This window comes from Martes martes, assembly GCF_963455335.1.
Source record: "Martes martes genome assembly, chromosome: 4".
NCBI classification, from domain to species: domain Eukaryota; kingdom Metazoa; phylum Chordata; class Mammalia; order Carnivora; family Mustelidae; genus Martes; species Martes martes.
Genome location: NC_137891.1, coordinates 62,526,653 through 62,815,010, shown reverse-complemented (window position 1 = coordinate 62,815,010; position 288,358 = coordinate 62,526,653). Strand labels below are relative to the sequence as shown.

At 40.6% G+C, this 288,358-nt stretch overlaps 1 protein-coding gene across 1 annotated transcript; it reads left to right on the top strand.

The window, feature by feature from the left end:
• Window positions 1–128,950: 128,950 nt before the first annotated feature.
• On the top strand, window positions 128,951–279,390 carry SULF1 (sulfatase 1). Its single transcript, XM_080801768.1, has 21 exons — window positions 128,951–129,236; window positions 137,668–137,762; window positions 196,225–196,297; window positions 196,605–196,836; window positions 209,525–209,764; window positions 220,021–220,172; window positions 222,506–222,675; window positions 232,738–232,888; window positions 233,853–234,028; window positions 235,320–235,448; window positions 235,718–235,774; window positions 236,495–236,624; window positions 248,923–249,139; window positions 251,497–251,743; window positions 253,579–253,675; window positions 254,207–254,301; window positions 254,846–254,911; window positions 255,826–255,998; window positions 260,140–260,282; window positions 260,377–260,500; window positions 277,006–279,390. Exons 4-21 carry the CDS (start codon window positions 196,665–196,667, stop codon window positions 277,824–277,826), a joined length of 3,360 nt encoding a protein of 1,119 aa, XP_080657894.1. The 5' UTR covers window positions 128,951–129,236; window positions 137,668–137,762; window positions 196,225–196,297; window positions 196,605–196,664; the 3' UTR covers window positions 277,827–279,390.
• The last annotated feature ends 8,968 nt before the right edge of the window (window positions 279,391–288,358 follow it).

Here is a 288,358-nt window from a genome sequence, read left to right as displayed (position 1 = left end):
CCCAGGGTCCTGAGATCGAGCCCCACATCTGGCTCCCTGCTCAGTGGGAGCCTGCTTCTCCCTCTCCCTGCCACTCTCCCTGCTTGTATTATCTCTCTCTCTCTCTCTCTCTCTGTCAAATAAAATCTTTCAAAAAAAAATTTAAAAGGTTTTTGTGCCTGGCTGGCTTAGTTGATAGAGCATGGAACTTTTGATATCAGGATCATGAGTCCAAGCCCTACAATGGGCAAAAAACTTACTTAAAGTTAAGTAAGTTAACTTACTTAACTGGGGGTTACAGGGAGAAGGCATGGGAAGTGGGGTGCTATTTTAGGTAAAGTCATGATAAACATCCTTTCTGACAAGGTGACATTTGAGAAGAGACCAGAAAGAGGCAGCCACACAGATATCTGGGGGAAGGAGTTCAGAAGGAGCAAAAGCAAAGACCTTGAGGCAAATTCATCATTTGTTTGATCAAGGAAGCTAGTGTCCCTGGAAGACAGTAGGAGGAGAAGATATTTGAGATTTCTTTTCATTGTAAGATGAGAATCCATTGGCATATTTGCAACAAGGAGTGGTGTGATCTGTCTACTCGGGAGGAAGAGATGTACGAGGCCAAAGGATGAGGCAGGGAGGCCACTGGAAGGGAAAAATAATAGTCCAGGAGAAAAATGGAGGCCGCTTGCACCAGAGCAGCAGCAGTGGTGACAGGGAGGGGTGCTCAGATTTGGGAAGAATCTGATAGCTTTTCTAATGAATTAGATGTGAGGTATGAGTGGAAGAAAACTATCCAAGGTTTTAGCTCAAAGAGCCAAAGAACAGAATCACCAACTGTAATTTCACACTTTTTCTTCCTTTCTCAAAGGAGTACATTGTAATGCAAGCATTTGATTATGATGATAATGGACAACCTGTAATTTATTCTAATTTAGAAAATAAAATAACATTTTTAAATTTGGGTTTTCTTGACTATTAAATAATAAATTACATGTAGCACACCTCAAAATTGGTAGTTGTAATCCCCATGTATGCTGTTTCTGCACGTCCTTTATTAGGAGACCTAAAGAATAAACAAGCGCTCCATGTTTCCCAGTTGGAAGCTTATTTTAGGCTACTGTCTGAACTGGAAACTACTTTGGAGAACACTGAGTATTTCTTTGTAAAGAGGCATTAATCAGATAATAGCTTATAAACAGACTAATCAAATAATTCATCATCCAATGGAGATATGTTTAAGTGTGAAAGGGAGTAATAATAATTATGCTGTAAAATGAACATTAAAAAGCATGTTTGGCAAAAAAAAAAAAAAAAAAAAAAAGCATGTTTGGCTAGAGGATATGATAAGGATAGACACAGAAACTAACAGGGTGATATATAGGTTCCAAAAGCCTGATCTGCTGCATAGAGCTGAGATGTGTGACACACCAGCCTTGACCTTGGCCATTTTGCATTAGGAGCTGGTCTACCTTAATGGTGGGGTGTGTCAAGAGTTTCTAGGCAGAGGCGATTTTGAAGACAGAATGTAGGAGAGCCATCTGGTTTGGTTCAGTACAGTGTGGAGTACAGAAATCAGAAATTGGGATATCAGAATATGGCCAAGAAAGCTAAGCTCAGAACAAGGCTGTCATCCCAGCATTAGTCAGGGGACCAGAGTGTGTACAGTCCCAACCAGTGTATACCCAAATATCACAGTCCCACAAAGAGCTGTCGTGCATCCTAAGACAGTTCAGTTGTCCCAATCCTCACCTAGTTATGGGGCGGGGTGGGAGTCGGCGCTGCTGAGATTCTTTGCGCTCTATGTGCCATAGCTAAATGAGCCTTGAGAAAGTGGGAGGCTCAAAAAGGAATAATGCCTGAAAGACACAATCTACATCATTTTAAACAAATAGGAAAAAAAAAAACAAAAACAAGATATAGGATACATACTATAAAACACATCAAAGGGGGCAACTGGGTGCTCAGTTGTTCAGCGTCTGCCTTCAGTTCAGGTCATGATCCCAGACTCCAGGAATCAAGCCCCCGCACTGGGCTCCCTGCTCAGCAGGAAGCCTGCTTCTCCCTCTTCCACTCCCCCTGCTTGGGTTCCCTCTCTTGTTGTGTTTCTCTCTGTCAAATAAATAAATAAAATTGTTTTTTAAAATAAATAAATAAAATAAAATGTAAATAAAATACATCAAAGGCTATTGTCAGAGGGCAGTCAAAATTGGTATTATGAAATATATTTAAACAAAAGAGAGTAGAGGAAAAAATAACACCCATTTACTTGTCAATCAGTTTTGCTGAATATATTAAGATACACTTGGCAATATTTGCTTCACATATTTTGTTTTTAAGAAGTAAAACATTACAGGGGCACCTGGGTGGCTCAGACTGTTAAGTATCTGCCTTTGGCTCAGGTCATGATCCCAGGGTGTTGGGATCAAGCCCCATACCAGATTCGCTGCTCAGCCAGGAGCCTGCTTCTACTTCTACCTCTCTCTAACTCTGTTGGTTTCCCTGTTTGTGTTCTCTCATGTGCTATGTCTCTCTCTCTCTCTCTCTCAAATAAATAGGATCTTTAAAAAAAAAAAAAAAAAACCAAGAAGTAAAACATTACAGAATGCAACTAAATTCAGCTGTTGACCCTCTCCTAACCCATCACATTTTTTTTCTCCCTTCCCAGATGTCGTCACTATCCAGAATTGGATGCTTCCCATTCCCATGCACATTTTTTATGTTTTTTGCTAAATATGGATTATGCATTAAAATATCCTACTGTTATGAATGTTTTAAAATTCTATTTAAATGGTGTCATACTATTTGTAGAACTCCGCAACTTGTTTTTTTTCTTACCACATAATTTTCAGTTATATCCATTTTGATAATGTAACTCTAATTTATTATTTCAGAATCTAAAATTTCAAAACTACACATACACACATACACACAAACACACAGAGACACGAAAAATCATAGATAGAGGATAGATAGATTTAGAAAAAAACTGTTGTTCTGCTAATAGATATTTAGATCATTTCCAATTATGTGCTATTACAAGGACTGTAGCAATGAAAACACTTTCACATTTCTTTCTATGCCCACTTAAGAGTTATTCTTCAGCTGTGGCTCCCAAGAGGGCAAGATAACCCCCTAGGAAACAGTCTGGCATTTTGTGGGGGGAGATTTTGTTTGTCACAGTGATTGAATAACACTTCTAGCATTTCCTCCACCAAAGCCAAGGGAACACAAAGAATTTTCCTTTAACCTACAGTAAGATGTTCATGTAAATTAATATATACTGATGTCCAAGGAATATACCTTCTATGAAAATTGAAGATTGCATTTTATTTACAACTTCATTAATAGTTGCCTGCCATTTTGAAAAATCCCATCTTCAACAGCAGCGTCACATTTGAGATGCCAAAACAACAGTCTGCATTTTTTTCTTTTTTTTTCGTTTTATTTAAATTCAATTCACTGACATATAGTACATCATTAGCTTTTGGTGTCATGTTCAATGATTCATTAGTTGTGTATAACACCCAGTGCTCATCGCAAATGGTGACTTTCACAGAAATCTTGCATATCCTTCATATTATCTTCCTGAAGTTTGTCAAGTCCCATTCACGTGATATAAGCAGGCACGTTTGCTCGTTATTTCTTCTAATTCATCATACACAAGCATGTACATATTGAAAAACATGATTCATGATGTTGCTTTATTTCTCCTTTATATTTATGTAATGGCATTTTACTGATTTCTGCTTGATATCAAAAGGGAGGCTATGTTGGGAATGCCACAAAATATTTGTTATAAAAAGGGACCATTGGATCTGATAGGCAAAGAACTGCTACCATAGCGAATGTTCCTTACAGTGACTACCACGTACATCCTTAAATTTACTGTATTTTACCAAGTTTCCTTTTAGTTCGTAAACCCACCAGCTGTGGTTGAGAACTTTAATTGTTCCACATACGTGCCCACTCCTGAGTTGTCACTTCTTAAAAATGACTATCTAATGGGTATGACATAAAATATGATTGTTGTTTAATTTCCATTTCCTGATACTAGTGAGGCTGAGAATCAGTTTCACATGTTTGTGGGCCTCTCTGAGTTCTTCTAAGAATTTCTGGTTCACATCATTCACCCACTTTTCTGCAATTTTTTTTATATATTCCAGACCTAACCATTTCTTCATTATATGCTTTGCTAATATCCACCACTCCCTGAATATCTTTTCACTTTGACTTTGATGTCTTTTATTCTATGGAAGTGTTTCATTTTAATGAAAACATATTCATCAAGATATATATGTGTGTGTGTGTGTGTGTGTGTGTGTGTGTATACACATATATATATAGCTTATGCTTTTTGTGCCTTTTTAAAAAATCTTTTCCTATTTCAAGTTTAAAATTCTATGGAAAGTATTAACATTTTGCTTTTTATAAGCATGCCTTTAACTCACTGGGGTTTATTTTTGTGATCTGGAGGAGATAAGAATCTAAATTTTTCCAATGAAATAACTATTTTTTTTCCGGCATTATGTGTTGAATCATTCATCCTTACCTCATTTGAAATACCTCCTCTGTCCAGTGTTCCTGAATCTTCTCCTCGTTAATTAGTTGATTTTTCTGGTCCAGAAAAAGAAATCACTATCTTAATTAGTTCAGCTTTATAACAAGTATCAATATTTAGTAGAACAAATTCCCCTACTATTTCTAACTACTATTCCTCTACTATTATCCACTTTCAAAACTGTCTAGGTTATTCTTAATCCTTAGTTTTTCCACATGACTTTTAAGGTCAGCTGCTCATATTCCATGAAAAATTTACAGGAATTTTTATTGAACATGAAATGAAATTGATGTGTAAATCTAAAGAAAAGTGATGTCTTCACAATAAAAAGTCATTTCTCATGTGCATTTACATCTCTTGTTTTTTAATCAAGACTTTGTTTATATTGTGCAAGATTCTGTTACTTGCCTTCCCAACAAACTCCTTTTTTTCTTCCTTAATAATAAAATACTAATATTTTTAGAGATGGCAACCAGCCTCTGGTGTTGAACACACAGTAGGCATGCCATAAATGGCAACTGCTTCCTATCACCACCCCATGGCCCACCATTTAGTAACGAAAGCAAAATAAAGTTCTAGGCAGGGGTCCATGAAACTATGGCCCACAGGCCAGATCTGTCCCACTTCCTAATTTTGTAAAGAAACGTTTACTGAAACACGCTATGCTCATTTATTTACACATCTATATTTTCTTTCGCACTACAGTGGCATAGTTGACTAGTTGCAACAGAGTCTGACTATACGGACCACGGAAGCCTACCTACCTGGTCTTCTACAGAAAATGTTTGCCTACCCCCTAGTTTAGACTCTATTCTTAGCCAGTTATGGGCTTAAATGATTCTATTCTACCTTCCAGGTGCTTACTGTTCCATTCTTTGCCACTGAAAATGTCCATGGGGCTCAGATATAGGTGAATGCCTCTGGAAAGATTTTTAAATTCCTGATAAAGGCAATGACTATGAAAAAAGACCTTGCTGTCACCAGCTCCTCCGCCTCTTTTCCTGGCTCAAGCATGCACTGATGGCTGGAGCTTGGAGAGCAATGATGCGTTGTGAGGCAACTACTATGGGGACAGTGGGGGAAGGCAGGCAAGAAGCTGAGGATGGCAGGCAGAGCCAACTATGGAATTTGCAGGAACTAATACAAAAATAAAAATACAGGACCACTTGTTCAAAATACAGGTAGAAAAAAAAAGTTCTGTTAAAGGTAATTAAAATATAAAGCTTTTTTCTTTCTTCCATGGTTGCCTCCTTAATCTGCCATGGTGCCCCTTATTTGCTATTTAATGGTGTTCTCAGTAAAGAAAAACTAAAATCACAAATTACGGACATGAATTTTCTCATGTACTCTATACTTATATATAAATATATACAAATTACAAATATCTATAAATTCTCATGTTCTTTATATTTTTTAAAAGATTTTATTTGTCAGAGAGAGAGAAAGCAGGGGAACGGCAGGGGGAGGAAGAAACAGGCTTCCCGCTGAGCAAGGAGCCCAATTTGGGGCTCAAAACCAGGACCTTCAGATCATGACCTGAGCCAAAGGCAGATACTTAACCGACTGAGCCATCCAGGCATCCCTGTTTATATTTATATAAATATCTTTATAATGTACAATGCCAGTTTTAAATACAGACATAAGAGCATTTGACCCATGTACAGAATCCCCAAATCACACAATTTGTATTTCACACTTACACATGTTTTTGTATTTCATTCCTACCAGAAGAGTGGAAAGGCTGCACCAGACTAACTCAACTGTTTTGTTTTTTTTTTTCATGTCTTGATTTGCACACATTCTACACTCTCTACCTTGGACTTACTGATAAGTAAGCACTGAAAGGAAAAGATATAATGGGTTGCCTTATCTTTCCCTTTCCTTATATTTCATCATTTTTAGTATAAACAAACTGGCCCAGTAGAGGGAAGTGACAAAAGTAAGGATATAATAGGTTCCTTAGTTGTTCATGTTTCTTAGAAAGTCATTGCCTCCTCTCTGTACTTGAAGCAAGTTCTGATTAGAATGGAAAATGTTGCCATTCTTTCTGGGCTGTCCTTGGGCCAACTTAGTCATAGTTGTAACATGCCTAACTAGGATTTTGAGTCTCACTGAACTCCCACACACTGTGGGTCAAGCAGAGTCCCATACTCGTGGGCTATCACCAAGGCTATATGTAAATGAGATGACAAGGCATGACAGACATGTGTATTTCACGTATCTCCTCTACTCACACCTGTGTCCCATTGTCCTGTTGGGTGTCCTTCACTAAACATAAGTTCTCAGATAAAATTACCAAGACTTTCAGAAGAGCAACGCAGAACACTGACCCAGGCTTAGAGCCCTTCCACACGTGGAGCCTCGTGTGAACTCACAGATCAGACTCCCATGAAGCCGGCCCTGACGAGGCCCCTAGAGGAGCCAGCCCAATGAGCCTAGCTCTTTGCTCACGTGGCCGAGCTGCCAGATCAAACCAGCTTGAGACATTTTCTTAACTAAACAATGAGTGCTCTTAGATTGAAGTCTGTTTTCCATTTTCTGACAGGTGAAACCACTCCATGTCTTTCATCTCTCCAGGCACTTTAGAATGTTTATCACTATTGTCATACATAACCTCTTCAGTTATATTTTCTAATTATTCATTACTGTGGTATCTTCACACAATTGATTTTTGTATGTTGTTATTTTATTCAGAATCTTTGGTGACTTCTCTTACTAGTTCTTAATAGATTCTCTTAGATTCTCTTGGGTTTTAGTCACAAAACGTAGCATATAAATATTGAAAGTGTTGCTTGGCTTTTGTCCATCTCGATGCCTTTTTTTCCAATCTGGCTACAGCTAGCTTGTACCTCTGGCACAATGATGAGCAGGGCTCCTGCTCTTGATCCGGACTTCAAAGGAATTCTCTGTTCATCATTAAGTACACTATTTGCTATAGAATTTTGATGAATTCCTTTTATCAAGTAAAAGAAATTCACTGCTATTTTTATTTTTTGTTGGGAATTTTTATAATGAAAGAAAGCAGTTTTATCAGATGATTTTTTTGCACCTATTGGGATAGCCAAACATTTTGTCCTTTAATACTTAATGTCAAGAATTATATTAAAAATGATTAATTTTAAGTGTTCTTTATATTCCAGAGCTAAACCCAATTTGACCATGATGCATTATAATGTTACATACACATGTTTGCATAAACACTCATACACAAATATACATGTGAGTTTAATATAAACATCTATTTATTTCATAAATGTTCTTAGATCATAATTTACCTTTCTTATACTGTTCTTATCTGGTTTTATTATCAAAGTTATATTAACCTCAAGAAACTGGATGGGAAACTTTCCCTCTTCGCTTATTCTCTTGATTTACTCAGTAAATGCATATATTTAACAAATATTTATTTAGGACATGCTAGAAAATACAAGAATTGTCTGTTCCTTAAATGTTCGAGAGAATGTACTTTTAATGACCTGGATCTTGAGTGAGCTTTTTTATTGAGTGTTGTTTTTTGTTTTTGTTATATTTTTAACTGCTGACACAATATCTTTACTGGTTTATTTCTTCTTGCTTCAATATTAGTAAGTTATATTTTTCCTGGAAATTTTCCATTTCACTTAATTTTTAAACTGTCCTTCACAACTTTATCATATCAATGATTATATTTCATACATTTTTAAGTTTATAAATATATATCTGCACTAGATTACAAACTCCTTCAGGCCAAGCATTATTTCTACTCTTCTGTATATTCCTGGAATCTAGTAACGGTAGGTGTTTATTACTATATGTTGAGTGAGCAGAAGAATGAATGAATGACTGTTAAAAGAACACTTTCTGGATCTCCATTTCATACACTGTTTTGTATACTTATCTATTTCTATTATTTACTATCTTTTATTACAATGTAAAAATTAATGCATCTAATTTGAGTCGCAGATTTAGGAAGATTTTGCTGCATTTAAAGAGTAATTCAAACTCATTTAAAGCAACCATGTTATTACTTTATGTAACTGTTAATATTTCTAATAACTCAATACTCTAAAACCAAATTTTACTGCAACATGTTCAGAAAGTTTCTTTTTTTCTCTTCCATGAAAATTGAACCTTTCTAACCAAGTAACAGTTGCTAAGGGATTTGGAATGGAGATTAGCATAGATTTGGGTAGCACAAATGATCCTTTGTGCATGGTAAACAGTCTACTTTTCATTTAAAAAATTAATATCCGTGTCTGTGATGCTCACTAAGACTAGTTTGAAAATAAGCTAAATATAATCCTCTTCTCTTTAATTTCCATGAGAGCAACACCACTTGATCTGATTATGTAATGTCAAAAAACTCAAGTTTGCTGTCTAAATGCATAGTGCCTCTATGTCCCGACGCTGACAGTCTGAGGCAAAATTAAACTTCTATCTCATTAAGGAGGTTCTGAAAATACACTCAGGGGCAGGCAGTCAGAGGAATCTTAACGGAGAAACATTTTAATTTTGTTGCCTCAGAATTTTGGAAATTATTCAGATTTTTTTTTTCATTTTTTAAATAGACTCCCACGCATGCTACCAATTTCTTCACTTTAGATCCTGTCACCTCTTCCAAGGGACGCAGCTTCACTATCCTTATTCTCACTGGCTAAAAATCTACTGAACGGACTCCAGGCCCAGCTGCAGCAGGACTGAGTTCAACCTTGCTGCTTCCAACCCAGGACGTCAAACAAAGAAGCCCGCTTTGGGACCAAGTCACCTGTGGCACACAGCCCATGACTTCTCTCTCGGACAACATTCCTAGCGTTCACTGTATACCTCTGGCTTTTCCTGGTGTTCAAATTTCCAAACCCATACCAAATCTTCAGATAAACAATTCAATTTTATAATTGGTCCCTGAAGAATGCTTTACCATAGCCACAAAGGACAATTGTATGAGCCACGAAAATTTTTCATGCCAACCAAGAGATAATAAAACTATTCCAGGGGTGCCTGGGTGGCTCAGTGGGTTAAAGCCTCTGCCTTCGGCTCAGGTCCTGATCCCAGGGTCCTGGGACTGAGCCCCACATCAGGCTCTTTGCTCCGTGGGGAGCCTGCTTCCTCCTCTCTCTCTCTCTGCCTGCCTCTCTGCCTACTTGTGATCTCTGTCTGTCAAATAAATAAAATCTTTAAAAAAACAAATAAATAAAATCTTAAAAAAAGAAAAAAAACAACTATTCCAAGAGGCAGAATAGGAACTAAGAACTCACAGGAAAATCACTAGTCAAGATGAATCGTTAGGCAGTGGCCAATGCATCCCATGAATGCATCTGTGAGTGAGATGACTAACTTCAAATGTTCAAATACTGTATCTTTGAAAATGTTGTGATTCTCAAATTCAGCATTATTTATGGAGAAGCTGCTGTGTGGTCACTATTCTAGTGGTTCTTGGGAGGCACGAAAGAATCATGCCTCTGTGGATTCATAATCCATTGAGAGTGATGCAATATCCCCTATAATTATATTAAAAATTATCTGAATTACTTTGAATTCCAAAATGTATCCTTGTATCAGAATAGCAATCGAACACATATGCCTCTTTGTTTTTCACAATTTTTCATTTTCTTTATATCGTGTAATGTTGGTTGTAAATGCAAATTTAAAAGCATCTAACTCATACACAGAATCACTAAAATTATATAATTTGTATTTTGTAGCTCTATAAACATGTATTTTGCTCATACTACAATGATGGAAATGTGATACAAAATTAACTCAGTCGAGATGCCTGGGTGGCTCAGTCAGTCAAGCATCTGCCTTTGGCTCAGGTCATGATCCCAGGGTCCTAGACCGAGTCCCACATTAGGCTCTTCGCTCAGTGGGAGCCTGCTTCCCTCTTTCTCTCTGCCTGCTGCTCCCCCTGCTTGTGCTTGTGTTCTCTTTTTCTCTGTCAAATAAATAAATAAAACCTTAAAAAAAAAGAAATCTCAATCATGTTTTTTTCAGTTGTTTGATTTAAACACATTCTACTAACACTATCTTTGGCTAACTAATGAATAAGGAAGTTCTAAAAAGTCAAAACTTTGTCCTATCTTTCCTTTTTCTTCCATGTAAGAGAAAGTCTGAGTGTAATTGAAATGACTGATATAGGGAAGTGACATAAGTAAGAAAGGATATGATAGGGTCCCTTGGTCATCGCTAGTGCTCAAAAAAATCATTGTTTTCTATGTTCAAAGCAAATGCTGGTTTGAATGGAAAGTGTAGTTTCTCTGGGCTATAATCCCCCCCCCCCCCATTTAAGTCATAGTGTAATATGCGTAACTTACACTCACTTGGAGTCCCACTGAACTCCCATGCAACATGGGTCCACTGTAATTCAAAGCTAATCAGGCACCCCAGAGGCCATACATGAATGACATGTTCCATTGTCCCATCAAATTTCACATTAGAGCAGATTCCAAGACAAAAGTAGTATACATTTTAAGATGGTGACAGCAAAGCTTTAAACAAACATTGAATCCTTCTGAGCACAGGTCCATGAAGCCACCATGCACATTGGACTCATCTGAGGAACTTTAATAAGTATTGATGCCTAGGAGCACCTGGGTGGCTCAGCCAGTTGGGTCATAGACTCTTGGTTTGGCTCAAGTCATGAGCTTGGATTGATCCCCTGCATCAGGCTCTGTGCTCATCAGGGAATCTGCTTCAGGATTCTCTCTCTCCATTTGCCCTCCCCATGCTCATATGCCATCTCTCTCTCTCTCTCTCTCAAATAAATAAATCTTAAAAAAAAAAAAAGTGTTCATGCCTGGGTGTTGCCTTCAGAGGTTGTAATTTATTTGTAGCCTTGACCTGAGTATTAGAATGTTTACAAATCCTCTAAGAAATTCTATGTGCAAGCAAGGTTAAGAACCACTGGGATTTAAAGGTTTTTGCATTATTGTTCAAGGTGAATGGAAAAAGTAACCAATATTCAAAGAAGTATATATGGGGACCATGGGTTACCACTTCTCATTATACTTTTAGAAGGATTACTTTTATTTTTATTATTAAAAACCATTCAGTATCCCTTGCCATGTTGAGAATGTTTCTCAGAAGTTTTGTTTCAATGACAAGTAGTTCCTATTTAGAGGAGATACTGATGGCACTTACCCAACTTCTAAATGGTAATTAAAGCAGCACTGTTTGTAATAAGTAAATAAATAAATAAAAATAAAATGGAGGAAGACAGGAAGGAGGAGGAGAAAAGATAAGAAGAAGAAGAGGAGGGAGGAGAAGAAGAAAGAACACAAGGCAAACAAACAAAGAGAAAACAATTTAAATGCCCAAAATAAGGAAATGATTAAATAAACTATGATACCCCCATGTAATTGATTACCATGCAACCATGTAAAAAAATGACATAGATCTAGACATGCTATCTAGGGGAGAAAATATTTTTGGAGCTATATAACTTATAGGAGTTCATTTATATAAAATATAAGTGGATAAGTTATCCACATATAGCTCTGTGTGTATGTGTAGGTTGAGAAAAAAGTTCTGGAAGGATATCAATTAAAGAGATAACAGTTTTCAGCTCTGGGTAGTGGAATCTGTGTAATTTCACTGTTTGCTTTATCCATTTCTATGTAATTCAACTGTGTTACACTCATGCGTTAGCAAAGAATAAGAAAAGAAAAGATATTAGGAATACAAAAATAAAAGTCATTAAGTTCAAATTCCAAGAACATTGTATGCATTCACACATTTGTTTTCCACACGTGATGAAAACCAGCACTTCAGTTGTTTATGCTTTGCTTTCTCCATCTGAGAACTGTGAATTCTCCTTCTTACTTCTCAGACATCAATGAAAGTTTCTATATGGTTCAGAGACTATGAATTCAAGCTATCAGTTTTACAAATGCTTAGTATACATTGTAACTTTAAAATAGCGTAATTATATGAGAAATATTATGAACAGAAAGTAATATGGGTTTCCTGATTTTGTTCTCTCTGACAAAAATCAAAGTCATCCCTCTTAGGCCAAGGCCACCATCAAAGACCTTATGATTTACATTGAAAGAAGCAGGGGTAGGGAGTGATATTCTAGGATATTTAACAAGGAACAGTCTCACTCAAGTCCTTGCTATTGTTCCCAAAGATGTCCTTATTCTTTCAGGGGAAGATAAATGGTTGCAATTGTCCCTATTAGGATGGAGGATAATCAAAAGGAAAGCACTTCCTCACTAATTCCCATCTCCATAGAAACCATTCGCTCCTCTCCCCAAGCCTCTTGTCTACAGGCATCAGTCCACAGTTTCTGATATTAGGCAGTCTGAGCCCAGAGCCTGCGTTCTCTCACATTGTGATACCTTGAAGGGTGAGTTGAAAGAACGCAAAGATTCGTGCCAAATTTTTAAAGACCCCACTGCATCAAATTTAAATCCCTTCCTGTATTTTTTTCAAGTTTCTAAGAAACTGTCCCAAACACAAGTTAAACAGACCTACGGAAAATATGCTTGTTATCAGAGCACCCGTAATCCTGCAGATCCCTTTCTGTGATTTATGCTCAAATGGTGCATTGATAAGAATTTCCTCTCTCCCTTAACTCTTTTTTAAATATGTATATCCTCAGAAAAGTGAGACAGGGCTATGGGAATTTTTACCTGCTGTGTGAATAAGTCACTTTAATGTGGAAGTGATAAATGAATAGTATTCAAGTCCCCATGTCCCTTTGTTCCCATTCAGATCACAGGTTGGGGGATGTTCTAGTAAATAGCCTAAGGTTGATTGGAAATAATTTAACTCAGTGGCTAATTGGATTTAATAATTACACCAGAGCCTTAAGTGCATTGAAGTCCGTTGACCTGAAAAAGAATGATCAAACTAGAATTCTGGGCTTAGTTGGGTTGATAGAATTTTAGAGCTAGAATTTTAGAGATAATTTTAAGTCAGGATTCTAACCCTTGCTTGGGTCAGCTGAGGAACTTAAAAAATAAACAAACAAACCAGACCCTACCCCTACCCACTGAGTCAGAATCCCCATGAGTGGGGCTCCCCAAATTTGCATTTTTGTGGCTATGCCAAATTATTTCTATGACCAACCAAATTTGGAAACTGCTTTTCTAGAATCACCTGGCATTCTCCTCCTTGCCCATTTCACAGGTAATAATATTGATACACCATGTCTAGCTCAAAGATTCCAAACTCAGTGCCTTCCAGATACGGACGATGGAGAGGGTGGGCCATCTTTTTTTTTTTTTTCCAAGAGAAACTGGACATCTAGGTTTTTAGATGGAATTTTCTGATTTTCTAAATGCTGTAAGAAAAACAAAACAGATGTTTGAACTGAATCATGGCCTTTAGCTACCAGTTTGTCACTTCCTTATAAAAATTAAAAAAAAAAAAAATGACTCGTCAGACTTCATGCAAATGGAAATGCAACACTGGGAGAGAATAATTGAGGTTTTTTTGGATCCCAATCCAAAACTCTTTCCTCTATCCTGTGCTCCCATTTCTTCAAGTGATACCAACTTGTGAAAGTCAGGGGCAGGATGACCTTTCCATTTCCTCCCAACATGAAATTCTATGATTTTATCCTAGGCAACAGCTAGAGGTCTTTTTTTGTAGCGATTTTACATCCTCCTTTTAAGAGACTCTCTGGGCATTTAAAAAAGCCTAGTTTGCACACTGGTTAAAATAAAAGCTAATGGCTTAATGAACACATTGGACCATTCCTCTAATGATGTCCTCGGCTCCAGACCTACCTACAATCAGAAGCTGACTGCTCGGTAACTTTGTTTTCATTTTACCTGTCCTGAAAATTAGCGAATTTTCAAAGTTCAGATTAACAGCCTTGAAAATGGGCTCCAGGGAATATTCACAAGAACTCTAGGGGAAAAGCTTAGCCAAGGACCCTGAACAGTTTCAGCTCAGCAGCCCTCACTCGTCTGCTACTGCTGGATGTAACCTTTGGCGACCAGCCCCAGAAACAGTCTTTCCTCCAGCCCCCTCCGCTTCCCTGAGTGACAGTAATGGGCAACCATGCTCGGCTGCAAAGTGCCTGAGTCCCGAGGTACTGAGAAGACTCCCAGTGCTACAACTGTCTTCCTCCAAAGGCATGAAATTCCACACTTCGCTTTCTCACACGCCTTGATATGCTATCCCTTAGAAATGCATTTTGCTTAAATGGATGACCTCTTTTCAAATGAGAACCACCCCCTGGGAGGGCTGTACCCTAGGGTAGATTTGTTTAGCAGTTGGCTATAGTTGAGAGCTACTGAAAAGCCACAGGGTTGGAATGCAGAGGAAAGGGAACTCAGGGGTCCCGGTCACTTCAGAGGGTCACAGACCAGCGGAGACCTGGTGGGGAGAGCAAACAACAAAAAGATCTCCCCGCTCCGCTATGGAGGAAAAGATAAGAGAAAGAACTGGAAATAAACTCAAAGCAAACCGAATCTTGCCTCAAAACTTGGGGATGTCTGGGGAAGGCGTGAGGAATTCAGGCCTGGCTGGCCACTGTTGTCAGCCATGCTGAGGAAACTTCAAAGGCCTCAAATCTTGTTTTTTTTTCTCACCATACCTACCTCTTTTCCTCCCCTCCCAACATTTTTTTTTCCCACATCTTGAATTAGTAATTACTTTTTAATCATTTATGTTGAAATTTTATGACAACTGACCAGGATTGGTTTTTAATTCATACAAAGACAAGTTATGATTTTTCTGTTAAGACCCAAACCAAGAAAAAAAAATCCTTATATTGATTACACAGGCACATTCATTCGTTTTTTAATTAATGATTTTTTTCCTTTGGAATATCTCTGCATTATTGATATGCACTAGAAGAAAGAAAAGGTTCACCATTTTGTTGCTTTAAATTCAACAAATGTTGCAATTATAGTTGTTAAAAGTAGCTGACTTTAGAGAGCTTCTTCTTGCCTGGGATGCCCACTGAGCTCAGAACGACTCTGGAGCAATGTGTTCCAAGTGTCTGTAAATTTTTCTGGTTTTTTTTTTTAACTTAAAAACTATGGGTTTGTCAGATACAATAAAAATGAATTCAACAATAGTAATAACTTTCTTCCTTTCTTTCCTTCCTTCCTACCTTCCTTCCTTCCTTCCAACCTTTCTCTCTCTTTCTTCTGTTCAAAAACAATTTGTTGAATGCCAAAGAATTGCTCTAGCCTCTTGGGTTGCAAAGATGAAATAAAACACAATACCTGTGTTTAAGGAAATACCATATATGTTTGCAAAATTCACAGGGTCGTTTCTTTCATTCCAGAATGAAGACTCAACAAATTGCTACATTGGAGGAGAGGACAGAGTGATGAGCTCACTCTCCAAGGAAGAAGTCTGGAAGGTCTGCAGAGAATGCACAGGAGCCACGCTAAATGACGAGAGGGGTTGGTTAAGTACAAAAGGAAAAGGGCATTTTAAGCAGGAAGAATTGGCCGTGCAAAGGCAAAGTGTGATCAGGGAAATGTGTGTCGATTCCATGTGACTGGCAATTGGTCAGAGACAATGGAAAGGTGGATTGAAATAGCAGTCGTAGCCACAGAAAGAGATTGGAGCATAAGCTCAGTATGACATGCTAATAGATTTGGACTTAATTCTGGAGAAAATGGAGATTTGTTGAGAAATGTTAAGTGAGACCAAAATTGTATCTTAACAACATTCCTTCTAGATCCTTGGGGTGGAGGAGGGGTTGCAGATAAACAAAAGGTGATGTTTTCACGTGTCTATTTTCATCCACTAAAGAACTGAAGGAAGATAAGATTTCCTCATCTTCTCTGTACAGAAGTAGATTTAGGCTGAAAAACATTCAGTTACCTGCCCAAGGGCAAGTGGTAGACTGAGGACTCACACCAGATCTGTTTCTCATCCCAGTGAGAATCCGTTGGCCCCTGCTGTCTTCTTCTCTATGTGGTAACAACAGCTACTAGTTAGAGGACACTAGCAGTTGGCCCCGCATTATTCTACGCACATTCCCTTCATTGTCTCTTCTAAATCACAATGCAAACTGTGAAGTCTAGATGACTGCAGAGTATAAACAAGGAACTGAGGTCTGGAGAGAGTAAACAAGTGCACAAGGACGCATTCGTCACAGAGCCGGGACTCCAAACAGCTCAATCCGAATCTGGAGACCAGCTCTCAGTTACTATGCTATCATTCTTCCCAAAATTTCAGAAGAAAAACAAAACCAGACCACGTCTGCCATGCAAGAGGCATTCACAGAGGTTGGATAAATGTTGAATGAAAGCTTGAGTCATGTAGCCAATTAGGGGCAGAGCCAGACCCAGAGAGAAACCAGGTCTCTGCACCAGCATTCTTCCCACAACCACACTTGACAGCAATCTACTTCGGACCTAATTTAGACAGAAGAAGTTGTCAAGCCCACATGGAGAAAAGTTACAGAATGTCTGATGTTGGCTTGAAATCTCTGGCCTCCAAGATAAATCTTTCAAAACCTCATCTCCTTTCCGGTATGCTGCCAGCCCAGTGGGGTGGCTGAGACAGGAACGGACCCTTAACAATGACCTAATAATCAGAATTTGAGAAGTTCAGTGGTAGCCTCAAAAAGCTAGAGGAGACAGAAATCGGGATTTGTGAGGTTAAAATACAGAGCCTTAACCAATTTTTAAATTTTTAATTCATGCACAATGAGATCAGCAAAATAATGGGCAATGAAAAACACTTCCCAAAGAGAGCTCTCACTTCATACCATACATTGAACATTACCTAAAACACAAGTTCTCATCGAAACATCTGGGAAAATGTGATTACACCAGAAAGAAAATGAAGGTGTATACTAAGGAGACATTTGTCTTCTAGGAATTTAACTACAAAATAATTAAATTCAATGGAGTGTGTAATTATACAAAAACGAAACCTAATCTCCCTAGAAATTTCCCTCCCACTACCTCAGGGGAATGAGCCAGATCCTGGGTTTTTTCTTGTTTGCATTTTCTGTATTAATCTTGTCATGATTTGTAGAAAAGAATCCCAGTATACATTTCAGATGGGTTTCACATCTTCTGGAGTCTCACACAGGGCAAGAGTCTGTTCTGCCATTCTGCATGGTGCTTTCGGGTCCCTCCTGGCAAGCAGATGTGTCCGAGGGCACAGTGGCCCTTGGCTGTGGCCCATCTGTGTGCCTGAGACTGTGGCTTTTTGTGGAACAGAAACCTTTCTCATTACAGGTGCAGAGCTGAGATGAATGACTTTTTTAAACTACAAAATTCAGGTATATCTCTTCATGGGCTAAACTCTGACACAGAAACTGTCTTCTAAAAAGTACATTTTGAGGTAACCTCATTTTATTAACATTTAGTGGCTTATTAAAACTGTAAGGAGATAAGAAAGGAATGCATTTTTCAGATTCCAGTCGGATTTTTTTTAAACTGTTAACTATGTGATTCACAAAAATGTAAAACTTCATTTCACGGTATAACTCAACCTGCCTCTTCCTTTGAGAGAGCGTCTTGGTCAGTATATGGTATCTGAAAACCGATAACAATGTTCCTGGATCCGGCGGCTATGAGTCAGTTTATCGTTCAGAATTTAATAGTTAGGTTCTTTTTTCCCCAGCTAAGTTTTCAGTCTTCGTGTGAGGATGCTCAGAACCACCAGGAAATAAGCATTTCCTTTCAAGCCATCCTTGGTTATGTGACAGCAGCAGGTTTAAAAAGCAGAGACCTATTCTCTTTTCTCTGCCAGTTTCTCTCCTTACCCCTTTTCCATGCCCTTTAAGGGGGCTTTGCGGGAAAGGAAGTCTGAATTACACTGTTAGCTGCAGCAAGAGAAAATCTCAGACTCCATTACTCTTGCCTGGCGTCCACATGTATGTCTTCTGTGAGATTAAAGGATTAGTGACAGAGTAAAAGAGGCATCATAATAAATTGTGATTTCTATCTTCCTGGTTCTCTTGCTGAAAGCATGAGTGCAATTTTGGGATTCTAGAAGGCTCTTGAATGTCAGGTCCTCACATAGTTCCTTCCCCTCCCCTCCAGAACTCGCCCCCGCTGTCGCTGCTTTTTAGGACCCTCGCTTGGCCATGAGGAGCCTGAATCAGAGGTTATAAATTTGGAAAAGCCTGACAGACTTCCCATCTTCTCTCTTTTGCTAAGATAAAGCACCACTTGGAGCAAGGCTAGAGTCCCCAGGCTCCTGCTTCCGGGGCTTATCAGTTCCAGAAGAAACCGATTTTTTTTTTCCTCCCAAGTCCTTTGATAGATACTCTATGGGGAGAATTGGGAGTTCTCTGCAGTGAGTTTTCACATGACTGTTTTAAACCCAATACAAACATTATTGACTCTAGAGCATTTGCCAATATGCTACTACTGTCAAACGCCCAAATCAAATCACTGTCTCTCTCCAGGAATCCCGTGGAGTTTACAGATGAATTCAATTGCAGAATTGGGATCTTTACTGTGATCCTGTTCAGGGCCAGCGGTAAAAAGAGCAGAGGGCTTTTGGGATAGACTGTGGGAGTAGGAACAATAGGTCTTAATGAAGTTTGGCTTTGTTTTGTTTTGTTTTCTGAATGACTCCCTTTTACTTCGAGGCAGGAGGGTTTCACGAGAGATAAGGGAGAAAAGATTCCTTGTTCTATTTGTGTACAAGCACGTGGATTTAATGATTGCGGGTCAAAATATATCACAAAAGCCTGGTCTTTGAGGGAAGGGCTGAATTTGCATCTAAAGAGGATAGCCGAGGGACCAAGAGGTGGCCCAACTGTATCACGTTACTTGGTTTTCTGTCTTTGTTTGACCCTTTCCCTCTTCTGAAGAGAAGACACACCAATGGTCCGCACAGGCTGGGAGCGTGAACTGTTCTTTGAGCTGACCACAAGAAAAGAAGCCTGGCTTGTTTTCTTCTCTCTTTTTTCACTTCTCTTTTATATATATGTAATCAGTATATATCAAAATATATTCAACATATTATTGAAAACATATATCATATATATAACATATATTATACATAAACACACATACACATATATGTATATAAATAAAATATATAAATATTATGTATATATATGTAGTGAAAATAATAAGTGAAGTTTCAAGTATACAGTCGTGGCTGCACAGACATCAACCGACTTTTTTCTAACTACAGAACGTCTGTGGGCTCCAAGCAATTTCAATTTCAGTGACCCACTGAATTCTCCCTGCATTACAACGTCTGCATTTACCAGACCCAAACAGAGAACTCCTTATGCTGGTTTACGGTTTTCATACCTATAAATGTATCTATTAACTATTTTCCATGCATAAGCGTCTCTGGCTAGAAACAAATTTTTCATATAGAGTCTGACAAAGCTTAACATTAAATTTAAGCGATTATAAGCTAGATGACCAAAGTCAGTCATAAAAATAACTTGAAAATATTTCAATCCTGCACATACTAGTTTCTTCTACATGTAAAAATTTTGTATCTCAATGTTTTCAGCCTTAAACTACTCCATTTTATTTTCTTTTTTCATAATTACATTTACAAATGGTAAAACTTAGAAAATGAGCATTTGATTCATTTCACCTTGAAAAAAAAGTTCGTTGTAGATTATTAGTAAGAAGTATCACATAATCTCCATAACATAGCATATATCACGCAATATCCATATCTTTTTTTTTTTTCACTTGTTTGATTGAAACCACTAAGAACAGGAATTTTGTATGGCTGACTTAAGCCTTACATGTTTGGTTTAACTTTCAAATTTTTGCTGATTTTGATTAAACTGAAGGGAGAAATATAGAGAAGATACTGATTTTAGGAACTGAGAGTGTGCCCTACAGATCATGACATCTGGTTGCCATCACAGTGAAGCTACTATTGTCCCTCACAGAGCCCCATGGGATGTCTACCTACTTCTCTCCCCTTCTCCTCCACGCATTCTTGCCTTCCCCTCTCTAAGCTTTTGCTCATATCAAAGTACAGAAATAAAACATTTTCCAAATCCTGTGCATCCCTTATGCCACTATATGAGTTAGCCTGTACACACCATCCTATTTAACTTCCAAAACAATCCTCTGAGGTATGAGTCTCTACCTTACAAGTGAAGAAAATGAGGCTCAGAAAGGTCACACTTGACTAAGGTCACAGATCAAGTAAGTGCCAGAATGACAAGTTTTTAAAAAAGCTATGAAGTGTTGTTGCTAATGTATATCAAGGAAATGGTAGAAATGCCATGGGAGTGGCCCATTCTGCCGGGTGGGAGAAGAAGGGAGTAAGGTGTTAGTGAAGACTTCAGAGAAGAGATGCCTGGAGCTAAGCTGTAAAGATAAGGAAACACCCAGAGTTTTCTGATTCCAAACTCAAAGCTCTTCACACATTCACATTCATTATCTCCTCTTCCTCCTTGTCTGTCCAAATAGACAAAATCTGCCCATCAGCACCAAGTTCAGATTCCACTACCTTCATAAAAACTTGCTGATCAGGACGCCTGGGTGGCCCAGGTGGTTAAGCATCCAACTCTTGGTTTTGGCTCAGGTCATGGTCTCAGGGTCCTGGGATGGAGCCCCATGTCGGGCTCCATGCTTAGCGGGAATCTGCTTGTCCCTCTCCATCAGCTCCTACCCCTGCTCGCTCTCTCTCTTTTAGCTCTAAAATAAATAAATAAATAAATCTTTTTTTTTTTTTAATAAATAAATAAATCTTAAAAAAAAAAAAGGACTTGTTGACCACCTTCATTCTCTGAATTCCTTGAACAATTATTTATTAGATAATTTAATTGGTGACTAAGAATATGTTGCCTAATGAGATCCCTTTGTCACTGAAATGTTTGTGTTATAAATTCTTCATGTGTTTGTCTTTATATAAGGCTTATCTCATCAAGTATACAGTGAATTTCCTTTTTTTTATTTTTTTATTTTTTTATAAACATATAATGTATTTTTATCCCCAGGGGTACAGGTCTGTGAATCGCCAGGTTTCTCCGTATCCTCACCAGCATCTGTCATTTCCTGACTTGTTAATTTTAGCCATTCTGACAGTTGTAAGGTGATATCTCATTGTGCTTTTGATTTGTATTTCCCTGATGCCAAGTGATGTGGAACACTTTTTTATGTGTCTGTTGGCCATCTGGATGTCTTCTTTGCAGAAATGTCTGTTCATGTCCTCTGCCCATTTCTTGATTGGATTATTGTTCTTTGGGTGTTGTTTGCTAAGTTCTTTATAGATTTTGGACACTAGCCCTTTATCTGATATGTCTTTTGCAAATATCTTCTCCCATTCCGTCAGTTGTCTTTTGGTTTTGTTAACTGTTTCCTTTGCTGTGCAAAAGCTTTTGATCTTGATGAAATCCCAATAGTTCATTTTTGCCCTTGCTTCCCTTGCCTTTGGCAATGTACCTAGGAAGACGTTGCTGTGGCTGACGTCAAAGAGGTTGATGCCTGTGTTCTCCTCAAGGATTTGGATGGATTCCTTATGCATGTGGCCATCCAATATTCCCAACACCACTTATTGAAGAGGCTTTTTTCCATTGGACATTCTTTCCTGCTTTGTCAAAGATTAGTTGACCATAGAGTTGAGGTTCTATTTCTGGGCTCTCTATTCTGTTCCATTGATCTATGCATCTGTTTTTGTGCCAGCACGATGCTGTCTTGATGATGACAGTTTTGTAATAGAGCTTGAAGTCTGGAATTGTGATGCCACCAATGTTGGCTTTCTTTTTCAATATTCCTTTGGCTATTCGAGGTCTTTTCTGGTTCCATATAAATTTTAGGATTATTTGTTCCATTTCTTTGAAAAAAAAATGTGTGGGATTTTGATAGGGATTACATTAAATGTGTAGATTGCTTTAGGTAGCATAGACATTTTCACAATATTTGTTCTTCCAATCCAGGAGCATGGAACTTTTTTCCATTTCTTTGTGTCTTCCTCAATTTCTTTCATGTGTACTTTATGGTTTTCTGCATATAGATTCTTAGCCTCTTTGGTTAGGTTTATTCCTAGGTATCTTATAGTTTTGGGTGCAACTGTAAATGGGTTTAACTCCTTAATTTCTCTTTCTTCTGTCTTGTGGTTGGTGTAGAGAAATGCAACTGATTTCTATGCATTGATTTTATATCCTGACACTTTACTGAATTCCTGTACAAGTTCTAGCAGATTTGGAGTGGAGTCTTCTGGGTTTTCCACATAAAGTATCATATTATCTGCAAAGAGTCATAGTTTGACTTCTTCTTTGCCAATTTGGATGCCTTTAATTTCTTTTTGTTGTCTGATTGCTGAGGCTAGGACTTCTAGTACTATGTTGAATAGCAGTGGTGATAATGGACATCACTGCTGTGTTCTGGACCTTAGCAGAAAAGCTCTCAGTTTTTCTCCATTGAGAATGATATTCACTGTGGGTTTTTCATAGATGGCTTTGATGATATTGAGGTAGGTACCCTCTATCCCTACACTTGGAAGGGTTTTGATCAAGAAAGGATGTTGTACTTTGTCACATGCTTTTTCAGTGTCTATTGAGAGAATCATGTGGTTCTTGTTCTTTCTTTTATTAATGTATTGTATCACATTGATTGATTTATGGATGTTGAACCAACCTTGCAGCCCTGGAATATATCCCACTTGGTTGTGGTGAATAATCCATTTAATGTACTGTTGGATCTTATTGGCTAGTATTTTGGTGAGAATTTTCACATCTGTGTTCATCAAGGATATTGGTCTGTAATTCTCTTTTTTGATGGGGTCTTTGGTTTTGGGATCAAGGTAATGCTGGCCTCATAAAATGAGTTTGGAAGTTTTCCTTCCATTTCTATTTTTTGGAATAGTTTCAGGAGAATAGGAATTAATTCTTCTTTCAAATGTTTGGTAGAATTCCTCTGGGAAGCCCTCTGGCCCTGGGCTCTTGTTTGTTGGGAGATTTTTGATGACTGCTTCAATCGCTTTACTGGTTATGGGTCTGTTCAGGTTTTCTATTTATTCCTGGTTCAGTTTTGGTAGTTTATAGGTCTCTAGGAATGCATCCATTTCTTCCAGATTGTCAAATTTATTGGCATAGAGTTGCTGATAGTATGTTCTTATAATTGTTTGTATTTCTTTGGTGTTAGTTGTGATCTCTCCTCTTTTATGATTTTATTTATTTGGGTCCTTTCTCTTTTCTTTTTGATAAGTCTGGCCAGGAGGTTGTCAATCTTATTAATTCTTTCAAAGAACCAGCTCCTAGTTTTATTGATTTGTTCTATTGGTTTTTTGGTCTCTATTTCATTTATTTCTGCTCTGAGTTTTATTATTTCTCTTCTCCTGCTGGGTTTAGGCTTTCTTTCTTGTTCTTTCTCCAGCTCCTTTAGGTGTAGGGTTAGGTTGTGTATTTGAGACCTTTCTTGTTTCTTGAGAAAGGCTTGTACTGCTATATATTTTCCTCTCAGGACTGCCTTTGCTGTGTCCCACAGATTTTGAACCATTGTGTTTTCATTATCACTTGTTTCCATGAATTTTTTCAATTCTTCTTTAATTTCCTGGTTGACCCATTCATTCTTTAGAAGGATGCTGTTAGTCTCCATGTATTTGTGTTCTTTCCAAACTTCCTCTTGTGATTGAGTTCTAGCTTCAGAGCATTGTGGCCTGAAAATATGCAGGGAATGATCCCAATCTTTTGATACCAGTTGAGACCTGATTTATGACCCAGAATGTGATCTATTCTGGAGAATGTTCCATGTGCACTAGAGAAGAATGTGTATTCTGTTGCTTTGGGATGGAATGTTCTGAATATATCTGTGATGTCCATCTGGTCCAGTGTGTCATTTAAGGCCTTTATTTCCTTGTTGATCTTTTGCTTGGATGATCTGTCCATTTCAGTGAGGGGAGTGTTAAAGTCCCCTACTATTATTGTATTATTGTTGATGTGTTTCTTTGATTTTATTATTAATTGGTTTATATAGTTGGCTGCTCCCTCGTTAGGGGCATGGATATTTAAAATTGTTAGATCTTCTTGTTGGACAGACCCTTTGAGTATGATATAGTGTCCTTCCTCATCTCTTATTATAGTCTTTGGCTTAAAATCTAATTGATCTGATATAAGGATTGCCACCCCAGCTTTCTTCTGATGTCCATTAGCATGGTACATTGTTTTCCACCCCCTCACTTTAAATCTGGAGGTGTCTTCGGGTCTAAAATGAGTTTCTTGTAGGCAGCATATTGATGGATTTTGTTTTTTTATCCATTCTGATACTCTGTGTCTTTTGATTGGGGCATTTAGCCCATTAACATTCAGAGTAACTATTGAGAGATATGAATTTAGTGCCATTGTATTGCCTGTAAGGTGACTGTTACTGTATATTGTCTCTGTTCCTTTCTGATCTACTACTTTTAGGCTCTCTCTTTGCTTAGAGGACTCCTTTCAATATTTCCTGTACAGCTCGTTTGGTGTTTGCAAATTCTTTCAGCTCTTGTTTTTCCTGGAAGCTTTTTCTCTGTCCTTCTATTTTCAATGATAGCCTAGCTGGATATAGTATTCTTGGCTGCACGTTTTTCTCATTTAGTTCTCTGAATATATCATGCCAGTTCTTTCTGGCCTGCCAGGTCTCTGTGGATAAGTCCACTGCCAATCTAATATTTTTACCATTGTATGTTACAGACTTCTTTTCCTGGGCGCCTTTCAGGATTTTCTCTTTGTTGCTAAGACTTGTAAATTTTACTATTAGGTGATGGGGTGTGGACCTATTCTTTTTGATTTTGAGGGGGGTTCTCTGCACCTCCTGGATTTTGATGCATGTTCCCTTTGCCATATTAGGGAAATTCTCTCCAATAATTCTCTCCAATATACCTTCTGCTCCCCTCTCTCTTTCTTCTTCTGGGATCCCAATTATTCTAATGTTGTTTTGTCTTATGGTGTCACTTATCTCTCGAATTCTCCCCTCATGGCCCAGTAGCTGTTTGTCCCTCTTTTGCTCAGCTTCTTTATTCTCTGTCATTTGGTCTTCTATATCACTAATTCTTCTGTCTCATTTATCCTAGCAGTAAGAGCTTCCATTTTTTATTGCACCTCATTAATAGCCTTTTTGATTTCAACTTGGTTAGATTTTAGTTCTTTTATTTCTCCAGAAAGGGCTTTTCTCTCTCCAGAGAGGGTTTCTCTAATATCTTCCATGCCTTTTTCAAGCCTAGCTAGAACCTTGAGAATCATCATTCTGAACTCTAGATCTGACATATTACCAATGTCTGTATTGATTAGGTCCCTAGCCTTCGGTACTGCCTCTTGTTCTTTTATTTGTGGTGAGTTTTTCCACCTTGTTATTTTGTCCAGATAAGAGTATATGAAGGAGCAAATAAAATACTGAAAGGGTGACAATGATCCCAGGAAAATGCACTTGAACCAAATCAGAAGAGACCCCAAATTGTGGCGGGGAGGAAAGGGATTAAAAAGAAGTTCAGGAAAAAAAAAAAAGTAAAAAAGAATACAAAGAAAAAATATAAAAAAGAAAAAATATATATACATATATATATATATATTAGATAAACTAGTTAAAAAAGAAAAGGGTAAAAGTTAAAAAAAATCAGCAGAAGAAAAAAAATAAAATTAAAAAAAAATTTAAATTAACCGCAAGACTAAAGAATCATGGAGAGAAAGCCATGAGTTCTGTGCTTTGCTTTCTCCTCCTCTGGAATTCTGCTGTTGTCCTTGGTAGGTAAACTTGGTCTTGGCTGGATTTCTTGTTGATCTTCTGGGGGAGGGGCCTTTTGTAGTGACACTTGAGAAAGTGTCTTTGCCCGAGGCGGAATTGCACCGCCCTTACCAGGGGCAGGGCTAAGTAATCCGCTCGGGTTCGCTTTCAGGAGCTTTTGTCCCCTGATTGCTTTCCGTAGAGTTCCGGAGGAAGGAAATGAAAATGGCAGCCTCCCAGTCTCCGGCCCGGAGGAGCCGAGAACTCGGGGCCCCACTCCTCAGTGCACCCTCAGAGAAAAAAGCCCAGTCAGTCACTCCCGTCTCCCTGGCCTCTGGCCGCCCTCTGAGCTCACCCAGCCTGAGACCTGTTCAAGGTAACCCCGAACTGAGAGCTCACTCTTCGGCTCTGTCTCTGTAGCCGGCTTCCCCTGTCTAATACCTGATAGCTCTGAGACATTCAGACACCCCTGATCCTTCTGTGACCCTGCGGGACCTAGGGCCACTTTGGCCCTGCGTGGGTTTCACCCCGGTTTAGCCTCTGGAGCGATGTCTCTCCATGGAGCAGACTTTTAAAAGTCCTGATTTTGGGCTCCATTGCTCCGCCGCTTGCTGGGAGCTGGCCCCTCCCCCCGTGGTCTATCTTCCTGTCGCTTTGGATTCACTTCTCCGCCGGTCCTACCTTTCAGAAAGTGGTTGATTTTCTGTTTCTAGAATTGCTGTTCTTCTTCTCTTCGATTTCCTGTTGGATTTGTAGGTGTTTGCAATGGTTTGATAAGCTATCTAGCTGATCTCCTGCTACCTGATGTAGTCTCAGCCTGCTACTTCTCCACCATCTTGACTCCTCCCTCCTACAGCGAATTTTCTTTATCAGACTTTTTACTGTTTTTCTTCTAGTGCCTTGAAAATTACCTCAAAATCATTATGTGCTTAATAGGTCTTTCATATAATTTTAGGACATGTTCTATGGCCTTAATTAAAACTGAGTTACTGAAGTTCTAACCATGTACTTCGTGCTGCTATACAAGTATGGTAAAAAAAAAAAAATTAAAAATTAAAAATATGAAGGAAGAAGAGGCAGTCAATCTAATTTTTATCTATTTATTTGTTTGGAGGTTTTTAAAAATTTTTATTTACTTTCTTTTTTTAAGTAAACTTTATCCCCAACATGGGACTCAAACTCAAAGAGAGCAAAGTCACATGCTCTACCAACTGAGCCAAACAGGTGCCCCAATATTTTATTTGATTGCTTTGAATTTTTTAATTTGGGCAGAGTTGACACACAACATTACCTTACTTTCAGGTATACAACATAGTGATTCAACAAGGTTTTCATTATACTATGCTCACTGCAAATGTAGCTACCATCTGTCACCATACAACACTCCCACAATACCATTGACTATATTCCTTATGCTATGCCTTTTATTACCTTGATTTATTCATTCCAAAACTGAAAGCCTATATCTCCCACTCTCCTTCAACCATTTTTTTCTGCCACGCAGCCCCCCTTCCCTCTGATAGCCACCAGTTTGTTCTCTGTAATTGTGGGTCTGGTTCTGCTTAAATTTTAAAATCTTTTAAATAAACAAAGTCTTATACAGTGATCCAATTAAGCAAACATAAAGACCCGTCCGCTTGGTAAAAAGTTCTTTCAGAAGTCAGCGTGTGTCTTCCTTCCCATCCTTTCCTTGTTTTACCAGGATCATACCCTAGAGCCTCGATCTATAATCCTTTATTGCAAAGGCATATTTGTCTCCATGGCAGTTTTCCTCTATCAGACACCACTGTCCTGGAAGAACAGATTGTGACCTATTCATTTTTATGTCACCAACATCCACACAGGGCCTGACAGATATATAGTAAGTGCTTATATTGTTGAGTGAGTAATGAAGGAATGGGCACATCCATTTAAATATAATCCCGGAACTGAGCTACTCTATGAAGGAGCTCCACAGAGAGCTGTGGGGGCTCTTGGGAAGTCATCTGGGACAGGAGAGAAGATTCAATTTAGAATGAAGCTTGAATTTAGTCATTAAAGATCAGTACAAGTTTTACAAGTAGGTATGGAGGAGAAGACATTCTAAGAGGAAAGCCCATGTGCAAAGGCATAGAATATGGGAGAGTCAATACAGTCAGGGAATGTGAGTCAGAGGGGCCCCTGGAGTTCTTCATGGAAAGATTCGCCCCACCCCCCACAGAGACCTTGGTACTTGGACACCAACAATAAGTTTTCCTTCCCAGAAAGAGTGATAGGATTTCAACAGATTGTAACTCTTCTTCTGAAATAATTTATTGCAAGATCTCTGTCCCCCTTTCAGAGATAACCTGCTTATCTACTAGAGGATGTACCAACTATCTATAGGAAGTACCAACTATCTATAATTTATAAAGTATTTCTTATTTAAGTTTTTTAATAAAGATCTTATTTATTTATATGATAGAGAAAGCAAGAAAACAAGCCGGGGGAGTGACAGAGGGAGAGGGAGAAGCAGGTCCCCACTGAGCGTGGAGCCCAATGACATGGGGCTCCATCCCAGGATTCTAGGATCATGACCTTAGCTGAAGGGAAACACTTAACTGACTGAGACATCCAAGTGCCCCATCTTATTTATGTTTTATTTAAAAAATAAAAACAAAAAAATAAAACCTAGAAATAGCCCAAACAATTTTTTAAAAAGATGAAGAGTTTACAATACCTGATTCCAAGACTTACTATAAAACTACAATAATCAAGACAATATAGTAATGGCAAAATGAGCAAACAAAAGAAATATAAATTAATGGAACAGAATGGAATATCGATACAGAGCCACATGTATATGGTCAATTGAGGTTTTAACAAAAGCCATGATAATTCACTGGAGAAAATCTTGCCATGCCAACAAATAGTGCTAGAATCATTAGACACACACATTAAAAACAAACAAACTGGGGCACCTGCCTGATTCAGTAAGTGTAGCGTGCAGCTCTTGATTTTGAGATTGTGAGTTTGAGTCCCACGTTGGGAGTAGAGATGACTTAAAAACAAAATCCTTATAAAAAGAAAAAATAATTTTACCTATCATCACATGCAATAATTAATTCAAAATTAATCATGGACCTAACAGTTAAACCTAAAAACTATAATATTTCTACAGAAAGACATAGGAGAACATAATTTTGACTGAGTTAGATAGGGCATGAAAAGCATAACTCACAAAATCATGAAAGAAAAAAACTGACAAATTAAAGCTTATCAAAATGTATAACTTCTGTCCCCTAAAATACACTGTTAAGAAAATGAAAAGACAGTCAATCTAGAGACTGAATAAAATATTTGCAACACATCTACATAACAAAGGATGTGTGCTCAGAAAAAGGAACTCTCAAAACCTAAAAGAAGAAAACAAACAACCCAGTTACTAAATAAATAAATAAGGTATGAATGAATGTATCACTATTGAAAATATGCAAATGGAAATAAAACAAGCGAAAATGCTTGACATTATTAATTTAGATAAATGCAAATCAAAGTGACAATGAGATACTACTAAAAACCTACTGCAATGGCTATATTTTTTTTTTAAAACTCTTATTTTTTAACTCTCATTATCAAGCACTGACAAGGAAACAGAACAGTTTCTGGTGAAAATGTGAAATGGTTATAGTCACTTTGGAAAAGTTTGGGAGTTTCTTTTAATGATAAACATGTACTCGCTATACAACTCAACAATCTCATTTCTTTTTTTTTATAATTTTTTAAAAGATTTTTATTTATTTATTTGACAGAGAGAGAGAGATCACAAGTAGGCAAAGAGGCAGGCAGAGAGAGAGAGAGAACCAGTCTCCCTGCCGAGCAGAGAGCCCAATGCAGGGCTCGATCCCAGGACCCCACGACCATGACCTGAGCTGAAGGCAGAGGCTTAACGCACTAAGCCACCCAGGTACCCCAGCAATCTCATTTCTTGATATTTACCCGAGAGAAATAAAAACATATGTCCAGATAAAGATCTGCATACAAACGTTTATACCAGTTTTATTCAGAACCTCAAAAAACTGAGAACAATCCAAATGTGCATCAACCAGTAAAGGAATAAGCAAACTGTTGTACATCCATACAGTGGAGTACTACTCAGCAATGAAAAGGAACAGAACACTGATACATGTGACATGAACAAATCTGAAGAGCATTATGCTAAGTGAAAGAAGACAGACACAAAGACTTTATATTGTATGATTCCATTTATATTGGCATTCTGGAAAAGGCAGTACAGAAGAGACAGAAATCAAATTTGTGGTTGCCAGGAATGGAGGTAGGTGAAGAAAATCACTAAAGGGGCTTGAAGGAGATTTTTAGAGTCATGGAATTTTCTATATCTTGCTTATGATGCTGGTTATACAGCTGTATATGTTTGGCAGAACTCATCAAACTACATTTAAAACAGGTGAACTGTACTGTATGTAAATTGTATCTTACATAAAACATGTGACAGAAATCAGTCTTAGCATCCCAAAATAAGATGAAAAAATAGAAATTAAATTGTACTAAGTATACTTTATTGCTGTCCTGATGAAAATACAAAAGGGAACTGAGACCCTTCCTTCATTCTAGTCCCTAGGTCATGTTGGGCTAACAATGACCTTCTGTTTTTCCCCATCACCTCTGAGTCCAAATCAGCTCAAATGACTAAACACAGCACTTCAAGCAGAGGGCGTGGTTTTACATACCCAAACTCTAAAAGAACATAATGACAACCCCAAATCTTTGATTCAGCCCCTGAATCTTCTGGATGCAGACTCTAGAGTTTTATTTACAGTATATGGACTTAAGACTGTGAAACGTGTAGGGGTGCCTGGATGGCTCAGTTGGTTAAGCATCTGCCTTCTGCTCAGATCATGATCCCAGGATCCAGAATCCCAGGAATCGAGCCACACATTGAGCTCCCTGCTCAACGGGGAGCCTGCTTCTCCTCTCCCTCTGCTGCTCCCCACTGCTGGTGCTCTCTTGCTCTGTCAAATAAATAAATAAAATCTTTTTTAAAAAGACTGTGAAATATGTAGTATACACACAAAATTGCAATTCAGGACATTGGAGTATTACCAGACTAAATCATTACTACTTGTGTTTATTTCCAGTGGGACTGCCTTCTTGTCCCCATGATTGTCATTTATTATCTGCACCACTTGTCTATACTCTGTTAACAAAGCAAAAGTGTCATTACCAGCAATCTACTTGCAGCCACGCCAATCAAATCACATCATCACCACATTGTCAAGTGTCCTTTGTTCATTAAAAACGTGTGATCAAAAAGTGAAAATCCTTAAACAATTCTCTTAAGACAGTGCCCCTCTTTGGGTGCCTCTGGTGTTTAGATTCTAGAATAAATCATGTTTTTAAACATTTTATTTATTTGAGAGAGGGAGACAGACAGAGATAGCAAGACAGCACATGTGGGGAGGAGAGCAGGGAGCCCGATGTGGGGCTTGATCCCAGGATGCAGGGATCATGATCTGAGCCGAAGACAGATGCTTCACTGACTGAGCCACCCAGGCACCCCTGCAATAAATCATTTTGTACCACAAATAGCCTGACGAGAGTGAATTAGAATGTCCAAAAAGAGTATGTGGAGAAGCAAGAGCAGCAGCCCCAGCACAGAATCCTCGGAAGCATCCATAAATGCAGGTCTGCATAAGCCCAAAAATGAACGATAGGAGAGGTGATTAAAAAAGCCAGGTCTGGTCACTAAAGCCAGTGGAATAGAGATTCAAGAGCTCATTAGTCCACTGTGTCAAAATCTATCAGTAAAGATTGGAAAGTGCCCTATTAAATTTGGCAATGTCATGGTCAAGGTAATATACTCTGAAGCCATAATTTGTTGCATGATAGAATCAGAAGCAGGATTTCTGGTAAATAAATAAATAAATAAATAAAAATAAAAGGGAGGGGGGGCGGCATTGGAGATGGTTCTTGAAAGAAATATGCCTAGAAAGGAGAAGAAGGGAGATTAGACTCCAGCTTGAATGAATGCAGAAAAGAGAGTCTATTTTTAGATGGTTAAGACTTGAGCAAGATGACAGACTTGGAGTAAAGTGCTTAAGTAGGGAGTGAGAGGTTAAGGATAGAAAGCAGGAGGATTGATTTATGCAGCAAGGTCCTTGGAGGAGAGAGATGAATTATTAGTATTGGATCCAAAGCAGAGGTTGTATGTTTTCATATGTATTCCCTCCATCCTCATTAGATTTTAAACTCCTTTATGTCAGATTCTTACATAAACTATATTTTTGCAGTTCCTCGGAACTTAACCATAGTAGAAATATAATGAACAAATGGTGAATCATTAAACGAATCCTCCTTACCTAACCAAGATGGTAACATCTTTTTTTTGGCTCAAAGTCAACAAGTTTAAAATGAATTCAAGCCTAAATGGTCCTTATTTTTATCATTTTTTATAATGTTGGTTATAAATACTATCCATTTCGACTTGACGTTCACTTTAATGATAAGCTAAAATCAAACATGGATTAGTGTACACAAAGTCTTATCTTCCAATGAAGCCTTCAAATGGGCCATGTATGGGGAGGATGTTTTATTTATTATGGAAATTTACATACTTTCCACAGGTCTTGATAAAAACCAAGACTATTTTCTAAAGCTTGAAGCAACACTAAAACATGCCTGAAATAAGAACAGTGTTTGGAAAATTAATAGCTCAAAAGTTTATTTATTATGAATGCTTCATATTAGAGCAACATGGTGAAGAGTAGCACATCTGTGCCCCCTAAACCCAGAGCTGCTTCTGACTGAACGCTGTAACCTGTAGGGAGCCTTCTGGCATTTGTGGTCTGCGCCTGCACTGGCTTCATTTCATTGCAACTTCACTTTTTATTTTTTTAACAGGGATCTCCCAAAGCAGATGGATCTTCTTCCCATTAAACCTCTCCTACTACTATTTTCTTTTTAGAAAAATATCATCATCAAAATAATGAAAATAAATCTTCTGACAAGAAATAATAAGTGTTGGTGAGGATGTGGAGAAAAAACCCTTGGGTACTCTGAGTGGGAATGTACACTGGTATAGCCATCATGACAAACAGTATGGCGGCTCCTCAAAGAATTAAAAATAGAACTACCATTTGATTCACTTGATTTGATTTGATTTGATTCCACTTCTGGGTATTTAAGGAAAATGAAAATACTAAAACTCAAAAAGATATCTGCACCCCCATGTTCATTGCAGCATTATTTATGATAGCCAAGATATGGAAACAAACTAAATGTTCATCAATGGATGAATGAATTTTTTAAAAGTATAGATTAATAAATTGCATATATATAATATTTATTTAATTATTCACTCCTTCATTTGTGGAATGGAATATTATTCGGCCATAAAAAAGAATGAAATCTTAAAAAAAAAAAAGAAATTTTGCTCTTTGCCACAACATGAATGGACATGGAAGACATTTTTTCAAGTGAAATAAATCAGACAGAGCAAGACAAATATGGTATGATCTCGCTTATATGTGGAATCTAAAGCACAGTTAAACAAAACAAAACAAAAACCAAAGCTCATAGATACAGAAAACCAGTTGATGGTTGAGAGGAGTGGGGGTGGAGATGGGGAGAATGGACAAAAGGGGGCCAAAAAGTACAAATTCAGTTATGAAATAAATAAAGCATGGGATGTGATTAGGATCCATAAAATAACTTCCATTTACATCTCATTGTATGAGACTTAGTCACTTATCCATGCCTTACTTCAAGGGAGGCCAAGAAATATGGGCCAAATTTTTATGTGAAAATAAGTCACGTTTCTTTTACTTTGGAGTAGAACAGGTCTTGGAGTCAATTCCATCACTGATTCTAAAGGTTAATGTGTAGGTTGATATTTTCTAGAAAACTAGCACCAGTTTTCTGAATGCCAGCTAATAAGTTGTTAATATTATTGTATATCCAGGACACTTGTAAGACACTAATTTCCCTATCCTGGCCAGCCAAGTTTCTGACCTTCTCAGTCAAATATCTGTTTCAGAGTATAGAATCTAGCTTTTATTAAAGATTTATTGAAAGACTGATTACTGTTTATTAAATAGCTTGTGGAATTGTTGGAAAGGCCAAAGAAACATGGGTCTAGGTAGATACACATTCATTAAAATCACATAACAAAAGGAAAAGCAGCTTCGGGGTGCCTGGGTGGCTCAGTCATTAAGCATCTGCCCTGGGCTCAGGTCATGATCCCAGGGTCCTGGGATGGAGCCCTGCATCTGGCTCGCTGCTCAGCGGGAAGTCTGCTTCTCCCTCTTCCACTCCCCCTCCTGTGTTCTCTCTTTCACTGTGTCTCTCTCTGTGTCAAATAAATAAAGAAAATCTTAAAAAAAAAAAAAAAAAAAAAAAAAAGGAAAAACTGCCCTGTATGACCCAGAAGCCACTAGCAAGACAAAAAAACTTGAGGACCACACCATTATCACCTACAGGATGGAAGCTGCCAAGGAAACACCAGTCAGTGCCACACAGTGTCAGCTCAAAGAAAGTAGAAGAAAGGGTAGAAATAGAGTTGCCACCTTTCTTTTAACTTAACAAGAGCATTTGAGCAGTTGATGGACAAACTTCAGTGACATCCAAAATCCTAGCTGAAGAGAGTCTGGAAGAAGGTTGGAAGGGATGAAATGAGAAACCATATGGGAAAGATGTGATTTACAAATTTACATCTATTACAAAATAATCCTCTTTTTCTAAAGATTTTATTTATGTATTTGAGAGTGTGAGAGAGCAGAAGGCAGGGAGGCGGAAATGGGGGACGGGGAGAGGGGCTCACGGGGGAGGGGAGGAGCTGACTCCGGGGCTGAGCAGGGAGTGGAGGCGGGGCTCCATCCCAGGACACAGGGGTCACGACCTGAGCCTAAAGCAGTCTCTTAACAAACTGAGCCACCCAGGCGCCCCAAAATAATCCCATTTTTGTCAAGAGCTAGAACAAGGTAACATGGATAACTTAAGTCCAAAGGTAATTGGGGCAACGTCATCTCAAATAGCACTTAAAATGTCCTCCTTCCTTCCTTTGAGTGGAAATTGTAATTAATAAGTGGCACAGTGTTTTGAGTTTCATTTTTGTTTCTACACACCTCCTTCCACGGTGCACTAATAAGAGGTAAAAGAACTGAAAGAAAGACAGCTGTCAGGAGGAAAAACAAAATTCTTAGATCACTCATTTATTGGATAATCAGCCAAGGGAAAAATCTGAGCATTGGAATAATGTTTCTGTACTGAGATGTTCAGACCAACAATGAAATATCTAAGAATATGTAAAAAGAATATGTGAAAAGACATGCAAAGAATAAAAAGTGTTGAGGTTTTTGAGTAAAACAGTTCAAAAAAAAATTTTAGACATTTTAAAACATAGAAGAAAAAGTGAGAGACAAAGGGCCATAAAAGGGCATACTAATACAAATCACAGCACTTAACTAAAAATGTGTGCAGTGAAACTAATTTGAGTTCCAGCACAAAGAGTTTAACCAAGTGGGTTGTAGCCAATCTTTGCTCTTCTGTGGGCCTGCACTGATCAGATTATAAATTTGGCCAGATTATAAATAAGGTGGGTGATGGGTCTCGTGCTAGCTGAAGCCCAAAGTTCTTCCCTTATGCGAGGCTTGGCTCTCCTTCCATCCACTCTTCTCCTTGATTCAGCTGTTTTTCTCCAGCTCTCAGTTTAGCCACCAGTTACACTTTTTCTGCAATCCCTACACTGCTGGATTGATTAATTAATGATTGAGTGTAACAGTCTCTTCAGCCTCCCAATTCCTTGCCATCCCCCAAATTAGACACACTAGCCTTTAAAAGATGAGTGCCTCTACTCTTGTAACAAGAGAAGTGATGTTTGCTCCATCATGGTCCTTATTCCCTAATTACTGAAACTTCACTTGTTAGCCAATACCCAGTAACTCTTCTCAGCGAGAAACTTCTTTCTTTTTAAAGATTTTTTTTTTTTTTTTAAAGAATCTCTACACCAAACATGGGGCTCAAACTCACAACTCCAAGATCTAGAGTCACATGCTCCACGGACTGAGCCAGCCAGGCTCCCCAGAAACTTTCTTCTTCTTGATCCTGGACTTGAGGCTGAGCAGCTGAAACTCATCGGCAACGTAAAGACTGGCAATGATCACCTGGGTAAAGAAGTTACTTTTTTTCTTCTTCACTCCAGAGACTTTTTTTTTTTTTTTTTTTTTACCCTGAGCTTTGGACTACTCCATACCAAGTTTAGAGATTCCTGTCTCATGCCTCCCTAGCACCTGGACCTAGTACCATATGGCAGATGAGTTTACAACAATGGCTGCAACAGTACTTACCAGTCTATGTGCTTTTCTTAATGACATGATTCTGATTCTTCTCCCAGGGGGAGTCTATGTTCTCTCCCCCTTGAATCTGTGATTATGGTGGAAGTGATGTCATGTGCACCTTCTGGGGCTGGGTCACAAAGGCAGTAAAGCTTCTACTGGGGTCTCCTGGGTGTGGCTTGCTTTTGGAAGCCATACTATGTATGAGACTGTCCAGAGTGGTCCCATATAGAGGCCAGGGAGAACGTTCTAGTGGACAGCCCCAAGTGAATTCACCAAGTGGACAGGTCATTTCTAGATATTTAAGTGAAGCCACTACCAGCTGATTACAGGCTCTACTGTTGGAGTCATCCAGACTTTGACAAGCCATTCCCACTGTGGCCTCTGCAAATTCCTCATCCTCGCAATCCATGAACATAATAAAATGATTGTTTTATGCTACTAAATCTTAGGAGCATTTATAATGTAGCAATAGTTACTAGAACAATGATTCATCTAAAAGATCTTATTGGGTTCCTAATATGTGTTAAATGTGCATTTTCAGTCCCTACCCAGGACTCCTGGTCTTTTCCTAAGGCAATGTGAAAGACTTTTTTTCTGGTCTTCAGAGGACTTGCAGCTGCCTCTTAAACTTCTCCTATAAGTCTGTTTGACTTCCGTCTTCAGAAAGTCTTTCCCTTAGCCCAGTTTTCTCTGTGTTATGTGTTTTTGTCTGAAACACAATAGCTGTGTGGTTACTAAGGCTAGTCCTTCATTCAGAGACGCTAAGACTCTTCGCCTATTATTCTAAATCAGTTCTAAGTCAATGTCTAAGCCAAAGCTTCCCAGTTACCACTTGGTTCAGATGGGGAACCTCCCAAGAGTTTATTTGTCCAGTATGTTGCCTGTGCAGCAGAATCCATCTCACTGACCTTTCTGGCTACATTTGGGGCACAAATACCACCACATTAGAGAATGACTTTGGGGAGTCATTAGGACACATACATCAACTATCACATTGCCCAGCACACTGCAGGACTCAATGTATAATAATATTTTGACCTCTTCCTCTCTCACTCAAAAATCTTAAATTCCCACAGGATGTCCCAGCATATTCTTGTTTATAATAGGAGAAATATTCTAAGGTCAAAGTCCATTTTCAAAGCTGAAATGATGTCATGCTCTGTGATTAGTCCTCCATCTGAATTTTTTTTAACCTGACAAAATGTTTATCAATGTTTTAAATATTGTGTTTTCAGCATCATGACGATTTCACAAATAAAATTCTTCTGCAGTGTTGATGCAAAATTTAGAGACATTTTCATACAGTTCATCTTAATTTCTTCAGTTGATTTTAATTTAATGTTATTTCTCCTGTAGAAGTCCAGAGGTTTATAGACATGTTCCCAGAGCCCTGAAGGAAATATTGTTGTCGTAAAATGGGCCATGTCTATTTAAACATATTTTTTAAACAATGGTTTCAAATCTGTGTTCGCTGACTCTTGACAGGGCCAAGTTAAGGGAGTTCTTGAATCTGTATAGATCCATCATATTTTTAGACTGAATAAATGATATCCAGCACACAGCTTTTCTATTATCCATCATATGTATGTAGATACTATTATAATTATTAAAGTGCTACTGAAAAGTCATTCCTATTAGTTTTAGCAAAATTTATTTTTTCAAGCAATGGTTAATGGAAGCATAATAACTATGATAGAGGAATACAGAAAATACTTTCCATGTGAAAAGGGTCCTTCTGCTCAAGAAAGATCAAGTGTCATTTCTACTCATCTCCTAGTTCTATTGTTGAAGATGATGGATTCAGGTGACCACCCTAGGGAACCGAGGGAGATTTCAGAATTACAGCTTCTCATATGAAGATTACTTAACCATACATAATATTCATAATTTTCACCAAGGGAAAACAAGGGTTATTTCATAACATAGGCCACATTATAATGCCGGGATCCAGCCGGAGTGTGAGTGCGTACATGCGTGTGTGTTTCATAGAGGGTGATGGCTGTGTTTTTGTACAGATCTCTGATGTAACAATACATAATGTGATGGAAAATGGCTGGCAAATTAGACTGTAAACACCCCATCCCAACCCTGAATTGATTAAGATATTCTTCATAGAAAATATTCATTTCAAAAAAAAAAGGATTACTGTTTGAATAAGCCCTTGTTTCAGATAGTTTTTATTTTCCCACACTTACATGACAAAGAATAATTTAGCTAATCTCTTTCTATGGTATTTCTGGCTTATTTCTTAAACAGAAGGATTCCTGTTTTGAGAAAATTCATAAATGTCCACTTTTCTTTCAAAAACCTGGGTGACCTCTAATATGATTTCAATTTTACAGGGGGTGGGGGGAGGGATGGCCAATGGGAATCACGTAAAAGTTATTGGTTCACTGCCATTATAATGAAAACCATGTGTATGGGGAAATTTACAGCCATAAATCTCTCAGTGCACATAACTTCTAATTAAAACCTCATAACAATCTTTTCCAAATAATGAACACAATTTTGAGATCGAGTTTAATTTCATTATTTCAGAAATGGACGTGAGATCTGAGTGTCTGGGAACGTGTTGCTCCGGGACGGTGACGAGGATACCAGGAGAAAACATCATAGTCCCTGTATCTCAAAAAAATGCATTAGGAGGGAGGCTGATGGCTTTAAAAAAAAAAAAAAAAAAGCCAGCATTTGTTGCACTGAATTAACATCCAGTGGGTTTCAGATATACGATTTGGTTAGGAAGTACTGACTTTAGATAACTAGTCTCTCCAGGAAGTATGTCATCCTCTAGACAGAATTCATACTATATTGCATAAAAATTATCTGAGCTATGCCGAAAACACAGTTCATACTATACGCTGTTTTGTTGATCGAGGGGTTGGAGTGTGTGCACTGTTGAACCCTGACAGCTACTTTGCCTCTTGGCAACTCCTTCTGGCCAATCCAAATAGTGTTAACAAATTCCAGAGAGGACAAGTGTCTTTCCAGAGGAAGACAGATTGCATAGAGGGCATACAATAAAGTCTCAACGATTCCAGTGTAAGCCAAATTTCAAAAACATTCCATGAACAATGAAGAAAATATTTCCTTTCGGTTAGAATCCTAAAGGGAGAACAGTAATTTGGCCCTTAAAAGGGTATGTTAACTGCCTTCTTTATTGACGATGGTTTCTTATCTCAGTTGGACAATATTGATAATGGTAACAAACATGTTTAATCTATTAGTTTAAATGGAGCTCTTATTCTGCCCTAAGGAGCCCTCTTTGAACTCCTTTTCCTTCTCCCGAAAGTCATGGTTAATCAACAAGCATAAATCACTATTAAAATACAGTAAATCTAACGGGCGTATTACTTGCCTCTTAACATCAAGTTAGTTCATCAGCTATGAATATACTCTAATGATAGTTGATAGAAATGACAAACAGTACTTTTACTGAAGCAAAACAACATTTAAGCACAGGTAATACAGGTGATAAACTTCCAGCACTGGCTCAGCGAGACCACATATGCAACCGCCTCTGCGCCAATGCAAATAGAGTTTTATTGAATGCACCTGATGTTAAGCCCCTTCCAGTATTCCCTTTTAATAGCTTCATAAGGACCAGTTACAATCCAGCCGGCTTGTGCACACGTGCTTAAAATTCAGAAGCTACATCAGACAAGTTTATCAATGTACAGCAACTCATCAGAAGCAGCCTAACATGGATTTAATGTTTGAAGGGGGGGGACTATTTTTAAATTAACCTGGCCCTTTGTTGTAAATTATTTTCACAATCTGCTTAGAACATCTAAGGCCCGGCCTATCAAAGGGTTCCCAAGACCCTTAATGCAGGCCCGGCCTTTTTTGTGAAAGAGCTCAAGCTGCTGGCTGCAACAAGGACTCTGGGATTACGACTACAGGAGGGTACCCAAGAGTGATCATTCTTCACAGACATCTGCAGCCATTGAGAGGCGACCTGCTCTGAGGGCCGGGAAGCAGGCCATTATGGTCTGGCCCTCTGTGTCCTCTCTCAGCTGCAAGCACACACAAGTGCCAGGTGCAGAAGCCTCGCTCAAGAGGAGACTATAGACCAGGGTAATGGTCACGGCGATTACGAACTGATAATTATTCCCTCCCTGTTTCCTTGTTTCAACCAACCGGTTGCTCCACCGATTATTTTCTCTTTATTGCTGAAAATGGTATCCTATGGCTCAGGGCTGATTATATCTTTCTTTCTGGCAAGACTTTTATTTCAAAATTATGTAGCACGTAGTCTGTTAGATTGGACCGATTAGCCACAAATCTTAAGAAATCACCCTATTGAATATTTCACAGTGGAAAGTTGGAGGATTAATGCAAAATATTATACCCTTTTTTATTCCAACTATAGCTCCATATGTGGTCCACCTGACTTTTTTTTCTTTTTCTTTCTTTTTTTTTTTTTTTTAGTCTGTACTGGTTGAGCACGCTCTCAGGTTATCTTCAGAGGGCTTTTTGCATTTCACTGAAATAGACTGAAGAAGTTATATTTTATTTCTGCCATACCTACTAAAACACACCACTCTGCTTGCATTCACAAACATTATCCAATACGATAAAATAAGCATTCTTATGGTCGTGTACTCTATGGCCAAACACTAATTAAAAACAGGATGGAGCTTTTATTTCCCCCATTAGAGATATGAGAGCCAAAGCGTTTCAGGAGAACAATGGTTTTCAGTGCTGTGCAACGTAGTTGCTAAAGGCTGTCAGAACACAAGTTTCAGATGAAGATTGTACAAGTAAAGGCCGGGGGGGGGTCCTCTCAGTGATGCTACCTTCAGTGGAATCTGCCAAAACTGAGTGCTGGGAAAGAAAGAAATTTGGAATGCGGTGTTTAAAAATTAAATAACTGGAACAATGGTAAAATGGGCACAGTGTGCTCACACAAGTGAATATATTCTTTCATCCAGAATCTCAAAACCACCAGTTTGCCAAGTTTTCATTAGTATAAGAACATTTCAAGTCCTATAGATAATTTCAACCAACATCAGTGACATCTTAAAAAGAGATTTAACATTTCTGGAAATTTTGAAGCCGTGAGTGGAAAACTGGTTTTCCATCTTTTTGTCCTTCTCCTCAAAGGGGGAAGTAAAAAAGAGAGAGAGAGAAAGAAACCTAGTTTGGGAATATTAAGATCATGAAATAGTGAAGCATATTTTCAAGATCTAAAAAAACTCTACCTTATGAATACTACCCATATTATATAGAAGTGAGTTTGCTTACCAAATTATTATATGTATATTAAATTTTAAAATGAAGTTCATCAGGCAGTGTAAAAGGTACTACTTGAATTCCCATTGTTAAAAAAACCAATAAATAGAAGCTCATGCTGTTGAACTTCATAGAATCTAACAATTCTTTCTTAACATTTTCTAGAATATGAGAAGCAAACCAAGACCATAAAGAAAAATAATATTTTTAAAAGTACTCTACTGTGTCAAATGATTTCAGAAAGCACTTTTTTCCCCCCAAGGAAGTGGATTTGAGAAGAAAAGAGAAAAAACTTCATTGACCATTACTTTTGCTCTATGAAATATTATCTAGTATTCTCCCTTGGAATTGCATGTTCCATATGACATTAGCTTCTTTCTCTCTTGCGGTATAGGAATGTTTCCATATGTCAGAAGTTGGTCTCACCATTTCACTGAGGGAAATAAATAAAACAGAGTTCAGTGGCCAGCTTGAAGATAAACACCAAGTCACAAACATCAGGTACAGATCCAGCACTCACAGTCCTTCAGAGCTAGCTGTCCCCAGCTCTTCAATCCCTTGGGGTTCAATCTTGGATAAGACTGGCTAGTGAATTTTCCATACAACAGCAGATTGTTAGGGATTCCAACTAGGATTTATATGTGAGTTGTAAAAATACTTATTATTGAGCCTAATATAGATATTGAGCTTAATATATATATTGAGCCTAATCTAGAGAGATAGAGATATAGATAGATATAGATATAGATATAGATATAGATATAGATATGGACATAGATATAGATAGCAAGTGTCTAATTCATATAATGTAGCTACTGTGATTCAGATATTTGGATGTTTTCACACACCTATTAATCTAAGGTAGAGAGTGATTAAAAAATTTACCAAAGACATTTTTTCTTCCAGGTTTTCAAATTAAAAAAAACAGTACATTTTGGAAATACGATATACATCACTGGGCCAGAAGTAGCAACTTCCTGGTTTTTTAAATATTTCCTCATTTTCTTCTGCCCTGGTCATTTTCAGCAAACAAAGCAATATGGTTTTTAAATTCTGATTTCTACAAGAATATATAAGATTGCCATATTTCTGGTGTAGAGCCAAGATCATAGGGTCCATAAGTGCACTGAATTCTCACAGCTTCTTCTCTGCAGAGCTATGTGAGTGTCACCTTTAGGCAGAAATGCTTTGGCTCTGACCTCGAGGCCTCTGCTCCAGTGTCGATATCCATCATGTAGAATATTTAGTAATCCAAAACCATTGATCATTTTATGAAAGTGGCTTCCTGATGTAAGCCTTTTGGGCAATTTCCACCGCCCCCCCCCTCAATTTTTTACCCCCTTATTATCTCACTGTAACTGATCTGGAGATAATAACATTGAATTCACTTGAGAGTTGTTTAAAACAGCGCAAAAGTCACCCAAGTGCACCCAAGTGCCTGGCCTGATACTCTGTTATTGGACAAACTGAAGCACACCATGCCAACTAGATCTTATGCTCAACATCATCTGCTTGGAACAAATTGGGCTCCTTTTGCTACCCAGAGTTCTACTTCCTCGTAATTGGATAACGAGCCTTAACTACTTTTTGAAAGCAGTATCTGCCACTTGGCACATTATGACGCATGGTTTTGCTTCTTGCTATTGTCAGGGGGATGCCAGGGGTGGGGGATGCTAAATATTTTAAAGTATGGAAAATTTCACAGGGAAGCTCGCTTTTCCCTTATTTGTTGTGAATGCATTCACCGGTTAAGAATGCTAATAATACGGAAAGAATTTCCAGAACTTTTTGGGAAAATTCCACATATATAGGAGTTAAAAAGATTCAGTTATAGGACTCGAGTACAGTCCAAAACAAACACTGTGGCTGTGGACTTGACTTAACTAGTCTTTAAAGCAACGGTGTGAAGCAGTAAGTCTTCAGTATAACCTCTCTTCACCTCCTTGTTATGTGTGACTTGTAGTTTTCTCAGTCATAATGATGTCACTGTGTACTTTCATGATAAATTTTCAAACCCAGATGCATAATTTTCAAACCCAGACTACCTTCACTCCACCCTAGAAGTATCTATACAGTATCTTGCTTATGAAAAACAAATAATTATTTTGGTTCCTTTTTTTATGTTAACTTGGGTTCCTAGGTTTTTACATTTTTCTCCGGAAAGTCAATGAGTTCTTCAGATGCCCAAGATTTCACTTTCCTGAAAAAAGATACATGAATGAAGTACTGATTTTATAAAAATTTCAGTTTTATCCTGTGCTTCTTAATGATCACAGTTAGAATAAACTTTCAGGGGCGCCTGGGTGGCTCAGTGGGTTAAAGCCTCTGCCTTCAGCTCAGGTCATGGTCCCAGGGTCCTGGGATCGAGCCCCGCATTGGGCTCTCTGCTCAGCAGGGAGCCTGCTTCCCCCTCTCTCTCTGCCTGCCTCTCTGTCTACTTGTGAACTCTCTCTGTCAAATAAATAAATAACATCTTTAAAAAAATAAATAAACGTACAACTTGAGATTTTGGTGTTGTGGACAACTACACCACTGTCTGGCCAGCACTCAACTTCTAGAACCGCTCCTTCCCCAGCTCCAACCGCGTGGGCCCAAGAAAGAACAGTGGTGATTTTTTAGGCCTCTGTCACCCACCCCTCAAACACAGGACTACAGCTGATTGGCCCAGAGGTGGGCACCTGACTCAAAAGGACCAGTCAGATTCCTTCCCCGGGCCTTTCGAACTGAGTCCAGGGTAGGGAGTTGGCCCTTCTCCTGTGCAAACAACACAATGAGAAACTCAGTTGTTTTTTATGATCATGTTCCCTGTCCCATGGTGCAGGGGGAGGAGGAGGAGATGAAACTAACAGCAGCAGCAGTCATGTCCCCAGAGCCAGCTCTTCCAACGCCCCAATCATATCTTTACTCTTCTTGTGATTTAGCTCTTCACTCCTTTCCTTCAGTTAATGGGTCTGTCCATCTGAGCTACTGCAATTAATACCTTGTGCTGAAACCTAAGGAATATAGATTTTGAAAATAAGAGATCTATGATTAAATTGGAAGCCGAAACTTCTTGACATTGGTGTTTATTTTCATTTACTCCTCTGCACAATAACAAAGGAAAAGGCTGTGAACAAATCAGAATCTCCAAGGTGTCCAGCCCATTTTGCCCTTGCCTCCAAAATCCTGTATTGTCCATAGTGAGAATCAATGAGGCAGCAATTATCCGGTATTTTCTATCTTCTCAACACTGGCAGGGATGTAAGAGAAAAACAAAAAATGCTCTATTTGATTACATCTGCCTTATATTACTCACTTAGTAAGGAGTTACTGCCTTCATAATTTTGCTAGAGTCACAAGTGTAGTAAATTTAAAATTACGCCAAGATTTAAATACAGAAATTATTTCAGAGTCTAGTTTTTGTGTTTTTTTAACCACTGACTATGAGTTATTCTTTTCTTTTTTTTTAATTTTTTATTTTTTTATTAACATATAATGTATTATTAGCCCCAGGAGTACAGGTCTGTGAATCGCCAGGTTTACACACTTCACAGCACTCACCATAGCACATACCCTCCCCAATGTCCATAACCCAACCACCCTCTCCCTAGAGTTATTCTTTTTTAATCAAGAATATATCTTTCAAAGTGCTCATGAAAGAAATTGAGGAAGACACAAAGAAATGGAAAAGTGTTCCATGCTCATGGACTGGGAGAACAAATATTGTGAAAGTCTATGCTACCTAAAGCAATCTACACATTTAATGCACTCCCTATGAAAATCCCATCCTTTTTTTTTTTTTTTCAAAGAAATGGAAGAAATAATCCTAAAATTTATATGGAACCAGAAAAGACCTCGAATAGCCAAAGGAATATTGAAAAAGAAAGCCAACATTGGTGGCATCACAATTCCAGACTTCAAGCTCTATTACAAAGCTGTCATCATCAAGACAGCATCGTACTGGCACAAAAACAGACACATAGATCAATGAAACAGAATAGAGAGCCCAGAAATGGACCCTCAACTCTATGGTCAACTATTCTTTGACAAAGCAGGAAAGAATGTCCAATGGAAAAAAGACAGCCTCTTCAACAAATGGTGCTGGGAAAATTGGACAGCCACATGCAGAAAAATGAAACTGGACCATTTCCTTACACCACACATGAAAATGGACTCAAAATGGATGAAGGACCTCAATGTGAGAAAGGAATCCATCCAAATCCTTGAGGAGAACACAGGCATCAACCTCTTCGACCTCAGCCACAGCAACTTCTTCCTAGGAACATTGCCAAAGGCAAGGGAAGCAAGGGCAAATATGAACTACTGGGATTTCATCAAGATCAAAAGCTTTTGCACAGCAAAGGAAACAGTTAACAAAACCAAAAGACAACTGACGGAATGGGAAAAGATATTTGTAAACAACATATCAGATAAAGGGCTAGTATCCAAAATCTATAAAGAGCTTACCAAACTCAACATCCAAAGAACAATAATCCAATCAAGAAATGGGCCGAGGACATGAACAGACATTTCTGCAAAGAAGACATCCAGATGGCCAACAGATACATGAAAAAGTGCTCCACATCACTTGGCATCAGGGAAATACAAATCAAAACCACAATGAGATATCATCTCACACCAGTCAGAATGGCTAAAATTAACAAGTCAGGAAATGACAGATGCTGGCGAGGACGCGGAGAGAGGGGAACCCTCCTACACTGTTGGTGGGAATGCAAGCTGGTGCAACCACTCTGGAAAACAGCATGGAGGTTCCTCAAAAAGTTGAAAATAGAGCTACCCTATGACCCAGTGATTGCACTACTGGGTGTTTACCCTAAAGATACAAACGTAGTAATCCGAAGGGGCATGTGCACCCAAATGTTTATAGCAGCAATGTCCACAACAGCCAAACTCTGGAAAGAAACTAGATGTCCATCAACAGATGAATGGATAAAGAAGAGGTGGTATATATATATATATATATATATATATATATATAATGGAATACTATGCAGCCATCAAAAGAAATGAACTCTTGCCATTTGTGACGATGTAGATGGAACTCGAGGGTATTATGCTTAGCGAAATAAGTCAATCGGAGAAAGACAACTATCATATGATCTCCCTGATATGAGGAAGTGGAGATGCAACGTGGGGGCTTTGGGGGGTAGGAGAAGAATAAATGAAACAAGATGGGATCGGGAGGGAGACAAACCATAAGTGACTCTGAATCTCACAAAACAAACTGAGGGTTGCTGGGGGGAGGCAGGTAGGGAGAGAGTGGTGGGGTTATGGACATTGGGGAGGGTAGGTGATATGGTGAGTGCTGTGAAGTGTGTAAACCTGGCGATTCACAGACCTGTACCTCTGGGGATAAAAATACATTATATGTTGGGGCACCTGGGCGGCTCAGTGGGTTAAGCCTCTGCCTTTGGCTCAGGTCATGATCTCAGGGTCCTGGGATCGAGTCCCGCATCGGGCTTTCTGCTCGGCGGAGAGCCGACTTCCTCCTCTCTCTCTCTCTGCCTGCCTCTCTGCCTACTTGTGATCTCTCTCTGTCAAATAAAATCTTTAAAAAGAAAAAAAATCTTCTTTAAAAAAAAATACATTATATGTTTATAAAAAACTAAAAAAAAATTATTTTAAAAATACTCAAGTTATAAAAAAAAAAAGAATATATCTTTCCCCTCCACCTCAATATTTATTTTGATAAAAACCCAACCTAAAGAAAAACTGAAAGAATGGGACAATGAAAAATCCATATACTCTTTATCTAGACTCATCAATTGTGGTTCATTTGATCATTCTCATGGTAATTAAGTAGGTAGGTGGACAGATAGATGCCAAGCCATTTGAAAGTAACTTCCAGCTATCATGGCACTTCACCCCTAAATAATTCAGTGTGTATCTCTGAAGAATCTAAGCTGAACAGAGTTCCTCCACCTGTTTCACCTTTCTTAGCATTAATATTTTTGAAAGGTCCAGAGCAGTTGTCTTGTAAAGTGTCCTACAATCTGGATTTGTCTGATCATTTCCTCATGGTTAGACTGAGATTAAACATTTTTGTCAATAATAGAGCATCCCATCAGGAGGCATATAAATCCATCTGTTTGATAGTGATGCTGCTAAATTTGATCACTTGGTTAACGCAGTTTCTATCCACTCTCCCATTTAAAGGTGCACTTATTTCTTTGTAATTGTTTAGTAACTTTACCATCAATCATTAATCTTTGCCTCAATCAACTGTTATGCTGATGATTAAAAAATAATTTCCTAGTTGCTTTCCACATTTTATTAGGGTATTTCTACAAGAAGAGCTTTCTTTTATTGACTCTTCACTTGTTTTTTTAATATTGTTATAAAGTCGTGGCTTAATTTTTATTGAGTGTGTTATGATCCCTTACTACTATTATTCATTTTGATCCTTGAATTATTCCAAATGCGGACAGTGGAAGCCCCAGTAAGCTAGCTTCTGTGTCCTTCTGACATGTTCCCATTACTCATTGAGCATTTGCTTTCTTTGTTAGAATAAAATGTTCTAGGCTCATCTTGTACTTCCCTATTCCACACCTGAAATAAGCCATTTTTCCTTGGAGCCTTGGACCTTCTACTAGGGAATGGTATTACAGACTGAGATACGGATGCTGGAGATGCTCGTTGCTTCTAGAGTAGTGTTATTTTAGGCTCTCTCAATGGACTGAGCTGCGAGCTGAATTTTTAAAAATGACTTGACCCTTATGCCTCCAATTCAAATCTCACACCATGGATTTTTTTCTCTTGTCATGGTATATTTCTCTATCCTCCCAGAACCCTAATTCCCAGTGATATCAACATTATTTAAACATTTGTTCTATTCTGCAATACATATAAAATCAGTTAACATCAAAGCCATCAACAAATCCGTCAATTTCAAGTTTTCCTTGCAGTTCTTGCCTCAGTATGTGCCATTGACAGTGCGGAACCAGAAGACTGGTATTCTGGATGGTCACAGGCTCATTTTGAGATATAATTGAGTTCATGTGTCTGTCACAGTCCTTTCACATCGTGGCCCCCTCATTCCTGAATTCTGAACTGTCGTCTATCTTTATTTTAGCTCAATTATGTTTCTAAGTAACTTTTTCGGGGTGATGTATATTTTCTGAGATCTTGCCATATCTCTGAATTCTTTCTGCTGTCTTTATACATGAGTAGAAATTTGTATCTCCTTGTCCATTTATTAAGTTTATTCCAAATATGTTATAAATCTGATGCTATTACTGGAATTTTATTTAAAAGTGGAATTTTGTCCTGTTGCTTTTCTGATTATAATAATAGATATTGTTATTTTTGTTTTGAACAAGACCACATTATTAAAATCATCTTATAGTTCAAATGATTTTAATTGATTTTAGTGGCTTTTCTGAAAGATAAATATATTATTTGAAAATACAGAAGCTCTTCTACTTAAATAGTATAGGTAAGTGAATCAAAGAGTTGTTTACTCACCCCAATATTTGTTAGTACAAAATGACAGCATATGAACAATTGTTAACAACATCCAATGTGATAAGAAGAGTTGATGTACTTTTGCTCAGGTGCATTAAAATCAGTGAACATATATAGCACTGTTTTTTTTTTAATTAATTTATTTATTTTGAGAATGAGAACATGAGCAGGAGAGGCAGAGGGAGAGGGAATCTCAACCAGACTCCCCACTGAGTGCAGAGCCCAACACAGTGCTCCATGCGGGACTCGATTCCACGACCCTGAGATCACGACCTGAGACAAAACCAAGAGTCAGATGTTTAACCACTGCAACACCCAGGCACCCCTAAGTACACGTTATACCTGCAGAAACAAAATCAAATGCAAGTGCTGGTCATAAACCTTGAAAGGAACGTAAGATAAAACTAGACTAAGTAAATTATTTAGTAGCAATTGCCAATGTCATTAGTAAATTAGACACTGATAAACTACCAGAGTTAGGGAGAAGGATACCAGAGTAAAAGCAAGCTCAATAATTTACCTAATATTACAGTATATTTTTTTTTAAGATTGATCGATTGATTGATGATTTGAGAGAGAGAATGAAAGAGAGAGAGCATGAGAGGGGAGAGGTCAAATGGAGAAACAGACTACCCACCGAGCAGGGAACCTGATGTGGGACTCGATCCCGGGACTCCAGGATCATGACCTGAGCCGAAGGCAGTTGCTTAACAAACTGAGCCACCCAGGCTCCCTAAAGTATATTCTTAATTTTGGTTATTAAAGCAATCTAAGTTAAAGATTCCTTAACTTGCTGATCATTGCCAAACGCTAATGTAATATGTGTTTTGTTATCTTGTTTGAGAATATTCAACTCTGCTATTGAAAACAAGCAAAATAAATGAGATGAATGAAACCCACAAGAAGAGTTAAGCATAATCATTAAGCAAGTAGTTTATGAGATATAAATGAAACTCACAGGAAGTATTAAATGTGGATAATGAAAAAGTAGGAAGCTCGAGAGAAATAGACAGCATACCCAAGATTTATGCTGGTAACCTCTAAGATATGTTCAAGATACATAAAATAAATGAAACATGTGGCAGACCAAAACAAGAATGATACTTATAGATAGAAAGGGATGGAAATAACACAGTACAGATCATGTCGCCTCCATGCTTACAGCTGTGTCATCTGTAAATTGCCCTCCCACTGGCAACACCCATCATGGTCTCATTCTGGCCCTTCATGAGCTTTGCTCAAGAAATTCAGATAAACCCAGTCACAGCAAGGGTCGGGCATATTTACCTGCTTCTCTGGGATACAGAAAGTGAGCATGCTGACCCTGGTTTTAAGTCCCATCGTCTAGACTTCTTCAGAATCACGTCATCAACTGGGATTCAGGAGTCCTAAAGGATCATGAATCAAGCAGTGTGGCCCTTCCACCTGCCTGTTACCTATCGTGAGTTAACCTCTCCCTTCTCTTTCCCCTTGCTTCTCACTGTGGTGTTTTTTGTTTTTTGGTTTTTTTTTTTTTTAAGATTTTATTTATTTATTTGACAGACAGAGATCACAAGTAGGCAAAGACATAGGCATAGAGAGAGGAGGAAGCAGACTCCCTGCTGAGCAGAGAGCCCGATGTGGGGCTTGATCCCAGGACCCTGGGATCATGACCTGAGGCAAAGGCAGAGGCTTAACCCACTGAGCCAGCCAGGTGCCCCTTACTGTGTGTTTTTAAATGATTTAAGAAACCATGCAATTAGTGCATTTTAATTTGATCTGTGAGCTTCTCTGTTCTGTGTCTGTTGGGATAATTTGTCCAGTTAATATATTTGGAAGTTTTGTTGCCCAAGGGTTATTTCCCATGTGACAGCAAAATTAAGGACAAATGTATTAATTCCTACAATTTTTTAAAATATTTTATTTCTTTGTCAGAGAGATAGAGCACAAACAGGGGGGAGCAGCAGGCAGAGGGAGAAGTAGGCTCCCTGCTGAGCAGCAACCCCCCCCCCCCCCCCGCCAATACAAGACTCCATCCCCTGGGATCATGATCTGAGCTGAAGGCCAACACTTAACCAACTGAGCAATCCAGGTCTCCCAATTCCTACAATTGTTTGAAATCATTTAAAAGGCAAAATCTCCACTAAGTTGTATTTCAAAAATCTAATCATTCCCTTTATAAGATAAACAAATTACCATAACAAATTAAAAGTAAATGCTTGGCCAAACATAAATCGAGAAAATATCTATCAAATGTCCACATTTGCAACATGGATGTACTAACAAGTTGACTTGAAGAGTTCCCCAGTTCTCAAATACTGCATTGTGTGTCCCAAATCTGAGGGGAAAGGAATGGAGTTGCACAGAATGTGTCAGGGATCACAAGTGATCTGTTACCCATCTTAGCCAGGCAGTGGCCAGTAGCATCCAACTCTTTCCAATGGAAGGAACGCCTGCCTTCAAAATGTCATCTCTTCTGCACTGGAAAAACACATAAGCATGATCCAACTGAATGTCAAAATAACTTGGAAATGTAAGAATTGATTAATCTCAGAAAACTTAATCACATTATAAATCATTTGTCAAAATAAATAATAAATAGGCACACCTGGGTGGTGTAGTCCATTGAGCGACCAACTCTTTATTTTGGCTCGGGTCGTGAGATCAAGCCCCCAAGTCAGGGGCCACAGTCAACTTGGAGTCTGCTTGAGATTCTTTCTCCCTCTCCCTCTGCCCTTCCCACTCATGCTCTCTCTCTCGATAAAATATATAAACAAATAAATCCTTAAAAAATAGATAAGCTAGAAGAAAAGTTTAATAGAAACAACAAAAAGTTACTTGCTAAAAGTATAGCACATGTACCTGATTTAAAAAAAAAAAAAATCTTTAAAGATGTAAGATCAAAACTTCTGCGAAGTGTATCGTGTAGAACTTTTCTCATCCCTCCAGGATTAGTGACGATCATAGTCTCCGACGAAGATACACAACATGAAGTACCCACATCTGAATGAGCGCCACCATAGCTGGGTCCAGTCAAGCCCCCCACCACAGCCTTTACTAAGTGGAGAAATCAAATACAAAACACTACCTTGCCCTACCCCCACTACTTGGTCTAGGGAAAGAACTAGGACACAGAGAAGCATCATGTGGGTCGTCAGCCTTACAGAGTTGCAGGGTTCATGAAATGAGATTGTCTTTCCCCAGAGGGAAGCAGGGCACTGAGGGGAACCGCCAGTACAGACTGGAGAGCCTCTAAAAACAGAGAGGCTGGCATCTCCTGCCACCTGGATGCTCTGTAAGCCACAGAACCAGACCTTTGTTCTGCTTCCCATCTTGTCATTTTTGGAAACGAGGTTTGCTGGACAATTCACTGCTGCTGAGCAAGAAAAAATTGTGTAGGGTGTCTGGGAAGAATACCATCCAACGTCCTGCCTCCTATGTGCTTTGGGTCTTGGTGCTCTCAGTGCGAGCCCCGGCTCCATAAAGAGGAGCACAGGTGGAGAGATGCGACACCTTAGCAAGGGTCTCTAGCAACAGAGAGACCCTGACTCAGCCATACTGAGGCTTTGGAATTCTCCTGACCGTGGACATAGTACGCTGCTCAGAGCAAGTGCTCTATATTTCTGAAATAATAAATGATGAAACTATCAAATCTCTTTTTGATATATTTTAATAGGACTTATATTTCAAGATGCATTTTAATTAGTGTTTATTTCATATTTCTCCTCCTGCTTTTTCTCACTTTTTGAGACCAAAGACCAGGTTCTAACCTATTACTGTATGTTAGTGCTTTGGACAGAGATATTAAAGAAGTGTTTTTGGGGGTGCCTGGGTGGCTCAGTGGGTTAAAGCCTCTACCTTCGGCTCAGGTCATGATCTCAGGGTCCTGGGATCGAGCCCCACATTAGGCTCTTCACTCAGTGGGGAGCCTGCTTCCCCCTCTCTCTCTGCCTGCCTCTCTGCCTACTTGTGATCTCTCTGTCAAATAAAGAAATAAAATCTTTTTAAAAAAAGTGTTTTTGAAGGGGTAAATAGATGAATAAATAAATGTTGTATCAAATAGCCAACACACTGACCTGAATCAGCTTCTACTAACCACTGGCTCCACATTCCAAGCTCAGAACTTGATACTGCAATTACTGCTTTTGGCTTTATCTGATAATCTTAGTATAAAATACTGCTATTTCCAAGTGGTAATAATGCTCACCTAAAAATTCCCTTGGTCCCATATTTCCATTAAGATACTGCCTTATCTCTCACTATCCTTGTCCTGGGAATTCTTTTTTTTTTTTTTTACTTTTAACATTTATTTATTTATTTTTGAGAGGAAAAAGAACATGAGCTGGGGGAGGGGCAGAGGGAGAGAATCTCAAGCAGACTCCACCCTGATCATGGAGCCCCAGTAGGGACTTAATCTCACCACCCAGAGATCATGACCTGAGCCAAAACCAAGAGTTGGATGCTTAACCAACTGCACCATCCTGGAGCCTCTTGTACTTGAGATTTCTTAAAGAAGCGCGGTCTATGCTTGGATGAAGTGGTGATATTTACTGTGAGAAAAAAAAAAAACAAAGCACACAAACAGAAAAATAAGTGGAATGGGAGCATAGGGCCCAGGGATGAGATCATCGACTCATTATGAGCTATGCTGGGTTCGAGATACGTGTGAGACATTCAAGTAGCAATGCCAAGTGCAGTGTCCTGTGTGGTCAGCTTATTCACTCCTTCACTTGTTCTTCTTGCTAGGCCCACAAATGTGGACCCATCCCTAGCCAATCCCCATTTCCACCTGCACTTTTACCTAATAGACGTCAGATACAGGTTTGCGGAAGATGAATCCATTCAACATTTGTCTTATTACCCCCTTTTCTGATAGCTCATGATTTTCTTCCCTTTGTTATTCTCTCCTTTCTTTCCTTGTTTTTCCCCTTTCCTCCTGCTACAACATATACTTATTTGAGCACCTTTTATGTGCCAGAGACCGTGCTGAGCCCCAAGAAGATAGTTTTTAGCATAAAAAGGTAATTTCCCTCTCAGAATTTACAATCCAGGGTAGAAAATTGTGCTGATATAATAAACCCATAAATAGGGCACCTGGGTGGCTCAGTCGGTTAAGCATCTGCCTTCGGCTCAGGTCATGATCCCAAGGTCCTGGATCGAGTCCCAGATCGGGCTCCCTGCTTGGCTGGGAGCCTGCTTCTCCCTCGCCCTCTGTCTGCCACTCCCCCTGCTTGAGCTCTCCCCCTCTCTGTCTTTGTTTAATGAATAAATAAAATCTCTTAAATAAATAAATAAGCCCGTGAATAAAATTAGTAATGAGCAATGCTTGTGTGTTTTGTGGAGCAAAAAGCCCATGGCATGTTGTATGGAGTGTGGCTGCTGCAGCCTAGCCTGGGTGGGGGTGGAAAGGGGAAGTTCCCTGAAGACAGCAGCTGAGAGCTGAAGGAATACTGATATGAACTCGGGTCATACGATCAAGAGCCTGGAGGGGCCTGGGCAAAGGACCAGTGTTTGCAGGGGGACCACACGGACTTCAAGGTTCTGAAATGTGGGTGGCTGGCTGGCTGAGAACAGAGGGTAAGAGAAGCCTCCTGCAAAATGAGCTGCGCATTTTATTTAACTTTTTGGTCTTTTCTTCTTTTTCTCTTTTGGTTTTTTGTTTTCTTGCATATTCTTTTGCCTTTGTTATTTTATTTTATTTTTATTTTGAAATAGCCTAGATATTAGATAACCAAGATAAGATCCGTGCATTTAATTGCCTTCCCGACATCTAGATGTCTACTCTAAGTGCAGGATTTGGAAAACATTCAAACTTGGAAACAAGTTCAAGGGGATTTATATTCTTAAAAGCTGAAATAACATTTTAAAATATTTAAATTATACCTTGAAAGGGGAGAATTTAAGAGTACCCAGTACATATTGAGTGAGGACACGTGATACATTAGTGCAGGGAAATGTTAAAACCTGCTTATGTCTGTCTCTCTCTTTTGATTTACTGCCCACCTGTATGTTTGGTTAGTTACCATGACCGTTTAATGATTATACAGGTTTCCATTGTTTTGATTTATGGCATATATTGTTCAATGTATACCCATAATGGACTACTGAATAAATATAAAAACTGTAAAGAACACATGTTCAAAAATAGAACACTAATGAAGACCATAAAAATAATAAAAATTCTGCACAATCACCACAATATGTGCAATGCATTCATCTAATCAAATTTGTTACACCATATTACCCCTGGTACTTTAGAACTAGAATTAAAAAGAGTAAATGTGGTGATTAGTATATCTAAATTGACTTTACATTTATTACAAATAAAAATGTATTATTTGTGGATAAGTTCTTGCAAATACCAAAGTCATATATATTTACCTTTTTAAAGTTTTTGAAAGTGTTTTAGAGGCACCTGGGTGGCTCAGAGGGTTAAGCATCAGCCTTGGGCATGGGTCATGATCCCGGGCTCCTGGGATGGAGTCCCAGATCCCACTCCCTGCTCAACAGGCAGAATGCTTCTCCCTCTATCTATGCCCCTCCCCCTGCTAATTTTCTCTCTCTCTCTCTCTCTTTCTCTCAAATAAATAGATAAAATCTCTTTTTAAGTGTTTTAAATGTACAAAAATGATAATTTTAGGGGCACTTGAGTGGCTCAGTCAGTTGAATGGCCAACTCTTGATTTGGACACCAGTGTTTTCTGCGTCCTGAGATTGAGCCCCGGGCAATGGGCTCTACATTCAGGGCTTACAATTCTCTGTCTCCCTTTTCCTCTGTGCCACCCCACAACCCCACTCATATTCTCTCTCTCAAAAAAAATTTTTTTTTTAATTTCTATACCTTTTTTTTGAAGACTGTATTTCTTTATTTGACAGAGAGAGAGATCACAAGTAGGCAGAGAGGCAGGCAGAGAGAGAGAGGGGGAAGCAGCCCCCCCCAACTCCGAGCAGAGAGCCCTAGGCGAGACTCCATCCCAGGACCCTGAGATCATGACCTGAACTGAAGGCAGAGGCTTAAACCACTGAGCCACCCAGGTGCCCCTCTATAAATTTTTTAATGTATGAAAATGAATCAATTGGTAATTAAACTTTACAACAGAAATTTCAAAAATGTCTTCAGGAGCTTTTTGTCAATTTTGAATGCTAGAATATGTCGATTATATTCCAGTGTACTTTTTAATATGTGTTAAATCACTAAGTTTAAATTTTTATCATATTATGTTTGTTGATACCTCATTTTTCCTTCATACTTCAATTAAATTAAACAGCATAGGTCTCTTGATAAGTGGAGAAATTTTGAAAATCATCTCTACCTCATAAATACTACTAAATATTATATTAAATAAACTTCACAAATATAATTGTATTAATATTATGACATAATTTTTTATCTAAAGTAATTTCTTTATAAATCAGTTCCTAAAAATTCAAAAATGATTATAAAAATCACAAGGGAGGTCTGTGAGATTATATATTCCAGTAAAAAAAAAAAAAGTTGAGGAACCATTCTAACACATTGTAATTATTTTCCAAAGAGTTCAAGTACACACGGTAGTTATAGCACTGAAAAAAAAAGCACACCTGCTGCACACATAACATTTTCCTTTTGTTTCTTAGCACAATTTGTTTTATCTCGTATAACATTTTACATTTAAAGTTTTAATATATGCGTGTATATACAGTGAAAATGACTTTTCAAGTCTTCCCAATGAGCTGCATAGTCCCCTGAGTAAATGAGACTAAACTCTTCGATTTTTTTTCAACTCTTCCATTTTTTTAAGGGAGGAAGCATCCAAGAGATCGTCAAAAACCTAAAACAATAACCATCGAATGAATTTCTGCTCCAAGTATTCAAGCCAGCATTTAGAATTTCATGTTTTTCAAAATGTGTATAATTTTAATTAAGTCTTAAATCACTTTAGATGAAAGTATGCAAAGAAAACTATTTTCCAACTACAAAATCACAGGGATTTAGCTTGGCTCCCTGAGGTCTGTACAAATCACTTAATCCCTTTTCTTCAGTTTCTGATTGGGAGTTAGATCCCTACCATATAGACGCAGGATGACCAAATACTCTAACATCTATAACGAGCTTTGAAGTTTGGTAATACAGAGGTCCTGGTTGGGGAGCAGCACTATTGTTTTCATTGTGTTTCATTACTTTCCTGACCCAGGGTCTCTGTTGATGTGAGCCCACAACAAAGGATTCATAGTGTGTGTGCCTCAAACTCCCACATTAACCTCTGCTCATGTTTACACACAAAACATCTACTTACTGGTAAATTGGTATGAGGTATTATTATTTGGTATTTTTCAAGTTTTCCATTTTCCAGGTTTAAGTTACCTTCAGAGTCACCAAAATTATTTCATGAATACTATTTGGTCAGAGATGTTCTTAATGTACACACTCTACATTGGATAACAATAGCTATTTCACAGATATAATTTAGACCTAAAAAGACAGTGTGTTTTATAGACTGTCAGATGAAGAAGTCATCAAAAGAGGTGATATTTAAAAATATGTAGATATGTTGAGATCAAATACTGCCAAATCAATGTGACTTTATGAAATCCCAGTAAAAGGGAGAGCAGAAAGACTAATTCATTGACATCCATTAGAAGTACCTTAATAAAATAAGACATATTTCTCTTCTCCTTTCTTTATCAATTTCCATTTCAGAATGATATGAAGGTTTATATTCCAAACTGGAGCCAAGAATCACCTATTACTACTGTTGAGGTTTTAAAGAATTTTGCCAGCCTTTCCGTAGAACTCATGCACTGCTTTCATTGGCAATAAATAATAAATAAATAGATAGGTAGATAGATAGATAGTAAACTTCGTAAAATGAGTTTGTCACACAAATAAAGCCTCATTTAAAATATTAATCTATTTAAACTAAGACTACTTTATTTTTCCTACATTACATTTATTCTGAAAATTTTAAACTAACAATAATTAAAATAGTTTTTAGTATGAATACAATACAACAATACATTAATATGAATGATATAGAATGCATTCTATATAAAGAAAAAATAAATCCAGTCGCAGAAGTGTAATCTTATTAGGAAACTACACATGTATTCAAATGGTATAGTTTGAAATAAGTTTGTAGCTCTTCCTTTGTGCATATTAGGCATTCATTATTTGCTAAAGGCCTAATATATGAATGAATGAATAAATGAACAAATGAACTCATTGTCATCAGAGATGATGTAATTTTTGATATAAAAATGATAATAAATATTGATTCTTCAAGAGTAGTTTCAGAAAAGACAAGACCATTAGACGCACTGTCTGGTGAGTAATAAGGGTTTGGTGAACAACAGAGAAAGTGAGGGATACCTGTGTGGCTCAGTCAGTTAAGTGTCTGCCTTCAGCTCAGGTCATGATCCTGGGGTCCTGGGATCGAGTCCCACATCAATCTCCTTGCTCAGCAGGGAGCCTGCTTCTCCCTCTGCTTGCCACTCCTCCTGCTTGTGCTCTCTCTCTGACAAGTAAATAAAATATTTTTTTTTTTTTATGGAGAAAGTGTGACTGTTTACTGAGCACCTACTGTGAGCCTGCCCCAGAGTAAAACTGCTGATTTTCACGAGTCTTTTTCTGCCTCTATCTCCCATTTTTGTTCTTTTTTTTTTTTTTTTTTTTTTCCGCACTGATGAAAAAAAAACAAAATCCCTTTCCCAGATTCCGGGGCTGATCTTCATGAATCTAAGGTAGTTGATGTGTATGGAATTACCTAGTAACTAGTAGTGGGTGGAGGGTAGACATATGATTCTAACCCAGTTAGCCTAACAAAAAGGATTTACACACAGTGATCAGGAAAGTTTTTTTCTTCCTCTCTCTGAATGTAAATGAAAAGGAAGCCTGTTTTTGTCCGTGCTCCCAGTGGCTCTGAAGTCGCCAAGGAAAGCTAGCCTGAGGTCAAAGGGATAAACACAGCTAAAAAGTGTGATCAAGAGACTAGTAAGAGGAGCAGCAGTGGAGTCCTGATACACCGAGACTGGTGTCCACCTAATCTCAGGAATTCTTGATGTGAAGGATAATACCTTCCCTATTTGTAACCTAGTCTGAATAGGGGTTTTCTCTTATTTTAAGCAAAAAGCATCCTAACTAAAAGAATAATAACACTACTAATTATAGTAATAATTTCAAGGGTTTAACATTTGTGAAAGAAATCAGCAGTGTTAGTCATTACATTTGAGATCTTCAAGTTCACTACCATTCATGTGTCCCTTATCATTCACAGCTGATAATAAATACAATTTACCATCAATTTGTTAGACACTTAGTATATGCAGTGCACTTTCTAATCACTAAGTTAATGCTTATAAAATGAGAATAACTGTCTGAGGGCAAAATACAAATAGAGACTTTCCAAAATTAGCAAGTGGTGAGAACAAAACACAAAGTGCTCCCTATAAATACTATGCTGTCTGTGCCTCAAATACAGACCCAGAACTATTTGGCAGTCTGGGTAGACCTAAGCATTCAGACATTTAGCAAAACCAACAAAAACTATGGCTTAAATGGTTAGAGATTGTGAGGACCATTGTTCTTCAATTTCCCTTGATTATGGCCATCTGAAACACACCATTGGTCAGGCCCTTGGGCAATAAATTTCTCCAAAGGAAGATATGGAAAAACAAAACAAAACACACACACACAAAAGAATAGATTTTATACCTGACCTCAAGGCACACTTTCATTGTGAGCTAGGATTCATATTCCAATTCAATGAAAATACAACTTCGCAAATACTCATTGTCTACCAACAAGCATGGACTTGAAATTGATTAAAAAAAAAAAACAAACCCAACATAGGAGTTTACAGAAAATGTCTAGTCACATAATTGTCCATAGAATGTATCTAAAAAAGATATATGAACTCTTCACATTTTGCTTCCGTGAACTGAATTGCTTAATTTATCTTTTTCAGCTTTATGAGAGAACAACTTGTTCTTTAAGGAAAATTTTAAAAGATTAAAGCTGAACATAGAAAAAAAGACCTTTCTTCCAAATCTCCACTCACTTCTATTTTATTCCTGTCATTCTATCTTATCTTGATGCCCTGGAAACTGTAATTACCAAGTAAACTAGCTCACATTCACCCCACATAATATAGAAAGGAAAATGAGAGAGAAACACACACACTCACACACAAATATACCAAACCAATGAAGAAAATGTGACACCGTACTTTCTTCAAATAGTCATGAGGATATAGCAGATATTTTATAATTTTATAAATCTCTTTCTCCACTACTCATCCAATGTTCTTTTTCCATAAAATATATGTTAAGTGATTCATCAGTGTGTCTTTCTTTCTTTATTAACTTGCTGTATTACTCACCAAGAAAATGTAGAAGACAACCCATGATTTTAAAGTTCAGCAAGCAGGGAAAACACGTGCATGTAAAATATAAGTATTTATTCCAGTGAATACAATTCCTCCAAACAATCTGTCTTCTATCTTCTTCTACCAGAATAGGATGCTCAGCTAGGGAGGGCTCAACTTTGATTATCTGCAACTGACAGATTGTGCATTCATTAATGACAGTAGCATCATTAGCCTTCACAAGGAGGAAGCCAGAGTCTTAAGTCTAGAGACTTAAGATAGTATAGATCCCTGCTAGGAGCCCTGAGGTAACTGGAAGAGAGGTTAGGACCCACAGAGCTGGTCATTTTGTGCACCAGACTATTGAAAATGTCTTCTACGGGGAACCCTTACGAGGAATATTCATTTGGGACACAAATATCAGACTCTTCAAACTTTCTTTTCACCAGTCTTCCAGTTGTGTGTCCCCCACCCAAGTCCCTGGTCATCTGATCAAATCATTAATCACTACCCAAGAATCAGTGAGTTTCAAACCAAAAGCAAAATCCTCTCCCAGATAAGTGGAGAAGCAGAAGAAACTCTGTTTTTTACTTGGAGAATTTTGCTTCCCCAATATCCCTCAGTGCCAGGACGGGTACTCTAATATATAATACATGGTATATGGGATATGATATGTCATACATGGTATGAAATATCATACAATATAAACATAATGTTTCCACAGTCTGGTCCTCGCTAGTGCCAGCACACCATGACCTACTCATCAGCTGACCTTAGGGAATGCCCCGTGAGGAATGAGCATAGGCTGAAAGATGACAAAAGAGGGGGTGCCCGGGCCCTGTGAGCCACCTGTTCTTAGCATCTGTGTCCTGAGGACCGACTCTAGCCACCTGATGATGGGATGCTACCATGCAGACCTTCGTAACAGCAAGTTCACAATGTATTTTCTACCCCAATCAAAAGACTTCATATACTCTTCTGTCACTTTTAAGCAGATGATTCATGAGTACCTAAAAATGACTGGACTTCAAATAACTCAAGTAGCTTTGCAGATTATGTAGTCAGTACTTAATATTGTACTAAAATTAATAGTTTTTCACATAATAAGATAATCTAAAGTTTAGTCTACTAGTTGTAATTGCCTTATTTAATTATAATAATCACCATCAAATATATTATCCTTTTAAGATAGTTCTCAGATCTAGATTTTTTTATTATCTAAACAGATTATTTTCTGTCATACAGTACACCTTCATTTAAATTTAGTTGAAAGAAAAAGAGAGGGAGAAATAAAGAGAAAGAAAGAATGAAAAAGAAAAGGAAGGGAGGGAAGGATTGAGGGAAGGAGGGAGAGAGAGAAAGAAAGAGAAAGCAAGAGAAAGAGAGTGGGGGAGGGAGGAAGGAAAGGAAAGGAAAGGAAGAGAAGGGAAGGGAAGGAAAGGAGAGAGAGAGGAAGGAAGGAAGAAAGAAATTTGTGTATTTCTATTCCAGCCATTGCATTCTCCTATTTACCATTTTTGTATTCTGATCAGATGCTATTGAGCATCTGCCAAGAGTTGTTTTTTGTGTTAAGTATTCTCATCGATATTGATTTGATTTTAGCAATTCAGTTGCTTAACCAGCACAGTGAGATTGTGTGAAATAGCACTTTATCTTTTATGGAGTACTTCACATGCATGATCACATGCATGATCAGTTTAGATTCACAATAGATTTAGGAGGCGAGGTAAGCAGAGAAGGTATTCATTCTTTCTTTCATTCACTAATTTTCTTTAGTTCTTGACTTCTTTTATTAGTGGACTTTTTCAAGCAATTTTAGGTTTACAGAAAAAGTAAGCAAATAGTTCACAGCCTTCACCATAGCCTCACTCTTTCATGGACAGTGTCCCCTACTACTAACATCTTGCATGAACATGGTAAACTTGTTATAATTAATGAATCAATATTAATAGATTATTATTAGTTTTTGTGTCTCAGTCTGCTTGGGTTGCCATGCATAGACTCTGTGGCTTAAACAGAAGAAATAAATTATCTCCCAATCTGAAGGGTGGAAGTCTGAGATCAGGATTTTAGCATGGTCAGTTCCTAGTAAAGTTCTCTTCCAGGTTGCAGATGGATGACTTCTCACTGTGTCCTCAGGTGGTAGAGAGAAAGAAAGAGAGCTCTCAGAGTTCTCTGGTGTCTCTTCTGCTAGGGGCACTAATCCTATCACATCAAAGTCCCACCTTTATGGCCTCATTTACCCTTAATTATTTCCTTATAAACCCTATCTCCAAATACAGTCAGATTGGGCATTAAGACTTTAACCTATGAATTTTGGGATGGACACGGACTTTCAGTCCATAACATCAAGTAACCATCATTACAGAATCCTACAGAATAGTTTCATCACCAGAAAAGTCTTCTGTGCTCTGCCTTTGCATCCCTTCCCTTCTACTAACCCTTGGAAACAACTGATATTACTGCCTCCACAGTTTTTCTTTTCCAGAATGTCCTATAGTTGGAATCCTACAATATTCAGCCTTCTCAGACTTCTATCATTTAGAAATATATATTCAAGCTTCCTCCATGTCTTTTGGTGGCTTGGTGGCTCATTTCTTTTCAGCATGGAATAATATGGCATTGCTTGGGTGTTATCTTGTGGTTGACCAGGAGTCCTAGAAAGATGAACTTGTTATACGAAGGAGTGATACGGTTGGGTTCATGATCATGCAAAAAATAAGACTGTCAAAACTGAAGTAACAGAGGGGGCCATTTAAGCCTTAGGGATGGTGAAGGGGAGTACACTTTTAAAATAAGTATGAGATAAAATTGACAATACTTCAGTCTATTGAATGTAGAGGTAAAGAAGAATGAACATTGAACCTGTATTCAAGCTTTTAAGTTGGAATGACTAATGGATCGTGTTGCAACTAACAAAGAAAAGAAATAATCTTGAGTTGAATTGAAATAATAATCTCGATTTTCTAAATATTGAACATGGATGCCTTTAGAAATTTGTCAAGTGCTGTTTCAGTCAAGGTCCCAACACAAAATATATGGTATATTCAAAAAAAAAGAAAGAAAAAAGAGACTTAAAGAAACTATTCAAAAAGTTTTGAGCAGTGTTAGAGGAAACCAGTAAGAAATGATGGGGGCATTCCAAGTCTGGAAATCAGAAGTAAGGCTCTACCAGTGCCGGGCTTGAAGGGTTAAGGGAAGACAATAATTCTCAACCCAATGAGGCCTTTAGCTATAGCTATAGACAAGAGTAGTGGCCATCAGTATAGGAACACAATCACTAACAACCTTCTGACTGAGAGGAAGTGTACCAAGAGTTGAATATGCCCACCTTTCTTCTGCTCCTCCACAATCTCCTGCCACTGGCTTTCATCATTCAAATACAAATGGACATTAGAGGACAAGTGAGACTGTCCAGGTAGCCACAATGGCAGGCCTTCTGGGCCTCCTAACAGGGTAAGGAAGGGGAAGGTGGATCTGGAGAGCCAGAGATCTGGAAAATATCCTCCAAATAGACTATTCCAGAATATTCTAGATGGGAGATATAGCCAATCTAGAGATTACATTTAGGGATTTATCACTATGTAGGTAGCAACTGAAACAATAAATCAGAAATGAGGCCCATTTCAGAGATTAGAAAACTTAATTCATAAATAATTAGCTCATAAAATTATGATTATAATTATAGTACATAACGTTATAATTTATAAATATAATTTATGTTATATAAATTATGCATACAATTTATAGAGTTATTTGCCTAAAACCTTTTAACTAGTAAGCACTCTGATCTTCTGGATCCTATACCACTTTCTCTCTTCCCTTCTTTACACTAGTTATCTGACCCTAGCGATGATAATAGGCAAGAATTATCAAACTTAGTGATGCAATCTTTTGTATTATGGATCAGAATTTTTTTTCTCCTCTATTTCAGTCTTTAGGGTTCAGATAGAGCTGAGCCTCTGTCCTAGCTTCAGAGTAGAGCGCATGTCCCAGACGTGACTAATTATAATATTCCATTTCTCTGGACATGATGATTGATTCAGGGATTGCCATATGTCCCAAATTATCCCAATCAGAATAAATTGCTGGAAATGTTGGCAAAGAGGCTTTCTCCTGAGATTGCTAAGGTTTTAAGACTTGAGCCAAGTGTTGCTGATGGCCTTTTCTGCCACCACTGGGAAAAGTCCAAGATTAGAACCAATATGCACATCAAAAAAGAAGAAAAAAGTGGAGGAAAGTTTCTACAGCCTGCAATCCACAAAGCCAGTTTAACCTCTGGACTTCACAGTTATGAAAAGATAAAAATATTAACATCAGTTAATATTTCATGCTAATGTCAGTTTGCGTTTGCTTCTGTCACTTGCAACTGAAAGAATGTAGGCTAATATATTAATGTTGACTTTCATGTATATATAGAATTGGTTTAAAAATTTAATTCAAACTGGACCATTGAAGATCTTCTGTCAGTCCAAAAATATGTAAGTTACTAATTTTTAAGCATTGACATTAATGAGTGAGTACTATAATTATGATGTCAAGGAGATTATGATCTCCTTGGATTATGATCTCAAGAAGAAATCCACATAGAAGTCTGAACCTGAATGAGCTATTCCTAAACTTCTGGGCCCTTTATTCAGGCCTAGTTCATAATAAAAGAGAAAACAGAGGAAAATAAAAATATCTCTATAGAAAATATACATTTAAAACTTGATTAACTCTCTCCATTTTATTTTCATGTTTTTATTTTGGCAAGTCATGACTAGGAACCTCAAAATCTAAGTAACATAAAGCAAAAAAATGGGGAAATAAAAATTCTATATCATTAAATATTACTTACAGATTATTTAAAAATTCAAACACACTAATGGCTCTGGGTTTCCCATTTGCTCTTATGTTGTTGATACATCATATTGTATGATTTATTAATTTATATGTAGAAATAATTCAGGATATTTGAAATTGTAATAGAAGGCCTGATACAGCCATTTCTCATGACAGCAAAATTACTCCAGGTTATAGAAATACCTTTTCAATTTGCAGTGTAAGGTAATTTTAACATCATAAAAATAGAATTTAATTGAATTTGGGTAGCATTATTTCCAATAAATGTAGAGGTGGTTTCAAGATTTGGAGGAAAGGGGACAAAGCAAGTATTTCCTCCAAGATGTTTTCCTTCCAGCCCTAACAGTGACAACATGAGTCTGCCCTCTGCAAATTGTGTCATCTGGTCCTCACCAGAAGCGGCCCCTTACTATGTGGCTGCCATTGGTCCAAGACAGGGCTGGCCTCCTCCCTTTCACACCAATTTTCTGGTTTGAGTGCACGTGCTCTGAGGCGTATAAACCTCTTTACTTCCCTTATTAAGACATTGACATAAGTGTCCCTGGAGGAGTGAAGAAAGACTTCAAAATTGAAATGAACCACCCTCGGGGTTTAATGTTCTTGTCGTGTAGGGTTTCTTCTTTTCTTTCTTGTGTTCTTTTCTCCTTTCTTTTTATTTTGATAAAGACTATAACAGCAGGGAATATACAGACCCTGAAATCGCTAGAAAATGAAATGTTTCCGCAGCACTGAGACGCATTTAGTGCTAAGACAGAAATTTAGGTCCTTCTATTGTTCTTTTGTAAGGAGGAGTTTAAAAAAAAAAAAAAACACAGATGAAATAGAAATAATTTCAGAGTGATGGGAGAGCCCCATGCTTCGGGACACGCTGCTCTCTTATCATTTTCAGGGTGTTTGGTGATAAAAGAAAGTGAAGAAAAAGGGAAAATTTCCTAATCAGAGTTCCAACAGCCGAGTGGATCAACCAGAGAAAATGAAGGTCAGTCTTTTACTCATTAAAGTGACTTTTCAAAAAGGGAGATTTCAGAATCAGTGACACGGAGTGCCCGTTGCTAAATTCATTGTTGAGTGTTCTTGCAACTTCTTGTTTTATGTACTCTTCTCTATTTTCTTCTTCTGTGGCATAGCTGCATATTATGCACATACATGTACATACATATGGGTACATGCCCATAACTGTGTCTTTCTTTTTACTTTGATGTCTAAATTTAGATTGCTGGTATTTCATTGTTCTGGAAAGTCACATTCAAAAGAAATATAGAGGTTTTTTAATTCAAAAAAAACTGCAATGAATAGTTTAATGCACATGTATTTTTAATCCAAAAAATAAGAAAGAATTGGGGCGCCTGGGTGGCTCAGTGGTAAAGCCTCTGCCTTCGGCTCAGGTCATGATCCCACCTGGGTCCGCATCGGCCTCTCTGCTCAGCAGGGAGCCTGCTTCCTCCTCTCTCTCTGCCTGCCTCTCTGCCTACTTGTGATCTCTGTCTGTCGAATAAATAAATAAAAATCTTTTAAAAAATAAGAAAGAATAAACTATATTTTTTAAACATGTTCTTTTTATTCTTACAAAGTTCTTTATTTGATATTTTCAGATGATAGCAGTATTTTTTTTAACATTTTTATTTATTTATTTGACACAGAGAGAGATCACAACTAGACAGAGAGGCAGGCAGAGAGAGAGGGAGAAGCAGGCTCCCTGCCGAGCAGAGACCCCGGTGTGGGGCTTGATCCCAGGACCCTGAGATCATGACCTGAGCTGAAGGCAGAGGCTTAATCCACTGAGCCACCCAGGCGCCCTCAAATGATAGCAGTATTATGTGACTATTGTAAACAAGTGAAATTAATATAATATAGTATAATATAAATATGTAGAAATGTATACACTCCCACCTCCCACCATCTTACCCCACTGAGTTATCCATGCAATGCCTTTGGATAAACCCTTCCATGCTGCTAAATTCATTGATCCTAGATGGGCATATATATGGAGATTCGATGGTGATTTTAATGAAAAATAATCATTATATTTTTTGTTAATTTCTCTTTTCATTTTGAAGATAGAAATTAATGTAAGATTTAAGTTATATATTTTTAAACTTTTTTAATATAAAATTACAAAGATCTACAAAAGCAGACATATTAGTGCAATGAACACCCATGAACCCATCACACACCTTAAACAGTAATCAGCTGATGAATAATATTTTTAACCTCAATCTTCCCCATCAATTATACTGAAGCAAATTTAAACATCATATGACTTCATCCACAGATGTTTAAGATGTAACTCTAGATGATGATTTCTTAAGATGAATATAATATTTCTAAACAATCTAAAAATATATGCAGTTTCCAAATTTCCAGTTTTCTTAAAACTTATTTTTCTTGTTCATTAGTTTCTTTGTTTGAATTAGGATCCAAATAAGACCTGAATATTGCAATAGATCAATATGTTCCTTATGTCTTCCTTAATCTATATGAGACCCTTCTCTCTCCCTCCCTCTCTACCTCTGCAGTTAATGGGGGTGGAGAGGCGGTGGAGAGGCAGGTTGTTAGTCTTACAGAGTTTCTCACAATCTGTATTTTTTGTCAAGGATAACTCATAGGTAAGATTGTATATTTCCCCAAGAGGCACATATCTGGGGATCTCTTTTTATGATATTAGCAGCCATTAATGACTATTGCCCACTTCCATTGATCCATTAATGGTTACTAAATTGTTACAGTCTGATGATATCATTTCTTCTTGATTTATGAACTGAAATATTTCTATAGAAAAAGAAAAAGCCTCTCATCAATAACTTGGTCCTTCGGAGGAATAAATTGTACAGGAAAGAGAGGACAAATTGTTAACACTTATCCTTTATTTACCTTCTTTCAAAATAATGCATAAGATCTCTATAGCCTCCAGAGATGACCAATGATTTCTAAATATCAATATAAATTTATGGATTCAAGCATATTTGGTATGTCTTAGTCCATCCTGTCTGTGCTTACTGTCCTTCATGATGTTTAAATTGACACATCTCTTGCCACTTCATAGCTCTTTGGACCCAACTCTAGTAGTCTTTGATAACTATCTTACCCTCAAATGACAAGATTCATCAGGTTTGGATTATGCGTTACCTACCACAAATCAGGAATTACCCATTTCGCAAAGAATCCCTGGTTCACCTTCATGAGAAATGGTAGTTAAAATGACATACTTCTAGGGAATAGATTACTACCTGTGCATTACTAGGTCAAATGACCTGTATGTCTTTGTTTTTAATGGATAATCAGAACACCATTAAAAATAATATAATTATTCATTGCTACTATTTTGTCACTGCCCCAAGCTTTCTTCTAGCCTAGTGTAATACATCTAGGAAATATGATTTTGCACATGAATAATCTTATATATAGAAAACCCTAAACACTTTACCAAAAACTGCATGATTCTGATGTCAATTCTATTGTGTTTTTTTCCACATCACCAAGCAAGTAACTCAATTCTGACACTATCTGGAGATAGCATCAGATTGTATAGTTTATGGTCTACAAGATGCCCCACTTCAGAGACCAAAAAAGTCCAGGTTGTCACCTATGCTTCTCACTAATTGACTTTAGACCAAACTGGCTCACTTCTTGGATTCAATTAACTTGGTAAAGTCACTTGCTGAATTCAGAGAAACATTTTACTTACTATATTATGTTATAAAAAGATAAAATGAACAAGTCATCAGATGGAAGAGAAACGTAGAGCAAGGTCTGTGGGGAGGGGCCCAGAACTTCCCTGCTTTCTGAGCATACCAAACTCCCCAAATCTCCATGTATTCACCAACTCAGAGACTCTCTGTACCCTGCCGTATTGGGTTTTAATGGAGTCTTCCATGCATGGGCATGATTGATTAAATCATTGGCCTTTGGCAATTGATTCAACCTCCAGCTGCTCTCCCCTTTCTGGAGACAGAGGGAAGGAAAAACTGAAAGTTCTAACTCTGCAGTTACACAGTTGGTTCCCCTGGCAATCTGCTCCCTTGCTGAGAAACTCCAATAAGTCACCTCATTAACATAAACTCAGGTGTGGTTGAAATGGGTTTGTTATGAATATCAAAACACACCTTTACCTCTCTCATCACTTCAGATATTCCAAAGATTTTAGGAGCTCTGTGACAGGCAAGGAGATCAAGGCCAAATATGTATTTCTTACTATAAATAAAAATATCATAACTGTTACAACTAATAAATGAATTCAGGAGAGTTGTAAGATGCAAAATCAATATACAAAAGCCAGTTATATTTTTGTACATTAACGAAAAACTCTCATAAAGAGAAATTAAGAAAATATCACTTACAATAGCATCAAAAACAATAAAATACCTAGGAATAAATTTAACCATGGAGATGAAAACTGTGTACACTGAAAAGTATAAAATTTAATTAAAGAAACTGAAGAAGGCACAAATAAATGGAAAGATGTTCCATGTTCACAGGTTAATATTACAACAATGTTAATACTATCCAAAACAATCTATAGATTCAATGTAATGTATATCAGAATTCCAATGTCATTTTTCACAGAAATAGAAAAAAATAATCCTAAAATGTTTATGGAACCACAAAAGATTCCAAATGCCCAAAGCAATCTTGACAAAGGAGAACAAAGCTGGAAACATCACACTTCCTGATTTCAAAGCTATAGTAAACAGAACAATATGGTTTTGGCGTAAAAACATATACATGGGTGCCTGGGTGGCTCGGTGGTTTAAAGCCTTTGCCTTCGGCTCAGGTCGTGATCTCAGGGTCCTGGGATCGAGTCCCGCATTGGGCTCTCTGCTCAGCAGGGAGCCTGCTTCCCTCTCTCTCTCTGCCTGCCTCTCTGCCTACTTGTGATCTCTGTCAAATAAATAAATAAAATCTTAAAAAAAAAAAAACATACACATATTTCAATGGAACAGAACAGAGAACCCAGAAATAAATCCATGCATGTATGCTCAAATCATTTTTGACAAAGGAGCCAAGGATATACAATAAAGGGTAAAGGATCATCTCTTCAATAAATGGTGTTGAGAAAACTGGATATCGATATGAAAATAATGAAACTGGACCCCTTTTTCACACCACACATAAAAGTCAACTCAAAATAGATTAAAGAGGGGTTCCTGGGTGGCTCAGTCAGTTAAGTATCCAACTCTTGATTTCAACGCAGGTCATGATCTCAGGGTCATGAGATCAAGCCCTGCATTGGTCTCTGTGCTCAACAGAGAGTCTGTTTGAGATTATTTCCCACTGTCCCTCCCTCTGCTTGGGAGTACATGCGCACACTTGCTCCCTCTCTCTCTTTTTAAAATAAATAAATAAACTTTTAAAAAACAATTAAAACTAGAACAACCACATAATCCAGCAATGCCACTTCTGAGCATATAATCCAAAGGAAACAAAATCACTCTCTCAAAGAGGTATCTGTACTTTCATGTTCAACACAACATTATTTATAATAGCCAAATTACAGAAACAACTTAAGTGTCCATCAGCGGAGAAATGAATAAAGAAAACATGGTATATATATGCACAAGGGAATATTATTCAGCTTTTAAAAAGGAGAAAGTCCTGCTACTTGCAACAACATGGATGAAACTGAAGGACATTATGCTAAGTGAAATAAGCCAGACAAAGACAATTACTGCATTGTATCACTTACATGTAGAATCTTTTAAAAAAAAAAAAAAAACAAAAAAGTGATCTCATAAAAACAGAGAGTAGAATGGTGGTTTCCACTGAGGCTGAGAGATGGAAAATAGGGAGAGGCTCGTAAAAGGATATACACTTTAAGCGGTAAAATGAGTAAGATCTGAGGATCTAACATACAACACTAAACTGATAATACAGTATTCTTTTTTTCTCCCAGTTTTATTAAGATATAATTGACATATAACATGTATTCATTTAAGGTGTACAACATAATGATTTGATATATGTGTATATTGAGAAATGATTACTACTGTAAGTTTAGTTAACATCCAATACCTCATGTAGTTAGAATTTTTTCCTTGTAGTGAGAACTTTTTACATCTACTCTCAGCAAAATTTCAAACATACAATACAGTCTTATTAACTATAATCACCATGTTGTATACTACATCCTCAAAACATACTTAAAATTGGAAATTTTTTCTTTTTGCCCCCCCCATCTGGCAACCACCAATCTATTCTCTGTATCAACAAGTTCAGATTTTGTAGATTCCACATATGAGGGAGATCATGTAGCATTTGTCTTTTTCAGATGATAAATACTCTATTCTATAGTAGAAATTTGTTAAAATATTAAAACTTCGGTGTTACCGCACACGCAGAAAGATACATATGTGAGGTGGCAAATGTGTTAACTAACTGGATGATGGGAGCCCTTTCGCAATGTATACATATATCAAGTCATCACATCGTGTACTTTATCATAATTTTTATATGTCAATTATACATCAATAAAGCAGAAAAATAAAGTAGAATGCAGTCCTTTGGGCAGTAAAAAAAAAAAAAAAAGAAAGAAAGAAATACAATGGAAAGGTCCTTCAAACTTCTAAAGAAAAAAAATTTCTAACTAGGATACCACCCCCAGCCAAACTCAGATCAAGACAGAGAACTAATAAAGACAAATGAGGTCTCAAAAATTTTACCTTGTTTGTACCCTTTCTCTGAAATCTACTGGAGGATACACTTCCAGAAAAATGAGGGTATAAACTAAGAAAAAGGAAGAAATGGAATATAGGAAAAAGAAAACCCCACACTGAAGAGAGGGGCAAGAATCCCAAGAGATGAAAAGGGACACTCAGGATGGGAGCTCTGACCTGCACGCAAGTCAAGCAGGCCACATGTATTCAGCTCAGAAGGTTCTGGCAGGGATTTTCTCAAGAAGATAAAAATGAAAGAACTATTGATCAGCTCGAAGGTCTTAGAACAAGCTTCAAACTCTCGTGCCTTTCCTGTGTCACTGAGTTGTCTAGATATTCAGGTTAATTCCATATACCACGAAATTTAGACAAATTATGACAAATATAGATAAATTTGAGGTAAAATTATTGACAAGGACCAAAAAAAAATGAAGCAAATAAAAACAAGATTATTATCTACAGAGAAAACAAAAACATGCTGACAGGAAAAGTAAGGATTACTTAGTACATGGTTCATCTGTGATTAGCATTTACCTTGATACCACCATGACACTATAAACACCAAATATTGATGTAGTCAAAATTGTGATCCCACCAGGTTGGGAGGATGAAGCAATGTAAAGAATATATGCGTGTGGGGACAGCATAGGTTGATAAAAGGAGAGCTGTAGCTTCATCTTCTATAGGGAGAGGCAGATAACACCTAAGCTGAAAGTCAGAACTAGAAAGAAAATCATGGAATTTAGAGACTCCATGATTTGAAATTGATTTAAATTTTATGATTTAAAATTATTTAAAATGATTTAAAATTTAAATGATTAAAATTTTCAATTGATTTTAAAATTGATTTTAAATTTTAAAATCAGCTAAAAGAAAGGGAAGAGAAATCTGGGAAGAAAAATCTGGGGGAGGACAGAGAATATTGCTAATTCTTATAACTCATACAATTATCTAGGTCTTTAAACTAAGTGTATACACCATAGTGATAAAAGAAAAAGAAAAGAAAAATCACTTTTATGAAAATGGGCTTAGTAAACTGCATTTTAAAATTGGGATTTCCCAAATGAGATAAAGAACACTTCCTCAGAGCTTACTTCCATTATTTATTTCATCATGAAATCTTTATCATTGATGGAGGTGCTCCTACTTTCATTAAAGGAAGATTTTCTTCATTAAAGAAAATTTATTGAAGAATTAGTATGATTCACCCATTTATTTATTCAGTCAATAAATATCTATTGAGGGGCACCTAGGTTGCTCAGTTGTTGAGTGTCCGCCATCAGCTCAGGTCATGATCCCAGAATCCTGGGATGGAGCCCCCCCATCGGCCTCCCTGCTCGGCGGGAAGCCTGCTTCTCCCTCTCCCACTCCCCCTGCTTGGTTCCCTCTCTCGATATGTCTCTCTTTCTGTCAAATAAATAAATAAATCTTTAAAAATAAATAGATAAATAAATGAATAAATAAATAAATATCTATTGAGGCATATTTGTCTTAAAGGTCTTCACAATATCTCAGGGGAACACTAAACCTAAAATCTTTGGCTTCTACAGAAAAAAGAACTTAGAAAGTGCTATTAAAATAGGACAGAGATTGACCTGCCTACGATCATCTCAGAAAGCTTCACAGGGTTATTTTATCTAAGTCTGAAAGAGAGAGGATGTAGGGTTTTATTTAAATAAAATGTAAATTTAAATCTACAAGATATGTAGATTTGTATCATAATTTAGTATACTGTGTGTTACAGAGTGCATCTTTGTTTGGATCACTCTACCAGGGCTTATAGGAAATGTGAGCATGAATAAGGATAAGGTCGTTACACGACACGAGGTACAAAATATAAGGAGGAGTAAGGTAAGCACCGACATAAAAATTCAGAGTCATCGCAGCTGAGGAATATGGAGTTTGGAGACAGTGACTTTTAGGTGGTAAGACCTGCTTCAATGGAAGTCTGTTCTGCTGAATTATAGAAAGACACTTGCTTTACCCGTTTACTCAGTCTTTCATTCATTCAACTGCAATTATTGAGCACCAACTAGACAGACACTGGCTAGGTATTGGGTACACAAGTTGTACATAAGCATAAGTGAGGAAACAGGTCACAAAACAGGTTCAGAGAAATGAGAAGAGCCCAGGAAGGTGGGTTTATAGGAGGAAACAGGAGGGAATGGGTAGGAGGAGAGGAGAGGTGGAACAGGAAAGTGAGCCATAAAAATGAAGGAAGGAAGGGTAGGCTGTTTGATAATCCTACCCTTCTTGACTTATTTTTCCTGATGCCCTCTAATCTCTAAATTATTCACTGTCTGCTTTTAGGCATCTTTAAAGCTCCCCCGCACCGCCCAGTGGGCAGCAAAGAAAGGTTTACCGAACAATAGCAAAGCGATAGTACAAAACTCCCAAGGAGAGAACGGACCCAAGGAGGTTGACTAAAGCCTTTCTTTTTTTTTTTAAGATTTTTATTTATTTAACAGAGAGAGACAGACAAAATGGGAGGTCGGGGAGGGAGGAGAAGCAGGCTTCCCACCAAGCAGAGAGCCCAACGCAGGGCTCGATCCCAGGCCCCCAGGATCATGACCTGAGCTGAAGGCAGACACTTAATCAACTGAGTCACCCAGGTGCCCCTCTTTAAAGTGTTTTTAAAGAACAATTCAAATTCTTAAACTGAAGCCCCGAAGAAGTAAGGTTTTACAACTGGAGCGTTTGCCATCCTGCATGGTGTTGGATGGATTACCTCACCACGCCTTAGAGTGGAGAAGAAACTCTTCCCAGCCCCCAGGACTGTGAATCATTGGGTGCTTTCTGCCACTCCCCTGCTGGTGCCTTCATTCCCTTGAAGGACGGAAATGGGCAGTTCAATGTTTCAAGGCTCATCTGTGTTGTAGCATATCTCAGCACTCTGTTCCTTTCTATGACCAAATAATATTCCGTTGTATTGGATGTACTACATATTGTCTATCCATTCATCTGTGGATGGACACTTGGGCTGCTTTTAGCTTTTTGTTGTTGTGAACAGTGCTCCAAACGTTCATGTACAAGCTTCCATAGAGCTGGAAATCAGACAGATGATGCCAGGGACTGGGGGAAGGGGTGGGGAGTGATGCCTGAATGCACCTGGGCTTTCCTTTCGGGGTGATAAATTTTTTCTAAGATTGACGATGGGATTGCACAACATTATGAATATACTTCACGTCACTGAATTGTGCACATAGTCAATGTTACATTAGGTGTAATTTACAATGAAAAATGAAGGAGCAGCTCACTTTTTCATCTCTATCAGAAGTGCTATTTCCCTTCTCGCTTCTACCACCTATCACTTGCCCGGCAACTTCCTCCTCCCCGCCCGTTATGAAAGTAAAGCTTGGGCTCTGGTCAGCACTGGAGCTGTGTTTAAAACCACAGGCAGAAAATGTGCAAACCAACCAACTTGACAGCAGGGCTTACCTGGCCTGGATGGTCCACAGAAAATCACCTTGGAAAACCCACTCAATCCCATTTCCACATCTGTTCTTGTTCATCTTTCTTCACTTTGCTGAAATCTTCCACATTTTCTGTTAAAACTGTTCTTCAGGGTGCCTGGGTGACTCAGCCGGCTAAACGTCTCACTCTTGATTTCACCCAGGTTATGGGATCAAGCCCCGCCACAGGCTCCCTGCTTAGCAGGAGTCTGCTTCTTTCCCTCTCCCTCTGCCCTTTCCCCCACTCGTGCTCTCTCTCTCTTGCTTCCTCTCTCAAATAAATAAGTAAATCTTTAAAAAAAAAAAAAAAGAAGAAGAAGAAGAAGAAAGAAAGAAAAGAACTATTCCTCAAATACAGCTAACTGTAATCTCATTCCAGCTCATTCCCTACCTTTGACATCAGGCACACACACATCCCACACTTGGAGCACTTCATGCCTCCTTCCTCCCTGCTTTAGGAATAGGAAGTTATCTACGCAGCTCTGTGAGCTACGACATGCACAGATCTTCATCCAGGGGAGAAGCTAGGCAGAGAGTCCAGCCACAAGATTCTTAAGGCTGAGTGATTTCACACATGTTGCCAGCAGCAGAAGACAGAGATCCGCTTTCCTGGGTTATTAGGAGTTAATAGTACATGAGACGTGGCACCCAGGTGTGGAGCTCCTCCCCACCTTACCCCCACCTCTAGTTCCTTGAGAAAAATGACAGTACAACCTTTCTGTTAGCTCTGTGTTTCTCAATGTTTGCTCTTACCTGATGATTGGATGAGACTTATTTTGTTTCTGAGGAGGTGTGGTTTTTTGTTTTTTGTGTTTTGTTTTTAACCATCAGGAGTAAGACTTCTCACTGTGCTAATAATTAGAACAAAACTAGTGATAAGGATTATAAAAGAGGGGTGCCTGGTGGCTCAGAGGGTTAAAGCCTCTGCCTTCAGCTCAGATCATGATCCCAGGGTCCTGGGATCCAGCCCCAAATCAGAATCTCTGCTCAGCGAGGAGCCTGCTTCCCCTCCTCTCTCTCTGCCTGCCTCTCTGCCTACTTGTGATCTCTGTCTGTCAAATAAATAAATAAAGTCTTAAAAAAAAAAAAGAATTATAAAAGAATTTTTAGGAACTTTACATTGATGAATAGGTAGATGATTTACAGTTATCTGCTACACATATATAGATAAAATCAGGTTAAAATGAATATCTAGGGCACATTTACAAGACACACGATATATTCTAAAACAGAAGTGAGTGGCCCAATATTAGGTTTTATTTTTTTTTCCAACATTAGATTTTATTAGGCATTTGTGTGTCTGCAAGGGAGAGGAAAGGTGACCATTGCTTTATAAACTCACAAATTACTTAAGTTGGTCCTTTTGGTAGAAAATTTTGTCATTAGGAATTACAATAAAGTATTTAGAAAATTAAATTTACTGAAGCACAAATGTAAATGGTCAGATCCTCAAACAAGGTTTATTTCCATTTATCTCCAGGGAAAACTGAAGAACACTTGGTACAGATTTGTTTGGCTATCCCTCCTGCCCCCCCTTTTTTTTAATTTTTAATTTTTTGTTAACTTATAATGTATTATTAGCCCCAAGCGTACAGGTCTGTGAATCGCCAGGTTTACACACTTCACGAAACTCACCATAGCACATACCCTCCCCAATGTCCATAACCCAACCACCCTCTCCCTACCTGCCTTCCCCCAGCAACCCTCAGTTTGTTTTGTGAGATTAAGAGTCTCTTATGGTTTGTCTCCCTCCCAATCCCATCTTGTCTCATTTTTCCTTCCCTACCCCCTAAACCCCCCACCTTGCATCTCAAATTCTTCATATCAGGGAGGTCATATGGTAATTGTCTTTCTTTGATTGACTTATTTCACTCAGCATAATACTCTTTAGTTCCATCCACATCGTTGCAAATGGCAAGATTTCATTTCTTTTGATGGCTGCATAGTATTCCATTGTGTGTGTGTGTACATATACATACATATATGTGTATATACATATATGTATGTATATGTATGTGTGTGTGTGTGTGTGTGTGTGTGTGTGTGTGTGTGTATACCACATCTTCTTTATCCATTCATCTGTTGATGGACATCTAGGTTTTTTCCATAGTTTGGCTATTGTGGACATTGCTGCTATAAACATTCAGGTGCATGTGCCCCTTCAGATCACTACATTTGTATCTTTAGGGTAAATACCCAGTAGTACGATTGCTGGGTCATAGGGTAGCTCTATTTTCAACTATTTGAGGAACCTCCATGCTGTTTTCCAGAGTGGTTGAACCAGCTTGCATTCCTACCAACAGTGTAGGAAGGTTCCCTTTCTCCACATCCTTGCCAGCATCTGTCATTTCCTGACTTGTTAATTTTAGCCATTCTGACTGGCATGAGGTGGTATCTCATTGTAGTATTTTTTATTTTTATTTCCTTGATGCCAAGTGATGTGGAGCACTTTTTCATGTGTCTGTTGGCCATCTGGATGTCTTCTTTGCAGAAATGTCTGTTTATGTCCTCTGCCCATCTCTTGATTGGATTATTTGTTCTTTGAATGTTGAGTTTGAGAAGTTCTTTATAAATTTTGGATACTAGCCCTTTATCTGATATGTCATTTACAAATTTCTTGTCCCATTCTGTCAGTTGTCTTTTGGTTTTGTTAACCATTTCCTTTGCTGTACTAAAAACTTTTTATCTTGATCAAGTCCCAATAGTTCATTTTTGCCCTTGCTTCCCTTGCCTTTGGTGATGTTTCTAGGAAAGTTGCTGCAGCTGAGGTTGAAGAGGTTGCTGCCTGCATTCTCCTCAAGGATTTGGATGGATTCCTTTCTCACATTGAGGTCCTTCATCCATTTTGAGTCTATTTTTGAGTGTGGTATAGAGAAATGGTCTAGTTTCATTTTTCTGCGTGTGGCTGTCCAGTTTTCCCAACACCATTTGTTGAAGAGACTGCCTTTTTTCCATTGGACATTCCTTCCTGCTTTGTCAAAGATTAGTTGACCATAGAGTTGAGGGTCTATTTCTGGGCTCTCTATTCTATTCCATTGATCTGTGTGTCTGTTTTTGTGCCAAACCCATACTGTATTGATGATGACAGCTTTGTAATAGAGCTTGAAGTCTGGAATTGTGATGCCACCAAATTTGGCTTTCTTTTTCAACATTCCTCTGGCTATTCAAGGTCTTTTCTGGTTCCATATAAGTTTTAGGAGTCTTTGTTCCATTTCTTTGAAAAAAAAAATGAAGGTATTTTGATAGGGACTGCATTAAATGTGTAGATTGCTTTAGGTAGCATAGACATTTTCACAATATTTGTTCTTCCAATCCAGGAGCATGGAACATTTTTCCATTTCTTTTTGTCTTCCTCAAGTTCTTTCATGAGTACCTTATAGTTTTCTGAGTATAGATTCTTAGCCTCTTTGGTTAGGTTTATTCCTAGGTATCTTATGGTTTTGAGTGCAATCATAAATGGGATTGACTCCTTAATTTCTCTTTCTTCTGTCTTGTTGTTGGTGTATAGAAACACAACTGATTTAGGTGCATTGATTTTATATCTTGACACTTTACTGAATTCCTGTACAAGTTCTAGCAGATTTGGAGTGGAGTCTTTTGGGTTTTCCACATAAAGTATCATATTATCTGCAAAGAGTCATAGTTTGTTTCTTCTTTGCCAATTTGGATGCCTTTAATTTCTTTTTGTTGTCTGATTGCTGAGGCTAGGACTTCTAGTACTATGTTGAATAGCAGTGGTGATAATGGACATCACTGCTGTGTTCTGGACCTTAGCAGAAAAGCTCTCAGTTTTTCTCCATTGAGAATGATATTCACTGTGGGTTTTTCATAGATGGCTTTGATGATATTGAGGTAGGTACCCTCTATCCCTACACTTGGAAAGGTTTTGATCAAGAAAGGATGTTGTACTTTGTCACATGCTTTTTCAGCGTCTATTGAGAGTATCATGTGGTTCTTGTTCTTTCTTTTATTAATGTATTGTATCACATTGATTGATTTATGGATGTTGAACCAACCTTGCAGCCCTGGAATATATCCCACTTGGTTGTGGTGAATAATCCATTTAATGTACTGTTGGATCTTATTGGCTAGTATTTTGGTGAGAATTTTCACATCTGTGTTCATCAAGGATATTGGTCTGTAATTCTCTTTTTTGATGGGGTCTTTGGTTTTGGGATCAAGGTAATGCTGGCCTCATAAAATGAGTTTGAAAGTTTTCCTTCCATTTATATTTTTTGGAACAGTTTCAGGAGAATAGGAATTAGTTCTTCTTTAAATGTTTGGTAGAATTCCTCTGGGAAGCCCTCTGGCCCTGGGCTCTTGTTTGTTGGGAGATTTTTGATGACTGCTTCAATCTCTTTACTGCTTATGGGTCTGTTCAAGTTTTCTATTTCTTCCTGGTTCAGTTTTGGTAGTTTATAGGTCTCTAGGAATGCACCCATTTCTTCCAGATTGTCAAATTTGCTGGTGTATAGTTGTTCATAATATGTTCTTATAATTGTTTGTATTTCTTTGGTGTTGGTTATAATCTCTCCTCTTTCATTCATGATTTTATTAATTCGGGTCCTTTTTCTTTTCTTTTTGATAAGTCTGGCCAGGAGTTTATCAATCTTATTAACTCAAAGAACTAGCTCCTACTTTCATTGATTTGTTCTTTTGTTTTTTTGGTTTCTATTTCATTGGTTTCTGCTCTGATCTTTATTATTTCTCTTCTCCTACTGGGTTTAGGCTTCTTTGCTGTTCTTTCTCCAGCTCTTTTAGGTGTAGGTTTAGATTGTGTATTTGAGACCTTGTTTCTTGAGAAAGCTTGTATCGCTATATATTTTCCTCTCAGGACTGCCTTTGCTGTGTCCCACAGATTTTGAACCATTGTGTTTTCATTATCATTTGTTTCCATGGATTTTTTCAATTCTTCTTTAATTTCCTGGTTGACCTATTCATTCTTTAGTAGGATGCTCTTTAGCCTCCATGTATTTGGGTTCTTCCCAAATTTCCTTTTGTGATTGAGTTCTATCTTCAGAACATTATGGTCTGAAAATATGCAGGGAATTATCCCAGTCTTTCGGTACTGGCTGAGACCTGACTTGTGACCCAGGATGTGATCTATTCTGGAAAATGTGTGCTAGAGAAGAATGTGTATTCTCTTGGTTTGGGATGGAATGTTCTAAATATATCTGTGATGTCCATCTGGTCCAGTGTGTCATTATTTCCTTGTTGATCTTTTGCTTGGATGATCTGTCCATTTCAGTGAGGGGGGGCTGTAAAAATCCCCTACTATTATTGTATTATTGTTGATGTGTTTCTTTTATTTTGTTGTTAATTGGTTTATATAGTTGGCTGCTCCCATGTTAGTGGCATAGATATTTAAAATTGTTAGATCGCGGTGCCTGGGTGGCTCAGTGGGTTAAAGCTTCTGCCTTCAGCTCAGGTCATGATCTCAGGATCCTGGGGTCGAGGCCCACATCGGGCTCTCTTCTCGGCAGGGAGCCTGCCTCCCCCCACCTCACCATCTGCCTCTCTGCCTACTGTCTGTCAAATAAATAAATAAAATCTTTTTAAAAAATAATAAAATTAAATAAAATTGTTAGATCTTCTTGTTGGACAGTTGCTTTGAGTATCATATAGTGTCCTTCCTCATCTCTTATTGTAGTGTTTGGCTTAAAATCTAATTTATCAGATATAAGGATTGCCACCCCAGCTTTCTTTTGATGTCCATTAGCATGGTAAATTGTTTTCCACCCCCTCACTTTAAATCTGGAGGTGTCTTTGGGTCTAAAATGAGTTTCTTGTAGACAGCATATGGATGGTTTTGGTTTTTTATCCATTCTGATACCCTCTGTCTTTTGATTGGGGCATTTAGCCCATTTACATTCAGGGTAAATATTGAGAGATATGAATTTAGTGCAATTGTACTGCCTGTAAGGTGACTATTACTGTATATTGTCTCTTTTCCTTTCTGGTCTACTATTTTTAGGCTCTCTCTTAGCTTGGAGGACCCCTTTCAATATTTCCTATAGAGCTGATTTGGTGTTTACAAATTCTTTTAGTTTTTGTTTGTCCTGGAAGCTTCTTATCTCTCCTTCTATTTTCAATGACAGCCTAGCTGGATATAGTATTCATGGCTGCACGTTTTTCTCATTTAGTGCTCTGAATATATCATGCCAGTTCTTTCTGGCCCACCAGGTGGATAAGTCTGCTGCCATTTTTTTTTTTTTTTTTTTTCAAAACCATTGTATGTTACAGACTTCTTGTCCTGGGCTGCATTCAGGATTTTCTCTTTGTCACTAAGACTTGTAAATTTTACTATTAGATGATGGGGTGTGGACCTACACTTACTGACTTTGAGGGGGGTTCTCTGTGCCTCCTGCATTTTGATGTTTGCTCCCTTTGCCATATTAGGGAAATTCTCTACAATAATTCACTCCAGTATACTTCTGCCCCCCTTTCTCTTTCTTCTTCTTCTGGAATCCTAATTATTCTAATATTGTTTCATCTTATGGTATCACTTATTTCTTGAATTTCCCCTCATGGTCCAGTAGTTGTTTGTCTCTTTTTTGCTCAGCTTCTTTATTCTCCATCATTTGGTCTTCTATATCACTAATTCTCTCTTCTGCCTCATTTATCCTAGAAGTAAGAGCCTCCATTTTTTATTGCACCTCATTAATAGCTTTTTTTATTTCAGCTTGGTTAGATTTTAGTTCTTTTATTTCTCTAGAAAGGGCTTTTATTTTTCCAGACAGGTTTCTCTAATATCTTCCATGCCTTTTTGAGCCCAGCTAGCACCTTGAGAATTGTTATTCTGAACTCTAGATCTGACATATTACCAAGTCCGTATTTATTACATCTCTAGCCTTCAATACTGCCTCTTGTTCTTTTTTTTGTGGTGAGTTTTTCTGCCTTGTCATTTTATCCAGATAAGAATATATGAAGGAGAGAATAAAATACTAAAAGGGTGGCAAAGACCCCAGAAAAATGTGCATTACCGAAATCAGAAGAGACCCTAAATAGTGGGGAGAAGAAAGGGGGTAAAAAGAAATTCAAAAAAATTTTTTAAAAATTATATTAGACTGGTGAATAGAACAGAGCCACCCACTTGATTTGGGGTGTATTTTGGTCTCTTAGGAGAAACTACCTCCCAAAATTTTAAAGAAAGAAAAGCTTATTTATATATACAAAAATAAGGGCAAACACAATGAAGGGATAGAATATGACTATAAAGATGAAAATTTTTAAAAAATTCTAAAAAAGGAGTTGGTAAGATAAGTTGGTTGGTGAAAAAGAAAGTGGAGAGAATTTGCCCAGGCTAGAGACCAGAACAAAGTCCTGTGCTAGATTTAGGGTATATTTTGATATCTGTAGAAGTCATATCCCAAAATTTTTAGAAGACAAAACCTTTTATGTATACAAAAAATAAAGTTAGATAGAATGAAGGATAAAATATGACTATAATAATGAAGTTTCAAAAAGATTTTTTAAGAAAGGTATTGTTAAGATAAACTAGTTAAAAAACATTTAAAAAGGAAGAGTAAAAGTTAAAAAAAATAGAATAAGAAGAAAAGAAAAATAAATAAAATTTTAAAAATTTGATTAACTTTGCAAGACTTTGTTTTGTTCCCTGAACACTTTCCATAGAGCTTTGGAGGATGGGAATGAAAATGGCAGCCTCCCAGTCTCTGGCCCAGAGGAGCCGAGAGCTCTTCAGTGCACCCTTGAGGAAAAGCGCTCAATCACTCCCGTCTCCCTGGCCTCTCTGAGCTCACCCAGCCTGCGACCGAGCATTTCTGTCTCTGGCACACAGCCCCATTTGGAGTCTCCAAATCCAGCAGATTCCTGCCTCCAGAGAAGGAAGGTGGGTTTCTCCAGATCTCCACTTGTGGGGTCCCTGCTCAAAGAGCAGTGGTCTGACTGTGCCACCAACCAGAGTTTAAGATAATCCCGAGCTGAGAGCTCACTCCTCGGCTCCATCTCTGTAGCCGGCTTCCCTGCTCTAATATCTACAGGCTCTGCTACACTCAAAATACCCCCAATCCTTCTGTGACCCTGCAGGACCTGAGACCATGCTGTCCTTGCGAGGGCTCCACCCCCGCTTAGCCTCTGGAGTGATGTCCCTCAGTGGAGTAGACTTTTGAAAGTTCTGATTTTGTGCTCCAATCCTCCACCGCTTGCTGGGAGCCAGCCCTCCTGCCACGGTCTATCTTTCCGTTGCTTTGGATTCACTTCTCCACCCATTCTACCTTTCAGAAAGTGGTTGATTTTCTGTTTCTAGAATTGCTGCTCTTCTTCTCTTCAATCTCCTCTTGGATTTGTAGGTGTTTGGAATGTTATAACTATCTAACTGAACTCCTGCGACCTGATGTCATCTCAGCTTGCTACTCCTCCACCATCTTGACCTCCCTCCCCTCCCCCCTTTTTTGAACTCAGGATCACGAGATCAACACCTAAGCTGAGATCAAAAGTGAGATGCTCAACCTACTGAGCCACCCAGGTGGTCCTCCTCGTAATTTTTAGAGTGAAAGTTTTGATTTGCCACCTCCTACCCTATTACAAAACTCAGTTGTTGATACTCTTTTTCGTTGTCTCTATTCCCTCTGAAATGATTTTTTTTTTGGTCCTTACAGAAGACACCAAAGATATATTCTTAACTGACGTTGACTTACAGACGATTTTAGACAAGCTTATTTTTATCATAGAAAGCTCCTTAGAAACTCACCTAGTTGAGGGGCCCCTGGGTGGCTCAGTGGGTTAAGCCTCTGCCTTCAGCTCAGGTCATGATCTCAGGGTCCTGGGATTGAGCCCTGCATCAAGCTTTCCACTCAGCGGGGAGCCTGCTTCCCCCTCTCTCTCTGCCTGCCTCTCTGCCTACTTGTGCTCTCTTTCCTTCTCTGTCAAATAAATGAAATGTTTAAAAAAGAAAAAGAAAAAGAAACTCACCTAGTTGAATGAGTCACCATTTTGCTCTCTGCCTCTTTTTTCAAATAGAATTTTTTTTAATTATGACTTTATTGAAATATAATCCACATACTCTACACTTCACCCACTTTCATCACCCACAAAGGAAACCCCATAACCATTAGCAGTCACCCCCACTCCTCCTTCCCCAGCTCCTGATGACTACTAATCTCCTTTCTATCTCTATGGTTTTCAGAATTTCAGATTTTTTTTTAAATGGAATCATGCAATATGTGGCCTTTTGTGACTGGCTTATTCCACTTGGCATAATGTTTTCAGGGTTCAACATATTGAAGCACATGTCAGTACTCCAGTCCTTTTTCGAGTCAATTAATACTGCCCTGTATGGATATACCACATTTTATTTGTCCATTCATTGGTTGATGGACATTTGGATTGTTTCCACCTTGGGCTTTTATGCATAATGCTGCTCTGAACATTTGTATACAAGTTTCTGTACAGACATATGTTTTCATTTCTCTTTGATTCATATATAAATGTTAACTTAACATAGAGTGGATTTAATTCTGAATTACCTGGGTAGATAGATACTCTAAGTGCATGAGTTGTTGATAAAACATATTCTGCCTACTTTCCCTCTTTGTCTTCCCACACCCAACTATTGTTTTCATGGGTTATGATTTTTAACAACCTACAAATGGAAAATTTGTAAATTAAGGAAGTCTATTCTGTATGTTTTTAATTGTGCTTAAACAAAAATATGAACTCATTCCATTTCTAAATAAAATCCCACCAGCACCTGGGTGGCTTAGTTAATGAAGCATAGGAATCTGGATTTCAACTCAGGTCATGATCTCAGGGTCCTGGGATCGAGCATCCCATTGGGCTCCGTGCTCAGCAGGGAGTCTGCTTGAGATTCTCTTTCCGTCTGCCTCTGCCCACCCCTCCCAAAATAAATAAATACATCTTCAAGAAAATCACATAAATTCTTCCCCAAAGTTCAACAGAATTGAAAAGTTCTTCATCTAAAACCAGATGGGCAAACACTTTTTTCACTCAAGTACAAACTCCAATCAGTTGTTTAGTGGCTCCTGGAATTATATTAAGAAGGATTCTGAAGCCTTGATCAGGTTCAAAAGGAGATTGCAGTGACCTTATGAACTTTTGTTGGTGTAGGAATGTAGCACCTAAGACATTTATTTGTCTTTCCTGAGTGTTTAAAATATTAACCCATTAAATTAAGGGCAGTAGAATGCATTTTTACGGATGTTCCTTCTAAACGGTATTTCCATGGGTATGACCACTTGTATTTTTACTTAAAAAGACAAGATTTGGGACACCTGGGTAGCTCAGTTAGTTAAGCCACTGCCTTCAGCTCGGGTCATGATCTCGGGGTCCTGGGACCAGGTCCTGCATTGGGCTCCTTGCTCAGCGGGGAGCCTGCTTCTCTCTCTGCCTCTGCCTGCCACTCTGCCTCTCCCCCAGCTAGTGCTCTCTCTCTCTGACAAATAAATAAATAAAATCTTTAAAAAAAAAGACAAGATTCTATTGGTGCTTCATGTGAAGCATACTATAGTTAAATAAGGAAGAACAACAAGAAAATCAAGGGTTGGAATTAAATATATTATAGCATAATACTTGAATAACTTCTATGGTGAAAAAAGTAACAACAACTAATTTAGAGGAAAATCTCTTTGGGTAAAGCTTGGTATCCAAAGGAAGTTTACAAACTAGTATAGTGGCCATATTTTCCAAGCATAAATTGGAATATAAAATCCCATCAATGATTTTTTTTTAGGAATGACTAAATTTATTGATATAAAGATATTTTGCAAAGATAGTAAATAGATATTAAATTAAATAGCCTTCAAGGATGTTTTAAGTAAATCACCTTTGTGTTCAATGTGATATTAAAAAGATATACAAATACAGTGTATTGGGGAATGGACCTGGAAAATACAGGACTGATGGTTTAAATAGCAGAAAAAGAATTTTAGAGCATCTGCTCTCTGATTTCTCTAAAGAAAAGTCCTTACATCTCATCCTGCCAGACCCATCGCCTCCCTGACATTCATCACCTCCTTTAGCTTCTGACGGAAACCTGTCCATAGGAGATCAACTGCTCTGGTCAGCTAGAAACATACATTTCTCTCCAGAATGAGCTAATATTCTTAAAAGCAAACTGTCACTCTGGTTCTGAGAGCTCAGTTTCTAGAGACTTCCTAGGTTAGTGGTAATTTCAGGGTCATTCACATTCAATTCTAGATTCTCACCCTTTGGACTCCTGAAATCTCCCCTTCTGATCATTTGCTTACTCTCCAGGGCTGGCTTCATTTTAGTTTTAGTTTTATTTTCTCTGGTGACTGGTCAATCTGTTATTTTCTTGAGCAGTCTAGGAATTCTTCAGTAGAGTACAAATTCCTCCAAATTCCAGGTCTATTGTCCTTGCTTATGACCTTTAGCCCCAGTTTAAGATTTTTCTGTAGTGGTCTGAATTTAGCTTCAGGACGCTTTGCCAAGCTCAAGCCTACAAAGTCTTTTTAATGGTAGCATCACTTGTCAGACTGACTCCGGATGATTGTTTTTTTTCTCTTTTGGCCACAATAAATATAAAAAGGGGTGCCAGTATATTAATAAGGTTGAAGCTCAGGTGAACCAAATGCCTTTACTTTAATGCCCATCAATAATCCTTTCATTTTATCATGTTTTCTTGCCACTTTCTACCCTGTTAGATATTCGTGCTTGAAGGTTAAATCAAGCTTCCCCATTCCTCAATTTTTTTTCTTCCTATTCTTTGATCCTATATTGAAATCATAATGCTGGATTTGTGACGTCACTCTCAATTGTTTCCAGATGGTTTCTCAGGCTGATCAAAAAGAAGGTGAAGCCAATATATGTTAGTTAAAAAGTAGATCTTCAAACAGGGAGATGGTTCAGGAAAAAAAAAAAAAGTATAATAATAATGTTGAGAATACAAAACAACTATAGGTAAATTGCCTTTTCTCTCTGTCTTAAAGTCTTTGATCAATTGTGCCAATGTATGAAAATTTGAACTCTAAAGAGGCTGGGCAGCTTTCTAAACCCAAACATCAAAAGCTTTGCTTCCATTAGAAAAATTTAAGCCCATGATACTTTGAATGGATTTGAAATTCTCTAAAATAAGCTCTAATAATAACCTTTACAAACAGAAAGGAAAAGAACAGTAGGTTATGTGGCTTAGTGCTACCATTTTCTCTGGTACATTAGTTTTCCAAAGATGGCATTTTGGCTTGTACCAAATAAAAGGGCAAAGGTTACCAAATGCAAGCCTGGGGAATCTAGAAGAGAGAACAGCTATTACAATGGAGGGGAAAATCTAAGCTGTCAGCTCTGAATGGATAGAAGTAGCATGTGTGAAATTGACAACCAGCAACAGCATGACACCTCAAGAAGGACTAGGAAATTAATTCTTCCAGCATTCCTATTTACTGTATGAGAGCTGTAGCGCTGTAGAGGTTGGTTCAAGATTCACGGAGAGAAATGTTCTAGTCTTTGATAACTTGAATAATATCCAGTTGTTGTTTAGAAAGCAATTTAACAAATAAAATATCATAGTGAGAATGGTAGAAAATGATACAGAGAAAAACATAAAAAAGGAATAAAAATCACCCATCATCCAACCTGCAGAGAGGCAATGTTAACAACTGGGTACGTTTGCCTCCTCTAACACATGTTGAAACCAACTTGCATATATAATTTTGATTTCTCCCTTTTTTATTTAGTATTATATTACAAACACTTTCTCACATCAAGAAAGTATCTTCATAAACATTGTTGCTAATGTTTATAGAACATTCTGTCATATGAATATACAGACCTTATTTACCTCACCATGATTAATTCAACTATTATCTCTTGCCCCATTCTAATAGATATTCCACTGAACAACTAGAGTGATCTTTAAAACACTCACAGTGTATCTCACTACTTTCCTTTTTTTAAACAATTCAATAACTTAACAGGCTCTCTGGGGCTTTATGCCCTTGCTGCTTCTTCAGGATCATCTGGGAATGTAGATGAATCTCTCTACCTCCTCCTAGACCTACTGAATCAGAATCTGCACTTGCACAAGATCCCATAGGCACATTAGGGTTGAGAAGTGTTGGTCTTCATGATCTGGCTCTCCAGCTGCTGCACCAGCCTCACAGGCCCAGCCTCTTCAGGGCTTCCTGGAATCCCACAGCAGACATGTACCCTCAGTGCCTCACTTACTTCCCCTTTCCCCCAACAGAGCCTTCGCAGGTGTTAGGAATGGAATGTTTGTGTCCCCCAAAATTCATGTGTTGAAGCTCTAACTTCCTATGTGATGATATTTGGAGATGGGACCTTTAGGAGATAATTAGGTTTAAGTTAAGTTTTTGAGATTATAACCCTCATGACAGGATTAGCACCCTTATAAGAAGAGGATACCAGAGCTCTCTTGCTTTGCGTGCTCATGCTCTCTTTCCCTCTCCCAAGGGAGGACACAGAGAGAAGGTGGCCACCTGGAAACCAGGAAGAGAGCTCTCATCAGAACTTGACCATGTTGGCACTGTGTGCTCAAACTACCAGTCCCCAAAACCATGAGAAAATAAATTTCTGTTATTTAATCTCCTCATTCTACAGTATTTTGTTGTGGTGGCCTGAGCAGACTAAAATAGCAGGTCTGTGCCCTGTACTCTTTGCCCAGATCTTCTCTGACTTTTTTTTTAAGACTTTATTTATTTATTTGACAGAGAGAGAGATCACAAGGAGGCAGAGAGGCAGGCAGAGGGGGGTGGGGTAAGCAGGCTCCCTGATGTGGGGTTCAATCTCAGGACCCTGAGATCACAACCTGAGCTGAAGCCAGAGGCTGAACCCACTGAGCTACCCAGGTGCCCCTCCTCTGACTCTTTACCAAAGGAAATTTCACTTTTCTTTCAGGGCCTAGTTTGAGGTGCAAGTGGGGAAGATTCTAATATCCTGACAATATAAAGAACTCTTAAAATTCAACAACAAAAAAATCAAACAACCCTATTTAGAAATGGGCAAAGGACATGAATAGACATTTCTCCAAAGACGATATCTAATTGTCCAACACACATATGAAAAGATGCCCAGTGTCATTAGTTATCCCCGAAATGCAAATGAAAACCACAGCAATAGCCCCTCACACCCACTAGAGTAGCTAGGATAAAAAACAAAACAAAACAGAAAAAAATAACAAGTATTGGTGAGGATATAGAAAAACTGGAACCCTCGCACACTGCAGGTAAGAATACCAAGTGGTGCAGCTGCTACAGAAGACAGTCTGGTAGTTCTTTAATAAGTTACACATAGGATTAGCATCTAACCCAGCAAGTCCACTCCTAGATATACACCAAAAGACACAGATACAAAAACTTATATACAGATATTCTGAGCAGCATTATGCATAACAGCCAAAGTGGGAAGCTACCCAAGACTCCACCAATTTATTGAAAGGACAAATGAAATATGATATACCCTAAAACATTAATTGGCCCTAAGAAGGAATGAGGTATTAATATGTACTGCATCATGGACGAATCTTGAAAAGATTATGCTAAGTAAAATAAGCCAGGAAAGACCACATAGTGATTCCAAGGACATAAAATATCCAGAATAGGCAAATTCATTGAGACAGAAAGCAGATTAGTCATTGCAAGGGGCTGTGCTAATGGCTGGAATGGAAAGTGACTGCTTCTGATTTCTGCTTCACAAAGTCGGGGTTACTTTTTGGGGTGATAAAAATGTTCTGGCACACCATGATGATGATAGTTGCCTGCTATGAATGTAGCTACTACCACTAAGTTGCACAATTTAGAATAGTGAAAATGGTGAATTTTGTTATGTCTATTACACCAAAATGAAAAAACATTTTAGAGAAGAGGGGGGGAAAGTAGAAATGGAAAATTTTAAAAAATAAAAAATAAATTAAAAAAGTAGGCTGGGAGACAAATAGAGACAGATTAAGACAAAGAAACCAAGATAAAAGATGATTCTAGGCACACCTGGGTGGCTCAGTCTTTTAAGTGTCTCCCTTCAGCCCAGATCATGATCCTGGAGTTCCAGGATCTAGTCCCACATTAGGCTTTCCTCTCAGCAGGGAGTCTGCTTCTCCCTCTGATCCTCCCCCCCACCCCTCGCTTGTGCTCTCACTCTCTCTCTCTCTCAAAAATAAAATAAAATCTTAAAAAAAAAAAAGACAATTCTAAAAACATTACTTATTTCCTGTGAAACCCAACCATCCTCATTTTTTTTAAACAATTCTTCATATTTGATGCTATTGGTAATCACATCTTCTTAAAATTGCTCTGGATTTTCCCATATCAAAAAGAAGTGCTTTTTCCACACTTCACCACTGGGCACAGACCTGTTGTTTTGGTCCTTCCTTTCTTGGAAGCTGGCAATTATCTAGCTTGTGTTTATAGTCCTCACTCTTCTCCTGACCTCAGAGATGGGTGTTTCCAACTCTCCCACCATCCATACTCTCAACATATTCATAACTTCTCTCTGAAAATATCCCTCATCTTCCACTTTTGTCTCAGACCCTGTTGGCTAGTCATCGGAGCATAGGGAATCCTGAACCTGGGGGACAGGAGTGAGGGGCAAAGTCACCTGGTTGGCCAACGCAACTCTGAAAGATGGCAGTCATCTTATACTCAGCATTTCCCTTCATCCAGGCTCTCCAGTGAGTCAGTAAACATCTTGGCCTTTCCTTCAAAAGGCCTCTGTATCCACCCGAATGCTTCCAACCCCATTGCCAACCCCTAGATTTAGGTTTTCAACACCTCCTGTTCAGGGCCTGCAGAGTCTTCCAGGCAGGTCTCCATGGATCTCCCTGAGTCATGTAGTCCCCTACCGACCTGAGCTAGGTAGGTAGCATGCCTAAAACCACATCAAGCTTGCTGAGAAAGGTTTTAGGAGATCATCGAGTCTGTTGAGAGAGAATGTGAGAGCCAACATGAACCTCTACATCCTGTCTAAGCCTTTGCTGATTCCCAGACTATTAAGAGACAGGGAAAGAAGCACTGAAAGATGAATTAAAGATAACCATGCCCCTGCCTCCCCCGACAGATGATCAGCAGGGCCAGTCTCATGCTTGAAGGGACCAAATGGTAGAGTTTCATAGAATCCCATGACTGGGAGCTCAAGCACGACCCTATGTGCCATTTGAAAAGCTCCACCGTCCAGCTATTATCTGTCCTCCTCCCACATTTGGATCTGCAAAGTCAAAACAAAGGAAATAAGGGATTTGACCCAAAGTGAAGGTTCCCAGGATTATTTTGGGGGCAATTGGTAGCTGTACTTTGATAATAAGTGGCTGCCTAGTGGAGGGTCCTTGAGGGCCACAGGGGTAGCAGAAGACTTTATTTTTTTTTTTGAGATTTTATTTATTTATTTGACACAGAGAGAAAGACCGAGCATGCAAGCATGGGGAGCAGCAGGCAAAGGGAGAAGCAGACTCCCCACTGAACAGGGAGCCCCATATAGGACTTGATCCTAGGACCCTGGGATCATGACCTGAGCTGAAGGCAGAAGCTTAACCTAGTGAGCCACCCAGGCGCCCCTGGAATAAGGGGGCCTTGCAAACCTTGAAACAGTCTCATTTCACAGACAGCAAAACCAAATCCCAGGCATGTGCATAACTCGCCCAACATAGCTCAAACTACAGGTAGCAGAGCTGAAATAGAAGTGCGATTGCTTACCTCCCATTCTAGTGCTCACTTTCCTTTTCATTATGTCTGACCTCAATCTCTCCTGACTAGCATAGTCCTCCTAGTAGGGAAACATTTGAAAGATATCCAAACAGTAGCATTGGGGCACCTGGGTGGCTCAGATGGTTGGGCATTTGCCTTTGGCTCAGGTCCTGATCTCCAGGTCCTGGAATCAAGCCCCACATCAGGCTCCCGTCTGACAAGGAACCTGCTTCTCCCTGTCTCCCTGCGTCTCCCCCTGCTCCTGCTCTCTCTCTCTCTGTATCTCTCTGCCTCAAATGAATAAACAGAATCTTAAAAAAAAAAAAAAAAGTAACATTATTCTCAGTGATCTTCTTTCAGAGAATTCCATCCCTCCCAATCCCAAGAATGAGACAACGGTCAAGGGGCTGTCACATTTTTAATGTCAAGACCCTCAGAGAGCCCGCAGGCAGTAGGTATTATGGGTATTCATTGCCATGCACAATGAAGAGTGGGGAAATATTAGATATGTCCTGAGCTTACTGGCTTTTTTTTTTTTTAAGATTTTATTTATTTGAGGGAAAGGGAGAGCAGGAGCAGGGGGAGGGGTAGAGGGAAAGAAAGAAGCAGACTCCCCTCTGAGTGCAGAGCTAGTCTCGGGATTCGATCCCAGGACCCTAAGATCATGGCCTAGGCCAAAGGCAGATGCTCAACCCACTGAGTCACCCAGGTGCCCCCAAGCTTACTGTGTTAATAAAGGAGGCAGCAATACCCACAGATCTTTATGTTGCTGTCTCATTAAGTACTATGACAGAGGTATGAATGAAGTGAGTAAGTAATAAGGAGAAAGCCATGATTATCTCTGTCTATGAGGTTAGAAAATATTCTCAGAAGGACTTTGCAGGGTAAAAGTTCTATAGAAGGACAACGGGAGAGGGTATGTTCCGGATATGTGCCTGCATTTTAACATTGAGACCTCACTCCCAGCTCTTGCAGTCATGCTTATTGGAGACCAGTGTTTGCCTGCCTCATGACAAGCTCCTGTTCAGAAACTTTGTTTCAGTCCATGCAAAAATTCCCAGTCCCCTTAGTCCTTATCTGCTATTTCCAGGAAAGTAATATCAGGCCAGAATGAAGAAAGCCTCTGGCTTGGCAACCATCTACTAATTAGGTGAACACACACCTTCCAGATTCTGCAATGATTTTCTGCTCTCCTGGCCTGAAGTGTTTTTTTCTCTCCGATCATCAAGAACCCCCAAATCTGATCCAAGCTTCTATGCTACAACTGCATTCCCTCCCACCTAGCTTAGACCGCTAAATTGCCGTGACACTTGACCTCTTGCCAATCCACTTGAATTCTGAACCTTCTCCAATTAGTGAGACTTCCAACTATGATCTCTCTCTCTCTGACTCTCTGTTTCCCTTTTCCCTGCCAACTCCTGCCTCATGAACCTACTTCATAAGCCTTCCTCCCATCTTGATTCTTGCTTTTGCCATGCATCTTTTTCCTTGACTTGCATATGGCTCTGTTCTGCATTGGGCCTCCACAAAGCGACTGAAAATCACATTCTTGATAGTATCTACAAATCAGACTACATTTACAGACCCAGAAATCCTCTAAAAGAACTGGGCGGGGGGGGAAATGGTTGTCGTGCAACTTAAATGTGTGTCCTATTTCTAGCCTTTTGCTCGCTTTTGTGTACTAGGAATTACTACTTTTGCTAAGTCTTATAATCATTGTATGAGTGGCACAATTATATTGTGGCACCTTTTATATTTGTGGGTGACAGGTATGAAGTTTCCAATGTCAGTATATACCACTCTTAGTGTATACCACGTGGACGTATGAAGACACTGTCGTCTCATTTTTTCCTCATATGCCGGAAACATCCCCTCCACTTTACATTCTTCTTCACAATATTAACACCAACAGGGGTTTGCAGAATTTGGTCCCCAAAAGCCAGAGCAGAGGTGAGGGTGAAAGAAGGAAGGAAAGATGGGAGAAAATATTTTTTCCCGATGATACAATGTTATAAATGTGGTTAACATTGGGACAAGTGTCAGAAGCCTAATTCATGAGTCGCGTAACTAAATTATGCGGTACTGTGGAATGTCGCTCCCTAGCTTAGCAAAAGGTCAGTTCTAGGCACAGCTTCGGAATAGGCAGAGATTTTTTCTGATGTCTTTCCTGCCACCCCTCCCACATCACCCTGCCTGCAGCACCCTCCCATGCAAACTCCAATATCCTGACCGTGAGTTGGCAAATTTCTTCTCTGAAGATTAAAGGACAGGAGGTTTTTATTTTTAAAACTACACCTATTAAACTAGATAAGCCTCCATCAGAGGAATTTCAGATATGAGAGAGGTCAACAGGGCGAACAGTTTCTGTTAGGATCGGTTCCTCTACATTTCCACTTTATAATTCTCAGGTTAAAAAAACCTACAATTCCAAGGTTTTGCAGTGATTCTCAGGGCTATTCAAGGTAGGAAATTTGCAGTGCATAGTACTGGGTGAGCAGAAGTGTCAGGTCAATTTTAGACACCAAATGTTGTTAGGCTGAAGATTCTCCAAAGAATCTTCTTCCCCTCTCCTAGAAGACTGGGCTTCTCTTTTCAGTTTGATATTATATTGAGTTCATTTGAATAGACTCAAACAGTACAGATAGAGCCCTGATGAGTTCTTAAATTTTTTTCCAGATCCATTGCCTGCCTTGCGGCCATGGTAGACTTTGTGTTTAGTGTCTGATATTTATGATTATGATAATACCATAAATATCAGATAACAGTAGCATTTAAAAGCAACAATAAAACACTTTAGGTAGTCCCTTTTAAAGACTACTGCTTTCCAGAGTAACAAAATGCAAATGCTTGGTTGACACTTCTGTTCTAAAAGATGATCAGGAGACAGGGATTTGGAACCCTACCCTTTGTTAGCTCTGATTGTGTCCTGTGGAACTTTCTCCCAGTGAATGATCTGTAGGAGGCATTTCTCTAAAAACAAATTACCCCTGAATTAAGGTCTTACAAACTTATTTAACTCCTGGATTACCCTTTCAAAAAAGTATGCTAAATTTATTCAAATGACTCTAGAAAATATTTTATTAATGACTTCAGAGTCAAATGCTAAAATATACAGTGCCATCCCCATTGAATTTCTTTGAAAATCAAGGTCTGGTATATTTTCTCTTAGAAAAACTTAATTTTTTTTTTCTCAATAAAAGAGTCTGTGATAAATGAAGTATTTCACTTAGGAGATATTTAAAACAAATAAGCAAGTTTAATCAATTTCCTGGGTGACTTAGACAGCCAGGTAATCAAAGTAAAGGGTCCCAAACCATACCAAGTTTTCCTTTTTAACATCTTAACAAACCACTTAAAAAACATTTCTTGGGGGGAAAAAAATGAAAACCTTAGGTAGTCTTTTTGAAAAATGCTGGAACCCTTTACATTTACCCTTTGGCTACTTTTGAATCTAACTTCTAATCCCATAATTGAGTTCACAGTGATTTAAACTGTTTTCAAACATCTTTTGGGGATTAGAACTCACTTCTGGTTCATATGAAGCATCAGAAAATCATGCGTGTTGTTATCCTGAGAAAGTAATACATACCAATTAAAATTCCCCTGGGATTAATTAAAAGAACTGGAAAAAATGGTATTTAGTAACTGCCATGGGGATTATGTGTCATATATATATATGTATGTATGTGTGTGTATATATATATATATAAATAATATATATATATATATTTTTTTAAAGATCAAATGTATATGGTTATTAGGCCCTGCAAAAGATACAGAGGTTTAGAACCATGAAAGCTGACCAACAATCAGCTATTGGGAACATAGTTGTAAACAGGTGGATGGAACGGCCTCAGCACTATTTAACACAACCTGAGCATCTTCTGGGCCCTAAGTGCTCCTGCATCCTCAAGTTGGAGATGTGGGGCAATGAGACCCCTTCCCAGTAAATGCAAGAGAACATTCATTGCAGGAAGATTCGTCTTCATGGTTCACTTGTGTCTCTCATTCCAGAGCAAAAATGGGGAGTTCTTTCTATAATGTACAGAAAACCTCTCCTTGTGGAAGGCATCCTTAGACTTCATGGACACACAGAGAGACATGAGGTTGGGGATACTCTAGCAAAGTACTAGGAGACATTTGATGCAGCACTTACCACCTTAAAATGCTCATAAATAGGGGCGCCCAGGTGGCTTAGTCTTTGAGCGTCTGCCTTCAGCTCAGGTCGCAGTCCAGGGGTCCTAGAATCTAGCCCTGTGTCGGGCTCCCTGCTCGGAAGGAAGCCTGCTTCTCCCTCTCCCACTCCCCCTGCCTGTGTTCCCTCTCTCACTGTGTCTCTCTCTGTCAAATAAGTAAATTAAATCTTTTTTAAAAAATTCTCATAAATAGCAAATAGAGAGTTGAAACAAGAACTTCATTAGTGATATAAATTCTGAACTTGGGAGTTCGAATCCCAGGAATCTGCTTCTTGCTAGATGTTTGACCTTCAACAGAGCAGTATATATTTCTAAACTAAGGTCCTCTTGTCTGTAAAATATGGATAATAGTAGCTTCCTTACTGGAGTCTTGTGATGGTTAATGAAATTAGTCTGGGCAACTATGTTAAAAAGCCTCCCTAACAGTGAGTGTTCTAACACTATTAGCTATTATTATTTTTATGATAGTGGGAATTTAGAAGAAATAAGAGTCTTGTTGAGAGGATAGTTTGGGGGTGACAAGGAAGACAAGACTAAAGAACATTATCTTTAAATTAAAAGACGTGTCTTTGCTTGCAAGGTTTTGCCTTTCCAGGAGAAAACTAAATGGATTTTTTTTTAAGATTATTTATTTATTTATTTGACTGAGAGAGAGAGAGCACGCGCCCGCGCGCGCACGAGTGAGGAGAGGAGCAGAGGTAGAGGGAATAGCCAGCTCCCCACTGAGAAGGGAGCCCCATGCAAGACTCAATCCCAGGACCCTGAGGTCATGACCTAACCCAAAGTCAGACACTTAACCAATTGAGCTACCCAGGCGTCCCTGAATGAATTTTTTAAATAAAATACAAAAAAAAAAAAATCAGAGAATAGATTTTTTTAATTAATTGCATTTGTCTTCAAAACAAATAAGAACTATGGTAATAAACGTCTAAAATGTTAGAGGCAATTGTACCATTAATTAGAAATCTGCATGGACATGGAGAAGAAATAAAAAAGTTCAACTTTGGTTTCTGGCATACATACATTCAAAATCAAAGCTTTCGTTACATTAAAGCCAAAAGAGCTATTTAGCCTAAGAGAGAGTTAACACTGACTTCGAGGTGTCCTGGTTTTTTTTGTTTTGTTTTGTTTTAAGAAATTTGTTGGAAGATGCTTGACAAAACTGCCTCTAAAAATCAAGTGAAAAAATATTGTGACTGCTCTTTCAACAGTTTTCCTAGGAAACTTAGCTGATGTGAAAGAAATCGTGGTTGTCAAAATAATAAGCAAACCACATTTTCCAGCCATCAAGAGAAAAAGCAGCAGAGTTTTCTATTTTATACAGTTGTGTTGCTTGCATATCCTAGTGTGTGATGGCTAAGAAAGATTAGCATAAGTCTAGGTTAATAATGTCGATTTGTTGACTGTCTTGCTAAAATAACATGAAAAAATCCAAGCTTTTATTTAGCCGGCAGAAATTACGTCGGCCCGTTGAGTAAGCAACTGACAAGGGCTGCTCATTAAAAGAACTATATATTCATGGAAATGAACATTTTTTTAATTAACATCTGCAAGCTCTGGTTTCTTGGTAAAGACTATAATAGTAATGAGTGTGCAGCTGTTTTCCATCTGTTACTCAAAAACTTTTACCCAAGTACTTACTTCCCAGTAGTGTTAAGTGAATACTAGAACTGTACTACTTCCAAGGAAAAAAGAAAGTACGGCAAGGGACTACATTCTGCTTTTGAACAGCTATGGGCTCGGCAGGTAGGCTATGTAGTCAGAAGTAAGGGCCTTCAAGCTAACTAACTACTTAATCTCCTCAGACAAGCTGAGCGCCGCTGTTCAAGAGGCTGCACCTGTCAATTCTAGCAAGACAAGCAACCCACTAGCGTTAGAAATAGAGTGGAGGATCTATTATGTAAACACGCTGTGCTGAGTTCTAGAAAGAAAGGATGCAAAGATGAATATGACACTTTTTGTCCCCAAAGAGTTGGTGATTTTCATTTTTTTTTAAATTTATTTATTAGAGAGAGAGCGAGTGAGCACAGGCAGACAGAATGGTAGGCAGAGGGAGAAGCAGGCTCCCCGCCAAGCAAGGAGCCCCATGTGGGACTCGATCCCAGGACGCTGGGATCATGACCTGAGCCAAAGGCAGCCGCTTAACCAACTGAGCCACCCAGGCGTCCCTAGAGTTGGTGATTTTAAAATGGATTAAGCTTGGGGGCCTGAAAGAAGGAAACACTCCCATGGGTTTTTGTGGTGGTTGTGGTGGTGGTGGTGGTGGTGGTTTTGGTAACCACATTTTTTAACAAAATTACTTTTGAGCTACTTATCCCTGTTTCTATTGTCTTCTGTTGTGTTGGTTCAGTGACTACTGTTTTGCCCTTTTTTTTTCCCTTCTTTTAACTTATTTACGACTTAGCTTTACGCTTTAAATTTTTACGTAGATGCCAGGAAAACAGGGAACTCTACTTTCCCAATATATCTTCATTAATTTCCCAGGCATTAGGCAAATAACAGGGACACATTCCTCCCCTATGTCCCAACTGTTGGATGGCCCTAATAGGGGAAAATTTTCAATTCAGGGTGTGGTGTCCATTTCTTTCAAAACTAATATAACATTAATCTCACTGAGATATTCTTAAACTTCTGATCCTGTATATTGAAAAATATATATATATATGGAAGTAAGAAAGGGAGATGACGTGTCCCCTGGATCTAGCTGACTTTTTACAATAAAGCATGGCCACAAGGAAAATCTTATTATCCAATAATTATTAAGTAAAGCTGTGTTGCATTTATGATTACATTTGCCTGACAATGCCAAGCCACTCTGGTGGCTTACAGAAGAAATACTGCATGACCAAAGGTATTTTGTGCATCTGAATTACAGCAACTTCCCAAATTATATAATGTAACACTAATAAAACATAATTACTCCGGTTTAAGAGAATCTTTGCAGTTCTTAATGTTGTTCCTAATAAAAGTGCATGTTGCCATTGAGAGAAAAATCTGCAAGCTAATAGACTGAATCCTGGAGTTCATTCCCCATTCCAGTGATGACTTAGACATTAGCTTGATCCTCCCTGAGCTTCACTATTCCCATCTCTTTTAAAATAAGAGGATTAGGTTTTGTCTATTATTCCTCCCCAAAGCAAAATTCTGTGGCTTCTCTGGACACAAGTGATGCTCATCCCTGCTTCTAATTTTCTACCTTCTTTCACACTATTTACCTTAACTGGGAATCGTATATATTACAAATAAAAGATGATTATTTGACTTATTAGGTTTAGGACACACTCCATCTCAAATATCCTCAACCCTTACTTCCAGACTTTTATTGCTGAAATTCTCATTTTCCTCTCACTTGATATCCATACTTCCTAATATTCTGCCTCCTAAACTTATTTATCTGTTCAAACGAGGACTAATACCCAATACCCAAACACTGGTTTCTACAAATATGGATTTAAAATAGATTTTAGAAAAAAAAATTTTTGCATGTGATTTGCATTTTCTCTTCAATCCAGTACCTTTCGTTAAATTATCCCATTTGAGAGTCATTGTTTTGTCCTAAATGGTTTAGCACCTCATTTCACCCTCCCAAAATTATTTACAGTGTAGCTACAAACCCCCTTTCATCATACTTAGGCTTATGCTTCCTGGGGAGAACTTAGCTTCAGTGATAAAACCATGTGTCTGGTAGGAAAGTTACCACTGGTTCCAGTGTCACGTCCCATCTAGCTGGGCACTCATTGAAAACATGAGCAAGTCTGATACTTGTTGCATCGCATGTGAGGTGACTTCATTGAACAAGCCATAAATTCTTCTCTCTTTCTGAGAATAGTTTAGCTCGATGTGAATCGAGGCAGTGAAGTTTAGTTGAAGAGTAAGTAGACGTCTGAAGCTGGGTAGCTCTGAGTAATTTAGAAGTGCAAGATGTTCCAAATTATAAGATTTATTGTGCATCTATAGAGACTTTACATGATATGAATAGTAATGGGCTAATCCTTACACATATTGCTAGCATTGTGGGATTTCAGATGACATTTGTCATTTGCTTTAAAGGAACAAGCCTGAGGGAATGTTATCACCTAAAGAAAGGGGCTTCACAGATTCCCGTATCCCATCAGATTACACTGGTGATCAGAACTTTTTGCATTTAACACTAGGGTTATGGAGGGCCTGAGAAGCCAACCTCAGAAACCGTATTAAGCATAAAATATGTCACCAGCATTGGGGAATCTTATTCCTTTGGTCATCATTCATACACCAAAACAGGTGCTGGAAAGAAGGCAGTCGCAGAGGTAACCTGAAAGGGAGAAATCTAATGCTACCATTTTGATTTACCCTTACAAAGATTACATATGACGGTCGCAGAAGATGAGCTTCTTAGCTGGCTTAGAAGTAAGGGATGGTTTGCCTCACAATAACACTGAATTCAAGTTGAGTTACATCCAAAGAAGTAAAATGAGCACACATGAGTACAGCTTATGGCTTTATGAGTTCTCACAATTTCAAGCATTTGCTGAAGGCCCTGCCCTCCTCCACTCTCTATCAGATTCTCCAGGGGACTTCAGGGGCATCGCCTATCCCAGCCCAATGGCACGGAGCAACCTGGGGCAGCCAGGATGCTGCGGTCCTGGTGACCTCTCTTCCCACCAAGTTACTGAAGGAGCTGCCCCCCTCGGCCTCACTGATCATTTATTTACTGCACTGATGTGGGGATTCTTAGCCAGCTGGCGGCACAAGGAGGGGGGTGGGGGGGGCGGGGGAGAACCACGGTGTCTTAAGTGTGTTAAATCTTCATATTAGCCCCCTGGCTTGGTAAACCTTTATGTTGGTTTTGTTTTCTTTTTTTTCAAGCACGACAAACAAGTGGTTTTTCTTTTTCACTTTAATGATTCTTTAAACAAAAAGGGGTAGTTTAGGGCTTTCTCTGAGGCTGATAGGTGTTTCTGTTTAATGAGGTTTTTATTATGCTGTATTGGCTTCCCTGAAAAGAAATTACAAGCAGCAAACAGCTGATAATAGAACAAGACTGGAAGAAACAATAACCAAGAGGGGGGGAAATTAGTGTGGCGGTAGGTGCACACGTTGTAGCTCGGGGACCAAATGCCCCTCCCACCCTGCCTTGGCCACCATTGCCCCGGTAATAAAGGATGTGGGCGTTCATGTGCCGGTCCTGTGTGCCCGAGAGATATGGACATAGATCTAGACCCAGCTAAACTGCCCTCTGTGGAGGAAGAAGGGTGGTGAGCTCAGTCTAGACAAAGATGAGTGTGGCTCAGAGTGCGGGTTTACAAGGGCTGGCCGGTTACCATGGAAACTAATTGGAGCTAATAAGTAAAGGGACATTTTAACTGTGGGAACAGAATAGGAGGGGCTCTTTTTCAATATCACCGTTACCTACAATTAATCTTTCGTTTTAGGAGTGTCCTTACTTAATTCTTATGATGGAGCCATTCCCTCCGCGCACGACCTCACCCCGAGCCACATGACGTTCAAATGCCGAATGTCATCTTTCAGAATGTGCCGTGTTTTAGGTTTAGATCTCTCAAGACAGAATCAATTTCACTCCCCCCCACCACCTAAAAAATAAACTGTTTGCAGATGGCAAGGAGAAAGGAAGAGAGGTAATGGAAAATTCTTAACTTCTAAACGGACACTCTGCTGAGCACCGAAACCGTGGCTACAGGGAGAGGGGAAGCTGGGACCTTACCCTGCAGCACCAGCTTGAGGTTTTTGTTTGAGTTGATTTTCCTTAACAAAAGCATTTTAGAACATCAGCAACAACAAAAAAGAGAAATGTGTCACTGTGGACTCATTTTGACAATACTTTTGAAAGGTAATGTTTGTGGACACTGCACAGAGCAAAAAAGAAGTTCATGGCAAATGAGGAGTGTCTATTGCTCAACTTATATATATTTTTAAAATTTTAACACACGTTTTAAGCAGTATAAATAGCTAAAGTTATCAATAAAAGGGAAATGGTAACTGGGATTTAATGAAAAGATTTACAATCAAGAATAGAATAAAAATGTTTGTGTTAAAAAGTACTTTCAACAATAATGTGTGTCAGAGCCAGGATCACTTGGGAAAAGTCTTATGGAAGGTATGTTACAAGCACAGGGTTGATAAAACACGATTCAACACCTTTATAGTTTCTGAGGTTTTACTTTTGTAACTCAATTTACAGTTTAAGAGAATGCAAACCACCTTAATAATGTCTCGAGGGCCTTCAACATCTATGCAGTTGAGGTAATCCAGATTTTCAGACATGAGTCTGGTTGGATTGACCAAAAAAAAAAAAAAAATTAATGAAAAAAATTGCCTCACAATAATTGGGACTATTAAAATTTTTATGGTGCCCGAGGGAAGTTTCAGCCCTGTCGTGCCACTTGCCATTGTTGAAGCTTTCTGTGTTGATTATGTATCTGGATTTAGCTGATTAGGAGTAATGGTTTAGTACATAGAGTATATATTGTGAAACACACACCTCATAATCACTTCTGGGAAGAAATTAAGCAAATGAATCAGAACTCCAACCTCTAATTCTTTTTTTCTCCCCTTATCTTCCCTGCAGCCCAGTTGTAGGGAAAAAAAAAAAATCACTGTCTGAAAATTATAGTTCTTAATTCTGTACTTCAAAAAATTGCACCAGGAGTAATTTTCAAGTATCTTAATATAATAACACATAAAAATGCCTTAGAAAACAAGCAGGTCAAGTCAATTTTGCTACTTATTGAAATAATTCTCTTTGTGATACTGGCGCTCCAAACATGAGCTATCGATTTGCAGTCTAGATTTTAACACTTTGAGCAAATTTTAAGTTTTCTTGGTTTTTATGCCTGCACTCCCCATCCCAGTTCAAAGAAATTCAGAAGGTGTAATATTTAAAATGTTGGCTCCGCACAGACACTGTCAGGGAGTTGATAATATTTCAAATTCCTGTTTTCCTTTTCAGATTATCGAAATTCCTTAGACATCTGATGGCAGTTTTGAAGTGGTGAGATTTGTAGCAATTAATTTTTTTCCAGCTATCTCCTTAAAGCATTGTAACAAGTATAGCCATTTTCTGGTTCAGACTGCTATCAACGTAATTAGTTCTGTAAAAACAGTTCAGAGAACTCAAAAAAAAAAAAAAAAGGAAAGAAAGAAATTCACGTAAGAAGGAGGTATCGAAATGACCAAAAATTGAAAACATTTCAAAGCAAAATTGTTAATGAGCTGTTTGAGCTATATGGACATTATAAGTGCAATTAACTAGAAGCCAATAAAAATAATCAATGACAGAGTGCAGCCCTCTGGTACCCAGGGCTTTTACAAAGAGATGTCTGTGAAAGCAGCAAGTGATTAAAAAAGCCACCTTTATCTATGGGAGTGTGTGTTATTTTACATGAGTAGAAACTAAAATGATTTTCATTGACCATTTCTGAAGTTCAGCCTGTGGCCAAGAGCGAAAAGCTGTATGTGGGAATAGACAAGTTTCTGCTCTTAGCGGTGGCCCCCCCTCCCTGGAATGTTGGAGGCAGCCATGATCTAATCAAAGGAAGGTAGGAGTTTAGATCTCAAACTGTAGATGTCACATTTCAGTGCAAACTACTCCTACATTAACACGTTATCAGTATGTCAGGCTGAATCTTTTATCTCCTGGGGGTGGTGGTGGTTTATGTGTATGTGGGGGTGGGGGGAGCGGAGGTGCCTCGCTGGGAAGATTGCCCTCACCAGGTTGGCAGAGAAAGATTTTTGGTGTTTCTGTGCATCCCTCAGAGGGTCCCAGTGGTCCCCGGGGAGCACCAGGAGTTGTGAAAAGTAATGCACAACTGGCCACCAGAATAATTCATTCCCTCCACCTTCTGTTTAGCACCTCCCACTCCTCCTCTCTTTGGAGCCGTCCTTTCTCTCTGAAATCTCAGGTTACTTGACTGGGAGTTCTCAGACCTCCAGTTTCAGTCCTGCCCTCAGCCTCCGGTCGGTGAGAGACACCCAGCCCCAGCAATTGGATTGGGCAGCCTGTCTTGACACACCACTGTGCTGAGTGCTTGAGGACGTGTTGCACCAGATGGTTGGGGTTAGTGTGTGTCATCACATTCGAGTGGGGATTAGGAGCAGGAAGGCTGCCTTGCTGGAGCTGTGTGGTCTTCTCCAAGGGAGAGTTGCGGGCAAGGAAACTACTTTGCTTTTGGGAGAAGAGGAGGAATTCATTTTCTGCAGCCACAAGAAAGGCAGTTTTTTCAGGTAAAGTAAAAGACATTGAATGCTTCTCTCTCTCTCTCTCTCTTTCTTTCTCTCTCTCTCTTAACATAGTTTTGAATGGAATGCTAGCACAGCACACTTGTCAAAGCCCGTTGTGGCTACCCTATCAATGCTGCTATTGTACGGCGGACAGATAACAGTGAGCGTAGCTTGGTGCTTGGCTGTCTTTATGGAACTAACACTCCTCCTGCCTTGCTCTTGAAGGTGTAGCTAAGAAAATGTCTTTTTGGAGCGGTGTTTGTACGCTTGAATAGCCTCGTTGCCTCCCCCAGACAGGAGCTGTAAATTGTTCCGGGAAGGACCGATCGGGCCAAGAGAGCATTTATTTCAGCCTTCCAAATTAAAATGCACTTTCAAACTGTTGCATTTTACCGCTCCGTTTGTAAAGATCCTTTCGGGAGTCTATTTCTGAGTTTGCTGGCAGAGACGGAAATGCTTTCTTAACCGATTTTTAAAAGGTACATTGTGTCTGATTTATGACGGACTCAAGGGTTTCTAGCAAAATTTGGAGGTTGGAAACTCCTGAAGAGAAGAGGCTGCCCTCTGAGCAGCTGAGAGAGCGGCTTTAAAGTAAAAATGCTTAGAGCTAGAGGAAAAGCAGAAAAGGAGGAAGTAGGAAAATGCCCTTTAACGGAGTTTAGCCTCCTGCAGCTGCAGGGGAGCAGATGGAGTAATTCATTTGCAGATCTGTTTGTGAAAGTTTTACAAGTCATTGAAAACTAAAGTAGCATCTCTGTAATGGATCGTTAAAGTCACTACGTTTATGGGTTTTAAACAGGCTATCTGAAGTGTTAATTAAATGGAAATAGATTTTCTGGCTGGGTTATAAACAAACATTTAAAAGAAAAGGTTTTAATTATAAATTAGTCATTGGAGATTAATGGTCATCTGGTCCCTGAGCAACATAAAATGAGTTTTCATCACATATGTGAGTAGCTGGTAAGATAACCCATCTGCTAAAAGCACCTACCCAAATTAAATTGACCTGAAATGTACCAATGGGACATATATACTACATTTAACACGTGATGTGAAGAGGGCCTCTCAAACCGATGCCTTGTTTTTACAGGGATCAAAAAGTAAAATCTTCACTTTTCCAAATTTTTGGTGGAGCTAGGTGAGTCAATGAATCCCTTCTTTTGCCCCCTGACAGACTTGCCCTCCTACACCCACGTTCACATACCCGTGGTGCTCAAGATTTCTTGCTCCTACTGGACTCTCATATTTGGTAGAGAAACCCAACCCTGTCCTTACCCTTTGCAGGTGAGAAATTTGATGAATAAAACTGTAGAGCAGCTATTCTGAAATAGGAGCTGTTTAATAGGCTGAACAACAGGATTTATGGCTAGAGCTTTGTGATTTTTCTATTCAACGGCATAAAGATGCCTGTAAAATTATGTTTCCACTTGTAGTATACATTTTTTTTCTTGCATCCTGCCAGTTGATATTTTTTTCATCTTGTCTTTAAAAAGTTACGATTGAAACAATATTTCAGTATGGTATTCAGTTGCGATTCAATTCACGTTGTTCTCTGGTTCTGGTCTCAAAGCCTTCAATGAGAAAGTCTCCTCATAAATAAGCAGGCAGTTATTATGACCGAGTATTATCCGATTCTCAATATTACATAACCGAAATAGGACTAAGTTCATAAACTGAAGTCTTCTGGAATTCCAGTCATTCCATTATAGCTCAACAATGGAACTGGGGCTTAAAAAAAAGAAAAACAGAAAGGCAAACTCGTATCTCGGGTGCCCTTAGGATTAGGACTCTAAGCACAGCAGGTAACAGGTATGGGGCTGACCACCCATGGCACGTTTCACTAGCACGGAAGTATTTCCTAAGAAAGTAAAGTTTCTCCTCGCAGGACGGAGGTGTGGTGTGGGCAGCTAACAAAGGCAAGTTCCGTTTAGCCTAGGGAGCCCCACAGCAGATGTCATTCTTGTTCCAGACTGACCACCAGGCTCCCTGCCCAGGATTTTGACAATCTGGGAGCATTCCACACCCCCCACCCCCGCAAAAGTCCATCGCATGCAGGATCAGGCAGGATGGAGACAAAACAGGAAGGGTTGAGAAATAATAAATTCACACCTTGAGAAAGCAGAGGGGTGTGACACACACCCCCCACCCCAGGCTAAAGTAATGTGAAGTTAACTTAGCACAACTAAAAGGTTCTGCTTAAAAGACAGTGCCCACAGGGCAATCCCAGTTGCTTGTCAAAATCGAAATCTACGGTTCCAGATGGTAAACATTCAGAGACATATTTATGGTGACTTCTACATACCTCCGTTTGACATTTGGTTTCTTCCTGACAGCACTTGCGCTGGTAACACACATGAAGTTCCCATCAGTATCGCAACAGCTGGAAAAGTGTTTGAGCACCAAGGTTGGCCCTCCCAGGGAAGGGGAAAATAACCCGGAGCGCAGATCTCCATTTGCACTGTGGATGGGTCCTGCTACTAGGCATGCAGTGAGCTAGCTCAGAGGCTAAGAGTCTGAAAAGCTCTATCCAGTAAGTTGCAAAATCCACTTTTAGGGCAGAGTGGAAAACAAAAATACAGGAATTCAAATACTCACTGATCTCCTGCTAGCATATGAGTGGGAACCTTTATCAAATAATTAAAAGGGCTCTTCTTTCTTTCCTTCTAAGGAAATTTATGTGACTTCAGGCAGATTGTTGTGGTCCTTTCCATTCTGATTGTCAATAGTAGAGACAAGTGTCAAGGGTGACACTTTGCATTTCCTTTCCTGACTATATATCCATGTGGGAACGCACTGGGGTTTGGGGATCTTTTGTATTTTAGATTTAAAATGGTTTACTCTTGACAAATCCATAAAGCAAGGTTTGTGATAACTCAGTACTGAGCTTTCTCCCATCGTTGCCCTGTGGATGAGGCCAACAAGTGGGTCAGGTCAGGACATCTGGTTCTTTTTTCCCCCTGTACAATATTTTTGTGTAGAGAGCACAGAGTACATTTCAGGAGATTAAAATGTTTAAGGCGCTGACTCTAAATAGATTATTATTTTTATCATCATTATTGACTTTGAGGGAAAAGAAGCTCATGTATGAAATTAATTCTATGGCCATATGGTAAATTTACCTTTCCTTTAGGTTAGATCCTTGGGCAGGAGTGGGGGAGGCATTTGAAAGAAGATATTTTTGGGAAAAGTTTGTCCTGAAATATGTTTCCTATTTAAAGTATTTTCAATTCTATCTCAGTATGCTGAGAAGGAGGGGAATTAGTCTGTTAGCTTCCCCCCCCTCTAATATCCCCCTCACCCCCATAGCTAATCTGTCGTCAAATTCTGTGAGTCCTTCCTTTAGAACATCTCCCACATCTGGCCCACAGCCACCGCTCCAGAATGATCATGTCACATGTGGGCCATTACAACAACCTCCTTGCAGGTCCATTTCCCTCTTCTGTCCTCCCCTGCAGACTGAGCTTCCTAGAAGTCTGCTTCGGTCAAAGCGTTTCTGAGCTGAGAAGTCGTACTACGTGGGCCCCCATTACCCACAGAATGCACTTCACATGACATGCTGGCCATCCGTTATTTGGTCCTAACTTTCCGACCATGTCTTCCACGAAATCAATGCAGCAGCCCAAGTCTCCTGTTCCCTGTAGCCCAGGTGGCCTGTTGGGCTCCTAACCCCTCTTGTTCTCTTCTCTTAACCCAACCACTCTAGTTTTCTAGCTTGTCTTCAAAATGAGAATCTGTCCTCATGGGCACCCTTCCTTCAGGTTCGACATTTGTAATAGTGTGTGAAACATTCATCACCTCTCTAAACTCATCCTTCAAAATGTCCGCTTAAGTACCATCTCCTCTGAGAAGCCTCTCCTGATACCACATCTCACGGTGATGTTTTCCTTCCCTCGAACCTGACCATTAGTGATCCATGGGTTGCACTTAGCACATTCACCTTCTTCTTATCTCGTTTCCTACTTTGCCATCTTATCCCCTGACTCTTCAGGTAGGGTGAAGTCTCCTAAGACAGGAACTGGTTTGGTCCACTTTTGTTTCCCATGGAAGATACTAATAAGTGTGTGTTGACTAGGTCACAGGGACTTTCAAACGTGCAAGGCACTTTTCTCTCTGGTTACCCCCGCTTTAGAGCTATTTGCCAGCTCTAATAACTATCTCCACCCGTGAGAGAAAAGAAAAAAAAAAAAAGATAACACCTGATTGGTTGTATTTTGCGGTAGCTTAGAAAAAGTTTCATTTAAACAGAATGTGGAATTATTGCCCCAAATTAAGTTAGAGTATTATAATGACAGATCTCCATCTATTTCAGCTTTCTGTAACTATCGTAGAAATTACATCTACTAGCTGCCCTTTATGGTGTAAAATTTCAACCATGATTTTGGAAGCAAGAGAGTACAGTCTTTGGGTTTAGACAGCCTTGTGCTCTAATCCAGGGACCACCGCTCAGTAGCTGAGTGGCCTTGGACAGGTGACTTACCGTTCAGCCCCCTGACAGAGACAGAGACACTTACCTTGAGGACGTTGTGAAGAAAACACATAAAGAACCTAGCTTGACGCATGTGCAATAAATGGGAGAGAAAGAAGGTTGGTAGGTACAGATAGAGACCCCGGATGCATGACTGTGTTCATCTCAGTTATGTAGGTCATCAATTTCATGTATTTATGGTGTGTCTTTCTTTTTCTGCCACCAAAGGCAGGGGGAAGGGGAAGGGAACTCAAGAGAGTGAGATTGGTGGATGTGGGGAGAGCTGCAGAGGGCAGGAAAAGGGAGGGAGAGGGAGGAGAGAGGGAGAGGGAGATGGAGGGGGTGGCCGCTTTTAGCCTTAGGAGTTTGGAGCCACTGAGTTAATGGATCTGTGGGGACAATGGTGACCGTTGAATACACTTCGCAGGAAGGAGCAGAGTCCTGGGTCCTGCATTAAAGGAAAATAAAGAACAGGCACTGGGCTGCAGCGCTGGGGGGAAACAAAGGGTCGGAGCAGTGGACCCCAGCGGGGAGCTGAATTCAGCGAAGGGTCATGTGTTCCTCTTCCTTCCTTTGGGCCCACTATTTAGAAAGAAATAATAACTTGGCAAAACATTGTAGGAGTCAGGTCAAGCTTCCAGAAGTAATTGGTAAAGCAAGATACCATTTAGACAAAACACGCGGCTTGGACCTTTGCCGTCCTTCATCTCCAAACCAGATTCCACGAAAAAGCTGAAAGCAATCAGTCTGAGCTCTGTTCTGTTCCCAAACTCTGCACCCACCATCACACACTGAACCTTCTCCTTGTGCCCTTGCCCCAGAAGGGCGGCTGACTGAGAAATTAGCTCACGTAGCACTGTAGGCCACCTCACAAACATGTCTGTGGATGCTGGTCATTCAATTGCAGTTTTCAAGCTCTCGGGACAGATCAAAGAATATTCTTTCCAGTCCTGATCATCTGGTCTGCACCTGCCCCAGGCCAGGGAGAGGAAAGAAACTGGAACTCCTCTAAGATAAAGGGCAAGGCAGTATTTCTGGAGATCCCTCCCTCTCCCCGCAAACACAGTCTAGAGAACCTTCATTAACAGTTATGGTACCTCACCCCCCCCCCCCCCCCGTCAGTGACAGCAACCAACTTGCACTCTCTTTGTCCTCAAAATATGTGATCCTTGTCCTACTCCACGATCATCTGATAAACCTCGTTAATTAAAAATAAATAAATAAAAAGTGGGTCTCTACTTCACCTTCAAAAGGTAAAACTTTTCCTTATACTCTGATTTTCTTTTTAACCGCAAAGCTACAAATCTGTGAGACACTACTTCTACATTTTTTGAAAATGTGAATCCAAGGGACTCTGACATGCTACCATTTATCTAGCGGGGGAGATGGATATTAAAATGCTATGCTGAATAAATGAACAGACACACCATGTTTCTGGATTTTTTTTTTTTAAGCTCATTGTAAAAGGTAAAGTGTCCCCAAATTAATCTCCACATTTTGTGTAATGCTAATGACATTTTCACACAAGATGAGATAGGACTGGTGGTGGGAGCAGAGTTGGGGTACTGGCAAGGGCCCAGGGCACTCTTGCTTGGATGTAAGATGAGGATTCTAAAGTTCATCTGGGTAGTAAACTCAGGAGCAAGCCACGGCATTTTTGTAAGAAAAGAGGGCCATAGTAAGACAGGGACTTGTTTTATCACACATCCCAGCATGTTATAAAACTGCAATAATTGAATTTTTCTATTCTTAAGCCGTTGGCTCTGACGTAGATTTTTATTGACCTTCACGTATTTCTGTTTCTGTTGTGTTCTTCTCAGTTTTTATTCATTTATTTATTTGGAGTTTTAGGGGTTTTTTGTTTGTTTTGCTGGCCTTGCCCAGGTCTTTAGTTCAGCCAAAAATTGCTCTTCCTAGATACTAGTTCTGCTGCCACAACTAATGGAAACCCGGCACTAGTATGACTTTGCGTTAGTTTTTCCCATTTGCCTATAGAGCTAATACCCTATGAACCTTTTCACTTCATAAAAACCCTAAAATCAGATTGTCTCAAGAACTGAGGAGAATCCTGCGGAATCCATTCACTTGACGAAAGAAGCCCAAAACATACCAGCCTAAGAGTTGTCCCACTTTTCTGAGCAATAATAGAACGCTCCTAATGAACCAAATAGAAATCTGAGGTGCGGAGAACTTTGTCTGTTGTCCAATTTCGTGGTGTGTTGTTACGGCTCAGGCATGTTGTGGAAACACCTGCTATATTAATTTAAAATAAAACTGAAAGTCAGACTCTTATAAGACATTAGCAATGCCCAAGTCACGGTGAGAAAAGATTAACAGCATGCCGAGTGTGCATTTATTAAATTAATTTAGAAGTGTGCACCTGTGGATATTATCTTCAAACTCATATCACTAATTTGGCTTAGCACCCAAGTCACCTTTCTATAATACAACACGTCCTCTGAATAGACTTCCTGCCAGTTTAAAGCCTCCCCCTTAACCTTCACCTGCCCATAATCAATCTTCCCCTGAATAGAAACTTCGAGTAAACAGATGTGCTTGGCATTGCATCCAGATATCCTCGAAACTTCAACTTTCAGCTTTCATGTATAAGAAGTGCATTCCGGCAAAGAGGCCCCTGCAAGGCGTGTGCTTCTTTTTCCCTCTTGAGAGCTTCATGCTGCTAAGAAAAAGAAAAGTGTTCTGAATGTAACAGATGAATAAAAGCATGAGTGATGTAATATCTGTTATTTGAGACACCTGGAGGCTTCCCATGTGTTGTCACCATCGTTTTCATATATGATATCTCTATTTAGTAAAAGAGATATACTCAATCTCTTGGGGGATATACTCAATACCGAAGAGTTTAAATGACTTTTTAGCAGTTGAGCTGATGCCCTAAGGAATAGCCATTATGCGCCTTCTAAATAGAATTGGAGCCAAAAGGAACAAGCTTAAGAAAGCTCCATCGATTGGTTAATCCGTTTATTCCATATGTATTTGAGAGCTTCCTGCACATTTCTATCCCAGTGTGGAGAGGAATACAAAATTATACACGACACCATCCGTGCCCTGAAGGAACAGCTAGCTTAGCTGCGAGGAGAAGACAGACACACAAGCAATTGTTTAGTAGTATGCAAAGAATGTGGTGGCTAAGTATCAATTATTTGTTCTAATTAAATATAAAGGACATCCCCCTATTGGAGGAACGGGAACCTGGGCTGGCCAAGACTTGGTCATCCCCATCTTTACAAACTTTGTGCAGCCAATTTATTTACCCTCTTTCACTCAGCTTCCTTCTCTATCACATGGAGATATGGTCACCGAAAAGGGTTGTTATAAAGGTTAAATGGCATAGTAAAAGTAAGGTGCTTAACACAGGACATAGACCACAGTAAGCGCTCCCACAGCTATATCTTTTTCCAAGGTGGCAGAAAGCTCCACTTGAGTGAGGACTTGAACTTAAGCCAGGCTTGTCAATTTCACATTAAGACACAGCGCTTTTGAATCAGCACATTTGCGTAGATGCACTTTGGGAAGACAGTGAAGGCAGGCATTAGGCAAAGACGAGAAGGAAGAAAGGAAGGGAGAAAGGGAGGAAAGAGGAGTGATAGAAGAAAAGAAGAGCTAGGAAGGAGGAGAAAGAGTGGGTCTGCTGATGCCTCTGCTCTGCACCCTTTTCTGTCTTAAGCATGTCATGTGAGAGCCACATGAGGCTAGATTCTAGAGTGTTCCGACACAACAAGTAGACAGGTTACACTTTAGAGTTAAACAGATGCCTTAGGTGGTTTAAGCAGTAGGTTTTTCAGGAATGGAAGAAGATCGAGAGAGAGAGAGAGAGAGAGGAGAGAGAGAACACGACAATTGGAAGGGGACCAAAAGTTCAAAAAAAGTAAGATTGCCCAGTCCCAATGACAATGTTGAGAATGAGGAAAGGATGAGTGTAAGAAGTGTTATAAAGAAATAAATAGCAGTATCAACAACTTGATCATTGATCAAATAGAGGACAAAAGAAAGACAAGTGACAAAAATGATGCTGATGTATCAAACCCAGTGAACGGGGATGGTGACACTGCCTAAGGAAAATGGGGGTGCTGGAAATAGCATTTCATTTTGTAGCATCAAAAATTTCCAACGTGACAATGGTCATTATGGAACAAATATTTATCTGGTATCTGTAAATTAATAAGTATGCCTGGGATAACTTTATAATACAAATATGACAAATATATGTGTGTATCGAAATCCTCAATAATATCAACATGAAATCGAATTTTCTGATCATCGATGATACATAAGATAGAATGCATAATTATCAATTTTTAAAAGATTTTATTTATTTATTTAAGAGGGAGAGAGAGAGAGAGTGAGGATGAGAAGGGGGAGCAGCAGAGGGAGAAGCAGGCTCCCCACTGAGCAGGGATCCCGAAGCGGGACTTGCTCCCAGGGCCCTGAGTTTATGACCTGAGCTGAACGCAGACACTTAACTGAATGAGCCACCCAGGAACCCCTTAACTGTTTTCTTGTTTAATGACATTTTCCCTAGATAAAAAAGATCTCTCAGATTAAGAAAATGGCTGGCTGAATAACTATCTTAGTGTTTTTAAACTCTGGGGGAAATAATGAATTTCCAACTCAGCATAATAAATTATCTCTGCAGAATACCTATAGTTCTCTTCTTTTGACCAAGAAAATGCTGGTAGAGAGGGACATATCGTTTAAAGAGTCTCGCAGCAAAACAAAATGAAATATTTAAGTTGCTTCTGTTCATGTAACTTCAGATTCTACCTTAGAAGGGATGAGTTGGACATCGTTTTTGCAGAACATATGAATGATTTGTTTTACAAATGATATAGACACTCCCTTCTGTATTCACTATAAAGAGAAATCATTCTTAATTTTAAGGTTTGGGAGAGGTTTCCCCAACCCCCCCCCCTTTTCTTTCTATCCCCTCTCACTTTGCACTTTTATTTTCTTTGTTTCAGCCACATTTCATGTTAAGATCCTCTTCAAAATAGGAGTCATGCTTTAGTCACTTCCTTATACGATATCAGTGAATAGTTTTCAGGATTAGGTATAATTTTATTACAAGTAGAAGATTGTATTTGCTATTTCAAACCCTGGCCCTCGATGTTAGGGGCAGCACGATTGAAAGAATGCACTACTTGAGTCAGCAAGATTTGGAATTAAAATGTAGTCTTATTACTAGAAATTGGTGGGAATAGTATTGACCTGTGGAGACCTGACAGCATTCTGGTTCCTCAAAAGAGACTTGGGTGCTATTCAAGTTTTTAATGAAGACTTTGGCCTGTTTCATTTTACTCAACGCAGTTTTCTGAACCATGTTCCCTGGTTCCTATGGGAGAAATGCCAGCCAAAGGAACAGCACCTGTAATCCATTTCTCATTCAGGGCTACCATGCATGATGGTCTAATTGGCATGAACCGGTTTATATTTGAAAGCTATTAATAGCTAATGGTTTAATTGGTACTCCATGAGACATCCAGTTTAATGAACCAAGGGGAAAAGATGTAATACACAAGTGCCGCAGTTAGATCAATAAACATGGTCTGCAGCAAACACAAAAGTTGCGCTTTGCTTCCAAGCTTAAGACCAGGTCAGATCTCTTCACCTTGTACCCCCCTTAGATCAAGGGGCTTGTGTGCTTGCATGGAGATTGGGGTATGGAACATGAGCTGATATTCTTAAATTTCTTAATTTCAGACCATCTAAATTCTGATTAATTCAGGATTCTACCCCTACATGTTCAACTTCTGGACCTGCCTCAGTGGGACAAAGATGTCTTGAGTAGAAGTGTGGTCATTAGGGAAAAAGAAACAAAACAAAAACAAAGATTAAGAGGCGAGGAAGAGGAAAGAATATTAATGTAGTCAAAATATGTTCTGTTAGAGTTACTTTTTTGACACCAAGATAAAGAAAACAAAAAACAAAAAAACAAAACAAAACAGGGGCGCCTGGGTGGCTCAGTTGGTTAAGCAACTGCCTTCAGCTCAGGTCACGATCCTGGAGTCCCGGGATCGAGTCCTGCATCGGGCTTCCAGCTCTGAGGGGAGTCTGCTTCTCTCTCTGACCTTCTCACCTCTCATGCTCTCTCTCACTGTCTCTGTCTTAAATAAATAAATAAAATCTTTAAAAAACAAAAACCCAGAAAGAAAATATGCTATCATTTGATATTTAGCAATTGTTATTTTCATTAGTCATTTTGCTCCAAAAATAATTACCCATTGTTGATGTACCCCTCTGATCAACCATTATAGTAGTCTCGAAAGTGGAATTGGAAGTGGTCCTATAGTCGCTTCTGCCACTGTCATACGCCCTATGGGAGCTTAAAATATCCCATGGACTGCCTCACTGGCTTCAGGTAAATCATATTTCATGGTGGGCAAGTAATAAGTTTAAATGTTACTAGCAATAAAATAAAATTCGCCAAATGATGCAGTAGTATCACAGTTAGTGGGGGTACAGTGGAACAAACATCGAAAACCTGGATTCTAGAACTTGGCTACCATTAGTATTGTGATGCACAGCACTTCAGCTAAACCTTCAGGAGCATGCCACTCACCACCTCTTTGCCTTCATTTTGGTCCCACACCCCACCTCACAATCCCCTACTCCCCCCCCCACCTGGATTACATTATTCTTTACTGGCAAATTCTGCTCTTCCCTTAAGACAAGCCTAAATAAAGAAAACATTCTCCTTGAAACTGAAAGGCATGGAGGTGGGGGAAAGAGGAAGGACTTGAATCCAGTTTTGCATCACCTCATGCTAAACTGAGCTCTGTTCTTTATCTTGTTCTTATTCCCACTCATCTTACATACCACTGTTAAGCTGACCTTCCTTTAGCTCTCTTTCCCCATTGTCCTGCTGTTACCCTCAAACAGTCATCTCTCCATTTTCTACAGCATCCAGTCTAAAAAAAATTTCAGCATTAAGGGACCTGCATAATCTTCTCCACTCTGAACCACCCCACTTTATGTCTATGCTTTCTGCTCTTCACTAAAGCTGGTGCAGCAGCCCTAGAATTCACCCCATTTACTTCTACTACTAAGCATTTGCTCATACTGTTTTCTGGGTGGGGGTTGTCCTCCCAACATGCTTCTGAGTGTCCAAATTTCACCCCCATTCCCTCCATGGAACTTTCTTTTCTGAACTATTCCAGTAATAGAATACTCCTTCTCATAAGTGCTCACCATTAAAATCTTGTCATATAATTGTTGCTCTTAATTAGGTAAAATTTTGCATTAATTATTATTCTTCATGTATTTTCAAGGACAATTGGGATAGAAAATGGCATTTTGGTTACTGAGAAATTTTAGCAAACTAATCAGCTACAAACCCACAGCTACACCAGGCAAATCTTTGGATAATGTGGAAGGCACTACCTTATGTGCTGGTTCTCTGGCTTAATTTTTTTTTTTTTTTTCCCATCTTCTGCCCACATCACTTTCCAGGGCTGCATTTTGAGCCAGCTGGACTCCATCCAGAAACAGATTCAAATAGACAATAGGCCAACTAGAATTCCCATCTTCCCTGATTAGATGTGAAATATACAAGCTGGGTGTCCCTCATATGCCAGCCACTCAGAATTCTATGTTATCAATTAATTTCTGTTGAGAGCTGAACTGAAGAGTTTGTGACAATTCTGTTTCCAAGGACCTGTAAAATAATGGCGAGACAAGAATTTCAGAGACAGTGACAGATATATAGACTTGTGCCATCTGCAAGAATGTATTCACTATCTGCTGCATGGCATAAAATAAAATGCCCTATAAAATCCATAGTGAATCATCCTGGTGCCCCCCCCCTTTTTATTTTGTAGTAGGATTTGACTATAAAAATTCTTTGGCTAGGACTTGAATTCTCAGTTGTAGGGCAATTAGCCAGTCAGATGACAAGCTTTAAATTACTCAAAAGAAAAAGGAAGTTAACACACATTCTGTCAAAGCTACTGGATATTTTTTTAAGGGTTTTGTTTTATTTTATTTTGACAGAGAGAGAGAGATCACAGGTAGGCAGAGAGGCAGGCAGAGGGGGAGGGGGAAGCAGACTCCCGGCCAAGCAGAGAGCCTGATGCAGGGTCTTGATTCCAGGACGCTGAGATCATGACCTGAGCCGAAGGCAGAGGCTTAACCCACTGAGTCACCCAGGCGTCCCTGGATCTTTTTTCTTGTAGCTGTTAAACATACTTTAGAATTAGGGATAGATTCTCCAGGAAGGATATATAAATTACTATAGAAACATAGAATGGGAGAGGTATACCTTAGAGATCATCGAAGTAAAATCGGGGAAACTGAGGCCTGGAGGCTCTTCAGAGACCCACCTAAAATCACAAAACTCATTCTTACCAGAGAAACTTCTACAGGCTAGGCTTCACCAAGAAATGCAAGTCAGTGAAGTTCTACCAGGACCAAAGGGAGTTCATGTGTCCATTGTACATTAAGACCTAACAGAATGTGAAGGTAGGAGGCCAGCTCTGTTTGTGATCATGGACCCTCTTGCTGAGTGCCAGGATGAATAATCAGGTACTGTAGAGAATCCTTGAGACAGGAACAAATACCAGAAAAGGCATTTATTATTCAGGTATACTCCTTGCAGAAAATCCATTCTCACACAAATACCCAGGCACTGTTGCTACAGATTAAAGTTATGTAGCTTTAGTATAGAGAACCTTCTTTGTGGAGGCATGTTCTGACCTAAGTGGAAAGGATCCTACCGAGATGAGGATGACAATAGTATTCATTATTCCTTCAAAACATTGGAGGGAAAGGTTACTTGAACTAAATCATTGGAATTTGCAATATTTGGGTAAGCACCCAGAAAATTGAATTTGAGAGAGGACAAGCCCTACTCCAAAGAGGTAGTGTGTGGAATAATCAGTATCAGAATTCACGTCTTCTAACTCCTATTTCATTACTCTGTGTGCTTCAAGAGATTCAAAATACATCACATTTTCTCAATATTAGGGAAAACTTGTTGCATTAGAACAGTTGAGCTGTTCCTCAGAAACATCACCTCATTGAGAAATAAACATTTGAAATACTTACTCAGGTACTGGAATTTTCCCAAGAGAAGTTTAAGAGCAATATTCTTCATAGCTTAATAAATTACATGAGTGTATATGCTGTTATATATCTGTATAATTTATGTTTAAAACTGATTTATTTACAAGGGAAGTAAAATCAATCATTATTGGATTATAAATGTATTTCTTAGTCATTAATTTAAAATTTTTTCATGTTGTATTATAAAGAATAACAATTTAATAATTCAAAATAAAAGATTAATTTAGAATACTTAAGTGTGGTTTTGACTTTTTGAAAAACAGTTTTGTTTCTGAAACGTGCTTTAGATTTCCTTTTTTTGTTGTTGCTGTAAGTATCTAAAGGAACCCATTATGATTTTCAGGGCAGTGAAAGAAATATGTGTATGTAAAAGCAGTATTTTTACAAATATTTTTAAGTTATTGGTCATATTTCACTCCGCTGGAGAATGTGATCTCAAATCTGGTTGGAATTATAAAGAAATCAAACTTACCAGTATTACAACTTCTGATGAAAGGGAGAATTCTGCTGAGACTGTAAAGATAATGTGGCAGAATAATTACCTGTTTGTCACAGAGCTAAACCTTATGACAGTGAACGTCGAAAAGGGTTTCTGTGAAAATGGTTTCTTTGGTTCATGAGAATACTTAGTTCATACTATCTTCGATTAAGCCTACACGTTGAACACTTCTGTAACACACACTTTCCTTTTTCCTATTTGTATTTCAAGCTGTTGTCTATGATGAAAATAAAGCAGGTCACATTCACTACTTAAAGGGAGGACCCGAAAAAGTACAGCTGAGCTCTAACTAAACTCCTTACAGCACTTTAGTTCTGCCTTCTCGAACATCCTCAAAATCTCCACCAAGAAACACCAACCCAGAATGGCAAATGGTTAAAGTAAAAAAAAAAAAAAAAAAAAAGGCATAAAGATTCAAGTCCTTGCAGGAGGAATATAACTCAAAAGATCTGTCACCAAGTGTGAGAGCATCTTTGATGCTTCTCTAACTCACCACAGAGACTCAAAAGTTCACTCTCACCTCCAGCTAGTTGCAGATATACGCAATGCACTTTCTCAGTCTGTCCTCCACCACAACTTGTAAGTCCTCTGAAGTTCTATGTCATTGGATTTTTCCCAGTTTAGGAGATACACATCCTTTGATTTTATATAGCAATTTATGCTTTCCACAGTGCTGCCAACACTGAGCTTATCTTGACAACCCTGCGGAGCACATCACACGACTAAGCATGGGTGCTCCTTTTAAAGAATTAGAAACAGAGCAACGTGCTTAGGCAATATACACTGAGAAATACATAGGGATATAAGACCATGATGTATGTAACTTACTCTCAAGTTCAAGGGAAAAAAATATATATATATGTGTGTGTGTGTAAATATATATATATATTTCAGTGAGCGGGGGAAGAGAGAGCAAGTGAGCAACTGAGAAAGGAATTGGGGCAAATTGTTGACAACAGAGGAACCTGAGTAAATTATTCGTGCAACTTTCCTATGAATTAGCTCAACTCCCCAAGCCCCAGTGGGGTTTTTTGGTAATTATTCTCAAATACAATCTTTTTTAAGGGAGACACAGAGGGGTTAAAAAATTCACATACACAAGTTGAGCTGATCGGAGGCGCCGTGAAGAGCTAGAATGCAGGTCCTCTCTTTCTCCGCACTTCCTCCAAACTTAACATTTATTTCTGTATACACTGAAAAGCAATGAACACTTCGAGTACTTATAAACCACAATCACATCTTTCTCCAATAATGAGTACCCTCGCCCAGGAAAACTCATTATTTAACCGAAACTTATCTATTATATCACCCACCACAAATCACGTTTACAATCCTACTTTATCTGATCCTCATGACTCCTTGAACGAGGTAGGTAACACAGGCAGAATAGGACCCATTTTACCGATTAAGAAACATGTTATGAAGGGAGTGTATCATTATTAATCATAGCCACTAAATGGCAGTCATATTCTATACGTAGATAATTAAGTCCTAAAATTCCAGAACCAGTACTCTTTCCAATAGCTCCTCCTGATGTTCCAATGCCTTTTTATACACTGAATGATTATATCTAAATCTTCTTGGGCTCATGTTGTATTTAGCAATAGAAAAAAAGAACATTCTTTTAAAGAACAAAATGACTGAGAAAGATGCCTATGCTTTATTTACTGATATTACATTTAATGACAGTTAAGATTTATTAAGTACCTACCTGCCATGTACAAGTAAGTGCTTTATATACATCATCTAATTTAAATTTGTTCAACAATTCTATGACCTGGAGTCCCCATCATGCAAATAAGGAAACAAGAGCTGAGAGCTTGACTCACGTGACCTATACGGTTGATCTACAGGAACCAACTCAGCACCTGGACCTCTCCACACGCCCTATCATTAATCAAATCATCCTTATTCCACATTTATATTTTTTTCTTTAAGCTTAGTTGATAGTTTAACCAATTCCTGTATCATATGTCCAGTAATATTTAAATTCTGTGAGTGACAGCATTTTTTCCAAGAACACAGTTTGTATGGAAAAGCATATGGATGAAAAAGCAGGACCACATTTTACATCAACAGTGGCCCCTCACACTTGTAGCATTCAATAAATGTTTGCTAGGTGAACTAATGATGTTCAGAGTTCTCTAAAAAGCTTTTAAGATGTCATGATCTAAATACTTAAATACAAAACCTAAAAATTAAACAGGTTCAAGTCACCAAACCTCAGGTCTATAGCAAAACACACATTTTCAAAGCCAGAAAGAAGAAATAATTTAAAATTTTTTTTCACATTTTTTAAAAAGACTTTTCCTTGGAAGATTGAACTGCTCTGTGAATAATTGGACAGATCTGGCTTTAGACCGGTCTGGATAACCTCTTAAATGATCCCGTCTTGTCTATATGACAAAAAGAGATGCTCAGTCTTACTGCTAATTGGACTTTGTGATTTTTCTCTTTGCTCTGAATAATTGTGATAAAAAGTGAACACAGCTGACATTCTAAGGTACCCTCACAGGGGGCTTCGGGGTGGCTCAGTAGGTTAAGCATCTGCCTTCAGCTCAGGTCATGATCCTAGGGTCCCGTGACAGAGCCCCGCATTGGCTCCCAGCTCAGCGGGGGTCTGCTTCCCTCTCTGTACCTGCCTGATGCTCCCCTTGCTTGTGTTCTCTCTCTCTCTCTCTCTCTCTCTCTTTCTTTCTCTCTCTCTCTCTCATATAAATAAATACAAAATTAAATAAATAAAATAAATAAGGTGCCCTCACTGGCACACTGAGCAATGATGTAGGAAGGGACCAGTCAGGAAAGAGGTGAGGTCAGGATAAGTGGTAGGATATACAATATACGTTTTTCCCTCTCTTCTTCCAAACCACACTTTCAGCCCTCCTTTTTGTGGTTTCTTCCCACTCCAGAGTTTTCAATAATACTCATCTGTATACATTTTTCCTCAAATAAAAATGGTTAGGTGAGCTGAGAAGTGAGACCACATTCACTTTCTTCCTTCCTCCATTAGTAATATGACCCCCATCCTGGCCCCTTCATACGGGCACAGCACACAACCTTAAGTGCACAACTTAACCTTTCTGCAATGTAAGGAAATTTCAGGGTAAAAACTGCATTCATAGAAGTCAGTCACATATCAGGTCTCAGGTTACTCAGCTTGGCACTGGTTTAAAGCAAAAAGCAGTTCCTTTTAGAAAAGGCCCATTATCACTCCCTTTGCTGTCCATCATCCTTGCCTCAGGCTCTGGCTCTTAGCCTCTCATTCTTCTTACTAATGCACCTGCCAGCCCCAGACCAGGGTACTTGCAGATTCTGCAGAAGGAGGCTTTTTCCTGTCTTGGTCTCCGCATATCCTCCACCAGCATCCCTTCCAGAGGGCATGTCCTGCTGCCGGCTGTGTCCAGGTCTCTGTCCCACATAGCTCCTGCTTGTCTTCATCCTCTCAGCCCAATTTGCTCTCCTGTGCTTTGCCCCAGCTACTCTCTCTCTGGCATATATGTCTCTGTATGTGCAGTTTGTTCCTCCCCTGCCCACAAAAACACTGGAGGGGACAATCTGAATTTGGCACATACTGAATTTCCTGGATGTTCATGTTTTCTACGTCTCTCTAACCCACTGTTTTCTAGCAAAAGTTTTGTTGGGTTTTTTAACACAATCCCCAACACCCTGAGTTTACCTGATCCCCTGAAAAACTGTGCCCCAGGCTGAAGTCACAACAGTAACACTCATGTTACTGCTAGTGATTATCAATTACTGCCTTTTTAAAGAGATCCCTATTGTTTTCCTTTATATAATTAAATATTCATATTTAAACACAGAAACTGGCAATTCACAGACCTGTACCCCTGGGGCTAATAATACATTATATATTAATAAAAAATTAAAAATTAAAAAAAATAAACACAGAAACCTGGGCAGCTGTTGATAGGATCACCCCTTGGCTAATGCTTACTGAAAAAAGGAATATATTTTTTACTCAGCTAGCGCAAATAATACCAAACTCATGCTTAGGACATAAACTCCCTAAAAGACTCTCAGAAAAGGGAGGAGAAACTGAGGGATACTGAGTACTTAGCTCATGATAGACACTGCTATTCACATTAAAGCTTTATTAGTCATTCTAGTTATAAGTAAAGGAACTAGATGAAAACACTACACACCTGTAGAGCTAGGAATTGAACCCAAGTCAGTTTGTCTCCCCAAGTCAATGCTGTCTCTCCAAAAGAAAGTTCTATATAAATGCTAAATAGTAAAACCCCATCACTAATTATGTGAAAGCAGTTTACATTTTCCTGCAATTTACACCTTTTTTTTTTTTTCTAGACGAATTAAATCTCCAACACTGGTAAAGTGCTTCTTCCCACAATTTACTAACTTTTTTGGTAAAAAGCTAAATGAAGTTTGGCTGTGAAGCTGGTGAGGAAGAGAAGACTGAGCTTCCCATAAAAACTTGTTAACTGGTGTGCAACACTGTGCCCATTAAGGGTGGAAACTTCCTACAGAATACAGACTGGTCTGTACATGGTTTTGTTAGGGGCCGGCCTCGGTGCTCATCTCTCAGACCTGTCTGGTGGGCTTAAGCCCAAGCCAGCCTCAAGAGGGCGGGGAACAACCCCAACCTATCCCCCCACCCCACCCCAGGAAAACTCTATTGGTGATTTCTAATCTAGGACATCGCGATGCCTGTGCCGCTCCATGTTTTCTGTAAGGCAGTAACACTGTTCCAAATAAGCAAGACAGACACATACTTACTTAATGTGTTTTCCTTTGATTTACATGCCCTTGCTTCTTAAATCATTTCCAGAAATCCTTAGGAAATGTGAAATAAACGTGTTATCTTTTCCTCCAACAGAATGTCAGATCACTTCTTGAAAGATCCTTTCCAAACGCTTTAGTTCAAACCAATTTTAACAAACTTGAATATATACACCATAATTAGGAAGCCAATTTATTCAGTTAATTTGCATCAGTCTAAATAATTTTTCCTGACAGATGACTTCCGTTCTAAGTACCAAGTACTTTTTAATCCTAGTCAGGTTATTGCTAAGGATAAATGATTTCACATTTCTCATAAAGATGCCGGTCATTAAGAATATTAACGCAAATTCCTTCCCCTTGAATAGAAATGAGCTGTTATGTTAGCCATGTTGCTGCGTCAGCTTTTCTATTGTCGAATACAACAAATGATGAGAAAATCAATTTACTCTTTAGAATTAGTCAAGTGAGGAATCCTTTGAAGTGGGGGAGCAGAGTTTTGCCTGGGTTCTATAATCACATAAAAGTGGGTACTGTATATACGTTGGTAAAATGTTGTGAAATTTAATGAGGACTATTTGCTGCCATCGACCTTCCAGACAGAATCTATCTCTGAAAAAGAATTCCCCACTCCTAAAATAGGGTCTGATGAGCAGCAGATGTGGTTTAAATGAACCCTTGTTCAACTGAACTAAGAATATATTTTGATCTGTATGAGGCACAGGCCAGAAAAGGGGGTGTTGGGGGTGGGGGGGATTATATCACAGCCTTGGCCTTGGGCTTGGTGGTGGAGTTTGAATATATTTATTTGCCCCATAAAGTTTCTCTTGTAAGGCCGAATGCAAATGAGCTTTTAGTGAATAGTTTCTAATAGTCAGAGGATGCCATACATGCTCTGCTTACGAAACAATTTACAGTTTTACTTTGTCGTCTCAGAATGTGTGGAGGAAGGAAATTCAATGGGCAGCCATAACCTTGAGTGATCTGTGCCCTGACAATGATTTGCAAGTTCCACAACTTTTTGTCTCCCCACCCATAAAGGGAAGATTAGATCGTTGTTCAAGAATGACAAGCATTTAATATTTGGAAATGACTAAATAATGAAGGGCCTGGAGTCTATAGAAATGCTGAGGAGAAAAGAAGATTAATTTCCAACCAAAATCTAGTACAAACATGACCTTCCTATTGTAAATCTCATGAATAGGAAAAGAAATTACATCTAAAGCTTTGTTTCCAGGGCTCAGAATTTGGAAATATATTAATACTGGAATGCTTCCGATGGGGGGGGGGGGGGATCTGTTTATTATAATCTCTTGTCCGTGGAGATGAGAAAAATTCTTTCTGCTACATTTTACAGAAAGAATGCAGTTGGTGAAGATTTAAATGACAGGAATGGAAGGGTCATCTTTTTATTCTTTTGCCTTCAGGCAGGGCTCAACTTAAGTCATCTCAGGAAAGCGAACAGTGCTGTTGCTCCCAAAAATTTCCAGGTGAGAAGGATAAAAATTACAACGGGCAGATGGGAAAGCTCTAAGGCCTTGAAATTAATAAAGGTCAGTTCTGGCTGACATTCATTTCAGTTAAAATTCATTCCTATTTGCAAATAGCCTGACACTTAGCAACACTCCAAAGGAAGTGATGTTTGGCACCAGTTCTCTGAAAATTCCATTTAGTATTAGTATTTGTGTCTGGTCATTGTTTTGTTCACCTCCTCTTCACCCTGACGGTGAGGAAAGTCCTGACTGAAGATTCTAGAATGACCAAACACAGGACATCTGACCCTGCACATGTGGGATCAACAGCAGATTGTTAGTCTCATATACCCACAGCCCAGGGGAGGAAGACACAACACGCCCGTAGAGCCACACAGAGGTTGCACTGAGGAACAGAGTGAACAGGAAAATGCTGTGGGGGGTGGGCTTTGTAGTAACAAGAGGATGAGGTGTACCTTGATTCCCAGGGTGGGATGCGGTTGGCTTGATTCAGTGACTGTGTGGTCTGGCAGGGAAGTGAAACTTATTAGGCTGAAGACCAGGTGGAGTGCAGCTGGACCAGCTGCAAGGACACTAGCCAGGTGGGAAGCCTTTCCCACTCAGGAGGGAAGGGCTTTCGCTTTCCCTTGGCTATATTTGGCCCTTCTCAGAGTAATATCTTTGCCACACTTCGTGTGTCTCATGTGAGGAGAGTTGCTGCTGACTGGATTAATAAATATGAAGACGTAAACAGTTTTCTAGCGAGAGTATTCTCATGCCAAGCCTATATAATTAGCTAGATGATTCATGCAGAAGTATCCTTTGCGACTCACTTTGATTTGAATGAAAAGAGGAAGAGAGCTCAAAATCATTCAGACAAATTACATATTTAATTCCTCACTTGATTTCAATTTGTCACAAGGTGAATATTGACTAACTTGAGACTTCGAGCCAAAGGGCTGAAAATGGTCTAGCTCATGGAAGTGAAGGGGTTTCTGTCTTCCATTTTTCATGAAGAATTCTGTCAGGAAATGCGGTCAGGTCAAACTCTCTCCCTTTCCCTGCCAGTTAACAAGTGAAAAAATAAAGGATATGGGGAGACCAATGGTTTCAGGTGGAGCTTGGACATCTGATGTTAATGCTGGGCCTGTTTATAATATTTTGGGCAAGGCATTTAATCCCTCTGGCCCCCAAGTTCTGTACTTTCTCATGAGGAAGTCAAACTAGACCAAGAGTTTTAATATACTTCTTTAGTGGCAAAACCCTCATTTCAAACAAAATTATAAAAGAGGAATGAAGTTTTTTGTTTGAGTCTAATGAGTGGAGCCCAAGCCCAATTGACCTGGCCTCTCCCTCACATTTCCTTCTTTCCAATTCTTCCCCCAAAGATTCCCAAAGCACTTTCTCGAGAGCCTAGAGTTCCTTAGAACCCAGTTTGAAAACCAGCAAATGAGCTACTATCTCAAGTTCCTGTCAGCTTTCAGCAGAATGGAAAAATCATAGGCTGGGTGGTCAGAGAGATGTGGGTTCAAATCCTCGACCTGTCATTTCCTTCGCTGTCTTACCAGTTTCTCCATCTGGAAAGTGAAGATAAAAATCCGTTTTAGGACAAATGCTACATTAAGAATGCATGTAAAGCATCCAGCCAGTGCCTGGAGCCTCACAGAGCCTCATGAATGGTAGCTATAATAAATATTATGGCTCTGACCTGAGCAGGACCAAGCGAGGAAAGATCTTATCCATGAACTACTAAATTGCAATGAGACCTCTGTCATTCCTGCAGCCAAAACCCCAAGAACTTGAGGCTAACATTTCTCTTTCGAACCTGAATTGGTTTTTATTGTTCCGAATTAGTGGAGGCGGGGACATTCTTCTAATTGACTGAACATTTTGTATGTATTGGCGAGCATGTACTGTGTAGACACACCCCAGTTCTCTTAAATGACACCAAGGTCGATGCAACCACCACAGATGGAATTTAAAGCACGTTGCTTTCACCAAAGAATAACAGGAGAAATGTCATTAAGAACACTTTAGTACGAAGCCACAAGAAATGCGGTACCTGACAGCTCATGGTCTGTGTTTCACCCCGTATCATAAAACAATTCACCAGAGAGTGTTGTTCGTTCGTGGACCTGCTGTTGTGATACCCTGTTTTCTTTCGGTAATGGAGGAGTCCCCCCGTAAAACGCATCCCAGAAGTCTGATTTCTGAAAAATCTCAACTTTGGGGAATTTCCCTGGCATTCTATTACGTCAGCTCCACTTTATAGGTCCTCTAAATGTACAGTAGCGGAGACTCAAGTACAAGCCAACCATCCTGTTACTCTCACGAACTTACATCCGAGAGGAAGCTGATTCAAGTAAAGTTTGGACGCTCCCCTCCCTGTTTTATGAAGCTTTCCTTTTCTTTTTAAAATTTATGAAAATTGGGGCGCCTGGTGGCTCAGTGGGTTAAAGCCTCTGTCTTCGGCTCAGGTCGTGATCTCAGGGTCCTGGGATCGAGCCCCGCATCGGGCTCTCTGCTCAGCAGCGAGCCTGCTTCCCTTCCTCCCCCTCTTTCTGCCTGCCTGTCTGCCTCCTTGTGATCTCTATCTGATAAATAAAATCTTAAAAAATAATAATAATAAATAAAAAATAAAATAAAATAAAATTTATGAAAATTTCCAAACATATGCAAAAGTGCAGGATATCACACACCCCCATAAGCCTAAGGTCCAACTCCATGATCAGTACTCCACCACTAGGTGGCAGTTCACCTGAGCCCCGGGTGTTAGGCTGGGCCCCTTCCACTCCAAGGGGACCCTTGCACTCCAAGAACAGCAGCCCAGGTAAGATGGGGTCTAACCCCTGGCAGTTAAATCCAGTCCACACCCAATAAGCTCCTTGTGCCGTAGGCCATCCTGGAGAGCCACATAGCGCCCCCAACCTAGGAAGGCACACAGCACAGTAGGAATGAGAGCAGAGAAGCTGAAGCAGCAGAGAGAAAAGAGGGAACTTTGGGAAGGACTTTGTGGAAAGTTGGGATTTAACTAAGCTTTGAAGGAAACGGGAGTGCAGACGTCCCAGGCTGAAGAGGAGGATGTAAGGCTAGAAAGCAAATGAGCTGAAATGCCATCTTTACAGTATGATTCATATTATTTTTTAACTCATTTTTAAAAAAAGATTTTATTTAGTTATTTGACAGAGAGATCACAAGTAGGCAGAGAGGCTGGCAGAGAGAGAGGGGGAAGCAAGCTCCCTGCTGAGCAGAGAGCCCTATGCAGGGCTCGATCCCAGGACCCTGAGATCATGACCTGAGCTGAAGGCCTTAACCCGCTGAGCCACCCAGGCACCTGGCATCCATATGCTAATGTGCTGGGGTAGGTGAGGCCGAGGGAGGCCTGGGAAGTTGCTAATTGGTGTGGAGACACGTGGAAGTTTTGAATTCCAGGATGAGAAAGTTCCTTAGGAGTTGGGGAAGTTGGGGAGCTGTGCCCAGAACCGGGCAGAGTGACAACCATCTGAGCTGAGGAGATAGCAGAGCTGGAGAGAGAGGGAAGCAGGAAGGACTGATGCTCAGAGGGAATCCGAACTTTCTCACCCCGAGCTCTGGAGAGGGGAGGTGAAGCCCTGGGGTCGGGGTGGGGGGCGGGGGAAGAACCCTCTGGCTCGGTCTCTCGCTCCCACAGAGAAAAGCGTGAGCCCCATGGAGACCACAGCTCGAGGATGAAAACAGGAGCTTCAGCCCGGGCTCGGGGAGCTCCCTGCAAACACCATCGCCGGGAAAACAGGAGCCCGGGAATGAAGAGAAGCGGCCGAAGCACCTGGTCGGAGTCGCCGAAACACCAGTGTTTACTAAGCACTTGGGCTCCGGACCGCCCGCCTTTCCAAACCCCACATCTTCCAGGCACTCCGTCCCGCCACAGGCGGCTACTGTGCCGGCGCGCGGGGAGGGGGGAGCCGGAACCGCACGCCGGGCAGCCCGGGCCGCCCGCCCTCCGAGGAGCCGGCCCCCGGGGCCGGCCGGCCAGCTGCAGCTCGCTGTTTGTTTGCCGCGGTTTGCATACACATATTGGGTTGCCTTTTTTTTTTTTTTTCTTTTTTCTTCTTCTTCTTCTCCTTTTTTTTTTCCAGTCAGTTCAGCAGTGTCCCGAAATTCACCCCCAGTGTAACTTCTGCCTCTGCTCCTCCTCTTCTTGGAACTGCCTTTTGTTTGTCTGGCAGCCTTGGTTCTATGGGGGTGTGTGATGATAATAATACGCGGGCTTATATAACCCTCTTCATCTCGCAAGCACTTCGCAGACAGTCCCTAATGAATCTTCGGGCCGCTGTCAGGCCGAGTGGCTGCAGCGGGCCGAGAGCAAACCCCCAGCCCGGGCGCGCGGAGGCCAGAGGGGAGGGCGGTGCGGGTCAGAGGCCAGGCCTCCCTGGCTCCCCGCGCCTCGGAGGTCAGGGCAGATAAGGAACAATGACTCTCGGCCTGGGGAGGAGGAAGGAAGTGCGGCTGCCACCTTATCTCTGCTCCTGTGCACGCTCCGGGCTCCCAGAGCTTGTTCTCTAGAGAAGACTTGGAAGGCGGCTTTTGTAAGTATGATGCTCTGCTTTTTCTTTAAAAAGGAAGGAAGCAAACTTTCCTTACTGCCTTTGTCCAGGTCACAGTATCTGTTGGTTAGAAGCATTTCCCTCGCTCGGATTCTTAGGTGATGGAAAGTGTGTTTCTGGCCCAAGTCCTCCACCCAGTTGGGTCCCTCCTAAAAGTAATAGGACCGGAAAGAGGTTGGGGTGGGTAATTCATTTAACAAAAGAACCCCCAGTCCAGGGGCTGCAGTTGGGCCACTGTGACCCGATCCCGGTTGTGTCTGACTGGTCTACACACATCTCCTCACCCTAGAGAGGAATCCTGGTTATTCACCTGGCGTGTCAGGCAACCAGAAAAGATGGCAGGACTTTAATCTTAAGTTTTTCTGCTTGCAGTGCTTGCAGTTTCAGACAAATTGAATTGCTGGAAGTTTCTTTTCACACTATGAAAGAAATCCCATCTTTCCGTGGAGGCTCGAAACTTGCACGGGCTTGTGTAAACTCTACAAAACCCTGTTAACAGCAGTGGACGTGTGAATTGTTACTATGTTTTTCACTGCCTCGCTGAAGGGTCTAAGTATTAAAGGAACATAGACACTAACTTCTCAAGCCCTGGCAAAATCCAAAGCTCTTTTATTCAACTGCGTCTTTGTAAAGAATGCTGAATGCAGAGTCATTTTCTCAGGGGTGATGCTCATTGCATTGAGAAATGGTCTTTCAACAAAATGAATTTAAAACCCGAGACTAACACTAAGATACAATCTCTGAACTTATTTCAGTTCTATTTTGGGTCGTTGTACAATTTGCATTTATAAAACAATCATGATAAGTTGGTGCACTGTGGCATATAGAAAACTACTGTCTTTGCTCAGGTAAGAAAACTAAGAAATACAGAGTGACAAGACCTCTCACTTTTAGTGCTAGAAGCACTCTGATGAGTGCACTGAGCTTGACCGTCTTTATCTTTAGATAAGCAGATCCGATAACCACATACAATGGGTATGTATAAATGTGTTTATATGGACAAAGTACGTCCGTGTGTGTTTATACATACAAATGTATGTAAGAGTTCAGGATAATTAAATATATATTTACACATACACATACTCTTACATTTCTTATATCTATCTGGTGCTCAGAATTTTACATGATATTATATCCAAAATGGGCCAAGTGGAAAGATTTCATATCAAAGTTCAGAATGCTGTAGAGCTATTTATTCGGCAAACATAGGAAACATTACAAAATTACGTCTATTTTAAAGAATCCCTTTAAATGACATTTCCACTTAGAATTCTCTGAGGATTCCAAGAAATTCTAAGGCATAATTAAAGTTGAAAATGAGACTGGATTGTAGTTGCTTTTACCCCTGAATTTAAAAGTGATCTGTCAACATTAAATTCTATATGCTAGCTAATTTAATTACAAAGATCAGCCGCATAATCTCGACATTAGCTTCAAATGTTGTCATAGTAGAAAGAATACAAACCATGATGGGGTCCAGATTTGAGGCTTGCTTTTGCCATTACCTGGTTAGATGACCAGCAACAAGATCTTTAAGATTTGCAGCCTCAGGTTTCCCATTTATGAGATATGACCAATACCACTTACCCCAAAGACAGAGTTGTTGAAAAGACTGAAAGGAGATAAGATATGTGAACTACCTAGCATGGTGTCTGAAAATGGTGGTCCGTTTTAGGGCTTTTCCATTTCCATTTTCATCTTTGATTCAATTCATTCATTTATTGAGCATCTACTATGTATGACATGCTACACTAAGGAACAATGCTGCAAAGGTGAATGAGATTAATATCCTGCCCTGGAAGAGTTTATAATCTAAGGGGACAGTTGGAAACAACAGATAATTTTCTTAACAGTGCACTACCTGCAAAAACAGAAGAGATTAAGATTAAGATTAAGTGACAAAATTGAAACCAGAGTGATTATTTCTGCCTTATGTCAGTCAAAGGAACTTGCACAAAGATGGCAGTGATTGCGTGAGTCTTATTAAAGGATCAGCAAGAGGTGTGGAAGGACCTTGCAGAAGAGGAGAGCTGGAGAGAAGAAAGTGTGAGAAAGCCTGGGGTTGGAAGCTGATTTCAGCTGGTGCTAGACTGTTGAACCTACAAGGCGCTGGAGATTTTGTCCGGGACCCAATCATGAATATTCTGGTGCCTCATGTTGAGGTGTTTAGACCTATTACTCTAATAAAACTCAAACTCATGCGTGGATCAGCTCGTGATCTTCAAAAAGTCTGTTTTATAGGTTCATATCGATTAAAAAAACATGGGCTGAAATGTAAACCAACTGCATCATTAAGACAGTATTTGATTTAATAGATGATGTATTTGTTTGTAGCAAAGCCATCCCAATGATGGAAGCATGGAGGCCCCAGCTCCTTAACTTAACCACACTGACACTGTCAGGATCACTCTTTAAGCAAAGAGGGCAGAGAGCAGCTATGATTTTTGTTTTAGGAAGGTTTTACATAGAACATCTAGCATTCAGTGCAGAGTGGGGGATGGGCAAGGCCAAGGGGGTTGGCAATGCTATAAACTAGGAGAGCGGTTCAAAGACTACTGTCGTGTACAGGGAGAAATTCCTGAGCAGTGTAGGTGGACAAGTAGGACACAGATTCCAGAAATATTTAGAAGGTAGGACATTCTCCACTTGGGGGCTGAATGAGGGAATGAAAGGAAAAGGAAAGGTCTCTATTCGTTTTGGGCTCAACGGGAACAGCACAAAACAGAAGGAGATACAACTTCGTAACAAAAAACTGAGTTATGGGGGGATTGAAGTGTCAGTAAGAAGGTAGACTGTAGCACTGAGGGAAAAAATCAAAAAAGTCTTTTAAAAAGTATAAAATTACCAGATTTGGTGGGGGGGTGGTATTTTAAGCTCTCCCTATTATGCTTGATGCCCCCAAGAAATGTCAATACCTGGGCTTACTGGGCTCTGAGTTTTCATCTTGCATCCCTGCTGCCGAGCGGATTGTTTTTCCATTAACTTTTCAACAGGAAGGCCATGTCTAGGGCAGCCTTGCCAATAGCCATGCATACCCTTAAAAAGACTAATTTGTACTTCCTCTGAGCCTTCAGCAATTAGGAGAGACTAGGAAAAAAGATCTGAGGGCTAGTAGAATACTTATTGAGGAAGAACACATATTCACAAAGAATATTTAGTCATAAAGAAGCAGCTCTTCCTTACCAGACTTTTCCATTCACTGCCCACGAATTAGGGGACGCACTCGGAGACGGGAGAAAAGGAGGTCATTTCTAAGACTAAGGCAAATCCCATTGCTTAGCCTACAACCATCTCCTCTTTCCGTGTGATGGGCAAGTTCTTCCCCTGTGCTTGAACGGGGCATCATTGGAAGGTTGGGGGGTGGTTAGTATTTGTAAATTTTTAAAAGATGACAACTGGAAGAATTTTAACAGAATGAGTAGAAAGCGATCTGATTAGCAGACAGGAAGCTGTGACTTTTTAAATCTTTGAGGTCTGATTACTTGATAACCTTAGTTTTCTTATACCTTTCACCCTTTCTGCACTCAGTACTTAATCCCCCATGTCAAAGCCTCCACTGGATTTCCTGCATTTCAGAGAACCTTCCCCACCTGAACACTTCAGAGTAAATACCATTTATTATGAAAGGGGCTCAGCCCCGGACTTCATGACTCGTCTCACAAAGTCGTATAATATTTCCTTCTGGTAGGCAAACTGTATCAACATATTTTAAAACCGATTTAAGAAGCTATTTCCACTTGTAAATACAAAGAGGTCTCTCGCTCATCAGAAAGATAATATTTGGTTATAAGCTGAATTCCATCCGGCTTCTGATGGTTCATTTCAAAATTCCCCACACTTCAGAAATTATTTTGGGCTTTTGAAATCATGAAAAAGGTTTCTATTTTTACCAAAATGTTTCCGCCATAAAAGAAAAAAAAAAAAGAAGAAAAAAGGAAAGTTCCAAAAAGGAACGGTTACTATATCAGTTCTACAAAATAATCACTGTGTATATATTTTAGAAGATGGCCTAGCATCATGGGAAAGTTTATTATTTAAAGAAGGACCGAGATCTATTTGGGGGAATTCCCATTAGTACAATAGAAAGTATGAAGAATATACTGAACTTCCATATATGGTGTGGGCCATTCTGCATGTAGGTTACTCAAGCCATTTAAAGTCTTGGCTCCATAAGCAAGTGCTACACTCTTCAGAGTCTTTTTGGGTTTGCTGACATAATGATTTACTCCGGGCTGGGTGAGCTGCCTGAGCCACTGTGCTCTCCTGCACAGTGTTTGAAGAGTGGGACAGGGTGCAGCTGTGCGGGCCCCCAGACACCCGAGTCCAGAAGATTGCTGAATTGTGCTCCGTTTCTGTGCTGTTCGGAAAGCTGGACACTCCCCAACTCTCTCTTGGGTTTGGCTTCCTGTTCACATGTTTTCTGGTCTCATGTCATTGTGCATGAAGTAATAGTCCCCTATGCGAGCACCATGCACAATGGCAAGATTTGTGTGGTTCAGTGCAAGTTTTCTAATGAGGACATTTTGGACCTTCCAACAACTCCTTAGGGAAGGCAGTTTGGAACTGTTCTTACTTTCCAAGGCAGAGAGCAAGCACAGACAGAATGCACTTCTGCAACAAAACGAAGAGTCACTTTTAGGAGAAATTAAAGGACAGCTGCCCAAGAAAACTACGCACTTCCTCTTCACCTCACTCTCTGTGTGTATGCGTATACGGTGTAGAAAAATGCCTCCAACTCACAGTTTGAAAACATCAGTTACTGTTTTCAGCGTTTCACTATGAATGGTGCTAGTGTTTTCCACTGAGGACTGTTATTTTAATGACATTTCTCTGCAGCAAAATCGGATGAGTTTACGAAGTTTGAGAGCCAGGAAATGCAGCTCAGTTGCTGAACAACTGAAAGCCATGAGAGTCAAGTTCAATCACCTACTGGCTTTCTAGCATGGACTCGTAAGTGCTAAGTACAGAAGCGCTAATACGAGAGAAGCCAAACCAAACTTTTAAAGTACGGCTGTTAAACTATCAAACTCAGCTTCCCAGTATATTATCAGCAGGTGAAATTCCGGCGCATAGCCGCGTTTATTTGTGGGATGTTAATGTCAAATTAATAGGCATAATTGCCAATGTTTTATAGAATTTTAGAGCAGAAAGGGATTTTGGATGTCTCCCAATCTTATCTGTGTATTTTACAAACAGAGAAACTAAGATTCATATAAGCGCTTGCTTCCTTGCTCTCTCTCTCCCCCCACTCCCACATGTGTTTGCACAAGACACATCTGAGTCTTGGGCTGAGTCGTTGCTTACAGAAAATATCGTAAATCTGGCTTAAGAAAAAGAAAGGGCAAGATGACCCAGAGCCAGACCAGTGTGTGGCCCAGCTTCAGCGCTGTGTGGACCCACAGTCTATCCTTGATTCAGGAACAATTCAAGGTCTTAGATTAGGTGTTTTTGACCAAAACTTGAATAAACTCCAAAACAAATCCGATCAAGAGGTGACTCAGATCCTGACGATGAAGGGATACTCCATCAGTGCATCATACTTACTGGCGACCACAGTGTGATTAGAGTGTGAGACGTATACGAAGCCCCAGGTATAACCCTCATGCTTTAGCGATCCTAAAACCTGGTCCAGAGATGAGCCCTTCACCCATGTGGGCAGCAGTGACAACAGAGTGGGCTGTATAACTGAATGCTACATTGCATGGCATGGATTTTTAAGTGATGGTGTGCTGGTGAAAGAAATGAGAATGGACATTGTCAGGAAATGTCGGGATTTCAGCCGATGCCAGAGGGGTGCTTAGAATTTGAATAGGTGGAGGGAATAAGGGCGGATTTTTCTAGATAAAGAACAGCAGAAATGAAAGTGTAAAGAAAGTCTTACAGGGGGTTGGGGGGAAGCCAGGCTGGTGGGTGCTCTCCTATTGCATTTCCCAACCTTACCAATGGACCCTGGAGACCCCGGTCTCTCCTTATATTACTATCTGCTAAACCGTTACCAAAATACGTACCCTGAAAAACATATGTGTTAATTATTTGAATTATATTTATATAACTATACATCTGCAACAGTAACATTGTATTTATAGCTTTGAAAATCCAAGAGAAATTGCTGATTAAATATGAACAAAACCATAAACCAGTAATACTCTCTTTAATGTTAATTTTCTTTGCCAGATGATGCCATTTTGCTGAAACTAAAGAATGAATATTTTAACCGTGTTCATTCATGAAATTGTAAATAAAAATGGAAACATTTTAATAAAAAGTTTCTATTGCACATTTATACTACGCCTGTTTATAATGAATTGTTCAAAGAGGGGCACGTGAAGGAGGACAGGATCCAGGCAGAACCTCTGTTGGGGTCCGTGCTGGCTTAGCCGTCCTATCACTGTGCTGTAATCTGGCCAATAGGAGTTTACCGAGCACTGCTGGAAGCATTTGCCTCTTGTGGGCACATACTTACCCAGGGATTCGGGCTGCTTCTGTTCTCCCTCTAATAGCCTACAGTAATTAAATTGTTACATTATTCTCCCACACATTAACATTTTAATGATGACAAATCAGAGCCCTCATTTATAAAATTTATGAAAACTCTGCTCTCATTCCATGAAAATACCTTTTGATTGCAAATTAGCACTGCAAGGGCAGTGCTATCTTTATTATAGGCTAAGAAAAAATAAATAAATAAGTAAAACCCCAAGTAATAATGATGGCCAGTGTTTATTGTGTGCTTTCAACGGGCCACAAATCCTTCTAAATTTTTTACACGGATGTTAGTGTGTCATCTTCACATCAACCCTATGATCTTCAGTCCCCATTTTTCAGAGAACTCCGAGCCATAGAGAAATTCAATAATTTGCTCAAGTTCACTAAGCCAGTGAATGCTGTAGCCTGGAATTCAGGCATCAAATTCCAGGGTGTGCTACCCCCAGCAGTATATTCAGAATGATCCCAAAAAGAGCGTTCTTTGGCCTCGGGCTATGCCAACATGACCACAGCCAGAAACTTAGAGCTTCATGCTCCCGTGTAAACATTCACTTCAGGAGATCACAAGGTGTCCTGAGTTGTTGTAAACATACACATTTCCCAGTCCTCCAGGAACATGTTTAAAAAGTGGACATCTATGTGATGGTTGTAATAATTTGTAATATTATCAGAGACATGGGAACAGAGAATGGAAAAGTTGGCGGAGAGCTAAGCACCTCCCAGGATGGGAAGCACAGGGGAGCAGCCAAAAGGAACCGGGTTGGGCGTGCCCGATGACAGAGGGTGGTGTAGATGGGTGGAGGAGCTGAGCCTCTGTCAGGAATGGAAAGAGACATGATAAGGGTGGTGTGGGAGGAAGGGTCCTGCAGCGACAGGCCAGCCCCAGGGAAGCCCGGCTCTGGCAGTCTTGATATAAGAATGAAGCTTCCAGAACAGAGAAAAAGGACTTGGTGCTGCCCACGTTTAGCCTGAATCTGCAGGGCCAGTTCAGATCCGGAAGACATTCCAGGTCTATTGTATTGAGGGAAATAATCTATACCCACTACCTCTGAGATTCCCCTCCGTGCATACCAATAGACACTTGTTTTCACCAGTGAAGAGGTAAGGAAGCTCCAAATACAATGTTCTAATATATACATGGGCAAGAGAAGCACTTTTTAAAGGTCAAGGAAATTTGGGGTGTTAAAGTGTGTTATTGTTTTCTTATTCTTTTATACTTCTGATAGCATATATTTCCTTGATATATATATATATATACACACATATATATAAAATATAGCTTCTATTTCCTCTTCTATACTATATACCATATGATATATACATGTTAAAATGTGCTATTCGTGGCAGCAAGATTGCATCATCAGATGCTACGTTAATCTGGGTGTTTCCTCTTATTCGAAGTATCTAAGTTGATTTTAGTTATTTATACTTTTCAACTGCCATAAATGCAGAATAGAAACAAACTCAACCACTTGTAAAAGCCTACTTTGCTACTCATCAAATAATAGCTTACAGCAGCTTTAGGAGATTTTATGAATCAGCACGTTCTCCTTCCAAACTGGTCTCATAACCTGAAATTCGATGTCACTCCACTTTTAAACTTGGAACGCTCAGTAAACTTTTAAAAAGAAATTCTTTATTAGTTTTAGGAAATCCAGTCAAAGAATAATATGAAATGAATCTAGGGGAAAGTCTTTCCCTTGATGAAGAGAGAGACTAATGGAGCCTCCTACAAGAGCCCTGAATTACCCACCGTGTTTCAAAGTCTCTCGCAAGTGATTGTAAGAAAAGCAGTGTGGATATAATTTGGAGACTATTATTCCTAATGATGTTCCCCTTTGAAGTTTGTGAAAGGGCGCCATCTGAGAGATGAGAGAAGCCACTGGTAAAATGCAACTGAGGGCACATTTGCTCTCCTCCATTGTAGGTGCTGACGGCCACCCACTACCCTCTGAAGAAGGCGATATTGGCAGATGACATGCAGGTTCTCCAAGACAGAATAATTGCAGAAAATCTTCAAAGGTACTCGTATCAAACATTTAGCTCTTGCTTAATTAAACCAAGGTGCTAATTAAACCCCATGAGCACCCCATGTCATTTGAAGAGAGACTGTTCCATGGATGGGGAATTGTAAGAAACTGAGAACGGCACCTTCCTGTAGCCTTTTCATCCTTCCTGGCTGAGAGAACTAAAAGGGGCCTTAACTGTGGTAAAGCCGTTGCATGAAATTAGTCTTCAGGAATGGCAAAGGGAACACCTGAGTAATGAATATCTAAAGAATCAGGGGTGCTCAGCTGGCTCTGTGGGTGGAGCCTGTGACTCTTGATCGTGGGGTTGTGGGTTTGAGCCCCACGTTGGGTGTAAAGATTACAGGAAGGAAGGAAGGAAGGAAGGAAAGAAAACAAAGAATCAGGACTTTATTAACATGTTATGAGCTGTTCAGGAAGCTTAGGGGAATTAGAGCCACAGTGAATGGCAGGCCAACTCCACCCAGCCCATCCATAGTCTCAGGCGAAAACTACAGATGTTACCAGTCCTGTTCATAGCTTTGCCTTCACAGTTTCTTGCCTTGGCTAAGTAAATATTAGTGCCAGGGTGTTGTGGCGCCAGAAAGAGTTACAGAGACCCACCTAAGCAATACGACCTTAGTTGCAAAAACATTCTTGGGGTGTTGATTCACCCCTAAGTTTAGTTGTAAACATAGGGGAGTTTACTGCCCCATGTGTCTCTTCCCAAAGGTCAACACTGAAATTTGTTCCCTTCTACCCCAACCAAATGAATGCAATGGAAACCGTTGAATTCCTGTTGGTTTCAAATTGCAGCTCTTCAAAATCATTACCCTTCACTTGCTTTTCATTCTAAGCCTTGTGTTGGCCCAGGTTGTCTTGGAAAAAGTCCTCTAATCACCAAAAAGTTTATGAACCTCACACAACCTCACACAAACAAAGAAAATATGAAAGTCTTCAACAGGTCTGGCCTGAATTTCAGGTTTGTCTTTTGAGGATTGATTTATTCGGCTTCTCTTTCTAATACTTAATGGAATTGAGCATTTTGTGTCCACACCACAAATGGCAAGTTTAGCAGGGAAATATTTGGAAGTGTACAGAAGTCTGGGATTAGTTCCTTGACAGAAAATCGTGAGTGTTGCCAATTTTTTTTTCCTGCAATTCTCAGTGCTTTGTGTGCAGATGATCTGGGGTCTCACCAGAAATGTATTAGAAACTGGTTATCCACAAGGTAAATCAAAAATAAGAGAAAACAAGTGAAAGTTTAGGTCTCCTTCCTTCAGAACTCCAAACAGGAGAGGAAATATTCTAAAACAGAAACTAAAAAAGGTACCTGTTTAGAAACGAGCTCAATAAACAGTAGAATTGTGACTTCTTAAGAATTCTTCATCTTCTTGAGTCAGTTCTCAATTTAATGGGTAATTTTACTTTAAGCATTATATCCTTTTCATTTTTCAGCGTATTCTTATTATGTGAAGACAGAAATGTGTTTGATATTGGTTCAAGTTAGAATCACCTGCTCACATGTAACACACGAAACACTCACTTCTTAAAAGTCTGTAGGCCCCCTCCGAGAGATGTCTCCAGTCTGCTTTTTCTGTCTTTGGACTGGAAAATTCAGATTCAAAGTCCCACCAAGTGCCAGCTTCAAACTCTCCACCCTTCCTCATCCATCATTTGAGCTGGATTAGATAGGCAGCTGAGTCACTTTTCACCACCACATCTGTGTTCACAGATCCACAGTCCTCCCATCTGGTAAATTTTGTAGAGAGAAATGAATCCTTTCTCTGTGTGCTCAGACAGTCAGGTTTATAAAATAAGGACTATTTTAATGAGCCTTAGAGCTTCAAAATGCTGCCTTGTGCAATTTTGATTGCCTCTCTGCTCCTGTCATCTGAATATAAAGCTCATTCATTTAATATTTTTCCAGCTTTAAGAACTGCTTACCTGCCATTCACTGAACTTAGCATCAACTCCAAAATACATAACATGAGAAATAGAACCAGGAGATGTTATAAGCAAAACTCAGAAGCTGCCTAAGCATCTCCTGACTGTCTGATCACCAGAAGATTCTCTCTTGGTCCAAGGAAAGATAGATGGTATGCACATACAATAAGACAACAAAAGGACAATTAAATTTCACAGCTTGGGGGAGATTGTGAGGGTTCTTGTCCAAAATGTTCACACCTGGGGAACAGACTTACTTTTTGTGGAGCCTGGTTTTCAGCTTGAAATACACCTGCCAAAATCTGAATGGCCACTATTGTACGTTCTGGACTCAAAAACTGCACTGTCAGACAAGGTTTGGGGCACACAGATGGGATAAGTTAGAACAGCGGCTATGTTGTTTGTAAGGAAATTAAGACCTTTCCTAGCCCTCTTGATGCCTATATAGGATGGAAAATTTTATCATAAGCATGTCTTGGCTGTGCCTCCCTGGCACTTGATTATTTTTTTATATTACCTTAATAATTTAAGTGATACTCAATACCTTAATTTAAATTTAAGAGTTTTTTTTTTTAATTGTCCATGGACTGTAATAGTATACTACATCTTTTCAAGGGACCACCTCCAGACTTAGACACTAAAAACTACTCAAATGATCTTTGTCTGGGTATCCACCAAGCATTTAAACTTGCTGTGGAATATAAAGAGCTGAATTTGGGGTGCTAAGAAGCCGACTCTTTTCCCTTGTGATCATTCTTGCCCTTAACATTTCTCATTGCACATCCTAGTGTCAGTTAAAGTAATGCATGTGCTGTGAAACAATATAATAGCGATCCAATATGATTTTTGTGTGTGTGGCAAAGCACACACACACTTAACTCCGGCCCCTTAAGTTTTTTGTATATGAATATATGCCCTGAGGAATCATACAAAATTGCCACTATTTGACTATTTTTGACCTATAAAAGTAGCAGTTTCATAAGGTACCACCTAATATCTTCTGTAATTGGAAACTCAGAGAATATACAATTTTATTCTGATTCTTTTCACTATTGTATTGAAACAATCTACATTTCCTGCAGTGTCTTCATAGTTCGTTAGTTTGAATTGGGGCATCATTCTCTATTACACGGATGTGGGACTAACGTCTTCTCCTGCATCGTCCTTTCATCCCTCCGAAACTATATACTTTCCTATGTGAGTCATCATGCAAATCTAAGTGATAAAGCAAGAGCTAGTGTGTGCGTGCGTACCAATTTGCACACAGGCATACGTGTCGTTAAATGGAACTGTTTAGACAGAAGCTCCTCGACGCCAACAAATTTGTGCTGAAAGAAAACACCAACTTCAAGAGGGTGAGAAACACTGCACCCATCAGCCTGTGCCACCTTTCGCTAGCTTTTCTCTATTTCCATCTGACTCAGTGAGACCTGTCCCAGCAGATGGTCCTCTCAGTACGCTTTGGCTGCCAAGAGAATAGAGCTTTGTCTGATATGGCCAGGAAACAAACTCCGGGGATATTAACCAACCAGAGGAAAACCCTTTGCTCTTGCCATAATGATACATTCAGGCAGGAAGTTAAGAGGAAAATAGCTTCTCCCCTGGGGATGAGGAGTGCAGAGGGGGAGGGAGGGGAGCAGTTTAATTATGATGAGGGTGGGGGCGGGGAGATGGGGACAGTCACAAGTGGAGATAAAAAAAAAAGAATGGGATGATGTCATTCTTTACTGGGACAGTCACTGAAATGAAATCAGGTCACACACAATGGTCTTGTTCTGTGCCTGCAACCATAAGTGTTACAAGAGATTACTTTGTGGCGATGCTTGTTAGGAAGTGTCTAAGGGCGGTGCTCACATTAAGACATCTTCAGGATGGATAAGAAAGGTAGAATCATTCCATCCAGTGCCGAAATGACCCGCATGGGTTACACAACATTTGTTTTAAGAACACTTAGCCACAGTTTAGGAGAGAAAAAGTCTGGATTCTTATAACAGTGAATTTTAAGAAGCAGAATGAAACTCTACAGCTTGGTTTCAGACCAGATGTTTTAAATTGATGCCCTTTCTCATAGGATAATTTTGAATGGCATTTTAAAGTTAAGGCGGAATATATTTCTCAGTATAAAATTGCATTTTCTGAAAAGAAATACTGCCTTGTTTTATGTTAGGGCATTTTTAGGCCTGATTAACTCTGCTTACATAGGAAGTATTTCATTTGTGTCGTTGTTGAATCTCTAGAGCCACTGGTGGCAGATATATTCAAATTTAGGTTCCTTCTCTCAGTGATATCCTAATTTAACCTCATTTGTCTGCTTCAAGTGCACAAAAGGGCATCACAATTACCAGTGAAGGTTAGATTTTTAAAGAAGTCATCCCTGGAATAATTAGGTGATAGGGTCAAATCCTGATATTAGGATTCTGTTGTAATTGTATTATAGGGCTTAAAACAAATAAGTCATTGACCAAGGCTTTTTTTTTTTTTTTAGGACATCTTTGCTGTGCAGGTATTTACAGTAATAGAACTAGAACACTGCAGGCTTTTTACATTTATATCTGCAGGGTACAGAATTTACAAAATTTAGTGTTCAATGTTGGTAAACCACTGGTCTTGAGGTGGATGTGTATTTTCAGGGACAAAGTCCTTCTCTCTTTTGTAGACTTTACAAAAGTGTACAAGCAAAATTAGATTGCAGTAAGAATTCATATTTGCTTTTTTATTTTACTTTCAAATTACTAGGGAATCTTGCATGGTTATCACGGGTATAGGCGATGTGGGGATATATATATATATATATATATATATATATATATATATATATATGAGACAAATGTCCTTGAAAGTTGCTGCAGACTGTGGCTATTACAGGGCAAAGAGGCACGTTTTGAAGGAATCCTTTTGGGGGGCAAATTCTAACACAAATTTCAGTGGTTTCTGCTGCCTTTATTTTTAAATGAAAGGTGATGAGGCTACAGGAGCTTTGAGAGAGGATAATTATTTAAAAATAAAAAGTAACCGAAATATTTCCAAACAAGAGATCAGCATCATGAGAAACCCTCAAGTTCTCAACACAGTGTTTAGTTATCTTTTCCGTTTATTTTCTAGCAGGCTTTAAAGAGATCTAAGTCCATTAACCAGAGCCATTTGATAATAGCATGTAAAAGGCAGGTGTTACTTTAAGCAAATCCATTCTTAACAAAGCAGGTAAATCAAGCATGGCTTCTTACAATGGGATTCACCATAAAATTAATTTAAAAATTACTTACTTTTATAGTTTTACCAAAAAAAAAGATACATTCTCTGCGTTGAAATGTATTTATGTATTACATAAAGTAAGAATGCCCCAGCAGATTAAATCTATTCTCTAAAATCATAGGAGCCAGGACGCCTGGGTGGCTCAGTTGATTAAGCATCTGCCTTCAGCTCAGATCATGATCCCAGGGTCCTGGAATCGAGTCCTGCATCAGGTTCCTTGCTCAGCGGGGAGCCTGCTTCTCCTTCTGCCTGCTGCTTCCTCTGCTTGTGCTCTCTCTCTCTCTCTTTCTCTCTATCTCTGACAAATAAATAACTAAAATCTTTAAAACAAATATTCATGGGAGGGCTAGCCAGATTAGCCAGACATGATGTTGCTCAGTAATGCACAGTGGCCGCAGGGGAGGGACTAGCAACCATTCAGAGCTATCAGTTTCCCGTGCTGTAAGGAATATCGATATACTGAGTATCTCTGATGATGATAAGTTTGCCAGAATATTGCTAGTCACAAAATTCTGCTGTTTGAAAAACATTGCGCTAAGAGTTGGTGCCAATTTTAGGCATTTTGTTGACTGTGTAACTTTCTACAAAATGAGAATATACTTGTCCCACTTCTGTCACTAGGCTGTTGTAAACGTAAGATAAAGACTGGGAAAGTACATCTGGGGGGAGCAGCAGGTATGGAGCCCTTCAAGCCCAATCCCGTGCTCCTGCTATAATATTAAAAAGCTAAGGTATGGCACGGCAATCATCAGTTCCCATTATACTGTTCTATTCCCAGCACCTTTCTTCTCTCTCATTATTCTTTTAGTTTTATGTCTCTGCCAGTAAACTAATCCCAGTGTGTATTTTTGATGGTTGGCAATAATTCAAAAATGCTCTGCGAAGAAGGAAGGCTATAGAATCACTTGGATTCTACCTATGCATTCAGTGCATTTTTCAGAAAAGCTTCCAAATGAAATATCTTTACTGGTGGAGGCATTAAAAATAGGAGTGGAAAAAAGCAGCTTGTATTACATACACTTGTAGTTGTTGGAATTCAACTAAGGATTGACTCCTGATAATCTTTATGGTTAGGGGGAAAAAAGATGTGTAAGATTAACTTCCCAGGGATGGGTGCTATTGCTTTTCATATCTTGCTGATTGGCTCCCGTCGAGCACTAAAGTGGATCGAGAAATTGCCATCATCTGCATCCCCTCAGAGAGAGGCCAGAGACAAAAAGTGACATCCCTCTGCTCTCTGTCACAAGACTGCCTTTCTCTTAGGGAAATACTTCATTTTCTGGTTGCTTTTTCCACCAGGAGTTTCTTTTATTTTTATTATTTTTTAAAGATTTTATTTAATTTTTTGGCACACACAGAGAGAGAGCACAAGCAGGGGAACGGACAGGTGGAGGGAGAGGGAGAAGCAGCGAGCAGGGAGCCTGACATGGGACTCGACCCCAGGACCATGGGATCATGACATAAGCCGAAGGCAGACGTTTAGCTGACTGAGCCACCCAGACACCCCAGGAATTTCTTTTAAATGGCTGATACAATATCAGCTTAGTATTCTGCACGAACTGAAATGCCCCTTCTGAGTGCAGGGACAGGAATGTAATTTACGTTTCACATTTGGAAGTCCATCTTAGTGTGAAGAACTTTCTCTCTGGTTGTAGAAATATTAAGATGGAGTTTGCATGGTAGGACCTGGGTATGTTTGTATGAGGCATTGTTCCAGTGACAACCAACTACTAAACACAACAGAGGATGATTCTATCAAAACGTGGGGTTTTTTTTCCCTCTCGGACTCATGTAGGCAGTAAGAACGTGCATGTACCTGGTAATAACTAGGCTGAGATATTGGCCTTCGTGGATGTCTGAAAACATACACAGTCGAGTGTTGAAGGAATGTAAAAAGAGGCTTTCCTACCTTGGAGAGCCTTGGGGAATTCAAGAGTTATCACCAGCCAAGGTGATCCTTTCCCTCTCGGTTTCTAATTTATAGTGATACATGGACGAAGTATAGCATACTGGTTAGGAGCACAGATTTGGGAGACAGACTGCCTGGGTTTGAATGGTTTGTCATATCTTGGTTAACCATGTAACTTCATTTCTTTGTGTCTTAATGTCCTCATCTGAAATATGGGGGCCGGTAATAATACTTTGGCTTGCTGTTCGGAGGATTAGATGTTTCCTTATGTATAAAGGGCTCAGGACAATGCCTAGCACTTAATATAGTGCTTTATGCATGTTAAGAATTATTATTATTTGTGGCAATGTTAAAAATCTAGAAAAGGACCTGGTAGACAATAAGTTCCCATGACATTAGTTTGCCCATAATTCCACACACTTACACACACACACACACACACACACACACGCTTACACTACAGAGAGAGCAGTCACCAGCCCCAACACTGGCCCTGTGGGAACTGGTGTCAGACAGGAGTAGGGCGAGGGCCTCACAAATAATAGCAATCATAACACCTTCTGTGTACACACTTGTGATGTACATCTGTGCACTTCCAACAGTTGCAGAAACCCAAATAACGTGATATATGGAGAAGTACTTTGGAAGTATATTATCAGTATAGTGATAAAATCAGCTTTTAAGTTTCCAATTTCTCTTTAGATCTGCTGAGACCTGGGTTCAGTTTTTTCCCTCATCCAGCTGTGATTTAGCAAATCCTAACCGGTAAAATCTGATAGTTACTAAAAGGCAAGGATCCTCCTTGCAGAGACCCGGATGATTCAGCAGGCCCTGATTCTGACCCCAAAGAGCTGGATATTTATTCGGTAGTCTATATTCATGAGACCCACAGAAGTATAAAATGGGTTTGTCTCAGGGGAACTTTTTTTAATCCTTTGTTGATAAATAACATACACTTGATGGAGCTTTTGGGGCTTTTGTTGTTGTTGTTGTTGTTTGCTTTTTGTTTTTTTTTTGTTTTTTTTACAACTCTCAGTTTAAATGTTTTAAACTGAGATGTTTAAATGTTTAACGTTTAAATGTTTAAAGATGTTTAAATGTTTTAAAGAGTTTTACAACTCTTTAGTTTAAATGAAATCATTTCAGAGCTCTAGGCTGACAGCTGTGAGGCACCTGTTCTTCTAATTGTACCATTATTAGGATGCCCTTGTTGAAAGGAGAGGAAAAAATGTCTATGTCCTCAGAGAATGATAAAAGGGGTCTCTTGAAGAGAGCGCTCCTAAGTATTTTGGAGATTTTTCACCCAGTGGAGTGCACTGATCCTGCCTATATTTAATACTTCTGAAAATGACATTTCATATATAAAATTCAAAACTCTACATATCCAGTGTTGCCACAGGATCTTAAAATAGAAACTTGGGGTTTGATTTTCCACTTTTCTTTCTTTATGGTTAGGTATGTAGTTGTGCCCGAAGCTGGCACGTCCCTACTGCACCAGAGAAACTATAGAAAAAGTGAGTGTTGTTCGCTCCGTCGTCCCCCTCAGCAACCCCCATCATGGTACGGTATTCACTGAACAACAGAGCCACGGCCATCACACCCTGTGAAGAATCAAGTGCAAACCTTTCAGGCCATCTAAGGACCGCCAGTATGATAGATGATACAGTGAAAAGAGAGTAAAGACTTTCCACCATTTACTAGTTGTGGAATTGGGCGAGGTGCGTGGCCTTTTGGTAAAATATGGGTAAGAGCGTTTATCTCATAATATTGCTGTGAGAGGTTCAGAGAGAAGGTGTGTGCAAAGCAGAGGCGAGCCGATAGCATGCATCCAGGAACTTTCATCGCTCTCCTCAACTTGTCTTAGCACAGAACTTTCCTCCTCCTCTTCCTTCCCTCTCATGCTGTGGCCCTACCTAACTTCCCAGCCTGTCCCTGCGAAGATCCCCATGTCCCCCACACTCCAAGCCAGACTGCTCATGCTCCCTTACACACCCTTCCTGGGTAGAGCTCTGGAAAGTCCTAGAGCCAGAATATTCCTTTCCCACTTTTTAGCAAAAGCTAAATGTCATAATCCATTACAATAGTCCTTGATTTCCTCACAGCCGGAATTTGATTATTTCTTCTTTTGCAACCCCCGTGGTCTTTATACTTTAATTATGGTTCACATTTATTTAAGTCTCGTTTGTACCACACTGTCATTTACATTCCTGTGCCTCACGTTAGGCCGTGTGCTTTTTGAGACGGAGTATCGTCCTTTCATTTCTTACTACATTTGGCACAGTACTTTGCGAGTAGTTAAGTGCACAAGAAATGCTTGTTTTCAATTTAAAAAACAAAGTTGCAACTTCTGGTTTAAAAATGAACTTTGAAAAATAAATAAGATAAAATAAAATAAAAATAAAAATATGGAACTTTGTGAACTGCCAGAAACAGACATCCATGCTTCAGAGGTCCCTAGTGGCAAATTTTATTTTATTTTATTTTATTTTTAAAGATCTCCTTTGTTTATTTGAGAGAGAGAGAGAGAAAGAGAGCAGGAGCAGGGGGAGGGGCAGGGGAGAAGCAGGCTCCCCGCTGAGCAGGAAGCTCCGAAGCAGGGCTCAACCCGAAGCAGGGCTCCATCTCAGGACCCAACTCAGGGCTCCATCCTGGGACTCTGGGATCATGACCTGACCGACAGAGCCACCCAGGCACTCCTCAGTGACAAATTTTAAAACTCATGTAATCTTTCTTCTCTCTGCCTAAGTATTTGAATGTTTAAAAGCGCCATTGTGCAAAAAGACCCAGAATTAAAAACCAAGGAGGAGCCCATGGCCTGGCATCTGGCTTGTAGAGTTGGCTGAGAGAGACCCTGTGCCTATAGAGCTGTTACAAAAGACAAGGATCCTATGGAATAAGGAATGAATGATCCCCAAAGCTCTTCGCTAGATATCAATGTCTCTTAAAAGTAGCTTGTTACAAGAGATCGCTCTGCAAGACCATAATGCTTTGGACGTGGGAGCTGCAGAGACAACAGCAAGCCTCGTGGTGTGACCGTTCAGGACCAAGAAGTAGCAGGACGGAGGCAGCAGGAAAGCCCCCTTGGTGGCTGGGGGCCTGAAATGAGGTGATTTGGTACGAACAAAGCTCTTGTGAGACGCATGAGACAAAAAGCAGAGCCACCACACTTCAGGGCTTTCTGTCATCCCCAGTGGCTAGACCAGAGGACAGCCTACCCATGTGCTTGGTGTGGGCAGGGCTTCCTGGCCGACTTTCAGTATGTCAGCCAGAGGCACAAAAAGAGACCGAAAGGATTCCAACAGACGCTAACATCTGAAAGACGAGTGGGAACACACGCCCCTAGTAAGTTTTCTAGGAAGGGGGTCGAGACTATATTTTTGTTGTTGTCTATAAAGCTAATAAGAGGGTGGTGGTATAAGGGAAAGTTTCAGGAAAAGCTGAGCTTTGTCCCAGCTGTATATTTAAGTGGCTGTGTGACCTTGGGCAAGTTACTTAACCCTTCTGGCCCTCCATTGTCTTATCTGTAATATAAGTGCTCATTCACTTCCAGCTCGAAGATCGCACAACCAGATTCTACCAGTTGTGCCTACTATGTCCTCCCAAGAATTGCATCACTCCTCAGATGAGGATTATACTTCTCACCTGAGTTTGGTCAGAAAAAAGATGCAATGAGAATAAAGAATGAAAACATAAGTGATTTTCATTTTATTTTCCCTTACTCAAACTGACTCAAGATTTTCTCAACAACTGAGATGAAATGTTTTTGTTGAAATAGATATTTATAAATATGGGCAGACTCCTAGTTACAAATGGATAATGTTAAAAATGATCATTTATAAACTAGTCTACCAGTGGTTCAATCTATATTATCTAGTAATATTATTATTGATGTTATTATATTTTTACAGGTCCATTAAAGGTCAGATACACTTAGTGGGCCTGCTTAGAAATCTAAGCTTGACGTTTAAAGTTTTGGTGGGAGGGGCATCTGGGTAGCTCAGTAGGTTAAGCATCTGCCTTTGGCTCAGGTCATGATCCCAGGGTCCTGGGATGGAGCACCACATTGGGCTCTCTGCTCAGTGGGGAGCCTGCTTCTTCCTCTACCTGCTGCTCCCCCTACTTGTGCTCTCTCTCCCTCTCTCTGCCAAATAAATAAAACCTTTAAAAAATATATAACGTTTTGGTGGGAAACAAAGCACTTCATGTGACAGTCTGTAAAGCCAAAAACCAATCTTCATGTCTATGCGTCTCATCCCCTGGCCTACTTCCCCAGCCCTTGTAAGAAAACTTGGGGTTCCTCCTTCGTCCTAAGCCAATGCTGATGATTTATTCAGGTCTGAAATTCTAATAAGAAGTAAATTGGGGAACCAGGAAGTAGGGGTTTTAGGAGAGATGAAAAGAATTTCGGTTGGGAAAGGAAGTGGGGTTTTACCCCGAGGCGCTAAAAAGGCAGGGGAGAGATGGGGCAAAATGAACATAAGTTTCATTGGACCCAAGGGCTTTAAATAGTAAGTATGAGGTAACTTAATTGTAAAACATGAATAAAAAGTAAGAGAAAACGTGTCTCGTGTATAAGAAACCAGTGGACAACAAGGAAAGAATAAGAAAGAGTTTCTGTTTCCTCGTTCTGAATTTTCATCATCTGCTTCTGCCTCCTTCTACTCCTCACCACAGATCCCGGTCATCTTGGTGATTTTTTTTCTTTCTTTCTATGACCAGTGTTTCTCCCTGTTAGGAGTCACGTTTTCTGGTTTGTTTTTTTTTTTTCCACATATCCAGTAATAATTGACTGGCCGCTGGATATTGTGAATATTATGTGCCTCCATGGTAAAACCCCACCTCCTTTCCCAAGCAAAATTCTTGACACTCCCTCGGTAAGACAGGAAGCTGGGAGTGGGAGGGTGTTGACGATGGCTCCAAGTGGATGTGCAGAAAGAAGGAGAAATTAATGCGCACACTGATCAAGGAAAATGACGTATTTTATTTCAATTTGTCATAGGCTTACATTTGTGTGTGTTCTGGTATAGCAGTCATCACATTGTATTCGTCGTGCTCACAGTTGGTTGAGCTTTTTGGAATCTGAGGGCTTACATTTTTTAAGCACTTTTGGAATTTTTTTCAGTCATTATTTCTTCACATATTTTCCCATTACCACTCTCCCTCCTAGGACTCCAATTACATGCATGTTAGACTACTTGATATTAAAATTGTTCCACAGGCCCCGGGGAGTACATTCACTTTTGAAAAGCCTTTCCTTTCAGATATTGTACTTTTCAGCTCTAGAAATTCCAGTGGGTTCTTTTTAATAGTTTCCATGTAGCTCGTCATTATGTTCACGTTTTCCTTCAAATCCTTGGGCATACTTGGAATAGCTGTTTAAATTCCTCATCTGCTCATTCAGTCATCTCTGTCATTTCTGAGTCTCTCTCTTTTTCATTAAGGTATAATTAACATAACATTATATTAGTTTTGGATGTATAATGTAATGATTGCATATTTGTATATATTTTAAAATGATCACCATAGTAAGTCCAGTTAACATCCGTCACCAATCTATTTTTTTTTCTTGTGATTTCTTTTTTCTTTCTTTCTATAACCAGTGTTTCTTCCTGTTAGGAGTCACATTTTCTGTTTTTTCACATATCCAGTAATAATTGACTGGCTGCTGGATATTGTGAATATTACGTTGTTTAATGGCCGATTTGGGTGTCTTCTTTTAAAGACCACTGGATTTTGTTCAGGCAATACAATTAACTTATTTGAGGATCAGCTAGGAATCCTTTAAAGTTTGTTTGTAAGTTGCTTTAGGTCAGATCTAGGGTGATCTACACTCTAGGGCTAGTGAACCCCTACTCTCAGGTCTTGAGTTTTCTCAGGTCTCTACTGGGTACCCCATGTGTGTCCAGTGAGTTCTTCCCACCATGGCTGGTCTGAATTTAAGTATTCCATCCATATGTAGTATAAGTTGTTAATCTTACAGCTCCCCAGTAATTATTTTACCTGGTGGTTATCCTTCGCCCAACTTTGTGGATTCTCACCCCACACATCCGTAGCTTAGTACTCAGTCAACCACTCAAGAGAACCCATACAGATTTCTAGAGCTGTTTCTCTTTGCTCCTCCCTCCTCTCATATTCTATCCCACAAATTCCACTTCCCTCCCCAAATTACACTCTCTCGTCAGCTCTGCTTGGGTATGCCTCTTGGTGCCACTTCCAGAAAGTGTCTAGTGTGACATACTTCCCTTACGTTCCCTCTCTCAGGGATCATAGCTTATTGTCCAGCGTCTGAGATAGTTGCTCCATACACACTGTCCAGTTTTCCCACTACTTATAGCAAGAGGACTACTCTACTACCAGTTACTCCATCTTGATTAGAAATAGGAGACCCACCACATTGGTAGTCAAAACTTGTTTCTTTTTCTTTTCTCCCCACTAATCACTAAGACCTTTCAAGGCAGTGACAAGATCTCATTCATCTCTGTATTCCTAATGGCTAACATAGAGTTTAGCACATAGCAGGCATAATAAATATTGTTGAATGAAAGAATGAATGATGATTGTTACTGATCCACAATATTTAAGATATCTATATTCAGTTGAGACATTGACATAAATATCTAAGCACTTTTTTTAATATGTACTTTTTTAAGCAACAGAGAAAAATCTATCAAACGGCTGAATTCACATTAGCTAGAGATCAATGCTAGGGTAGACAAATTCTATGTTAAGCTTACTTAACATTCCTAATAGCTGTAACATGCCAGTGTTCAGAAACAGAGATCACATGTTTTCAAGTACTTACAGAACAGTAAGGACAAATTATAGTAGAATCAAAAGTAACAGTGGCTGTTTTTAACATTCAGTCCATGAAGTTGGCAAATGCAATATTTACCTTCGGGGATTTCTACCTATAAGCATATGCCAGGATTATAGATGTCCAGACTGTAGTTTCATTAACCTTCATCTTTTGAAAGGACTGTGATGGCTTTTTATTTAAATAACAAAATGCATTGAGTTGGTCTTTCAAAAGTCTATCTAGCTTTCTTTCTATGATCAAAAAGTCGACTTATAAACTGAGAATGACAGTCAAACTTTTGTAAACTACACAAATTGAGTGGGAAAGGAGTACTGCATTTTCATGTTAAAGGTTTCTCTCTGCAGTCTTAATACAGTATCTGCACAAGTTTCATAGAAAGAACATCTATATTTGGAGGACTGTAAGATTTGTGGAAATATCTTCAAAATCTCTGATGTCTCTGGATATGGGTACATTTCCTATAGTTAGAATATCTCTACCTAATTGTTTAAAGGGTTCCTAAAATGCAGATGTTTTCTTATCCTACACACACACACACACACACGCAGACACACACACACTCAAACCACAGGCCTGATAAATTATTCCATAGGTCAAATCGGGTTCACACAATACTGTCATTATTTAAAGCACGGTCTTTTAATACTCACTCTCATTTGATCCACAGGGTTCTTAAAGTTTCCTTTTGTTTCTTTTGACTCTATTTCTGGTTTCCTTCAATGGGAGGCAGCAGTTCTTTAAGTTAAGGGACTGAGCTGTGAATGAGATGTCAGCTCCTTTGGCTCATTCTCCCAGGTACCTTTGGCAAGTCATTTCTTCATCTCTGCTCTTTGATGACACACCCTACCAGATGGAAAGAATAATTTGATCTCCACATGAGTGTGAAGGACCCCTGAAATTCTAATATAGGTTAACAAAACAAAACAAAAAAAGTTGGTTAATTTCAAAATCATGATTGTACTTGTTTAAAGCCTGAGTGAGATGACCTTTGAGAGCAATGATTTGAGTTTGTGGTTCCAGAACTATTCAAAACTACAGGTTTTATTTCACTTTGTTTTTCTCCAATGCTGACTCCCTCTGTTTCTATTTCCCAGTTAAGAATTTAAAGTAAACCTCGGCCAAAGCCTCGGGTTCCACCTGGTTTGGGGTTGAAACCACATGAAGCCACTGAATTTTGCATAGTTTCCATTTGAAAAGATATATCAGCTTGGGTTCTCTTTCAGTGTGAGCCAGGTTTACATAAAATTTGGCCAAGCTTTCGATGAACCTGCCCTGAATTGTGATTTTATATCAGACCCTAAAATGAGGCCATTTACCGAGTTACGTCTTTTAAAAAGCTTATATGTAATGTCCCCAGAGGGTGCGTAATGGTTAACTAGTGGCTGAGGTGCAGCAGCACCTTGTTTTAGTATAATGTGGGAGAGAATTTCTCAGCGACTTGGAACTCCTCCTAATTGAGAAACCAAACAGACCCAGTAATAGAGGCTCTAGTGTCAGGAATAACATTTTGGGAAAAATTTTTTTTAAGTCTAACAAAAAGGTTTCCAAGAACATAGCTCAGAGACACCAGGTTAATTCACCTTTTCTTTGTTCCATCCTTTATCTTCTGCTTTCATTAATTCAACAAATCCTCATTGAGCACCTGTCACATGATGACCAAGCCCTGTTCTAGGTATTCAAGATGTATTTGTGCATAAAATATTTACAGATCCTGACTTTTGTGGTTCTTACATTCTAGTAGCGGAAGACAGAAAATAAAACTAAATATACCATATGAGTCAAATATATATAGTACATTCGAAAGTGATATGTACTATGAATAAGAGAAAGTAAAGCAGAATTAGAAAATGGGGTGGGTTGCCATGTTGAAGAGGTTTCACAAAGAAATCAAGGAGATGGTAAGATTTGAACAAAGACTTGAAAGCAGTGAGGAAAGAGCGACCAGGTATCTTGAGGAAGAGCTTTCCAGAAAGAGAGAACTGTTAGAGCAGAAGCCCCAAGATACCTACATATTAGAGGAACCACAGTGACACCATTTTGACAAATATGAAGTGAGCAAACACAACAGGGTTGGAAAATTAAGTCAAACAAGTAACAGTAGGCGAGCACGTGACCTGTAGGCCGTAAGAAGGACTTTGTCTATTTCTCCAGATGAAAAGGAAGCCATCACAGGGTTTCGTACAAAGGAGGAAATTCTGATTTATATTGTCAAAAGCTCTCTCTATGGTATCGTGGAGAGCAGACTGTAGATAGGCAAAGGTAAGAAAAGAAGCATTATTACAAGGCTACTGAAAGACATACACGTGGCAAAAGCAGTGGAAGTAGCAAAAAGTGGTCAGATGCTAGCTAATTTGGAAGATAGAGCCAACGGTATTGCCTCACTGATTGAAAGTGTATGGGGGCTGGAGGAGAAAAGAACCAAAGATGCTTTGAATGTTTTGGCCCAAGCAACTGGAAGGATAGAGTCGCCATCAGTTGAGCTTGGAAAGGTTGCAGTAGCAAGCATTCTAGGAAGGAAGATCAAGAGTTCAGTTTTGGGAAGCAAGTTTGAGATGTCTTTTAGACCTCCAGGGAGAGGAGTTATCATTGCATTGGCAGTTGGATTTATTTGCAGACTGTATAGAGATTTGCATTTGGAAGTCATAAGCATGATATCAACAAGGATGTGAGTATACACAGAGAAAAGAAGTGAAGACCAGCCTCTTGGTTACTCCCATATTAAGAGGTCAAAGAGAAGAGGCAAAGTCAACACAAGATACTGAGAAGGAACCCAGCAAAGTAGGGGGAACTTGAGGGGGTGAGGGAGATCCTGGTCTCCTGGAAGCTGAATGAAAACAGTGTTTCAGGAAGAAAAGAATGATCAACTACATCTGGTGGGTCCAGGATGATGAGGATTGAGAACAGACCATTGAATTTATCTCCTTAGAAGTTACTGGTTTTGTATGAGAGCAACTTTGGTGACATAGGGGGAGAGAAAGCAGATTGAGGAGAGAATGATGGAGAGAGACTCAGATAGCAATATAGCAACTCTTCCAAGGAGCCTGTTGCCAGGGGAGCAGAGAAAAGGGGTGGTAGCTGGTGAGAGAAGTAAGGTCATGAATGTTTTTTACAAGATGGAAGAAATGACAGCATGTTTACACCCTGATGGGAATGATGTAACTGCGGGAGGAAAAATGATCTGAGCAAGAGAGGGGAGCATTGCTGGAGCTCTGATTTTTTGAATAGGTGAGAAGAAATAGAACCTAGTACAGAGGTGGAAGAACTGGCTCCATACTGAAAGAACGTGGCGAATTCATCGGCTCAAGTAGATGAGACGGCAAAACATAGGGGAGTAGTTGCTGGTGGGTGAGCAGACAGAGATTGATGGGGGAACCCTGTGGAAGATCGCTTCCAATTGCTCTTGTGTCTTCAGTGAATTGTGAACCGAGGTCATCAGCTCAGAACGAGGGTGAAGAAGAAGTGCTGAGGGTGTGAGCAGGGAGGAAAGGATGAGAAACAGACATCTCAGGAAATGGAAGAGCAGCTGGACTGAGGAAATCAAGTGTGGTTGCCCGGCAGCATTTGGGGCCTCCTTGAGGTTCATGGCAGGGGTAAAGCATGAGTCCCTGTGGGGTGACATGTCTTTCTCCAGGCACGGGGCAGTGGAATAGGCAGGGAGTTGGATTTAACTAGGGCTGTGGTGTCCTAGGCAAGGGTGGTGGACAGACGAGGGAGGTGGGGGGGTTCCAGCATATACCAAAGGACTAATTACAATGACTTTAACTGATAAGGAGGGAAATGAGGACGCCAAAGGAGTGAGGGCAGGCAAAAGCGGCAGGATCAAAGCACAGAAGAGCTCTGCCATGTCAAGGACTTGCTGGGATTGGCCAACTGGAGGACTGAGTAATGGCAGAGGGCAAGATGCAGGAAACAGAGATGATAGGACAAGAGGCCATTTCCAGTACTGTTCAAGGGTACGAATTGACTAGTTGGCCTTGGGAGTAACTAGAATGAAAGAGAGGTGACCAGAAAGGAATAGGCAATGGTGCTGGGAAGCTCACATCTGTGAACCTGGAAATCTCCACAAAAATTCAGGCAGGCATAATGGAGAGATTGAGAATGAAGAAAAAGCTAAAATCACTTTGAAATGCGGAGGAATGTTCTGGGGTCCGTTGATAACCATGGAAGTAGTAGGCTATGTAATCTAATAACATGACTAATTTTTTTAATAAGGTGAGAAATAAGAAAGCCTATGGATTTAAGGAGGAAAGTAGAAGGAGAAAAAGATGGAGGGAGGAGAGGATGGGAGGAGAGAAAGAAAGAAAGAAGGCAGGCAAGGAGACAGGAGGGAGGGCTTTAAGAAAAAGTTGAGCGTAACACTGGATCAGTGGATCTACCCAAATTTATATTCAACTTTCTAGAACTATAGTACTCAAGGATAACATATTTATATACAAACCTGGATAAATCATTACATTTCATATAAAGTAACATTTTGCCAAAGTGAGATTTTTCCCCCTTTCCCCACCAGAAGCTATCAGATGCACAACAACTTGCTGCTTCTTATTTTACAGTGAAATAAATTCAAGAAAGTCCTTAGAGGTGTCAACAACAACCCAGAAGAAGGAATCCAATTTAAGCATAGATGGTCTAGGCTTGCTTTATGGCGATAATAAACCAAGTATCTTCTCTGGGAAAAAGAGCCAAAATATCGGAAGGATGGTGGATAGCACTTTATATGTAGAATGTTGACTCTATTACCCCCTTTTTATGGCTTTGCATCTTCTCCTTACTGCGACAAAAGATCATTCAGATGTGAATGTATCTTAATGATACCTATACAGGCTTTATGCCTGCAAAAGTAATTCATAGTATTTGTCCTGGTGACGGCTCAGAGGGTATAATCTAATTTTAATACTTTCATAGTTAAGCCATATTCCATCCTTGATCCCATAAGAACATTTGGGGAAAAGAAAAATTCCTGGAAGTCAGGAACAGCACCTTGGTCATATTCTGTACAGTGTGAGCCCACAGATACCCAGAAAGTGCTCGATGGGACTAAGTTACTTGAGTGTTAATCCTGTTGTAAATTCAGTTTTGTGGTGGAAAGGAATCCTATTTTCCTTGGAATGAAATTGAGGATGGCCAGGTAAAATTTCCCTGATGTAATTCCCCCTTTCATGTTTGTGGGTCATGTCTTTTGCCTTGGTGAGCAGTGACAAGGATGACACCAGGTGACTTGTTTGAAAACTCAGGAATCCAGAAAAAAACTTTCCTTGTTCCTTTTTTAGGAAATCGGGTAGGGAGAATGAAATAGTCCAATGGGAAAAGACCATTAAGTCAAAGAGTTTTTGATAAATTAGGATCTTGTTTATACTTTACCATAAGTGATGATAATGTTATAAATTACTATAAGCTTTCTAGGCAGCCGATACTTCGTGAAGTGAATTTTGTGGACTTTATCTGAAAGGGCAAAGCTCAGGCATCCTTTCAACAAATGTCAACGCATGCCTTGCACGTGCGGGATATTAGTCTTGGAACTGAGGCTCTAATGTTGGATGTGACCCACAGACTCTGCTCTCAGAGAGCTTATATTCTTTTCTTTTCTTCTTATCTATCTTTTTAACTTAAAAAAATTATTCAGGGCCGCCTGGGTGGCTCAGTTGTTAAGCATCTGCCTTCGGCTTAGGTCATGATCCCAGCGTCCTAGGGCGAGCCCTGCATCCGGCTCCCTGCTCAGCAGGAAGCCTGCTTCTCCCTCTCCCGCTCCCCTTGCTTGTGTTCCCTCTCTGGCTGTCTCTTTGTCAAATAAATACATAAATAAAATCTTTTAAAAATTTATTTAAACTCAATTACCGGAGCGCTTACATTCTAAAATGACCACACGTGTAAGCTGAAGTAATACTCACTGAAACTTTCTGTCAGCATGATTGCTAGAAACTGTCTTTATAGGGGTAGCAACAGTCTTTAGCACTGAGTCCACTCTGAGGTAGAGGTCAGAAAGGACCCAGCGCTCAGCAGAGAGGACAGAAGACATCATTCCAGATGCTCCAAGGCAGAGGATGTATTTCTTCAAGCTTTTCAGTGATAATTCACACTCTACTGTTCATTAGAATGTATTTCAGAAAAAAGTGGTCAGAAGTTAACAATGTAAATTCACTAGAACCTCCCCAGAACTGTACAGTTTGTAAGTACAAATTGCTGTATCACCAAATGACAGGCTTCTGTCCACTCTTGCCAGCTTAAGCATGCTTAGGACGGCAGCAGAAAGTACTTCCCTGTAACCTCGCCAGCCAGGGGTTTGAATGCAACAAAATCCCTTTCCTTGTGGGGCCATATTAGAAGTGTAATTAATATCCAAGCAGAGAAACACTGGAAAAAAATAAAAAATTTTTTAAAAATACCCAGAGAGCTCTCCTGGATACTCTCAACATAAACCACGTCTTCAAAGGCTATTCTTCAGTGCAAAGGAGAATTTAAGTTTCTTGATTTTTATTCCCCAAGATCAACCTATCTTTTTTAAGTTTTATTTTATTAGTTCTGTTAAAATGATTGATTTTTATTATTAGCCAGTTTTTTTTTAAAATGGTATTTCAGGGGCACCTGGGTGACTCAGTCTGTAAAGCACCCAATTCTTGATTTTAGCTCAGGCTGTGATCTCAGGGTTGTGAGATCGAGCCCCACGTTGGGCTCCAAGCTTGGCGGGGAGTCTGCTGGAGATTCTCTCTCTCCCTCTACCCCTACCGCCTGCTCACACACACCCACATTCTCTCTTTCTCTAAATAAATAAAATCTTCTTTAAAAAATTAAAAAACACTTCTGTTTCAAAACACTCATTTCCTGAAGTTTATAGTGAGAGGCTACTTTAGTTCCACTCAAATTAGAGAATTTGCTTCACGAGAAAGAGAGTGGTAATAATAATGATACTAGTAATGTTTTCTTGCGTCTAAAAGCTAGAACTAATCCAAAAGTACTTTAGACGCTTCAGAAATAAAAATAATAAATTGTCAGTGTGCATGATTCTCATCTGGCTTCAGCTGGTAACTTGTTGACATTCTGGAGATCTCCCCTCCAGTTTGCTGACAACCTTCTGCCTCCCCGAGGCTGACATCACAGGCAGACAGAGATTATGAGCACTCTTTTTTCTTTTTAAAGATTTTATTTATTTATTTGTTAGAGCACAAGCCGGCAGAGTGGCAGGCAGAGGGAGAGACAAAAGCAGGCTCCCCGCCGAGCAAGGAGCCCAATGCAAGTCTTGATCCCAGGACCCAACTTGATCCCAGGAGCCTGGGATCATGACCTGAGCTGAAGGCAGTCACTTAACCAACCGAGCCACCCAGGCATCCCGATTATGAGCACCCTTTAGGACAGACCCTGCGAATGCAGAAGTAACTTGTATTCAGAGCCTCGTTTCTAACAGTTTGTGACCATATTCTCAATCTGTACATTGTCAATGCCCAGAAAAGATGAAAAGAGAAAATAACAGGGGGAAAAACCCTCTAGCTAGCAGATTGTTGCATAGAAGGCCTTGTAGTAGAAGCCAAAATAATACAAACACCTTACAATAGCCATGTCATTGGGGGCAAGTGAAAAGACAAGGCGAATGACCAGTAGAGCAAGAGGAAAGAGCCAGAGGTCAGAGAGGACAAAGGGCTCAGCAGAGGGGACGAAAGACTTCATTCCAGATGCTCCAAGACGGGATGGCTGGTGTCAGCGGGGGATTCCTGGGCAGCTTAGGGGCTCAGTAAGCACAGAGTTTTGGTATACCCGAAAATACCAGTTACGCAAAAAACTGGATTGCAGGTGTCTTGAAAGGATGTATTTCTCCACACGTTCCTAAGTAAGTAGAGAGTAGTCAGAAGGATAGATAGATTAAATGAGAAACAAACCACCATTGTCCACACAGATGTGAAGGTTTAAAAATGAATGAGATTCTCATCCTGTTGGTTCCCACCCACATAGCACGTCCACACATCTGCGTTTCCTTTCCCTTAAAATTGCGGGAAAAACGCAGGATGAAAATGTTGCTTGAGTCGCAGAATCTGTGTGTGTTTCTCTGGGGTGGGCAGAGAGAGATGAGGATGAGGGAAATGAGAAAAAGGGAATTTCTAAATAGTTTGATTAAACACCCTCCCCCTTCTAGGATAATGAGGTAAACTAAAGGGAGGCTAGTTTTGCTTATTTCAGCGAAATAATGTAAATGAGTAAAGCTAAGTAATAAAAATGTGGTATACCGAGCCAGTTTTCTGCTTTCCAGGAACTCTTTTATGTCCAACTGCTTGGTCTTTATCTTCCTCTAATCCTTTTCAGTCTTCCTGCCCTTTGCCCCCACATGACCCTTGGCACATTGCCTCCTAACCTTAAAAATGAGGAGTTTAGAGTTTCAGGGAGATTTTGATGAAACCACCTGCTGTTCAAGTCTGCTCTGCACCCCCTCACTGCACTGAATTCAAATAGAATGGCTGAGTGCATAAATATGCTAATATTCTGAACCACACTAAATCCCCAGCTCAACAATCCCTGTGAGATAGGACAGTTGTGATTGGCTGGAGTTTATAATTCACCACGACACAAATAAGCATGGGAATCAAAGATCTCACAAACAGAAGTGGATTCTGATTTCTCCCATCATACAGAAAACACAGTGGAAAAAGTCAGACCAAATTCTCAATAGATTGGTCAATTTAGTATTGGGCTTTGAAACTGGGGCAACTCTTGATTTTTTTTTTTTTCTAACAATACTTGGCTTTCCTTAATTTTATCCTGGTAAACTCTGACTGGAGCCCTGGAAAGCTTCCCCTCTAAAGTTTTCTTTTAAAAATCCAACTTTCGGGCGCCTGGGTGGCTCAGTGGGTTAAGCCGCTGCCTTCGGCTCAGGTCATGATCCCAGGGTCCTAGAATTGAGCCCCGCATCGGGCTCTCTGCTCAGCGGGGAGCCTGCTTCCCCCACCTCCTGCCTGCCTCTCTGCCTACTTGTGGTCTCTGTCTGTCAAATAAATAAATAAAATCTTTAAAAAAAAATAAAAATCCAACTTTCAGATCTATCACTCTTAGAAGACAGTGTTATATCCACGTACCCTGAGACAGGGTGTCTTTTAGGTCCGGAAGTGGGGAGGGAATAAGACAATATGGCACGGTCTTTGAGTGGTCAGTACTGAGTGGTGGCAGCAGAAGAGGGCAGGGAGGAAGGCGGGGCAGAACAGTCAATGAGCCACAGTGGCTCTCTCCAATCATCCTTCCTTATTTGTTTCAGGTTCCAGATTTAATTTGGAAAACATCTTAATTGACTAAATGAATGAATTCATGGATCATGGAAAATGAAGAAACTAGGACACGGTTAAAATACCTAGGTTGTAAAAATAAATTGGTGATAAAAATGGTGATATGGGGAACTTTCTATGTGTCAGCTGTTCTCAAAAAAACTTTACATATACTGGGTTATTTAACCCTCACAATATCCATGAGGTGTGTTCTACGGCATCAGTTTATTACTGGGGAAACTGAGGTCCAGAAAGCTTAACTTGTACAAGTTCTAAGAGCTAACACACTAGCTCCATATTGAAGCCCAACTTGTCAGAGTCCCCAAAGCCATGCTTATTATAAGCCACTGTGCTACGTCTAAAAGTGTGCTTATATATATATGAAATGGAGAAAGAAGTGAGGATCTTCTGAAAAAAAATCATTAGAAAATGCCTTTTTGTCATTGGTATAGCTACTAAACTTCAGGACCCTTCTACTCTATATTGAGTAGAATAAATCATAAATGATTAGCAGTTAAATGATTAGCATTAAATGATTAGCAGTTAGCACCGTCACTCTTGGGATCAATCTTTTAGAAGCCTCTTGTATGGTTATCTATCGTTGCATTAAAAATGACTCTAGGGCGCCTGGGTGGCTTAGTGGGTTAAGCCGCTGCCTTCGGCTCAGGTCATGATCTCAGGGTCCTGGGATCGAGTCCTGCATCGGGCTCTCTGCTCAGCAGGGAGCCTGCTCCCCTCTCTCTCTCTGCCTGCCTCTCTGCCTACTTGTGATCTCTGTCAAATAAATAAAATCTTTGAAAAAAAAAATGACTCTAAATCTAAGTGGCTCAAAACAATAATGAACATCTATTATCTCGTACAGTTTCTGTGGGTCGGTAATTTGGGAGCAGTTTAGCTGGGAAGTTCTGGTTCAGGTTGTTCATGACATTGCAGTTCAAGACCTTGACCAAGCCTGGAGTCATCTGAGGGACTGACTGAGGTTGAAGGGTCCTCTTCCAAGATGGCTCACTCGCACGGCTGACACATTGGTCCTGGCTGTTAATGAGAAGCTTCCATTCCTTGCCATGGGGTCCTCACCCTAGAGCTACTCCAGTGTCCTCACAACATGGCAGCCACTCTCTCCAGAGCAGGTGATCCAAGACATCGAGACAGAGCAGCAATGATTGTTAGGGCCTAGCCTCCGAAGTGACACCATCATTTCCACCATATACCATAGGTTACATGGGTCTGCCCTAGTAAGTGTGGGAGGGAATGATATGAAGATGTAAATACCAGGAGGTGAGAATTGTGGGACTGTGTTGGGGGTTGGTTACCACGCATTATCAGTTCATTAACATCATTTCCATCCATCCCAGGAGAGCTAGATTTTGAGGAGTTTTGCTGGACTCTCAACCCCATTCATTCTGCCCTACTGCTGACACCAAGTGTAGGAGTTGTGTCTCAGGATAAGGCTCATCTAGACACTCAAACATCAAGCACTTTGAGCAGACAGAAAAAGCAGGCAAGTCTAGGACTTACTCTCCATACACATTCATTTTATTTGACACATATTTACTGGCTACCTGGGGGGGGTCAGAACCACAGTCTATATGGAATGTGAGACATAATGGACCATTGGGAAGGCTCAGTCTGCTACTCTTAGAGACTCATTGCTAAAATGAATCTTAGAGACAGTTAAACATAACTACCACCCTTTACTGCAAATGAGAAAATTAAAATCTCCAGAAAACTAAAATTTGGTTATTATTACATGGCTATGCCTATTCTGCCTTAACTTCTCATTGATGAAATCACATGGCCTAATGCCTAAAACTCTTTTTAGATGTTCTCTACAGATTTCATTGTTTGTCCCCTACTCAGGTAACCATCTGGACCCTTTGAATGAATTTTACCTCTTTCTAGAGTTCAGCTGAGAGTCATAGGTTGCTTAAGGACACCTGTTCTGGTTCCTTTATCTTAGAAAAAGAAAAATCTAGCTAAACCTCAATAGTGGCATTAACCCAATCCTAAATTAATACCTTCTATCCCCTTGGACCAACATATCAGATTAGACAATTGTATTTTCCAAAGAGGTTGAAGTCATTGGTATCCTACCTAAGTAGGTGCTCAGAAGGAGTGGAACAAAGTGAGAAAAAGACAAGGCACTTGTTGAGGGTCTCCTGGGTGCCAGGCAGAATGTGGGCACTTTGACACTTTTACCAGTTCTGGAATCCCCACAAGAACGGTATGAGGCGATCAGCACGATTGCTATCCCATTTTGCAGAAGAGAAAACTGACAAGGGAATGCACGTGCCCAAGAACACTCAGGACACAAGAAACAGATTTGAAATATTAAATCCAGATCTTCCTGAGCTTGTGTTCTTACCCACAAGCCGCCCAAATACCACTCGAAACTGACTTTCTCAATGACCAGGCCTAGCTCGTGTCTGTGCTATCTCCTTGGGTTGTCCCATGGGGACTTGTAAGTGTTGATCTTTAAAAAGCTATTTTATCTTTCTATGTATGTAAATGAAGAGATTCCAAATATATTAGTATCTCCTTAATAACAGTATTCCATTTTAACTTCCCTTGCCCCACCAATAGTGCACTCTGCCCATAGTGAGCTCAGAAGACAGGTTTTGTCCTCATGACAAATGTTCACCCAAGCCACCACCTGCCTCTCCTCCCTTTCCATCCCAACCCATTGAGCTTTGGCTCCTACTGGTGGGGAAAAAAAAAATGATTTCTCATTTTTTAAATATCCTGTTATTTCCCCCCAAAACTTGTTCATATTATATTCCCTAAAAAAGCCCTTCTTAGTCAATATGTGTGTTTGCCTCAGAGTTGTGATTACAGTAATTAATATGGAAGCTGAAAAGTCCATTGCACTGGGACTAAGAGAGATCCCTATGGGGACCCTACGTCTTAATGTCATCTTAGAAGTATTTTTTATTCTGGAATCAATTTTTAAATGCAGGCACATTATAATCCATGCCTTTTCTCTCTCTCTCTGTAATTACCAAGAAGACCTTTTCTTTTGTTTCTGCTGCATGGTGGTTCCGCAGCTCAGTGTCACCGCAGGAAAAAGAGGCAGTTCTAAGCTGATTAAACACACCACCACTTCTCTACGGAGGGAACGCTTTGCTGCCAAGCGCGGGAATTCACATCCTTAATGGCAGTGGCACTCTTTAGCTAAAGATTTGAGAACCACTTGCCAGCAAATAACCTACGACAGGATAATTTCTGGCTTGCTGGCCCTCCAAGGCAAACAAGTTAGGGGTTAGGAAGCAAGAGTATTTGCAAAGTCACTCTTGCCCAGGAACACTGAGAAACAAGCCTTTAGACAAAGTATCGTATCCATTCAGATTACAGAATTGTTCTTCAGTCTCCATATAACCTCAAACTTTATATCTTTTTATTAAAAAGTATTTTTTTTTTGCCTCAGGGTCTTTTAAGGAAATAAGTCATTCTGTCTTAAAATAATTGTTTCAAAATAGACACATGAGAAAGCTTTAAGCTTCATTGAACCTTAAAAGAATTTTCAATATTTAGGGGGGGAAAAACCACAACGTTCATTTCTTTGAGAAAAGGAAAAACGGACAGCCATATGAATAGAATAGATTCATTAGCATTGTGAAAAACAGGTCACTAGCTCCTTTTTTTTCCCCAAAACAACAACAAATACTTTGTTGCTATTAATAACTGTTAGAAAAGCCTGCTCATAAACAGAAAGAAGCTTGTGCTTTGGCCACCCTCGGAAAAAGAGAGTACATTGTGTGATCTTTAAATGCATTCTACAGTAAGAAAATGAAAAAAAAAAATACGCAAGAAGAAAGGGGGTGACTAGATAGCATAGATTTACTACTGATTTGAATATTTGTGAGTACAACCAAGGTTTAGATATGGAAACGGACTAATCTGGATGTACTAATACTAAGAAAATTGCAGATTAGAATCCCGACTGGTCAAGTGATTAAGAATACTCATCTGGCTCTTACTGTTTCTACCACAGTCTTCTCCATGCTTGGTTTGGTGCAGAAGCTCCTGAAAAACCTGGTCACTGATACCCATAATCCCCCTGAGTTCAGGGTTGTTCCAGGCTGTGGAGAATGATGAAACCTAACTTGGGCCATTTGTTCGAAAACCAAACCAAGTTGAAAAGAATGTGGCTCTTTTCACCCCCAGTCTGGTGCTAGTATGATGTTAAAAATCAAAGGCTGGTGGTGAATAGCTTAAAACTCCATAATCAAAGTTAAAAGGCAAAAAAACGAATAGAAGGAAATATTCGCAAGGTTGGTTGTGAAGCTGGCTATTTTTCCCCGCTTAAGGGAGTTTTATGCTCAGCAGTTATGATGATGGGAAAAACAATGACATGGAATGGGAATGAGAAGGAAGCTATTGATGGGTTAGGAAAATCTTCTATTAATGACTTTAGTGAGAGTTGCATGATCGAAGTTCATCCTGAGGCTGAGTATACTTGATAATGTACGTTTCCCATTATCGAACACAGGTTTGCTTACTTCCAGTTCTTACAGGAAGTAGCTCCTCATTAAATAGGCAATCTCCAAGGACCAGATGAAAATTGAAAAATTCAGGAAGCATTTACAAATGATTTGTTTAAATGTCTGTAATACAGTATTACATCTTTAGAGCCAAATGGCTCTTTGAGAAACTCCTTGATTAAGAGATACTCAATAGCTATTTTCACTAAATCATGCACGGTCAACTTCTGGGTGACTTACTATTAATTTGGTTTTTATGGGAATTACTTATATGCCATAAGAAACAAGAATCTAGTGGACTTGAAGATGCCAACTCTGAAGAATAGGAATATATTTCTAGAAGCATCACCAGTCACTTGATGTTTTCTAATACATGGAAACAATCTCCAGAAAAACAGGCCTATTACATTCCTTTTGCTCATATCTATTTAATGACCGCTTCAAACTTCAACCTTGGTGAGCTCGGCTTGGTCTTCCGTCTGTCATGAACGGCATTTCCCTGACAAATGAGTGAATTAAAAGGATTTTATTTCACTACTCTTTTGAGACTTAAGAGAAATGAGACAGGATAACAGTAGCCAAAGGCAGTTTGACGAGGTTGGCAAGATTACAGACTTCACAGGCCTATGAAATGAATGTGTTATATTGATACAATGGATGTCATACATATTTAAAAGGAACTGTATTTTTAAGTTGTCCTAAACACAAAGTCACCATTCATAATTAATTAAGACTTAAGTGAAAAAATTTTAAATAATTCAGATAGAAATGGGCTGATTGGAAGTGAAATAATAGTAGACCTTGTAAGGATCATTTTGAACAAAAGCAAGCTGTTTTTTAAATTAAGGTTTGACATATACATATATGTGATATATAATATATGATAACATACATATGTGTTATTATATATCCTATGTATCCATTAAAAGCTTTGGGCTGAAATAGAAAAAAAAAAAATCACCCCAAACTGCGTTAGGTAACAATGGAATGATTGGTCTTACAAATAATACTTTTAGGTTATACTGCTCGCTGCAATGAGGGCTTATCCTGGAGCTCACTTAGTATCACCTGCTGTGTTTCTTCCCCCCTTCTCTTGGCTCTGCCTGCTATGGAGAGCACTATGTTTAGGCATGTTTATGCTCTCATGTTTGCAATGTGACTGCTAGAGCGCCAGTGTCTCATCCTCACAGTATTAAGTCAATGGATGACAGAGCACTGGCTTCCTCCAAGTTCTAACAACAAAACCTCTGAAGGAAGTCTCATGATTCTGAATGATCTGGCTTCGGTCAATAGTCAATCTTCAAAACGATCCCTCTTGCTGAGGAGAAGGGAAAAAGAAAGCCCCCCAGACAGAGCATTCTACGGGGGAGGTGAGGGAAGTATGAATATCCCTGGAAGTTCAAGGCATATACCAAAGGGAGATAAATGACTCCTCCAGGGCCAAAAATCAGAGTCACTGCCAAAAATATGGAACAATTCCTAGATCAGAAAAAGGCAAATAGCCCCTCTCATACCACAATACATGAAGTAAGCCTCTAGCCTTATGTATCTATTCATTTAAAATCCATGAACCTGGCTTAGCTAGGACGAAGGTTCCAACTAAATAGAGCCAATTGGAAAAACACATGCAACCTATCAGTGAAGAACACAATCACCCTTGTCCACGAAGAACCCGTGAGAGCCCTGCACCCTCTGGCTCGCACCTCACTCCACTTCGTTCATAGAAACCTCCATCAATTTGATTCCATCATGATTTTTTATAGTATTTATGCCCAGGTGTTTTATATATATATATAAAATCTCCCTAGACCCCCTGGTTTTCTGGCTGGCACTGCACCCATTTTCTGCTTGGTTTTAAGACTATAAGCAACTGGCCATGTGGGTGGCAGGGAAGTCTCCCACATAAATTCGTCCTGTAGCTCATAAAGAAGGCATCATCTAGGACTTATTCAAACAGTGTTCAGAGGATCAGAAAGAAAACATTGGTACCTTTCATCAGACATGCTACAGAAACTCACTTAGTTTATACTTTATATAAACTCCATGATCCTGAGTATCACTTGCAATTAATTAAATTAAAAATAGCTGACGTCCTACCATTCATACATCAGAGGACATTCCAACTCTCTTTGCAGCCTGCTCTTCATGTTTATTAATAGCCGTGATAAGCAGGGCACCCTGCTACTAAGTACATTTGGCCAAGGAAAGTGACAGGATAATAATATAATTAGATATTATTAATATTATTATTATTATGTTATAATAATATAATCCATTAGCCACATTCTCCAGGCTGAAGAGGTTGCATTTGAAGGTAATCCTTTGACAATCATAAAATCACTGAGGTTGAAGCCCCAGAGTGCGGGTGCTTGAGGATATGTCCTTTTTCTAGGGATGTTTGGAAGTTGATGCACTAGTATTCACTAGCTCCTATTCATTTAGAGCAGGGTGGCGGAGGCATTTTCCAATTTTTATACCAGTGTCTCAGAAGAATCAACCACAGACGCAAGACATAGAGTGGTAACTGCCAGGAAGTCTGGTGAGATGGTAGAAAACCTACTCAACGTGCCCCCCCCGCCCCCCCAGGGAGGCATCGTGCTGTCCTCATTCATGGTAACCCAGGTTGACCTTGCAGTGACGGGTCACGTAACCTCGGAAAAGCTATCTGACCTCTCCTCCTCAGTTCCTCAGCTGAGAATGAGGAAAATAGGTCCTACTCCCTTTGTCGTGTAGGGAGTTCCTGTACTGTTCCTGGTGCATACTGTGGGCTCAATAAAAGTTTTTATTATCAGCTTCTCTGACCTGTATTGTGCACCTCTTTAAGAGCACCTGTGCCCTTGGGAGAGAACGAAGCTCCGAGTTGGGCCTTTCCAGGCATTCTCTCGGTTTCTGTCTGCCGGCGGAAAGAGACCAGTTAGCAGACCAGGTACGAATACCTGGGTTTCTGGGCATTCCTGACAGCTCGTGGTACACAGTGGGGCTCCTTAGAGGTTTGTTGGGTGACTGTTGGTACCCTAGCTGAAAACTGTTTCTCATCCCCTAAAGTAGCTTGGAAGTTTCATCCATTTCTTCTTAATAACCTCCTCATGTCCTATGAATGGATTTCTGCTGCCAGAAACGATCATTAAATATGCATAATTCTGTTAAAAGATGTTCTTGATCCGCCTCTGGTCTCCAAGAGCACATTATGTTAAATAGATAGAAAAGTCTCAGCTCTGCTCTCAGCATGGGGATGGGCATGTTAGGAGTACTTCAGGAATGTGAGCGATTCAAGAAGACTGTCCCTCATGACTAAGTCATTCCCCGATATTACAGTTATATGCTTCCCATTTTTACCACAAAGGACAGGGTGGCCTGAAGAAATGCTTAATACCCTGCCAGAATGTCAGGGACATCAAGGCAAATTCGGTACCTTTGAAATGAGAATCCGTTACCTGTAGTGCTTTGTGCAATGTAAGACAGCAACTTGGACTCTCAGCTTCTTGATTCCTGTGCTCATTTTCAAATTCCTCTGAGGCTGTGTCATCCCAGAACTCTTATTTCATTCCAGATGCATGGAATTAAAATATTATACAACCCTAGAGAACGATTTTGGGGGGAGAAGCAATCAGCCTGCTTTTGTTTTGTTTTGCCTGTTTGTTTATGTGCTTGTTGGCTTGCCTTGACTTTTTCAAGCCATTGAGTTCTTTTGTTTCAGTCCTGCGTCTCCTCCCCCAGCCTGCTGCACGTTGCCATAGAAGCTAAGTCCTAACCGCCATGGCCATTTGCCTGCCATCAGTGACTAGAAATTTGGTTGGAGATTTCTAGGTTAAGTTTGCCAGTGCACGAGGGCCAGAAACCCTTTCTAGACTACGTCAATATTCAGGAGTCCACCCCACAGAGTCAGAAAGTTCAGTGAGTTTTGAAAGCACTTGTCTAGAAGGTGAGGTAGGGAGGTTTGGTGTTGGTTTCTGCAGAACAGGGCTTGGAAACAAAAGTCCTGAGCAACAAAACAGGGCAATGAGAGAAAACAGAAAATCCTGTCAGGTCTGAACCTTCCCACACTCCAGTCTTCTTTCTTTTTGCAAGCTTTAATTTATTTCCAAAACACAGTGAGGTAAGCCAGGATGGAGCCCTGCAGCTGGATACCTGTTGGTGTCCAGGTCTGGCTTTGAAGAGCACGGGGCACATCTGTCAGGGAATTTTCCCCACACTGCTAGGCTGAGGGGCCGCTTCTGAATCCAAATACCTGAGCCTCTGTGCTCAGAAAGGCCAACTTGGGAGCTACAAAACAGCTTTCAAATGGATTGGGAATAAAGTTAGACGGTCACAACTTTCATTCCCTGTTTGTTTGGGTTTTTTTAACCTACTGAATGAAAATGACCTCTTGGACACATCGAGGCTCATTGAAAAAGGAAAGGCTTTTAAAGATGAAAAATCACATGTTAGTCGACAGAGGCACTTAAATGTCCTAATTTTTCTCATATACTATGACATGCAAATATGAAAACATCTTGCCCTAAGCAATTACTAACTGGATGTTTAGATACGCCTGAAAAGACCAGAGTGTAACGTAGCCTATATATTTTTTAAAATATTTTACATCTGGGTTCCAGAAATACCCATGAGGGAATAAGTGCATTACCATGTCGACATCCGTTCTTTTATTCCACAAACATTTCCCAAGCCCCTATACTGTGCCAGATTCCAGTGGGATCTCAAGGGGGAAATGATAGTTCAAAGGTGGAGATAATGCACAAGATATTACTAGAGTCCAGAGGAGGAACACAGAATTTCTGGCGATGGAAAATAAGTTTGAGTGGCAGGGGGAAATTAAGAAAGGCTTTACTGATGTCTGTACTTCTCAGCAAATAAAAAAGGGGCTGCCATTTTTGTGGGAGTGGAGTTGGTTGGGCAAATAATACATTGGACAATCTGCAAGTGCTTGAATCTAGAAGGTGTTTGTAATACTAGGGCCGTGACTAGGAAGGCATTGAATTTTGAGGGGAGAAGAGACATGGTTAGGCAGGCTAGCATCTAAGAAGATTGTTGTGGTGCCTGAGTGAATTGAAAATGAATTTAAGAGGAAGCAGACAGGAGACAGAACGACATTAGAAGCTGTTACAATGATCTGGAAAAGAGATGAAGGTATGATCGATGGTAGTGAAGAAAGAAAGAGAAAAGGAAACAGAATGATAAACATTTAGGTGTCAAAAGTAGCTCGAAAAGTGATTGATCAGATCTGATGGGTGGGGAAGATGCCACAATAGAAGGAGGAAAGAGATACAGACTCCAGATCCTTCTGTCATTCTTGGAATGATTGCTTACTTCCTGTCTTTCTGATACTAGCAATTCTGACTGGTGTGAGGTGATATCTCATTGTGGTTTTGATTTGCATTTCCTTGATGATTAATGTTATTGAGCATCTTTTCATGGGTCTGTTGACCATCGGTATGTCTTCTTTTTTTAAATTTTTTTTTATTTTTTTATAAACATATAATGTATTATTAGCCCCAGGGGTACAGGTCTGTGAATCGCCAGGTTTACACACTTCACAGCACTCACCATATCACATACCCTCCCCAATGTCCATAACCCCACCACTCTCTTTCTACCCCCCTCCCCCCACAACCCTCAGTTTGTTTTGTGACAGTAAGAGTTTCTTATGGTTTGTCTCCCTCCCGATCCCATCTTGTTTCATTTATTCTTTTCCTACCCCCCAAGCCCCCCACATTGCCTCTCCACTTCCTCATATCAGGGAGATCATATGATAGTTGTCTTTCTCCAATTGACTTATTTCACTAAGCATAATACCCTCTAGTTCCATTCACATCATCGCAAATGGCAAGATTTCATTTCTTTTGATGGCTGCATAGTATTCCATTGTATATATATACCACTGCTTCTTTATCCATTCATCTGTTGATGGACATCTAGGTTCTTTCCATAGTTTGGCTATTATGGACATTGCTGCTATAAACATTCGGGTACTTGTGCCCCTTCGGATCACTACGTTTGTATCTTTAGGGTAAATACCCAGTAGTGTGATTGCTGTGTCATAGGGTAGCTCTATTTCCAACTTTTTGAGGAACCTCCATGCTGTTTTCCAGAGTGGTTGCACCGGCTTGCATTCCCACTAACAGCGTAGGAGGGTTCCCCTTTCTCTGCATAGTATGTCTTCTTTTTAAAAATGTCTACTCAGATCCTCTGCCAATTTTTTAATTGAATTATGTGGTGTTTTCCTATTGACTTGTATGAGTTCCTTATATTTTTTGGATATTAGCCCCTTATCAGATATATGATTTGCAAACATTTTCTCCCATTCAGTAGGTTGACTTCTCATTTTATTGGTGATTTCCTTAGGAGTGTACATTCCTGCTGTATGAAGCCATTTGAGAACTCCTCTCTAGAAATGTATTTGTTATGCCTTCTTTCTCCTTTTGCCAGGTACGACCCGAATGAAAGATCAATCATAAGTTCCTGGAGGAAACTCTTTGTAACTCTTTGTCACAGGACCTGTCACATAGGTGATGGCAATCATTTCATTAATGAAATCAGTAGAGGCTTATTAATACCTCCTTTAGGATCACTCTAAACTAATCTGAATGAACCTGGACTAAAAAAACAATCCACCATTCAATACAAATCTATAACCTAAAAAGCTCATACCCTTTCCTTTATGGTACAGCTAAATGATTCCTAAAAAGGAGAATTCAGGAAGAGATGAGGGAAGAAACAGAATAGAAGTGTGTGTTTTGGGAAAGGGAGACAGAGAATCGTGGGCCAGGGGTGGGAAGGACAGGACAAGATTTACAGGGAAGACAGGATGATATCTCCAGGTCTATCTATAATTTCCCACCAAATGCAATCCAATGTCAATAGAAACAGCATCTACATTTTACAGAAATATGATGGTAAAGCATATTAACTTGAAGTGGCTGCCATTTGTGAGACCAGAGCAGACCCCAAATAGCCTCAACCTAGGTTAGGACAACTTGACATTTCCTCTGAGGACACAATGCCAGTTACACTTGCCCAGTGTTGTCAGAGCAGTGTGAAAGATCACTGAACTTTATCTGTGTCTTTACTCAGAAAAACAGAGGCAGTGGAACTAAGGAAAATTCATTCACTTTTCATACCATTTGTTTACCTTAACGTTATTTGAGAATTCGCTATTATATACTAACCTTAGAAGGATGGAGATAAGGCGATTTGGCTCTAAAAAGAGAATAATAGGACACTTTTCAATCAGATGAATAAATAGAAGGAAGAGAAAGTAAAAAGAAAAGATACTCACTCAACATTTTTGAAGTAAGCATAGAGATCCCTGAACATGTATTTGAAACCCCAGATGTCTTATTTAATCAGGGTGTCATGAAATCCCAAAGTTCTCAAGGGGAGAAGAACCTATGAAGAAAGTTCTTCCTTCTAAATATTTTTTGGGGAGGAGAGCAAGCCATTTGATAAAACATGTGAATCCTGTGAGTAGATGCATGTATGGCTCAATAGTGATGTTTGATTTCCAGAGCAGAGGATACAAGACTTACTTTTTTAAAAAAGAAGAAGAAGAAGAAAGATGGAAATGTTTGGAAGATTAAAGTTGGATCCACCAACTTGTAGGTCACTGAAAACATTCACATTTTCATTCTTCTTGAGTTACTTACATTTCTTTAGTTACTGCTCTCAAACCTAGGGAGTTCCACACACTCTAAAGAATGTTGGAAAGAGTTTCACAAATTTTAGGTATGTGGGTGTGGTGGGGCAGAAGACATTTCTTCATCGCACAAATGCAGCTCATCATTTCAGCAAGTCCCTTAACCTGAGACAGAGTTGATTTAAGTGAAAATACTTATGGAACTGGAAGGAAACTGGCTAAAGTTAGTTTTGCATCAGATGCAATGTAAGTTCAAATGTGATCACAGTGGAGTAGGAAGGTACAAAGTGCGGGTTTTCTTCTGCACTTTGAGAAAGGGCAGTTTGGGGTGAACCATTGAGCCTCTCAATTCTGGGTCCTCCTGTGAAAAAATAGGGATAACAGCAATGCCGCCAGGAACCACTGGAAGATTCGAATTAGAAAACGTATGTGAAATCTTCGCGCAGTATCGTTTCATACAAATGGTACTATCAATCACTCAAGGCCTCAGTTTCCTCAACTTTAAAAGAAGTCATGGTGTGCCTGAGTGGCTCAGTGGGTTAAAGCCTCTGCCTTTGGCCTAGGTCATGATCCCAGGGTCCTGGGAACAAGCCCCGCATCGGGCTCTCTGCTTGGCAGGGAGCCTGCTTCCCTTCCTCTCTCTCTGCCTGCCTCTCTGCCTACTTGTGGTCTCTGTCTGTCAAATAAATAAATAAAATCTTTAAAAAAAAAAAAAAGGGAAGTCACACAAGATGATTTCTAAAGTTGGGTCTTTGGGTGGCTCAGTCAGTTAAGCATCTGACTCTTAGTTTCGGTTCAGGTCATGATTTCCGGTCCCATCTGGCTCTACACTGGGCACGGAGTCTGCTAAAGATTCTCTCTCTCCCTCTTCCCCTACCCCACTTCTCTTCAAGGGGAAAAAAAAATGATTTCTGAAGTCTACTCCTGATTGATGAGTCTATGACTTCTATGATTTTGTGGTTTTATGAGGTGGAGATTTAATTGATTATGTAATTCGTTTTACATGTCAAATCAAATTACTTTTTTTTAATTACTCTAAGAAACACTACTAAATACAGTATATACTTACAAGTATAGAAATTAAGCCTTTGCTTTTTTTAATCTTCTGTTTTTAATATTTATACATAACACTTTGGGGCAGAGAGCCACATCGATATTAAAATCCTGATAATCCAGTTTGTCTTTCTAGATCACAACATCCTAGCGGTAATTATGCATTGGCAATGGATCACAAATCTATAATGGGGTGTCAAGGTGTCTACCTCATCGACCTCAGGATGACTGGGAGGTCTTGGAACCATGAGAGCCCCTCTGAGCCATGAACAGACTTGTGTGCTGTTCATAACCAGTATTACTATTTTCTTTGTGTGCTGTGACACGAAACAGTTTGGGGAAACGTGAGCTAGACTAATTGAATTTACCAAATAATTTCCATTTCATGGTAGTTAAACATAAATCAAATTGAATAAGGTCTTTTGGTTTGTGGATTCATACTTTTTTCCCTTCTCAACTTTGCTAGTTATCAGTGATAACTTTCAATTAGCCTTTAGTAATTGTTATAGAATCAGTCTCACCGTCCAAGTGTAGATGTCATTTACTACTAATTTGAGTTTACAAAATCCTAATTTGAGGTGTAACTGACACATAATTGACACCAATTTTTTTAAAAAGTTTAAAAAATTTCTTTTAATACATAGGGACCTTTAGTTTTAGGAGTTTGAATTTTTCAGGAAAGCCTTGCTACCCAAGTAAAGGCAGAATTCCTATTTTCAACTAAAAACAAAAGTCCTATTTGCAGGAGTAAAGATGGAAAAGGGGGAAAGATCTGTAGGTGAAGAGAGATAATTAAGTTTTTCTTATAAATAAATATACCCCAACATTCCTGCAGAGGAGTTGCTTTTGTTATCATCAGGTTTTGCACAGTCTGGTCTGGAAATACAACCTAAGTATGTACCCAGACATGAAGGATACAGGCTGCATTACATTGGACTGGATGAACTTCCTTGAATGGGTCACCAGCCACATCTACCTAACTGCAGAAATAATGCTAGCTCCTTTTATGTAAGAAAAAAAAAATTTTAAGACTTTATTTATTCATGAGAGAGAGAGGGAGAGAGCACAAGCAAGGGAAGGGCAGAGGGAAAGGGAGAAGCAGGCCCCCCGCTGAGCAGGGACCCCCCCCCCATGCGGGACTTGATCCCAGGACCCTGGGATCATGACCCGAACTGAAGGCAGACGCTTAACTGACTGAGCCACCCAGGCGCCCCTATGTAAAGAAAAACTTTTTTAAGATTTCAATTATCAGTGTTTCAATGTGATGAAATATTTAACTGATTACAGAAATCTCCTTTTTAAAATTCACTATTCTCAATGGATTCATTTTCAAAATATGTGACTTAGTTTCCTTCCGTTTTATAAAAGTATTCATACTAGAAAAAAAAAAAAAGAAAAGAAGATTCAGATGTAGTACTGGTATGTTGTCCACATAAAAAAAACTTATTTTTTTTTTTAAAGAAGCTAAAGAGCAATTTGTACCACAATAAAATCCACTTGAATCCTGGGAAATTGCCAAAAGACAGAGGAATCTATTTCTCTTTTTCATTTTCATAGCTAATAAGAGATTTCTAACATTCTTTAATTGACCCAGAAACCTTACACTGCCTTAAATATTAGTTTGGAGCTTAATGCCTGCTGAGAGAATATCATGTTCTCACTTGCCCCTATGGATTTCGTAGCACTTACCATACTTTGTAATTGCACATTTATTTGTGTAGTTCTTTGTGTCTTTAAATCGCTCATTAACCACAGGTTGTTGGATTGTTGGTTTTTTTAATCTATTCTGAATATAAACCAGATTCGTCTGGTTTGATTTAAAAGGCCATGTTTTCCTAACATTTCAAATCTAGGATGATGATAGAATGAGAAAAACAATAGTGTTAGTTTGATGTAATTGGGAATTTGACTACACATAGTAGAAATCAAAGTAGTGCCTTAGCTACAAAAGGTTTTATTCCCTCAAGTAAAAGAAATTCAGAGTCAGGCTGGCAGGGCTGGGACAGTAGTCACTAGGGACCCAGGCTTCTTTTCTCTCTCTGCTCCACCGTGGAGCATTCCATTAGCAAGAATCCTTGTGGTCCAGGGATGACCAGTGAAGCGCCAACCATGTTATGTGACAGATGGCCACTCCCACTCTTGGACGGAACCTTCTAGAAGTCTCACACAACCCTTTCATTACGTCTCATTGAAAATGATTCAATCACGTGGGCACAGAGAACTGCAAGGGAAGCTAAGTGATGTCACCTAAAGCCAGGCATGTTGCCACTCAAATAAAATCAGGACCTTGTTATGAAAGAAAAAGCTAATGAATGATAAGATAGACAATGAGAAGTCCTTGCCAAATAAGTTAGGACTATTTACATCAATCAAAAGTGAAAATGTATTTTTTTCCTTTCAACACACAGTAACAGAATTTGTAGGAGGTTGAGCATGGAGGAAAACAGGTCGTTGCCATCAGAGACAAAATAAAGCAACGTTGTACCTTGTCATCATTCTACGGAATGTTTTTTTGACTTCTTCCTTTACCCCCGTGGTCAGGCAAAGCAATGACTCAAGGTGAGGCGAACTTCCAGGAATAACTGTCCCACCCTGCTGTCCTCTCTCCCATGACTCCTACCTGGAAAACTACAGTTTCCCAGCCGCCATCCCCCGAGAAGGTGCTCCCTCCCTACCACACAATCTTTTCCTATTTCACCAAGTTTCATGTCAACTACAAAAACATTTTCAGCAGTATAATCAATCCAGCTTCCTACCGTGTGTTTGTGAAAAGAGTGCTAAAATGTTAAAATGAACATATCTTTTAAGACTCTCCTCAAGTTAATAATCCTTAAGGGGTGCCTGGGTGGCTCAGTCGGTCAAGCGTCTGCCTTCGACTCAGGTCATGATCTTGGGGTCCTGGGATCAAGTCCCACATGGGTCTCCCTGCTCAGCGGGGAGGCTGCTTCTCCCTCTCTCTTTGCCTTCTCCCTTGCTTGTGCCTCTCTCTCTCTCTCTCTCAAATAAATAAATAAAATCTTGGGAAAAAAATATTCAATCCAAGTTATCTCATAGACATATTTTTACCAAAAAGTTGTTTTTCCCATATGTTTAAGCCTATGATTCTACTATGAATATTCTGATCAACATAATAGTATTGCTAAAATTACTAGAAAGCAACGCTAACACATTAGCTCACTCTATTCCTATTACTAGGGATGTTCTTACTTCTTTGTATTTTCATAGGTCAGTGGGTTTGTGCAGAACAATAAACAAAACTTAATACAAACACCCGTTTGTCTGAGTTGTAGAAAAAAGTAGCAACAAGGAGTTTACAACTCATGCAAATGCATTTTTTTCCTTGCCTGTTTGCACATTACCTTGGTCCTTCTATTTTTAACATATTTGTCCATGGATAATCAAGTTGGAAATCATTCACAAAATAACAAGGGAAAGAGAAAAAGAATGGATTTATTAGGGGAAAAAGCCACCAGCTGCAGAATCCAAGGGCCTGAGTGTGGGGTGAGTTTCAGCTTCAGCCTTATGAACCTCCTGTGGGGGGTAGCATTGCATTAGAGAAGAAGTAGCAATCCTGGCTCTTCCTTCCTATTGAGTTCTGGAGAAGAACAAATTTGATGATTTATGACAGTCTTTCCTGAACTGAGATAGTGTGAACATAGGAGTTATTTTATTCATGAAAGAACAAATGTATCTTCTAATGGGATTTGAGATACAAGAAAACACCTAAACGTATGAAAAATCTTATTCCCAGTTCAATTATTATCAACATAAGGTCAGGCTTTCAGAGAATAACTGCATTTAGCTGAGAGATATTTATCTGCTAACCAGGTTGGAAACATTTGACTTTCACCTATATTGATGGGCAAATAATGGCTTTTAAGGGTTTGTTTTCATCCAAAAAGATGATCTTCAGACTCCACTGTGATGTTCAAGGTAGCATAAACCCAAAGTGAATAGCATGCACATTCTAAGGAGTCCTGGAACCTTTCGAAGTGTTCTTTCCTACCTGTCTTTCCTACCTTTAGAAAGAGGACAGGTGCCCACATTCTGGAACAGAATTATACCTAGCATTGTACGGAACTATCCATTTGATAGGGCTCCTTTCTCATTCATCCATTATCTCCAGTAGGGGGTAACTAAGTCTCTTAATCAGCAGCTTTACAAAAGATTGCTGAATATAATATGGATGGCAATTAAAATAAATGATGGGTGGGCCTGGGTGGCTCTGTTGGTTGAGCTTCCAACTCTTGGTTTCGGCTCAGGTCATGATCTCATGGGTTATGGGATTGAACCCCACATAGGGCTCCTCACTCAGCACGTAGTCTGCTTGATATTCTCTCCCTCTGCCTCTCCCCCACTCATGTTCATGCTTTCTCTCTCTCTCTCTCTCTCTCTCTTTCTCCCAAATAAATAAATGAATCTTCTTAAAGAGTAAAATGAAATGGAATTGATCAAGAAGTGGCAGGTAGTCGTAATGCTTAGCCAACTATCTAGAAAAGAATTCTTGTTAAATATGGAAAATGGCAAAGCAGGGGTTCTCCTGTGGAACTTTATCCAAAGTCCGTTCTTCCCTAACTTCATTTATCCCACACCCTCAACCAAACAGACAGAAACAAAGAGGAATCTAATAACCCCATGAAGGACCTACATCCAAACATTTGTCACAGCGTCCATGCGCGAAATCCGATATACTGCCCTTGAGAGAGACGCCCATGTATTTACTCTTACTTTAAACGCAGATCAAACAAGGTCCAACAAGCCATCTTTCTGGCAGATGAGAGGAAAGAAAGTGGAGTTATGAGAGGCAGATACACTCAGTAACTAGAAGTGATATGTGCAAAGGAGGCAAAAGCCATTCTGTGAAAAGCATCCATAAGGAATTCCAAGCAGTATCGGTCCTGTGTCATTTACGTATTGGTCAAACAGCTTTTCACATCCTCATATCCCTTAGGGAAAGTCTGAATTGTTAACGCCGATGACCCAGAGCCATAAAAACAAAACAAAACAGTAATCTCATTCCCAGTATTCTTTGAAGGCTAGAAAATATAATTAATTTTTGAAAGTGTATGAGGTAGATTAACTCATAATCCCCAATTATCGCCGCCCGTCCCCCCACCAGAGAAGTGACCAGAATTCAGCGTCCCTGCCCACTGCATGGGACTTGTCCAGAGAGCAGAACATGTCCCCACCCAGCTCGGGCATCCGTACGTGGCTTGCATTGGCCAAGGGCACGTAAGCAAGTGTGCGGACACCAAGTCTGAGCAGATGCTTTCCAAATTTCTACCAGCTCTCCGGCTCCTGGTGTGGGTCATGAGAATGCTGTGTCTCACCCAGGAGCTGCTGCCTCAGCCTGAGTCCTGAAAAGAAAACTCAGAGAGCCACACCATGGAGCAGGGCTGGGCCACTGCCCTCTGCAGTCTCCATGTAACTAACATGCGGAGAAATAGCCTGTTTTCCATGATAAGCTGCTGAGTTTTAGGAGTTCTTTATGCAAAGTCAGTATGCCTTAGAATGGTTCCATTGTGTGTGTTTGTTTTAAGTTTCTGCCTCGAAATAGTTAAAGTAAGGTATCATGAAAATTCACGTATTTGGAGAACCGCCCTACCCCCACTGTGATAGATAATTGAGGTATTACCGTGAACAGTCTCAATCAAAATTACACTAGAGGAAACAGTTACCAGCAGCCACGTGCAGTATATGAACCAGATTGTGCTTCTTCCACCCGCGAGCCAGGAAGCCAGGCCTCAGGGAGGGCTCCTGTGGCCTCCTTGGGGCTGGGGCACAAGGCTCGCTGGGGGTGTGGGATCTCAGTGGGTGGAATTTCCAGCGACTGGAGATATTGAGGATGATGTCATGAGGGTGTGGATTAAGGACAGCTGGCAGCCACCTGCCCTTCCTTTTAGAAAATTTCAGGGATGGAGGGGTGGGGGGGCTTGTGGATCTCTTGGATCACAGGCACAAAAGCAGAAAGTCAAGTCCGATCTTCTTTCTGTCTCTGGAAAACGAAGCACTCCAGGACTCACGCACCGCCTGAGAATGACCAACGGCGTGACTGTGCACAAATTATTTCACCTTCTGCCTCGGCACCCAGGATTAATTAATCATTGCAAGTTGTCTCACAACTACACAATGCTAAATACAAATAGAGGAGACCCTCGAATTCATGGAGTTGTGACTCGTGGTCCTGAATATTCATGTTCAGCCACGCCAGTCCACTGTCTCACCCAGCAACGGCTCTTTGTTTTACTGAGCGCTGAGGGGTCCCCTTCTGTTTGTAAGGTGAAAGGGGGCCTGTACATAGTATGTGGCAGCAATGCTGATGCCCCGTTGTGTTCTCCTGGGATAGATACTGTAAGTCTCAGTGGCAGGTGCCTGGAAACACGAGCATTTTTTTGCCCCAAAAAAGTCTCCCCGTTAATTTCACCAGTTCAGAATTCTTCAGGTGCCTGGAAACACACCATTTTTTGGCCCCCAAAAAGTCTCCCCGTTAATTTCATCAGTTCAAAATTCTTCAGGCGTACAAGATCTTTTAAAGTGAAAAGACACTTGAGAAAAAAAAAATCCACACACAGAACAGTTAACAAAGACTGGTGTGGGGTAGCTCCATTTCTGTCCCTCACTGAGCCACCTTGGAGAGATTCCTTAACTAGCCTGAATCTCAGTTTCCTTATTAAAAAAAAGTAATAATAATGAGTAGGAGTTGTACCTACTTCATAGAGACGTGGTGGGGATAAAATGAAGCAAGGACTATGAAAGTTCTAATACATGGTCACTGTTCCACCGATATTAGTGAAAATTGTTACTTCTTGATAAAAAGGGAAAGACTGATCCACCAGCAGGAAATAGAAGAAATTTTGAGACTTGGGAGAGTAACGGGAAAGAAGAAAGTGAAGAAATGGTCAGGGCTGGGCATGAGGGATCGTGGGTCAGTAGTGTTTGAGGAATGGAGAAGCAGCAGATAATCACATGAAGGGGTGAGGGGAGAAGGGAAGGAGACAAGACCCCTAATTCAAGATGCACAGCTTCTAGGTCGTGCTCTGGTCCCCACAGCTGTGCATGTAGGGACGGAATATTCTTCCTGAAGTCAGACAATTCGAAGACTCAAACTTCAAAATTCTTGCCCCTTCTCGGCTGGGACTAGAATCCTTCTGAATTTCCTTCTGAATCTCCTTCTGAGAAGTGCTGCTATGAGAATGAAGACGCTCGGTGTTGTTGGCAAGTTTGCTCCCTTGCCCTTGGCTCTGCTCTCCCGGTTAGTTCTGTCCTATCTTCCCAATTCCCTTTTGTCGGGAGGAGAATTCAGCTTAGGGTCCCCAGAACATGGGATGTGCCATGCACATGACAGTGGGTGGGTCTACTTTGGGGTCATGGTATAATTCAGAGTTCATTACTTTGCTGCATCTCTACCTGTCGGCCAGTGCCTCAAAAAAGAGGAGATGGATGGGGTGAGAGGCCCTGGCAAAGAGCTGGACAGAATTGGAAAACTGGGTTGGGGGTAGGGGGAGGTTCATTAAAACAAAAGCAAATAACTCACTCTGCCTTCTTAATAGCTAGTAATAACTATGTAAAGTTCTAAAATAAAATGGAGTGGTCGTAAGCCTATCTTGGTATGTAACGATTGTTTAGTAAACATAACAAGCTTCAACATTGTGCCGTGTCACTGTCAGACTCCAGTAGTTCCCATATGCCAAGGATTTGTGGGACCTACCTTCTTCAACTGAATGGGAATGTATAGAAAGGGACATCAGAGGGTCATTCAAAAGCCACTTCTGGTAATTTGCTGAGGGAAGTTTCATTCTCTCCAGTGGAAAACTCTTTCTGTTGTCCACGCCTACTGAAGTCTGAATGTGTAGAACGTTTGCCTTCTACACATTCAGACTTCAGTAAAAGAGTCCTATGGTGGGGGGAGGGGGAGCATGGAAGGCTCAGTTGGTGGAGCGTCCAGCTCTGGGTTTCAGCTCAGGTCATGATCTCAGGGTCATGGGATCGAGCCCTGAGTTGGGCTCTGCGCTGGTGCGGAGTGTGCTTGAGATTCTCCCCCCTCTCCCTTCCAATTCTCCTCCCTCTTTATTCCCATCTATAATTAATTAATTAATTAATTAATTTTTGAAGCGTCCTATCAGCTATGAAATAATTGGCAATATCAGTAGCCCTGGCTGGTGAATGCTCAGCTGCCTTAGCCAATGCAAAACCTGGAGAGGACTTGAAAGACCTTCCCCAGACTTGGCTGTATGCACCTCTCTTTTCACTAGTTGTAATGGGGTTGATTGCTTTACCTGGACCAGTACTATCCATATCAGCATCACTACGAACGTCTCAAAAATGCAATTTTGTAGACCCTATCCCTGAATTGGGAATGCTGGAGCAATTAGCAAGCCCTCCAGGTGATTATGATGAACTTCTGCTCTACCTTCTCATTTAAGTACTTGAGCTTGGGGCCTTTGTGTGATGGTAGAATAATGGTTCTTCTTTTGCATGGCTGTTTGAAAGTACCCAGCTGTTCTGAAATTGGGAACCAAGTGTGGTAAAGATGTTTCTTGTGTTTTTTTTTTCCCCTTTCAAATTTTTATTTAAATTCTAGTTAGTTAACATATGGTGTAATGTTGGTTTCAGAAGTAGAAGTTAGTGGTTCATCATGTACATATAACACCCAGTGCTCATCGTTACCCTCCTTTATCCCCATGACCCATTTAGCCCATCCCCGACCCACCTCCCTCCATCGACCCTCAATTTATTCTCTATTATTAAGAGTCTATACAGTTTGCTTCCTTTTAAGAGTGAAATCATACAATATTTGTCTTTCTCTGACTATTTTATTTTGCTTAGCCTAATATACTCTAGCTCCATCCATGTTTTTGCAAATGGCAAGATTTCATTCTTTTTGATGGCTGAGTAATATTCCATTGTATTTAATTATACTATGTCTTCTTTATCTGTTCACCAGTTGATGGACACTAGGACTCTTTTCATAGTTTGGAGATTGTTAATAATTCTGCTATAAGCATCAGGGTGCATGTACCCTTTCGAATCTATATTTTTGTATCCTTTGGGTAAATACCTAGTAGTGCAATTGCTGGATTGTTGAGTAATTATATTTTCAACTTTTTGAGGACCCTCCATACTGTTTTCCAGAGTGGCTGCACCAGTTTGCATTCCCACCAACAGTGTAAGAGAGTTCCCCTAAGAAAGAAGTTTCCTAGAAGGAATGCTTCATCGAAATCTAGAGAGAAATCAATGACTAAATTTTCAAGGGATGAAAAAAATCCAGTACTTGGATTATAACTCTTAGCCTGGATCTTCATCTTTCTCGTCTGACTTTATTCCCCAATAAAACTGATTAACAAGTTAATTATGCAAATTTTGGAAGATTTCCGAGTTGAATTTAGTCCAAGCACAAAAGTAGTAGTACTAAGGAAATTTTCCTTAGTGAATTTGGAAAGCATTGATTAGTAGTCTGGCAGTCAAAATTCCTTTGATCCAGAAAGGCATTGAATATGCTGGCTTCTTATTTGTAAAGCTACAACTGTATAGGATCTCTTGATCCAGTTCTCAGCCAAGAAATGACCAAATTCAAAAATAACCCCTTCCACTGCTCTCCTATCTCTCTCCACTACACAAATATGTTTTTTTAAGAGGAGAAGATTTAGAAGTCAGATGGAAACCAACTTCAAATATTAAAACATTTGTTATAGAGAAGAATATAGAATTATTTTGTGTGGCTCAGTAGATTGGAATGTAAATAAACATTTAGAAGAGAGGAGGACAGGATTTTGTTCAATAAAAGGGAGAATTTTCTAAGCTTAGAAGCTGCCCTAAACCACACAGATGGCCTAGTGAGTCCTGTGTTACCCAGATGGGCCTGTTTTCATTGATGCTCTAGGGAGGTTTTATTCATTAGTTAGAAGTTAATCTAGGTAAGCTTTAAGATCCCTTTGTCTTAGTCCATCTGAGCTGCTTTAACAAAAATAACGTACTCTGGGGGGTTTAAATGACAAACATATTTACTTTTCACAATTCTGGAAGCTAGAAGTTCACGATCAGGGTGCTTGGCAGATTTGGTGTCTGGTGAGAGCCTGCATTCTGGTTCACAGATAGTCGTCTTCTCTGTCCTCACATGGAAGGGGGTGGGAGAACTCTCTGGGATCCCTTTTATGAGGATACCAAGCCCATGTGAGAGTTCTCTCATGACCTAAATAATTCCCAAAGGCCCTACCTCCTGATATCACCACATTAGGGGCTAGGATTTCAACATATGAATTTGAAGGGAGTACACAAACATTCAGTCTATAACCTTCAAACTAAGAGATTTTTACAACGTGATTTCTAGATTTTGTCCTGCACATTAACTCCGTTTAGCACTGCTGCTAACCTCCTCTCTCATATACGATCAGGCGTGTGAAGCTGTGTTCCAATGAGGAATAGCGCATTTTCTGTGTGTCAGGGTGTTGGGTTTTGGTAATTTCAAAAACCAGTTCATGATCATTTACATGTTTTCTTTTATGTCCTTTGCAAGGATCTAGAGCTGTATGCAGAAGATCCAGAAATGGCTCAGTTGGTTGGGCAACTGCCTTTGGCTCAGGTCATGATCCTAGAGTCCCGGGATCGAGTCCCACATGAGGCTCCCTGCTCGGCACAGAGCCTGCTTCTCCCTCTGACCTTCCCCCTCTCATATTCGTTCTCTCTCTCTCTCTCTCTCATTCTCTCCCTCTCAAATAAATAAATAAAATCTTTAAAAAAAATCTAATCCTTTATATTTTCATCCTTGATTGAAACTAAATACAGTTAACCTTTGAACAACACAGGAGTTGGAGCCAATGTCCTCTTGCATAGTCAAAATTCTGAGTATAACTTTTGACTCCTCAAAAGCTTAACTACTAATAGCCTACTGTTGACCAGAAGTCTTACTGATAACATAGTCGATTAACACATATGTTTTAGGTTATATGTATTATACACTGTATTCTTGCAATAAGGTAGGCTAGAGAAAAGAAAATGGTATTAAGAAAATCATAAGGAAAAGAAAATACATTTATGGTGTTGTATTTATTTTTTAAAAATCCATGTATAAGTGGACCCTTGCAGTTCATACCCATGTTATCCAAGAGTCAACTGCACAATTAGAAAATAGAAAATGGATCAGGAAAAAACAAGTAAAATTCCCAGAGAGCCTTGAGTTCTGGAGGTGTTGGTAAACCATGGGCACTTACTCAGTAATTGTAAGAATCCAGTTCTACGAACGACGATCGCTAATATTTTTAAGTTGTCTAAGGCTGTTCTAGGACCCATTTTGATCATGTTTCACCATGGTGAGCCAGAAGAATGATGTACTAGAGATTCACAACTTTGCAAAGAATTTTCTAAATACTCCAAGCTCCTCACTATGCCTATGCATAGTTGCGAATATTTGCTGTGCTTTGCCTATCTGTCCATCAGTGAAAACTATTTTCTAGTTTCTCTTCCACTTTCATTTTAAATTTTATGTTATTTTATTTACATGCAATTAAGTAACATGTAGTGTATTATTAGTTTCAGAGGTAGAGTTCAGTGAGTCACCAGTTGTGTATAACACCCAATGTGCATCACATCACGTGCCCTTAATGCCCATCTCCCAGTGACCTCATGCCCCCCTCCCCTCCAACAACCCTCAGTTTTTTTCCTATGATTAAGAGTCCCTTTTGGTTTGGCTCCCACTTTGATTTTGCCTTGTTTTAGTTTTCCTTCCCTTCCCCCTGCTCCTCTGTCCTGTTTCTTAATTTCTATATTCCCCTCCACTTGCATATGCCAATTTTATATATAAATATAAACCCCTTTCAACTAACAGGGACCATTCTTTATTTTTTGTCTTAATTAATAAGTAAATGCCGTCTACCGTTGCATGCAGAATGTTTTGAGTAAGCTTACACATATCATTGAAAATTGCTTTCTTTTTGAAGACTCAGATATGAAAATCAACCCAACCCTGTTGCATTATAATCTCTAATATCACATCAGGTTTTAATAAGCCTCCTTTTCGCAGCACACATGTGCTTAAGACTTAGTGGAAACCCAATCAGTAGAGAGAAGGGATTACTTTAGATTACTCTGAAATATGCATTGTTTGAAATGGCCTCTGGTGACCAGCTTTCATGAATGGCTGATTTTACTTGTGGGGCACATCATCTGGTTTAATTATATCAGCTTCTTTGTGTGACAAGTACTGTTCTTGTGTGTGCTGAGAAATGAAGGTTTAAAACAGAGTAGAGTAGTTAGTGAGAAAGTACATTCTGGAAGCGGTGCTCCATCGAGTGTTTGTGATCTAGATGAAATCTAGGACTTGTCCAACTGTAAACATCTATTTATAGAGAACCTCTAGTGAAAATAACATAAATTTGCCCCAAACATCCACAGACAGAGATCTTAATTTCGGCCTTAGCAAGACAATTACCTTACAAATATGACAAATAATAGTTTCAGGTGACAATATGACTCAAAATTTTCATTCTATAAATTCTTCAGCTTAAAAACATCATAAAGTTTACTCTTGTGTAACAAGTGAGCCAAACATGGGTTTTTATTAGCTACGATTTTTCTCAGCTTCTGTACAGACAATAAACTAAGACAGAAGGCCTATTTTAAGTTTCACGTTCCTACAGGGCTTTTGGTGCAAGCAGCATCATTTGGATCAGTAAATGTTGTGAATTTATGGTCTTATAGTTCTCCCGCTGTGTCTTTTCACGTGCTGATCAATCTGAAGACATTGATAAATATCTCTAGGTCCAGATAATGAGTTGAGGGTAGGTGGGTGAATCTGAGTGGACAAGAATGCCATGTATCTGATGGACGTCAACAAGGGTAGACAATGTGCATTCATTATATGCTTTATGCATGCATTATGGCTAAGGTTACTAAATTAATTTTCCAAGATAGGCCTATTAGTTTCTCAGTGTGTTCCCCTGTAATAGTATTTTCCATGATCGCAGGCCTGAGTTTCACTTGAAACTTAAGTGCAGTTGCTCTTTTTACCTGATAAATACATAGCTGTGCTTGTTAGTGTTCAGAGGTAAGTGTACAACTAAAGGACAATCTAAGGCTCACGTAAGGATTTAGGTACATATAAAGCACTTGTTGAAGATGATTTTGTCATTAAAAAACTTGGAATAAGGAATAACATGGAGGACACGGGGAGATGGAAAGGAGAAGTGAGTTGTGGGAAATCGGAGGGGAAGACGAACTGTGAAAGACTGTGGAGTCTGAGAAACAAATGGAGGGTTTTGGAAGGGAGGGGTTTGGGGGGCTGGGTGAGCCTGGTGGTGAGTATTAGGGAGGGCACATATTGCATGGAGCACTGGGTGTGGTCCATAAACAATGAATTTTGGAACACTGAAAAAAAATAAAATAAAAATTTTAGAAAAAAAGAAAGAAAAATAAATAAAATGTACAAAAGAAGATATTTTGCAGATTAAAATATATTTGTTAATGAAAAGAAAAAAGGACTTGGAATTATATCTTTAGCCAGTAATACAAAGAAATCTCAAAATAGTATTTCCCAGTACAAATTGTGAAGGAGCACTTTTGAAGTATCAATACATGAACTAATGTGAATTTATAGATTCCTTGAAAATGTCTCTGAGCAAAGGAGTTGACTTAAATATGAATGTCAGGTTTTTAAGAGGTTGTCCTGTAAGTAATATATTTGGTGCGTGGGGGAGGAGGGCCGAAGGGGAGGGAGAGTCACTCTCCATATTTGCCCCTAAGTCTTTAGGAACTAGCATTGTTTTGAAATGCACATTCATCTTTCACACTCTGTTTCGCAGACTCCCTTTCTTGGTCATCACTCTGTGTGAGGCCAGCAGAATCCCTCAGAAGGAACTTGTAACTCTACTCTGCTGTAGTGAAACTCTTAGAAAATGTTAACGAGCATTATATTGGTGGTGATCTTGATGGCATAGAAAGTAGGCCAGTGGAACTCTTTTGACTGTGGCTTAATTAATATTGTAAAGTCAGGTGTTCTTCTTTCCTCACACAGATTTTTTTTTTTAAGATTTTATTTATTTATTTGATAGAGATTACAAGTAGTCAGAGAGGCAGACAGAGAGAGAGGAGGAAACAGGCTCCCTGCTGAGCAGAGAGCCCGATGCAAGGCTCAATCCCAGGACCCTGAGACCATGACCTGAGCCGAAGGCAGAGGCTTTAACCCACTGAGCCACCCAGGCGCCCCTCACACAGATTTTTTTAAAAGATTTTACTTATTTATTTGTCAGAGAGAGAGAGAGCACACAAGCAGAGGGAGCAGCAGGCAGAGGGAGAAGCAGGCTAAGTAGATAAGGAGGACCCCAATGCAGGACTTGATCCCAGGACCCTGGGATCATGACCTGAGCCAAAGGCAGACACTTCATCGACTGAGCCACCCAGGCATCCCTCCTCACATAGATTTTAACTACAAGAAAATATTTGGAGAAACACTTTTGAATATAAATATAGCATCTAATTTATTTTTTAGAAAATATTTTCTTCAAGGGTACCTGGGTGGCTCAGTCTCTTAAACATCTGCCTTCAGCTCAGGTCATGATCCTGGGGTCCTGGGATCAAGTCCCACACTCGGCTCCCTGCTCAGCGGGAAGCCTGCTTCTCCCTCTCCCCGTCCCCTGCTTGTGCTCTCTCTGTCAAATAAGTAAGTAAAATCTTTAAAATATATATTTTGGGGGGGACACCTGGGTGGTGCAGTCGGTTAAGCATCTGCCTTTGGCTCAGGTCATGAGCCCAGAGTCCTGGGATCGAGTCCTGCATTAGGCTCCTTGCTCAGCGGGGAGCCTGCTTCTCCTTCTGTCTTCTGCTCCCCCTGCTTGTGTGCTCTCTCTCTCTCTCTCTCCCTCTGACAAATAAATAAATATTTTCTTCAACTAAATGTATTGCAAGAATTGTGGAACTTTAAATTCGTATTGTAGCAGATTCTGTACATCAGGGAAACAAACTAAAATGAAACATGTTCCCCCCAGGAATCTATAAATCTGTTAAAAGATACATTCTTAGCACCTAGGAATGGTTGAACTTTAAGTTACCCAGACTATGTTTCTTCATTACTTGAAATACATGTCCAAATGTATTTATATACATATTTTCAGTACTCCCGCGCACACACACACCTGTGTGTGTGTCTGGAGAGAGAAAACAAAGTAAATAAATAAGGTGCTGATGAAACCTGATGCTTGTGGCATAGACAGTAGTGCTCAGCAAACACTTCCTCTGCTCCCCCAGATTTTCAGCCCTCTTGTAACTGGACAGAGTTGTGTGACAATGACAGCCAATGAAATGTTAGATGTGATCCGGGTCACTTCCATGTTGGAGCCTTGAAGAAATTTATTGCAAGATTCTCCAAGGTTTGTTTGTTTTTTTCCTGCCTCTCTTGGTCCACTGTTCTCACTGCCCCCCCAGCAACTACTGACCATTATTAGACCCTTCAGTCACCTCGCAGCATCTGCTTCAAGAACATCAGATCCTTGGGGCGCCTGGGTGGCTTCAGTGGGTTGGGCCTCTGCCTTCGGCTCAGGTCATGATCTCAGGGTCCTGGGATCCAGCCCCACATCAAGACCCACATCCGGCTCTCTGCTTAGCGGGGAGCCTGCTTGCCACTCTCTCTGCCTGCCTCTCTGCCTGCTTGTGATCTCTCTCTCTCTCTCTGTCAAATAAACAAATAATCTTAAAAAAAAAAAAAAAAGAATATCAGATCCTTTTGGTTCTTTTCATAATTTTTAGACCACTTTGTTTTCCTTTGTTTTGCTAATTCCTACTTGAAAGAAGCTGGACAAATCTTCATCTTGGACTTCTGGCATTCTCGAAAATGCCCTTGGTGTAAAAATCACTTTTGTGTGATTTTAGTTCCTATCTCTGTGGGGCTGAGTCTCCAAAGTAAATTTCTTGCTATCACCTCTCACTTCATGCTTACCACTGCTCCTCCTATCTATTCTCTTCCTCCCTGAGAAGACAGAGGGCAAATGTAGAAATCCTGCATTTATTTATCTCTATCTTTATAATGCAACAGGCCATTGGGAAAAAAAACATCCAATGTAGACACAAATGAATTAAAAACAAAATCTGTTCCTCTCCCTCACCATACCCCGGGACAACCAATGCTAACAATTTGGTGAACAGATGAATTTTCAAGATTCCTTTCAATTTCAGGATTCATGTGTTGGCGGGAGAAACAGTAGAAAGGGAGAAAGGGAAGGAAAGCAAATATTGTTGGAGGAGGAGTTCTTCATTTAGCCCGGTATTTCCCCAAAGGTGCTCCAGGTCAGAGATGAACGCTTTCAGCTGTCTCTAGTTGTTGGAAGAGATTTATTACTACTGGGGTAAAAAAATGTTACTGCACCAGAAGGAGACTGTTGTCTATCTCCTTTGCTTGGAGTTGTAATAAATTAGATCAGGAAATATGCTTTTTGGGGATTAATGGTAGATGAACTTTGCCAGTTATGGGGTTTTTAAAAGAAGAAATTAGGGGGCACCTGGGTGGCTTAGTGGGTTAAAGCCGCTGCCTTCGGCTCAGGTCATGATCCCAGCGTCCTGGGATCGAGCCCCGCATCGGGCTCTCTGCTCAGCAGGGAGCCTGCTTCCTCCCTTCTCTCTCTGCCTGCCTCTCTGCCTGCTTGTGATCTGTCTGTCAAATAAATAAATAAAATCTTTAGGAAAAAAAAAAAAAAGGAAGAAGAAATTAGCTCCTTCTTGGTTTCCGTATATTATAAAGAAGATAGCATGTCCTGAAGACTTCTCCTAAAGAAAAGAAGTAATGTATGGGAAACTTAAAAACCAAAGGTAAGGGAAAGGGCCCATGTAAACAGACCCTTAGAAATGTGAGTATGTGGACTGGCCATTGGCAAAGGGGGCCGGATGATGATACCAGCTTCTTGCTGGTATAATCCTATTTTACTTCACTCTTTGGATAAACTAAGTGTGTTCTGGCTAAATTCAGCTTTGAAGAATTGTATAACAGTGGCCTAATCTCTCCTGCTGATTTGATTGCTTATGGTGTCCCTTTTTTTCTCTGCCTTAACTATGGGGTGGCATTGCTTTGTACTAGAAATAATTGCTTTGCACCATCCCTGAGAGGTTTATTTCTGTGCTAAGTGGGTTGTTCTGATCCTGCCTCTAACATACTTTGTAGCGTGGGCATGCATTTGTAAAATTCTGTGTCATCCTCAGATTAAAAAGCAAACAAACCTGTAAATCACAAGGTGTCATCACTCATCAACAACCTCTTTGTATACTAGGCATTTAGAACTTAGGACAGCTTCAGAGCTTTAAGGGACAAAACAGTGAATAAGTTTGTGAATGGGGCCAGATCAGCAGCCTTAGAAGTAAAAATCTGGGCTTAACTATGGTGCTGGGTATACGCTAGGTCAGCAATTCTCAAAGATTTGGGGCTCAAGATCTTTTTATATTATTAAAATTTATTGAAGATCCTCAAGAGCTTTTGTTTATGTAGCTTATAGCTATGATAATTAGAAATTACAATAGAGCGGGGAGCCTGGGTGGCTCAAATGGTCAAGCAGCTGACTTCAGTTCTGGTCATGGTATTGGGCTGCTGGGACTGAGTCCTGCTTGGGGCTCCCTGCTCAGCGGGGCATCTGCTTGTCCTTCTGCCTTTCTCCCCATTTGTGTTCTCTCTCTCTCTCTCTCTCTCAAATAAATAAAATCTTTTTTTTATTTATTTATTTGACAGAGAAAGAGAGATGGTGAGAGCAGGAGCACAAGCAGGGGAAGTGGGAGAGGGAGAAGCAGGCTTCCCAGTGAGAAGGGAGCCTGATGTGAGGCTCGATCCCAGGACCCTGGGATCATGACCTGAGCTGAAGGCAGACGCTTAACTGACTGAGCCATCCAGGCACCTCAACACTATTTTACATTTTTACACATACTTATCTGAAGAGAAGAGAGCTGGATTCTTATATCTACTTCTGGATTTCATCTGTTGAAATATATTGTTTTGGTTGAAATAAAGTAATAAAACTCAGCCTCACATGGATAAGTAGTTGGAAAAGGGAAAGTATTTCAATGGCTTTTTCAGACACTTGTAGGTCTCCTTTGATACTATGCCAAAACTTGACAAGTGGTGACTTCTTAAGATTAGTTGTCATAAGTAATCTGAAACCCCATCAATGAGCTTTCATACTCTGTTACATTAAAATCCAATGGTCATCTTGCACTTGGAAACTTTTTTGCTGATGTGTGATTCTGTAGCATTTAACTTGGTTGTTTGAGAAATATTGGTTCACTGAATTATGCAAACATGCTAAATTTGACACATTTCATTTTTAATACCAAAAAATAACATTTGTTAATATCAACGTCAATGCCATTGAAAGGTTTTACATATTGAGAAGCTGTCAAGTTCATGGCAGCAGATCCAAGTTTTCCAAAATTCTGAGTTTAGCTTGGAAGCTAGATTTCTATCATTGGCAACAAATACAACAAATATTGTCAGCTGTTTTCTTTGAAATGACAGTCTCATTTCATTTATTCCTTAAGAAATGTCTGCCAGATACCCAAGTCCAAGTAATCCATTCAAGTACAAATAGTGTTCCATGAGCCAAAAGCAGTGTCCCATGGAACCTGTCACTCAGTCACACAAGTGCTGTTCCTCAACTATCACACCTCCAGAGGCAACAAAGAGCTCTACATGTACCTCCTGGCTCGTAAAACAAAATTAAAAAGAAAAGATGTGTGTTCAAGGGTCAGGATTTAATACAATTAGTCATTTTACGGTTTCACCTTGAAAGAAACTGGCTTTTTTTTTTAACTGTATGTGACGCTCCCTTTATTCAGACAAAAACGATTTTACCCACCAGTCCACAAAGTGAAAAAAGCAAATGTGTCAGTATTCTTATCAAAACAGTGTTGACCTCGTGGACTCTCCCTAGAAAGAATCTCAGGGACTCCCCCAAAGTCCTAGGGGACACCTTGAGAACCACTGCAGTCGACAAAGCGTCTAGCTGCCAAGGCAACAAGGGTCTTGATTTCATGTGGGGTGTTGCTCACTGAGCATGTGTGAGCTAGACTTTTCCATCCCGTTGGCTTGAAGTCTCCCTGGTCTGTTTTTTTTCCTTTTATATGTGACTTGAAACTTTTAATGTCACATTTATAGTTTGGCATGAATGCCCTAAACAAAGCCCTACAAACTTTCCATGGCTATAGCTACCGTTGGTGTTTTCATTTTAGGGCTTGAAGAAAAGGCGACTTGTATTCTGATCCTGATTCATGAATACAAGACCGTTCCTCGAGCTCACTTGCCGTGTGTGAGAAAAGCCCCCTTTACCATTTCTCCCTTTTTCTGCTGTTTCTCAGGACAAATTGTTAGTCTCTAAGGACACTTGTTGTCCGCCACAAAGTATCTGATTCAAACATTGCATCCTTGTCTCCTTTGTCAAGTTCTGTATTTGTCTGTCAATTTTTTTCTTCTTCTTTTTTACTTCTTTTCCTTCTGGAGCTGGAAACCAGGCAGTGAGAGGATGACAGGTTTTAAAAGGTCATTTTTTGAATAAGGAACTGTCTGTGGACAGGTTTTCCAGAGTGGTGTGTTTTGTGTTTTAGGGAAGGGAGATGAGGTAAAGATAGCATGTTCCTGCTGGTCAGACCTGTCTGAAAGTCCAGGTTTCTGCACCATTCAATTTCTCTGCGTTTACATATGCACTCCCTGAATCGGTAATAAACTATGGCAAGAACAAAAAAACAAACAAAAAAAAAACCCGTAGTCTTCTATTGCACCTTTAACTCTCCGAGAAAGGTCACATTATAGGAAAAAAGAAAAGTGTATCTACTTGGCTCTCCCCTTTCTTCATTAGGAAATCCTTTTTAATGTAGTTCAGTGTCGTTTACTCAAGGTACCATTAAGGCTAATTTTTTTTGTCCTAAAGGAAGAGACAAAGTAAATAAGATAAAGAAAAGAATAAGCAGTAATGTTGGTCGGGTTCCAGGGAATGTTATCAGCATCTTAATTGTGAAGACTTTTCAGTTTCGTGTGGGGCTGATTATTTAAACTCCCAGTGCTGCTGTTTGCACGACTCCGGGAGTCTGCCTGAACTTTCCGGGTTGCTACTGTCAGCAGAGGCTGGCTTATGACTAGAGCGGATCCAAGAGACTCCTGCTCGCTCTCTCTTCACTCACCCTTGCTGGCTTTGAGAGGTGAGCAGACTCTTGCTACTTAGAGGACCAAGCTTCTAAGAAATTTCTGCACGTCACTGTTTAGCCTGATGCTGCTTTGCAGGAGACAGCCATTGTTTGACTTCCTTCTTTCCTTCCCCTGTCTTTCTTGCTCGTATCAGTTTTCTCACGATTTGAAACAAATGCACAGAAACCAGTCAGTGCAGAACAATTGTTGGCTTTCAGTGTTCACCACGTACAGCAATCACTGAAATAACCCTGAGTTCTTACCAAAAAAAAAAAAAAAAAAAAAAAAAAAAATCCTTGTGTATTGACTTTCTCAGAGCCACAAGATCCATGGGAGGTAGTGGGTTTGATGTTCTGCCTTCCGAAAGCACTAGATTTTTGTTTAAAATCTGTTTCCTATAGAGTGCATCTCCCTTCCTCTCCCTCTCCCTCTCTCTCTCTCAAAGTAATTACAGGCTGCAGAGTGAAAAGCATTAGAACTGTTTACAAAACAGCTCATAAAGTTTAAAATAATAGGGGTGTGTGTGTTTGTGTAAAACAAAATAATGTGTGTGGCTGGGGTAAACAGTCCACAGGCTTTCTTCTTTCTTCTCCCGCTGCCCCGCGTCACCCTCCAGAATTTAAGGCATTGAAATGAGCGGTGGAGTCCCTTTTCTTCTGCCTGGCGAGTCTCACACTTGATTCGCTACGCTTGTTTATCTGAAGTCAGTTTATTGTTGCAATTCAAAATACAGACCCTCAGGTGTGTGGGGACAGAGTGGCTGACGAAGCGGGCCGCTATCTAATTAATTTTAGGGCGGCCTAAATTCCCATGCAGGCATTCCCCTGTGACATCCAAAAGAAAGATTTTTTTTAGTTGAGTCTTTTGCTATAGACTTTTGCTATCCAAGAGAAATGCTTTCAGCAGGTTAGTGCTCTAAAGGGAAAGGGGCATTCTTCCAACCCTTTCAGAAGTCTCGTCTTAGGCAGATTTGCAAAGATTTTGCAGCACTCCCCTCCAGATCTGATTTATTTCTTTATTTATATGTGGAAGGGAAGACTGTACCCTCCAGCTTCAGAGCAATCAATCATTTTCCTTTGCAGGTTTAGATGTGCTGCGGCAAAACCCGTCTGCTGGCGGTGCAGCGCCAGGGCTCTGTGATAGCGGGGCTGGTGCTGACAGTTGAAGGAGGGCTCTGTCCCCTTAGGCGCTGGCACACTGAGGACACGGGCTGGACAGAGGGACAAGCCTCGCCCGGAGGAAGCACCCCTTCCCCTGGTGATTGATGGAGGACAGTTAGGAGCTTTTCGGGGGCTGGGCAAGGTTGCCCTCCCAGTCACCTACTAATGAAGTCTTTGTCAGCAGAAAGAACTCTCCTGGGTAGTGAGTGACATAATGCAGATGACAAATGACAGCCTTGCAGTTGATTCTACTTCATAAGTACTCAGTGTCTATGCAGGTGAGTCAGCACGCCCCTAGCACACCCCACCTCGTGCCAGCCGCTCCCCAGATGCAAATACTCCCCAAACTCCCCCTGGTTTCGCAGGTGCTGCGGGCGCCGCCTGGTCCAGCCTGAGTTTTCCTGGGGATGTTTCAAGGACTGTCAGAGTGTGAGCAGGGATGGGACCCATGTCACCACTTTAAGGAGCTGATTATGAAATGAAGATATTTTTTGAGTCATTTGTTAGCAGCTCTAAATATTGTTTTCTCCTGTTTCTCCCTTTTGGAGTATGGATTTTGTGTGTGTGTGTATATATATATGTATATATATACACACACACATATGTGTATATGTATATGTGTGTGTATATGTATACATGTATGTATATTTATATGTGTGTATATGTGTGTGCATATGTATATATGCATATATGTGTGTGTATGTATATGTGTATGTTTATGTATATATGTATGTATATGTATATGTGTATGCTGTTTCGAGAGACTACTTCACACCAAAATCTATATCAAAACCCTTGACTGACATCTCCACCTTGACTGACATCTCCTTTGTTTCTTCTCCCCCTCTAGGACCCCATCTGCAGAAGTTCTGAAAACCTCTGAGTACAGAAATTGATTATTCAACCAGGATACCTAATTCAAGGTATTAGCCCTTGTCAGAAGACTTTTATATTTGAGCCCTGTGTTGGAAATTCTGTTTTGGCAATGCATTTTGAAATAGGAAAAGTTGGAAGGAGAAGAAAGGACAAAAGTGAATTTGCAAAATATTCAAGTGCTTACAAACCTCCCCAGCGCCTGGGAGGGTTTTGCCACGTCTGACTCATGTGCAGCCCTCTCTCTAACAGTTCACGTGCCAGCTCTCACTTTGTTGTAGCCCTTTCTCTGCAACTGTGTTTGGGGTTTGGATGTCATTTTCATCTCTCCCTCTCGCTTTTGCTCTGACTGCCCAGACCTGCAGAAACCAGGAAGCTGAGACATTCTGTCGGTTTCGTGACATTGGACCAAACACAATGAAGTATACTTGCTGGGCTCTGGTTCTGGCTGTCCTGGGCACAGAGCTGCTGGGGAGCCTCTGTTCGACCGTCAGATCCCAGAGGTTCAGAGGACGGATACAGCAGGAGCGAAAGAACATCCGACCCAACATTATTCTTGTGCTCACTGATGATCAGGACGTGGAGCTGGGTGAGACACTGGGTTTTGCACTTGTTAGTCTCTTTTGCGCAAATGATGTGCTGACCTTTTGCCTGATCAGTAACACTGAGTGAACATTGGCGGGGAGCGGGGAGAGGGCAGGGGGGATTGGTCCTTGACTGGAGGGTCTTAACCAGCAACCTGGGTTTATAAAATGAACTTGTATTGATTATAAGGTTTTCGGTTTTTATTTCAACATGACTTCTCTGGTCTTAAGTGTTAGAAACTGTCTGGGGAGGATCCTAGAGTGAAAGGAGAGAGGGCAAAGAGCAAGCACGGGTACTACAGAAGTCAAGGATTCAATCACCTTGGGTTCTCTTGATCAAGAAGTGTTTTATATATTTGGGCAAAATTGTTTCCAAGAGTATGAGTTTATGGCTGTAATTCTATGCCGTGTATGTGAACACAGATACTATTACTCTCATCTAACAGTTATTATTATTCAAGTGAATGATATGTTCAGAGCTTGTGATAATTGCTAGGTAATTAAAAGTTATAGTATTCTATGTGTCTTCTGGTGGTAATTCACTACTACCACCCTGGAGATGAGGCTTTTCTGAAGAATTAGCTAATGTGGGTTCATTCCAGAACGCTTGGAGAGCCTGCCAGATTCTGGCCGTTCCAGCAGAGCTGCTGAACCATCTGCTTCCGTTTCTTATCTTCTCACTTTCTTGAATGGCCCAGCTCTATGGTCTTGTCTGTAAATCTAGGTATGACCTTTCACGGGACCCTAGGACACATGACGGCCTCGTCCTTACAGATTGTCACCAGCACTCATTTTCGCTCCTAGAACTGAACTTGGACTTAGTACTAGCAGAGCAACTGGGCTTCCTTACAGAGCTCCGCAGGCCAGGGCTGTTGAGGAGCAAACCCCTCCCATACTGCAACATGGTCTCCCTGGAGCAAGACTTCAGTTTCCAGTTTGATACCAAGTCATGGAATCCCAACGGAGTTAACCCCTTGGGTTAAGCTGGAAGCACGTGCAGTAAAACCCAGCAGCGGGTAATGATTGTTGAAGTTGCTTTGCAGAGCCTGCTTTCTCTCACTTCACTTTTTAAAGAAAAGTATTGATTTTCAGGCCACATGCCCAGGTGAAGCCTCGGAGGTACGACTTTAGTATGAGTGTGGCTTGTACTTTAAGTTTTCGTTTACCTATAGAGCAAGTAAAATGAGGTGAATGCATTTGAATTCACCTTCCTTAACAGCCCTCAAATCCATCCCTTTAATTACAGCCAAGACCTCCAGACCATTCTCTTTTCTCTAGTGCTTCCCTAACTGATTAGTCAGTCCCCTGACCTACCTGTCTCCCGTAGTCTTGGTGCCTCTTGCCTATTCTTCACTCCATGATTGGAGTTATCATGCCAGTATCTGATCAGGTCTGTTCTGCTTAAAACTCGCCATGGTTTTCCATTGGCAAGAGGATTAAGCAACTCTCCTCCATAGCAAATGAGCTCTGGACCATCTGGCCGCTGCCTATTTTTATGAGGCTCTTCCTTTTCCCTCACTTTTGCTCAGTGCCTCATGGGAATAACTCATGCTTCCTTGAAGGTGTCTGGTGGGTTCATCTCCCTCACCTACATTTCATGACTTTGTACATCTTGTCTCCTCTTATCTTTCCCCTCCCTCCCTATCCACCTGGAGAAGCCCTACCTATTCATGATTCAATTCAAATGCCTTGCCCTCGGGGGTCTTTCTTCACCAAAACCATTCTCCCCTCCAGCAGGGTAGATGGAACTTTCCTTTGTACCACCTTGGACATGCCTCCAGTGTGGCCCTTAATCCATCATGTGTTTCCATACTCGTCTCTTCCACTGGCCTGCGAGCAAGGTAGTGTTTTACTGGGACCATAGTAAGTGCTGAATAGATTCCAAGTGGACCTACGGGGGCCTGAGAATGCTAAAAAAAATTCTCAGAAGTGAATACAGGTATCTGTCATAGTCTACTTCTTCAATATACAGCCCTCGTCTTTAAAATAAATTAAGGACTCATTTGACAAATTTTTTTAACAGATTTCAAAATTTTAGCCTTTAGTTTCACCCTGTAATTAGTTAATTTATCCAGCAAATATTTCCCGAGCAAATATTTCACGAAGTGGAAGCATGTGGATATAATAGATACAACTCATAGCCCAGGTTCTATCAACCCAGTTGTTTCCTATGTATTTGTCTCTACCTCCTTCATTGATTTTCTAGCCAGACACAATGCTAAGCATTCATTCATTTACTCTTCCCAATAACTCTGTGAAGTAGCTGCTCTTACTCTCTTTAGTTAGCACATAAGTAAAATGAGGCTTAGAGAAGTCATGTAGGCTATGATGAACTAGTCAATGGTGAAACTAGGACCAGTGTAATGTAGGACTAGGTCTCCACAGCTAACATTTAACCATGATGCTTTCCATCAGTCCTTCAACAAGTATTTATTGAGGACTTCCTAAAAGCAAGCCGTAAATGCATAGTAGTGTTCTAGGTTCTGAAAGAGAGATAACAGAAGCATAAGATAGGTCTTATTATCTCATTGGCAGAACATAATGATGAACCACAGTGAACGGTGGGGTAGACTTTAGAAAAGACCTCCTTTCTCTACCTTAACAACTATGCTTTTGGTAGTGGACACTGCCTGATGGAAACTTTCACCTAGACTTCTGTAATGTTCTCATAATCCTTCTTGAGCCAAACTACTCTAGACTTGACTTGGGGTTTTTTGTTTCCTTATTTTGACCATCTTTAGACCATTTTTAAGTGTGCAGGTCAGTAGTATTAAGTACATTCACATTGTTTTGCAACCGTTTTCCAGAACTCTCCACCTTACAAAATTAAAATTCTGTATTCATTAAACAATAACTCTATGCCCTGGTAACCATCATTCTACTGGACAAATTCATAGAGATGAATTTGACTGCTGTAGGTACATCATATAAGTGGAATTAAACCAGTTATGACAAAGACAAAAGTATTTGTCTTTTTGTGACTGACTTGTTTCACTTAGCCTAATACCGGTCTTCAAGGCTCATTGCTGCTGTAGCCTGTATCAGAATTTCCTTCTTTTAAAGGCTGGATAATAGGCATTGTATGTATATACCACATTTTGTTTATCCATTCATCTGTTAATAGAAGCTTGGGTTTCTTCTACTTTTTGATTATTGGAAATCTATGTAAATAATGCTACTATGACCATAGGTATTTAAATACTTCCTTAAGTACCTGTTTTCGATGCTTTGGAATAAATACCCAGAAATGGATCATTTAATAACTCGATTTCAATTTTGGAGGGAGTCTCCATCCTGTTTACCATAACAGCCACACCATTTTACATTCCCCCCAACAGTGCACAAGGGCCCCCATTTCTCCACATCCTTGCCAACATGTGTTATTTTCTGGCATTTTGTTTCTTGTTTTTGTAATACCCATCTCCTTGTGGTTTTTATATGACTGGGTTTTGCTTTGTTTTTATTTTATTTTATTTTATTTTTTACTTACATGTTGTTATGCTTGCCAGATGCTTACATAGAAAAGAATCACAAAACTATTTGCACCTGTCATACTGCAGGCAGTTTTGGCTACTATACCTCGAGAAAGATAGAACCGACTTAGAAAAGGCTTAGAAGAACAATGACAAAAATTGTAATAGAATGCTTTTCTTTGGGGGAAAGAAGGAAACTATTCTACTTCTTTGTCTGGGAAGACAAAGGCTGAGAAGGGTTGTAATGGGAGTTTATGAAATCAAGCTCGGAAAGAAAGCTCTTACTCAGTAGGAATGGGGGCCACTCCCTCAACTTTGTCTGAGGACAAACAAAATAAACTAGTACTTTGTGAAGGGAGTAAGACACATAAGGAATTCATTAATAAAAGTGCTAGAACCTTGTATGTTATCTTTTTCCAAAGAACACTCGTTCTCATTATTACACTTGTTTTCATCCCACCCAAGTTGGGTGGATAGGACAAAGATCATTATCCCAGGAGAAAAGCTAATCTATGAAAAGATGACATGACTTAACCACTGGTCCCCTATTTCTGGATCTACTTTTTGCACAATTTATGCAGTAACTTAAGTCGTGTCTGTACCTGTAAGTAGTTCAGGTTTTTAGACTACATTAATAGGTAAAAGATTTACACTTTCTTTTAAGCTAGAAAAACACACATGGACATGATCAACATGAAGTTGGAATGATGGTTTCCTCTGGAGAAGGAGGAGTAACCAAGAATATCAATGATAATTCCACATTTTGCCTTAAAACTTGAAAACAATAACTGAAGCAATTATCATCAAATATTAAACTTTTTTAAAAGCTTAAGTTTAAGAGCTTGACATTTAAAAATACTAAAGCTAGGAATGCCTTGCTGCATCCCAAAGGTTTTGAACAGTTGTGTTTTCATTTTCATTTGTTTCCATGAATTTTTTAAATTCGTCTTTAATTTCCTTGTTGAGCCATTCATTCTTAGTAGGATGCTCTTAGCCTCTATGTATTTGAGTTCTTTCCAAATTTTCTCTTGTGATTGAGTTCAAATTTCAAAGCATTGTGGTCTGAAAATTTGCAGGAATGATCCCAATCTTTTGATACTGGTTGAGACCTGATTTGTGACCTAGTATGTGATATATGTGTGTGTACATATATGTGTGTGTACACACACACGCACAATGGAATATTACTCAACCATCAAAAAATGAAATCTTACCATTTCCAATGACGTGGTTGGAACTAGAGAGTATTATGCTAAAAGAAATAAGTTAATCAGAGAAATTATCATATGATATCACTCATATGTGGTATTTAAGGAGCAAAACAGGAGATCATAGAGGAAGAGAGGGAAAGATAAAACAAGACAAAATCAGAGAGGGAGAGAAACCATAAGAGACTCTTCATCATAGAAAACAAACTGATGGTTGCTGGAGGGGATGGGGGTGGGGGGATGGGATAACTGGGTGACGGACATTAAGGAGGGCACGGGATGAAATGAGCACTGGGTATTATATGTAGGACTGATGAATCCCTGCCCTCTACATCTGAAACTAATAATACATTATATGTTAATTAATTGAATTTAAATTTTTTTTTTAAAAAAGGAGAGAAAAATCCAGTAAAAATAAATAAATAAATAAACCTTTTTAAATAGAAAGAAATAAAAAAATAAAGACATTAAAGCTTGGAGACACATTATTCTAGTATTTTCCTGCACTTAGGTATTTTATAAGTCAAAAAGAACGAAATCAAAAATGCTTGTGGAACTCGCTGAACTTCCTAAGACTAGAGTCAAAGAAATTAAGCTCTAAATCTTTCCAAAAGTGTCCCTTGGTGCCACTCTGGGGAGTGAACTGTGGAGCTGATCTGACTCAATGTGGCATTTATTAAATTCTTAGGAAACTGAGCTGATGCTAATATCTCAGTAATGCTGGCCCATTGTTTCTTTCAGATCATATGTGGATTTAAGAAATAAATACATGGAAATACTGTCTTTAAATCAGAGGTCACAATTGGGATCTATAGTCCTGAGCTAGCCCACAGATGTGTTTTTACTTGACCAGTGTATTTTTTTTACTTAAGACATTTTAAAAATCATATGATTTCATGTTAAAAAAAAAATCCAGATTATGACTTTTCTTGAAAATGCAGTAACAGGAGAGCAGAGCTCACATTCCCATGAGACAGCAATCAGGTATACGCTTGAAGAATAATCAAACTGCCCCACTAGGTGGAGCTTGTCCTCAGGTCATCATGGTCCCCACCACTCTCCATTGCTCCCCAAGATTTCGGCCAGGGAGCCATTTACCATCCTTCCCATAATGCTGTTTTTCTCATGGTCGGGGAAAGCTCTGTACACCCATATCTCTACCAAATGTCAAAAACAGAAAAGATGAAAGTTCCCTGATTTTTCTTATACCTGGCTGTCTTCACTTGCCTACCTCTCTATCCAACCCTGTAGACATTTTCAGTCCATTTCCCTAAGAAACTAGTCTCCTCTTTTAAAGGTCTTTTGCTCTTCGGGGGGAAAAACGTAATGAGTGTTAGTTACCTGGAGACATTCCAGATGGACCTATTGTTGCTTCTTGGTCCCTTCTTCCCCAATCTCGTTTCTTCCCTTGGGCTTTTGCTGAAATTTCTAGGTCTTTTTTCCACCCACCCCATGGTTTTGGTAGAAAACATGTACTCTTCTATCATGTTACTTTTTTCTTATGCTTTCAGAATTAAAATACTCAACAGATCAATATAGCTATTTTTAATATTGGAAATATCACTGTTTAGGGTTTCATATTTTACTGTAAAGATAACTATTGGTGTGAGAAGGTAGCAATAGAATATAGAGGTACTTAGTACAGACCATTTACATACTTAAAGCATTAACTGTAGCTCACCATAAAATGATGACATCTAGAAACAACCCCACACAATTAATAAGAGTTGTGCTTGTTTGTCATTATTGTTCATCAAACCATGAACCATTGCAAGGACTCCTGGGTGGCTTGGTCGGTTAAGCCGCTCCCTTCGGCTCAGGTCATGATCCCAGGGTCTTGGGATTGAGTTCTGTATTGGGTTCCTTGCCCGGCAAGGGGGAGTCCTGTATTGGGCTCCTTGCTTCTCCCTCTGCCTCTGCCTGCCACTCTGCCTGCTTGTGGTCTCTCTCTCTCTGATAAATAAATAAAATCTTAAAAAAAAACAAAAAACAAAACAAACAAACAAACAAACAAACAAACCATGAACCACTGCAGTCTGCAAGGAGGTGTGTCTCTCTAGAAAGCCAGGTGCATTTGAACCCCACATGCCTGGAGTTCCCTTAAGGGATGACAATGGCAATACTTATTATTGAATTTCTGGTTTTGTGAGTTTTTCCAGACCATGATAAACAAGCTTGATGAAAACGTCAATGTTTCATAGTACAAACCATTGAATAATCAAACGCTAAGACACTTGAATCAAGAAAGATGAAGTTTTGTTGTAAAGTTTGACATGTAAAGGGAATTTAAGCTCTCTGTAATTATGGAAAAGTCATTCAGAGAAGTTGGACATTTTCTCTCTGTTGACCTTTTTCACACAGATGATGTGAGAATAAATGAGTTGGAGTGTGTAGAATGATTTAAATTCCTGGCCCTGGTCCCAACCAGTCCCAATAAGCTACCCCATGCTCCATCCAAAGTACTGTTCCTCAAGCCTTGATTCTTTAAAAAATATTCCATTGAAATTGCAAACGTGCTAGAACTTGCAGGATTCCTGAAAAGTGCCATCTCTCCCCTCCCAGTCCCTGCTGACCCAGCAGTAGCCTCCTTTCTAGCTGATTGCTGTTACAGCACCCCTACCCCTGCAGGGGCACTGCAGACACCCCCGGTCCCCACCTGGAACTCTGGCACTGGGACAGCTTTTCTTGGCAGACCTAGGACTCAGCTGTGGCCTGGACCTTCTCTGTCCTCAAGCCAGGCCAGTCAGCGGTGCCCCCATACCAGCTTCTGGACCCAATGACAGTCACCTCATAACAACCTTGTCGGGCTTCCACCTCCAAGGACAGTTTTAAATGATTATGAAATCAGGCTTCTTGCACAAGGGGAGTGTGTGTTGTGGAGTGGGAGATATTTTTAACTATATTTTTATATTTTTAACTATAAGATATTTTTAAGATATTAAGATATTTTAGGATATTTTTAACTGTAAGGTATTTTTAACTATAAGCCAGCATTAACATGTTAAGTCTTAAAACATAGAAATGATAGCTGACCTCTGTCTTAGTCGTGAACAGACTACCACAAAATACCATAGACTGGATGGTTTTGTGGCTTATTTCTCACAGTTCTGAAGGCTGGGAAGTGCAAGATAATGGTGCCAGCCAATTCAGTGTCCGGTGCGAGCCCGCTTCCTGGCTTACAGATGGCTGTCTTATTAGGTATCCTCACATGGCAGAAGGGGCAAGGGAGCCTAGTGGGGTCTCCTATATGAGGGCGTTAATCCCATTCATGAGGGCCCACCTTCACGATCTAATCCTGACTCCCAAAGACCCCACCTCCTGATACCACCGTCCTGGTCATTAGGTTTCAACATATGCATTTTGTGGGGGACACGAATATTCAGTCTGTGACAACCTGTTTAGTCTCATCCCCGCTTTCAGAACTCAGATGTAGATTACAGACAGGGGGATTGAAAAGACAGGAGAAAATTAACGCGGTGGGTTGAGGCGCATGCAGAGTCCAGCCCCAGCCCCCTGATAACACTCGTTTGCGTAAAGCGCTCTAACAGCGAGCATTGTCCTGCCATTTGCTCCTGAACCGCCCTGTGAACTAGTTGGAGAATGATTCTTAGCTCCATTTTATAGATGAGACGTTTGGACCAAAAGAGAGTAGGTGACTTGGTCAGCCCGATTTGTGGCCAAATCCAGAGGTTTTCCCCACAAGTTCAAGTTCAGAGCTCTTACCTGTCTCCTTCTTACCCTCCTAAGTCCTACCTTGTGAATCTTTTTTTTTTTAAAGATTTTATTTATTTGACAGAGAGATCACAAATAGGCAGAGAGGCAGGCAGAGAGAGAAGGGGAAGCAGGCTCTCCACTGAGCAGAGAACCCAATGCGGGACTCGATCCCAGGACCCTGAGACCACGACCCGAGCCGAAGGCAGAGGCTTAACCCACTGAGCCACCCAGGTGTCCCCCTGCCTTGTGAATCTTGTTATGAGTCTTCGGCCTTAAGCATCTTCTCATTCCTACAAAATAATAGTTCTAATAACTGAGAATCAGCACGATTGGCGTTGTAGACCCCAAAGGCCTGAAATTCAGGGAGGTGAGTAGTTACAGCTTAAAACAAAACTGAGCCCTTCCAACAACAAGGCAGGACATTGTCCCATTCATTCATCCCGACAGCTATACGTGCAGAATGACAAGTTTCATCACAGACTAGCTTTCGGGAGAGTTTCCCAAGGAAAAGTCCACAGTGGGGTCTCAGTGGTGAGGGAGGCCGTGCGAGACAATGTTACTGCCCGACACCAATCATCACACAGCCGTGAAAAGAAGGTTCCTTGTGCTTTCCTTCCCAGTGCCTACTCACTCAGAGGAAAGAGATAGCGTTCCTGTGTTCCACCCTCTGCAGAGAACCCAGCAAGATCAGAGGCAGCATTTCACACCAGCTACGAGGACAGACACATGGGCAGCCCACTCGGCCTTCACTGGGCCTGAGCTCCTGAGATCACATCAGCCCCCAGGGGCAGGGTGGGCGGGAGGCCGGCATTCCTGTGCGTCAGTGTCTCCCCTAAGAGGCCAGATGAAGCAGAATATCAGGCTGTGGAAAGTGAGACGTATCTTGACTCTGAGCAGACACCTTCTCTGTTTCTCGGTCTTGACAACATCAGTGTCACAGCCGGTACTCGGCCGAGATGGAGCTTCAGAGCGCCGTCTCTGGAGCGGATGGCCTGCCTTTGCTTCCGGGCTTTGCTCCCTAGGGTATGCGTGGCCCTCAGAATGCTATTTAGCCCCTCTGCCCCTCAGTGGCATCATCTGTGATATTTATATGGGAATAATAGATAAGAGCACCTGCTATGAAGGCTTACCGTCAGGATTAAACGAGTTGATGGGTGTGAAGGCCTCAGAAGAGAACCTGGCTGACAGGAAGCCTGAGTTGGGATGTTTCCGATTCCTGTCTGCAGAATCGTACAGCCTCGGGACCGGGCTGAGCCGCTTAGGGGCACTTGCCAAAGTCTCTCCCAGCTCTAGGCTTCCCTGCTTCTGTGTCCAACCTGGACCACTTCTCTGAGCGAGTGTGGTCCGTGGGCAGGGAGCAGCGGCCTCACCAGGGCCTCACCATGGGACTTGTTAGAAATGCAAATTCTCCAGTGCCTCCTGACGTCTTCAAAAATCAGCATCTCAGGGCGGGCCCAGAATTCTGATGAAACATACGCTCCAAGTGATGTTTAAAGTTCGAAGAACATCGTCTCAGAATCTTCTCCTTACTGAGAAACTTCAGACCAGATACCCACTTTTATGAATCCTAGTTGCGGGGCTGCAGTGGTCACGGTGACTCTGGGGACCAAATGGCCTCGACAAGCCCTTTGACTTGGGGACTGATTGGAATTTGGACAGCTCGTGTAGGACCTCAACATAATCTGCCTAGTTCGTTAAAAGAGTGACATTTAGAATGGGAGGAGAGCCCTTGCTGGGGTAAATCCAGATTATGAATTGGGCTAAGTTTTAGTACCAATTTACATATTATTTACCTTAGATCCAATTCCCACCTACCGTCCTATACGTGCAGTCTGAATGAGTCTGTAAACAGAAGATTGCTGGTGATTCAGGGGCTTTGAGGATGCTTTCTGGTGCTTTTTTTTTAATATGAGTGGAGCTAAGGCTCCTAAAGGAAACTGAGAGCCCATTCTTTGTAATAAAGAGAGCAGTAGGCAGTGAAAATCTGTCAGTAGTGTTTGCTGAGTTTTCCCAAAATTTCAGATACTACTCTAAGTAAGCACTGCAGAGGGGTAAAGAGGCGAGAGGAGTAAGTGAACAGACGTGACCTTCTACCTTGGTCTCTCTCCCCACTCCCATGTCTCCATCCATCTACTTGTCTCCATCTGCAGGACGTTTCTCCCATCTGATCAATAAATATAAAACACATTTCTGAAATGGACTTCCTCGATCTTCTACAAGGCAACTGTGTTTTTAGCTACTTCTTAAGCAACAGTGAAACCATTACTTTCCCAGTTTTCTTCCTGTGCTGAAAACGTTGAGGTATGAGTCAACTCATTACCTTCTGATGCATGACAACGTCTCTGGGATCTGTTTCTTCGAGCCTCCCTCCATTTTGGAGGCACAATCCAGTTCAGGTTTGCATCACCTCATTGCCGGATGGCTTTAGGGACCTCTCGGCTGTAACCTGATGGACCAGCCTATTTCCTCGTCAGTGCACACACCTCCATCCCCCTTTGCCACAACAACTCCCCTTGAAGACGTTTTCCATACCGTGTCATTCATGCCTTTGACAGAGAAACAATTCTGCCTTCATTTTGGCTCTTCTTTCAAAACCAAGTATCTCTGCCCAGCCTCAAAGCCATTCGCTAACTCTACCTCCTATGTTTCATCAGGAGAATTCCCCATATTCTTTTTCATCCTAGGAAATCAGTGTGCTGTACTCATCCCTCGACATCCTCCCACCTCCAGAGCACACACACTGTCCTCCCCACACTGCCACGAACACACTTCACCCATCTTGTGTTTTTTCTTCCTGCTTCCCTTCCATTTGTCCTCATCTCTTGTTTCAGAACTCCCATCAAACATCCCCTTTGGTCCTCCCTAACCTTATTTGTACCGCTGCTGCTATCACCATGCTCTTACGTGGCTTTGCAAATATCCCCAAGTGATTTCTATACGTCAGTTCTCATCTAGGTAGTTTACCGCTAAAGACCGAGGCTGCCGAGAATTTTCCATTTCTTTTGTTAATGCTACACGTGGGGGAGCAGCCCAGAGATGAAGTGGGCACTCACTCCACGTTATTCACCAATTACAAAAATGTTGCTTGATCCCCCGAAGACAACCAGGGGAGAAAAAGCAGTTAGGAATTCTCCTCACTAAAGCCTGTTTTAGGGAGCTCTAATGAGACCCAATTAGAAACCTTCCTCCTGTTTTCATATGTTTCATGTGAACAGTAAGAGCTAATACGTGAAAAAATCAGGCTCACTGTGGCTTTTTGGACCGTTGCACACTTCTCTTCTGCTCTGAATGCTTGCCTGGTTTGCATTACGATTTCCTTCCTTGCTGGAAAACTACATAGACTTTCTCCCTTTCTTTGGAAGAAGTGGGACCTGTTGGAAATGTGAGGCTCCAGGATTCAAATGCAATAGGCTTGGCTGTGGCGCTCTGTAGTGCATTTCTTGACAAGTCCTGAAAAGACTATTGAATTCTAGCCTGTGCTTTTTTTCTGCAGTATTTGGATGTGTTTCAGAGGCAGTATTTGGCTGGATAGAGTAATCGAAGTCGTTTTTTTCTCCCCCAGCAATCTTAAGTTACAATTTCATCCTTTGCAGTCAAAGTGGAATATTTTACTCTATGCAAATACTTTGGAGTGCAATAGAATCATTGCTCTTTCATAAGCAAACAATCTCCCTTTTAATATTACATGTAAACAGGTGAAAGTATAAACTGGCAGTGTTTTCCGGATGGAAAAACTGGTAGGTATTTGGTGACTTAGCTAGAGGATACCAAGTTACAATGAAAATTTTTTTTTTTAATTAAAGACAGGCATTTTGGAGGGCCTTTTACTTAACAGGGGGGAAAAAATGGTTTTCCTCTTTACTTTCCTATGATTAAAACATTGTAACAAGTAACCTCCTCAAGGTCACAAGCTTTGTGCCTATGTGGTGGGTTGGGGTTTTGATGCCCTGTGTAACAGGCTCTTGTTCTCTGGTAATCTTCAAAAAGCTGCTGGCCTTTGAATTTGCTCCATATCTAAAATTCTAGCTTTAATTATCAGATTAGCCTGCATTTTTTTTTCTTTGTGAGTAAGGAGAGGCGAAGCTGAAATGTGTTTTATTATTCTGCAAAATGCTTGAGATGGTCAGATCCCAAATGTTTAATTCTGTTCTGGAAATGGGAGCTGTCAAATTATCGACTCCTTCAAGCCAATGGAGGGAAATTAATAAATCAGGGGAACAGAGTCACTGAGTGACATGACATCAATGGGCGTTCATGTGGTGCGCTCTACTAAACAATGCTGGAATTGTGCCTTCCAGGGTCCCTGCAAGTCATGAACAAAACAAGAAAGATTATGGAGCATGGGGGAGCCACCTTCACCAACGCTTTTGTGACCACCCCCATGTGCTGCCCCTCCCGGTCCTCCATGCTCACCGGAAAGTATGTGCACAACCACAACGTCTACACCAACAATGAGAACTGCTCCTCACCTTCATGGCAGGCGATGCATGAACCTCGGACTTTTGCTGTATATCTTAACAACACTGGCTACAGAACAGGTAAACGTGGACTTGTTAGCCAGTGGGCCTCTGCTGGTACTTCTTAGATACAGGAAAATGCCTCGTGTCATGAAATATATAAAGTTCCAACAACTGGAAGTAGTGTAGGTTTTTGTTTTTTGTTTTTTGTTTTTTTCTCTATCAGGATTCTCCCCATCCCTTTTTTTTTTTTTTTTTCCCTCTGAAGATCATACCAATGTGAGATCCCTTAGAAAAAAAATGATGCTCAGGGGGGCACATTATGAAAATGCTATATTCATCAGAGCACGCGATGGTTGGAATTTTCTAAGAGGATCCACAACAGAACAGTTTTCACCCCCATTTACCTGCTTACCTCAAACTCCCAGATCTCAAGAGATCATCGTTCAGCTTGAGGCTTGTCTTAGGTGTCAGTGAATTCCTGCTGATTGTTTCAGTGAGAAATCAACAAAGGTTTTGAAACTGTTTAGCATCTACTTCAAGATCTGGGACACAATAGGTGATCAAAATGATTTTTTGAATTAATAAATAACCGAATGAAGAAACCAGTGGGGTATACCTTATTGATTCATTTACTCATTCATTCCTAATCGAGAGAATTTGGAGTTTCTTTGGCCAATTTGTGGTTATTTTTAGGTTCCATGTGTTCATGCCCATCTTCCACGAAGGGAAGGCATCCCCAATCCTATGTAGGGCAAGGAGAGGTTTTTGGTTAGTTGGTCTTTTGAAAATTGGGGATCTCTTTCAAGAGAAGTCATAAATGTCATGCCAGTCTTTCTAAGAAAGAAACAAGCTCCTTCTGGTAAGGTTAACCCCCAAAGCCTTTGAATAAAACCTGAGAGAATTCTCAGCATGTAGATATTCTCTTGGGTTTTCTGAACGCTTCCTTTTGAAAGGCAACGAGGATGTTTATAGAAGAGCAGGAGAACAAAACTCGTTTTTTGTTTTTTTTATTTCAGAGCCACCTAGACTTATAAGATTTAAAGATATCATCATTAAATCTCGTTGGAAATGATTTTTAGGTCTACAGATTCTCTGTTCTGAAGATGAAGAAGTAAAGGGTTTCAAACAAATGTATTCTCTTAAATACCTTTAAAAAATGAAATGAATCTTTCCCACTGGACTTGAAAAATATGAGGCCATTTGCTTCTTTTACAGAGCATTCTGTGGGCACTTAATCCTTGTTATTTATGGATAAAAATATTGATTTTGACTATGATAGTGTTGTCATTCACAAGCATCTCAAAATCTCCTCCCATGACTCTCAAGGGTGTTTGCTTATGCCTTGGAAAGAAACTAGGTTACTCAGAGTGCCTTATCCTAAGTGTGTTTTCTCACGTAAGTGATTTAAATTTATGGCACCTTTCATCTGAGAGCTCTAAGGCACTTTGCAAATCCATCAAACATCCCCGTAGGGTTCAGAGACAGCAAATGTACTTGGCTCTGTTTTATAACTGAGGTGGGGATTTCAAATACCGTGTGACCAACTCAGAAGCAAAATCAGAAACGTTCCCCTAAAGCCTGGTTCCTGATTGTAACCACCAAATTATGTTTTGTTCGTGAGAAGCATCATGTGAAATTGATGCCTTTCAAACTCCCAGGCTCCCTATCATTTAAAACCTAGTAGCAGATATATAGCTTGAAGGATCGGGACTCTCCCCATATCCAGAGTGATATGGATGAAGTCTGTCATAAGAAATAGAGATGCAGGATGACACAGAGAACGCTGCCAGGACTTAGAGTGGCCCACTAGGTTTTGCTAACTTGTTTCAGGGCAAATCAAGAAAAAGCAAGAAGATGAATGAGTTCTGAAGAAACTGTGTACAGCAATGGGACCCTAGTTGACAATATTGTACTGTGCACTTGAAATTTGCTAAGAGGGTTGGTGTTGTCACCATATAAGAAATGAAAAAGGAACATAGTAAAGGTATGAGGTGATGGATATATTGGTTGGCTTGGCAGTGGTGAATATCTCACGATGTTTAAGTATTTCAGGCCATCAGGTTGTACACCTTAAATATATTACAACTTTTTTAGGATTTTGTTTATTTATTTGAGAGACAGAGAGAGAGAGAGCACGTGCAAACGCAGGGAGAGAGAGGGACAAATAGACTCCACACTGAGCGTGGAGCCCCACCCAGGGCTTGATCCTGCGACCCTGAGATCATGACCTGAGCAGAAACCAAGAGTCGGTTGCTTAACAGACTGAGTCACCAAGGGGCCCCAAATATATTACAATTTTTGATTGTCAGTAATACCTCAAAGAAACTAAGGAGAAAAAAGTAAGAGGGAAAAGAAGGAAATTAGTATTTGTTGCTGACCTACCATGCAGCAGGCACTTTCACGGAATTGTCTCACTGAATTCTTCCAGCTTTGCCTGTGTTACCAAAGACGAAAAGACTCAGGAGTTGTCTAGGGTCACAGGTTAACCAGTCTTCGGTTGGATTCAGCACATCTGACTCCAGAGTCTTTCCTTTCCATCATCTTCTTTCTTTATGTACATTTCTGTCATGCCTCAAACCAAAGTTTCTTCAGGGACACATAAAACACACCAGGATACAACACAGTAAGGACCCTGGAAAATGGAAATGAAGAGACGTACCGGTAAAAGTCAAGGTAAAGCTAGGTGTACAAAGTTCCCTCTGTGGAGTTGTAGGGGAAGGGTGCCTATGTGAAACTAAGCTTCCAGATGGCAAAAGCAAAAATCAAAATGCCATCCATTGCAAAGTTTACCAGGTCACTAAGATAGAAATAAATCGGTTTCTTCTAAGAAGCATATTCTGGTACTTGTTTCAATTAGACTATGCTGTATCTATCCTACAATGGATCATAAGACTTTAGATAAAACAGAGAGAATTTAGTTCAAGTCCCTTATTTTCAGGTGAGCAAATTTATGCCAAGATCAAAAGTGACACATCCGATGTTCTAATGCAGGGAGCAGGTGTCAGGACCTTGGTCTTCAGGGTTCTTGCCAGTGTGCTACCCTGCCTGTATGGGTTGGGTCTCAAATGACACTGCACACCATAAGGCTGTCCCAATGACAATTGTCAGGCTCTTTGTGAAGCCCGGTTGTCTTCTCTGGGGTAGAAGACTTGCTCCTGGAAACCTAGTCTGATTCTGAGGCCAACCTTCTTTCTGCCCAGGGGTCTAGACACTTAGGTAATAATTGGATTTATAGTGAGTCATCGTAGAGAGGAAAAGGAATTCTTTAAAGGAAACAAGGACTTTTCTGAATAGTTAGAAATAGAAAAAGGATGATCTGCACAGAAGAAAATTAATGTTGATGTGCCCCTTAATGAATCAGACAAAAGTACAAATTGGAAGACGAAAATGGCAGTGATAGAGATCTATACAATTTAAATTTACCTTTGATAGGAAAATATTGAAGTGTCTCAGGTGATTAGGAAGCAAAGATGCCTTCATAACAACAGTTTATTGATCTAGCCAGGGATAGAGACCCATTCGAAAATACACAAATAAGAACATCAGGATGACTGGCATTTTAGGAAGTCAAGAGAATGAGTGAAGGGGTATTAAACCAACACAATTATTTATAATCTACTAAACTAGAGGGGGAAAAGCTGATATATAAAGATTTTATTGTTTTTCTAATAATGAATACATTATCTGGAATGTTTAGCTGAGAACCCAAGAAAAATAATGTAAGAAATTGAAATATGTATCATACATAAATATTCATCGAGAGAAAAGCACAACGCAGTAATCAGTTTTATGAAGAAGAACTCCAAGAAGACAAATTACTAAGAGGCAGATTTTGAGAGGCATCCAAATACATGGATTTCAATGGATTGAATTGATCCAATATAATATTTACCATCGTATGACATGATTTTTCTTTCTCAGAACTGAGGCATATTTTTGGACTGGCTATAGCCTGAATTTTTTCTAACTTTACTCATGGAAAATATGACTCTCCAACAGCTTAAATGTTCAAAAGGGGAAAATACAGCAACATGTCTATTGCATTTTATGTTCTGACAAGTGAAGTGGGAATGATACTGGATTATCTATCATAAAAATGAATATCCTACCTGACTGTCCGCTTCAAAAAAAAAAAAAAAAAAAACAACAACAACTTAGTGTGAATTTCTTGTGAGACTTGAATGTAAAACCTGGGTAGACTTGAATGTAAAACCTGGCATTAGTTTTAAGGTAAAAGTAACAATCCACGTTTGCGAGATAACAGCAAGTGTCAGAAAGATCCCTGAATCAAGACTGAGGAGAGCTAGAGCCACATCCCATCTCTTCCTTTAATTTGTTTAGAGAACTTGCATAGGCCAGTTTTCCAGCTCATATATGTAACACAGAGATTAAATTAGGATGATTCCTAGGTGTTTTTTTTTCTGTCCAAAATTATACTGTAGTTTTATTATGATCCCTATAATTTTTATACTGATTCATTTAAAGATTGTAGTGTTCAAGATACAGTCAGAACACATGATACATAAAATCACATGTGAATTAAATTTTAGTCATACTCATTTTACTTCATATCATTTGGGGAGAAGGAGCAATATTTAATGGAGAACTGCAATAAATTCTTTTGAAAAAAATCCCTTTGTAACAAAATAATTTGGACAAAGGAAGTTTCTGATTTCGTGTCTTTTTAGTTTATGAAATTTTTAATGTTACTTACAGCATACATATTTTATTTGTTGTCCAATATGGGACTTTTTAAAAATATAGAGTTGACCTAAAGTAAGACACACTAATATTCTAATTTTAGTGAATAATGGCATTACAGATTTTTGATAGTAACATGAGGTGTAGCAAACCTTTTTTGAACTACATATGCCTGGAATTACACTAAATGCTGGGATATAAAAAGATATAAAGTAAGATCCCTGTCTTCATTAGAGTTACAGTCCAGTTGGGGAATTACAGTTTTAACTTGGTTCAAAATCATGTATGTTGTTAGTTTGTCAGTTACTACCAGTAAAATCCTGTGACCCCAAGCCTATCAATGACATGGAGTAAAAGCTCAATTAGTGTATCGTTTGTTATATTACGTAAGATTTAACTTCTCCACAGCATCAGAAATCTTTTGTGTAGTTCCTATTGCTGACTGAAAGGTCTTTGCTTCAAAAAAGCTGAAAGGGAATTTTTAAAGTATTATGTAACAGATAGTCTTGGACAGAAGTAGCATGACATAAAGTCAACACTAATTATAATCAGGTCTTTGTGATCTTTCACCCTGTCACCTGACCCCCCCACCACCTTCTCAAATAGCCGAGAAGGGAAGTGTTTAATGGTGTCTCAGAGAAGAACACGATACAGGGTGGGTAGATGGTGTGTTCGGGATATACTCCCAGAGTAGTAAATTGACTGAATTGCCAATGCCAAAGGATAAGAAAAACTTCATACTATACGTAATACAATAGCATTATGGGCAAGAAAACAAAATTCACCTTAGGGAGGGAGAAAGAGATTTAATACATCTGGAGGAAAATAATTAGAAGCCCAGATAATCAATTGCAGAGCGCTGCCAGGAAGCGTAATGTTGAAAGAGGCCAGGGGTGATTACAAATGAGTCTCAGTGTTACAAGGCAACAAGAAAGGCCAGAGTAACTTGAAGCCCATGGCACCAGGGGTGCCGCGTGGTGACGCACGAGGTCCTGGTCTCTCTTGGAACGAGTGTGATGGGTGAGGGCACATCTGGAATCCTGAGTACATATTTTACACTCCATTAGCTCAAAGACACCGAAAACCTGGAGGGAGTTCTGAAGCCAGTAACAGGGACTATAAAGAGACTTGAAGGGATAGTTTATAAGGGGAGGATTAAGGGAGGGGCGATAGCCATGGCAATGGGTAGAAAGCAGCGGTAACTAACCCAACAAGGACAACCATGAGGGAAGGGCAGGAATGACCTGTCACGGCTGCCCCCAGTGGAAAAAAAAAAAAAAAAAAACAGAACAAAATGAATGAAGCCAGAAAAAAAATCTACAAACTAATGAACCAGGAAAATGTAAGCCAAATGGGAATCTGTTGCCACAAAATAAGTCTGATTGGGCAGGAAAAAGATGTAGAAATGTTTTCAAGCGCACAAGTGCAGAACTCAGACAAGATTTCCTCATAGTGCAGGGTGGTAAAGGACTTCGAGTCAGGACTCAGGGTTGGGAGGACCATAGTAATGGAGCTGCTAATAAGAATACGAGCAGAAGTGGCATTTAATATGCTCTTGTTAGGTGCCAGGCGCTTTTTGAAGCGCTTTACATATGTTTAATTCACTGGATTCTCACGACAACCCTACCGCTGCTCTTACTATGGTCCTCATGGTCTTACAGATGGGAGAACTGGAGGTGAAGAGAGGCCAAGTGACTTGCCTCTGGACAGACACCTGGCAAATAGCAGGGCCAGGATTTAAACCCAGGCAGCCAGCTCCGGGGTTTATACTCCAAACCCCTGTACTCTTCTACTTCATTTAAGATGAAAGGAGAGAAAAGGGGGGGACGCGGGGGGGACCCTGGAGATGAGGAGCAGGCCAGAGGACAGAGCCGGGCTCGAGCTTATTGAGTGAAAAGTTCCTGGAAATAGTCCCCTCTGAAGTCATGTTGGTGGGGTGTGGCCCTCGTCTGCTCCCTCTGACTGGAAGTCATTATTGCCTTTCGTCAGAAAGGAAAATCATCTTGTGGTTCTCTGTGAAAAGGTGGTTGGTCTCTGCAGACGAGAAACCCTCATTAGAATTCCTACTGCACGTAGTCAGCTCAGAGGGAAATCCTGAGTCCTATCTGACCTGAGATCCTGTATGCTTTGTCCCACACCGGTCGATCGGCTCCAGGGCCTGGCTGGGTAACCAGGCAGTGGGCGTTAAGCCAACTGACTGCTTGATGGATATACTCATTTGCAGACTCAACATGTAAGCATTCATTCAACAAATAAACACTGCTATGTTTCTCGATTTGAGTTAGCTCTTCAAAGAAAATTAATCAGAAATGGCAGCTTCAGCCACTTTTGATTCCAGTGAAAACATCAGTCTAGAACTTGTGGAATCCCCAAAATACACAGAGGCCCATGAACCCCAGTGCGAGAAACAAAAGCTATGAAGCCCCCTATGCTATGTGCAAGGACGGGGAGCAGGGAGAGTACAGAGATGAGGCAAAGGCAATGTTCACCCTCGCAACCTTACAGGCTAAGGGGGGTTACCTTACATACAGGCATGACTGTAGCACAAGGAGGGAAGGGAAGATGGCATTCGAGCCACAGAGACAAATCGCTGTGGGGACTGGGCAAAGACTGGGATTAGAATGGCACCTGGTCTAACCCTGATACACAGCGGGGAGATGAGGGAACTAGCACCGGCAAAAGCAGAGGTGAAAACCAGAGCAAACAGAGAAAATGCCTTCTTCAGAGAGAGGGACAGATAACCAAGAAACGTGGGCTGGGGTTGGAAATGGAAAGAAAGGGATTCTGTCCTTGCATGGCATGCTATCAAATGAAACTTGATTCTATCAAGTGAAACTTGAGGGGAGTCCATCCACGATTGCGACAATGGGTGATGTCCTCAGAGCCGGTCTTCAGGAAGGTGGTGTTAAGAGTAGAAAGATCTGGAAGTCTGGCTAGGGAGCTGGCAGGAGACTGAGAGTATTCATGAGGGATGTCGAGTCATTGGAGAAAGAGGGGCAGGTTCAAGAGCTGTTATCCACATAGAAACTTCAGGTGGTGGCATCCGAGTAGCAAGGGGACCAAAGGAGCAGGTGAACCGGGGAAGGTCCTGGGGTGCCGCGCCTGGTCAACCAGGAAGACGATTATGACTCTCGGAGAAGAAAAGGGTATCTGAGGAGAGAAGTAAACTGGGAAGGGAAAAGGATTCATTCCATTCTGAACAATTCTATTAAGAGTAAGAAAAACATTCAGCTGCAGGTATCCTACAGGTAGCTGTGTATCAAGATGAAAGCGAGCTAGCTAGCCCATCAAGACACAGATATGACGTACCAAGGACGAGACTGAGATTCAGAAAGGCGTGCTGGAAAAGCAATACCAGTAAACTGCCTGATTCAGGGATCTGTTTTCATCTTCCCAGGCTCGTCATCCAGGAACTATCTTACTTCATGTGTGTAAGTGGAGGCACCTGAAACCTGCTTAGTGAAGATGCACAGTGGCTTTGACACGGAAGGCATCTGGCTAGCCACAGTTTCTCCCTAAAATGAAAGATGGTGGCCTTGATTAAAAATCAGAAAAATTAAAGCTTGCCTGCATGTGTGTATTATATACGCACGTATGTACAGGTCTAAGCGTCTGTGTACACAACACACACACACACCCCTCTATATCCATATATAAAAATTTCTCTACTCCTTAAGGGGAAGGCTATGTTTATGACTACTACAGTGACCAAACATGTAGGTTACCCAGAACAGGGCTTGTTTATGCCTGCCTTCCTGGTGAAATTACAACTATTAGGAATAGTACCCTCCTTGTCTTATGGACTGATTGGGTCCTGCAGTTTTGAGGGCTGGTTGGTTCTTAAAGAACCCTTTCAGAACAGCGTATGGGCTATAACAGTCTCTGCTTTCCCCGCAAATGGAAATGTGTGTGTGTTTACACCAAACCTAAAAAAACTGGTCACAGCTGCTTAGAAGTAGGCTTTATCTCAGGATCATGCATGTAAACACGAGAATACCTTAACGATGGATCCCAGTTTGGTTTTTCTGTAATTGCTGAGTTCAAGCTACACTGCTGCAGTATTAGAGTAATTTTTGAATGTCATCTTGAAATAGAAATGTGGATTTTAAGTACTAAGGCAAGGGTAAAGGAGAAACACTTCTTAAATGTATACAGTGTATTTTCTCTGTAAGAATCCTAAATGTTGACACATTACCTATAATCTAAGTGGCTAATGACTTTTCAGCAAGGTGATTTGGTCAGACATTACCCACAAACTTGGGTATACTCCAGAATGTTTTCCTGCACTTGTGAAGCTCTCTTGTCTAACCTGAATTTATATTCCGTGGTGATAACGTGGTATATGCAGTGTGATTAGAATAAGTGAACATATTAAAAAAAAAAAAGGGGGGGGGGCGCCTGGGTGGCTCAGTGGGTTGAGGCCTCTGCCTTTGGCTCAGGTCATGATCTCAGGGTCCTGGGATCGAGCCCCACATCGGGCTCTCTGCTGGGCAGGGAGCCTGCTTCCTCCTCTCTCTCTCTCTGCCTGCCTCTCTGCCTACTTGTGATCTCTATCTGTCAAATAAATAAATAAAATCTTTAAAAAAAAAAAAAAAGGAAAGAAAAGAAAAGAAAGGAAAAAAAGTAATGGTACCCTCTTTCATTTTTGGCTCCCTTTCTGATAGTTACAAGGTATTTGACTTCAAGATCTAATACATTTTGTTCCCTAAACCCCAACCTGCCCTACTTACTCTCTCCTCTTTGCCCCTCTCCTTTCATCTTCTGTGGTAGAGGACCACATCCAAATCCAAAGTTTCCCTCTAACAGGATCGTAAGTTCTGTTGCCCAGTGGCCTTCCTTGGGAGTGACATGCCAAAGTTAGAAATGTGAAGTCCCTCCAGGGGCCTCGTCAATGAGCAGTAGAGTGTCAGTGTCCCACATATTTCTGTGCAACTATGATTCTATGAAAGTTAGTCATCTGTGCGTAATTCTGTGTCACCAGAATCCTTCATTATCAAGAATAGACATACACGTTTATAAAATACACATAATGTGAACACCAATGCCATAAAATGTGTATGACATAGAAACCCTTACCATGTGTCTAAGAAATGGAGTTTACAGTGGTTCCTTGACTTGGAAAATTTGTACTCTGGATATGCAAACACAAAGACAAGCTTTTCTATAGTGTTTTCACAATTTATAACTCACAAATAGTAAGTTAGAAAACTTATTTTCTCACCAAGACTGAATTTTCAGTCCCCCAGTATTTGCCCAGAGACAGCATTCCACATTGCCACTGGCTACTTCTCTGTTACATCAACTTAACAAAAGGGTACATTCTGCTTTCATCCCACCAGACCCACAAGAAATGGATGCACCCGGAGTACCATGATCATTATGGTGATTTTATTGCACTATAATCTGTGTATGTGGATGCTATGCTTATTTATTCAAAAGGAAAATGTACGTCTGTCACTTTGCCAAAGAATCAGAGTATTACACTATTATTTCGGTGTTCACTGTTAGCAAGGTTTACTTTGGTTTTACTCCCCTTTTTCAAATCCTAATTTCATACTTATGCATTTATGCATTTATTTGTGATTAATCATTTCATATGAGAAAATAATCCTTTTTTTTTTCCCCCTTTGCAGCCTTTTTTGGAAAATACCTCAATGAATATAATGGCAGCTACATCCCTCCTGGGTGGCGAGAATGGCTTGGATTAATCAAGAATTCTCGTTTCTATAATTACACTGTTTGTCGCAATGGCATCAAAGAAAAGCATGGATTTGATTATGCAAAGGTAATTTTCAGGCACTTTTACACTGCATCAATTTACTTTGTGCATAATGGGGAAAAGCCATTTTCAGTGAGTTAACTTATCCGCGAGATTGGCTTTCTATGTTCTCACAATGTTAGAATGAGAAATTTTAAGGTAATTTTAAACTCCAGGCAAGAAAAAGACTTTCAAGGAACACTGACTTTGAATAGTGATTCTTTTTTCCCTCATTAGGATGAAAGGCAATCAGCCTTTGATGAAGTATCATCAAGAAAATCATAGACGCCTCCACTCGGTCTCGTGATATTTTATTTTTCTGCTCCCTAGAGGATTTGTCCGCATAATCCAGTGTTCGTCTTGTACCATTTTGCTTTTCACTGGCATGAAAGTGCATTTCATCTGTGGCTTCAGGTTTAGAGCAGACAAGCACAATAATCGAAGGTCAGGAAACCACATTCTTTGCTTTTCCTCCTGTCTGACCAAGCATTGATATGTGACAAGGACACCTGCCCCACAGCAGAGAGAGTCCACAGCATTCTCTGGGGCCATCAACCCTCAGATTTCCAAATCTGTTCACAGAAACTGAAATCGACACGTCCCTCCGTGTCTCTAACAAATGCATCCCAGATTAGACTTTTTAAAATTCACAAAGGTTTTGCGATTGCCAACCAAAAATAAAACAATTTTCAGACGACAAGAGTGAAGGGGAAAATATCTTCGAATTTAGCCCACTAATTAGCCTAAAATATCCTCTTCTCTTCTAGCCATGCCCAGCTCTTCCTCACTTTTCTAAAAGAAGCCGGCAATCTGCTCTATCTAGCGTAGATCACTACGAAAGAGCCATTGGTGGAAATCGGAGAGAAGGAGCTTGATTTAATTTTGGCATGGTGCTGGCTTTATGCTTGGCCTGATTTGAGCTGGAGGAACTTGGTGGGAGATAAGGTGTAAGTCTGGCTCTTCCGTCCCCTTCAGAAAACAATGAATGCAAATGAATTCACAAACATTGCTAATAAGATTCCAGACTCATCAAAGTCGAGAGCTGGCGGGGACCTTGGAGGCAGATTTGAGCAATGTCCTACAAAGTGCGCTAATTGTCACTGCCATCATTTTTTATCTGTAGGGATGCTTTCATGCTCCTTGTTCAAGCTATTAACCTTTCTTTCCCTGTTGTCCTAAGGAGAGCAAAGTAATCAAGATTCCCTCCAAAGACTAAAATTAGCGTAACTTGCCCATTATCACAGCTGATTAAGTGTCAAAGACAACTGTGTCCGAAAAGAATATATGGCTTTTTTTTTAGTGAGAAAAAGGAATGAAACAGACACTCCCATGGAAGAAGGTGATGGCCTGTGGAGTTGTACTCACAATGACATGTGACACAGATTTCCTCCCTTGGGCATGGCTTTGGCAGCTGTGCTGGTCCTTGAATCTACATGTGATTAGTCATGCCTGGGAGCCTCTGACACTGTGAATGCTGTCTGGGCACTTTCTGAATAAACTTTGCAGTGGAGCTCCAGGCCAGCAGTACCCACTTAGAGGAAGCAGGTGGTTTAAGTTTTCATCGTTCCTTTTCATTCCATTTCTTCCTTCCCCCTTACGGAGTTGCATCAGTCCCTCGGACAGCAGCTTAAGTCATTTTATTAGCCAGTCAGGCTCAAATCCCAGCAGCTGTATCATTTTAGTTGTGCAATTAACAGTATAGTCTGCAGGAAATCAAATGCTCCCCATATTTACTGTTTCAAGTGAATTAATTGATAAAATACTGCAGCTTTTCCCTGTGCACCCAGATTTGAGCTATGGCTTTCATTTAGCAATTACCGTATAATTCCCACAGGTGAATTTTGAATTTAAAGAAAAGACCTTTCCTTTTGTTTGTGCATGTGCGTGCGCGCGCGTGTGTGTGTGTGCGTGCGTGCTCTGCAACTGTGAATTTGTAGTAGGCGTGGGTGTTTCCTGCCCTTGAAGTAATTAAATTTTTTGTCAAAGAATTACATCAATGAAATCTGAGAATGAAATATGTATCCGGTGTTTCATGGGCTCTAGCGTTTGGATTGCCAGATCTGATCATTATCTTGGGCAAACAGGACTGACTGGACTCTTTTTCTTTCCTAATTGCTAAGTCGTGCCCTTACTTAAAATTTTTGCGTGTTACCAAGCTAGCCACCTTAGAAAGTAACTGGCAACTGATTTCGTCCCGTTTGGGAAGATGTTTTGCCGCTTTGGGAAGTTATCACCTTCCTTCCCGCTTTAGGCCTCATGCCTTCATTGAGTGAGACGCTTCTGAAGAAAGCAGTATGCAAATGCCATCTGATGAATGTCACCTTTTGTAATTTTTGTTTTGTGTCAAATATATGTTTCAGGACTACTTCACAGACTTAATCACTAACGAGAGCATTAATTACTTCAAAATGTCTAAGAGAATGTATCCCCATAGGCCCATTATGATGGTGATCAGCCACGCTGCGCCCCACGGCCCCGAGGACTCGGCCCCACAGTTTTCAAAACTGTACCCCAATGCTTCCCAACACATGTGAGTAATAACGTCAGTTCTGGGACCTGCTGAACACGGGCCTTTCCTATGCTCCCCACCTCCCACCTCCCATCTCTCCCTCACCCTATTTCCTTCCATGCCCCGTCTCCCGAGGCAGGAACATCAATCAGTTCCTGCCAAGATACCACGGGGCAGGCTGGCCACGGGGCCTGGCATAAGGACCAGGTCTCGCGGCGTGATTAGGAGTCACAGTGTGTCCAATCTTTGTTAAGTAGCTAAATGGAAAGGAAGAGAAGCACTTACGGTGAATGGGGGAAATTTGTATCAGGCGTTCCCTTCGGTTGTCTTAAATAATATCCCTGAGCATGATCTCATAAAAATAACGATCCGAGGGTATGCTCCTTGTAGCGGCAGAGTGGCGCCCCCTGGTCTCTGGTGGTAGAAACGTGGGTCTGTCTTCCAGGAGAATACGGGGGTCAGCTTTGCTGCAGATGTGCAATTAGGACTCCTGCAGAAGGCAGCTTGCGCCGGCTTGCCCGAGAGGCCTTCTCAGGTCATGGCTTTAAAATAACCTGATGTTTCCTTTTGAGAGGCAGGAGCTTTGGTAAGGAGGGGAGGGGAGGCCCAGAAAAGGGGCTGGGGTGCGGGGGGAGCGAGGCAGAGAGCCCTGTGAGGCTGGTAACTCCCCCAGCCAGGAATGAAAAAGTCCGGATGCTTTGGCAGCGAAGAACATGATTTTGTTTTTTACTCCCCTGACCCGCTTCCTTCCCGTCCGTTGCAATAACGTGCAGCCTTCCCGACAGAGCGCTTGGCTCTGTGTCTACGGAAGGATCTGCCATCAGGAAAGTAGGGACCAGGGAACTGGTATGTTTCCTTCACCACTAAACCTCCAAAATTGGTTCTTGCTCTGTTTATGCTGAAGTAGCATCTCTTCTCACCCATACTGATTTCCTAGCCACAATCCAAGACAGAAAGAAAATTGAGTAAGTGTATTTATGGAAAGAGGGACATACCGAAGGCACTGTTATTGCTGGTCATTATACATCCCTGAAGAATCTTCCCTTATATACTTGTTTTTTTATCTTATAACTAGTAAATTCATGGCTTTGGGCCAGTGGTATTCAGGTTGTCTCTGCCATATCAAGTGATTTAGAAAGAAGGAAGGAGGTCAGAGCTGACGGAGGGCAGGAACTAACATTAAATATAAAACCAGGACAGACACCCTGCTGAACATGCCCAGTTAGGATGGAAGGATGGAAGCATCTCAACATGAACTATTGTCAACAAAGAAAGCAGGTTCCCCCAGCGCCTGGGAAATGTGGTCTGCGTGAGCCGCTGTGTTTCGGGAAGAACGCTGCGGATGGATATACAAAGCTCTAGGTCTACCTACATATAACCATGCAACAAAATTCATGAGCAAAGCCCACAAATGGCGAGGGGCTCTCCATTCCAGATCACTTACAGATGGGCAACCTGCTGGTTCAGTGAAAGAGAAAGGTCTTTGTAGTTTTCTTCCTGGCCCTGGGACCCACCTTTCTCTTTTCTTTTTGAATCAGAAAATCACTCTGTGTCGGTTTTCTTGTTACACTAGCAGATGCTCAGCCTAAGGAGGCGTGCTACAACCGTAACCCTTACCGGTGTTTTCCTGAGGTTGAGGAGAGGGCATTGACAAAATGTGGTGTTTTATGGCTCCTTAGAAGTCAGCCTGCTTTGAAGCTTCTGGGCAAGGTCTCGAGCCTACAGAAAAATCAGCTGCAGGTCAAGAGGTTCTGAGAGCCAGTGGCATGCACAGACAATTGTAGGAGGAGAGGAATCTGCAGACTTCCCTGGGCCTTCATCATCACTGAACAACAGCAACTCCGAGCCCAGCAATTACAAATTCTATTTGATTCTACAAATATTTATGAGTGGTGCTCTCCAGTACAGCTGGGATATAGGCACAAGGAAGACACAGTTGCTCACAATCAGGAACCAGGGAGCAAAGATAGGCATGGACCCCCTGGGGCCAAATCCAGCTTGCCGCCAGCTTTTGTTAATAAAACTTTATTGACATACAGCCACATTCATTTGTTTATGTGTTATCTGTGGCTGCTTTCACAATCCAACTGCAGAGTAGTTGTAGCAAATACATTATGGCCTGCAATGCCCCCAGTATTTGCTCCCTGACCCATTACAGGTTGAGTCTGCCCCCAGCCCCTACTCTGGGGGGAGGATAGGCAAGTGTCCAAACAGACGAGCACCAGTCAGAACAGAAGGCGTAAGTACTAGGACAGGCCTTCAAGGGGCTATGGAGGAAGAGGTATTCTCATCTTTCAGGGGAACACAGAAAATTCATGGACCAGCAGACATTCAGAGCAGGCCTCAAAGAATGGGTACGATTTCTGCAGCTGATTCTACAGACTGGCTAGATGATTTCAGGAAGAAAATGTATCGTGGATGAGTGGCCGCCACGTTATGTGAGACAGTCTAAGATGTGACCTAGGAAAATGGAGTGCAAGGGAGGCAGGAAGGGATAAAGCCAGAAAAGGAGACTAGCAGAGTTTTGAGGACCTGAATGAATTTGTACGTGACCGTAAGCAGAGTCACTGGAGGTCATTTGGTGGGGTAGTGACAGAATATGTAACTCGGTCATTTTCACATGAAAATTGTTTCAGTCATTTCTTTTGAGTTCGCGGGAACTACCTGTGTGGCTTACTAGTGACTATCAAAAAAATTCTACACTTGGCAGAGTGAAAGTATTTAGGCCTTTGAGACAAATGAGCATGGTTCTTTTTTCATGCCTTCTCACTACTAAGCCTGTGGGCATTTTTTTAACCTCTAGGAAATTCCATCATCTCATCTGTTCAATGGGGTTAATACTAGCACTTTGACATGATGTCATGAACAAAAACTGAGACAGGAAACACAGGTCAAGTTCCCCCATAGGGCCTGGGACACAGAAGCCACTTCATGGACGCTGATCCTTATTGATCCTTTCCATTGAGATGAACCACATAAAGCTGCTCTTTCTTGAGGCCGTCTTTCCTGACCCACAAAAAGTGCAATTTCATTTGGTTCAACTTCACGTTCAGGGGAAGCAGCTGAAGAAATGACAAGTTGATAGGCGTCATTGTGATGTGACAAAGCTCTTGACAAGCTAAGACTCACACTGGGACGAGCCTCTCACCCCCGGCCGCTCTAAACACCCACACCCAGGCAGGATAAGCACCCATCTGGGCTGTGTTATCTTTTCCGGCTGCAAAATGGGTGCTGCGAGCAAGTGCCAGTGAGGAAAATACCCTCAGCCCTAGAAAATGAAAATCCATGCAGTTGGCTAGGCAACTCAGCTTCTGTTTGCCGCTAAGCCTCGGGCATGAAGAGAGCCGCTGTGGCTCCCTCAGGCCTTCGAAGGCCTGAGTTAGCTGAGTCTTCGTTGCCCAGGCCTCCCTGGCTGCCGCTCGCTGGAGGAGGGGGCCGGCGAAGAGTCTGTGTGCGGCTCTTGTCACCATGAGTGACTGCACAGGTCCACAGTTCAGTCTGTAGACAAAAGGAGTGAGACAGATGAAGACAGGCGGCTAATTATGGAGCATGGAGCTCCTGAATGGCGGGTTTCCTCAGCGAAAATGTTCGCCACACACTCGAGCATGCTTTGCAGACATGTTCGGCAAGCCCTCTGCAAACAGGAGAGGCTGTAGACACTCCCCTGTTGGGAGAAGCAAGTAATGTGAACCCGTTCCGTGCGGTGGCCTTCCTTGGTGGTCATGCAGTATCCAGGTGACTTTCGTGTGGCCTCAGGCGGTCGTCATCTGGCCCTCTCCAACCGGAGTGAATGCATCGTGTTTCCACGATACTTTCCACTCCCAACAAAGGAAGGAAGCCGGGCCAACACTGGCTTGCTGGCTTTACACTTCAAGGCTGAAGGTTTTGCCAACCAACTAAGAACGAGGGCAGATATGGACCCCTCGTGACAGGAGGCACTGTTTAATCAGAAGTGGTTCAGCTGTTCTAGGCCTCGGTGATACCTGAGGGAGTCTCCGTCATAACATCACACATGATAATCCTTATCCTAAAGCTCTTCCCTGTGGCGAAGACCCTATTGTCCTTTTCAGTAAATTACCTCCCAGGATCCTCCTAGTATTGCTATACCCTCACTCTTTCTGTGACACAGCTTTTCTCTCCTGGCCGCCATGACATGATAATGTGCAGCAGTGACAGGAAAGGAGACTCCATTTACCTACCCTATGATTCTGGGGGAAGCTAAGAGACTCCCTCAGCACTTTCCTACCAACCATCCCCCTATCAACTGAAATTTTTTATTATTCCATTTCACCAGTTCTTTCTCCCTGTCCCTGGAAATGTGTCTGATTGTGTGTATGAACACACAAACACCGGTTCAAGTGAAATCTAAACTCTTGGTAGAACAATCCAGCTCCTCTAACTTGCGAGAATTGGTCTAAAAGCACTGTTTGGGGGATGACAAAGTGTGCTAAAGGGACAACAACCTCTGCGTAAGCCTCAGAACAAAGTTTTTAAAACACCTCTGTTGTCCGAAATGGGAAAGAAATGTTTTCCCTTAGAGGAATTTGCACATCCTCACTTCATTGCTTCCACAGATCCATAAAAGAAAATGCTTTTGAAGATGAGAGAATTTTAAATTCTCCGTAAGAATCTTTAATCTGGGCAGAACTCATCGCTCCTTCCCTGTGTTCCCACTTCGTTCTTCTCTCTGTCATTGACTGCATATCCCATGGCACTGGCTGTTTACCCAGACCCTTGAAGTCAAACTGCACATCTCCAGGGGGCAGCATTCACACAAGATAAGGTGTGAATGAGGCCCTAGAGTTAGGCAAGATAGCTCTTTCCAGAAGGCAGGGCCAAGTGTTACCTCTCTGCTTCCGGTGTCTGGGGAACATGGCTCCTTCCCCATCCCTTGTCAGATATTTTTTTGTTTAGCAAATGAATAAGCGTGTTAATTCCAGGTGACATTAAAACGTATTTAGATAGCATAAAAATATTCAAGCAGTTGTTTTTATGAATTAAAGGACACCTAGAAATCATCGAATGCCATAACCTTTTAGGTTAAAAAATGAAGGCCCAAACTTTATTTCAAAAAAATAAAAGACCCAAGTGGCTCTGCCCAAGTCACATAAGTAGACAGGGACAAAGCTGGAGCTAAACCTCTGTTCTCTTGGCCCCAGGTGATCTTTGTACTTCCCTTGCTTTGCTCAGCACTCGTCACAGTTACAGTTAATATTAGAAGTGGCTCCCGTGTGTGGGTTTGCACAATTCTGTTGGAGTTTGCGGCATCTTAGAAGACTTTTTAAATTAGTTTCCTGCGGTATCTATAATCAAGATCATTTGATATTATTCTGCATGCGTTCAAATGTTACCTACCTAAAGACATTTGAACTCAGGTGGGGAATATCTCTACAAAGTCAATTAAATAAGTTCAATTTGAGTGAAAGCTGAGATGGTGTGGCCTGGGAGATTAAGTATAGAATTTCCAATTTAATGCTTTGAGTGAGTGTCTTAAGTCTATATAACTAGCTTATTCTGGGAATTGAAACCTATTTCATTTCTTACAGAATGAAGGACCCACTACCAGTGCTCTTTAAGAGTTAGATCATTAGAGTTTTTGTTGTTGTCCGAGACTAAATAACAAATGAAGAAAACACACATGCAGATATGAAATGCTTGAAATGTCTTTCTTTTCGCTGGGTGACAGCAAAGGCCATCAGCGGTAAAAATGAACTGCTAAGTTCTTTGCAATTCCCGGAATATGGATTTCATACACGACACATGCATTTCTTAAAACCATTTCTCGTCTAGTGAGAATTATTCTCCCCAAATACCCTCCCATCAAAAAAGAAAGGTGACATTACTGATTTTCAGGATTCGTGTTCTCGTTATGCCAATAAGCAGCAGAGGAGAGGGAATCAAAGCCCAGAGAGAATCGGCATGGACGGCAAAAGTTGAAGTCACAAATGTGCAGTCGAAAGGATCTGTGATCTAGTGCTGAGCAATAAATTCAAACACGAAGAAAAAGCAATGTGCAGAGAAGCCTCACAGGGGGAAAGTTAACATTTTAAACTATGAGAATAGTCTAGGTTTGGGGGAGAGTGTAAGGCCTGGAATGCAGAATTACTGGTTAAAATCCTTCTTGGAACAGACAAGAAGGAGCCTTACCAGGTCAGGCACGTGTGACTGTGACCCCAAAGTGGATTTTTTTTTTTCTTAAAGCGACAGAAACTTAAAAACGACAACTTCGTCATCTCTCCTCTCAGTTTTTAAGCAAAGAGCCAGTATTATCTATCTTTTCGCTGATGCATCCAGTTTGCCTTAGAGGGTCCAACTTTATCTTGTATTGTCAGCAAAAGCAGACACTGGGCAGCTGTGGGAGGTACTTGAATGGGGAGCAGAAAAGGCTAATGGATGAAGGCTAAGGATTTTAGGACTTAGTTTTGGCAGAAAGGAATGTATGTATCAGATCTTTGAATGACAGGGATTTTGAGGCGCTCCTTGGGGACTCTGGTGCAGGACTCTGGTCGTTGTGACGTCATGGGAGGAACTCCGGCCCCGGGAAGGAATTTCTGAGCCACCTCTATACACCTTAGTTTCTCATTTGTGAAATGGGAATAAAGTGTCCTGCCTGCTCCTCAGGGTTGCCACAGCAACCAAAAGAGCTATTAAATGATGAGATCTTTCCCAGCTACCCATGAGGACGAGTATGATGCGGTCCCAGGATGTGTTCTCTGGAGTCACTGAAATCTCCTTAAACCCTCACAAAGCTCTGAAGTCGTTATGCCCATTACACAGATGGAGAAACAGAGTCTTAGAGGGAAAAAAAAAAAAAGTTGCCAAGATCACGCAGTAGTAAGTAACAGAGCTGGGATGAGATTTCAGGTCTGATCCCCAAACATTCTGGAACAATCGGACCTGTGATTGTCCACTTTTCCCCAAAACAGTTACCTGCTCCTTTCAGTGGCTACCGTTCCAGCTGAGGGCTCCAGGCCCCGTTTGAGTCATTGTGAGTCAGTTCTTAGGGAAGCAAGCCTTAATTATCACTGGAGGACAGAAGGCTGCATCTTCCAGGAATTTGGAAGACCCCAGCAGGAGGCAACCACAGGTCTTTGGCAAAAGATCACTTTTCAGCAATATTGTCAATTCCAGCGACCCCCGACCTTCCACCTGCAGGTCCCCGAACAGCTGCTGTTCAGTGGGTGGGAAGCAGGGGCAGGCTTTAAAAGGCAAATGCATCCCCCCCTCCTTACCCCTGCTGAGATCCCACCTGGGATTTCGGTTCCAGAGCTGGGGGTCTGCTCCCACTTGGAGAAATTAAAGGGGGAGGGGAGAAAAAGGCAGTTGCGGGTAGGGAAGGACATCTTTGACAACAGACCTGAACTCTCCTTTTTAATATAAACCAGATTTAACATATGTCATTCTGTAAATCCGGGAGTCCAATTGGAAGCTTGTAATTTGCTACGACCTTCCCCATTCCTCAAAGTGAAATGGAGTTGTGCCAAGCACATCAAGGTAGCTGGTAGAAGATATAATTTGCCCGCTGCGAGTCTTCGTTTCGGTTCCCTATTGTTAATTTTTATTTGTGTTGAGGTTTTGTGGCTTTAAAAAAGTCAACTCGATTTATTTCAAAATTAAGGCAAACCGACATCAAAGGCAGTAAGAGGAAGATGTTTAGGTATTATAAAGAAACCTTGTGTGATCTTTTATAGCCCTATTCTTTTTCGAGACACGTATCAGTAAATGGTTAGGGGACCTTTCATGACCCACTTGCTCTATTTTTCTGACCTCTAGCCACCCCTGCGGGTGAAAATCCCTCTCCGATGGGGCTTAGAAGCCCCCTCTGTCATCCTGCTCAGCCTCTCCATCTAATCCTGTTTGTACCACGACATGCTGCGTGAAGAATAAGAAACAGGGTTTACATCCTTTCCTACTGCATGAGCCCCTGAGATTGAAGAGGCTGATTCTGCCCGTGTTCACTCTTAGATATCAGGAACCCTTTCAGGCCAAAAACAGGGGACAAATGGTTCATGAGTCATTTCCTGGGTAAACAGAAGAAAGTTTATGTTGAAAGTTTCTCTTGAAAAGAATAGCAGGTGATACCTGGAGAGCTTGTTTGATTTTTAATGCAACAGGATTTTTCAACCCAGACACTTACATAGAATGTTTATTGGCTCATGTAGGAAATATATGTGCCTCTGTACTAGCACTTTTAAGTGATATAGGAATAGATAGATAGATAGATAGATAGATAATAAATAGGTGATAGATGGATAGAGAGATGATTGATAATGATTAAATAGATAGAGATAGACAAATAGACCTATTGTTCCTCAAAAGAGCTTTTTAAGAAAGGTACTATTATCCCCATTTACAGATGAGCAAAGTGAACCACACTTGCTTTTCCTACTCTGCAAATCTGCCCCTTTAAAAAGGAGTTGACTTACACTACTGAGCACGATTTATACAATTTTAGGGATAGTGTCTTCTGTGCTCACTGTTATGCTGGTATTTGTGCTGTTGTACTTCTGTTAGTTAACTAGCATCCATACTGACCAACAGGGTATAATGTGACCTTCTTTTGTGCCAAGAAGTTCAGTGGTACCAAAACAGCATTTAGAAAAATATATATATATTTTATTTATTTATTTGAGAGAGAGAGACGGAGAGGGAGAACAGAGAGGGAGAGTAAGAGGCAGAAGCAGACTCCCCACTGAGCAGAGAGCCTGATGTGGGACTCGATCCCAGGACCCTGAGATCATGACCTGAGCCAAAGGCAGACACTTAACTGACTGAGCCACCCAGGCACCCCAAAACAGCATTTTCAACTCGCAAGTAAGATTTTGAAAATGTGTAACAACAGGCAGCATTTATATTGTTCAGCATGCATAGAAATAGCCCAGTAAACAATTGTGTAGCTCAGAAATTCCAGGTTCACCCCGAGGGAAATTTGCACTAGAGCAAACCAGCAGAGTACATGGTAAATGCTCCTGAATTCACTCAGCTCACAGTGATTATTTCTCTAGGGTTTTTCGGTTTTGGGTTTTGGGGGTTTTTTGATATTTTATTTATTTATTTTATTTTAAATTTATTTTTATTTTAGAGAGAGAGCAAGAAGGGAGAGGAGCAGGGAGGGGGGGTTAGAGAGGGAGGGGCGGGAGGGGGAAAGAATCCCAAGCAAAAGGACACTGAGACCATGACCTGACCCTAAATCAAGAGCTGGACGCTTAACTGACTGAGCCACCCAGGCACCCCTATTTCTCTTGTTTTGTAATATAAAAGATGGCACAGGAGGATGAGGTAGCAGCATCTAATGGTCAAGGGATTTGGGTTAGATCTCAAAAAGAAGGCGACATATTTTGTGGGTCCCCAATAAAATGTATGAGACACCACTTGGATTTCTGCAATAAATTAAATATAGGCTTGAACCCACATGTTCTAGAGGAATAAGACCCACCTCCCTGTAGTTAACAAAAATTGTGTCTGCACATGTATCGAATTGTCTGTAAAAAGAATGGCTTTATAAATAAGCATGTATATTGCAGAAGTAGATTGGCTTTAACTCCAGTACAGCCCATTAAATTAATGCTATCTATATATAAGGTTAGGAATGAGAAAAACTCATAGACTAGATATGTAAGTAATCAATAGAATAGCCCAGTAAAATCAAGAGGAAAAAATTATGTTATTCCACATCTTTGTGACTATATCTAGTAGCCTAATTAACTACAACATTTATAGAGTTAACATCACCATGAAAATATCCCCTTGTGTATTACAGAATTTTATCTTTAGATCTTACATGATCATCCTGATGTCTTTTTACACATTTTATTCAATGAATCAAATGAACTTGCACTAATTACCTTTTTAGCTGCCTATCTAGGTTTTATAAATTTGAATCCATATGCCTTTTGGGGATGTGTGATATTTGGGGTAGTGAAGTTTTGAGCTCTTCTTATAAACATAGAAGACCCGTGGGAGACAAAAATAGCAATGTCTAAATTACCTTTCCTAAATGATTACTTTACAACCTTCACCTTGAGATTTTTCTCTACCTGACTAAAATTGTATATAGTAAGAATCCTTTCTGGGTATTTTCAGAACCCCTAGTTATAACTATGCACCAAACATGGATAAGCACTGGATTATGCAGTACACGGGACCCATGCTGCCCATCCATATGGAATTTACAAACATTCTACATCGCAAAAGGCTTCAGACTTTGATGTCAGTGGATGATTCTGTGGAAAGGGTAAGTACACAAACTTGCCTCAGTGACAGATTTTGGCCCAGCTTCCTTGGTGTAGATCCAGTCTTGCTAATTCCGTCTTCGTCTCGTTGGTGTTTTCAAGAGAGGGAGAGAGCCCGTGTGCGTGAATATGTGTACGTGTGTGTTGAGTGACTTTATCTTCCCTCCCTTATCTTGACCCCTTCCACTAGCTCTCCAGGCCTGGTTCTTTGGAGCCAGCAGCAAAGAGAGGACAAAAATCAAAACACCTTAAGTCAAGAGCTACACTCACAAATACCTTCAAGAATTAGGCAAATAACGTAAATACCTAAAGCTGGTCTTGTATAAAGCGATAGGGCATGGTGGGGACTATGGGGAACGTTAAACACCCACATCTGTAACAAGGAGCAACTACTCAGCTCCAGCTTATTTTTGCCACGTAGGAAAATAGATCCAGTATCATGAGTTCTTTGACTTTTCAAAGGAAACCAGAAATACAAATATTTTATATGAAATTTCCTGAATTTAAAAAAATAACAGAAGCCAAACGAAACAAGCCTAGAGGCTGGATTTAGTTGGCTCAAGCTCCAAAGCAGCCTCTTCGTAATCCTTGATAACTATGTAAAGAGTGATGATAAAGTTTGCTTTAACAGTGGATTTTCGAAGTAAAAACTGTAAGTTAGGTGGCAGGGGCTGGCTGTTTTGTAGAGTTTGTTGTTTGGTTTTTGTTTTTTGTTTTTTGTTTTTTTTTTTAAATAGGTGCACAAAAGCTTGAAGAACAATGTGCCAGATTCAAAAAAGTTACATTACTCTATCATTAGACATTTTCCCTCCAGGATTATAAGCAACTGGAACATGTAGATAGTCATCATGTTTCTCAGCCTTGTTAAAGTGACACTTGCCTTTAAAAAATAATGGGGAAGACTTTCGGGGAAAATCACGGCAACACTCTTGTCATCTTGCGCATCTTGTCTCTGTTGTATTTCAGCTGTATAATATGCTCGTGGAGACAGGGGAGCTGGAGAACACTTACATCATTTACACCGCTGACCATGGTTACCATATCGGCCAGTTTGGACTGGTCAAGGGGAAATCCATGCCATACGACTTTGATATCCGCGTGCCTTTCTTTATTCGTGGTCCAAGTGTAGAACCAGGATCCGTGTACGTATTTCTCTGCTTGCAACATTTGGCTATTGTGGCTTATGTGTATCTGAGATGATTCGATTATCAATCTCAGGGTCTGGTTTCTTTTCACCCGAAACAGAAAAGGGTGTAGGTAGGGGGAGGTTGGTAATTCAGAAAATGAAAATCTTGTGTTTTTTTTTTCCCCTACCACATGTTAAATTAACTGAAGTATGCTATTTAACGAAAAAGGAAAATTAACTATCAATGACTAATTCTGCCAAATGGACCAAAATCCACATCTCACGGCCTGTGCTCACAGACATAGAATGGGATCGTTAGGGACATATCTGGACTTTCTTTGAATCAGACATACACTGTCTTTAAAAAGAGAAACAAAAACGGAAACAGTGTCTGCCTCTAGTTGTTTGTTTGTTTTTTTAATTATTACTAAAGAAAAATTTTTAAAGAAAATAAAATTTTTAAAAAGCATGATTTTCTGTTAGAAGAAAAAAGAGTCTAAAAGACTAGCATTCTATTTCTGCTACCTTAGACAAGTCACTGCCTCCCTCTGCATCTCTCTTTTCCCGTTACAAAATGGGTTTTATGTTCCCTGCCATCCACATCACAATGTTCAGTGTAAAATAAAATTGTGTACATGAAACAAGTTATGGAAAGAGTTAAAGATAAGAATCCAAGTGGAATTTCAAATCCGGAATGGTCCTTAAGGAGCATCCAGCCAGGACTACATCTTCTTTTTCTTCTTCTTCTTCTTAAGATTTTACTAATTTATTTGAAGGGGGGCATGCCAGCATGAAGAAAGAGGGGGGCAGAGGGCCAAGCAGACTCCCCACTGAGCGAGGAGCCCCATGCGGGGCTCAATCCCAGGACCCTAAGGTCACAACCTGAGCTAAAGGCAGATGCTTAACCCACTGAGCCACCCAGGCGCTCCCCAGCCTGGACTCCTGATCTAACACAGAAGAAGCTTGGCACAGCACCAGTGCCTCTCTCAGAGTCCCTGATTCTGGAAGTGGCTGCGTTGGGGCCCAGAAGCCAGATATTCTGAATCTCCTCCATGTGCCTCCTCTGCCGCTACATCTGGGAGAAGACGATAGTAGTAAAAGCGTTTCTTTGAAGAATGTGATTGTATCTCTTCAGGTCGTTGGAAACACTTTGAGAATTGTCTGATGTAGGTGTAACAGTTTTATGTGTGAAAGACCAAGGTGGGGGAAGAAGGTTGAAGGCCGAGAAGTATCGGTGTGGAGAAAGTGGCCCTCCATGCCACCCCCACAGACATTGGTTCCGGGGGTGACCACTTGTCCCTTTGCAGAGTCCCACAGATCGTTCTCAACATTGACCTGGCCCCAACAATCTTGGACATCGCTGGGCTCGACACTCCTCCTGATGTGGACGGCAAGTCCGTCCTCAAACTTCTGGATCTGGAAAGGCCAGGTAACAGGTGTGTCCATTCGCTTTCCCTCAGCCAGCCCCAAGCGCCTCGGCTCCCAGAGCCCACCGGCCGCTGAAAGGAGTGAAGGCCAAGGACGCCTTGCCCATGAGAATCACCCCAAGCTGAGAATGTCTTGGCTGTTTGCGAACAGCATACTGATGGAGGGGCAGTCGCGGTCTGCGGGAAGTGAGAGGTGTTTCTTTAAATAAATTGTGAGCACAGATGCATGTGGAAAAACGTCCAGATGCCAACAGTAAATATTATTATTTTGCTTTCAGGTTTCGAACAAACAAGAAAGCCAGAATTTGGCGTGATACGTTCCTCGTGGAAAGAGGGTAATTACTGGTTCCTGGGGTGCTTCTGGGAACCAGGCCTAGTGGGCAGCTCTCCCTGCTGGGTATTTTTTCCCCCTTATTCCAGTTTACTAAGCATGCAGATTTCGTAAGCTTGGTCACAAGATTGAATGGTTTGCTACTCATTCTCCACTGGCTAGCACAGTAATGATTGTTGCATCAGAACTGTAAAGCATAAGTTCTCATACAAAGGAACCAAAGCGTTGACTGTTGCATTTTTCGACCTCGGTTCTGAATTGGACCAGTCCATTGACTTTCTCAGCCTTCCTTCCCAAGTCCTGCCTCGCCCTCTCCTTTCTCCTTCCTTTCCGTAAGTGCCTTTCCTAGTTTTAAATACACATATGAGACTGTCACCCTTCTGGGTTTCCCCTTTTGATTCATAATCCTCATTGTCTCTTTTTTTTTTCCATACATATATTGAAAGAAAAGCATTTATATGAATCTGAAGCTAGACATTTTTTGCCCAAAGTTTTGAAATTAATGTTTTAGGGAGATAACAATTCTTCCTAGTACCTGGCTTATAATTTTCACAAAGGAGTCAGCAAATGTTGAGCTCCTATGGACAAGGTCTTATCATCTATTTCATGCCATTTGAAGAATATGGAGTCATGCTGCAGGGGAAAAAAAGAGAAAAGGCAAAAGATGCTGGGCGGGTAAATCAGATCATTTCTCACATCAGAAACTTCTTCTTTTCTGTCAAAGGAAGTTTTTACGTAAGAAAGAAGAATCCAGCAAGAATATCCAACAGTCAAATCACTTGCCCAAATATGAGAGAGTCAAAGAATTGTGCCAGCAGGCCAGGTACCAGACAGCCTGTGAACAGCCTGGGCAGGTGAGTGACATGGCTTGTCTTCACCACAGGTCACATGCTTCTTCATTTCTAATTTTAACAATTTCAACATATAAAATAATGTACATTTGTATATAAATACGTTTTTCATAGTGGTCATGCAGCGCTCGCTGTGACAGCTCTCCTCTGACTGAGAATTATCTAACTGGTCTAAGCTGGGCCTCCTCATCACTGCTTGGGCTCCCTTCAGTGAAAAAAAGTTGGTGCCCTCAGAGAGAACTTGATATCCACCCAACTAGCCAACACCAGTTCAGTATATCACACATGTGAAATGGGTAGTCTGGTTAGAAAGATCAGAAACTTGGTTCCACCTGAGGAGTAGCCATCACCCCTTGGAGTCCTGTTAACTCGTTATCAAGAAGCGTCAAGAAACTACTTAGTCAAGATCCAGGGGTAGATGCCAAGCCCCTGGGCGGTGAACCACCCAAGGGACATGATGGGGTCTTCCCATCCTGTACTAAAGTCAGATGCCATCGAACCCACAGAGGAGGATAGAATCATGACCAAGGCTGGGAAGTGAAAAGGGAAGCCATATTGTGTTTGTTTATTGTTTCTACTTCTACTCACAAAATTTCTGACATCAACTATTTCATTAGAACGAATTATTTTTATTAATGGAAATATTACTACAAATGGGGTGCCTGGGTATCTCAGTGGGTTGAGTGTCCAACTCTTGATTTTGGGGGAGGTCATGATCTTGGGGTTGTGAGATCGTGTCAGACTTCACACTCAATAGGGAGTCTGCTTGAGTTTCTCTCTCGTTCTCCTGCCCCTACCCACCCCTCTATCCAGTAAATAAATAAATCTTAAAAAAAAATTACTGTAGAATTAAGGACTACCCAGAACACCAACTATTATCAATAAGAACTAAAGAAATACCATGTGATGAATTAACACAGACCTGTTTCTAAGGAAAGTGAGAACGTATGAATGTTAACTATTTAAAACACTCTTGATTGACATCTACACTAGCTAAAAGAAGTACTGTATCATGATGAGAGAGGAATTACCTAAGTCATTGAGACAAAATTGAAGGAAAGTGAAAAATAATAGTTATTACGCATTTGTCTTACATAAAGCACTATACATGGATACATGGAGTTTAGTATGTATTAGCTCAGTTTAATCCTCATATCCGTCCAATGAGGTAGGCATTGTTGTACCCATTTATAAATGGGCAGCTGGTGAGTGCAGAGCTGAGATTGAAATGAGTTGTAGGATTCAAAAACTCGGGCCACTTGCCGCCTTCCAAGGTCAGTTACATTAACGAGGCAAAGAGAAGTTCACATCTGTTCTGAGTCTTTTCTTCTCTTTAACTTATCTGACCTCTAGATAGCCACACAATTAGCCAATACCAGTTCAGGATATCAGGTACACGAAATGGATACATAGTCATTATAAAAATGACCTCACAAATGTAGGGCATCACACAGTTGTACTGGTGATATGGTATCTAGCTTATTGAACAGACATTCACAATAAACAACTTGAGCCTCATACTTTCTGCATTTCCTCATGACTTTTTGTCCTCAGGGATTCCTTTGAAATAGAAAAAGGTGGGGAGGGAGGTTGATGAAGGAAGGGATAAAACCGGGCCTTCGTGGCATTCTAGTAAGTCTTAATTTTCAAGTGTTTAGTGGAGAAGCTTAGACTTATTCATTATATTTTAATATGATGTCTTCAGATCCTTCTCAAGGAAGCTCTAAGTGTTATTATGACTAAAACTTCAGAATTGTTTTGTAGCTCTAAAATGATTTTTATGAGCCAGCCTCAATAGACTAATTTGCTTTTATTCGGGAGTTGGAAATGTTTGGTGTTAAATATATCTCACACGAATTGGTGATTCTGTTACTATTTTAGCCTTCCAAGTGGCAAGCATTACGGCTGTTTGAGAATAAGGTACACTGCCTAGCTTTCAGTATACAATTTTGCAAACCTCTCTCCATATGGCTTGCCCTAGAATTTTAATACATGTCCTAAAGGGCAAATGTAGTCTCAACTAGATTATGGCATGTTGGCACAAACTCTTCCCTCTTGTGAAATGCTAACTGTGTTAAGAATGTCACTCCATTTTTACCCAGTTTTCTAAACTTGTTTTGCCCCCCATGAAATGCTTTAATGCCTGGTTCCCTGGGATTCTCCTCTGCTGCTTTATTTCGATGTGACTCAGTCTGAATTTAGATTATATCACATGGATATATGTAAATGTTCACAACAATTTCTTTTAGAAGTGCCTGAATTATTAGAACAGAGAATTACACTCTACCCCGGGTGGTGATTTCTTTCTTCCTATAGGTGATGCTCAAATTATAGCTTAATAATCTAAGAACTTCTGGAAAATTTTGAGCCTCTTCAAGACAGTTACAGAAACTGTGGGTCAAACCTGATAGCTCAGTTGTAGTCTACAGAAATCTTTATGTTTGGGGACATGTGCTTTTTCTATCTGGTTACTAGTTACAGTATCAGTGACTTTTAAAAAGGAAAAGTCCAGAGAATGAGATTGTTTTGCTCTGATCAAGGCATCAGTTAAGGCTAGAATGAACTCTAATCTAATCTCTTCTCTTGAGACTGATTACACACCTGGCCCGTGGCCTTCGTCTCTTCCTCTGACCAAGGTTAACCAGCTGCATTCAAAGACAACACAATCTTCTCTTTGGTTTGACTCTGTATGGGATAGAGAGGAAAAACCCACAATACCAACCCCATTCTCTTCACTTCAACCCCCAAAGAAATGGTGTATTTCACCCATGCAACCATACCCCCTGCTTGATCCCCTAAGGACTGTTTGGCAAGGTCAACGCGGATGCACGAAGGAGGTAAATGAAGGAAAGAAAAGTAAGACATCACAAAGTTTGGGTTAGAATATTGGCATCTGCTACTTTCTACCTGTGTATTTGGGGACTGGATTAAGAGTCTTGGGTTTTCTATCCCTAAAGTTAAGAAAATTAATCTCAGTCTCATAAGGATTCTGTGATATCATATATGTAAAGTGCTAGATGAGTTACAAGGCTACGTGGGAATGTTGGGCGTTATTTCTGTTCCGGACCATCTTACCTGCTTTTTCATTCCTGTGAAGCCAACAAGGAATTAAAATGGGCTGGAATCCCAGACATTTGGCAATACTTCTTCCATTTTGTGAACAGAGCAACCAGCAGGGACTAATTAAGACGGCATGGACATATGTGTTTGCATTACTTCTGGTGTTCCTGAATTAATATGAGGCTGAGTATGAATTCCCGCCACTCTCTCAGCTGGCATAACACCCCCAAGCGCATTATGTACAGATTTATGTATGACACACACACACACACACATACACACACACAAACACACACACACGTGCAAATCTCAGCTTTTATCTGAAAAGACTTTGGCTCAACAAAGAACACACATCAGTGATGCTCAATTCTGGCCACACCCTAGAATCACCTGGGCAGCTTTGGAAAATATCGATGTAAGGGCACCTGGGTGGCTCAGTCAGTTAAGTGTCCAACTCTTGGTTTTGGCTCAGGTCATGATCTCAGGGTTGTGAGATTGAGCCCCACCTTGGGCTCCACACTGGGCAGTGGGGGTGGGGGGATGAGGTTGGAGGGGGGCCTACTGGTTAAGATTCTCCCTTTCCCTGTGCCCCTCTCAAAAGAAAGAAAGAAAGGAAGGAAGGAAGGAAGGAAGGAAGGAAGGAGGAAAGGAAATATCAATGTATAGCCTCCCCCCAAACCAATCAGATTAACGGGTCAGAGGTGAGGTCAAGGTATCTGTATTTGTTAACATAGTTAAGAACCAGAGGTCTAGAGTCAGAGAATATTGAACTTGGAAGGAGTCTTCGAAATCTCCTAGTTGAAAGGTATCCTTTTTCTAATAAGGAAATTTAGATCCAGAAAACTTAAGCCACAAACCCAAAGTCAGAACCTGCAACTCTTCACTCGCAGCTTAATCCTTTCCTCCCCAGAACATGCTGCCTCTTCAAAAATGTAACAGAGTAGATTTTCTCTTTGAAATTATAGATGGCATTTGCCTGGCGGAAGCCTCGAGCTTAGGACCCACTTAGAGCATCTAGGGAAGTGGTTCCCAAGCCCTGCACATTAGAATCACAGAAGCAGCTTTACAAATGCTGATGTTCAAGCTTCACTCCAGACAAAGGAACACAGAACCTCTGGGGATGAGACCCAGACACCCCGTGATTGTTTTCCAGCTCCTGGGTGATTTCTTTGAGCCGCCAGGACTGAGAATCATTCATGCCAGGAAAACGTTATTCTATTTTTCCCCTTCTAGGTATAGGGATTGACTCCTTAAATAGGAGTTACATAAAAGAGAAATTCCCGAGGCCTTCAGTCTTGGAGTACATTTCATATATTCTCTGTTGTTTGAAAAAAGCTTGTTTCTCTCTTTGATAAAGAAAATGTCATGTCCTTTGCGAGTTGTTAAATTCCAGCAACCTGGCAATTTCATTTGTCTTTCTACTATTGTACCAATATGAAATCAAGGACTTGTTGACCATTATGGAAGGACCCCAGATCAAGCAAGTGGGTACTACTTGGGAAATTAGAATGTGGCTTGTTGAATGTCCTGGTTTAGCTCCAGGATTTATGTTCTCATCCCAAAATTATCCCTCTGACCACAGATCCTCAACCTTTTGTGACCAGCTGCAGAGGAGGAATAAAAGGCGGTTACCAGTAAGATCTGGCAAGTTTGCCAGGAACTGACAGCCTGTTTCCAGAAACTCACTGAGCCCTGGTTAAAATTTCACCATGGCTCGCAGACCCTTGCCCACGGCCCTCCTTATTCCAGAGGGACGGCCCCGAGGACCGAGCCCCAGTGCCACCCTCTGGCTGAATGCTTGTCTGCATGGAGCTCAGCACCCACCGCCCGGCCTCAAAACCTTGCCTCCTCCCCTCTTCAACCTGCACTGAAGGACATTTCTGAATAGTTGTGCCTTTCGATGTTTTGACTTCTGTGCATTTTTTAAAACACAAACCACAGGCTTAAATGTCAAACCATACTTAACGATGCCCCAAACGAATCAGAAAAAAGACAAACATAAGGCCATTTTACTTATAAACTACCTAATGTGGCCACACCCAGTTTAATTTATGCTCTTGTTTCCCACTACTCCAGAACACAGCCAGCCCGCTCTGGGCAAGATCTCCTTCTCCCTGCTCGTAAACAGAGCATTCTCGTCAGCGGCGGCCGGCGTGTAAGCTGTTGCCTCTGCTTCCCAAATGCTATTCCCTCCACCAAGGCTGCTGGGAAGCCTCACATTCTACCACTCTTTTTTATTGGGGTCCTAATCAATTGGGATTGCATCCGGGTCCACTGCTTTCTTGCTACATGACCAGGGGCAAGTTACTCAATCTAACTCTGCCTCAGTTTCTTCATCTTGAAAATGGGCATAATAATAAGTACCTGCCTCAGAGGGTCGCAGTAAAGGTTATAAGAGGTAAGTGTATTAAACATCTAAACCAGTACCTGGCACATAATAAGCACTCGACAAATACGGGCTATCACTTGTTGGCCAAGGTCAGTGTACCAGTTGTGCTTTTGCCAGACTGTAAGAACAATACTCCTTTCCACCTTTCATTATTGACTTTTACAAAGGATTATCCAGATGAAAATCTGAAGGAAGAAACATTTTCTTCTGTTTCTCTTTCCTTTCCACTTTTTCTCCCCTCTCCCTTCTCACCCTATTTCAAAGAAGACAGGAAATAAATCTTAGCACAAGTAACTCTACTTAGATTGGTAAGAAAATCTGACAATGGCTTCAGCTAAGTAGCAATATGAACGAGGATGTTTATATGGTACCTTTATAGTCCCAGTGCTGAGATGAAATTCTAAATGCGTGTCCACAGACAGGTAACTGTGTTTTACGATATTGGTACTGGCCTGAAGGTTGATCAGGTTATCCCAAAATTACTGTATGGTAGTTAATATTTTGGAGAACATGATTTGACCTGCATTATGACCAAATCCACATAATAAGACATATAATAATGACAACTAATCCATGTGTGTTTATGTGCATGTGTGTGTAAAATTAAGCTTTCATTGCAGTGTACTTTTGAAAAAGCTGTAGCCAAATTTTTTTGTTTCTTGTTCATGAATAAGTAGGTATAAATAAGAATATAGGACATTCTTAATCAATCTGAAAAATATATGCAATTAAAAATGTAGAAACTATAATGATTATCTGGTAGGTACTTCAGGAAAGGGAAGTAACCAGAACTCTATCTTCAACTAATATTATGCTAGGCACTTTACACAGAACATTTTATATCTGAAAATTATTCTGTAGAAGAGATCTTATGCTCATTTTAAATATAATTATCTTCAACTAATATTATGCTAGGCACTTTACACAGAACATTTTATATCTGAAAATTATTCTGTAGAAGAGATCTTATGCTCATTTTAAATATAAGGAGACTAAAGCTCAGATGAGAAAGTCACTTGCCCGAAGTCACAGAGCTGGAGGTGTGACAAGTCTGAGTTCAAACCAAGATCGGTGCGATTCAAACCCACAGTCTCTCCACTAAATAGTAATTATTGTATTATATACAATTTGCAAGCATGAAACATGAACTTGCACAAGGATTGGATAACCGTTGTTAAAGGTCAATTATAATAGTATTGCTCTGGATTTATATAGTGCATCGTTTTCTCAGAACTCCAAAAATATTCAACGACTTATTCTCATGGCATATCCTTGAGGCCAGGAGAAGCAAGTATTATTTTACTAGATATGGAATCTGGAAAAACAAAGAGACTCTGTAATTGGCTCAAGGCCTTGGAGTTAGCAGGAAAACAAAATGAAAATGGAGGTCTTCACATCCCTAACCCAATACTTACCTTCATATCCCTAATCCAATACTTGCCTCCATTAAAAATGACTACCTCTCATTAAGTTTGCATAAGACCAGGTTAAGTAATAAACTTAACTTGTGTGTGCAGAGGGAGATAGTCTGTGAAATAATAACAATAATAATAACAATAACTACTTTTGTTGGGTGCTTACTGAGTACTGAGTTCTTCCTGCTCCTGAATGAGTTCTAATACTCACTGTTATGCCCCCAATAACGGGTCCGTGATTAAAGGAGCGAGACTGATGCAAAGCGAAGGTCAAGCAAAGCTTTATTTCGCGCCAAGCATCAAGAATCTAACCGAACGTTTAGGGCCGCACCTCTTGCAAGAGAGGGCGACCCTTCTCTGTTTCACAGTCTAGCTTTTAAGGGCAAAGGACATGCGGTTGGGCCTGGCCACGCACAGGTGACCAATTGAATTACAATTTACCCTAGTAGACATTTGAATCAGCCTATTACACCTTGATTACGATTGGCGCCAAAAGGGTTCCCAAAGGGCGGGGGCCCATACTCCTTCAGTAGCTAGGGAGACAGTATGCAACCCCCTACTGATCGGATGTCTCCACCTGGCCTGACCCACCTTTGTATCTGGGCTTTGTTACCTGGAGCTGGTTTCCGGGACTTGTTTTTAAGTGAATCCCCTGGGGGAAGGGGAGCAGGGACAGTTTAAGGGTTAAACAACAAGGTTTTTGTTTAACCTCAATGAAAGCCTCTTGCTAAAATATAAAAATATAAAATAGGTCCTTACACTCACGAAGCTTGATTGTAGAGCTGACTTGCTCAAGGGCACATGGTGATGTGAGAAAGCTGATAGTCGAATCCAGACTTTTCTAGGTTTGAAAGTCCAGACTTCCACCGAGCCACATCGATATGGATATAAAATGCCATTCTCAAGTCCCAGGAGGAATATGGGTGATATTCACCACTACAAAATTCTACTCCATTAAATGAATTATGGTAGCACTGTAGGTTATAGTGATGATTACATGGATAAATTTATATAAAGTGCTCTAGACCAGTACCTGGCATCAAGAGTTCCACAGGTGATGATAATGATGTTGAAGGGAATTGTTTGAAGGGCATTTGTCTCATTTCCGTTAGGTTTGATTCCACCAAACAAGCTACACACATGAATCCTTGTATCAAAAGGGCCAGCCATCTCTTCTTCATCATGTGTTATTTACATATAAGTGTAGACAGTCAATCAAGGCCACCAAGACATGATTGCTAAACGGAGTGGTTTGAGGCTGAGCTAACGTCAGGGAACAATTCAGGAGTGTGAGACATGGTCCTTGCCTTTAATTTGAAATTCCAGTGTGGTTGGAAAGGCTAAAATGAAATCCTAATATAAACTTACAAAATTATTTCAATGGTTTAATTGAGCCCCTCTGTCGCCGAATGCATGCAGAAATCATTGTGTAATGAATGTACATGGGGTGATTGGTACAGACGGAGTCAGAGATGCAGGAGAAAAACTGAGAGGATGTCCCATGGAGTGGCAGAGGAATTTATGGAAGGGGAGAGTGGTTCAGGGAAGACGGACAGTGGGATCTGGCAGTTCACTGATTCACTGATAAACTTCCAGAGAGTAGATAAGAGGGAGTAAGTATGCTATCTGTACCTCCGCGCAGGCGCGTGTTCACCAAAGCACCCCCCGAGGCTGAGCCGCATCCCCTGGGTGGATGCCTCCCCTGAGTCCCAGCTCCCATCTGGTTGCTGCAGCTCTTAGGCAATGCCAAGTCATTGCCTCTCTTTCTTTTGAGCATTTAAGGGACTTGTGGCATGAGTTTCAGAGCAATTCCCTGAGAGCTCTCTTCCTTCGCACTAAGATTTTTAAAGCCGCTCGCTAATGACTCTATTAATAGGGTCTACAGCTTGTTCAAAGGGCCCACGGTAGAGAAAATCATTGACATTTTTCTCTGTAGCTCTTGTTTTATACAAGAATGTGTAAAGGTATATACATGTGGGTATATGTGTGTGTACATGTGGGTATATGTTTGTGTACATATGCATCCATATAAATATGCCTATAATATATGCCGGTATATGCATGTATGTACGTATACATTAATATATGTGTACATATAGTATATGTGGGTATATGCGTGTGTGTATGTATGCATCCATATACATATACGTATAGTATAAGCGGGTATATGCGTGTGTACGCACGCATCCATATGTACCTGCATATTTGATTTGTGAGATATATCATCCATGCCTGGGTTGGTGCCAGATCTCAGGTTTGGTTAAATTCATCTCTTCAGGAAAGAAACATCCCTTCCCTTCACCTCTGCCCCATACATAGGACATTAACGAGGAATTTGGCTAGTGGGGAAATGCTGGTTGGATTCCAGATAGACCAAATTATTAAAAATTCTGCCCACACTTTCTGTTCTAGAGGAATCTACTTGTACCCTCAGTTCTTCGGGCCACAAAAAAAAGTAGAATTTTTTTAATCCAGTGTGGTTATAAAACTAGGAGGGTTTTCACTGTAGTTACGTGTTTTAAAATTCAATGTTTATACCGAAATTGAAAAAAATTCGAGCCACAAAAGACACAAGAGCATTATTGTTCAAGAATAAAGTTAACCATATTTTTCTGTCTGGTAGAAAATAGAGCACTTCTTAAGCTATTACGAGGCCGAGTTGTGGATCCCCTGGCCACTGCTTCCCCTAGCATATGCATCAAGTAGCAAACTCTTAGCTTTGCGATGCTTGAGTTAGAGATTACCCAGATTGATGGACAAGTCCTCAACCATCTGGATTTAGGACAAATACAGATCTAGAATGACACTCAAGCACCACCGATTCCCAATTTTTCTGGAGCTTTGAAAGCTTACGGATTATTCTGCTGACACTTCCTGTCAGCAGAAATTCTATAGGGCATATAGTCACTTCTCCATGGAGCTGTGTATCAGTTTCTGAGAAGTATTTTTTTTTTTTTTCTGAGAACTATTTTTGAGAATTTCACAGCACCTCCTCCCAGCTCATGGGATATGTCTAGAAGGGCTACAAACCCAGGCTTGAAAACCCCTGGTCTCCACGATGAATGACAGAACCCTGCCGCAGGCCACACACAGCTTTGTGCTCAACCTTTATAAGCACTAAGTGCCCTCACTTGTCATCTAACTGTGGAGAGAAAGTAAGGAAAACTGGTTACTCTTACAGAAAGCACATAGTCCTGCCTCTAGAGACAAGCCGGTAGTGTTCCTCTGTTGCAGCTGGAGTCGTCTTCTGATCCAATTACATCAGTACCTTTCTAGACACAACTTCCTTGCATACCCACACCCCAACATGCATACGCCCCTCTCAAAGACTCATCCTTCTGAGCTGCTTAGACCCACAAATACCTCTTTTGCCCCTGCCATGGGTCCCTGCTGCAGAAAGTTCCAGGGACCAGATGCAAATCGAAGTTAGTTGTTCTTTTTTTTTTTTTAAAGATTTTATTTATTTATTTGACAGACAGAGATCACAAGTAGGCAGAGAGGCAGGCAGAGAGAGAAGGAGGAAGCAGGCTCCCTGCTGAGCAGAGAGCCCGATGCCGGGCTCGATCCCAGAACCCTGGGATCATGACCTGAGCCACAGGCAGAGGCTTAACCCACTGAGCCACCTAGGTGCCCCGTCGAAGTTAGTTGTTCTTAACCCCAACTGCACATTGGATTGACCAGGAGAGGTTTGGAAACTCCCAGTGCCCAGCCGTGTGTGAGAACCACTGAGCTCACATAATTCCCCAGTGCCTAATCAACTTGAGTTTGCTTTTTTTTTCCAGTTAAATAATCTCTAACTTAGTGGATCCTCGACTATTCTTGTCTGTGTTGCCTTTTCATGGCTTTGTGAATAGAGTTAGTCACCTTGTCTCTTGAGCCTGCTTCTCTGAATGGAGGGGATGGACATTGAGGATATGCTGGTCAAGCCACAAAAGAAGATTGTCATCTGATGTGGCTGGAAATGACCAAAAGCAGTAGCACCAAGAGGGTGTGGGGGTAAAGCAAGATCACAGTGCAAGCCCTATAAACCAGGGATTTGGGAACTCTGTGCTAGAGACACAAGGCGGCTCTGATAATTCAACACTTGTGGAGGGCACATGGCTCCAGTAAGAGAAAGTAAGCCAAAACTACACCTTGCACCACTGTGAGTGGTTGAACCCCATTTTGTATACAAGGGTTGTTTGCTCACCAGGACCTCTGGGACCTTTGACTAAACTTTACCTTGCATTAGGTCAGTTGGAGATTAAAATATAATCCAAAGTATGGTACAGGTACAAGGCCGGGGTGGGGGAAGGGAGCTGCTGAGATCATTTTATGGTGGTGCAGGGAAAACCATCTTTTATTGGATGATTTTTTTATTTGTTGAAAATATGTAACTTGCACAACAAATGCATAATTTGACAGGTACTGTTGCTTTGGCCACTGATTAGAAATGTGTCCATTTAAGGAAAGGTATCAGTATTGTATACAGGTGATACTCTTATCTGGAACAAAAACCAGAGACAGAAGTTGGCTAACACTACGTGCTAGCATGGTCAACTTCAATTCAGGGTCAGTGTTCTTCCCAAACCACCATCTGAGGGAGCGAGCGAAGGGAAAAGAAAAAGAAAGAGGAAGGTTATTCAGTCTTTAAGTAAGATATGGAGGAGCCCATGAAATGCCCCCAAGGTGAAATGCTCTTCTTTCGGCCAGACTGCTATTCAAGAAGCATGGGCGAGAGGTGAATGGGACACTGAAGCCCGATGCTGGGTCCTGTTGGTAGAAGGCTCGAAGGAGAAAACCCCGGGCCAGCTCCCCCATGCCCGTCTCTTGGGAAGGTGAACGATGTGTCCTCCCGAGCAGCTCGCTCTGCTGGGCGTGCAGGGTCTTTAGAAGGCTAAGAAGAGGCCCAGAGAAGACCTGACATGCCGGCTCATGCCGTGTGAAAGCTGGTCCGCTTGCTCCACGTAGACTCTGATTAAACTCATCTCTGTCTTCCTCAGGCACCACTCTTCCACGGTTCAAGGCAGAAACTCGGGGGCCGAGAACAAAGCAGCCAAGTGTGTTTCTGCAGAGAAAGAGGGGTCTGGCGAAAACAGCCCTGACAGCTGGGTTCTGTGGCTTGGCGAATTAAGGGCTTTTACATGTTTCATTCAAGACTCTGTTTAGTCTGGATACCGGGGATTTATATATCAATTTTTGGCTCTAGTGTCACGGAGGTGGTTCTGATTTCCAGTGATTTCGTTGTCATCCGCAGTTGCCTACAGTGAGAGAAAGAGCTAAGAGAACCGGGGTGGGGGGGTATGGACTGAATGGCAGGCTCAGTTAAAAGCTTGCCTTCCGTGCTCGGCTCTCCTTAAGGGGGTTTCTCATGCTGCCCCAAATTCTAAGGCAGCCGTCCTTAATCAGAAACACCTGGAGCGGGATGGGTAACCCGCTTTCACATTGGCTTTTGCAGAAGTGGCAGTGCATTGAGGACACATCTGGCAAGCTTCGAATTCACAAGTGCAAAGGATCCGGGGACTTGCTCACGGTCCAGCACAGCACGCGGAACCTCTACGCTCGCGGCTTCCCGGACAAGGACAAAGAATGCAGCTGCGGAGAGTCCGGCTATCGTGGGGGCAGAAGCCAGAGGAAGAGTCAAAGGCAGTTCCTGAGAAACCAGGGGACCCCCAGTAAGCTTCGCGCGGGGACCCTCTCAGGGGAAGGCAGAGTGCTCTGCCGATGGACAGCAGGGAGACGAGAAAGGCTTGCTCCGTCTACGTTTGAGATCTTATCCATGCATGGGTTTAGCCCCAAAAGCAAATAATTGTTCTGTTTAGAAGAGCGAAGCTAAGTTGAAATCTGGGGTTTGTGGACATTTTAACTTAAGCATAGAATGAAAATATATTCAGTAAAAGTACTAGACACAAACTATACACACACCTAAAAGAGCTAAAAAGGGGTAACGGGTGTGGGGAGGAGCAGAGGGTATAGTTTAGGTCAGTTTTAGTTTACATGAATACTAATGTCCTCATTTGTCTGCCTTATTCTGCTCTTAAAAAAAAAGGAGGAAAATAAAAATTTGAGGTTTCATTGCTTATGGATTTAATAAGAAAAATATAAATACTTTTTTTAAAGGTACATCTGTTGTAGGACAGTTTTTTTTTTTTTTTAGTTCTGGTTGACTGTCAGGGTCAAACTAGTCAAATTCAGTATGAAAAGCACTGCCTAGCATTTTCTTTATAAAAATTCTATCAGGCAACTATGAAATTCCTGTGATTATACAGATGTGAAAACCCAGACTGGCACCTTCCGTAAAAGAATGAGAGTCTAGTGCCATCTAGTGGCAGATTAGGAAAAGTGACTCATTTCTGTGGCAATTCTTTTTCTATACTGGTTTGGAAATGAGTAAAATACATTTTCTGTGTTAGTGTTGTTTTAAGTAGGCTGTACACACAACGTGGGGTTTGAACTCACGACCCCAAGATCAAGAGTCGTGTGCTCTACCGACTGAGATAGCCAGGTTTCCCCCACATTGTAAATTAGGAAATCAAATCAATCACTAGAAGAATAGAGGCTTTTAGCTCTGGCTTTTTTTTTTTTTTTTTTTTAAGCAGTCTCCCTGCTGAGCGGAGAGCCCAATGTGGGGCTCGATCCCAGGATGTTGGGATCATGACCCAACCCGGAGGCAGAGGCTTAACCCACTGAGCCACCCAGGCGCCCCAGCTCTGGCTTTTTTATCCTGGACTCCACAGATGGATTTTAGGGGATCGTGAGCCTTCTAACATTTTATCCAAAATGATAAGTCTATTCTGTGTATATGTGCACATTTTTCTGGATGTCCCTAACTTTCAACACATTCTTAAATGAATCCCTAACCCCAAGGCTAAGAATGATTGATTTAAGAGATCTTTTTTCCTCCCTAAGAGAAAATGCCAGGTTTAATAATTTACACAAAGATATCAAACGGAAAGCCGGAAGGGGCAGCCTCCACAGCAGTGACCACAAACATTTATTTTGTCCAACATTGAACACAAATGGAGATGTCTGGGGCCGTTCTTTCAAACCATGTAGAATGTCACCTATTTGAGGGCAGGAGTTGCTCATGAGCACACTCAGTGCCCTGCTGACTGTCACAGAGGCGTTTCCTCCTCTGGAAACTGCCATCATGGTGGGATCGTGTGGCAAGTGCCATTCTGAGTCCATGGCCTGGGTGCTCCCCTTCTTCCTGTTTTAGCCGCAGGCTGGAGAAAGAGGGCCCCGAATGTCCCCTCAGAGCCAAAGTGCATCTGGTAAGGAGGGGCCAAGGTTTATGCATTAAAGCCCGTGTCTAGCGCACTATGAGCCTTGACCGCGTCTACAGACCAGAAACCATGCTGGCCTCCCCCTGGCATTGCCCTCCATCTGCCAGGTATTAAAAGTCAGCTGCCTGATAAAAGCATTTGCAAAATTTAATTTTTCTCTATTTTTTGGTACAAATAGAAGGTGTCGAGAACATTTACCCTTTTGTAAAAGCAGCCCAGTGTTGTGGAAAGACTGTGGCCTTTAGAATCTGGTAGATTAGAGCCCTGGCTCCCACAGCTGTTGGCTCCATAACCTTGCAAAATGTAAGCAGCATTCAGAGCTTCAGTTTTCCCATCCATAAGAATCATCACACCAAATTTATGAGTCTGTTCTGGCAATCTAATAAGTTTTTTTTAAATATAAGGATTTATTATAATAATACAGGTCTTCCAAGATTGTGGATTAGAGATAAATATGAACTGAATAATATATAGCAAAGGCCCAGTCAATGAGAGTCAGTATTATGATTAATACCATAATTGGGAATATAGATTTATGCAAACAAACTGCCTTAGCAGTTCACGTTGAAAACGCAGTACAGAAGTTCACAGCTTGCCGTGAGTGGAAAGGAACTTAGACACACACCCCCCTCCTCCACTGGAGGGACGAAGGGCTAAGGCCAGGGGAGCATGCCATCCACCACACTGCTATGCAGCACCCAAGCCCAGACAAGAGCCCATGTTAATGTGTATTCCCTTATTTCCAGAGTACAAGCCCAGATTTGTCCATACCCGACAAACACGTTCCTTGTCCGTCGAATTTGAAGGCGAAATATATGACATAAACCTGGAAGAAGAGGAATTGCAAGTGTTGCGACCCAGAAACATTGCCAAGCGCCACGATGAAGGCCATAGGGGACCCGGAGGTCCCCAGGCTGCCGGAGACGGGGACACAATGCTGGCAGACAGAGACAATGCCCTGGGCCTGCCCACCACCGTCCGAGTGACTCACAAGTAGGAAGGCTTTAGGTGTTCGCGGGGGCTGAGTTCCCAGTCATCCTCCCCTCTCCATTATCACTATTTTGCTTCTTTTTTTTTTAATAATTAAAGATTTTTATTTATTTGACAGAGAAATCACAAGTAGGCAGAGAGGCAGGCAGAGAGAGAGGGGGAAACAGGCTCCCCACTAAGCAGAGAGCCCGATGTGGGGCTCGATCCCAGGACCCTGAGACCATGACCTGAGTTGAAGGCAGAGGCTTAACCCACTGAGCCACCCAGGCGCCCCACTCTTTTGCTTCTTCATAAAAAGTGATATTGCTCGGCTGTACAGGGTCCAGAGGTTGGCCCGCAGGACAACTGGAGTTTAAAGAAGCCAGGAGGTGTCCAAACAGTCGTACGTTTGGACACATGCTTTGGGTTCAGTTTCACGTGAAGGCTGATCTGCTGGGAATTTAGCCAAAGCAGTTCTATCACATCTTAACTTAGCAGGCATGGAGCTCTGCCCTTGAACGGTTACCTTTGTGGGAGTCTAGGAAACAGATGGAAACCAAGACTCGCACTGTAGAGGCTCAGAGGAGCTGTACACTCATACCCCAAAGGAGGACTGAGAGTCCAGGAGAAGCTTCTGGAGAGGTGGGATGTTGTGGGAATGGAGGTAAGATGCAGAAACACCTAACTAACCAGGGCAGATCCCAGAGGGCAGGAAGGGCCTCGGGAGTCATGGAGACAGGGAAGGAGACGATTATCCCAGAGCTGTAATGCACCACCTCGGTTCTCCATTTCCTTCCAGAATCGTTACTCTCATGAGAGAGAAAATTTTTCTTTCTGAATTTAGTAGTCAGGGTTTTTTTCTCTCTCATTCTATCACTTTGGGGAGGCCCAGTATTACGAGCTCTGGCAGGGTTTTTATCTTTGGGACTGGTCTTCCAATGCCTGTGCAGTTGACCTTGAACAAGACAGGGACTGGGGACACAGACCCTCCCCCTACCCCACAGTTGAAAATCCACTTGGAACTTTTGACTCCCCAGAAACAACTGCTAGTGGCTTATGGTTGACCAGAAGCCTTAACAATGACATAAACAGTCAATTAACACTTATTTCATATGTATCATATACTATTTCTTACAGTAGTGTAATTTAGAGAAAACAGTGTTGTTAAGAAAATCATAAGGAAGAGGGAGGAGAAAATAGGTTTACAGCTCTGGACTCTGTTCATAAAAAAAAAAAAAAAAAAAAACTACCTATAAGTGAACCTGTGCTGTTCCAGCCTGTGTCATTCCAAGGTCAACTGTAGTTGTTAGAATTACACTCTAGGAGATTCAGACCAGGATTTGTTTCTCTTTCAGTATCGATCAACCCCTTATCCCAATATTTCTCTGCTATAGGGGTATTTCTTTGCTTCAAACTGAATGGGGTACTTGAGGCAGGGTCTTTGTAACAAAATGAATAGGATAATAACCCCCTTCTAACTCTGCATTTCTTCAATCAGACAACTTGCTTCCATTGTAACTGTGGAAACCTCCATGTTTCCTACGTAGTTGACAAGGCTTTCAAATCTGGAGTTTTCCAGTGGTCGCTGTTCTTGCGGACATGAATTTTGAACGTTGCTGTAAAAGGGGATCTCAGAAAGGGTCTCTCTCTGACACCATCCTTTCCCCACCTGGGTGTCCAGGAGACATTCCCACATATCCTTGTCTATGGCTCCACTTCAAACTACTGCTTGCCTCCAAATTAAGAGTTTAGAGGACAATGTTGTTCCCTTTGCTATTTCTAATGGTTTTTTTTTTTTTTTTAACGCATATTAGCTTATAAACCTATTTCTAATGTTCTGGGTTTGTTTGTTTTTGCAGGTGCTTTATTCTCCCAAATGATACAATCCACTGTGAGAGAGAACTGTATCAATCGGCCAGAGCCTGGAAGGACCACAAGGCGTACATTGATAAAGAGGTTAGCTATGGCTGTGTGATTGGAAGGTGTAGTCCAAAGGCAAACCTGGCTCCCCAGCTCCATGGTGGCTGGTGGGGCTCGATGTGTATCGACTTCATTTATTTTATTTATTTATTTATTTTACAATGACAACTATGTGAAAAATAGCGTAGCAAAGTATTTCTCTTTCCCCTGGGGATGTAGTGATCATCCTGTCTGAAAACAAAATAGGGTGGGAGAAAACCGTGGGGATTGGCTCGAGGACCTGTTGAAATCTCCTCGAGGAAATGATCCAGTCGTGAGCAAGATATCTGCTGATGTTTGTCTCAGCGGGAACATGAGCGGGAGGACCAGAAGATCATCTGGTCATGATCATCATGACCAGCGGGAACATTGTGGTAGACATACTCTGTGCCCAGTTTGTTTCTAAGTTAATTACCATCTCAGGGGATAGCTGGAATTATGGAACACAGAAAACGAGGTAAAAAGAGGGGCACTCGGCACAGGAAATCCTGATCTTCAGATGTCATTGTTCAAATACGTGTCTTCCAGATTGAAGCCTTGCAAGACAAAATTAAGAATTTAAGAGAAGTGAGAGGACACCTAAAAAGGAGAAAACCGGAGGAATGTGCCTGTAGTAAACAGAGGTGAGTGCGGCCCCCTGGCGGTCTTGCTTCCCAACTTGTGTTTCCACAAGCTCCAGGGATAAGAACTGGGCTTGTTTCTCTCTTGTGCCAATAGAAAGCTTAGTAAACTGAGTTTGTTACCATGTACTGTAATAACCTAAACTCTTTAGGTTAAGTGAAATATGTCACAAACCTAAGCTGAAGGTTAAAAAAGCCCCATTAAGCTAAGATCGTTAAAGTAACCACTTTCTTTCACTTCTGCTTCTTTTGTTGTTGTTGTTGTTTTCTTTGTTTTTAAGGGGCCCCTGGGTGGCTCAGTTGGTTGAGCAATTGTCTTCAGCTCAGGTCATGATCCCAGGGTCTCAGGATCGAGCCCCATGCTGGGCTCCGTGCTCAGCAGGGAGCCTGCCTCTCTCTCTGCCCCTCCCTCCTGCTCAGCTCTCTCTCGATACCTCTATTTCTCTCGAGTAAATAAGAAAATAAAATCTTTAAAAATAAAATAAAATGAACTGTCTGATCGAATGTGAGACTATGAAGACTCACTTTTCAATCTTCCTGCCCGTAGCTACTATAATAAAGAGAAAGGTGTAAAAAAGCAAGAGAAGGTGAAGAGTCATCTCCACCCATTCAAGTAAGTGAGTCTCTGTTTTCCGCATTTGCTGGGAGTGGAGGACTGTCCACTGGGCACTTCCGAAACATAGTAGAGACCCCTATGTTCCAAGTTAGTGCTGCTTGCAAGCAAGCAGATTTAGTCAGGAGGGCACAGAGCCCAAGAAGTTGAAAACAAAGCCCGTACCTTGCCAAGAGACCACAGGGATGCTTTTGGAATCCTTTGAGAGGGAACCACAAGGAGTTCTGCTCTAATTCTGAGTGTGTTTTCCATCCGTCCGTGGGGTGGTACCTGGATTTTATTTTATGCACTGCTTTCTCTGGACAGTGATTGGGAAATGGAACCATCTTTTTTTTTTTTTTTTTAATGGAACCATCTTGAATAGGATGGCGCGTTCCATAGAGTGGTCTGCAATCGTTCTGAATTCTGAACGTTGGGAGAAATATACATATTTTTAAAATAACAGTAAAATTTGCACGTGAAGGGGATTTAGGATTGAGACTCAACAAAAGTTGAGCACTTTATGGAAAAAAAATAGCAAAATAATAACAAAAGGAAATTCTTTCCAAGTCAACTAATCCCACTAACCATGGACTTTATGGCCAATGAGTCCCGAATCCCCACGGAGTTAAGCCATTTGTCCAAATGCTGTGGCTAGCGGGGTCCATATTCACGCTGACATTCCTTTCCACCAGTGTTTCCATGTAAATAAGAAAGAAAATGTTGATCCTTTCAAGCTCAGTAAAATTCTAAGAGAGTTGTCACTTAATGAGTTTGTCTTCACTCTTGCCTATTATAGTTCGAGGTCCTCTGTGAAAAAGAAAAGTCATCCATTATTGTGTGTCTGCCTCTTTGTGTGAGGTTCGTAAGGACGATAATATTTTTAGTTGGGAAAGCGCTTTCTGATCCCGAACGCATCCCTTCTACTGGAACAGGGAAGCTGCTCAGGAAGTAGACAGCAAACTGCAGCTTTTCAAGGAGAACCGCAGGAGGAAGAAGGAGAGGAAGGAGAAGAAACGCCAGAGGAAGGGGGAGGAATGCAGCCTGCCTGGCCTCACCTGCTTCACCCATGACAACAACCACTGGCAGACGGCCCCATTCTGGAACTGTAAGTGTTGTGTGGTTTTGGTTTCGAGTGTTTTGGTTTTTAGAAATATATTCCCCAGTTTTGTGGCACCTGGGCGGCTTCGTTGGTTAAATGTCGACTCTTGGTTTTGGCTCAGGTCAGGATCTCAGGGTCGTGAGATCAGGCCCCACATGGAGCTCCTCGCTCAGCATGGAGTCTGCTCATGACTCTCCCTCTCCCTCTGCCCCTCCCCCCAACTCACGCTCTCTAAATAAATACATAAAATCTTTAAAAAAGTCATTCTTGAGGCGCCTGGGTGGCTCAGTGGATTAAACCTCTGCCTTCAGCTCAGATCATGATCTCAGGGTCCTGGGATCAAGCCCCGCATCGAGCTCTCTGCTTGGCAGGGAGCCTGCTTCCCTCTTTCTCTGCCTACTTGTGATCTCTCTCTCCCTCTCCGTCAAATAAATAAATAAGATCTTTAAAAAAAAAAATCATTCTTTTCCCCAGTTTTATTGAGCTATAGTTGACACACAGCACCTTTCAAGTTTAAGGTGTATGGCATAATGACCTGACTAATTGCCACACGATGACCACAGTAAGTTCAGTTCACATCCATCACCCCGTCTGAGTTGCTGCTAACTGCCACCATGCAGAGAGACACCGACTCACACAACAGTTACTAAGATGAGGGCTTCAGCAGCCTGAAACCAGGGATCTAGAATGATTCAAGAGGAGACCATCGTATTATTTTCTGTACTGGCAACTAGAATGATCTTGCCGAAAAGTACTATTTTCTTTGGAAATCAGCTTCCATATTTTATTTGAAATACCATGCTCGCCCCGGGTGTGTCTCCTGATGGTGTTATTTCACATACTGCCCACCTCCAGGCAGAGTTCCTACCCAGTAAGGCTGGGTTTAGTCATATCTGTTACCAAATAACTAAATGGACGAACAGTCTTGCCTTGAATACATTTTATTTCTGCTTTATTTCATGTCATGTTCTAAGTGTAATAAAAGGAAGGGAAAACCCCTTCAATGCAGGGTCTGTATTAGAAATATCAGTCCTCTTTAGTACCTAGCACTATGCCCACAGAAGAATAGGGACTTTACAAAATATATGGTTTTGCATGGAATTGCTGATTATATGAATAATAACAATATGCACTTTTTTTGAGAGAGAGAGAGAGAGCACACAAGCAGGGGTGGGGAGTAGGAGGGCAGAGGGAGAGGAAGAGAGAGAACCTTAAACAGGTTCCACACCCAATGCAGAGCTTATGCGGGACTCAATCTCACGACCCTGAGGTCTTGACCTGAGCCAAAATCAAGAGCTGGACACTTAGCCAACTGAGTCACCCAGGTGCCCCAGTGATTGTAAACTTTTAAAATTCACACTTACACGTGCTTTAGTGGCCTATGCACAGTATTGACAGAGGTCATCTAGAAATAGTGCCCTCAATTTTTGTGACACATCATCTGATTGAAGGCTTACCATCCCAGGGAGTAGCTAACGCTGCAGACCTTCTCATTGAAAAGAGCCCAGGAGACCACCTGGGTCAGTGTTTCTCAAAGTGGGATTTGGAGACCCCAGGAACCCAAGACTATTCTTGGGGATTTCGGTCCTATCTCTGAGGACTTTTGTTTTATCTTTCCATTTTGATGCTTTTTGGTTTCAGTGTCTAAGTTTGCATTTTCATTTCCAGCCACATTGAGGCCAAGTGAAGTCTTAAACTCATAGCATTTAATGTTTAATTTCGTTCCCTAAACTGGGGCGTGAGGATCTCTGAGGTTCATTCAGGTTGCAGGGGTCCGTTCTCTACCAAGATCCGGGCTGGGGCACCAGAGGCACAGCAGCCTGAAAAATCGTTTCTGCGGGGCAAGGATGAATAGACAGAGCAATGGGGACATTTCGGGCAGGGAAACGACTTTGTGTGACACTAGACTAGTGGGTACGTGGCGTTATACATTTGTCAAAGCCCAGAGAACACACAACACCAAGAGCGAACCCTAATGTAGACTATGGACTTTGGGTGATGATGTGTCAATGTCGGTTCATCAGCTGTCACAGATGCGCCACTGTCGTGAGGGATGTTGCTGGTAGGGAAGGTTGGGCATCATGGGGATGGGGTTCTCTCCAGAAATTCTCTGTGCCTTCTGCTCAGTTTTGCTGTGAACCTTTTTATGCTCTGAAAGTCTATTAAATAAAATTGGAGAAAATCATTTCTCATTTGTTGTTTAAAACCTCTTTTTCAGCTTCATGGGATAGTGTGTTTAATACTGGATGCTGGGGGTTGGGGGCACCTGAGTGGCTCAATTGGTCAAGCATCTGCCTTCAGTTCAGGTTGTGATCGCAGAGTCCTGGGATGGAGCCCCAGGTCGGGCTCTCTGCTCAGCAGGAAGTCTGCCTCTCCCTCTCTCTTTCTCAAATAAATAAAATCTTTAAAAAAAAAAAAAAAGAGAGATACTGGATGGGGGTTAAGTAGTATGTAGTCGTAGGAGTATCACCTCTAGGAACACCTGCATGGCTTAGTCAGTTAAGCATCTGCCTTTAACTCAGGTCACGATCCCAGTGTCCTGGGATCGAGTCCCTCATCTGTCTCCTTGCTCATCAAGGAGTCTGCTTCTCCCTCTCCCTTTGCCCCTCCCCACTTTGTTCTCTCCCTCTCTCTCTCTCTCTCATTCTCTCTAAAAAATAAATAAATAAAATCTTAAAAGAGAGAGAGAGAGACTCTAGCCAGACCCCTAGCGCTGCCACTCGTCAGCTGTGTGACCTTGAATAAATTATTTAACTTCTCTGTGCCTCATTTTTCCCATCTGTAAAATGGAATAACATAATTTCTGTCTCATAAGATTCTTTTAAAGATTAAATGAGTTAAGGGGCACCTGGGTGGCTCAGTCGGATGAGCATCTGCCTTTGGCTCATGGGCTCAAGTCATGATCCTGGAACTCTGGAATCAAGTCCTGCATCAGGCTCCCTGCTCAGCAGGGAGTCTGTTTCTCCCTCTGACCCTTCCCCCTCTCATGCTCACTCTCGCCCTCAAATAGATAAATAAATCTTAAAAAAAAAAAAAAGATTAAATGAGTTAATACATGCAAAGTACATAATGGACAGTGAATGCTCATTAAGTGTACCTATCCCAATTGTTTTAAAAAATATTTGCTGGACAGCACATTTTTAAAATGCAATTATCATTGCAAGAAAGGTCAACAAATTTGGAAACTGCCTTTCTATAAAAGAAGACCAGGTAGTTTGTTTTGTTTTGTTTTGTTTTAATTTGACATCTGTTTTGTATACTTTCCACCAGTTAACCAGTGAACCTCTGTGTGGTACAAAACCAGTGAACCTCTCTCTCTCTCTGCCAGCCTCTATGACTACTTGTGATCTCTGTCTAATTAATTAATTAATTAATTAATTTTAAAAAAACAGTTGTCTACAATGATCAAAATAATCCCCTTTCTGCGTACCATTTGTGAGTGTGACCATGACACAGAGAACAGGCAAGGGCACAAGGTCCATCTCTGTATTATGTAAATATTTTTTTTCTTTTTTAAGAAAAGTTAAAAATATGGGGCGCCTGGGTGGCTCAGTGGGTTAAAGCCTCTGCCTTTGGCTCAGGTCATGATCCCAGGGTCCTGGGATCGAGCCCCGTATCAGGCTCTCTGCTCCTTGGAGAACCTGCTTCCTCCTCTCTCTGTGCCTGCTTCTCTGCCTACTTGTGATCTCTGTCTGTCAAATAAATAAATAAAATCTTTAAAAAAAAAAAAAAGGAAAGAAACGTTAAAAATAACCAGTAATACAAGTTCTTATCATTTCCTTCCCATTCTCCACTCGCACACCCTTATTTCAGAAACCTGAATTTCAGAACTCTTATTCCAGAAGCCTGATGTGGGGTGGGTGGGGCGCACATGAACGGGCCGAAAACTTGACGTTGGCCTGAAGTCTGTATTCACAATCATAGATTGCCACTGTTTTCCCCGTTTTCCACCTGTTCCCACGACAAATTGTTTAGGGAGGGGGAAAGTATAATTTTTTTAACATCCAACCACGTAGTAGTTACAGGACAGAAAATGTGCCCCTTGCAGTATAAAGATAAGGAAATGTTAGAATGGCTAGCCTGCCTCTGTTTTCATTGTTGTGGTTGTTTCATTCTTTTCGTTTCGCTCTTCTGTGTTTACCAACAGTGGGATCGTTCTGTGCCTGCACGAGTTCTAACAACAACACCTACTGGTGTTTGCGCACTGTCAACGAGACGCATAATTTTCTTTTCTGTGAGTTCGCCACTGGCTTTTTGGAGTATTTTGATATGAATACAGATCCTTATCAGGTAAGTCAGTACGTTTTTGTGGGATGACAGCTGTTGACAGTAAACTAGCCAGAACCTGAGCTTACCCCTCCCGTCCTGGCCTCTTCGTCCGCAGCTCACCAACACCGTGCACACGGTGGAGCGGGGTGTTTTGAATCAGCTGCACGTACAACTCATGGAGCTCAGGAGCTGTCAAGGGTACAAGCAGTGCAACCCAAGACCAAAGGGCCCAGAAGTTGGTAAGAGGGGAATGAGGGGTTTTTTTCCCTGTATTTTCTGGGAAATTCTTTGTGTTGTCGGGTTTTCTGCCTGTGAAACGTCTCCAGGCATAGACGCAGAGAGTTTGGGATACTTATATGGGAGGCTTGACAGGCAATTCCGAATATAATGTGTTCTCTAAGTTTACCTCTGGGAGCATTAATGAAAAAGCTAATGCGCCCAAAGATTGGGTGAGTGTTTCATTCTAGTTTCTCGCACACGTCAGTTCTCCTAGTGAACCTTCCTGAACGAAGCATCCGCTGGGGCAGGTGGGATGAAACCCTGGGGGATTTATCTGTTCTTGCTGTCAACAGGCATAATACAGACTCAAGGCAAACTGGGATATCCTCAAATTTTTAGGTGAATTTGGACGGAAACACCCAGTGCCCTGTTTCTGCTTATCCCACAGCTGGGAGCTGCCCCAGGGGAATCCCTGCCTGGGACATGGGGAATTAGATTTCTTTTCCCAGGATTTTCCCTCTGAAACTAGAGATACTTGAGTAATACACTGTCTGGGGCCCTAACAGTGTTGGAGGGCCCATATGGAATCAGCCCGATGTCCCCTCTCTGGGCTGCTGTGTTAAACTTACTTATCGCTTTGTTTCATAGAGCTGCAGATCTTTTCAGTCTGTCCCCGCCCTTTCCTAGTTGATGGGAATACTGATTTCCTTGTAATTCTGGTAGAACTATAAATTCCGGTGGTCCACAGAAGGAAGGAGAAGGAGCTGGCACTGGCAAGGGCATGCGTGTCAGTAGGGCCCGCCAACCCCAAAAGGGCAAAGTCAGGGTGCCCAGGCAGTGGGGAACACTTTGCAGGAACCCCCTGTATGCAACAGCCATTCCTGGGTCTTGTGACCGGAAAGGGGGGAGTGCCCATCCCCAAAGGATCAATGTCCACCACCGGTCATTTCCACCATTGTAGGGTCCTCAGGCTTTCAAGCTTTGCAGGTCCCTTAGGAAATTATAAATCCTGTGAGGAGGTCACCTCACAGCCATCAGCCAATCCTTCTTCATTAACACCTTACTCAGATGAATGGCCAGCAGAAAAGTCCGATCCTGATTTGCCAAAGAGGTCTTTTGGTCACGATCCCACTCAGCTCAAATCTTTCCAGATATCCTTGCTTCTCTGTTTGAGCTTTTCCTCAAATCTTAGCCTTCCATACACCAAGAAGAGGAGAGGAGGAAAAAAAGCCCAGTAAGGCCTAGAAATTAAAGCAGTTATTAGAAGCATTAGAAATATGACACCCAGACATTTCTCCCCCAAAAGACCTAGCTCTCTGACAGGTGGTGACATAACTGCTCAGAGAAGTCTGACAGTCCCTTGATGGGATGACACACCCGGGGGGAGCCCATGGTTGCTGTTCGGCCCAAAGTAGTCCTCTCCACCTTCTAGACATTTCCTCAGGGAGATGACCATTGGCCCTTTTTTTTTTTTTCCCAAGTGTTTTGTCTCAAAATAACCAGCATTGTCCTGAGACTGGAAGGACTTCTCTTCCTGCTCTTAAATGGGCTTTCCTCCCTTCCCACTGCACTCATGTCTCAAATGAACTCCTCTGCATTTTTATCTCCGACCTTTTTATTTATAGCCCTCAACCCTCATTTTGAACCCGTCTACTAGAAAAGTCCTGTGGGACTCCAGCCCTGTCTGCATTTAACACAATCTGTTTCTTTCTAGGATTTAGATGTTGTGCATGGAAAACTACGTAGTGAATGGTGTTATGAGTTCTAAAGCTAACATAAATTACTCTTGTATTTTCCTATGTCAGGAAATAAAGATGGAGGAAGCTATGACCTGCACAGGTATTCACCCTTTTTTATTCTCCCCCGCAGCTTCTTTTCCCAATAATTGCATGATCCAGCCATTTCAACTAATTTCCGTTTCTCGCCGTGTTGCACAGAGCATAGTGTGGGGTGCGTGCACGTGCTAATAACATTCGCCACCAGATTGTGTCATTGGTTGCAGATCTGTCATTTTGCTTTTAATCAGCTGACTGTTACCGCGGGGTGTCTCTCAGAGCATTGCCTCCATATGTGTTTGCTCATTAGATGATGCTTTTGAGCATGGAATGATGTGAAAGGGGAAAAAAAAAACAAACAAACCAGAATGATCTTTAGGAACCCTGGGGAGAAGTTGGGAGAATGATTTCCCTTGCGGGGCTCACATGTGGATTTGCTGGAGAGGCTTCATGGAAACTAGTTTGAGATTTTTATGAAATATAAAGTCAAAGACCCAGAAGGAGTGATGGGAATTTCTAGAGCATTCTGAAGCTGAAGTTGGAGGAAATAGAGCTTACTCGCTAAGAGGCCTTAATTAACTTGGGTGGTGAAAAGCATCGGTGTTATGATCCAGAAGGCTCTGCTGGTGGTGAGTGAGGAGAAGGCACTGGGGTCGGGGACTGAGAGGTCTCCACATTAACACAGAGACGGTACCGCCTGACGCACCCAAATTTCATAAATGGGCCTCAGCCCAGCCATCTTGTTCCCTCTGACTGCCCCCCACCCATCCTTCTTATCTCATCGTGTTCTGGAGGGGGCTCCCACACCCTTGGCATCGTCAGCTCTTGATAATTTTCCACTCTGAGCGTAGACCTCAGGTGGGTTTGTCAGAAACGTGCCGTGTGGGGCAGGAGGGCACTGACCTTACCACCTCTGCGGGGGGGGAACTGAGGCATGGTGAATCTGTCAAAGGAACATGAACCTCCTTGGACCCGTGCCTGGGCACCCTGTCTGCCCCACCGCCTCCCCTCCAGCCTTCCGAGCTATAGTCTCAGATTTCCCCTTTTCCAGGGCAGCTCACTGGTCTCACCAGAAACTAAACAACAGGAAAGACGAGGGGGTGAGGGGAAGGGAGATGTAAACAACTAACAAAACAAAGGAAGTTGGGCTTTCGAGGATCCTTAATAACTGTATGTATCTCTTCTTTTTCTCTTCTCTCCTGTCTTCTTTCCTTTCCTGGCACTGCACCCCCCGACCCCCACATCACCCCAGCACACGTAGGACAGTGCAAAAGAGCCCACTCTTAAGCTGGTCTCACCCAAGATACGGGCTGACGAGGTAATATCCCACACCAGGGCACTCTTCCACCTTCTTCTCAAGGGCCACATTAAGACATTTCCAAAGTGTGACATTTTAAACGGACCTACCACTAAATATTGACTTTACAGTTATTTGACGATGCACTCAATTTTACAGCGAAGGGATTTTCAGTCGAGCTTTGGCTCCTTGTCATGAAGGAGATAAAAGGATATGAACAGGCTATTGAAGACACACGCCGGGTCAGAGCTGACTCAGAGAGCTCTTCTCCATCCAGTCAACCCCAGACAACTTTGAGAGGAGGGATGTGGAAATGCACTCCGGTCATAATTAAGTGGCCAACATCTGAGACTCCTCCCTCTCCTTTCCCTGCTGCCACCACTAAGTCCATCATCTCTCAGGTCCTTTGTCACAGCCTTGGTGACTCATTGTTGATGGGGTCACCTGTCTGAGAAGGTGGCTGTGTGTGCAAGGTGACGGAGTGTTACCTGTCGCCTCCCCACCCCCACCCCGAAATTCCCTACCAAAGGACAAATCTAAGGAAACTCTGTAACTCAGAATGCCTGGCATTTTTGGATCCCACCGTTCTGTAAGGCAGGGGGGCAAGCTGGATGTCAGCGGATAGCCACGTTGCAGGCAGGAGGGAAATCATGAATCAGGGTTCCTGAGAGAGCATCCGCCGGTCACACCTGGGGACTCTCTGGATACCCAAAAGCAGTGTCTGATGCGACCTCTCCTGCTCGCGGTGTCCTGATGGACTGAAAGGGAACAGATGCCAAACAAGCCACCCCCTGTGTGGAACTGTCGAAAATCCGGTCTCCAGATGGTGTCTGCGGGTACGCCGCCCTCTCGTGACGGCACTCCTGACAGGCTTCTTCAGAAGCCGGGACTCTTCAAAAAATGCATTTTTTTGTTTTTTTTTCTTTTTTAAGAAAACTAATTAAATGCATTTTTTAATCATAAAATCTCATTATAAAAGACTTTGAGAAAACCGGTTAACAACCAAACCTGAAGAATATGAAATTTGAGAATTCAGCAGACCAGTATTTCAGAAATATTCACCTTCACAAGATTGACTACATAATAGTTTTAACTGCCTTCAATTTTGTGGATTTTGAAAATTTCATCTTTTGATTCATTTCAAAATGGCCTTCGAAAAGCAAGTCTGTTCCTTGTTCAGCTTCATTATTTATTTTATTTCTTGATGGCTGTAGCATGTGCCTGAAGCCAGGCCCCCTGAGAGAGACTCGCTGACTCTCCCCGGGTCATTTTTCCTGTTAGGACAAGCACAGAGTAAGGGTACCGCTCAGAAAGTAGCCCCCATGACTCAGGAGATCATTTTTGGCTCGAGTTGAAAGCAGTCATTTCTGTGTTGCAAAATAGAATGGGAGCAACAGGTTGAGGAGGTGTTTATTTTCCCATTGCTCAGGAAAGCTAATGCCACTGCCTTTTGATGTCCCGGAAATGCTCCTGGCAGGCACCGTGGGCACCCAGCGGCTGTGTGGGGCAGCCCAGGGCAGGGGGTGGTTCTGGGTGGCCTCATGCTGCTGGGGCTGCTCCCTGGCCCCCGGGGTGCCCCCCTCTGGAGACCAGCAGGCCACACGGCGCTGCACCCTCCGCAGCCAGGCTTCTGCACACCTTGCTGTTGCGTGTTTTGACTCATCTCCCCTGGGGCAGCAGCTATCGCTTTGCAGATGGATGTAGATGAGCGAGCTGGGTGTTAGGGCCTGGTTAGCATGGAGGAGCCAGTCTGCCTTGGGTTCGAGTCCTGCCTTGCTTAGTAAGAAGATGAGAACGGAGCCTGGCACGTATCAAGCCCCAGGAACGATGAGTGTTATTAGTAAGGTATATATGCGATATGAAACATTAACATGAAAATGTTCAAGTGTTCAAGTACGACAGTACTTGAAAGGGAATAGTGACATCAAAATTCCGAAGAATGCTCCTGTGTTTTATAAGAGATAGTCACACAAATAGAGATAGTCATCACCACCACCGCCATCTCGTTCATCACTCTTTGGTAATCCAGAGTTCTCTTTTTTCTGAACTGCCTGGACTTCTTGAAGGACAGAACCCAACCTCCACTGCCCCGCTCTGTGTTGCTTTAATGAAGTTTTACCTAGTTCTCTTCTCTCTGTCACACTTCAGGACTCCATTTTCTTTGTTTCTCTCCATATTTCTTTCCAGTTCTACTGAAAAATAATTGGCATGCGTCATGTCTAAGTGCATTTTATTTGTAAGCTGCCTTGCTAGCCCTGTTGGACTTTTCTGTTTAAGAGACTTGACCAAGAGTTGGATCAAGGTCAGGGTTTGGGGTTAAAGGGACCGGCCTCCTCAGGTAACAGAGGGCTGAGGGTCAGTTTGTTAGGACGTGGGTCTGAGGCAGGGCCTCTGTGTGGGACGCAGGCACTGAAATCCAGCCAAAGTTCTGCTGGCCATGCCCACTGGTGGGTAAATTTTTCTTCACACAACAGTGGCCACCCTGGTCAGGATCAGGGGCAGGGACAAGTCAGGATCATCTAAGCTCCCAAAGAACTCTCAGAATTTGGTCTTACTTTTCCGCTAGTGATTCTACTCCCAGTGCCTTGTTTCTTGTACCATAGAAGAAGAAAAGAAAATATTGCAGGACTCAAAGAACCTTCCTCCAACAGAGGAGCGGAATTTACCTGTAATTGGCTTCAAAATCGAGAGAAAGGTGGGGGTGGGGGAATTAATCCTCTTTCATCATTCAATAGTTAAAGAAGGAAAGAATCTACATGGCCACCTCTATGCATGTCACTGCTTTCTAGGAGAACATAGTCAAGTATTATGATTACAACACAGAAAACAAAGTGCTCTGACAGGGAAAACATGACGCTATAAGAGCCATGTGGGGCCCCTAACCCAACCCCAGGGAATCCTGGGAAGCTTCCCAGGGAGGCAGCATTTAGTGCTACATGCAGAAGACAAGGCTGGCATGATCTAGAATAGTATATTGAAGAAAGAAAACCATTCCAACTAGAAGGGAGTGTTTTTTCAAAGTCAAGATTCATTTGGGGGGATTGTGATCAATTCAAAGTTAGGACAAGGAAGGGAGGTGAGGGGTGAGCAGAAGGGGTAAACAGAGCTGTTTCATGAAGAGTGTGGTATGTAGTGTGACCACAGAATTTGTCTTCCAAACAGGGATGTTTTGACCATGCAGGGAGTACTAAAAATAATTAAAATGATCTAAATGTGATATGTGTATTTGCTGACCAATGACTTAACCAGTGGATTTATAAAATAATTGTATTTAAAAATGATTTTCTAAACTAAAATTCCAAAAATTCTGGACAAATGCTTAATGGAAGAGGATGCCAGTCCAACACACATAAACTGGGACCCTCCCAGGCAATCTAGACAATTTGGTCACCCTGGTTGCATACTGCATCCCAGGATTGTATCTTTATCCTGAATGCAATAGGGAGATATTCAAGAGTGTTATAACCTATGAGAAATAATATGATAGTATTTGGGTTGATCAGATTAGGTAACATACATAGTTGCAAGGACAGTTTTGTGGGTCAGCTTAGTCCCAAGGTCTGGCTCCATTGTTTTCTAATTTGGGGACAATTTCTAGCTGTGTTACCTAACTTACCTTGTTCCCACACTCTCCTAAGTTCTTTACATATGTTAAATCCTTAACTGTCACAGTAATTTTATGAAGGCAGCACTGTTACTGCCATTTTATTGATGAGAAAATTGAGTCACAGAGACACCAAGTAACTTTCCCAAGATTATACAGCTGATAAACGATGGAGTACCTACCCAAGGAGTCTGGAACTAGCATGTGCTTTTAATCTCCATACCATGCTGTTTCGCTCAAACAATTTATTTAACCTTTTAACTTCATTTTCTCATCTGTAAAGAGGTGATCGTACACAGATACATAACACATAAGGGTTACATGAACTGATATCTGAAAAGGGCTTAGCTCTGAATGTACATTATTCATTTTTAATTATTTATTTATTTTTAATTAACATATGTATTACTTGTTTCAGGGGTACAGGTCTGTGATTCATCAGTCTTACACAATTCATTCTATGAACGATGTTTGATAATAAAGTTGAATAGTGAGAGAAATGGCAAAGAGCCCTAGAATTTTGAAGGACATTTACCATCCCATTAATGGGTAATGAAATTAGAGGCTTTTTAAAATAATGAAATGTTAAGAAAGAAGGAAAATTATGTGCACTTGCCCCAATAAGCAGGTATGTGCTTTTAATCAGCCATTGACTATGCAAAGTTATTCATCCATAGATAAACGACATAACTTACTATTTGTAGTTCTATACTGCCTTCTTAGTGGAACGTTCATAGTCTTATATCTGTAAAATAAATAGGTGTTCTTACAATTCATTGATAAAATTAGTTACCTAGAAATCTTCTACGCATAACAAATGAAAAGGTACATATGATTGATTGTCTTTTAGTTATGTGCAGGACACTGAATTCAGAGTCTCTGAAATTTCAAAACCCAAAGTGAATTCCATTTTAGCCTTAAACATGCTGTGTTTCAAGCAGCACGAATGTCACGCACAAGGCACACTGCTTTGGTCCCAAATACGGAAACTCTGTGCCTTCAGAAAAATATTCAAAGAGAACACAGAAAAACAGGGAAGGGCTTTGAAGAAAGGAATGGATATATTAGTGCAGATACTCTGCTCGGGCTCTCTCAATTTTGGAAAATCAAATGAATGCCCTCAGAACTGAAACCTGGGAGGGGACTAGCCGTATCGGCGAAAACATCCCTCTAGTTAGCAACCATCAACAGAATTCCAGTGCTTATGAATTTCTGGTTGACCTGTTACTCGCCCCTTGAAATTATGGACACCTAGCCTGGAGAAAGTCAAAGCAAGCTTCTGAGCACAAGTCCCCAGGACCATCTAGAGGTGGGTGCATAATGGAGGGGCTCCCACCATGCTGAGGAAACCCGAGGGGGGGAGTAAGAGGGTCACGAAATTGTAGAGGGAGTGATGCTCAAATTTCATGTTGAAGGCTGAGAGGCAACTCAGATGATGAGGCAGGGAAGCAAATTCTTGGAATAAGTGCCAGGGCTGAGGAGGGAGAGAGCCTGGTGTTTTCAGGAAACTACATTGTTTGGGCAATGTAGTTTGGCAATTGTTCTGGCTCCCACGCGGGGAGCAGGAACAGAGCAGGCTGAAGAAGTCGGTAGGCGTCAGGCAGTCTCTGTAGAAACTACTCTTTCTGCTTCGTAGGACACCAGGAGTCCTTGTGGATTATACCACTGCTCCGAAAGAGGGACAACTCTACCCTTATGTGATCTCTGCTACCCGTGCGTAGACAGGGACATAATTATTGGTCATGTTTTTAAAGATGTATTTATTTTTTTCAGAGAGAGGGAGCAGGGGGAGAGGCAGAGGGAAAGAGAGAATCTCAAGCAGACTCCCTGCTCAGCACAGAGCCTGACTCGGGGCTTGAGCTCATGACTCTGAGATTACAACCTGAGCCCAAAGCAAGAGTCTAAAGCTTAACCGGCTGAGCTCCCTTAGAGCCCCGAATTATGTGGTGAAGTAAAGGAAATAAGTGCCATCCAGGAAGAAATGAGACTCAGTTTGAGACCTGCGTGTGCTTTTGCATTTCTCTTAGGGGCTTTACAACCTTTCTATTTCCCAGATTGGATGAGAATTACCTGGAACTTGAAATCATTTACATTTATTCCAAAAATTCACTTTTCAGAACAAACCTACTCATATGTTTACTCCCCAAATAAAGAACTTCAGAATGGCCCGAGAAAGAGGGCTCCTTTTGTGAGATGAGGACTGGCAGAAGCCAGGACGGAAATGTGGACAATTGAGTTCTAATATCTCAAAGGATTTTGACTAATATTTTGATACAATGTTTCATGTACAGAAAACATGCAAGAACACTTCCAAGAAATTTTACCCCATTTGTCTTATTGTTTTTTCTTGTTCTCTGGCTCTTTCTCTACATACACACATATACTTCTTTTTTTTCCCCCTGAATCATTTATAATTTGCAATATCATGTATCTTTATATATAAGAGCTTTAGTATGCATTTCCCAAGAACAAAACCATTCTTACATAACTGTTGTACATTTATCAAAATCAGGCAATTTAACGCTGATACAAGTCTATTTTCTGGTCCACAGTCCATATTCAAATGTTGCCAATTGTCTCAGTAATGTCATATTTATGGTTTGGGGAGGATTTTGTTTTTCTGGTCGGGGATCCAATCCAGAATCACACAATGTAGTAAACTGTCATGTCTTTTAAGTCTCTTTCCATGTGGAATAGTTCCTCAACTTTTCATTGCCATTCATGACATTCTTTTTTTTTCTTTTTTTTGTTAACATATAATGTATTATTTGTTTCAGGGGGACAGGTCTGTGAATCATCAGTCTTACACAATTCATAGCGCTCACCATAACACATACCCTCCCCAATGTCCATCACCCAGCTGCCCTATCCCTCCTTCCCTTTCCCCCAGCAACACATTGATGACATTCTTAAGTGTACAGGCCAGTTATTCTGTAAAATGTCCCTCAATTGGGGTTTTTCTGATGTTTCCTTGTAATTGGACTAAAATTGTGCATTTCTGGCAGGAATACCACAAACATGGAAGTGTACACTCAGGATATCTTTTTTTTTTTTTTTTTGAGATTGATTTATTTATTTGAGAGAGTTGGGGCAGGAGAAGGAACAGAAGGAAAGGGAGAGAGAGAATCTCAAGCAGACTCCCCACCAAGTGTGGAGCCAGACGTGGGGCTCGACCTCACAAACCTGAGATCATGACCTGAGCCAAAATCAAGACTAGGATGCCCAACCCACTGAGCCACTCAGGCTCCCCCCAGGATATCTTACAAGGAAATCCCTGACATCTGTTGGGTGGTCTTACCTTTGATTACTTGGTTCAGGTGTGGTTTGCTTGGTTAATCTGCTATAAAATCATATTTTTTCCTTCTTTAATTAATATTTTATTCACTAGCTTTTGATGATTTTATCATCCTTAATCATTTTGGTGACTGCAAAATGGTGATTTTTTTTCCAACTTCATTATTGTTGCTACATTTCTTAAGCAGTACTCTACCACAAAGAAGAAATTGCCCTTTTCTCATACATATATAGACATGTATGTATAGCAATAAGGATTCATAGACCCTTATTTCCTCCCAAGGATATCCTTTTGCTACCATTCTTTATTTTTATCAAACTATCCCAGTTTTGGCCAACAGTGTCCCGTCAGATGTCCCTTCAGAACTTTTGGGGTGTCCCCATCATCTTTTGAGCACTCCCTTGCTTTGGGGCCCGTGTTGCAGGTTCCCTTTGTAGTTTCACTCCCCTACAACTGGAATCAGCCGTTTCTCCAAAGAACCCCAGTTCCTTTTAAGTGGGGACTGGCATTTGGACCCAAGATCTGGGCTTGAGGTTAGTAAAATTGCTATGGAGGCATCTTTGTATGTAGACCCTTTTGGTGGACAGAGCTAAAATACACATGCATGGATATTGACAGCCATTCCTAGATATATTACAAACCATATGTTCATACTGATACCTCTAATTCTAACTCAAAGGCTCAAGGTTCATTCTAGTCTTCCTAGTTTGTATACGGTAACTTCATTTTCCAGCTTTGAGAAGTCTAGTTCCCATTATCCTCAAAGGATTAACTCATCTGTTAAATGCTGCAGCACACAGAAAGCAATTTTAGAATTGCTAGATCCTGCAAGAGTAAACACAACCCTGCTAACTAGAGTTCAGTATATTTTTCAGGTCTTTGTGTCTTCAGAAGGAGCAAAAATAGCACTGTGTTTGAAATTACTGGGGCTAGCTCCCTGTTACCTCCCCCTTTATTGTGGTTATGTTACTCATTTGAAATAGACCAAAGTTTGTTTATTTCTGTCTGTATTTCCATTTTTGGTTCTTCTATTTTTTCCTCATCACTGCTAGTGTAATTTTCTTTTTCAGTGTGTAATACTTTAACATAGTTCCAAATGTCAGAAGTGCCAAAAGCATATGGAGAGAAATGTTAGTCCTTCCCACCACCTCTTCCCACACGTGCGCTGTAGGTAACCAGACTCCTCAGTTTTTCCTTTACCTTCCTGTGTTTTTGTTGCAGTAGTAAGCAGATGGTGATACCTGATTTCTCTTATTTCCTTACACCGAGGATAGTATACAATATAAACAGGATTGCACTTGGTTTCTTTCTCACATAAAATATTTTCATTTTAAAATCTATCCTCTCCCTCAGTTCATAGAGACCTTCCCATTCTCTTTTCACTTCTTCATAGTAATCTACTGTGTGGCTGTTTCGTAATTTATTCAGCCACTCTTTTATGTATGAGCATTTCGGTTCTTCTCATATTTTGCAATTACAAATGGTGCTACAGTCAAGAGCCTTGCGTAAATATGTTTCATGTTCTTGAGGTTATCTTCAGAATAAATTCCTAGTTGGAGGATTACTGGGTCAAAAGTAAATGCCTATATGGACCTATTAAATACTGCCAGATTTCCCTCCATGTGGTTTGTACCATTTTGCATTCCCACCATCACTGTATGACTATCTGCTTTCAACAGCTGTCCAGGTTCTAAATTTTTTTTCCAACTGAATGAGAAAGAAAGGGTATCTCAGTATGGTTTGAATTTGTACTGCTCTTCTTATGAGTGAAGTTGAACATGCTTTTGAAAGTTACTTACTTTTGTAGATTATCTGGTTATGTCGTATGCCCACTTTTATATATGATTTTTGAAAGAATTATCAGGAAGAACTTGTATCTTTATGATGCTGAGTCTTCTATCCAGGAACGAAGGCTGTCTTTCCACCTGGTTAAGTAAATTTCCAGGTCTTCCAGGAGCTTTCCGAACGATCTTCTTATAGGTTTTGCACAATTCTTGGTACGTTTATTCATAAGTATTTTATCTTCTCTGTTATTATTGTGAATAGGATTTTCCTCCATAATTAAACCCTCTTTGTGGTTCTCATTTGTGTATATGAGGGCTATTGATTTCTATATATTAATTTTGTATCTTGCTACTTTGAAAAGTATTTCTATTTTTCAGTTAATTTTGTCATTGATTCTCTTGGGTTTTCCAGGTATACTTGTCATACATTTGTGATAGAGATAGCTTTGCTTCTTTTCCAGTGTTTTGGTTCTGACTGATCCCTCCTGTCGACTTGAATGAATTAATACTTCTAGTACAATGTTACCTTGTTGCTGATCTTAGTGAAAATGCTTCTCAGATTTCCCTGTTAAGTGAGAAGGCAGGTTTTAGGACTAAGTTGTACATCTTTACCATGTTAAGGAACTAACCATTGAATTTTTTTTTTAGTGTTTTTATTACTAATGAATGTTGAATTTGTTAAAGGCCTTTTTCAGCATCTGTGGAGATGCTCAAATAATTTTTCAGTCTTCCAATATGATATATTATATTCCAATATGATATATTTTATTCCAATGTTATTCTATTCTAGTCTGTTTTATTCTATTCTATAGATCTTCAAATATGATATATTATATTAACAGATTTGCTAAGAATGAGCCAATGCTTCATTCATAGAATACATTCCACTGTCATTGTGTGTTATTTTCTAAATATAATATTGAGTTCTCTCCAATAATATTTTATTTAGGATTTATGTATTATATTAATAAATAATACCAGTCCGTAATTTTCTTTTCGTTTGCACTAGTGTTACCTTTTTAGGTATCGTATCAGTTTTCTATTGCTGCCGTAACAAATCACCACACTGTCTTAAGCAACACAAATTTATTCTTTCATTTTTAGCAGTCAGAAGTCCAAAATGGATGTAACGTCTAAAATCATGGGGTAAGTAGGTCTGTGTTCCTTCCGAGAGCACTAGAAAAGGATCCCTTTCCTTGTCTTTTCCAGCTTCTGGAGGCTCCCTACATTCCTTGTCCAGGGCCCTTCCCCCCATTTCCAGATCTGGTAGCGTAGGATCTTCAGATCTCAATCTCTATGTGTCTGTGTGGGCATGTGCAAGCACGTGTCTCGGACCCAGGCTTCCGAGCTCACATCTTCTCACTCCCCTACCTGTTTCCCTACTAAGAATATTTGTGGTTACACTGGCCCCATCTAAATCCTTCAAAATAATCTCCCCCATATCAAAATAATTTAAATCACATCTGAAAAGTCCCTTGTGCTATGGAAGGTAACAGGTTCAGTTTCTAGGATTAGGATGTGGCCATCTTTCTTCCTACCACAACTAACAATGTTACAGTTGCTTCATAAAAAGAGTTTGGAAACTTTCTTTGATTTTTCTATGCTTTGAAACAGTTTATCTAGCATTCAGATATCTTATCTTTGAAGGCTTGGTAAAATTCTCCTGTGAAACCATAGGGACCTGGTGCGTCTTCATAGTTTCTTAATAACCTTTCTCTCCCTTCTTTGGAAATTGCTTTATCTAAACTTTCAATTTCTATTGGGTCAATTTCAATAAACTACCTTTCTGGGCAATTATCTCTTTCATCTAGGTTTTCTAATTCATTTGCTTTGAGGCCTACAAAGTGGCCTCTCGTGTTTTAAGTTCTGCATATTTCAATGATTATTTCTCCCTTGCCACTTTTTATTTCATGTATGTGAACTTTCTCCCTTTTTTCTCAAATAGCTGAACTAGTGATTGTCTGTTTTGATACTTTTGTAAAGAACCAGGATTTTGATTTACCAGTTAGATATGTCATTCTTTTGTTCTCTACCTTGTTAATTTTTGCTTTCACCTTGATCATTTCCTTCCTGGTGCTTTCTTTTGATTTACATTGTTCTTTCTGCAGAAAGAAAGAAAGAACATCTTCTTTCTTTTTGAGTCTGGTATTTAATTCATTTATTTTTCATGATAAAAGTGTTTAAGGCTAAGAATGCTTAAAACGATGCCTTATATATATATATATATTATATATATATAAATATAATGCCTTATGCATCATAGGTTCTAATAAACAGCATTTTCATTATCACTTTTTTAAATTCTGCACTTTCAGGTTTCTATTTTCCTTTTCACCCAGATGACCTCAGCTTCCAGGTCAAAAGGCTTTCTTGTTGTTTTAATGTTATTAATTTCTAGGTTTATTGTATTGTGTCAGAGTGTTTGTGATGTTTCTGTTTTATGCAACTTACCGATTCTTCTTTTGTGACCGAACACATAATCAAATAATGTGACTTTCTATGTGTGTTTGAGAAGGTGTGTCTTCCACCCTTGGAATATACTATTGGACACATTTAAATGAGAACTACCTGACTGATTATATACTCAGGTCTTCTAGATTCATACTTATTTTTAGTCCACTTGGCCTGTCTTCGGTTGAGTGTCACTTGTTATTATGTTTCCACATATTTCACTTTGCATCTTTTACAGGTAGTTTCTTCTTTATAAAGATGGTTGTCTTCCCCTCCCGCTTTGGAACTTTGTAGGATTTGCATTTTTGTCCTATTGGTTGCCTTTGAACTTAAACGTTTTTAATGCCCCTAGTCCCTGTTTCTTATTTAATCTTTTATTATCTCATTGGTCAGTTTTCAATGGAGTTCTTTGACTCCCAACTATTATTTCAACTCAATGAGCTTCTCTTTCAACTTCTCTATCTTTCCTCCCATTTCTAGTTACCTTATTTTTACTTTGTCATATAAAATGTATCCAGTATCTCTAGACCCTTCTCCTATCTTTATCAGACTCCTAAATCTGATAAGTACACTAAACGCTCACCATCAGTCCTTTTGCTCCAGTGATTTCTTGGTTGGATAAAGACTGTTCAAGAAGAGCTGATGTGAACAGTGTTCTCTGCATTCTTACATTTTAATTTTTAGGCCTGTTTTTCTGTAGCCTTGATACTTGAAGAAGGGCTTGGATGGTTGTAAGATCCTTGGTTTGTACTTTAATTTCTGATTTAAGATGGTTTTCATATCCTGGGGTGCTTAACTGAAAATATTTAATTTACTTGGCAGTGTTATATTGTGATTTTCTTCGCTTTATGGTTTATTTTGTAAGGGGATTTGGCATTTTCATAAGATGATAGATTTTGTTATTCTTGTTTTCTATTTTCTAACAATTTTGTATAGATTTAGGCTGTTTTTCTTAATTTCATAGATTTCAAGTATTTACAAGTTTTCTAGTCTAAGAGGATCCTTTCTAATGGGTGTATCCAAGCTACTTTCTTTCTACTATTTTATTTTATTATTATTTGGGGATGGTGGTAGGGGAGGTTGTGTGTTTCCAATTTCTTTTCTCTTTTTTCCTCACAGGATCTGACATTTCCCCTTTTTTGCTGTCCTTTTGCCTTACCACCCAGTTTCCAAAGGACGTCGCTTCTTGCTTTGTGTCCTTTCCTCCCTGCCTTTCCGACTGCCACCTCGAGTCACACCCACGTCTGAGTCTCTTCCTCTTTGTCACCACTGTGGTTTACCAGGATTCTTACAGTCTTTTCTACATCAGGTCCACATTCTTTCCAGCGATGGCTTCAACTCAGTTCTTGGCTGCGACCTCATTTCCTGTTTCTCTCGTCTGTCCTGTTTTCCCAAGGCTCGTGCCCAAAGTGTGACAGACAGCTCTGTCAAGATTCAGTTTTAACTTTCTTTTTTTTCACTTACAGGTCATTTCAAGATTACGTAATTTTCTATCTTCTTGTTTACCGAGAGTGTGGGTTTTGTGTAGTTTTACGTATTCCTTCTGTTGGTCCGTATCGCTTGCGGGTAGTGGATCACATTACTCTAGGCTGCCTCTTTCTAAATGGTACTTAGACATAACAAAAGAAAAGATGCTATTTTCCACAGGACTGGAGCCACCTTGGTGATGTAGAAAGATCTGAGAGAGAGAAGGCTGGTGCGTTCTTTGTACACTGTGGAAACCCCTCAAAGATTGACTTATCTAGAGCATAGAACTTTTAGGGCAAAAACAAAATCAGAGAGACAGATTCAAGCATCGGATTTGTAGAGTTCAATTGCAGTCGCGTTTGTTTTTATACACAGTCCCAGGGAGCATAAAAATGTCTGACTAAGCATCGCCTGTTCCATTAAAACCCTTTCAGATTCATCATTCACCCAGTGACCCGGTAGGTAGTAAAGTTTCCATCACACAACTATTCCCGCATCTGACAGATGAGGGGTCGAAACTCAGAGAGCCTCACTCACATGCCGTCCTGGTCGCAAAGTTGACTTGAGGAGAGACAGGAGTAGAACAGCAGCCCCCTGACGGATGATGCCATGCATTTCCAGCACCAGCTTCGCCTCATCACAGAACTTTGCCCTCATTTGAACCTCTTTCCAATTTTGTGTCACTGTTCAATCACTTCTGTAATCTAAGTCCACTCCCTGACAACGAATGACTAGGGGAAAATAGTCTTTAGCATTGTATTTCAAATTGATTTGTAAAAACAATGTAAGATGCTTGTCCGATGAGTAGGAAATACTTTCTCCACTAATCTACCTCCATCTCTCTTTTCACAGAGGACAGTTATGGGATGGATGGGAAGGTTAATCTGCCCAGCCTCGCGGCCGATGTCAACTGGCAAGGTCTGGAGGATTTATACAGTGTGAACGAAAGTGTCTATGAGTACAGACAAAACTATACACTTAGTCTGGTTGACTGGACTAATTACTTGAAGGATGTAGATAGAGTATTTGCACTGCTGAACGGCCACCATGAGCAAAATACAACAAATAAGACTAGGACTGCTCAAAGCGATGCGTTCCCGGCTGGATCTGCTGAACTCTCGGTGCCGGGGGAGGGGGCCTCCGCGGAGTCCGACGAAGACCCGAGTCCTAGCGTTGGGGAAGTGCCTCCTTGGACCCTGCCCGCTGACCTTCCAACCCTGCATTTGAACCAACCAACATTCAGTCCAGACACGAAACTTGAATGGAATAACGACATTCCAGAAGCGAGTCATTTGAATTCTGAACACTGGAGAAATCATAAAACTGAAACGTGGACGGAGCACGAAGAGGGAAATCATCCTGAGACCGACTTCAGTGGCAATGGCCTCCCGGAGCTGGTCCTCCAGCCCGGCCCCCGGCCGCAGCCCGGGAGCTGGCCGCCGCGAGAGCTGCCCCGGGCTGGCGGTCCAGGCGAAGACGTGTTTGAAGATCAGCAGCATCTTTCGGGGCCCGCTGATGTGGACGCCGTTCATCAGACCATCGATGCGTCTGCCGGGGAGCGGCCCGCTAACCCCCGCGGCGAAAAGCGGATGTCGAACAAGGCGAAGAATCGCAAGGCGGGGGGCCTACAGAGTCTAGAAGGCAGTGCCTCCTCTCCACTCTCCTCCAATTAGCTGAAATTGTGACCTTACCCTAAACACAGTATTTTTGTAACTTTTTATTAGGAAACTAACAACGACGATCAGGACAGCCAACATTGTACGCGACCCTAGGCACACAGGCGCGGAAGTCGGCGCCCGCGCGAGCAGGAGGCCCACGGGGACTCGGAGTTGTAATTCACCATGTGTCAAGAATAGAAAGAAAGGTTGACTTGTGTGTGTGTGTGTGTGTGTGTGTGTGTGTGTGTGTGTGTGTGTGTGTGTGTTTGGAGAGGACTAAAACAGTGGTGTCTTTTGAAAGTGATAGGGATATGTCTATACAAATATTATCCAATCAAGATGGCTAGAATTGTACCTTTCTGAGTTTCTAAAACTTGACACCCTCCATGAATTTGTCAGCACACTTTCCACTGCCTGCATAATGTGGTTTTGATTCCTTTTTTAACCACTGGACCTGTTCAGTGCCATCACATTCAATGATTTTGCACTTTGAGATCAGAATGCCATGTCTGTTTGGTTAATCATTTTTTTTTTCCTTCCCATAGGCATTTTCATAGTCTCACTGCTTGCTTTCAGTGTGACCACTGGGAAGCAGACCCCAGGAAGGACACACAGTACGGATGACATATTGTTCAGTGTACGCTTTTGCCAGAAAATATTGCATGCGTTTTCCTCGACTTGCTAAAATTGATTAGCAGAAAGGCATGGCTAACGATGCTGGCAGTAAAAATAAATAAATCAACAAAACCAAGATTGCCTGCTCTCTCTGTGCCTAGCCTCAAAGTGTTCATCATATGCTTCAGATTGCTGAATTTTTATTATTTTATTAACAGGATAAAAGGACAGACGACTTTTTTTTTTTTTTTTCCTTTCTATCTTTGTTTTCTTGACCTGGCAAGTCAGGTCAAGTGTTGAGAAAATATGCTTAGTCTTGAATTTATATAAGTAATCTTTTTCAATAAAACAAACTCATGAATGTTTCATCTTTTAAACACACCATATGTGTTATATGATTATTTTTAAGGACTTCACCAAGTTCTGATTTTTTTAAAGACATAATTCAAGACTGCTTTTGAAATTCTGTATTCTTGAAAATATTCTTGTTATGTATTAGATTTTTAAATACCAGCAAAAGGATTACCTCATTGAGAGTTACCAGTACCCTAGCCAACTTCCCAAGAAGGTTTTTTTTTTTTTTTAGCTTAACAGTGATTTTCTTTCTATTTTTAGATCATTCAAATGCATAGGTAAATTATGTTTTCTTTAAGTGTTTAAGGTAAACTCTTTTAAAGAAAATTTAATATGTTATAGTTGAACCTTTGACAACTTTAAGTCTTTATCATAGACTTTGTACATATGTTAAAATTAACTAGCTCTTTATCAGATGTGTGTGTCACCAGCTGAATGACAGAAGAAACATATTTATGGTCATGAATGATGTACTTTGTAAAAAGGTTTCAAGTTATTAGGAAGCATACTGTGTTTTTTAATCTTGTGTAATATTCTGTGATACTTTTATAGAACAACTCTGGCTTCGGGAAAGTCTAGAAGCAATATTTCTTGAAATAAAAGGTGTTTAAACTTTACCTGTTTCAGAGAAATGAGCTTATTTCCAAGTTTTTGTGTGACACCCATTCTTTGTAGGTAAAATTGAGTCCTGATCTCAATGGACATGGTTGAATATTGGCCACATTTGTAAAACTTCCCCAAAGTCCGTGTGTTCTAGAACATGCTCAGATTAACAATTTCAGTGTGGATTTGCCTCCTCACTTTGGGGAGGCCACGGCAGACGCAGCACTAACTGGCTCCCCATGATGCCCCCCTTGGTTACATAGACCCGGCATTCAGTTGAATGGTCTCCGGTCACCATGTTGACATCTTTAATGATCTTTGAACAAGGAATCCCACCTTTCCTCATCTTACCAGACCAACAAACTATATACCTGGCTCTGGGCAACACAGATGGAGCTTCCCAAAAGCAAGAGGTCAGATCCACTGAAGGAAGGTTCAGTTCACTAGGGACAGGACCATAGACTTTGATCAAGACCCAATCACCCTCCAATACTTCAGGTTTTTCCCAACTGACAAATGCCATATACTTCTTTCTGCTCTAGATTTCCTGAGGAGCTGCTTCTTCTGCAGGTCCAGGGGCTGACAATCTGTGATATATCCAGAGACCAGAAGGCTAATAGGAAAGGGAGAAGAAACTAAAGCAAAGGACTTTTTTGAGATCTGTTAACCCAGTCCTGAGATAACTGAGGAAACCATCTGTATTAGTTCGTGAGGGCTGCCATGACAAAATAGCACAGGGGGACTTAAACAGCAGACATCTATTTGCTCACTGTTCTGGAGGCTGAAAGTCTAAGACCAAAAGGCTTTGGTTTCTCCGGAGGCCTCTCTTCTTGGCTTTGAGATGGCCACCTTCTCTGTGTGTCCTCACATGCCTTTTCTCTGTGCATGTGCAGCCCTGGCCTCTGTTCTTACAAAGGAAGAACACAAAAAATGCCAGTCATATCAGATGGCGGCCCACCCATATGACCTCATTTAACTGTTATTACCTCTTTAAAGGCCCTCTCTCCAAATACAGTCATGCTAGGGGCATAGGGATTCAATACCTGAATTTTGAGGGGCATAATTCAGTCCATAACCCCACAGATTCATCAAGAGAAGAGTTTGAGATAATAGTGTTGACCAAAGGCACGTCATTTTGCCTCCCTCCTTGCTCCTTTCCCACAAAAGGTAACTAAACCAAATGCTGCTATCCTGGAGAAAATTCCATTTTAGTTCAATTCAGTAACTATTTATGCAGTACCTACTATGTGCAAGGGCATGAAAGAGACATTCAGATTTTGAAGAGTGCTTGGAAATTGGCTAGCTGACTGACCTTGTTTGACCTCTGAGGAGCTAATGCCCAGAGGGTTAAGCTGATTCCCCAACTGCCCATTTCCTACAGATTTAAGAGGAAGAGGTTTAGCAGAGGCAAGGCCAGCCCCTCTTCACTTTCTCCATTTACACACAACACACACACACACACACACACACACACACACCCCAGATCAGGGAAGGGAGAAGCCATAGTGAAACTCCATGTAGGAAAGAGTAGTGGAAAGAACAATGGACATGAACTCTAAATTTTACTATCTATCAGCTGGGGAAGGTCGCATAACCTCTCCTTGACTGTAAAATAAGAGATGTGAATTGAGGATGGCAATTACATCACCTCTGGGCTTTCTTTTCCTAGAACATGCCCAGGGAAGACATTGCTCATGCATGAGGACACCCCTGCATGAAGCCAGAGCACTTGTACCCTTAGAATCCTTCCCAATACAGCCAGCTACACCATCAAGTCAGTAGTGAAGTGTGAGACACAAACCTACTCACCATATCCAAAGTAGGTAGTATCTGAGGCTCCTCCCAGCCTTCTTTAGAAAAATAAAATAACCCTCTCTGCGGGGTTTTTGGTTAAGAGAGAAGGAATGAAGCCATAACACTCCCACCCCATGCCAAATGTCCCTAAACACGCTGCCCTTCTGTAAAGAGATTTTTAAATGCCTATTGTTCAGAACTTGCTTTAGAGCTACCCTGATCTCAGATATAAGAAGGTCTTCAAAGTCCCCCAATTCATCTAATTCTGCTTGATATTTTCAAATTTTATTTGCTTGGTATTTCAAAATCTAGTTGGAAAATATTTTCAAAGTTTTCAAAATTTATTTTAACAGAAAACAAAGACCTTAGAGCAAATAATACCTCCATGTGGTCCACCACCCTGGTTCATTTAAGCCCTCGAGGTCTCTCCTTGAAGTTGCTAGGAAAGCTGTTATGGCACCCTAAGCCCCTTCCCCTTCCCCTCCAACTCTCCCCCACCGTGCACTTGCTGTCTCTCACCAGCTGCCTGAGATCTCAGCCTCCTGCTTAGAAATGTTCGGCGATTTTTGACACACACACTCCCCCACCGGAAGCTCAAGCCTTACATCTGCCCAGCCGCTCCCCTCCACCTTGCCTGTCACGACCAGCTTCCCCCAAATTAGCTCCACCTTCCTAGTTCTGAATCCCCATTTCAACCGGTAAAAATCTTGTCCATTCTTCAATTCCCATATTTTGTTTTCCCTTTTATCCTAGCAAACTTTATCTTTTCTTTCCACGTAGATTTTCCTCAACGCACCCACCCTTGGACACACAGTATCTCGACCATTTTTTGCTTTCCTTTCCCCCAAGTAAGAGAACACGAATATTGTAGCAACTCTGAGGCTGATGGAGTGGAAATGACCAGCCACATTCATGGCCTTGCCATTTGCCCCTAAGAAACCTACCTGAGGCAACTGTTGTTCATACTGGTCTAATTGACTCACCTTCCTCCAAGTTGTGTCGTTGATGCTGAGGACTTCACCAGCACAATACCTAGGTCCTCATAGCGAGCCCACTATGGTATAAAATAAGCAGAGAAAATAACTTTCAAAAAGCAGATACTTCCTGTTGAGACTAGGGAGTCCCTGCTCCCCCATGTCAGGGAAAGCACTGCAGAGGGTTGGGAGACAAAGGAAGCTACAAATGTTGAGGTCTTTGGTGCTGAGCGTTGCCTCACTTTTCTGATAGCAAATGCACTTAGGTGGTGGACAAAGGTATCTACCCTCTATTCTGAATTTCTAGCCCCTACACCAATGTGCCTCCCAGGACCCAGAAATTCCGAATCTGTGTCTTCTACCCCCAGTCCTCTTCCCCATTATCCAACCTCCAGCCCCAATGGCACAAGTGAGCCAGAGCCAGAGTGGAACCAATCCAATTACTAATGGGTTTCAGCAGAAGAGGACATGTCATTGCCACCCTAAAATGAATGTGGTCACAAAAAGCCCCATACAACTCTAGCCCAAGAACTGGAAGGAATGAGAGGTTAGTAAAGCATGTAATTTCCATAATAACCATTAGGTGTCACTCTAGCTCAACTCATGACAGGCTTCCTTCCAGCCAGGATCCGCCCCTGGCAAAGCTGCCATTTCATTGATTTCTGAAGTAGCAGCAGTACCATTTAGACAAGAACGCAACTAGAACAACTTGATCCATGGCAAGCTTGCTCTTTCTTTGGTACCTAGGATCTTGGCCATTTACCTAGGATCTCGGCCATTCCAGAAGACCAAAGAAGGGTTTTAGCTTTCTACTGATGTATATTGGTATTATGAGTTGGAACTGCATCAGACTTTGACGTTTAAATACAAAAGTCAACACCAAATATCGATCTCCTTGCTTTCCAATGACTTTGCACAATTAAAAATGGGGTTTTTTGCCCCCCCCGCACCGGCCCCCATGCCAAAGCTACAGAGGCTGTCTTCGCTCAGTTGGCAAATTTTTAAAAGAAGAACTGGATGCTTTTTAACAGCTCTTAAAATGCTGAGGTTGTACCAAGTCTGGAGCTAATGCAAGGTGAGTGGCCACATTCATAACCTTTCCTCTCTCCTCATTTCTTAAAAAGAAACTGTCTGGTGTGTCTCTTTCAGAAAGCCCAATATCTGGAATAATTCTGCCGTTCCCTTGAATGTGTGAGATATTTAAGAGAGTCGAGTGAAATCTCAAAATTGCCTTAATGGCACACATTGAGGAAGAGAAGAAGGTAGACTGGGGAAGAGGGTACCATCTTCCCTCTGCATAAATGGCCTCCACAATGAATGCACAAGGCCACGGAGGAAAATAAGTTCATCCAGAAACCAGCACAGATACACACGTCCCCCCAGTAACTCCTGTATCTTGGGCCACTGTGACCCTTTAGCTGAGCGGAGCAGGCGGGGTGACTGAGTGAGAAATGGAAATCAATTGCCCTGCTTTACACCTATGGAGGGCTCCAGGCAAGGTTCTAAAAATAACCACTTTGTGCTCCAGTCCCTGACTCATGCTGTTATTTCCGGAGCTCCTTTGCCTCCCTCCTCCTCTCACCCAAAAAGTTTTGGATGCCTTAGAAAACTCTGCTGCCCAACAGGAGAGAGTTCAGAGACAAACTAATTTCAATCCAACACACTTTATTCTTTTTTTTTTTTTTACTTTTTTTTCTTCATTTTCAGTGATCAAGTATTCAAGATGTTGTAAACCAAGGTTTATTAGTACATTGACAAGAGATTTCATTAAATACAAGGAAATTATACATCTTTTAAATTACCCCTAAGAGATCTCCAAATAAATATTCATTGTAAAAATCACAAAGTCAAATTCCTTTATGCAACAACTCAAAACGGCCTTTCATCACCAACACACTTTCACACAAAACACACACACTGAACACACACTCCACCAGGATCCTAATGCCAGTTTATTTGACACAGTATTACATCTCCTTTAACTGAAAAGTTAGAGGCGGATCTGCCTATTCCGTGCTTCTAAATTAACATTTGGGGTTTGGGGTAGAGGTATGTATTTTAAGAAAAATGCCCACGATAAAGTTTTATCAATTATTCTTATTTTTCATTTCTAGATACAAAGTTTAAACTGTTCACCCCCTTTGGTTTAATATGTCCCTGCAATTACTTTAGTTTTGGATAGTTTCTCCTCTGATTTTAACATGGAATAGAATACCAGAAAAGGACAACACCATCCAAACCCCAATTATTAAAAACACCTCACAAGGGTGTCAGTTTTTTGGGAGAAGAAATAAGAAAAGATTATGTGAAATCGTTTTCTCCTCCCTCTGAAAGTATTTGTAGCATCTGATTATTCTTGCTAAAAGAAATACGAAAAGCGCTGAGTTTTCCATAAAAAAAGGTATGCCCCCTTAGAGTCTTCATGTTTGCAGCGTCAAGTTCATTGACTAACTGTAGTAATGAGAATAACGAGTGCTTGTTTTCTGGGACGTTCTCTAGATTTCCAAAAGCAAAGCACATGCGGTCCCTTACCAGGGGGACTGTAAATTCAGTGGTGCATTTTTGTGGTGAGCATGCATCATCAAATACTTGTAGCACCGAGGCTTTTTTTTTTTTAAATGTTGCAAAAGCCAATACCCAAGGAGGGTTTTCATCATATTTGAACTTTCTTAGGCTGAGTAAAAATGAAGTGCTTGAAAGGACCTGTTCAAACATATACAGATCTGTTTCCAATGTAGCAAGAAGCCTGAGACAGACACAGCCAGCAGCATCCTGGAAGATGAGGAAAGGAGAGAAAACAGAAAAGATAAAGTGCACAAGGCTACCACCTTCTCCTGTGCTCCACGGCACGCCCTTCCACACCAGGAAACAGGAACTACAAATAACGTGCAGAGGCTACGTACTGGTCTGGAGAACAGAACTAGCAAACCTGCAGTCTAGGCAATTCTGGGATTTTACAGTATTTTGATATCCATCTGCTACTTAGAATACTCCGTATGCCCCTCTATAGCAATAGTTAGACTCATGTTTCTGCGACATCGAGGATGTCTGAAGTCCACACACACTTAAAATATAATAGGCTACCTGCCTAGACTTGGGCTCTGCTACCGCTCCTGGGCATACTACAGAATTTCCATGAATGCTTCAGGTCCATTCAAAAACCATGCAGCTGCTCTTTGGTTGATGCAAAATAGGCTCCAAAAAGAAATTTTCTGGCTCCAAGTCCACCAAAGAATGCAAGCTGGAATTGCAGACCGAGGAAGAATCTTCTTGGTATTTGGTGAAAATGCAGGATGGCCATTATGACTTCCTCCTCCTCTGATGGCTGCGTTTCCAAGTACATGCTCCCGTCTGTGACCACAACTACTAATAGTAACAATCTATGTTCATTTAACATGTACCACTTTGCTTCTGTTCATTTAAAACTTTTATTTAGGAAACTTAAAACCCATATTCACTAAAAATTAATGGAAATGTTAACAATCTGAAAGAGGGAGAAACAAACAAGAAAGCATACACTTTAAATCCCCAGAGCTCAGATTCAATAAATCTGAACCGCATTTCCTCATGATTCATTCCAGAAATTCTACCAAGCCCCAATGCTAACATCAAAATTGGTTTGTTCTATATTAAATATGAACTATAAATAAATACTTGAGGTATGTTATGACAACTTTGAATATAACACTTAGCTAAATAAGTGTAAATTTACCTTGAAAATCTAAACATTAAATTTTGATGTTTCCTACAGATTTTTTTTTCTATTCTACACAAAGGAATAATAATTTCTCTACTCCTCAGGAACAGTAACACATCAAAAAATGAAGTGCTTTACCTCACTAAATTATAGTCACACTTGCCTTTGTTAACCAAAACCACTGTAGGCATTAGATAGCGTGAGAAGCAAGCCATGGTGATAGAAACCTGCTTCTGAACACTAACTTGGCCACTCTGTACAATCCTAAACAAATATCTTTGCCTCTCTGAGCCTGTTTTCATGATCTGTTTAAGAAAAAAAAATAAATAAATAAAAATAGTTATCTTGCAAAGTTATTAAGAGTATTAAAATAAATGATGTATATTAAATGCTTGACAAAATTCTCTGAAATACTCAACACTCCACAAAAGCTAATTTGTTTCTTCTCTGCTCTTCCTTTCTCCTCCGACCTTAGTTCTGAATGACTTTTGAAAGTTTTCAAGAATTAAACCTACCTAAAAGAGGACTTCATACTAATGAAAATAACAAAAATGTGCTTCAACCACCCACCTTCCCCCTGGGAATTTTTAAATTAATAGGCTAGACTCAAGGATATTGTATTTGCCTATGAAGCCAAATAATACATTAATCTATAGGACTGAAAAAAGAACAAGATGACCTTTTTCCAAAACAAGTATTTAGAAGCCTAAATTCATGGAAAATGGGAATTAAATTTAAAATAGGAGTTGTGACTGTAAAGTAACCAACATGTGAGAACCTCATATCTACAGTTAAATGGTGCCATTTATAAGATAGTCACTTTAGTTGACTATGCAATATTCCAAGGATGCCACCAGGACCCAAAGCATTTGGGGGATAATTCTTAATTGGTACGTATTCTAAAACTTCAGTCTTCCTTGATTTTTACCACTTATTCTACATTAACCAACAACACATGAATGATACACCCTCTATTTATAAGTATCACATACTTGAGGAAGTACAATATTAACAATTGTGGTGTACAATGCAGGCTAATTTCTTTGAGTTTTGGCCAGTCAACCTGAAGAATTTCACAGAGCGGCAGATGGTAATTGGCTAAAATAGTGCCTGATAGAGAATTGGTCACTGGTTGCTGAACCAGATAGATGATTGTTCAGGGTAGAGAAAGGGGACTGTCTAATTATACGTGAAGAATCTGTCACTTCCTACCCTGGAGTTCTGAGAGCAGCTCCCTTTCAAAATACACTACCAGGGGGCGCCTGGGTGGCTCAGTGTGTTAAAGCCTCTGCCTTCAGCTCAGGTCATGATTCCAGGGTCCTGGGATCAAGCCCCACATCAGACTTTCTGCTCAGCAGGGAGTCTGCTTCCTCCTCTCTCTCTGCCTACTTGTGATCTCTGTCTGTCAAATAAATAAATAAAATCTTAAAAAAAAAATACACTACCAGGAAGAGACAGATACTAAGAGTGTTGGAACATAACAATCTTAGCTTTAAAAAAAAAAAAAGTGCTAATTTCATCCAAATTCTCTCGATGCAGTTTTTTTGCAAATACCACCTCTCCCCAACCTGTATATCTTCAGCTCCAACACAAAAGGAAACTTTCTAACAGACGTAAAAGATCAAAGATCTCCCATAGAGAGTAAAAGGGAACCCTGAGGCACCAGAGTAGACACTAAGTGAATCAACAATGTTCTCTGTATATACCACGTGGAGACAAGTTGGACAGACACCAGTGTAATTACAGGCAACAGCAGACTTACGACTCAGCCAAATGAGACCGTTTCGAGGGAAGTCCTTGTCACCTGAGACCACTGGCTCCACCCCTTCCAGACATTATTCGGTCTAATAGTGATAACCCTCCCCACAAACCACATGCCACCAAAAGAACCATTTGACAACACCGTGCTTAGGTGGAGAGGAAAATGACCTTGAACCCAGGAATGTTCACGCAACTCCACCAGCGCCTCCAAGGATGAACGGCAGAAAGCCTGAATCACGGGACAGTTCTGTCCCTCACTTCCCCTCTACGGAAGAGTGTAAGCCAGCCAAGGAAATCAGTTCCTAAATTAGCCCCTACATAATCATAGCCTCCTTGGCAGAAACTGTTCACAATTATACTGGTATTTGGACCTTCCACATCCCTCCTACGTCCGGGTTTTCAGGATTCTTTTTCTGAGCAGCCAAGACCCCATGAGTTAACTTGCTATCAGTCCAGAGTGCTGTCGGGAAGCATCTACCTTAAGAACCATGTAGAAAGCATTCTGTGTGGCACCTAAGTCAAAGCGATGTGCTGGGAGGAACTGAAAAGGATGATGGATAATGAGCGCAAAGTGCATTTAGGAACAGAGAAATCCTCTCAAAGAATCACTTCGGGACGGTTAACAGGAGGAAAGAATCAAAGAGAGATGTAAAATCATTCTAGCTCTGATAAAGGGAATTCAGTATGACAGATGAGTTGATTTTAAATAATTTTCAGTCCTGACTTAGGATCATACTCTCACAGCTCAC

Excerpts from the sequence above, each read along its gene's own strand:
- SULF1 (XM_080801768.1), top strand. The coding sequence starts at position 196,665 with ATGAAGTATACTTGCTGGGCTCTGGTTCTGGCTGTCCTGGGCACAGAG. Across the intron at positions 222,676-232,737 it reads CCCAATGCTTCCCAACACAT|AACCCCTAGTTATAACTATG; the intron begins GTGAGTAATAAC and ends GGGTATTTTCAG. Across the intron at positions 249,140-251,496 it reads GAGAAACCAGGGGACCCCCA|AGTACAAGCCCAGATTTGTC; the intron begins GTAAGCTTCGCG and ends CCTTATTTCCAG.